At 48.7% G+C, this 233,320-nt stretch overlaps 5 protein-coding genes and 2 long non-coding RNA genes across 17 annotated transcripts; 3 read left to right on the top strand and 4 right to left on the bottom strand.

Annotated features, from left to right (window-relative positions):
* Positions 1–12,008: 12,008 nt before the first annotated feature.
* On the bottom strand, positions 12,009–30,010 carry PPIL1 (peptidylprolyl isomerase like 1). Of its 6 annotated transcripts, none has more exons than XM_079148768.1 (5): positions 29,338–30,010; positions 26,781–26,906; positions 25,980–26,134; positions 13,757–13,825; positions 12,009–13,196 (listed from the first exon to the last, which is right to left on the bottom strand). In XM_079148768.1, exons 2-5 carry the CDS (start codon positions 26,816–26,818, stop codon positions 12,976–12,978), a joined length of 483 nt encoding a protein of 160 aa, XP_079004894.1. In that variant the 5' UTR covers positions 26,819–26,906; positions 29,338–30,010; the 3' UTR covers positions 12,009–12,975. The 6 variants fall into 6 exon arrangements, with proteins under 6 accessions (XP_079004894.1, XP_079004896.1, XP_079004895.1 ...); XM_079148770.1 differs by having other exon boundaries at positions 26,831–26,906; positions 29,338–30,008; XM_079148769.1 differs by lacking the exon at positions 29,338–30,010 and adding an exon at positions 29,027–29,331.
* Positions 30,011–33,549: 3,539 nt separating this feature from the next.
* Positions 33,550–71,138, top strand: LOC306666392 (bombesin receptor-activated protein C6orf89 homolog). Of its 4 annotated transcripts, none has more exons than XM_079148440.1 (9): positions 33,578–33,712; positions 41,214–41,296; positions 46,455–46,662; positions 47,098–47,311; positions 61,836–61,990; positions 62,101–62,240; positions 63,540–63,669; positions 67,176–67,299; positions 69,963–71,138. In XM_079148440.1, exons 3-9 carry the CDS (start codon positions 46,474–46,476, stop codon positions 70,055–70,057), a joined length of 1,047 nt encoding a protein of 348 aa, XP_079004566.1. In that variant the 5' UTR covers positions 33,578–33,712; positions 41,214–41,296; positions 46,455–46,473; the 3' UTR covers positions 70,058–71,138. The 4 variants fall into 4 exon arrangements, with proteins under 4 accessions (XP_079004565.1, XP_079004566.1, XP_079004567.1 ...); XM_079148441.1 differs by lacking the exon at positions 33,578–33,712 and adding an exon at positions 35,110–36,939; XM_079148442.1 differs by lacking the exon at positions 33,578–33,712 and adding an exon at positions 36,978–39,574.
* On the bottom strand, positions 49,419–53,895 carry LOC306666394. The gene is made up of 2 exons (XR_013765297.1): positions 53,826–53,895; positions 49,419–53,567 (listed from the first exon to the last, which is right to left on the bottom strand). It is a non-coding gene; the product is annotated as an uncharacterized lncRNA (long non-coding RNA).
* Positions 71,139–91,176: 20,038 nt separating the features above from the next.
* PI16 (peptidase inhibitor 16) lies at positions 91,177–103,645 on the top strand. 2 transcript variants are annotated; one of them, XM_079148357.1, is made up of 7 exons: positions 91,182–91,826; positions 95,955–96,176; positions 98,358–98,467; positions 98,789–98,877; positions 99,578–100,249; positions 100,447–100,564; positions 103,229–103,645. In XM_079148357.1, the coding sequence occupies exons 1-6, from the start codon at positions 91,656–91,658 to the stop codon at positions 100,545–100,547; spliced, it is 1,365 nt and encodes a 454-aa protein (XP_079004483.1). In that variant the 5' UTR covers positions 91,182–91,655; the 3' UTR covers positions 100,548–100,564; positions 103,229–103,645. The 2 variants fall into 2 exon arrangements, with proteins under 2 accessions (XP_079004484.1, XP_079004483.1); XM_079148358.1 differs by lacking the exon at positions 99,578–100,249 and having other exon boundaries at positions 91,177–91,826.
* A 2,269-nt stretch (positions 103,646–105,914) lies between these two features.
* Positions 105,915–123,017, bottom strand: MTCH1 (mitochondrial carrier 1). Of its 2 annotated transcripts, none has more exons than XM_079148359.1 (12): positions 122,671–123,017; positions 118,362–118,446; positions 115,505–115,611; positions 115,097–115,174; positions 114,703–114,760; positions 114,307–114,358; positions 112,769–112,828; positions 110,227–110,371; positions 108,325–108,372; positions 108,107–108,174; positions 107,823–107,898; positions 105,915–106,742 (listed from the first exon to the last, which is right to left on the bottom strand). In XM_079148359.1, exons 1-12 carry the CDS (start codon positions 122,992–122,994, stop codon positions 106,671–106,673), a joined length of 1,173 nt encoding a protein of 390 aa, XP_079004485.1. In that variant the 5' UTR covers positions 122,995–123,017; the 3' UTR covers positions 105,915–106,670. The 2 variants fall into 2 exon arrangements, with proteins under 2 accessions (XP_079004485.1, XP_079004486.1); XM_079148360.1 differs by having other exon boundaries at positions 110,278–110,371; positions 122,671–123,016.
* A 10,352-nt stretch (positions 123,018–133,369) lies between these two features.
* On the top strand, positions 133,370–152,862 carry FGD2 (FYVE, RhoGEF and PH domain containing 2). Its single transcript, XM_079148338.1, has 16 exons — positions 133,370–133,716; positions 136,861–137,101; positions 139,309–139,389; positions 139,894–140,042; positions 140,687–140,843; positions 140,976–141,114; positions 141,597–141,655; positions 141,799–141,945; positions 142,492–142,584; positions 146,262–146,341; positions 146,427–146,457; positions 146,808–146,897; positions 147,418–147,549; positions 150,297–150,443; positions 151,325–151,471; positions 151,738–152,862. Exons 1-16 carry the CDS (start codon positions 133,649–133,651, stop codon positions 151,951–151,953), a joined length of 1,977 nt encoding a protein of 658 aa, XP_079004464.1. The 5' UTR covers positions 133,370–133,648; the 3' UTR covers positions 151,954–152,862.
* Positions 152,863–209,413: 56,551 nt separating this feature from the next.
* On the bottom strand, positions 209,414–215,663 carry LOC306666263. The gene is made up of 5 exons (XR_013765257.1): positions 215,445–215,663; positions 214,209–214,278; positions 213,753–213,828; positions 212,025–212,166; positions 209,414–211,905 (listed from the first exon to the last, which is right to left on the bottom strand). It is a non-coding gene; the product is annotated as an uncharacterized lncRNA (long non-coding RNA).
* Between the last annotated feature and the right edge of the window lie 17,657 nt (positions 215,664–233,320).

Here is a 233,320-nt window from a genome sequence, read left to right as displayed (position 1 = left end):
CGTAGCTCAGAATCCGCTGGACTCTGCTGTTCTGCCACCTGGGACAGAGAGGGACAAAGGCTTTGGGATTCCTTGGGGCAGCAGGGAGAAGGTGGGTCAGGAGACCTTAATTTTGGATTTGGGCCTGAAGCTCTTCCTTCACAGAGAATATTCAAGTTTTATTTCTTCCTTTTTAAGTTTTTTTTTTTTTTAATTTTTATTGATTTTAAATTTAAATTCAGAGTAAACTACAAAATTCAGTTTGAACCACCAGTAGGAATACAGTATAGTGGTGAAGGTGGGGTTTCCTTTGTTTTTCTTCTGTTTTGTTGATAGTGGGAATTGAACCCAGGGGCACTCTATCTCTGAGCTACATCCCTAGAACTGTTATTACCTGTTTTTTAGACAGGGTGAGGCTGAATTGCTCAGACTGGCCTCCAACTTGGGATCCTCCTGCCTCAACCTCCCACATCCCTGAGGTTACAGACGAGTGCCACCACACCAGGCTAGGTATACAAGTTTTCCATGTAGTTCTAAAAATTATTATTCTACATAATAATAGACCAGAATTAAGTGTAGCATAATGTGAAGTTTTTATTCCAGTGTGTTCTATATTTTCTTAGAATAATTAATTTTTTATTTGACATCATTTAATAGACTTACACAAAAATAAAAATATTTTTAAGTGATTTGCCAAAACTTTTTATGAATGTGTTTAAAAACACAATTCTGCACTGGGTGCAGTGGCCCTCACCTGTAATCCCAGTGACTCAGGAGGTTGAGGCAGGAGGGTCCCAAGTTAGCAGCCAGCCTTAGAAATTTAGGCAGGCCCTAAGCAACTTAGTGAGACCCTGTCTCAAAATAAAAAATAAAAAGATCTGGAGGCTAAACTCAGTGGTAAAGTGTCCCTGGATTCAATCCCCAGCCCAAGCACATGTACGGGCACACACACACACAGTCACACAACTCTGCAAATGATTGGATGAAGAAGAAACACCAGGTGCCTGGAAGTAGGTAGCCATTAGGTAGCTGTGCCTTCTCTCATGCTTGGTGTGAGCCCCAGGGCCAGTCCATCCCTGTCCAGGGCAGTATTACCCTCCTTTCCTTTCATAGAACACCAGGGATGAATTTCAGGGATGAAAAAAAGCCAGATCTGAATCTCTATGTTCCCGCTCCTCATAAGCCTGGTATAGATAAATGCGCGGAATATACTTGTGGGGTACGCTCTCCATTTATTCCTGGAGTATTTACTGAGCACCTGCTGTGGGCCTGGCCTGGTGCAAGGCTACTTGGGAAATATTAATGATGATTACCACCATTTAATTTTTAAAGAACTGGACACCATGCTTAATTTTTTTTTAGATGTTATTCACGTTCCATAAAATCAACATCTTAAAGTATACAGTTCAGTGGTTTGTAGATTATTCACAAGGACCATGTGTGATTTTAAATTCTCAAAATTACTATCATTATTCACACTTTATAAATAAGGAAACTAGTGTTCAGAGAGGCTGAGTCACTTGCCCATATCACTCAGCTGTGAACTGGCTGCACCCAGGCAGCTGAGACCAAAGCCTGACACTGGATCAGAGGCTTTTAGGATGGACCAGATAATGGAAGGTCTTAAAAGTCACCCATGAAATGAGGTCCTGGGGGTGGGGGTGGATAATAGGGAGCCATTGCAAGTTGCTGAGTAGGTGAGGGATGAGACTAAAGTTCCGCCAAGTAACCTTGTAAAGTGACAGCATTTGGAGTAGCACCCCTAGGGTCTATTTCTAGAAAGAGCAGGAATGTGTCTGTCACTTCATTCCCTCTTGGTTTTGCTGGCTCTTTGCAAAACAAAAATCTGCATTGGGCCTCTGCTTTGTGCCAGGTGCTGTTCTAGGTCCAGGGAATAAAAAAGCAGAAAGAACATAGTGTCTGTCCCTAAAAGTCCCAGGTTTGTGGTGTCCTAGGACACGCAGACAGATAAGCCACAGTGTGGCCTGGGGAGTGCTGCTGAGGTTGGCATACAGGGTCCTGAGAACAGAGGAGAGTGACCAACAGCCCTGCAGGAGCAGGAACCAGAGCAGGGGAGGAAAACTGGTGTTGAGATGGACGTGTCTGTTTGCCCCAGAAGCAGCCCCTGAGACAAAGATTGCAGTGAGTAGTTTATTTGGGAAGAGGCGACATGGGGAGCGTGACAGGGAGATGGGCCATGCAGCAGCCAGCAGACAGTGCCTTGAATCAGTTATCGCCACAGACAACCAGTGCTCATTCCCACTGAGGCAACTGTAGGACAGACTACCCACCCAAGGGGTGGGCGAGCCAGCCATTGCCTCAGAGGCTGAGGGCTGCTTCTGGAGGGCATCGATTTCCTGGCCCTCCTGGCCTGACCAGCACAGAATGGCAACTCAGGTTCCAGAAGCCAGGGAAAACCTCAGGCAAAGAACAAAGGTGCTGGCAGTCTGATGTGGGACTGGAACACAGTGTGGTGGTAAAAGTGAAAGCTGAGGGGATGGGCCAGGCCCTGACCACGAACTTCTGCCCTCAGGAAACGGCTGAGCAGGCATTCCTGCCAGGGGATCCGGATGATGAAGGGCCAGAGAGCTGTGCTTGGGAATCTCGGTGTAGCTGGAGTAGAAAGGGAGGGTTGGTGGAGGCAGAATGGAGGCCAGTGGCTGTGCCTCAAGGTCATAGCCTTCTCCAGCCTCTCCCGAAGGGACCCCTGAAGAAGGGTTTGAAAGGCACCCCTGGGTGCATGGCCAATGAGTAGCCCCAGAAGTAAAACTTGCTCACCAGCCCAGGGAGCAGTGCTCCTGGAACTCGCTCAAGTAGATTGCTAGTGGGCGTTGCCCCTGGACGGGTTATTTCTCCTCTGAGATACAAGAGTGCCAAGCATCTGTGGTCACCTGTGACGTCCGAGCTAGCCAGCAGGCAGGCCAGCAGGTGCTGCAGACATGCTGTCTGGGCCTGGCAGCCAGAGTAGAACCAACTTGGCCCCTGGTCCACCCACCACATAACCGCCGCTTGTCCCTCTGATTAAGAACTGCAAGCACGGAATGGGCCATGCCCAGAAGATCTGGAATCATCAGCATCAGCGGTTTGCCTTTGCCATCCAAGACTGCAAACACGCTCTCATCTGACCTAATCCTTGGTGTTAATGACGGCAGAGCAATTTTGAGAGGCAACTCTCAGCATCGATAAGGAGAGGAAAAGCACGGCGGGCCTTGTGGGCAGAGCTCCTCACAGAAGAGGCAGCTGCTGTCCTCCTCCCCATCAGGCACTTGGTGTAAACGCTGCCCCCTGATCTGCCCCGCTGGAGGAGGCGATGGAAGAAAAGGGATGGGGAGGAGTGGAAGTGGGAGCAGACAAGGGACAGGAAGTGGGGGCCACTTATATTGTGCCTTAGAACACACTAGAAAAAGGCATCCTTTGCTCTGGATAAATACAGCCTTGAGCCAGGTAGGGTACATGACTTACTGGGCAGAGTGTGGGTCAGATTTGAGGCCCCCCAACCCCTTCACTGGGTGTTCTTGTGCAGTAAACACCCCGAACCGCTATACACCCCAGGAGAGAAGTAAAGATAGAGGACATGACAGGAACTTGACACCACCATGGCACTAAGGAGGAAGGGGAGATGCAGTGTCTGATTCCATCCATTAACAGAAATACTAGAAGGGGCTTGGTGGGACCATCTAGGTTAAACCCCTTCTTTTGCTGAAAAGCTGAGTGAAGGGGAGTGATGGAATCAAGGTCACCTGGTTCTTCAATTACAAACTCTGCTAGTAACAGCAAGGTCAGGTACACGAGAACAGTGAAGACCTGCTTCCAAAGGGGTGGGGAGAAGCCATGTTCTGTTGGGATAGAGGCAAGGATGAGCCATGGGATTCTCCACGCCTCCCACCCCTCACTCCTCCTGGAAGGGTGGCAGCCTCCCTGGGTGACCAGTGTCCCCACCAGAACCCACGCCCCTTCCCAGGTCAGTCCAGCTAGCTCAGTCCAAATTCATCTGGGCAAAGGGAAGCCAGGGCTCTCCTGCTGCTGCCAGCCCAAGGGGCTTTCCTCCCCTAGGACCCACCCCACCCTGCCCTGCCCTGCCCCAGTGTCCACCAGCAGCCCAGGGACACTGGCCCCCACTCTTACTGCGCCTGTTTCTCTTCCTTCCAGGCATTGGTACTTTTCCAGATGAGCGAGGCTTACCTGCTCCTGCAGTCTCGAGAGTGGGCCCTTCACAACGAGAAGAGAGTCCACTGAAAGCCAAAGGCAGGGCGTCACTCCTCTGCCCAAGACCCTCCCCTGGCTCTCATCTGGCTCTGTGGAAAAAGGACTGAGCTACAGGCCTTTCCCTCCGCTCCCATCGCCCTTTTCCCCTCAGTGACTCCATTGCACCCACAATGGCCTCTTCACGGTCCCTGCCGACCCCTGTCTCAGAGCCTGTGTACCTGCTGTTCCCTTAGGCTGGAAGCCTCCCCGGGGTCCCTCAGGGCTCTCCCCAAAGCCCCCCTCCTCACAGAAGCTTCCCTGGCACACTACCTAACATCTCATCTGGTCACTCCTACCCCTTGGCCTTCCGTGGGTTTTCTTCACAGCAGCCTTCCTGCCTGTTTCCCGGATGCAGACAAGGACTTCATCTTAGTACCCTTTGCATCCACAGCCCCTGGGACAGCACACAGTTAACAAATAGCAGGTACCTGATTTGGCAAGTGACTAAATGAAAAGTCCACCCTTGCCCTTGGAAACATAGTCAGTCCTTCATGAGGCCCCTCAGCCTCTATCCTCCAGTCCCACACAAGGCCTGGGTCTCTGCCACCACACGTACCTCATCGATCCTTCATCCAGAGAACATTTGTTTGGCATTGATTATGAATTAAGCCGTTGAATCCTTGTTTGACAACTATCAGGTTGAAATTCTCTGGACCTCCCAGCCAGTACCTCAGAGGAGGGAAGAGATTCTTACCTATTTATCTTATTTACGGAGGACCTGCCACGTAATAAGCACCACAGCAAGAACTTAACAGCCATCAGACACTTAATCCCTACAAGAACCCTGCGATGCTGTTGTCCATTTAACAAACCTTACTCCTCTGTGCCTCAGCTGTGCCAGCTCACTACTAGGGTAGAGGGATGAGAAAGACGCAGCCGCTGTAGGAGCTCAGTCCCGTTAGGAATTAGGGTCCCCATTTTGAGTTGATGTTCTGGGAAAGTTGTAGAAGAATGGGTGGTATTTGCTGCATTTTTTCATATGAGGAAACTAAGGTCCAAGGTGGTTCAGTAACTTAACTTGCCCTGCAGACGACTAACTTGCCCAGACTCTCACAGTTCAGTGGCAGAGACAGGGTGCAAACTGACTACGTGGGTCCAAAGGCCCGTCTGCAGACACCATGCGAGCGCCTTCCACGGTCCTCAGGGTACCACCTCCGCTCCATGGCCCCACTCAGGACCCTCACCAGGAACCCCGGTCTCTGCTAACGTGGCCCAGGCCCCTACAAGTCTGTAGGGCATATTCAGTGCCATGGGGCCTGTGCTCTGGGCCTTGACCCTCCCACTTTCACTCTGTCTGACTCTGGACACCACAGCCTGCCACCCGCCCTAAGACTCCTGCCTCAGAGTTTAATCCAGTTTTTAGCTTGGTATTGTTAGTCATGAATTATAGATCTCACTGATGCAAAGGACTTTAAAAGAGAGCCCAGCTCACCTCGATCTGGAAATGGAAGACAGAGGGAAAGACATTCACCAGGGCTGTTTGGCCCATATGGAGCGATTGGCAGTATAAGCTTATAAGTTCTGGGATTAGAGTCAGAGTCCAGAGCATCCTTCCTTCACTTCGAGTCCTTCAAGGAGAGATGGTCACTTTGACTTTGGCTGATTGACATGAATGTGCCATCTCCGGGGCTCTGGCAATCAAGGCCAAAGTGACCGCCTTCCGTTTCTTCACCCCTGCCGTCATCAGGCTTCATATCAACCAGCTCAGTTGCCCTGGCCTCGCCTCTCTGCCTGGTCCAAATCCTACCCATCTTTTAGGTGCCATTTCTTCCAAGAAGCTAGCCTAGATTCCTCCCATGTGAATGAGTTTCTCCTATGACATCCACAAGTCTTCTCCTCCATATTTGTTTCTGTCCTTTCCCTCTTAGCAGGCAGGGGCTGGGTCTTACCTTGGTCCTTCAGCCCTGGCCTTTCCTAGCCTCAGCCTCCCTCTTGTTGCTGGATTTAATTTCCTTTCTCTTTCTCGTGGTGCTGGGGATTGACCTCAGGGCCTTGTGCGTGATAGGCAGGTGCTTGACCATGGAGTCACATCGCCAGCCCCTAATTTGATTGAATATCACCCCCACTCAGCCAGTAGGCTCTGAGGCCTCCTGCACTCTCTCTCCAGTCCATGTAAGTCCATTGCCCTTATTCAAGCATCTAAGGAAATGGAACATGAGTCCTCACATTTCTTCAGAAGCTTAAAAGCAAATGAGGCCCCTCCCTAACTGCCAACCTCGAAATGCCGTCTGATTGGCATGCTCAGGCCCAGGCGAGGCGCAGGCCTCTCAACCAGTCATGTTCCTGGAACTCATCCATCTCTGCCCTGACCCAGCTGCCTGCCTGAGGGTCTACCTTGGCCACAGACTCTGCACTCCCTCTCTCAGGTGACGGGTATGTGTGGTGCAGGGAGAGGTGGGGGCCTGTCATTTCACCCCAGACCTGATTCTCTGTCACCACTGCTCCTTTACATCTCCTGTGGCCACCAAGGATGAAAGGCTCATTTTTTAAGCTCTAAATTCATTTTCATGCCAAGCTGCCTGTATTTGCTTGCCTGACTGCCAAAGGTAACTGAAACATGCATGAAATGCCACGAGGCTGGCTTTGTGTGGAAGCTGAGGTCCCAATGGCCCTGCCCTGGGGCGTGCCTGCTCGCATCTCCAGCCGCCTGCGTGATTTCCCTGGGTTTATTAGCTCTGGCCTTGCACCAGAGAGGAGCTCATCAGACACACTTCACGGCCTGCTTCCTCCACCTCTGCTAAGAACAGTTGCCCTGATTACGGGAGGTATTTGTTCCCCAGTTCTCTGATAATTCTATCAGAGCCTGGTAGAAGCTCAGGTGTCAGGCTTCGGGGGAGCGGCTGTTGACAGTCCCTCAGAGCTGCTGGCCTGCCTGGGGGCAGAGTGTGGGGTTCTCTCCACACTGTCTCATTGGTATCTGTTCTGAGGTTCCCCAGCTTAAAAAGGTGGTACGAGGGCCAGGCATGTAGTTCAGTGGTAGAATACTTGCTTAGCACGTGCATGTACTGGGTTCAACCACAGCACCATACGTGCTTGCACACACACACATAATGGGGACCATATACTCATTGTACCAACCTTTCAAGAGTTGGTATGAGATTCCATGTAGATAAGGAAGTGCTCAAAGCTCCCTGGAAGACAAAAACTATCATAAAATCAATAAGTTTCGACCAGAGGGGGTTAGCATGAATTTGGACCTCCCATTCTACAGATGGAATAATGAAGGCTGGGGAAAGTCAGGTGACCAGATCTGACTGAAAAAGCTTCTGTATTCTTTGAGCTACAGGGAGAGGGGTACAAAAAACAAGGAAACCATTCCAGTGGGAGTTTAGAGTGGCAGAGGGACAAAGCAGACCTCATGACTGAAGTTCAGTCTGCCAACGCCCAGCCAAGGGATGAAGAGCCTTCCTCTGAAATGGGCAATGTACTGCCTTCTTCATGGTCCTCGGAGGGGGTTAAATGGAATAGTGCAGGTAAGGTGCTGGCACCGCCCGAGTCCTCAGACCCAAGTCCCTCCCCTGCTCTGGGTGGATCATATACAGCATCACACATGCTTTTTAAGAGGAATCGCAGCCTTCAGGTGGTGCACGCCAGTAATCCCAGCAACTCTCAGGAGGCTGAGGCAGGAGGATTGCGAGTTCACAGCCAGCCTCAGCAACTTAGTGAGGCCCCAAGAAACTCAATGAGACCCTGTCTTAAAATAAAAAAAAATTTTAAAAGGGTTTGGGGATGTGGCTCAGTGGTAAAGTACCCTGGGTTCAATCCCCAGTATCACAAAAAGAAAGAAAAACAAACAAGGAAGGGACAAAGGGAACATCTTCTCTCAAAAATATTGCCAAAAAGACAATTGTAAACTTTGGATTTCCTTTCCCTTGGAGGCTTTTCCTGTACAGTGAACATGAAATGGTCCTTTTCCTCATCAGAATAACAAGGAAGTAGAAATATTAGTCCTCTCTCCTCCCCTGCAACTCCTGCCGTACAAGGTCTGTGAGGTGGCAGCTCTTCATGGAGTTGTGGCCAGATTCTCACAGAGAGGAAAGCGATTTCTGTGAGATGAGCTGAGTGCTGAGGTATGACCCAATCAACATACTGTTTAGGGTCCTGTGGGCCCCTCCCCTCCCTGGGTCCTGAGAATGCCCCAGGAGAGCAGTCAGTTGGGACAGCTCAGCCTGGGAGTCAGATTCTCTTTCATTAACTCATCTTCCTCTATATGCCAAATGTAGAGATAACAAAAAGAGCTGAACTTGTAATCAGAAGTCCCCAAGTTCAAGTCCTAGTTCTGCCTTTTATGAGCCATGCAGCCCCTGGGCCCACTGTTCCATCCATTCATTCATTCTGTGCAAGGCTTTGTACCCTGGGTCCTCAGTTTGCTTATCTAGAAATAAGCATAATAATGCCAACCTCCGTGGTTGGTTTGGGGGAATAAGAGAAAACTATGAGTTATCTGCAGACCATGAAATACTTTCTTTTCCTCTAGGGTTCCAGCTCTTTAAAAGGCAGGCTGCAGGCCCAGGCCCTGGTCTCAGGGCTCCTCCAACCCTACCACACATGGAAGGAAGGCTTCTCCTCCACCAGGTCCAATAGACAGGACAGAGGGCTGGTCAACCTGTGCTGACAGTGCTTCCGTAAGCTCCTGGGCCAGGCTGACATCTCCGTTCTAGTCTCCCACAATCTGAGCAGTTGCTGGTTTTCCACATACAAGGAGTGGCAGGCATGGCTTAGTAAAATCATGAAAGGCGTTGGCAGGCTTCTGCCTTTTGAAGAAGCTGTGAGGCTAAACTGTATTCTTAGTGGCCTCTAGTGGCCCATTTCCCAAATAGCATGCTAAGTGGAGACAGCCGGTGAAGGAACCTCCTGATTGACCTGGATGCAGACCTGGGGCTAAAGAGGCCTAGTTCAAATCTTGGCTGGATGAAGGAGGACACCAGATTCCAGAGGTAACATGATTTCCTGAGGTTGCACAAAGACCTCATAAGCCTTGTGCCACAAATCTCGCTACAACTGGCCATCTGTGGTTTCGGTTACTTAAACTATCAGTTTGGAAGAACAAATGGGATCCGATTTCTCAATCAGACTGAGTCACCCTCGGAGACGCTACCATGTTTTCTTCCCTGCACTTCTGCTTCTGTCTGGAGTATTACTGGAACGTCCTCTGCCCCAGCATTTAACTGACCTGAAGTAATAACCCATTCTACAGGCAACCAGCCTTTGAGGCCAAAAAGTGCTTGATGGCAGCACGCTCCCAGCTCTAACAAATGTGCTTTTCAACGCTTCCTCCTCCACACGCTGCAAGAATGTGGTGCCAAAAGGGGCCACAGCGAAGCCTCAGATTGGCTCCAGGATCTGGGGGTAGGAATCATTTGCCTTGTGCAGGAAAAGCTATTTTGACATATTCTAGAGACACAATCCAAAAATAAATCAAGCTGAGGACTTCCAGAGGGCTGAGAGAAAGGCTTGGCTGCCATGCCAGCTGCAGCCTGGGTCTATGACTTGGGGTACAGCTATTTCTGCCAATGGATCTTTATCTTTTTCTGATGGAGAACATTTTACTTGAATCATTCAGCAATAACCTCAAAGCAGTGCACAAGGTATTGAGAAGACTGAGAGAAGGAAAAGACAAGTCTTTGCTCTCAGAGGTCAGTGCAGTGGAGAGAGGTTGTGCAAGGTCAGGCTGCTAACAGGTTGGGATGAGGAGGCAGGAGAAGGGCTGGGGGTGTGGCTCAGGGGTAGAGTGCTTGCCTAGGAGAGGGGGTGGGGTGATGGCTTCAAGGGCCACTGGTAACAACAGCTGGCATTTTTTAGTGTTTAGATCCTGTTCTAAATGCCTGTGGTTGCTCATCCAATCTCAAAAGTCCTATGAGGTTAGGATCATTATCTTCATTTTATAGTTGAAGAAACTAAAGCACAGAGAAATTGAGACACTTGTCCAAGTTCACCGGCTGGTATGCGGTGGAGCTGGAATCTGAACCCTGGAGTTCTGGCTCCACAGCCCCTTTCCTTCATCACAATTGCTGATGCCACTTGCCCTGCACTTTTTATGTCTGTCTGCACCATCTTCCCACTGTGCTACCCACACAGGGAGTCTCGTGCCACACACTGCCGCCTGATATCCATAGTGTACTAAAGTGAAAATGGAGGGCACTGTTCCTTAACGCTCAACCTTAGCAGCCAACGAAGCTGGTGAACTCAAGCTGTGCTTTGAATCTCTTCACTCTTCCAAGGTCACCTGCATGAAGCAGAGCCCTGGTCTAGGAGGCAGAAGATTGAGTGATGGTCTGGACTGCCTCGTGCTGAGGAAAAACCCCCACCCCAGGTTCACGTCGAAAGTGCCCAGGGAGTGTGACCTTTCAAACCTGGCTACGCTAAGCGTGGTGCCTGCACCAGCAGTCACATCTCTGGGGAGCCGGTGAGCACAGAATCTCTGGCTAAATGCGGGATGAGGTGGCTTTCTGACAGGTTCCTTGTGCTTCCTGTGTAATGGGTGAGAAGGACCCCTACACCTCCTAGTGCCAACTTCTACCTGTCCCGGGGGCACTTACAGGAAGGCCTTTCACTGCTTATTCCCAAGTTGAAAGCCTTTCCTCAAGTCTACAAACTCCTCCCCATCAAAGTCGTCTCTCCTGTCCTAGACGAGCCCAGCAGTCCCACGCTGACCTTCGTTCATTTCTAAGCTACAGATGGATCCTTGCCTTCTCCTCGCCAGCCACCCTCACCTTGGCCTCTGAGATGTGGCTAAATGAGTGATCTGTGCATTTGCACACCCACTGATTGGTGCTCATGGTTCTTATTCTCAGAGAGTAATTAAGTAGGATTCCTTTTAAATAAGCTCCCCTCACACAGAAACAGGAATGTCTGCATCTCTGGCTAACTGGCAGAGCACCAAGGATGGTCCAGTTCCAGTCTCACTCTTTGAGGTCACATCCTTTATGAAAACTGGTCCTTGCCCATGTGTGGCTGCCTTGGCACCATCTGGTGTACTTTTCCAAAAACAGGGAACTGTGCCTGCACCACTCTGTACCACTGTTCCTGCATATAGAACCTTCTTTACTTCAAAGGAACATTGATATTTTCACTTGCCTGTGCCCTGAAAGGAAGTGGTAATTCTCAGGATTAGAATTCGGGGAGGTTAGTGGAGGAGTGTCTCATTCCTTGCTCTAGAGTCAGCTTCAATTATGTCCACCCAGGTCAGTTCAAAGAAATGTTATTTCTATTATCCCAAAATATAGAACATGATTTTGTAAACCAAAACCATCTCTGAAAGGTTACAAAGTCAAAATATTTTGTTGCTAGGTTTTATTTTTGTTTTTGTTGAGAGAAGACACAGAAAGATGGAGAAAGGGGCCGAAGGTGGGGAAGGTTTGGAGAAAAGGACCTTGGCCATTTCAAAAAGCAAATCGTGGTTTCTAAAATTCATAACAATAAGGAATATTAAAGTTACAATCCCCTCTCCAAGGAGCTACTGGTTTAAGGAAGTACAGGCCACAACACATTTGCCTCTGGCCCTCTGGCAGTGGGCAGGTGGCTCCCCTGCAAGCTGGAGGGCTTTTCAGATCTCTGGGCACACCCACCTGGTTCATCTGCAGCTCACCCCTTCTTCAGAAACGCTGATACCATTTCATTCTTTTTTTGGTTCTGCCTTGTTTCAGAATTGCTCCTGAGTGGGGAAAGCCCAATGAAGACCCACCAGCCTAAAATGATGTGCGGTCTTGAAGACACGAGCTGCAATACCACCCGCGAGGCTGAGATTAAAATGGCTCTTAGAGCCTCGGACAATACTCACAACCAGACCACACCAGCGGATAACCATCAACAGCATTTTATTTGGGAAGTTGCTATGTATTACATAGGTATTAACTTCCTCTCATCCCTTATTCCTCCCCCAAACCCAGATTTTTTTTTTTTAATGTACAAAAATCTCTCATTTGATTTCTCTAACATCTTAGGTTAAAAAACTTAGGTGGTACTTTTCCTTGAGAGCGCAGCTCTGAAGGAGAATGCAGTCTATCCTTGTGCTCACTACAGACTTCTTCTGGGGAAAAAATGGTCAATGCCTCTGCTTCCTTCTAATAAATTCCTTTCTCGATTATTAAACATTATCATTCCTCACTTGGTACCTTTTTAGAAACTTGATTGTTGGATGCATTTTTCATTTGGCAAAAATTCAATGTGGCTTTGCGTGGGATGTTTAAGCATCAGAAACAGCAGTGTTGATGTTCTGGTTTTGAGAGGGAAAATATAGAGACATACACGTTCCCTGGAAGAACAGGGAGACTGAGGAGACTAAGATGGGGTGTGCAGAGTTTACGAGGCTGATAGACACTACTTGGTTTTGAATTCTGTGGCTGTCAGCTACCAGAGACTGCAGTATAGGCCAGAATATAAATCTCTCCAGGAACAAGTTTGTTTAGGCTCTGTAAGATGACACAGTCTGCTTCACTTTGTTCCAAGTGTACCAGAGCAGACATGCACAGCAAGGAGAAATATGGGTCCGGCCACAGTGGGCAGTAACCTGTAAATAAACATATACAGGCATTTCTGCGAATGCCCTGTCAGCCTAGGCACTAGGCAAAGAAGAGAGAAGCGTCTGTTAAAGTACTTCCATCTCTAACTCACCCAAGACCCCAAGCTTCCTTAGAGCCAACAGATTCAAGGCCAAAATGAAGTTGAGTTACATGTCACTCTTGGTCATCTGGAAGCTGGTTTGCTGAGGCCCCTGCAGAAGACCTGGGCACGCCCACGAGGGCGGCAAGTCTACCCGGAAGGGTATGCCTTAATGATCTTCACATCGTCCACAGGGCGGTCCTGGGAGTTTGTTTCCACCATCCCCACTCGATTCACCATTCCTATGCCCTGGCACACTCGGCCAAAGATGGTGTGTTTGCCATCGAGCCACTGGGTGGGGGCAAGGGTCACAAAGAACTGGCTGCCATTGGTGTCTGGCCCTGCATTGGCCATTGCGAGAATTCCAGCCCCTGGAGAGAAAAAGGAAGAGAGGAAAGAGTATGAATAACCTTCCCAGCTCAGCTGCTACACTATTCTAGGGATGCAAAGAAGCCAGACTTTGTTCTGGCTGCTGTCACCAGTTGTCCAGCCCCAGAAGACCTGTCTCTTAAAGCCAGTGCTCTGCTCCACACAAAGGTGGTCACAGCACCATTCTGATGAACTTGTCTACCCTGTCCCCATCCACTTTCCAGCCTGGACTCTTGATGACCCTCACGAACCAATGGCCACAGAAACCCAACAAGGTCTTGTGTTTCTTGGAGGAAACCTTTAGTTTAGATGTCCTTTAGTTTATGACATGTGACTAGTAGTTAAGAGTCAAGAACACTTAGGCCAAGACTCTGAACCACTGAGGACTCTGTGAGAGACACTGTTTTCTCTTATCTGCCAGAACTTTTTATGGCGCCATGCCTGGGCAGCAACCTGGCACCACGCCACAGTGCCAGACATTCACGTTGAATCACAGCCAAGAAAGCAAGCTTTCAAAACCCGCCCCTCCTTCCTAAACAGTTCAGCCAGATGATGCACTTACCAGTGAACTTCAGGTCTGGGTGAAGTTCATCTTCAAACTGTTTGCCATAGATAGATGCACCACCTCGACCTGACAATTAGAAGAAGAGAAATGAACCAGCCAGTCCCACAGTCTACCTTACAGCCAGGACAGCCCATTCAGGGGATCTGTCAAAGTACAGGAAAGAAAAAGGCAGGAGCATTTCTAGCCCCATGCTAGATATATTACAGCTACAGAATTGATTCTGAACACAGCACATTCAAATCACTGGTTTCATTCAGGTGAGACTTTTTTTTTTTTTTTTTTTTTCAAAATAACAGTGTGTCCCCCTACTTACTAAATTAATACATGTTCACTGTCAAAAATGTAGAAAACATAAGCTTATTAAAAGAAAATAGAAGCCCCTATAATTTAATCATTTACAGATGATGAGGGTTTCTTGACATTTAACATTTTTATTAGTACTTTTGTGGAAATGCCCCAAGCCCTAACCCTGTTCCCATCACCAACACTGCCATCAGTCAGCATTCTTCCCTGCTGAGCTTAGATTTGCCTACAAATCCTTATCAACCCACAACTCCAGGCAGCCATTATTAAAGGATCAGAAATAGCAAGGAGTTGAAACCTCTTTGCCACCCTTAACCTAGATTATAGAAAATGAGATTCACCTAAGTTGCAGGTACGGTGGCCCGTGCCTGCAATCCCAGCTACTCAGAAAGCCAAGGCAAGAGGGTCAGAAGTTTGAGGTCAGCCTTAGCAACTTAGTGAGACCCTGCCTCAAGACAAAAAAATCAAAAATTCATTTAGTCAAAGCTTAAGGAGAAATAGGGACAGTGGAAAGTGGTGATGTGGCAGAAAGGAATATTAAAATAGCAGAGTTCACTGAGAGGACAAGTAGTGTTCAGTCATGAGAAAATGGAAAAACAAAGCACTGGCAATGATGTGCTAGCAACACCTCCACCAGATACTACTTACTTTTATGCTCACAAGAGCACAGTACTGTGGACACCCTAAGCTCAGCAGGTTCTTAGAGCAAAAGGATATAAATTAAATATGGTTTTCTTTTCTCTTTTCTTTCTTCTCCTCCTTTTATCTCCCCCTCCCATATGGGGAATTGAACCTAGGGGCCTTCTTCCACCATGCTATATGCCTCGCCCTTCTTTTTTTAAATTTTATTTTGAGACAGGGTCTGGCTAAATCACTAAGGCTGGCCTTAAACTTGTGCTCCTCTTGCCTCAGCCTTGGAGTACATAGGATCACAGGCGCGCCACCGTATGTAGCAATATTAAAGGAGAATGTGCCACAATAGGGGGTAGCTTTCCAACCAATATTCATCATAGTCAACCATACGCCCTATTGTACCACACTGGTTTATCCGAGTTGGCCAAGCAGGACAAAATATCCTGGAACAAAGTGAACACTGGATTTGTTAGCTTATTCTGTTGCCTGGAAGTCAGTTCCCCTCTTTTTACAGCCAGCTATAAAAGGAGCAAGATACAGTACCATGTTTACCCCAGACCCCCGGTCATGGCTACTGCTTTTCTTTAGTAAAAAAAAAAAAAAAAAAAAAATTTAAAGTCCTCTGCTTCACCTTTCAGGCTGCTCCACCACAGGAAGTCTGTCAAACTCCCTTTTGGGAATAAAATATTGTTCTCCTGCAAAGGGGGAATGTGGTGGATCCTAGCCCACTAGGGGAAACCTCCCACTTAGCCCAGGCTATTTCGTGGTCCTGGAAAATTACTGAACTATACCAAACTATGTAAAAATTCATTCCAAAAATGATATCCTGCCAGTATACTTCCAAACAGCACTTATGTAACCAGTGTGTTCTGGATCATCCCTTCCTTTGCCCTGCCCTATGGTAACCACCAGGGTTAAGGCTCTTGCCTTAGAAGTGTGAATCCTGCAAATCAAGGGCTGCCAGATGAAACCTCTAGGCCTCTGCCCTCTAGGAACTGAAAACATCACAGAAACCAGCACAAACGAGATTAAAGAACAGGCCAGAGAAAGTCAGAGATGAGGATGGGGCCTTGAAGCTGAGTGGAGGCCCCTTTTGAATCACTAGGCATGGCATGACCAACAGTGACTAGCCTGGCCTCCACAGCATCACTTACTCATAATTTGTTATCTTTCCATAACCCGATTCAACGCAGTAGGGTTTGCAGCAAAATATCAGAAAGACAAGCAAGTCCAATCCAAACATTCATTTGGGCATGTGGAGCAGGGCAGAAGGGGCAGTGGCTGGGGCAGGGAGTGGTGACAGAGTTCTCTGGTGCAGAAAATACGACACATATACCAATGACCAGTTAGAAAGCCAACAATCTGGAAGCTCCGCAGGCTGTGCGCCTGGTCTAATAGTCACACAACTGACGCAGGCACAGCCTGCCTTCCAAGCGCTGCACTTCAAGGTTCCATTCTCCTCTTCTGTCTGCCCTCTTAAATACCTAGCCAAAGTACGTAATTCAGACATACCAAAGACACAGAGAATAATATGGCAAACAAATGAGGTCCCCACCAGCCCCCCAAAATAAAGTGTAACAAATCCAGATCCCAGCACACCCCTACTGCATCCCTCCCACCCCTCACTCTCCTATAAGCCAACGACTACTTCAAAAAAATTCACTTTTTCATTTCACTAAAAAGATATCACTGTTTTGTGTGGTTTTTAGCTTTCTTGTATATTATACTCTATGTATCATTCTACAATTAGCTATTTTATTCCTCCCTGTGAGGCTCATCCACACTGCTCCTCAAGGTTCTCTACGGCGTTTACCCCACTGCATGATTCCAACGCCGTCTTACCTCTCCCGTGTGGGTTACCACTGAGGCTCTCTCCACCGTTCCTGCCACTGTCAACCATGCTGCACTGATCATCCCTATACTGTCTCCCAAACACCAGTGTGAGCGCTCTCCAGGACGCTCCTCCTGGGGGTTATGCAGAGCCGCAGCTGAGTGTTTCATCATTACCAGATTTTTCTGTCTGGCCAATGGGGATGACGCAGTGGGCACCTACCCACAGTGCTGCCTCACTCTTACTGCTACAGGTCCTTCAGTCAACTTTCCAATATTTGTCAGTCTGAGAAGGAGTTTTATCTAATTTCCCTGAAGTTAAGCATGCTTTCAAGTTTACTGGCTATTTAGATTTTGTCTTCTGTGAATGGCCTTGTTGACATTTTAAAATGTATATGTCTGTCTATCCTATGGATATAATAACTCTGGTCAGTTAATGCTTTGCAAATACCTTCTCCAGGTTGACTTTTTTTCACTCTTTTAACGGGATCTTCTATGTACAAAAATCTCTGCAGTTGATACATGCTATTTAAAAAAAAAAAAACAAAAAACCAAAAAAACAAAAAGCTTTTTCTTATTCCCAAGCTCTTCCAACACTCTTCTTTCTCCTCTTGCTCACTGACTGGAAACCTCCCAAGAAGAACTGGAGAGATATCTAAGACATGGGATGTGTGGAGTCTTCCACAAAGATTACCATACTTGGTGCTACTTGTCCCCACCCTTCCTGTGCCCTGATGACCAGATCACAGATTAATATACAGACCCAAAGTCACCATAGGCAGGCAGTGAGCCACAGGAGGTTCATGTGAAAGCTCTGCCCATAGGGAACTCAACACTAGAGGGCAAATGACCAAAGGACTCTTCTGGCAAGAGAACCTAGTCACTTTAGCTCACCTGTCCCCCTAAGCATCCCCAATTTCCTCCACAGACTACTTCAATCCCAGACAAGGAAGGCAGGTAGTGACCAGCTCCTTCTGCAGCCAGAGGTGACCAGAAGACCCAGTTCTAACTTACTGATAGAAACAGAAGTGTGCTAAGTGGACATTCTGAGAAAGAGCTTTTCAGATAAAAACAGACATCCATATCCCTTTGTGTCTATCCACAGCTCTTTCCCCATCTTCCTTCTTTGAAAGCAGGGTGACATCAGGAGCAGCAGCTGCCATCTTACAACACCAAGACAACAGTCTGAGACAAAGGCCAACACGTAAGAATGTCGGAGTGGAAAGGCGCAGCAAGCCTTTCCACAAGAGTTGTGTCCCAACAACTCTGCTTGGGCAGATGAAAGCAACAACAAATGCTCACTTTTGGATGTTTTGTTACATGAGAAATACAAAACAGCAACTGTGGTTCAGTCTTCTGTTACTTGTGGCCAAAAGCACTGCTAACTGATACAATCACGTTGTTGGTAACAAAGTGGGAAGAGAGATTTCTGGATCATCCCTGCAAATGCCAGGTATCTGATCTATCATGAGACACAATGCCACCCTAGGCTCTCCAGGAGGCTTTGATGCTCTTACCATAGAATCTTTTCTTCCTTGCTTGCCTTTGGGGTCAGACATCTGAATTCCAGTTGTGAGTATAACACTTACTATTCAACCTTAAGCAAGATATTTAGCTTCTACAAAAAAAAGGAGACAAGCGCTGGAGTCGTGTAATGTATAACATGAAGCAAGAACATGGTAGTATCAGTGAGGATGATCCCCATCTAACTAAGGGAATCGGAGCATTTTCCACAAAAGGCAGCTGTAGTCTTGATTAGCAGGACACCTTGGGCAGCAGTCTGCTGGCTGAGTCCAGTTCCTTTGTCCTTAAAACTCTCCCATTCCTTGCTGCTTGTTAAAGACAGCCTTGCTTCCTATTTTGCTGAGAAGTTCAGAAGGGAACTTGCAACGCACTTCCCTCCCTGCCTCCACCTTTCCCTCCCTCCCTGCACTATTAATTCACTGTATGAACCAACTTCCCTGGCACCATCCCACCACCACCTGCTCAGCCCCATTCACCTCGGAAGAACTTGAGAACTACAACTTCCCCTCTCCTGCTATCAAATTTTCTTCTTTTAATGCATCATTCCTGCGAGCCTGTAAGCATGTTATTGATATTTCAAATCTTAAGAACAAACTCCACCTCCAGTACCCCACTTCCCTGCATCCCTTCAGACACACTGCTTGAAAAAAACTATTGACACCTGGTGCTTCCACTTCCTTCCCTCCATTCTCTTCAGAACCGGCTTCTTGCAGGCTTCTTGCAGACTTCGGCTATCACTCCCTGAAACTGCCCTTGCCAAGGTCGCCAGTGACTTCCTGCTGTGAACGCAGGAAGGGCTCACTTGACTCGCTCCATGAGCATTATCTGGAAGTTGATGGCACTCTTCTCCTGAAATAAAGTCTTCACTGGGCTTCCAAGACTCCCCGTCCTCACTGGCAGCTCCCCATCTCCTGTGGGCGCTTCTCCCCTACTCCTTCCACCAGTGTCAGGCGCAGTGCTCTGCGCAGCTCACCCTTCTACCTTGGCATCCCTTTCCCTTTTACTTTCCCCAATAAACTCGTCCAATAAAGATCTTGAATGACTAACTCTGCCTGGGTCTGTGCTTCCCTGAGTACAGAACAGCTGCTATTGCCAAACCACAGCCATCTCTGGCTTTGATAACAAAAGCGCCCCTCAGTTCTCCTTGCTACCCCCTTTCCTCAGTGGTTTCTTCCTCACACTGCTGGGGGATCCTTTTAAAATGAGTCCAATCCTGGCACTCCCCTGTGTGGGATCCTCCATCAACTTTTCATCACACTGAGAACAAGATCCACAGTCCCCACCCCGGCCTACAGACTCCCCATCCTCTCAGTCACCACTGCCCCTGCTCTGCTCCACCCACACTGGCCCTCAGCTGTTTCCTGGCAAGCACGCGAGGTGCAAGGCCTCTGGCCACTGTTCCCTTTGGCAAGTCCTCGCCCCCATCACTCAGGCTCATGGCTCACTACTGTGCATCACTCAGAGCCTTATGAGAGAGGGCTTTCCTAATCACACAATCTCGGACAGCACCTCATCACCCTCTAGCCCAGGGGGGGTTAACCCTTTAGGACACTGGGTAATAACTGGAGGTATTTTGGGTTGTCACAACTGCAGAGTTCTGTTGTCATCTATCTAGTGGGCAGAGGCCAGGCATGTTGCTCAACACCCTTCAGTGCTCAGGACAGCCCCACAATAGAGAATTATCTGGCCCCAAATCAATAATGCCAAGGGGGAGAACCCCTGCTCTAGTCCTGGCAGTAATTAGGTTTTCCATATCATCTGCCATCACCTGACAGGAGCATGTCCTTATTTGTTCACATTCCGTCCTTCTCACTAGAATGGGAGTTCCACAAGTTGTTGTACCCCCAAGCAATGCCAGGCCTACGGAAGAGTCCAAAAGGCATTTGTTAAATGAATTCACAATCAAAATAAATAATAAACACACTTTTTTTGAGCTCCTATTTTCTGTCAAGCCTATGCTAACCATTTTACAAACACCAGCTCATTTATTAGTCACAATATCTCAGGAGATATGTATAAGCACAGTCCCCATTTATAGATAAGAATGCTCAGCAAAGTTACGTGACTTGTTGATGTTTTATGAGTGTTCATGTAAAGCCAGGATTTAAGTCCAAGTCTACTAAGCTCCGCATCCCTGCATTTCACCCTGATACTACAGTACCACACACCACAGCTGGATTAAACTTGCTCACATATTTTTCTTATTTATTCCAGACTCAAGAATCCCAAATGATCCAGGCACAGTGGCACACACCTGTGGGGAGGCTGAGGCAGGAAGACTGTAAGTTCAAGGTTAGTGTGGACAATGTGGTGAGACCCTACCTCAAAATGAAAAATAATTTAAAAACGGGTTATGGATGTAGCTCAGTGGTAGACTGGCCCTGGGTCCAATCCCCAGTACTGCCAAATCTGCCCCCCCCCCAAAAACCCCAAAAAACCCCAAATGGTCCGAGTCATGCTAGATTTTCTCTCCATTTCGCAAGTTATAATTCAACACTTCCCTCAGGACCCACTTCACAGTACGCTCCCTTGCCATTCCAATCCCACTCCAGTGCACTGGCTCCCTTATGACTTTTTCCAACCTGTTGCATACACATAATCCATACCATGCCACCAGATCATCTGCATATTAATTATATTGCTACCTTCTAGTTATTTCTTATAATGAACAGCTTGTTTCCTGGCAGAGCTGGGAGCTCTGCAAGGGGAAAAAAAAAAAAAGCCATGGTTCTAGTACTTAAGCACTCCTCACAGGCCCTGGAATGGCACAGGGTACCCCAGACTCTTAGCAAATATTCATCAAACAAATAAAACTAACAAGAAGCTTGCTGTTCAACAGGATAAATTTCAGGTGTTTCTGGGGCTACCAAGGAGAGAGATAAAATCAGTGCAAGGATGATGCACAGGATAATCAGCATATAATCAATCATCAAATCGCAGCAGCTGGTGAGTACTGTGAGCCCAAGTGCAGAACATCAAGACCTCAAGGAAGACCCTACAGGATGTTAAGGCTAAAGGGGAGGAGAGGAAGAGGTCAGTGGAAACAGATAAAAGGCACACAGAGGGCTAAGAAAAGCCTAACATTGAGTTATCTTAATATGAGAATCTGAAGACAGAAAAAGGAAATGAAGCAGGAACTCAAAGGGTATTTGAATTGAGAAAGCATCTGCCAAAGATGTCTCAGAAGACAACTATGGAAAAACATGGTTCCAGCGTAGTCAAACAGGACAACTGAAATGGCACATCAAACTGCTAAAGATCCCAGGATGATACATGCCACCCACTGGAGATGTTTAGCAAAAAATGTGTCACCTACTCAGACAGCAGGCATGATCCAGTGACCCAGGAAGGCCTACCCTCTGTTTATTTTCTATTACAGACCTTCTGGCAGGCTGCTCAAACATTCATTATACTTGAGGCTGGATGGAGTTATTTGTAAATCTTCTATGTGATTCAATTTCATTAAAATTATATCATGGAAATGTGACATTAGGAAGGACTGCAAACCAAGTACAAAAATACAGGGAAGTACTGGTATGAGCAACTCAAATATGAGTCATTTCCAATTCTTATACACTAATCATGGACTTTCTCAGTTCACTGGTGTTACGAATTAAAATTTATTTCATTGCAATGAAGGAAAAGAGGAAGAAGACAGGAAAGAGGTACACTGAAGTTCTGGCAGAAGGTTTTCAGACAAAGTGGACTGATGTAGGATTAGATCTTTCCTCCATTCAATACCCAATGAAGTGAACAGAGAACAATGAAAATTTTAAAATCCAAAAGTTCACCAGGATCAGCCACATAAAGAAAACAGACATTCTAAAAATTCTGAAGAGTCAGCTAAGAAGAAACAGAAGATTCTTCTGCCTACACTACCTAAAAGTAATAATCAGGAAAGGAGTGTCCTGCTGAGAATTCTTACAAATACTCTCCAATTCTGAGAAGTCAGCAGAGGGAATGAGTGAGCAGCCCTGACACAGTGAAGGCACAGCCCTTAAGGGCACCAGCCCACACACCCCACAGGGGCTCAGATGTGGCTGGGTTAGGGTTAGGGCTGGCCACCTTCTTTGGCACAGAGCTATAGCTGAGGGATGGATGGCTCAGAGCCTGGGGTGAAGGCAGAAGGTCACCACTGGTTGGTAGAGGGAGCCCTGGGACAGGGTTTAGGGGAGTCTGGAAAGACAGAACAGAAACAAGCCCTCCCACAAGAAGCTCCGCAGCACTTCTTCAGGTTAAGAGAAAAAAGAGACAAAGCACCGAGACATGTGGAGTAGGGAAAACAAAGCCCCACCCCCACCCCCCCCTTCCCCGCCCATATGGGGAGAACAACAAGGAAACTCCACTTACACTGCACCTGGGCAGAGGAAGGTGGGCCCAACACAGGTGCTAAAATGAACCTGGAAAGAAACAGCACAGAAACTCTGCAAACACACCACAACAAATCCAAGGACACAAAGAAGGAAGGGGAGGAAGGAAAAAATACCTCAGGAACTCAGTGTGGGAGAAAATATACCCAGAAGTGGCTTCTTGATGGCTGTCTCAAGATACAAATGATTCAGTAGAAATGAGAATCTAATAAAACAAAAGCTCAAACACAGGATAATAAATCATAGAATAAGGTGAAAAGATTGCAGAGCTAAGGACACAAATTGAGATCCAAATGAAACCAATAAAGAGCTAATAAATAAATTAGAGCAGCAAAGAACAGACATGACTGAAAATTGAGCATGGCAGAGTGAAGGTTTGCGACTGTTTCAGTAAAGGCAGGGCAAAAAGGAAAAAAGTCATCTTTTTCCCAATCAAAAGAAATGTGATAGATACGGAAGGCCAAGGTGATGAGACAAGGGAGAACTGGTTTCCTGAAATAGAAAATACAGTAAGTACAGCCCAGAAAGTATTCAGAAAGATGTTTTAAAAAATTTCCCTGAATCGAAGGAAGGAGTAAATCTGAACTCAGAATTTTCTAAAACGATGCTCAAACCCAAAAGGCAATGGATCAGAATTGTCTGAAAAGATCTAAGGGGATGAATATGGCCCAAGAATAACAATATACCCAGTCATGTTCTGTTTCAAGTACAAAGGGAACAGGCGGGAATTCTCAACAACTGGGTGAAGTGGTGCAGGCCTGTGATCCCAATGACTCTGGGAGGTTGAGGGAGGCTGAGGCAGGAGGATGCAAAGTCTGAGGCCAGCCTTAGCAACTTAGTGAGACCGTCTCAAAATAAAAACTAAAAAAGGTTGGGGATACAGCTTAGATGTAACGCATCCCTGGTATCAATCCCCAGGACCAAAATAAATAAATAAAATTCTCAAACAGAAGCCAGTTAAAAAATATAATAAGCCTCACCTCTTGCAATAAAAATCAATCCATAAGAAAGCCTGCTGGGTAGGCACCTGTGATCCCAGAAGCTCAGGTGGCTGAGGCAAGAAGAGCACAAGTTCAAAGCCAGCCTCAGCAACTAAGCGAGGCCCTAAGCAACTTTCATAAAAAGAAAAAAAAAAAAAAAAAAAAAAAGACACAAAATCCTTTCTAGCACATGTGAAGATATCAAAGGAGTGAGCACAGAATCCACTGAAACAGAGAACATACACTGCAGCTGAGTTACACATGTAGAAAACAATAAAGCTAACAATAAAACCTAGGAATAAGAAGGGTAGACACTTTTAATTACTAATTGCCTCATCCTTCATAGCAGGAAGTCAGGCTTTTTTCGTTAAAATTAAAAGCAACAAAACCAAATATACACAAAATTACACAAACCAAATATTTGTTTTTAAAATAGCATACATAAATATCCCATTCTCTTGAAATTATTTCCATTTAGTAGTTATCAATGCTAAATGGTTATCCATCTGTTTTTTTGGTGCTGGGGATTGAACCCAGGGCCTTGAGCATGCTGGGCAAGTGCTCCACCACTAAGCTACAGTCCCAGCCCTCCTTGCATACTCTTAACTAGATATCTGAAAAGAAATATGTCAGGAATGAGGATCTCCAAAAGCTAACAGTGCTCATTTCTGAGCAGAAGGATATTAGAAGATAAGCCAATAGTGGTTAGAAAACTTCAGAAGCTTTGCTTTTGAGCAATTTTTCTTTTTTTCTTTCTTTCCTGTGTATCTTATATTTTGAAATGTGTCCATATACACTGAAATAATGGTTGGTTCTGGCCATAAAGGACAATTAAGAATGGCAAGGAATAATAAGGGTAAGAAAAGATTCTGCACAGAGAAAACCAAGATTGTTTAAAGGCAAAAGAGCAGGAGTTAGCAAAGAATAAGCAAACCAAGAAGGGTTCACATTCCACCAGTTTCACTAATGAAATCCACTTAAAAGCCAGAAATTCCAAATTTGTATCTTTATGCCAGCACTTTCTTTGGACTCCAAATTCATATCCAACTACTTATTCAACGTACCTACATAAAGACTACTGAGTATTTCAAATGAGTCCAAAACTAAATTCTGCATCTTTCTCCTCCAAATCTCTCCTTTACCAGCCTTCCCCATTTCACTTTCAGGTCAAAAACCCCCGAAGTCATCCTTGACCATTTCCTTCTCTCACACCACCTGTCTAATCTGTTAGCAAATCCCATCAGCTCCATTAAAATAACAAAAACAAAAACAAACAAACAAACAAAAAAACCTGAATCCAGTTAGGCATGGTCACACACACCTGTAACTGTAGATGCTTGGAAGGCTCAGGCAGGAGGATTTCAAGTTTGTGGCCAGCCTCAGCAACAAAGGGAGGCCCTAAGCAACTTAGTGAGACCCTGTCTCAAAATAAAAAATAAAAAGGGCTGGGGTGTGGCTCAGTGATTAAGCACCCACAGGTTTTATTATCAACCCCCATCCCCAAACCGCCCCCCCCAAAACCTGAATACAATCACTTCTTACTGCCTCTCTATTATCAGCCTAGTTCAACCACATATTTGTAAACAGCAAACTCCTAAACTGATCTTGACTCCTATTCTTTCCCTTACCTCTGTTCTCCAGATTGATCTTTTTAAAGTGTAGGTCAGATCATGTTTTTCCTTTGCTCAAAACTCCAAAACAGATCCCATTGTACTCAGAAGAAAATTCAAAGTCTCGCTGAGCACAGTGGCACACACCTATAATCCCAGCAGCTCAGGAGGCTGAAGCAGGAGGATCGTGAATTTAAGGTCAGCCTCAGTAAAAGTAAAGTGCTAAGCAACTCAGTGAGACCCTATCTCTAAATAAAATACAAAAAGGTGCTGGGGATGTGGCTCAGTGGTTGAGTGCCCCTGAGTTCAATCTCTAGTACCAAACAAACAAACAAACAAACAAACCAAAGTCTCTACCATTCTCTACAAGGTCTACACAGACTCCTGCCTCAGGGCTCCTGCGTTTGCTCTTCAATTCACCTAGAAATTTATCTCCACCACAAGGTCCATTCTCTTTCTTCATTCAGATCTGCTCCAATAACATCTCAGAAAGACCTTCTTTGTTCTATTAAAATTGTATTCCCATGCTCCTTTTCTACTTTATTGAGAGCACGAACTTTTCTCTTTATTCACAGCTATATCACTACAGCTTAGAAAAGAATCTGACACAAACCAGGAGCTCAATATTTGTTAAATGAAAAAAATCAATGAAGGAACCCAATATTTTATTCTTCTCAACACACTGTATATCTTTTTAAAATTTTTAACTTCTGATTGAGCACACTGCTCTATTCGTCACTACAGTCCAAATATTATTTGCTCTTGCTGAGAAACACATGAAAGGTATGAAAACTATCACGTCCAGGAGTCAAAAATAGTTTCTGGTCAGTTCCACACATGTTTGGGGAAAGTAGGAATTATCACCCGAATCCATCAACCCAGACCCAGGTAAGTGGAAGAGAAAACCCTGGCTGCCTTAACACTCAGTTATGAGAATTAGACCCAAAAAGTAATGTTAGCTTAACTGTACCTGTTCCTGTTGGGTCACCACCCTGGATCATGAAATCTTTGATGATTCTATGAAATTTAGTGCCATTGTAGTAACCTCGACGAGCCAGCTCAGCAAAGTTCTTACAGGTCTTGGGAGCATGCTTCCAGTATAGCTCCAGTACAATGATTCCCATGCTGCAGGGAGAAAGGACAACACAACTCCAGTCAAGCACAAGATCACAAACCAGGTGTGGTGGCACACTGGAAGGCTGAGTCAGAAGGACTGCAAGTTCAAGGCCAGCCTCAGCAACTTAGCAAGGCCCTGTTTCAAAATAAAAAATAAAAATGGCTAGGAACGCAACTCAGTGCTTAACCATCCCAAGTTCAATCCTTGGAACCAAAAAATAATAAGGAAACCAAGATCACAGTCAACAGGATATCATGGAACTGCTGTAGGTTATTGATTTTCAATCTTGTAACTCATGAAATTGTGGTAACCACAAGATTACATACACACACACACACACACCACACAAATGTAAGTAACACAAACACAGATAGATGATCTCCTTTGAATAAAATATGCTCAGATTTGTAATTCTATCAAGCAAAATAACAATTGTGAACAACTCAAAATTCTAACACCTTATGTGTAAATCATGATTATTTGAGTCCAATCCCTAAATTAGGACAAAAAATTCTTATACTTAATTTGTAAAAGTTTTTAAAAAGACATTAAATCATGGTGAGTTCATATTTATGTTTGGAAGACACCATGTTTAAGGCTACCATGCCCAGCCTAAATTTTTCTACTTTTGATCTACATGAATAGATCACCTACCTAAAAATTTCTTTTAACAGAAAAATAAAGCTGGGCATAGTAGTGCACACCTGTGATCCCTGTTACTCCAGAGTCTGAGGCAGAAGGATCCAAGTAAAAGGCCAGCCTTGCCACCTTAGCAAGACCCTGTCTCAAAAAAAAAAAAAGAAAGAAAAGAAAATGAGAAGAAAAAGGTATAGTTTGTGTGTGTTTTGGAGGACATAAAATGGACACAAAACCTGATGGCTTCAAACTTTTGCACTTAATGTGATGAATGCTTTTTTTTCTCCCCAGTATTGCTAAGGATAAGGAAGACAGAAAAGGTGCCTTTTGCACTCCATCACTGAGCCAGACTTTTATCTTATCTTTTTTAGTTGTAAATAGACATAATACCTTTATTTTTATTTATTTTTAAGTGGTGCTGAGGATCAAACCCAGTGCCTCACACATGCTAGGTAAGTGCTCTATCACTGAACTACAGCCTTCGCCTATCCACACAGACTTTAAGCTCCAAGAATGTGAGAATTCAGTCTATTCTGCATAGCCTGGACACTCAGCGCCTTGCAAGGTAAACACTAAATATATGTGGAATGTACAATAAACTCACTGTACAGTCTTTCTACCTGCAGTTTATCCATTACAGTGCTACCATTCAATACAGATCAAGTTACTCTGTATGAGGAACTATTCTAGGTATTAAATTCTGGTGTGTATTTCTCTTTTTTATGGTACTAGGGATTGAACCCAGTACATGGTTGGTCAGCACTTTACCAATGAGCTACATTCCCAATCCCTGGTGGGTATTTTTAAAGTAAAGGAACCCTTTGGAATGACAATTAGGAAGTATTTACACAAGTCTTTAAGTGTGACTACCTCAGTAGTTTAAACTTTTAAGTATCTATTCTCTAGGAAAACTTATAAAAAAGAAAATGACTAAGATATGGAACTATCCATACTATGGAAAGCTATGTGTTGTCACCAAGGGAAAAAAAAAACAAAATTACAGGAAAAAAAAAATGTCCTATGGCCCCAATTTTGTTAAGAGACAAAACACAGAGTTGTTTATATGCGCACAGAAAAAAATCTGGAGCCAGGCAGGTGATGGCAGATGCCTGTAATCCCAGGGACTGGGGAGGCTGAGCGAGGAGGATCACAAGTTCAAAGCCAGTCTCAGCAACTTAGTGAGGCCCTAAGCAACTTAGTGAGACCCTGTCTTGAAATAAAAAATAAAAAGGGCTGGGGACTTAGCTCAGTGGTAAAGTGCTCTGGGTTCAATCCCCAGTTTAAAAAAAAAAAAAAAAAAAAAAAAAAAAAACCAAAAGCAAAAAGACAAACAAACAAACAACAACAACAACAAAAACTGAACACTTATTTAACAGTTGATAGTGGTTTTTTTTTTGGGGGGGGGAGGGGTGACTTTCACTCCTTCCTCTTTACACCTCTATGCTGCTTGGATTTAATTTTCAACATATTCTGTAATTTAAAAAAATGCTGACAAGGGGGCTAAATTACTAATTGAGGCCTGCAGAAGTAGAATTTTGCCATATAAGAAGGTGGAAAAAAAGATGTGGAAAAAAAGATGTGCAAAAACAGTATAAGCAAATAGAGAGGGGTCTGAAAGAACTGCTCTGGTTCAAAGTAGTGGAGACAGTAAACGGCAGAGACCTTGGCTGGCCCCTGGCGGCTGATGAGGAAACAGCAGGTAGGCAAGGGCCAGAAGGGGGAAAAAAAAAAAAAAAAAAAAAAGACCATAAAGTTTTAACTTTATACTCTCTTAGCAGCAAGACGTTATTTAGGGTTTTTGAGAAGGATCTCTGGGCCTACTTTGGAAAGATCACTGAGTTTCTGCCAAAGAGGCAATGGAATGAATGGGGCTAAAGAAACCAGTAAGTGAGGCAGCAGACCAGGATATAAACGAGGTTCCCTCCACTTAATAGCTGTGTAGATTTGATCATTTAATTTGCAAAATTTATCACTTCCCTTGTTAAAACTGTAAGAAGGTGAAATACCTTCATGATGTGAGTTGCTAGGAGAATTAAACTAAATGTGATGGCAAACATCGGAGGCATGGCACAAGCAGATTGGTGCTTAATCATACTGTTATCACATCACTCTCTGATAGTGGGGAAAACGTGCTTCTTGTGCTTGCGTAGTTATTTGTTTATACCACCGTACAACGTATCACGTAATGTTTTACTATACCGTAAGCTCCTAAAGGCAGGGAGGTGTCTTATCCCGCCTCTGTATTCTCAGATTCCAGATCCAACCTGCCTGGCTTGTGGATTCACTCCACGTTTGTTGAATGAATGAATGAGCGAGAGAGTGAACGGAATGGAAGGAGGACGAACACCAGGCAGCTGTCTCGAGGTTGCAGCGCGGGCCTGTGCAGTGCTCGGCGCAGGCGTGGCGGTCCTCGATCCGCCCTCAGGGGTCTTCACGGCCGCCGCTTCCCGCTCTCTGACGTGAATGAAGCCTGGCCTCTTGGGGGCAGCGCGCGGGGAACCGAGCCCAAGACGAGGCCTGGGCTCCGTGTCGCCTCCGCCAGCCCAGCCGCAGGGACCGACCCCCACCCTCTCACCTGGTCTCCAAGTAAACGTTGGGCGGCTGCCAGGAGTCTGGGGGAATGGCTGCCATAACGAAGCCGGCGGAATCCTCCTCTAGCAAGTGCTACTTCCGGTGATTTGCTGGGGACCCTCTGCTGCTGCGCACACTTCCGGTCCCCACTGTTCAACCCTTTCGATTCCAGGATTTAGGCGAATGGGACAAAGAGAAGGAAGAACTCTTCTTCCAAGGTTGGAGTACTAGGCGAGAAGTGGCTGGGCGGAAGGAGGGCGAAAAGCGCAAGTTCCATCAGAGGCGACTCCGCGCCGGCCTCCGGACGACCTGATTGGTCCTTTGCCGCATGGAAGGCGGGAGTCTTCAAGTCTTCACTCTGATTGGAAGGCTATCCTAACATTCAATTTGAAGGGTTTTTGTTTGTTTGTTGTTTTGGGGGTTTTTTTGGTACCAAGGGTCGAACCCAGGGTGCTTACCCACCGAACCACATTCTCGGCCCTTTTTATGTTTTATTTTGAGACAATTGCACATTGCAAATGCAAGTTGCTTAGGGCCATGCCAAGTTGCTGAGGCTGGCCTTGAACTTGCGATCCCCTTGCCTCGGTCTCCCAAGAGCTAAGGATTACAGCCATGCCGACCGCGCCCTGCTAGAAAACCTTTTCTTCTTCCCATCTACCACTCTCCACTTCTCTCCTGTAATACTGTATACGTCAGTCTCCATCCCCTTTCCCTGGCACACAGCTCCTGAACTCCTTAGACTCTCAGAAGTGACAGTCTTTTTGTATACTAATGATTGGTAGCTGCCCCCCTAGGTAGCTTCAGGATTGGGGGTAGTCATGGGAAAGATCCAGGCAGGATAAAGATTAGGACTTTCAGATCCACCACAATCACAGGGGAGAGGAGAGGGACTGAATGTTTAGTTAATCACCAATGGTTAGTGATTTAATGCCTATGTAATGAAGCATCCATAAAAATAAAACTAAAGGAAAGGGGGTGTGGCTCTGTGGTAGAGCACTTGCCTATATTTGTGAGGCCCTGGGTTTGATTCCCAGTGCTGGGGGAAAATAAAACGAGGACAGGGTTTAGAGAGATTCTGGATAGCTGAGCACATGAAAGTTCTGGGAAGGCATGGAATCTCCCCACCTCTTCCCCCATACCTTGCTCTATGCATTTCATCATTTGTGTTCTTTATAATAAACCAGTAAAAATAAGTGTTTCCCTGAGTTCTGTGAGTCACTTGAGTGAATTAGTCAAATCTGAGGAGGTGTGGGAACACTGATTTATACCACTCATTGATTGCTTGCTTGTTGTGTGTGGGAAAAACCCTGCATGTCTAGTGTTAGAAGAGATTTGTGCTGTGAGAATGTAGGAGGAGAAACTGAATTGAGTTTTGTTTTTCCTGTATATCTTCAGATTCCTCTTGGTCCTTAATTCTGTGCTGCCCTCTTTTGGTGTCTAACTGCTTGTGTAAGATTCTCATCTCTCCAAGTAGATTGTCAAGACCCCACTTTAGGGACCATGTCCTTTAAGTTAATATTCATAAGGAGCCTGAGCAGTGGGAGCCCCCAGTGGCTGCTCCAATCTAAGGCACCAACTCACAAACAAGCACTTCTGTTCCACACTGTGCTATTACCAGGGAACTTTGTCATGGACTTTTCTCATCAGAGAGCCCAACACTAAAGAAATGAATAGATGCTAGGCGTGGTGACACATGCTTGTCATCCTAGCTACTCTGGAGGCTGAGGCAGGAGGATCACAAACTCACAACTTAGCCAGACCCTGTCTCAAAATAAAAAATAAAAAGGGCTGGGGATGCAGCTCAGTGGTAGAGTGTCCCTGGGTTTAATCCTCAATACTGGGGGGGGGGGGGGAAATAAAGGAAGGAATAGATTTACCTATCATGTCACTCCCTAGCCTCTTCCCCAAACCATTTCCTCTTCTGTGCCCAATCCTATTGCCTTAGTCACCAGACATATCTTGATTTCTCATGTTCTCTCAGCTACTCTATCCCTTCCCTCCCACTTTACAGTTTACTGAAGACTTTCACACCCAGGATCTTTTCTGTGTCTCCCAACCGCCAGGTTTTACAGTGGAAGAGAACATACAGGAGGAAGCGATCGGTGCCAGGACCCACCAAGAGTGAACGCGAGCTGGCACCCATGCCTTTCCCCTGCCTTCCCCTTCTGGCAGCCTCCTGGTCTGTTATACCTTGGAAATATTTTTTGAGTGGTTTATTTTTCTTCCACTTCTCTTGCCCAGATCATGAAAATTGTTTTCTCTTGAGATTATAAAGAGTTGGAAAATTCAGAGTGTTTCTCAGGCTGTGCTGGGTCTGAGTGTATCAGAAGAGAAGTGGAGTCACAAAAGGTCCTGGGACTTGATTCTGAGGGTGTTAGAGAACTGTGAAGTGGCAGGCTCAGATTTTGTATGTTGGCAATATCACTCTGGCTGTGGTATGGAGACTGAAGGAAAGCCCAGTCTGGATTCTCAAGGACCTCTGGACTCCCCAGAGCATTTATTTATTTATTTAGGTACTGGGATTGAACCCAGAGGTGCTTTGCCACTGAGCTACAACCTCAGCCCTTTTTATTTTGAGACAGGGTCTCATTAAGTTGCTTAGGGCCTTGCTAAGTTGCTGAGGTAGGTCTCAAACTTGCAATCCTCCTGCCTTAGCTTCCCAAATCACTAGGATTACAGGCTTATACCACTGTGCCCAGCTGTCCAGAACACTTTTTTAAAGTAAAAATTGTCATTGAAGTATAACATGTATTCAGAAAAGTGGACAGATATTAATTATGATAGGTTAATTAATTATTATAAAGCAAAGGGCTGGGGATATGGCTTAATAATGGAGCATTTATGGTATGCATGAGGTCCTGGGTTAGATCCCCAGCACCACAAAAAAGAAAAAAAATTAGAGTAAACCCACATGTGTAACTACCATTAAAAAAAAAAAAAAAAGTTTACAGTTCCTCAGAGGCCACCCCCTAATCATTACCTCTTCCTTCCTCCCCAAAGGTAACCACTTTCTGCCTTCTAATATCAACGGTTGATTTTCCCTGGGTTTGAATTTTATATAAATGGAGTCATAAAATACACATTTTTGTATCTGGCTTTATTTGATTAATCTTATGCTTGGGAGATGTATCCATGCTATTGTATGCAATGATCATTTTTCATTTTTCTGTGCAATAGTATTCTGTTGCATGTTTCCAGATTGTACCCCTAACACATAATGCTGCTACTACGAATATTCTTGTGTCTTGGCATACTTGTACATGAATTTTTTTGGGGGGTATATATACCTTATAGAATGGCTAGGCGATAGGTAATGTGTATAATTTACATGTGTGGTTCTATTTTGGGGTCTGTATTGGTTCGTTGGTTTACCTACCTCGGCATCACATCACACACTGGCTTTGTAACTATAGCATTTAGTCTGAACCCAGTAGAATTTTGTTTGCAGATCTCGTGCCGAAAGCAGTTAAGAGCAGTGACCATGCAGTTGGGCAGGATGAGTCTGGGATTAAATGCTGAGCCCACCACTCCTTAACTGTGAGATCATTCTCCAGCTAGTTAGCCTCTCCCTAAACGTGTTTGGTTTGCATGAGCATAAATGTTAAGGGGCTACTTATGTCATCATTACCTCTTCCTTCCTACCCAATATCAATGCCTTCTAATATCAATGGTTAATTTTCCCTGGGTTTGAATTTTTATATAAATGCAGTCATAAAATACACATTTTTTGTATCTGGCTTCATTTGATTAATCTTATGCTTGGGAGATGTATCCATGCTATTGTATGCAATAGGGTTGTTGAAGCGATTTTGTCAAGGTATAGTGCTCAGTCATATCTGGCATAGAGAAAGCTCTCAATAAATACAAATGAGTGGGCCAAGTGTAAATGTGAGCGATTGCTCGTCTTTCAGAATAGATGCACTTACAAGGAAAGGGCTGCGCTTTACTTACGTATTCTTCCCGGTCCCATCCCTCAATGCCTAACACACTGCCTGGAACGCAGTAGGGGACTCAACAAATCATTGTTAAATGGATAGTTTAGTTATGAAGCTTGTGTCACTCCAGGTAGAAAAGACAGACCCTGCCCAGGACTACAGAAGACTGAAAGAACCACGCAGCAAAAGAAACGCCAGGGGGAGCAAGAACCTATACTCTCCAGATATCGCGAGAGTTTCCCCGCTCTCCGCGACGTCGCGCATTCTGTTCTTGGCGCAAGCACAGGGCGGGAACGAGAAGCTACCCGAGGGCTTGCGGCCTCGCCGGTGGTGTGGGAGTTGCTTCCGGGTTGTGCTCCCGGAAGCAGGAAGTTGGCCCATCCTCCACGCCCGGCGGCTGATGTCCCCGAGGCGGGAGGAGCCCAAGGGGGCGAGGGCCCGCATGTGAGTGACTGGGGCCCGAGGCCGGGAGGGGGGAGGCCGCCCTGTTACAGCCTCGCCGCCGCGAGGGGCTGGCATCCTCGCGCGGCCGCTCCCGTGCGGCTGCTGCCACCTTTCACCCCAGCGTTGATCCCTTTTCTTGAGTCGCGTTTTGCTGACTGACAGCTTTCCCTGGCAGTTCCCCCAGGGTCGGCTCCCTTAAGACATCAGTCTTTCCTTGACCCGGCCCAGGAGAGTGAAACGAGGGCGACCCTGTCTGACTTGCTTCGCAGGCGTCACAGAATGCCGCAGGCGAGCGGTGCCAGCCGAGTCCAGATTCTACTGCCCTTTTGACGGATGTCTCGTTTCTGTGTATACAGTATCTTTAAAGTAGCTTCCCCGCTCCCCCCGAAACTTCTTTTTCTAATAGTTGCGAAGGGGAAAATGCTTTAAAAAAAAAACGCGTGGATTTGTTACGTGATAAACTTGGCGTGTTGGATTTCACAAAGGAATATGTCTTGGTGCATTGACACGAGTAAACGAGGTGTTTGTACTCACCATTTAGTACGAGGAAATTAAGTTCCATAGTATTTAAGACTTACCCCGCAAGGCCACAGTTTTCGGGGCTAAGAGCCCACATAGGCATGGTATTCGAGAATGTTTCTTTGGAAGTAGTCATCAGTCACCTTATAATAGAGGCTGCTCCCATACTCTTAGTATTCTGAACTTTGTGATTGCTCATTTGGTAGTTCCCACAGTGGAATTTTCTAAACCTCTCTCCCTTAATAGGTTCATTTATTTGAATTTGAGTTTTCACAACTTCCCTCTAAGGAACAATGTGCCTTTAAAAATAAAATGCTTGCAGCCTGGGGATATAGCTCAGTCAGTAAAGTGCTTGCCTTGCAAGCACAAGCCCCTGGGTTCGATCCCCAGCACTGCAGTAACAAATAAAAAAATAAATAAATAAATAAAATAAAATGCTAAGTTCACCAGGTGTGGTGGAGCACACTTGTAATCCCAGAAGCTCGAGAGGTGGAGGCAGAAGAATTGCAAGTTAAAAGCCAGCCTCAGGAATTTAATGAAACCCTGTCTCAAAATAACAAAATAAAAAGGGCTGGGGATGTGGCTCAGTGGCTAAGTGCTCCTGGGTTCAATCCTTGGTACAAAACAAAAAAAAAGTTCAATTTTGTTGCTTTGCAGTTTTGACGGAAAGTTCACATAGCCCAACTTGCATACCAAAAAGCAAAAAGAGACCCTGTTTACACTGTTAAGCCTTTTCTGTCTTGAATTTAAACAGTTCAAGATCCAGTTTGAATCACTGTCCCTTCACAGCTACTGTGAAACACAAAAAGGAGGTCTACTCTGCTCACTTAAACCCTCATCAGGCTGATGCATTAAAAAAGAAGAAGAAAAAAATATATATATATAAAACAAACTGCTAACTTTCAGCTATTTTAGGAACACACGGATTTCTTTAGGTCCTTTCCATCAATTTGCTCAACAGTGATGGAGTTCCAGTGTCCAAGGTGAATTTCAATGTCCATACTTAATGTTTTTGTGTAGTTTTCTACCATTTATTATTGCTTTCAAGGAACTCACAATTAGTGTGGGAGGTAGACAGGGAAATAGATGAAATCCAAAGTGACAGTTGCATAAGGCTCAGAGGGCAAAATTAATGTTGGAGTCTTGGAGTTCACTTATTGGATAAAGCACTGGGAGCTTGGCTTTTAAGGCAGAGGAAACTTTATGAAAGCTAAAAATATGAAATAGCATGACAGTGTAGTATATGAGGAAAGATTAACGGAAATGAGACTCAGCAGGTTGACAGTGACCAGATCATAAGGGGATATTGAAAGTAATTTGGACTTCATTCTAAAACATTTTTTACTGAGTATTTAGTTTGTCTGGAACCAGTGTTTTATTTGTTATCATTTGTAGTCTTAACATTGTGGGGTAGATATAATTATCCCCATTTTATAAATGAAAGCTCTAGGGCTTAAAGAGGGTAAGTAGTGTCTCCTGGCTATACAGTAGGTGGAAAAACCTAGCATTTGCATCTAGTTTTTATTTTCCAACTGCAATGCCTGTGTCCTTAACCACCATGCTAAACTGTACCTGAGTAGAAGATAAGGAATCTGGAAAGTGTTTAACATGAACCAGTATGTGTTTAAAAAAAAAAAAAAAAATTGTGCAACAGAAAAGAGGCTAGACTAGAAAGGAGGACTGGAAGTATAGAAATTAACATTATTTTTATCATAATCCATAGAAAAGGTGTTGAGGGCTTGGTCTATGCCATTAATGTAAAGCTAGAGAGGAAGTGATGATATGAAAATTATATAGGGTGTTGAATCAAGAGGAATTAATGATAGTTTGGTGACATTGAGGTATAAAGAGGAGAATTTTTTTATTTGGAAGACTAGTGTTTCTATTAAGGAAAGGAATATAGTGGGAAGAAAGTGTTGAAGGGGAAATATAATAAGTTCAGTTATGGACACTTTACATATAGGAAACTAGGGGAAATTTGGGTCAGACTGGCTGGAAGGTAGTTAAATAAGTAGATGGGTCTTGAACTCTGGAGAAGAGAATTCTGGAGTGCGGAAGAGATTTGGAAATCATTAATAGCTGGTGGTTAAAGCCATAGAGGCAATAAGAAGTCAAGGACAACTGTGGTGTCCTGACCAGTCTCAGCAAGAGAACAAGAATTATGCCAAGCTTTTAGAACTCATGAGGAAGAAAGTGGGTAACCACAACAGCTGCTGCAGAGTGGTCATATAAAGTAATAACTGAAAAGTGTCCTTTGGACTTGACATTTAGAAAGCCACTGGCAACCTTAGAGTAGTATCAGTAGAGTGGGTGGGGGGCAGAAATGTGACTTCAGCAAGTTAATAAACAAACCGAGACTTGAGTAACAAGAGAATAAGTGAAGTGTCCCTTATTCCCCTCTTTAGTGGAAGAAAGTACTGGAAGTCTAGAGGGGGAAGGATTTTTGCGTTTGTTTGTTTGTTTGTTTGGAACTAGAAACTGGAAAAGTGAGGAAGGCAGCAGGTAGAGATAAGTTTAAAAATGTGGCAGCTTCTGCTTCAAATATGCCAATAACATAAAGGACTGAAAAAAAATTTGGAATTTATTCTAGATTAAGTAGGTCAGACACAATAACCAGATGATATATGTGATCATAGTTTGGATCTTGGATTGATTTTTTTTTTTTTTTGCAGTACTGGGAACCAAATCTAAGGCCTCTCACATGCTAGGTAAATGCTCTACCTCTGAGCTACACCTTCAGTCCTGGATCTTAGATTTTTAAAAAGCTGTAAGGTTGCTGGGTAAGGTGATGTACGCCTGTAATCTCAGAAACTTGAGAGACTGAGGCAGGAGCATTACAAGTTCAAAACTAGCTTAATCAATTTACCAGGTCCTAAGTAACTTAATGAAAACCTTTCTCAAAATGAAAAATTAAAAAAGGATTCGGGGGGAGGTGCTGGGGTTATGGGTCGGTGGTAGAATGCTTGCCTAGCATGTGTGAGATAATGGTTCAAGTCTCAGCACTGCATATAAATAAATAAAGGTCCATTGGCAACTAAATAAATATTTTTAAAAAGAACATTTAAAAAAAAAAAAAGTTTGGGAACCTGGTGTGGTGGCACACAACTGAGGCAGGATGATTACAAGTTCAAAGTCAGACTCAGCAACTTAGCGAGGCCCTAAGCAACTCAGAGAGACAGTTTCTAAATAAAATATAAAACTGGCTGGGGTTGTGGCTCAGTGGGTTCAATCCCTGGTACCAAAAAAAAAAGTACAAACTGTAAGGTCTTTGAGGGCAGGGGAGGCAATGGGAGGATTTGACTATAGACAGAGTATTAGGTAATACTAGAGAATTTATTAATTTTAATGGGTATGATAATAATGCTAGTGGATATCCTCAGTGGAAGATGCATGCTGAAATATATAGAAGTGATTTCATGATGTGTTAATAATTAACTTTTAAATAATTCTGGTTAAAAACAGAAAGCAGATATGGAAAAAATGTTAAAAACTGATGAATGTAAGTGAAAGATAGATATTTATTTTACTATTTCTGTTTTCCCAGAAGGTTGAAAATTTTCAAAATAAGTTTGGGAAGAAATATAGAATTGAGGATGAGTCCATGTGAAGGCTGTTTTCTCTCTGGACTAGAAAGGGGTATATTTTCAGAGTAAAGAAACAACTAGGGGGGCTGGGGATATAGCTCAGTTGGTAGAGTTTTTGCCTAGCATACTCTAGGCTCTGGGTTCAATTCCCACAAAAAAAAAAAAAAACTAGAATTGGTGATGTTGCTCAGTGGCAGAGCACTTGCCCAACATACATGAGGTCCTGGGTTCAATTCCTAGTACTGCAAAAAAAAAAAAGAATGGCGTGTAGTGAGGCAGGACTGCAATCTCAGTGACTTGGGAGACTGAGATAGGAGAATCACAAGTTCAAAGACGGGCTGGGCAACTTAGCAAGACTGTGTCCCAGAACAAAAAGAACTGGGGATGTTGCTCAGTGGTAGAGAGCCCCTGAGTTTGGTCCCCAGTATTGCGGGGAAAAAGAGGAAGAAAAGAAAAACAATGAAAGAACTAAACTCCAAGTCTCACTGGCCCCAAAAGGGGGTCATTAGATTGAAATGTTAAGAAAGTAGAATTCCTTTGATCATAAATTTTTTAAAATGTTAAACCATTTTATTGAGATACAGTTGACATACAGAAAACTGTATATACTTAATGTATATAATTTAATGAGTTTGGAGGTAAGTTTACACCAGTGAAACCATCACCACGGTCTAGGTCGTCAACCTGTCCATCACCTCCAAAAATTTTCTCCTGCCTAGTTATAATTATGATTTACAATAAGACCATTTAAGATTTACCTTGTTAGCATAAGAAAATAATATTGTTAACTTGAGTTCTGTGCTGTATAGTATATCTCTAGAACTAATTCACCTTGTATAACTAAAACTGTGTAATCTTTGATTAATGTACTCCTTAGCTTCCCCTGTCCCCAGTCATGGAAACCATTGTTTCCCTCTGGTTCTGTGTTTAACTATGTTAGATTATTTATATAAGTTGGTATCATGTTGTATTTGTTTTTCTGTGCCTAGTTTATTTCACTAAGTACAATGTCTTGTAGGTCCTTCCATGCTGTCACAAGTAGCCACATTTCTTTCTTTTAAAAGGCTACATAAGTAGGTCTGGGGATATAACTCAGTTGGTAGAGTGTGTGCCTCACATACACAAGGCTTTGGGTTCAATCCCCAGCACCACAAAAAAAAAAAAAAAAAAAAAAGGCTAAATAGTATTTCATGAATTTACATACATTTTATTTATTCATTAGTGCATTAGTGGACATTTAGATTGCTTCCAGTCTTGGCCAGTGTGAATAATGCTTCAGTAAACATGGGAGTATAGATATCTCTGAGATCTAGATTTTATTTCCTTTGGATGCATACCTACCAGTAGGTTTGCTGGATCATATGGTGGTTCTATTTTTAGTTTTTTAAGGAACTTCCATACTGTTTCATAGTACTGTACCAATTTACATTCCTACCCACAATGTACCTTGATTGTAAATTTTAAGCACTCAGTTCTGTTTTAAATTATTACTCCTTTAAAGCATGTTAATCACTTAAAATTTTTACCAATTAATTTTCCTTTAAATATGGTGGTTTTTTTCTTATTTTTTTCAGTCCATATTTGTTCCTTTTAGTAGAATGTATCTTCAATTAATGGAAATCATGGGAAAAGTAGAATGGAATATATTCATAACATGAAAGAATGCATAACATGTGACTCTACATCATGTACAACCAGAGAAATGAAAAGTTGTACTCCATTTGTATACAGTGAATTAAAATGCATTCTGCTGTCATGAGTAAGTAAATAGAACAAACAATTTAAAAAAGATTTTAAAAAAAGAATGTACACCATGCTGTGTAGTTGGTAGAATACTAAAGAACCAAGTAGGGGAAAAGAAATTTAATATTACTCTGGTTATCACTCCCATTGTTGGAGATTGGAATATATTTATATGGGCTTTAAAACTTTCTGACCTGTAGTGTTTCTCCTTCTGTGCTTTAACTAAAATCAATCTGTATTGTAACTCAGAGTTGCCTAACTGGCATAGCTGTCCAAAAAACTGATCAATGTTCCAGACCCTCCCCCAAATGTTCCAGACATATTCATTGATCAGTAGAGGAGGTAGTTCTCTATTAATCAGTGCAAAGGTGAAATTTACTTTCATTTTGACCTCTTAACCTGTTTTCTGCCTTAAACACTTTTTTATTGCTAAGTCCTATGAGTTTTTCTATTAGATTTGCCCCTTCTTCATAGACTGGAACCTAAAAGAAATTGTGTAGAAGATCTTATTGAAACTTTGGTTGTTCCCTTCTATTCCTGAAATACTCCTTTAGAAGTGAAGCAGCTCTCTGGCTTCTCTCCAACAGGTCTCTTTGGTTTTTGTTTGTTTGTTTTATTTTGCATGCTAGACAAGTGCTGTACCACTGAGCTGCATCACCAGACTTCCACAAGCCTTTTGAAAGCAAGGTTTTTCAGCCTCAGCTTTTCTAACGTTTTGAGCAGGACACCTTTATGTTGGGGAGGATGACCTGTGCATGGTATGATGGTTAGTCTTTACCCACTGGATACTGATTAGTACCCCTCCAGTTTTGACAGAATGTCTCCAGATATCACCCAATGTCCCCTGAGGAGCAGAATCACTCCTAGTTAAAAACTACTGTTCTCAAACACTAGTGTTCCTTTAATCAGTAGGGAAGAGGCTTAAAAGCTTCTGTGCCTGGGCCCTAATACCAGAGGTACTGGCAGTTCAGTGCAATAGTCCCTGTTCTGGCAAGTTCATTTACTTGCGATCTGAAAAGATTAAGAGGAAAATCCCAGAAATAAATAGTTTATATATTTTAAATTGTGTGCTGCTCTGAGTCATGTGATGAAATATTGTGCTGTCCTGCCCAGAATGTAAATCATGCCTTGTTTAGTGTATCTACTCTGTACATGCTACCTGCCACCTACCACCTGCCCGTTGGTCACTTGGTAACCATGTAGGTTATCTCTTGTTGCACTATGGCAATGCTTGTGTTCAAGCAACCTTATATAGTAGCCTAATGCTATGTTACAGGGCGTGTGTCATTCCTCTCACTTCATCTCATCATGTAGACATTTATCATTTCACATCATCACCAGAAGGGTGAGTATAATACAATAAGATGTTTTGAGGAAGAACACATTCATGTGACTTTGATCACAGTATGTTGCTATAATTTTCTATTTTATTATTAGTTATTGTTAATATCTTACTGTGCTTGATTTGTAAGTTAAACATTATCATAGGAAAAAACATGGTATATATAGGGTTTGGTACTATCCATGGTTTTAGGCATCCACTGGGGGTCTTGAAGTGGATCCCCACAGTTTAGGCAGAACTACTGTGTGTCCAGGATGCTGCGTGATACCTTGAATTCATAATTCCACTAGTGATCATGCCTGTGCCCTTGCAGGTTTAAGCCACTGTTAGAGTCAAGCTCACTCTTCTGAACTTCCCAAAGCTCACTTCTGCCAGAGTTGGACCTTCTTTTTGGAGGTAAATGGACTTCCATTAAACCTCAGCTGATTTCTCTCAATCCTCTCATGCTTGATGCTCAGCCATGAATTTGCGTTTGTTTTTTTTTTAAAGGAACAAAAGATTTTGTTGTTTAACTAACATTATATCCAACAAATGCCATTAGCATTCCTCTGGATGACAGTCAAAGATGTCTCCAGTTTGGCACTAGGTTGTGACTCAATGGTGGAGCACTAGACTGGCATGTGTGATACCCTGGGTTCAGACCCTAGCACTGAAAAAAAAAAAAAATCTTCAATTTAGACCAAAAAAAAAAAAAAAAAAAAAGTCATCTCTGGGATTGCTGGTCACAAAACCAAGGTGTGAAAAATATTGTAATGATTTATCACTTGACTCATTTTGCAGGAATCTTTGTAATGCCATATATCCCCACAACTGTCTGTTATCAAACATCTCTGACTCACTTTGTGCCCAGAGATGTTCCTTAAGAGTAGCTGTGGAATTTTTTTGATTATAAAATTAATACAGGAAAGTTTGGAAAACATGAAAAAGCATAAAAAATGAGCATAATTTCATCTCCCAGAGATCTCCTGACTTATTAGTTGGATATATATTATTTTCTGGGGTGTTTTTGTTGGTGGTGGTGTTAATATGACTTTTAATGCTTTGCCGTCCCTTCTAGCTGCTAATGGAAAATAGCTTAGTGAAAAGAATGTGAGGTTCTGTTGTGGCTCAGGTGACAGCTGACTAGATGGTCTCAAATAAAGTACTCCCCCAACCTGGAAATCAAAATACTTGAACTGCATGACCTGAAATGATTTTCTAACAAAGTAGTTTACAGTTGTAAGAAATTGACAGTTGTTAAGCATATGCATTAAGAGAGTCTCCACTGGGGGGCAAGGGAAACCTCTTATAGATGAATTTCTAAATCCTTTGTAATAGTTTCACCATCCCCTACCCAGTTTTTTGTTATCTTTATCAACAAGTATATGCAAATACCTTTTACATGCCAAACATTGTACCATAATAAGGATACACCAGATCTTTCCTGTTTTCATAGACCTTAGAATCTAGTGGCTGGACAATGGAAATGGATAGAACATAGTACTGTTATAAATGCTACAAAAGGGATAAATTCAAATTCCATAAATACACATTTTAAAGCATCTTTTTTGAGATATAATTTATATGCCATAAAATTCAGCCATTCAAAATGTACAATTCAGTGACTTTTAATATACTCACAAAGTTGTATAGTCATCACTGCAATTTAAGTTCAGAACATTTTTGTCACTCTGGAAAGAAACCCTGTGCCTATTACCAGTCACTCCTCATTCTCTCCACTATTTCCCCTAGGCAATTATCAATCTGTTTCTATCTCTATAGATTGCCTATTTTTTATTTTTAACATAAATGTAATTGTATAATATTGTATAATTGATTTGCAATAATTATAAATCTTTTGTGATTGTATTCTTTCATTTAGCATAGTGTTTTCAAGTTTCATCCATGTTGTTGCATACATGGGTACTTAATCCCTTTTTATTTTTTATAATCCATTATATATGGATATATAATGGAATATTATGAAATAATATTGAAATTGAAATGAAATCAATATTAATATGAAATCAATATTAATATGAAATCAATATTAATATTGATAAATGAAATAATACCACATTTCATTTATCCATTCATTAGTTCATTGACATTTGGGTTGCTTTTGTTTTAGAAATAATGTTGCTATTAACAGTCATGGAATTTGTGTGGGGTGGGATACTGGGGATTTAACCCAGAGGTACTTTACCACCATGGAGCTACATCCCCAGACCTATTATTATTTATTTTGAGACAGGGTCTCACTAAGTTGCCATTCTCCTGGCTTAGCCTCTTGAATTGCTGGAATTATGGAGGTTTGGATTATAGAACTGTTCCACTGTGCCTAGTTTTTTTTTTTTTTTTTTTTTTTTTTTTTTTTATGATGCTGGGGATTGAACCCAAGCCTCCTGCACACTAGGAAAGTGCTCTACCACTGAACCACACCCCCAGCCCCACACACATACAAGTTTGTGTGGCATGTTTCAGTTTCCTCCAATATATACTTGGGAGTAGAACAGCTGGGTGTCACATTAATTCTGTGTTTAACTTTAAAAAAAAAAAAAAGTCAAGGCAATTTAAAAAAAATTTTTTTTAGATGTTGATAGACCTTTAGTTTATTCATTTATTTATATGTCGGGCTGAGAATTGAACCCAGTGCCTCACACCCGTTAGGCAAGTGCTCTACCACTGAGCCACAACCCCAACCTTGTGTTTAACTTTTTGAGGAACTGCCAAACCATTTTCCACAGCAGCTATGTCATTTTACATTCCTAGCAGCATACTGGTTTATTTATTTTTTTCTTTTTTTAATGCAAAAGTTCCACTCACTTCAAAAGCACTGACATGGTACACATGTATTCTTTTGGAAAGCTGTCATTACCTGTAGGCTAAAGAACAACAATCATGTTGCTCCAACAGAGGACAGGAGCTCAGCACGCACACACATATCAGTGTATCTTCTATTCCAGCCGAGCACTTCTCAAAGACATGTACTATTTGGTCCCCTTTATGCCTTTAAACATTTGGTTCATTAGGTCTTCACTTGGCCTGCACATTAGAGAGCTTTTAATAAATGTTCATACCTGCTCATATCAGTTAAATCAGAATCGCTCTACTAATGATAGATTAACAGGCATGTAATCTAGCCTTGTATGTGCATTCTGTTTGCTCCATGTTCTCACCAACACTTATGTGACTTTCTGATCTTAGCCATCCCAGAGTGATATCCCATTGTGATTTTGGTCTGCATTTATCTGCAGGGTTTTTTTTTTTTTTTTTTTTTTTTTTTTTGTTTTGTTTTGTTTTCCAGAGCTGGAGATGGAACACCAGACCTTACATGTGCTAGGCAAGTGCTTTACTACTGACCCACACTCCCAGCCCAATCTGCATTTCTGTGGTGGTTAATGATATTGAACATTTCTTCATGTACTTATTGGCCATTAGTATATCTTTTTTGGAGAAATTGCTGTTCTTTGCCTATTCTTTCTATTAGGTTTTTTGTCTTTTTATTAGTTATTTATAAGAATTCTTATGTATTCTGGATACAATTCTCTTATCAGATACATGATTTACAAATACTTTTTTTCTATTTTGTGGTTATCATTTCGCCTTCTTCTCATTTTCTTTTCTTTTGATGGTGCTGGAGATTGAACCCATTGCCTCACACATACCATAAGCCCATGCTTTACCTCTGAGCTATACCCAAGCCCTATTTCACTTCTATGATGTTATCATTTGCAACAGAGAAATTTTTTTTGTCATTGAAATCCAATTTATTTTTTCCTTTGCTGCTTAGTATGCTTTTGGTATCATATCTAAGAAACCCATGTCTAATTCAATATGATGAAGTGTTTTCTCTATGTTTTTTAGGAGTTTTATAGTTTAGGATTATAAATTTAGAACTTTGATCCACTTTGAGTTAATTTTTGTTTATGGTATAAAATAGGGTCTAACTTCATTCTTTTACATGTGAATGTCTAGTTGTTCCAGCACCATTTGTTGAAGATTCACTTTTTCTTCTTTTGGTACTGGGAATTGAACCCAGGACCTCATATATGCTAAGGCAAATGCTTTACGCTGAGCTGCATTCCTAGCCATTCTTATTTTTTTTTTTAAATTTTGAGGCAAGTTCTCACTACATTGCCCAGGATGACCTCAAATTTGCAATTTTCCTCCCTTAGCCTCTTGAGTAACTGGGATTATAGGCTTGTATCACCATGCCTGGTCAAAGACATCCATTATTAAATGGCATCTGTAATATCTTTTATCCAAATCTTAAAATGAAGTCATAAATGGTCTGGAAAAAAAATTAAAGCAAATTGTGAGGCATTCTACTAGAAAAGATACCTGATGTGTATACAGGTTTGTGACGTTTCAGGCTTCCTTTTTTCTACTGGAACAACATGACTGTTGTCCTCTACCCTACAGGTGGCAGCATCTTACCAGAAGAATGCATGTGTATCCTGTCAGAGCCTTTTGAGGTTAGAAGCACTTTGAGAGGGCTGGTGTTGTAGCTCAGTGGTGGAGTGCTTGCCTCCCACATATGAGGCACCGGGTTCAATCCTCAGCACCACATAAAATTAAAGATATTGTGTCCACATTTAAAAAAATCAGCACTTTGGGAATGAAGTATATGGAAAAATAAGTATCTAATTTCACTTTGCAAATGGTACAGAGAGAACTCTACTTTGCCACTTTAGTTTTTATCTTTTATTGTGTGTCCACTGTGAGCAATCTGGCTTTGAAATAATTATGAGAATACAGATCAAAATTTGAAAGTAGTGTAGACATTAGGTCTTTTAAGTATATAAAGTACAAATAAAATGCTGTACATTGTCTAAAATTGTGTTTATGGAAAGACATAAGGACTGAAACTGCAAGGTGTAAACAACTTGGTTGTTGGAAACTCTTGCTCTGTTTTCAGATCAGTACCTCTTCTAGTGTTGCTTTAAGATCTTTCTGGTATAACTGTAAAGAAGTAACTGATTAACATCATTGTCCACATTCCACTTATTTGTATTTTGGTAAATGACCTGTAGGAGATATTCTGGGATTGGTTTCAGAAATCTTTTTGGATGTCATTAGTGCTTCAGAGTTCCATTGGGATATATCATGCTCCAAACCAGTGCTCCTCAAAGTGTTTGAGAGCTAGTGAAATTGTTTGAGAGTTATGCTTCTGTGTAGAATGTTATTAGGGCATAGTTAAGTAACATTTAAAAACTTGCAAAAATCCAGGTGTAGTGATGTACCTGGTTCCAGCTTCTAGGGAGGCTGAGGCAGGAGGATCTCTCGATTCCAGGAGTTTGAGATTATTTTGGACAACAAAATGAGATTCTATCTTAAAACCAAAAAAAAAAAAAAAAAAAAAAAAAATTGAAAAAATAAAAAGTTGTACATGTGACAGTTTGACGTTTCATCATACTTATTATGTTTAATAAAAATATCTATAGTGATTTGGGAATGACATAAAGCTGGTTATCTCAGAGGGTTAAGAAACACTGTTCTAAAGGAAGTAGCCTTGAGCAGGAAGTACTTTTAAAAAGCCAGCTTTATTTTACATTTATTTTCTATCTCTCAGGGATTTTGTATTGGAAGACATGGATCTTGCTGCTAATGAGCTCAGCATTTATGACAAACTTTCAGAGACTGTTGATTTGGTGAGACAGACAGGTCATCAATGTGGCATGTCAGAGAAGGCAATCGAAAAATTTATCAGACAGCTGCTGGAAAAGAATGAACCTCAGAGGGGGCCACCTCAGTATCCTCTCCTTATAGCTGTGTATAAGGTAAAAACATGTTGCTTGGAAATAACTTCAAGCACAAACTCTTCAACATCGTCCCACATATTGTTGACTTATTCCACAATTGACAATTGGTTTTTCTGTGTATAAATTGCCCTTTGCTCTTGTTGTTAGGTTACTAGAAAATTTGACTATGTTGTTAATTGTCATAGATGAACGCTGTATGTTTATAATGAAACTGTACGTATTTTTTAGTGGTGGACACAAGCTGTGATTGTATGATAGGAACTTGGTGAGCTTTCGGGTCCTCCCTAATTCTCAAACTTTAAATGCTTTCAGAAGTGAAAGTAAATGACTTGTTTTTGAAAGCAGATTTGTTCTTCTGGAATTAAAAGAAGAGGGCTGTGTTTTTTCTTGGCCGTAAGATGTTTTTGTTGTTTTGGGGACAATTATTAATCTTTTTCTGATCTTTCCTTGTAGGTCCTTGTAACTCTGGGATTAATCTTGCTCACTGCCTACTTTGTGATTCAACCTTTCAGCCCATTAGCACCAGAACCAGTGCTTTCTGGAGCTCATACCTGGCACTCACTCATCCATCACATTCGGCTGATGTCCTTACCCATTACCAAGAAATATATGCCAGAAAATAAGGGAGTTTCTCTGCATGGGGGTGATGAAGACAGACCCTCCCCAGGTAGAATGCTACATCTACTACCTATGAGATAGTTTTCCTGATAGTATTTGATGGGAAAGGAAGCAACAATCATTGATACCTAATGAGCGACATCTTTCTTATATTGTCTTATTTCATTTAGCCCCCCCCCTAAAACTCTATAGGATGGGTTTTATTATCCCTATTTTACAGATGGAAAAAATGAGGCTCAGAGAAATTAAGAAACTTGCGAGAGAAACACATCTATGTGGTGTTTTCACCAGAACACATATCTTGAGAATGAATGTTTATAAGAAGGATTTGACTGATTTTTTCCCCTGTCTTCTCTCCTGTGATCCCTTTCCATAGTGGATGTTTAATATAAAGCTATTAATTTACTGAAAGTGTCAGAGTTCAGCTTGCTTTTAAAACAGGCCTTCTAACAGTCCTTACCTATTGGGCTAGGTTTCTATCTAGGCATATGTCACTCTTTTAACTTGTTCTTTCTCTTTCCCACTATTTACTTAATTTAGTGCTCAGAAGTGTATCAATTTTGATACACATCAAGTTAAGAAACACTTAAATTTAGTAACAGTGCATCAGTGACAGCATTGGAATTCCTAGTCTGACAGGACCATTTGAGAGGTTTCTTTTTGAGATAGTGAACATGTGATAAGACTTAAAATTTCCTTTTAAGAAAGAATAGAGGGATCTTGAGAATTTTTTTTTTTTTTTTTTTTGTTAATGAAGCTCAAACCCAGACCCTCATGCACACCAGGCAAGCACTCTACCACTGAGCTATACCTTCAGCCCCCCACCCTTTTTTAGTTGTTTTAATATTATTTGGATATATAGGAAATATGTACATTAATATCACAAATGTATTATAGAATTTTTTGTGTAACTCTGTTTTGAAACTTTAGAAACAAAAAATTATTAGTTTAAGCCAAGCTTTGTAATCATAATGTGATTCTTTAAACCAAAACCTAATCAGTCACAAAAATTATCTCTTGAATTGAGTTTCCTTTGAAAGCTATTTTTGTACACTTGAGGAAGTCATGAAAAGATTCTAAAATTAATCAAAATCAGAGGAAGGAGCCGGGTGTGCTGGTGCACGTCTGTAATCACACATCTCAGGAGGCTGAGATTTTGGAGCATATAAGTTCCAGAATCACAAGTTCAGCAACTCAACCAGACCCTGTCTCAGAATTAGAAAAGACTGGGGATGTAGCCAAGTGGTAGAATGCCCCTGAATTCAATCCCCAGTACCACACACACACACACACAAAAAAAAAGTGAAAGTATAAAATCAGAGGAAGGGAACATTGTAAGATAAAAAAGCATCTTCTTGGGCTTTTATTTTTTTATTTTAAATCAATAGCTCACATATTTAGTTGTAAAATTCCAGACACAACTTTTTTATATTTATTGGGAATATTGTTTTTGAAATGTCATCAACATAACTCAAAAAATGAAGTTTCTAGTATCTGTCAGGAAGGTCCAGGGCATCTGGAGGAAAGAACCAGAGAACCTTGTCAGTTAGCGCAGACACAACCTTCTCCTTTGCTGACTCTTCCCCTCGCAGCCTCCCTAGAGGTAGCTTCTGCTCTTTGGCACATGGGATGAAGTAAACAGTGCCTGACTGATGGCATTTACTTTCTTTTCCCTGCTTTGTAGAGTAAGTCTGCATAGACAAGAAATGAGAATTAATTAAGGGATAATGATTGCTCCTTCTCTGAATTGTAGTTTAAAAGTTTAAGAAACCTTATTGTCTTATTAGAAATCTGAATTATTTAGTCCACTTTAAATTAATATTTTGCCCTGCAGATTGAAATCCAATGAGTCCTTGGAGTTCAGTTGTAAAGAGACCATGGAAGTGTATGGTTTTAGCTCATTAATGTTGTTGATTCTATAAAAGTACTGTCTTTCCTTGGAAGTGTAGATACTGACTCACCATATTTCCTGGGTGACAGTTCTGCAAAGCTGTAAACAGGTAAAACAACAGTGTTTTGCAGAGTATTTAGAAGGAAAGGTAAAATGGCATAACGATATGAAAGGTAAATAGAATTGGGTGTGAGAAGTAGGAACCTCTGGGCCTGTAAGAGGGCTGGAAAAGTAAAAATATAATTCTTATTGTCCAGTTTAAAAAAAAAAAAATCTTCAGCTTGGGATTACTTGCAATACTTTTGAAATAAATGCAGTAGGAGAATGTTCTGGCAGATTTCCCAAAGGAGACCCTGTAATCATATTGTTTCCGTAAGTGTGATGCTCCCAAGGTCATCTAGTGCTCCTTGCAGAGGTACCTTGGGAATGATAGAGGGCAACTTGATGTTCTAGAGGCACCACCACCAATGGTGAGAGGTTTCCTCCCAATCTCTGTTTTTTCTTCCTGACCCCACCCAGGGAACAAAAAGGCAACAGAAGTAGGGTCCTCTTTCTAGGTTTCAGCCTTGGGTAGGAAATCCCACCCTCCTTCCTCTTTTTTTTTTTTTTTTTTTGGTGCTGGGGACTGAACCCAGGGCCTTATGCTTGCAAGGCAAGCACTCTACCAACTGAGCTATATCCCCAGCCCTCGTTCTTCCTCTTGATGAGGAAAACGAAGTGACTTTGCAGAGAGTTGTGTAAACATCATACTCTGCAGCAGAAAATAAGTAAATAAGCTGCTACGTATTTAGTAGTCACCAAATACCAGTCCCAGTTTAACAAGATTTCCATATATTGGCTCATTTAATCTTTACAACATTACTATGAGGTAGATTCAGGTTTTATGCCCATTTTACAGATGAAAACATAGTAAGATTAGGTCATTTGCCCAAGGTTCTAAGACTTGTATGTTTTGGAACCAAGCAGCCTGTCATCCATCTGGGTCCTTAACCTCTGGTGAGTAGTTCATAGCTGTACAGAATGCCTGCGGAGTCTAGTTTTAAGTTTGATTTTGGAATTCTATACTATTTCTCTTTCAAGTCACCAAATGTTTTCTCTCTCAGCTTTCAAGTCCCTGAAGAAGCAAGGTTCTTTCTGACTGGTAATGCAGTTCCATTGATAAATGATCTTTTAAATAATTGACCCATTAGGAGTTTCTTGAGCTAGTCTTTTCCTAGGCTTTCAGCACAGTTTATTCTCCCAGTCTGTACTGTTATGGATAATGTTTGACTTAACACTTTTTCTTATTAATACATAATCCCTTCACATTTACATCTTTGTTCTTTTTTTTTCCTCCTAGACTCTTAATTTTTATACTATATCGCTTCTGCTCTTCATCATCTTGACTTTCATCATTTCCATTGAATCGAAGTCTTGTCCTTTTTTTTTTTTTTTTTTTTTTTTTTTGCTGTACTGGGGATTGAACTCAGGGCCTCCTGAGTGCTAGGCAAGCAAGTGCTTTACCACTAGGCTATGTCTTCATCTCAAGTCATTAAGCCTTAGAGTTAAAAAGGAACTTTAGAATTAGTCTAGGATATGCCCCTATTTTATAAAAGAGGCCAGGAGGGATGAAGGAACTTGCTTACCCATCTAAAAGTGGCAAACTAGCTGGGCGTGGTGTCTTATGCCTGTAATCCCAGAAACTTGGGAGGCTGAGAAAGGAGGATCCCAAGTTCATGACCAGCCTCAGCAATTTAGTGAGGCCCTAAGCAATTTAGTGAGACTGTGTCTTAAAAAATAAAAAGTACAAAGGGCTGGGTATGTGGTTCAGTGGTAAAGCTCCCCAGGGTTAAATCCCTTTTACCAAAAAGAAAAGAAAAAAGGCAAACTAGCACTAGTTTCTTAACACTATTTTCTTAATGCTACTCTATCATTCTCTTCATTTGATACCCCTCTATCTGCCATCTCTGCCCTCATTGAGCCAAGTTCCAGTGTGGTAGGCCCAATTATTTTGTTTACTTTAGGCCAATTTTAAATTAAAACATCTATTTATACTGAGAAGACCTGGGGTAGCCTCACACGCAGTGAAAAACTGTATATCTGTGTGTGCAGCAGGAACTTTATGTATCCACAGACCTCCAAGGAAAAGGTGAGGTGGGCCCAGCAACATCATGGAGTTTTGGGAGTAGTAGGTCATTCCTCGACTAGAACTAAGGAACTTAGAGGGTCCAAGCCAATCTCCAAATATGAAATGCTTGAACCTCGAGGAAGACCTTACTCTTTTGTTGGCAAAATAAACTTATCTTCTGTATTAACAGCTCTGACAAGCAGTACCAGGCACTGTACCATGTATTTTATATTCATTTCTCAGCTTCACCACAGTCATATAAGATAGTTAGCCATTTCAAAGATTTGGAAACATGCAAAATTAACTAATATACCTAAAGTCTCACCTTTGGAGACAAATTCTCATGCAGGTGAGAACTTGTGAAAATAGGTGGACTCTCTGTGGTTTGGAGTGGTTCAGATGCATTGCTTCCTGCAGGCAAAGCTATTGGCAAATGATTTCTTGGGCTTTCTATCCCTGTAGTGTATAAAAATGGCTCCAGCTGTGCTGCCTCCCATGCAGACCTGGCAGTGTCCACCTTCACTAAGGCTTCACCCCTTACTCACCAGAAGGTGCTGTGCAACATGAGCTTAAAGGTAGCCTGATTAAATAGTGAGCACATACCAGTGTTAGTCGGGGTAACTTTACCTTGGGCTTTGCAGGCTTTTCCTGGGTACATTTCTAATATAAGAAATCTAGCATAAGAAATCCTGAAGATATATTCATTCTTTTTTTAAAATTTTAATCATACTAGGGATTGAACCCAGAGCCTTGCACTTTTTGTTTTACTAAGTTACCAGGCTGTCCTTGAATTTACGATCTTCCTGCCCCAGCCTCCCAAGTAGCTGGAATTATAGGTGGGTGCTACCACATGTGGCATTTAAACCTTATTTTGAGGTTTCTGGGAATTCATACTGCTCATTTTATTTTCTCCCCATGGACTTATTCCTATTGTTAAAGTTTCTGAAAAGTCAGGAGTGGCCCCCGCTTCCTTCTGTTTATAAAAACCCTACCATATGCGGGGCATTGCTTTGGACAGAGCAGTGAACAAGAGATAAACCCCCTGCTCTTGCTGAGCTAGTATTAGCTTTATGCCTTTCTTTCTTCTTCCCTATCCTTGTTACCCAGAGGGAGATTTTTGTCCCAGAAAGAAATCTTTTTTTTTTTTTTTGCCAGATTAATAATCTGTGTGAAAGGACTCTCCCCACTGTGAAACCAGCCTACATGAGTATTCTTTTTTTTTTTTTTTTTGTACTGGGAATTGACTCAGGGGCACTTGACTACTGAGCCACATCCCCAGCCCTATTTTGTATTTTATTTAAAGACAGGTGCTCACTGAATTGCTTAATGCATCACTTTTTGCTGAGGCTGGCTTTGAACTTGTGATCCTCCTGCCTCAGCCTCCCAAACTGCTGGGATTACAGGCCTGTGCCACTACCCCTGCCTTACATGAGTATTCTTTGTAAATAACTCTTAGGCACCAGAAAGCCTTTTGACAGTCAGATCTTGGCCCACCCACTTTTCTGCAGAAGGTCTAACTTGTAGAGGAGGGTGGGAGGTTAGTTTCTGCACCTAGACTTCAAGGCTATATTTATTTGGTCTAGGAGGTTGTTTTTGATTTCCAAACAGTGAAATAATTCCAAATCATGGTGAGAATTTGGAATACAGGTCGTGAGTTTTTTGAACTCTTATATGTACCTGGCGTTTCTCTTCTCTGCCATGCTTTTTTTCCCTTACATATAAATAACTGATATGGGACCATTTCTGAAGTAAAACTATTATTGGCATTGTGCCTTTCTTCCATATCCTTGGTACTCAGAGGAAATTTTGAAAGAAAGATGGGTAGTTACTATGTACCTTCCATTGTCCTTTCTCTTTGGGGCTATAGAAAGAATGGGTAGAAACAGGAGGACTGGAAAGAAGCAAGTTGAAGCAACTTATTTTTTTTAATATTCAAAAAAAATTTTATATATGTATACAGGATAATAATGTCTTTCTCACTCTACTGTCCTTCCCATCACTACCGCCCCACCCATCCCCTCATTTCCTCTGTACAATCCAAAGTTCCTTCATTCTTCCCTTCCCACCCCACTATGGATCAGCATCCCCTTATCAGAGAAAATATTCAGCATTTGGTTTTTTGGGATTGGCTTATTTCACTTAGCATGGTACTCTCCAGTTCCATCCATTTACCTGCAAATGCCATAATTTCATGAAGCAACTTAGAAAATTGAAGCATTGTAAGCTAGGGTGGCACGGGATGGTCTGTCTGTGTGCTCTTGACTGTTTCCAGAATGGGGTTTTGCTCATCTTGTGGCATGATGGCTCCTGCCATATGTAGAGAAAACATCACATGAAACGTTTGCAGATACGCAGACCCACTGAGGTCTGGCCACATCTCTATTGTTGGGGATTCTGTGGAAGAGGAGGAGGAGCTACACTTCCTCCTACCCCAAAATAGTCCTCTGCCTGCCCATTCCTTATGCCCCTTCCATGAAATACAAACACATTCTTTATCCACCTTGGTGACCTCAGAGCTACAGAGAAAGCAAAAGCTGCTCTTAAAATTTGAATGGTATAGGCTACCCCATTGCAGTGATCCTTTCCCCTCATTTCCCTTCTTCCTTTGCTGGCTGCTCTCCTGGCCACCTGCTTCTGCTCCTGTCGATGCTTCTCCAGGGGCCTGCCATCTGATGTGACTCAATTCCACATTTCAAAGTTGATATTCTTGGCTTAAGTTTTCATGATCTCCAAAGACATTTTTTACTTGGAAGATACATAAAACACTGAGCTACAGAGAAAACAAAGACACATAATGTTTGGGTTTAAAAAAACTTTTCTAGGGGTGGTTTGGAGAATAAAACCCAGGGTCTCTCACATGCTAATAAGCACATGCTCTACCACTAAGTTACAGCCCCAGCCTTAAAAATACTTTTAATGAAATTTCTCCCCTGTTTTTCTAACTCCTCTACCCAATCAACCACTAGCAATTGTTTGAATTTCTGAATTTTTCCATGTCTATATAGATAGATATACTCTATCTATCTATCTATCTATCTCATATCCACACATGAATACTTTTTTGCTTCACATACACATAAAGAGACTTATTATGTAGGTGTTATTTTTGGCTAGACACATGGAATTACTTTCTTAGGCTACTAAACCAAAGTACCACAGACTGGGTGGCTTAAAACAACATAAACTGTTCTCTCAGTTCTAAAGGCTAGAAGTCTGAAATCAAGGTTTTGGTTGTTCTTCCAGCTCCTGGTTTTTGCCAACAATCCTTGATTGCTATGACTCCAGTCTCTGCTTTTATCTTCACATGGCTATCTTCCCTCTGTGTGTGTAACTTTGTATATCTTCTGCTTTTCTTATAAAGACTGTTTTAGTTAGTTTTTTCTCTGCTGTGACTAAAAGACCTGACAAGAACAATTAGTGAAGGAAAAGTTTACTTGAGGGCTCACAGTCTCAGAGGTCTCACTCCATAGATAACTGGCTCCATTCCTCGGACTCGAGGTGAGGCGGAACAGCATGGTGGAAAAGTGTGGTAGAGAAAATCAGTTCATATGATGATCAGAAAGCAGGGAGAGACTCCACTTGCCAGATACAAAATATTTACTCCAAAGACATGCCCCTAGTGACCCACCTCCTCCAGCCACATCCTACCTGCCTTCAGTTACCACTCAGTTAATCCTATCAGGGGATCAATTCACTGATTGGGTTAAGGCTGTCATAACCCAATCATTTGTCCTCTAAACCTTCTTGCATTGTCTCACAAATGAGCTTTTGAAGGACCCCTCACATCCAAACCATAACAAAGACATAATTCAGGTTGGATTAAGTACCCAATATACATCAGTATGACCTCATCTTAACTAAAAATCACATCTGCAGAGACCCTATTTCCATGTAAGTTCACATTTTGAAGTTCCAGAAAGGATATAAACTTTGGATATTATTTAACCCAATATACAATTTGGGGAAATTTTATATTCCATTCTAAGGATGTTCCATAATTTAACAAGTTTTGCTTTGCTGTCATAAAAAATATACCTGGGATATTCATAAACACATTTTTATATACATGTGCTATTATTTCTATATCTATATAAATCTCTATATATTTATATAGATACTTTTTTTTTTTTTTTTTTTTTTTTTTTTGTAGTGCTGGGGATCAAACCCAGGGCCTTTTGCTTGCAAGGTGAGCACTCTACCAACTGAGCTATCTCCCCAGCCCTACATATTTTTTTTTTTACCAGAGATTAGGGTTAGGTCTAGGACTAGGGTTACACACAATCTGTTTCTATATTTCTTTTTCTCTCAAGCTTTTTACGCACATATATATATATATTTGCATATATATATCTATATATATGTTTTTCTCTATGCAGAGAAAGCTTCCTTGATCTGGACCACATTTGATTTTCATTATTTATGGTAGGTATGTACTGTGAAGTCCCAGAGAACACCGGATTAATGAGTGCTAGATTACTGCCCTTATAGGAGATGCAGGTTAGGCACCTGCAAGCCTCTCCCACAGTTTCATAATCAATCAGTACACACTTTGTTTTATGTATGTTTCTGTTTAAAAAACCCTCATTTAATATATATTGTTGCTTCATTAACATTAAACTCACAGTCAACAGAACTGTAATTCCAGAACAAATGCATATTTTTTTTTGTAAGGCACATCATAACCTTCTGACACTTAGGAAAACCAGGTAGCACTTTAGCACTATACTTGGGAACTTTTTTTTTTTTTTTTTTTCATTAATTAGCTTCATTTTTTAGAGCAGCTTTGAATTCACAGCAAAATTGGGGAAAGTACAGAGAGATCACATATGCCCTCTGACAAGGTACGTACACTGTCTCTCTTAGGGGCCCTTTTATATAACAAAATCACTCCACAAAAATGCTAAAAAATGTGGCATTAAAATAGGTAATGAATAGGATACTTGTTTATAATATAGGAAGTGGAAAAAAAGCAGCTGGGATTTGCTGCTCTGTGAATGATCAAAAAGCATCTTGGGTATTTATTTGGGGGTTAAGTAATTTTAGGGAGTAGGGGAATTTGAAAATAGGAATCTGAATAATGAGGATAATTGCCTTTACTATTTTAATTATTGTAGCTTTATAGAATACTTTAATATCTGGTAAAGCAAATCCCTCATTTTGTTTTCAAGAATTTATCGTTAGAATAGGGATATAGCTCAATTGGTAGAAGGCTTGCCTTGCATGCAGAGACCCTGGGTTCAGTCCCCAGCACCACAAAAAAAAAAAAAAAAAAAAAAGGAATTTATTGTTAGCTGGGTGTGGTGGTGCATTTGTGTAAGCCCAGCTACTCAGAAGGCTGAAACAAGAGGATCATAGGTTTGAGGCCATCTTTAGCAATTTACTGAGACCCTGCCTCAAAATAAAAAATAAAAAGGATTGGAGATGTAGCTCATTGGTAGATTGCCTAGCCTGTGTAGGGTTCTGAGTTTAATCCCCAGTACCCACCCCCCAAAAAGAATTTATTGTTTATTCCTCTTAAAATCTAGTTCTAGAATAGGACAACCAATGAAAAATTAGCAAAGAGTTTAAGTAAACATTTCTTTAAAAATGTATAGATGGCCAGTATATACATGAAAAGACCCTCAATATCATTAGTCATCAGGAAAATCCAAATCAAAACCACAATGAGATGCTACTTTATACCCATGAAAAGAGCTGTCATTTAAAAAAAAAAAAAAAAGGGCTGGAGTTGGAGCTCAGTGGCAGAGCACTTGCTTAACATGTACAAGGCACTGGGTTGGGTCCACAGCACCACATAAAAATGAACAAATAAAATAAAGGCGTTTTTTCCATCTATAACTACAAAAAAATTTTAAACAACAGAAAATAACAAGTGTTTGCTTGGACATGGAGAAACTGGAATTTTGATCCATGTTGATGGGAATGTCAGATAGTATGGCTGCTTTAGAAAACAATTTGTCAGTTTCTCAAAGAGTTAAATAGAAGTACTATGTAGCCTAGTAATTACATTCCTAGATATATACTCAAGAGACATGAAAACTTGTCCACACAAAAACTTGTACACAGGTGTAATAGAAGCCTGAGCACTCAAATTTCCACGAACTGATGAATATGTAAACAAAATGCCATAGCCGTACAATGAAATATTACTTGACATTAAAAAAGAATGAAGTACCGATACATGCTACAACAAAGACAAGCCTTGAAAACCTATGTAAGCCAGGCATGGTAGAGACACTTGTAATCCCAGTGACTTGGGAGGCTGAGGCAGGAGGATCACAAGTTCAAAGCCACCTTAGCAACTTATTGAGGCCCTAAGAAAGTCATGAGGCCCTATCTCTAAATGAAATATAAATAGGGCAGGGACTGGGGCTGTGGCTCAGTGGTTAAGCACCCCTGGGTTCAATCCCCGGTACCAAAAAAGAAAACTTACGCAAAATGAAAGAAGCCAGACATATAAGGCAACATATAGTATGATTCCTCTTGTGTGGAATATCAGAGTAGGCAAATCCATAGAAATGAAATAGATGAGTAAGGTTGTTCAGGGTTGGGTGGGAATGGCAGGGGTTGGACATCAGTGACTGCTGATTGGTACAGTTTGTTTTTGGAGTGTTGAAAATATTTTTAAATTAGTAAATGGTTACACACAACTACAAATTCACTGATATTCAGTGAATATTTAAGCTTTAAAAAATTTTTTCTGGATGAATAATTTAGCTTGTGATAAATTATATAATTTAATGCATGCATTTTATAGTATGTGAATTTTATCTTAGTAAAGCTCTTTTTAAAAATATATATATTGACAACTACATAGAGAAAGCAAAATTATGCTCTGCCCCTCCAGTCCTGCCCTCCTCTACCCAGGTGGATACAGACTCCAGCCTGTTAGTAACCCATGGGTAGTCAGAGGTCAGGGTCCTTAAGTCGGTCATTTGCCCAGTGTCTGTCACATAGCTGTGCTCTAACTGTTTCTGTGCTTAAGGGGAGTGTCCGCCATAGGTTTTAGCCAGTGACCATACTTGGGAAATTATTTGTATTGTCCAGGGTGGTTGGGCAGGGCTAGATTATACTGCCTGTTACTATTCCACACATTTACTCTTACAGGTAAACTTTAGAACCCAGTTGTTACAGCTTCCTCCCATCCCTGCCTTCATTAATAAGGAACCTGATTTGATTCTGTCCAGGTTGTATTAAATTTATGTATATATGATTGTGGGGAGACTTGACATCTTTTGTGTGTGTATGTGTATTACTGAGGATAGAACCCGGAGCTTCCCACATGCTAGGCAAGCACTCGACACTGAGCATCCTTAGCCCAACATTTGACATGACATTCTCCCTATCTAGGACTATAGTACATGGTTCATTTCTTTATTTTGAGATCTTATTTTTATATCCTTTAATAAAATTTTATAGTTCTCACTTTTTTTTTTTTTCGGCTGGTACTAGAGATTGAACCAAGGGGTCCTCTACTACTGTTATATCCCTAGTACTTTTTTTTTTTTTTTTTTTTAATTTTGAAACAGGTTCTCACTAAGTTGTGGCTAGCCTTGAACTGGTGATCCTCTTCCCTCAGTCACCCAAGTAACTGGGATTATAGGCAGGTGCCACTGCACCCAGCTCCTAGTTTTACCTTGTTAAATTTATTTCTAGTTTTTATGAATTGGATCATTTTTCATTTAATTTTTTAACTGATTAGAGTAATAAAGCTATTGATTTTTACATATCAAGATATCTGCATCTTACATTGTTTCATCTTATATTCTTTACTTAGTACTAACATTTATTTACATGTGTTCCTTGGTCTTTGAGGGAAAATCACCCCTAGGTTTTTCTCTTACTTCCCAAGGTACTGTCCTGTCCTTGCTTTCTTTTCCTATCTTGATTGTTTACTGAGTCTTCTTCCTGCACCTTAGTTTCATGGGATCTCCACCTGGAAATACCAAGAATATCTAAAGCTCATAATAAAATTAAACAAGTTACAGTTAAGACCTTCAGAGCTGCTTGCTGCTGGCCCGTGAAGCACATTTGTACAGATTAGAGGATGGTTCCCCTTTGTCTTGATGTTTTACTGTCATCTCTTGGGAAGACAGTCATAATGAATGATTATATTGGAATATTTCACAGTACTGCAGAAAAATATAACAAATCTGCAGATCGCCAATGTCTCCCACGTTGGAGCTCTTTAGATGAGGAGCCCTAGGGCGGTGTCATCCAGCACATTTACAGTGCTGTTGCTTACATCTATAAATTGGGTCATCACTACCCCGGATTTCACTCCTTTCCTTCAGCCCACTATCCCCGCTTAGTCTCCCATTATGTTTCGCTTCTCATCACAGTACTCCCTCACCCCAAAAGGGCGAAATCAAAATATAACCAGGTCTTCCTCTTCGTAGCCTCTCTTAAGGCACTCTAGTCACAACTCGGAATAATGCCCCTAGAACATCAGAAACCCCTGCTGAAAAACCCCACTGATGGATGAAAACAACGGTTCCTCATTTTGCTCTCGAGAGAGTGACATGTGCTTCAAGCCCTGGAAGCCCTGCAGCAGCGTTCCCTTGAGCCCCTTGCCCGCATCCACTGTGCTTTCCTGCTGCACTGCGGTGCCTTGGGAACTTCTGTCACTTTGAGTTTACTCGTCTGTAAGATGAAAGTAACGAGGCCTCCTCCGTAATCACATGGTAAACATTAACCTATATAGTATGCAGAAAAGGCAAGTGCAAGGCTGGCTCTTGTTGCATTGGCTTCCGTCCCCCATCTCTTTCCCTCCCAACTACTTTGAAAACTGAAATGTTGTATGTAATTGTAACATGTTATCATAATTATTTGTGCTTCATGGTGTATTCATTACCTGAAGTTCTTGTATTTTGGCAAGAATTCATTATTTTTTACTCCTAATAAGGAACATTTGAAAGTATTCCAGAAGGAAAAAAATGTATAACTTTGCAACTTCAGTGTATCATTGAAACGGGTGAGACAGGTGGCACTAGAAGTTTCTTCAGCTGGCCCTGGAGGGTCCTGGAAAGCCCTGTGGGAGGAGAGGTAGATAGATTGACCTAGTAGGGGAGCGGGCAGCTACCTCGAGGAAACCCAGGTACTGATGGTGTTGGGCACAGACCTTATCTTGTGGGGATTTCCCATCCTTCTGCTACTGCCTTAAGGAAAACCAAGATGAAGTGTTTACTGCCAATTACAGAGAATATTTTGTGATGAAGAGTTGGTTTCTAGGGCTGGGGTTGTGCCTCAGTGGTAGAGCGCTTGCCTCTAATGTGTGGGGCACTGGGTTCAATCCTCAGCACCACATAAATAATAAAGACTTTGTGTCCTCCCACCCCCCAAAAAAGAGTTGTTTTCTAAATGAGTTTATTGGTTTAAAAAATTCACGGTGTTGCATGCCTATCATCCCAACAACTTGGGACACTAAGGCAGGAGGATTGCAAGTTCCAGGCCAGCCTGGACAACTTAGTGAGACCCTGTCTCAAAGTGAAAAAGTAAAAATGGTTGAGGATGGAACTGTAGTAAAGTGCCCCTGAGTTCAATCCCCAGTACCTAAATGAATGAATGAATGAATTAAATAACAGTTCACTTCAGCCACATTTGGCTGTCTCTTGCCTTTTGTTCTAGGCTCTCTCTGGATTGATTTCGACTGGGTTTTAATCAGAAACATGTTGTGAAACATTTTGGATTCAAAATAGAGAGTTTAAAACAAACAGCTCTGAGAGAATACAGATGAAACCCAGAACAGAAAACAAACAAGAAATAATACAAGAGCATTATAAAAAGGATTTGTCAGAGGGAAGGAACAGAAAGAACCTGGGAAAGACTGTAGAAAGAGAACCCTCTCAGAGAAGGAGCCAGCCTGGGGAAAGGTTCATGCAGCCAGTGAGCACTCACACCAGGGTCTGGGTTGGGGTCTCTTCACTTCTGACCAACCCGTGGTTCTTAGAAACAATGGTTAATAGTAGCCCCACGTCCTTCTGAGCTAGGGTGGAGCAGTTCTTATCAGCAGATGTGATTCACTGTGTGCCAAAGGGGCCCCTAGGAAGTACTGTCTTTTCTCTCCATCCCTTCTATTTTCTGTGCCCTTTTCTCACTCTTCCTTCTCAGAGTTGTCCTGGCCCCCCCCACTTGTACTTGTGAGCCAAGGTCTAGGTGCTCAAAGTACAAGAAGACGTGTCAGGGATGCAAGGCCACCTTTTCCATCTGCCCCTCCCTGTGTGCTGTAGACATTTCAGACAAGTGGGTCATGGGTTAGAATATGTTGAGAGAAAAAATTTTTTCCAACTGTTATGTTTTATTTATTCATTTGATTTAGGAAATACATGTACACATTAAACAACATATTCTGAAAAGTATACAGAGAAAAGTACCCTCCTCCCCACCCCTTGTCCCTGGACCCTCTGCTCCCTCCTCCGAGGGTACTTATTTCACACGTACCTCTTCAGAGGTTGCTTATCATTGTTTGCTTTGAAAATTATGTTCCTTTTACTTTCATTCCTGGAGCTGCTGGATCTACCATCTGTGTTATTTCTGTATCTATCTGCTTTCTCCATCTCTCTCTCCCTCTCTCAGACTTTGACCCCTGGTGGACAAATGACTGTGAGCAGAATGAGTCAGAGTCCATCCCTCCCAACTGCACTGGCTGTGCCCATAACTTACCCCTCAAGGTAATGCTCCTGGAGGATACCCCCAAGGAGTTTGAGCAACTCCATCCTCTGGTGGTGAAGGTAAGCAAGAAGCCTGATTCTCCCACAGACTAATTATCGTTTAAAGGCTGGAGGAAGCTTTCTAAAACTTATGATAAATAACTTTTTGTTTTGCTTTCTGCCTCACCAAGACTGGACAGCCCCTGTTGTCTGAGGAGATTCAACATTTTTTGTGCCAATACCCTGAAGTGACAGAAGGCTTCACTGAAGGGTTTTTTGCCAAGTGGTGGCGTTGCTTTCCTGAGCGGTGGTTCCCTTTTCCTTATCCCTGGTGAGTGTGAAAGGGCTCTTAGCTTGTGTGGGAAAGAGGCAGGATCCACAGCTGAGCCCCTGCCCCACTTCACACCATGTGCTCCCTTTACAGCACACAGTCAGGGGAGAGGAATTCACTGATAAACTAACCAAATGAAACATGTGTCAGAAGGAGGGCCCCACCATGGGGGAACACCAATATTGCCTAATAGAATCATAGTTTGCCTCTAATTATGTGTTTAGTATTGATGTGTGTGCAGGACGGGTCCTGAGCACTGAGGGCTGAGGAAGGAGTGTGAGGAGCAGGAGAACTGCATTTCCTGGCACTTGCTTGTTCCTGGCAGTGTGTTTTGGTACTTAGTGTCTGTTGCTTGTTAGTGACACTCCTAATAGCTCTGGGGAAAAGAAATTATCATTGTCGTTTTTCAGACCAGAAGAGTAGGAATCACAGAGGCTCAGTAACTTGCCCAGGCACAACCAATCAGGATTGAAACCCATGTTAGTTTCTGTGTTCCTTCCTGTGTCCTACGGAAGACGTTCCATGTCCTCCAGTCATGAAGATAGGCTGGCTGGCCCAGTCTGGCCCGTTCCTTGGAGCTAAGGTTGCACTCTAGCAAGAAAACAAAAGCCAGTTTCCATCCTAGAACTGTTTCAGAGGAGAATTAAAATAGCTTTTTCAGACTTCTTTTGGATAATTTTTTTTTTAATATTTTTTTTAGTTGTAGATGGACACAGTAACTTGTTTATTTGTATGCAGTGCTGAAGATCGAACCCAGTGCCTTGCACGTGCTAGGCAAGTGCTCTACCACTGAGCCACAACCCCGGCCCCTTGGATAATTTCTTAATGCTTCCTCCTTACTTTAAATTTGCCTTCTATTTTTGAGATAGAATGCCCAGTTTAACAAGCTAATCAGGCCCCCCACTCTGCACTGGGAAGAAGAGTCATGCTTTTTTTTTTTTTTTTTTTAATCCCTTCCTTTCTTCTTCCCTTCCTCCACCCGGCCTGCTGTCTTTGCAATCTTTTTACAAGATAGAATGAATAGATTGTTTCTTTCCTTCGCTGCACATCGTTTTAACTGGATGTTATAAACATACCACCCACTCATTGAAATCATGGCCATAGAGTTTATGCTTGTGTGTTATAATTCTTTTATTCAGCATGACTGTTCTTCGTGGACCTAGAACTTAGGATATTATATTGTTTTTTTCCTCTTTACCTACCACCCAGTTTCCCCACCCTTGCTTAGGTCTTTGTTAGTCATGAACATAGGCTGGCTGGCCCAGTCTGGTGACTTTTTTCTGTTACAAACTTTTACAGGAGAAGACCTCTGAATAGATCACAAATTTTACGGGAGCTTTTTCCTGTTTTTATCCACCTGCCATTTCCAAAAGATGCCTCCTTAAAAAAGTGCTTCCTTCTTCACCCGGAACCTGTTGTGGGGAGTAAGGTAGGAGATTTTGAGAGGACTTGAATCTAGAATATTCTTCATTTTGGATCCGAATTGGTGTCATAATCAAAGGCTTTTCTTGAATATTGACTTAGGGGTAAATTGAGGGGACACTTACATAATCCAAAGGTCTCCCTTCCTGCTGCTAGCCAAGAGACCTACAGTGGCCCACTCTCTTATGAAGGCATGTTCCCAGAAAGTTTAGGTACCTTGAAAGTCTGTTTCCTATCCTTAAGTTGTAGGGGCAAGCTACTTTTCTACATTAAAGGGAGTGGAATTGTAAATTTTGAAGGGACTTCAGTGTGCAGTGAGTCTGACTTCCCTACCCCAAATTATAAAGTAGACAAGCCATAGATGAATAGTATGTAAATGAATAGCCCAATTTCTTCATTTTGTAAGTAAGGAAACTGAGCCCCAGAGAGATTTTAAGTTATTTGTCTGAGGTCACAGAGCAGGTTAACAGGAGGATTCCTTTAATCCCCACCCCCAGAGTGTCTTTCCCCAGAAATAAATAAGAAAGCCAGGCATCATAGCTTATGCCTGTAATCCCAACTACTCAGGAGGGTGAGGCAGGAGGATGGCAAGTTCAAGCCCAGCCTGGACAATGTAGCAAGACCCTGTCTCAAAATAAAATAAAAAGGAATGGGGAAGTAACTCAGTCCTAGACCATCCCTGGGTTCCATTTCCAGTACCACCAAAACAAAATAAAGAACAAATAAGAACATTCAGGTAGAAAACTGGAAAGTCAAAAACTTTGGGGCCTGGAGAGGATCTGCTAGACCCCTAGAGGAGGTAGGTGTCCCACTCAGGGTGGAAAGGCCCACTCTGCAGCCAATGTTTCCCACTTTGGTCCCTGGCCAGTGGACTGGGAGAAGGTGTTCTGTGTTTGTATCTACTTATTTTTTCTCTGAATTGTTCTTTTATTGAATTTAATTCCTGAGGAAGAATTTTGAGCTTGAATTGGTTTGGAAGAATTAAAAGAATGAATTTTCCTTTGAAAATATTTAGGGATGGGGGTACATCCCAGTGGTAAAGCTGTACTTAGCATACTTGAGGCCCTGGGTTCAACACACACACACACACACACACACACACACACACACAAACATCCCAAACTGTGACTCCCTCCCAACTCCTGGTTGTGTCTTCAACCTCCTGATACTCTTGTTTGGCTCCAGATTTGCTGAATTGTGTTGGAGGAATTTAAAAACCTATAAAAACAATCATTTTGTCTAGAAGTAAGAATTTCTGTCTGCCAGCAGTGGGGAGGTGCTCAGCTCTTGACTCAGACTTTACCAGAGTTTATCCTGCTGTTCCTGACTAGAACTTTGGCCCTAGTATGATTTCATCTTCATAATTATGATATAATTCTGGGCGAGGGCCTTTATCTCAATTTTCCCACTTAAATATTGAAGATAATTTCACTAGTCCACTTAGCACCAAGGAGCCCAGCCAACCAAGTAAATTCAGTTACTCAAATGGCTATCAGAATCATCTTGTGGTTCACAGGGATGTTTTGGGAAGGGGAGTGGCCCTGAAAGGCAAAAGTCCTGAGTCTGGTTTCTTGGAGCATCTGTTTTCCCACCCTGGCCCAAGTTCCCCTTTTTCCTAGCCTCCTTACTCCACCCTATTCTCCACATCTCTGGTCCCGGGCCCTGATAAAGTCAGTGTCTCAGCCCAGCATCCCAACACAGGCTTAGGATAGAAAAGGAGATCTAGTCTGGCAGTTAGGAGGCACTAGGGGAGGAGGTTAAGTCTAGCTCCACCCATTCCCCAGTGTTGCCCAGGTCTGGCCTGCACCCTCCTGTTGTCTCTTTCCACCCTAGGTGTGAAGGAACGTGAGCCCACCCATCTCAGGCCTATGAAAGAAGACTATATCCACTTGCTTTAGAACTTCTTTGGGATTTTTTCTAGACTACAGATATCAGGGCTTCTTTGGTGTTAGCACCAGTCAGCTACAGGCCAGCTCCAGATAACAGGCTTGCTCCTGTCACTGCAGTAGCCAGTGAAATGGCTTTAATGTCGCCTTATAGCCAGGGTTGAACCCAGGGGAACATGAGACCCTAACCCAAGGCTCTAGAATCCTGGAGTGGTGAAGGAAAAAAAACCAAGCTTAGGGAGTCCAATGTGACCTCTGCTTTTGGTGGGCAGGAGCTTGGAGGAGGGAAGAAAAGGGAGGCTCTAGGGGGTTTCTCTCACCATGGAACTGGGGAGAAAAGTCAGAGCAAGTGCCATCTCTCCATGTCCCTATTCTCTGCCCATCCAAAGGCTTCACAACGCCTTGCCTGGCACACATCAGGTTGTACTTAAGGCAGTAGTTACCTGTGCAGGTGCATGTCCTGGTCGTCTCTCATTTTCAAAATCAAAGACCAGGCTTACTGTCATTAGTTTTAATTAATAACATGCCATATCTGCTTACCCAGGTCTTGTCAGATAATTTAAACTTAAACTTACTGCTGTGCAATTTTTATCAGAACCCTGATAGTAAGAAGTGATATTCTGTGGAAGAGTGCCTTAAGGATATGCAGACCTATTTATCTAGAATATCTGGATTAAATCAGTCCCTCAGAAGATTGTATACTAAACAAAGGGTTGGCCTCCACTAGAACCTCTTTTGTTAAATTGTGATAAGAGGACTGGGGGTGTAGCTGAGTGATAGAGGACTTGCCTAGCATGTGCAAGGCCTTGGGTTCAAACCCCAACTCCTATCTATATATCTATATATGTGTGTATATACCTATATATGTGACAAGAAGATATTTTGCCTTTGACCTACTTTGAAACTGTGAATCAAAATAGTTACAAATTGTGAAGCTCGTTGTTTTAATCAGTTTTTCACTAATGAACAATTAGAGTAGGAAAAGTTTATTTGGGGCTCACGGTTTCAGTTCATAAAACAGCCCACTCCATTCTTCAGGGCTTGAATAAGGTTCAGCATCATGGCAGAAGAGTGTGGTGGAGGAAAGCAGCTTCAGACGGCGCCTCCGCAAAGCAGAGAGCTCTGCTCAACAAAGGCAAAATATATACCCCAAAGGCACAGCCCCAGCGACCCACCTCCTCCAGCCACACCCACCTGCCTTCAGTTACCATTCAGTTAATCCCTATGATGGGATTAATTCACCGATTGGGCTAAGGCTCTCATAATCCAATCATTTTACCTCTAAACCTTGCATTGTCTTACACATAAGCTTTTGCGGGACACATATCTACGTCATAGCACTCATTCAACAAATGCTGTGGGCTATCATTGAGGATATTGCTGAGTAAATCACACAGTGTCTCTTTAGAAGAACCCATAGAAGAGATTTTACCCTCTCAGTACCAGGAGATGCCATGCTTAGGAGAAGCTAGTTTGTTTTGTGCTTGGGACGTAATTGTGAATTCTGTTATTGGTTCTTTTTTCCTCTTAGGCTGCTAGGAAACTCAAGCCATATGTGTGAGGATTTTTGTGTACTGATGCTCACATTTTATTTGTTCTCTTTCCCATCCCCTGTTCTTTCCTCCAGATGCATAAGGTGCATGACTTATTTACCATTGGCAGCGGTGAGGCCATGTTGCAGCTCATCCCTCCCTTCCAGTGCCGAAGACACTGTCAGTCTGTGGCCATGCCAGTAGAGCCAGGGGATATTGGTAGGTCGGGTCTCAGGAGGGTAGGGTCAACTGAGGAATCTTTTTAATTTTTAACTCAGAAAATATGATAAGTATCAAACACTGCCTTCCCAAAGTTTCTATTAAGTAGAGTCAAAAATAACATCTTTTATTAACAGGGTCAATGTATTTATGCTTAGAAATAGAACAACTTACATAGCAGAGAGAAATGTCTTCTACATACAGTACTTAGAATGCACATGCCAGTTGGTCATAGAACCTTCAAGTTAGAAGGAATTCTGGAAAATGTTTAGATCAATCCCTCATTTTATAGATGTCCCACTAGAGTCAAGCAGAGCCTCAAATCAAGTCTTACATGTCAGCTTGAGCACAGGCAAGCCAGGGGAGGGACAATTCAAGATGCCAGGAAACTATATACCTGTTTTGCAAATAAAACAATGCAAAGCAGTATGTAGGGGTCACACACAGAAATGTTACCTCCTCTTTGGTTCCACAGCCAAGTCACAGCTTCACACAGATGACTCACTCTTGACTCCAGCTTCATGTTTTCCCATCTGAGACTCATCCTGTGCCTTATATTCTAAAAATCCATTCCAAAGAAACAGGTTTACATCAGCTACTGTCAGTAGCAATTAGTGTGACAGCAGTCTTGTTGGCAGAAGCAAATAAATCAGCAAGTGTCACCATTGACCTCTTTGTTTTTCCTACCTCACAAAACCTGGGTGAGGCCAACAATCCCTGACAGAGCTCAGATTAGTTTTCCAGTTGATTTCATTTTAGCCATTCAGGAGACCCCGAATTCCTAGAAACCTTTCACCTCACTTGTGGGGAGCAGATTGCAAACTATGCCAAGCTTTACTCCAAGTTGCATAACTTTCATTTTAGTTTAGGAGTAGAAAATAAAAATAATGCACAAATTAGGCGTTAACTTACTAATGGAGCACAGCTGGCCTGGTGCTTGGGAAATGCTTACAAAAAAAGAGGATTCTTGTATGGAAACTGTTCTGAACCTGCTTCCTATACTAGAATGACCCTTACATGAAGGGTGATTATTGCAAAAATCTGTGTGGTATGTTTGGGTTTGGAGTTTGTGCTTGATTGAATAGGTGTCTTATGTTCTACAAATGCCTAGCAGTTCAGACAACTACATAAACTCCCTAGTTATCCAAATTCTGGATTTTCAACTCCCACAAGCATCCAGAGTGCCAGTTATAGAATTAATTTTAAAAGGGGGGGAAATAAGATGTCGAGGAGTGACCAAAGAAACTTTGAGCATCAAACGCTGCTGGTGCAGATAGACCAGAATAGCCTAAAATCCAGAATAGTTGACCTTCATGTTGGGACAGGCCAGTTTGTGACCCAGAAAGCAAGGAACCCTGTGGTTGACAGTATCTGTAAAAGGCCATCCACATGACAGGAACACAGGAAAGGCTTGGGAGACTGAGGAGAACAGGCTGGAGAGAAGAATGAGGGGAACCAAGTGTGGGAGGGCAGCGGGGACCTGCAGTGGTCATGGGAATAGAAGCAATGGCTATAGCTGACGCCATACAAAATGAGGACAGAAAAGCAAGACCCTGACAAGGGAGAAGAATAATTCAGTGGTTGTAGGATGATGTCTTCAGTCCCTTAAGAATTCCAGAGAATGGTACTATGATGAGGAAGTTCTTTGATTTTTGACAAAATATTTATTGTCTTGTGGAGATGGAGGGCAGAAAACCTTGACTTGGAGGCATTCTCCAGGATGACACACAGGTCAGGCACAGGATCTGCAGTCCCTGTATAGTACAGCTCATTGTGACCTTTTCTGAGTCGTCAAGCAAAGGTTAAATTCTATTCAATGTTCTCAGTTTTTAAAGATGAGTAGGAACCATACTCTAGAAAATTTTCCATCAGAAAAGTTTTTTGTTTGTTTTTTAATGTTATTGTATTATGGTAAAAAAAATTTAACATGAGATCTATCCTCTTGAATTTTTGAATTGTAAAAGACAGTCATTTTAATCGTAGGCACGGTGATGTCCACATCATCAGATTATTGAAGTGTTAAAGGTTTTGAGTTTTCCTTCCTAGCCCACTCAAACAACATAGGTTCATGTTTCCTGAATAATTCTTCCGATTGCTCATGACGCCAGCTAAGGGAATGGGAGCTCCTGGGGAAGCCCTTGGTAAATCGGGTATTTGAGTCAGTTGGAGTCGACACACAGTGCACATTATTATACCAAAGACTGAAAAGCCTTAGAGGAATCTGGTGTTCCTCAAACTTACTGGGCTGTGGAACCCATATTCTTTGGAGTTTCTTATAGTACATTATTGTTTGCAGAACCCAATTTGGGAAATGCTGATTTAGTGTAATCTGGACGTGCTATGATGCAATCATGTTATAGATGACTGAGGAAAATTGAATGGTAGGTCTGCCCGCTCTCAGACCCATCCTATCTTGCAAAGAAAGCTTGAGCTCAATCCGAGGCTGAGGACTGATTGCCCAGGGGAGAGTGGGGAGAGAATGCATTTTGGTTGAAAGTGCCACCTGTTGGATGTTAGGTTTCAGCAAGGACTAGTAATAGTGAGGAGTACTGATGCTAGGAAGAGCTGAAAGGCCTTCAGAGTAAGTCATCCAGGACTCGGTGCCTGCAGGTGTGCTCATTCCCAGATATTCACGTGCTTTTTTGTTGCTCTTTCCCTTCAAGGATATGCTGGTGCCACCCACTGGAAGGTCTACATTGGAGCCAGAGGGGTCCAGCCTTTGGTCGTCTGTGATGGAACCACTCTCTCAGAACTATAGGAAACAGCAGAACTATAAATAGGAACAGCTTTGAGAGCTGAAAACCAGGTTGAAAGGGGGGAAATAAAAACAAAAACGATGAATCATTTTCCAAGGGTTGGTCACTTAGTTAGCTGCCCTCTGCATGCACATGCTAGTCACCGTGTGCTGGAGACCATGGCTAGGGCCTAACCTTCTGGATACTTCCCAGGTGGCTCAGGAAGGATTCCAGCCTGGCTGCGTGGCCAGGACTTTGCCAGCACCCATCTGTGAGAGACTGGCTCTTTCAGGTCTTTGGGCACTATGAGCTTGAGGCTGCCCCACAGGCAGGAAATGGGGCCCTTGCCTCCCTCTACTTGTGTGGACATGTTCCCCTCTGCTGGCTCCCTGGCAGTGGAGAGGGTAAGCCAGTAGGTCCTGACGGCAGAGCCATCCCTTACCAGATGGGCCTGCTCATCTGGTGTCTTCCTGACTACATTAGCCGGTGTGCTTTTTGGAAAGCCATGACTGACTAAAGAAATCAGTGGAGTTTCTCAAGCAAAACGGAATTTAGAACCAATGAAAAAAGATCAAATGACACTGAACTACATTTAAGAAGAGTAACGTTTTCCAAATCTGCCATGGCTCTGGGCATCTCAGTGGTGCCAGGGTAGATTATGATTAGAATTCTAAATGAGAATTCCTAAGGTAATTCTTTCTCCCCCTCTTCCCTCCTTGCTCATCTGGATGGCTTCTCAGAAGTTGGGCTCCTAGTCCCCTCCCTTGGCTGGGCCAGAGCCCTTCCTGCTGATGCAGCACCGCTCCTGTTGACTGCAGCTTTTACCAAGTGTCTACAAAGGGGGATGAGTTAGGATAGCTGGCCTGGGAGAGGGTGCCTCCCTAGGTTTGAGCTTTAGGATCTGACTTTGTACAGAGATGTTTTGCAGATGTGTCAAAGTTGATGTTGTAATGTGGTTGGGGAAGGAACTCCAGACTCAAAGTGTTTGCCAGCCCGGCTGCAACTGATTTTGTGATTCTTGGTCCTAAAATGATTTCCCTTTGTACTGGGAAACAAGGTGAGATGTTATTTTTTGTAATGATATAAAACTGTGTTCTGATTGGATGGTTTGCTGTGCTCATTGTTTTCCCCCAAGTACTTTTGGTATATGTTTCTCAAATGGTGTAAGTAAGGACACTCTTGTTTCCTTTTCCCCCTTATTATTCCTTTATTGACACTGCTAGATCCCTGGCCACTGGTCATGCCTCCACAAGACAAAGAAAAGAACAAACCACACTAAACTGCAGAAATCAAACGGATACATAGTAGGTATTTATGTCAGAGTTAAGGACTTGAGGCAGATGGGAACGATGGAAGGCAATTGTGACCCTTTATGGGGTCCCTCTCATCCTTGGAGGATCCCTGCACCGCTTCTCCCAGGCCCCCTTTTCCTGCACATTCCATGAATATTGAGCACTTGAATGGCCTCTTTGTGGTTTTATAAAGGACAAGCAGAGTTCACAGAGCTTTGGGTGGAAACACTCGGGGCCTCCTCCATGGGTTTAAATGAAACTAGGATGAACTGTACCTGAGGGAATTTTTCCTTAAAAGAATTAGCCCCTTGTGTGGGTGAGTACAGGAAAAACAAAACTTTTTGTACATATAAAAGTCAGACTGCTAAGCAGTTATGAGTTAAGAGATTTTAAATGAGGGATCATCTAGAGGCCAACCTCTTGCACATCCTCAGAGCTTCTGCCATGTCCTCACCCTGCTGCACATGGGGCATAAGTATATAAAAACAGGTTCTCAGAGGCCTCTCAGAATTTTCTTAAATTAGACCCTCAGAGTTAAAAAAAAGAGGGCTCCTGAGGAGGGAGCAGAGGAATGGTTTTGATGATCGAGATCTGTTTTGTTCTTGTTAATTATCTTGTGTTTTATTACCCATTTTATTTCTGCCTTTCATATCTTAAATGCCCATAAAATACACACTGCAGCTCAGACTTTGAAAACTAAGAAACCCTTGCATGTGTTGACGTTGGAAGGCATCCCCTGAGCTGTTCTGCAGTTCAACAAGGGATGATTATAACTGAAGACAAGGAGCAGCTTTATGCATATACTACTCATTTCACCCATTTTCAGCTGAGACCTTGAATGTAGATTTGTGTTGAAAAATTCTCCAAAGAGTGTTTTCTGCTCTTAATCGCTGAATGCATAGAAGTAATTCACTTTCTTTTCAAAATAATTCTCATAAGCAGAATCTACTAGCTACCAATCCTACAGGAATGACAGGGTGGCCAGCCAGCCCCTTTCTAGTTATTCGAGACTTTGTGTAGGGTACCATGAGTTTCCCCCACCAGTCAGCTCTTGGCCACTAGACAGAACTAGCAAAAGTCTCTGCAAGACCCAGCATGGAAAGGCTCCTCAAGATGACCAAACGGGGATGGAGGAACAGGGTAAGTTGACCTAACCAACGCCCCACCTCCCCCGTCACAGTATCAAAACCCCAGAACTCCAAAAAGAGGGACTTGTTCACAGGTTTGTCAGGTGCTTACCGGGAGGTGACTGCATGTGAGTCAGGTTCGCTTTCATGTATGTTCCCAGCACAAAAACATGGAGCCCTAGAAATCAGCTCTCTGGGGAGGCAGGCTGCTTTGATACCAGTTTGAAGCACTTGTGTTTAAATGTCCTAAGCTTTTCAGCAGTTAATGAGTAGACTACACACCTATCCTGGTTTGTGAAAAAAGGCAGATTCATCTTCCATTTTATCAGGGAAGAGGGGATATAAAATAGTGTTTATGAAAACAGAAATCTACCAATTTGGTGAAATACAAAGCAGTCTGTGAATAATTAAGAGGCAGATTTGGGCTTTTCTCAGAGAAATGACTCAAATACTTGTCCTAGTCCATCCCAACTTACAGGGGCCTCTATATACATAATTTCCTTTCCTCTTCACCCAGTCCTATAAAGTAGATAGTAGAATACTTCTTTTACAAGTAAAAAAAACTAAGGCGTTAACTGCCTGTAGCTAGGTAGGTAAGTGAGTCGTTGGTTCTGCAGCACATTATCTTCCTGCTGCATCACAGCGGTGCCCAGGAAGAGAACCGAGGGTTTCTTTGACTTCCGTGTGCCCCCTCCAAGTGGGAGAACCTAAGGATGAGAGTCAGCAAGCAGGAACTCTGCAGGTTTGTTTTTTAAAACTTTTGGGCAGAAATGGAAGAGAAAAGAATCTCACCATGTGATTTTTATAAAAATCCTTTCACTTTTCCCTCCCCATTTGAAAACTTTTTAAGAGTGAGTTGTAGCTGGAACACCACTGTGTCCAGCCATTTTCCTGTCACCACATGTTTCCAGATGTGTGACCAGAGGAGGGACTCTGCCCAATTCCAGTTGTGGGTCCCCTTGGAGTTACATCACTTGTTTTTCAGTTCTCAGTTTTCTATTCTCTTCTAAACTCCAGCATAGGCCTCAGGGTAGGAATGGTTATTCTAAAACAAAATCTCAAGTTCCTCGGCTACAGGTGATGGCCTCTGTCATGGGAAGGTGGACTGGAATGAGTTTGCGCATTTCCCAGTTACTCCCACAGCCAGTGTTCAAACCCCAAAGCAATGTTTGCTTCTCATTCTCCCCAGCGGGGTGAGTGTCTCACTTTTTCAGATTTTCAACAGAAGGGTCTTTTAGGCTTTCAAGCTCATCCAGCAATGGAGGGGATGCCCAAGTACACAGGTCCTCGTTACCTTTCATTGGTGACCCATCACTAGGCAAAACTGGTTGAAAGAAGAGAGTCGGAGGTGGACTTTAAAATAGTGCTTCAGGTTGTGATTCTCCCCACGCTTGGACCTGCAGATGCTGTGTGTGGAGCCAGGTGCATCAGGGCCAGGAGGTTAGGGGGGTGAAGGCACTTACAAAGACTGCTTGTGGCAAATGAAAGGCAGGATGCTCTAGGAATGTGCCAGGTCCCCAGAAGCACATTGAACCATGTCCTCCTCACCACCAGCCTCCAGATATCCAGCAACTTCTCCCACAAAAGGACATCAGGGAGATGGACAGGTGTTCTTCCCCTTCCACACCACATCCAAGTCTGCACGCCCTGGGTGCAGTGTGACTTTAAATACTGGTGTGCAGGAGAAAGCCTCCAGCCAGCTTGTCTGCTGTCCAGGGCCCTCAGTGTCTGGTTTCTCTGCCCTGCATAATTTAAGCATTAGAGCTAAATACATCTGTCATTCTTCTCTCTCTGGAGACCAAGAAATGTCCAGACTTTTTCAGACTAGTGAGGAGAAGGAATGTTACATAACTAAGCAGAGGCCTGGAGCTGTGGAGAAGACTAGGACAGGCAGGAGACCCTTCCCTCACCACTCTGTGTCCATCAGTCACGCATCACTCTCGAAGCCAAGAGTGAGCCACGGTTCCAGGCACCCATACAGAGAAGAGAGCCCAGCTGAGTTTTGAGTTTCAAGCAGAAATGGAGTTGGAACACCTGCTTTGTGCCAGGCTCCATTTACCCATGATACCTCACAACAGCTGGGCCAGTGGGGCCATCCTGGGCAGCCATCTTGCCTCACAGCTTAACTGCAGCTCTGCCGAGCACTTTAGACCCTTTTTAAGAAAAACTCTAGCCTGTCTATGAGAATTGGTGACAAGAACTGACAGATGCCTGGCACTGGCAGGTGTCTCATTGTAGGCAACATTCCCCTTCACACTTCTTCTGCAGTTCTACTCAGAAAAATGCTGCCCTAGGCTTTTTCTCCTCAATTCCTCCCTCCCTCCTGTGGAAAGCCTGTGATTGACAGGAGAGGCTCAGGCAGGCAAGGACTCAGGCCTCTCCCTGCCATCCTCAGGAGCTGGAGCTGGGGGCCAGCACAATTCATTTCCAGGGAACCAGATTGTGGGTTCGGGTGGCCCCAGTGAGCAGAGAGAAATGCCTGTCCCAGGCGTGGATGCTCAAACTGGCCTGAGCTGTTCATGTGTGTTCAAGTACGGAATGTGGACAGTAATTCTGTACACTGTGAACTTGTGAAGACTCCACCGTGTAAAGAATGTATGTAAATTAAAGTTTTATGTAATGAAAGTTTTTACTTTTTGCAATTAAAAGTGTGTATGGTGGTTGGTAAGAACTCTCCTGTTCTTGGTGTCATTATTTAATTTCCTGTTTTCTCCTTCTCCTGTAACTTGGTAGACTTGTACCCACATCCCTCTCATGAGGCATCTGTGGGCTCTTCTGTGGACCTCACCAGGGTCACCTGCTCCATCTGGCTCTGGTCTTATCTAGCATTCTCACCCACACTGTATTTGGTGACATTCACAGCCTCTTTATTCCCATTCTGGCCTTTTGCCCACAATGGCTTCTGATCTGTAATTCCTGCGAATTCTCAAGCCTCCTGCAAATACCCTCCCCCGTCCACGCCCTTTGCCCAGAATTCAGATACGCCCCCAGGTGCCTTTTTCCTTCTCAGCAGCCAACTGCACAGAACTGTGCCCAGAGGCCTTCACAGTGGCACAGTGGAACCACTGGTGTCCTTGGTTCTCACAGGGGGACAGCCAGGCTCAGGTGCAAGACTCCAGACCCCCTGCTTGTTCACCCCAGCTGCCACCAGACCACAGGCCACTCTCAGCACTCAGTTAATTCAGTGTGGATTTGAGTTAAGCCATTTCTGTGTGTTCATCTTTATTTTTTGTTGCAGTTTCTCTTTTCTACATCCAGTTCTATATAAATACATAAAGGTGACCATTTCTTACATGCTCACTAGTGTTCTGTTTTCCCTTGTTACTTGCATCCTTCCGCCTCTTGCCCACATCACCCGCCTCTTTCCCTGTCAGGTAATGTTACAGTGCACAGCCACACCCAGCCATGGATCTCTCCTCCATTTCCTCCATGTTCTAAGTTCCTTGTCATTGCTGTACCAAAAATGAGGCCTTACTCTAGGCACTTTCTGCAGCTTGCTTTCTTAGCACCCCAGAGTTCAGCTGGCATAGCCCCACTTCATCTTTTTAATAGTTAATATTCTTCAGCTTAGATATGCCATCATTCACTTCCTTTCTCCTTGTGACCTCTCTTGTTGATGGTAGAGCCCATCCCACAAAATGATTATTTGGATTATGAGCTGAGAACTCAAGTTAATTTTTTTAAATATTGGTTTTTACAAAATGTATGTTCTTGCTTGTGACAATCCTAATGTATGTTTAGGAATCATTCATTCCATAATTCTGTTCATTTACCTGCTTGAAAAATTGGACTTCAACCCTCCCCTCCCCCCAACTAATGTGGTGAAGTTTTCGGTCCTCTTCTTTCTTGGCCCCTCAGTGGCACTGGATACTGACTGTGTGAGCCTCACTACTCCCTGCCCCAACCTCCCTTTCCCATTTCCATCTCTCTCTCTTTTTTCTTTTTTGGTTACCAAGGATTAAACCCAGGGGTGCTTAACCAACGAGCCACATCCTCAGCCCTTTTTAGTTTTTATTTTGAGACAGGGTCTCACTAAGTTGCTGAGGCTGGCTCTGAACTCGCATCCTCCTGCTTCAGCCTCCCAAGCCGCTGGGATTACAGGTGTGCGCCACCACGCCTGGCTCCTTTGGCTTTTGCCTGTCTCTGAAACACAGGTCTCCCAGACAGTTCTGCCGCTGGGGCCTCTTCTCAGCTCTGTACTTCACCTTCCGCCCATGGGTAGCCACCTCCTGTCTGCATGGTGGCCACATCTCTCACCTGAGGGCTGGCCCTGAGTATGCAACAGTGGAAAGGTCATCTCCACCAACCTGAAGCCCCTCTGACTCAAAATGTCTGAAATGACTGGCAACTTCCAAGGGCTCTTCTCTTTTCCCTCAGTCGCTACTTCTGATCAGGGCCACACCCTGGAGAATTCTGCCTCCTTGTCGCATGTCCAGCCCCATGGCAACTGCCTCGGTTTAGGGTCTTGCTCCTTCCCTTTTAGGATTCTGCCTGTTCTTGCCTCATGTGTGATTCTGTGACCTCCCCACCGTCCCACCACGTAGCAGCCACAGTGAACTTTCTACAGCACAAGGCTGGTCATGTCACTTCCTTTCTCCTTGTGACTTCTCACAGAAGCCCTGGCCACCCTGCAGCCTCATTTCACTCATTACCTTCACTCGCCCCTCTCCTCTACTGTGCTCCCCTCCCCTGGGCACACGTTTTCGTGTCATTTAGGTGTGCAGCTGCAGAATCACATGGCAAGAGTAGGAGCAATTTGAACGAAACCACCTGATTGTCTTGCTCAGGCCGCCCCATTTTGCATTCCCACTACAGAGCGTGAGAGTTTTTGTTGCTCTGTGTCCTCAGCAGCCTGTAGTCAGTGTTTTGGATTTTGGCCATTCTAACAGGTGTGTAGTGATATTGTTTTAATTTGTAATTCCCTAGTGACATCATATGTTTTTCTCATTTGACATCTGAGTATCTTCAGTGAGGAGTCTCTTCAGGTCTTTGGCCCATTTTTTAATGGGGTTGCTTGTTTTCCTGTTGAGTTTAAAGAGTCTTTTGTGTATTTTGGATAATAAACCTTTATCACATGTGTCTTTTGTAAATATTTTCCTTTGACTTGTCTCCTAGTTCTCTTGACATTGTCTTTTGCAAAGCAAAAGTTTTAAATTAATGAAGCCCTGCTTATCAGTTGTTTCTTTCATGATTTGTGCTTTGGTGTTGTATCTAAAAAGTCATCTCTGTACCCATGATCACTAGGGTTTTGGCTATGTTATCTTTTAGGAGTTTTGTGCTTTTGCATTTTACATTTACAATTAAGTCCATTCTGAGTTAATTTTTGTGACGGATGTCAGGTCTGTGTCTAGATTCACTTTTTGGCATGTCAGTTTCTAGTTGGTCTAGCACCATTCATTAGCACGCTGTCTTTGCTCTATTGTATTGCCTTAGCTCCTTTGTCAGACAGCAGGTGGTTCTATTTCTGTGGATCTGTTTCTGGGCTTTCTTTTGTGTTCCATGGATCCATTCATTTATGCTTTAACCAGTATGACGCCATCTTGATTACTTAGCTAGTTTTTTTTTTTTTTTTTTTTTTTTTTTTTTTTTTTTTTTTGTAGATGGACAAAATACCTTTATTTTATTTATTTTTATGTGGTGCTGATGATGGAACCCAGTGCCTTACACGTGCCAGGCAAGCGCTCTGCCGCTGAGCCACAGCCCCAGTTGAAGACTGTCAGGTAATGTCAGTCTCCCACCTCCGTTCCCCTTCAGTGTCAAGTTGGCTATTCGGGGCCTTTGCCCCTCCATGTAAACTTCAAAATGTTTGTTGATATCCACACAATAAGTTGCTGAGGTTGTGTTTGGAATCACATTGAATCTATAGATCAAGCTGCACCTAGATTGTTTTTTTAAAAATTAGCTAATTAATTGATCTATTTTTACGTGTGTATGCTGACCCTGCACGTGCTAAGCAGGTGCTCTACCACTGAGCTACACCTACAGCCCCCCAGGCTATTTTATTACAAGTTGTAATTCCTATCTTATGATAATATTTTTGAACTTTATTATGTCCTTTTTTGCCTAGTTTAAATTCCATCTTATTGCTGCACATTCCTCTGACATGACACATCCTTTAGGCTTTCCTAATAAATCAAACTGACAAGCCTCTAGACACCATGCTGAAGACAGATATTTCACCAATCCTATTTTTTTCATAATAATGACTTTATTTTTGTAAAAACGATATACTCTTATGATGAGAAACTGAAGACAGTTTGTGCAATCTTATGAAAATCTCCACCCAGAAATAACTACTAACATTAGGTGAAATGTGTTCCTGAAATTTTTAGGGTCTATTTAGCTGGAAGGCTAGATAAAAAAGCTTTTATTAAAATGAGACCAGACATTTTATTTTTAAAAAATAATAAAAGTCGTAAGTTTAACGTTATGTGACTCTAACAGACAAAAAAGAAACTTAAGTAGGTGTTTATTCCCCAGAGTATTAGTTACTAAAGGAAACCAAGACTGGGGGCTGGGGCGTGGCTCAGTGGTAGAGCTCTTGCCTGGCATGAGCGAGGCCCTGGGTTCAATTCTCAGCACCACATTAGATAAATAAATAAAGGTATTGTGTCCATTTATGACTAAAAAATATATATATTTAAAAATCCCTTTTAAAAAAAGAAACTAGAAACTAGACAGAAACAGAAACTAGAACTGACCTTCATAAGGAGTATGCTCTTTTGAGTTGCAATTCCATTCTGCATTCTAGAGATGTCTTGGGTTTTCTTTTTGTTTCTTTTTAGGTGGCCTGTCCAAGGCTCTGCGGCGAGGAGATGGCTTGCTCTCCAGCCGCATCTCCACCTCACCTGTCTCAGGCGTATCAGCTCTCCCAGTATTGACGTCCACAGAGCCGACGGTGACTGGCCTTCTGCTCTGAAACCCCGAGTCTCCCTTCATGAGCTTTTTATTTAACTCATTGGCAGCTCACCACCAAGAACTTCTGCCGTCATATCTTCATTCCTGGGTGTTGTTCTTACCCTTTTGATCTGGTCTCCTCACTGAGGATGTGCCCGAGTGGCTCCTGGGCGCCGCGTTCTCTGGTTCGGACTGTTTCTTTGGTCTTTCTTCTGCACACACCTTGGCTGTGCAGCGCATTCTTGCATCACACTTTCTTTGACCCAGAATTTGGAGGCATTTCTCCATTGTCATCTGGCACTGGCTGTTCAGAGGGCCAGATAGGCCAGCCTCAGAGTCCCTTTCAGAGGTCTCCTCATTTTTCTTCTCTGTGTGTAAAGAATTCCATCTTTCTTGTTCTTTAAGGATTTTTTCCTGGAACAGAGTATGCTCTTTTGAGTTGCAATTCCATTCTGCATTCTACAGAAGATGTCTGGTATTTTCTTTCTGAGTACTTCTTATTTTCCATTTGTAGGGTTCTCTGCGTAGATGCTATATTTAGTCTTTTTGCATTGTCTTAATCTCTTATAGCTATGGTTTTGTTTGTTTGTTGCTGGGATTCATCCCAGGGGTGCTCTACTACTGAGCTACATCTCTAGTCTTTTTTATTTTTTATTTTGAGACAGAGTCTTGCTAAGTTGCTGAGGCTAGCCTCATACTTGTGATCCTCCCACCTTAGCCTCCCATGTCACTGGGATTACAGGCATGAGCCACTACACCAGGCTGTTCTCCTTTTTTAAAAAATTGTCTTGCCAGGCATGGTGACGCATACTTGTAATCCCAGCAACTTGGGAGGCTGAGGCAGGAAGATTGCAATTTCAAGATCAGCCTCATCTTAGCAAGGCCCTAAGTAACTTCACAAGACCCTGTCTGAAAATAAAACATAAAAAGGGCTGGGGATGTAGCTCAGTGGTTAAGCACCATGGGTTCAATGCCTGGTACCAAAAACAAACAAACAAACCATAAACCCTTGTCTTGGGCTGGCGTTGTAGCTCAGTGGTAGAGCGCTTGCTTAGCATCTGTGAGGCACTGGGTTCAATCTTCAGCACCACATAAAATGAATAAATAAAATAAAGGTCCATCAACATCTAAAGCAATATTTAAAACAAAAACCAAAAATCCTTGTCTGAGCTACCCTCTTGGTACAGTGGGCAGCACATCAGCCTCATAAATACTTGTCTTCTCCTCCTCGTTCACTGTGACTATCTCAGGCCTTCCTTCTGTTTCAGCTTGTTTTCCAGCCATGTCTCTTCAGTGTCTTGCTATTTCTCCCATATTCATCTTAAAAAGTACCCTCAGCTTGTTCCCTTTTTATTTCATTATTTCATCTTTGTTTAATTTTCTTGAGTTCATGTTATTAAATTTTTCTGTAACTCAGAATACCGCAGGGAAATTTTTCTTCCGTTCCTTGGATTACATTTGATTTTAGACTTGGTTTTCATCAATCAGCAGCAAGTTTCTTTCTTTCATTTTTGTCTTTCACATGTCTGTGCAGCCACCATGCCATGTCCTTGGGAGGCCCAGGGCCTCACGCATGCTCAGCACACCCTCCACCCCAGGGCTGCCCCCTCCCCTGTGTTCTTTCTTTTAGGTGTCCTGTGGTTGATGTGGCAACTCTGACCAGACTTTTTTTTTTTTTCTTTTTTTTGTCTTCTGCATAATCTGAGTATGTTCTCAATTTGAACAGCATCTGTACCCACCACTCAGATTTAACCAATGTTAAATTTTACAATATTAAAAATGTACTGGGGGCTGGTGTGGTGGCATGTGCCTGTGATCCCAGCCACTCAGGAGAGCAGGACAGGAGGATTGCAAGGTCAAGATGAGTCTGGGAAATTTAGTAAGACCCTGTCTCAAAATAAGGTGAAAAGGGTTGGGGGGGCAGTGGTGTAGGGCCTCTGGATTCATTCTCAGTACCACACGCACACAAAAAGGAGTATTGGTTTACACAACCCACTTAACATTTGCCACAAAACCTCATCTGTGCTTTCAGTGAGGAGATTCCTCTTCTCTTCCTGAGTTGACTTTCCCTTTGTTCATTGTTCTACTCAGGAACTAATGTTTTCTTAGCTACCTACCATTTTCTATCTTCTGTTAAAAAAAAAAATTCTTATTTTTCACTCCCACTATGAAAGAGTACTGAAAAATCACATTAGAAAAAAAAATAATAAAATAAGAAATACAGCACTGATCTAAACACCAATTCAGTAAACCCTTCCTTCCAGTCACTCAGGCACACACCAACACCCAGGACCATCATGCCCCTCGGAAGCACAGCCACCAAAGTTGGGGTCAGAGGCCTTGGTACGAATCCCAGTCCTAGTTTACTGAGAAAGTGACTTTGGAGAGATCTGCCAACCTCTCTGGTCCTTGGTTTCCTCATCCCTAATCTGTGTGGCTTATGCTGTCCTCAGGGGTCAGCACAGACACCTGGGGCATGTGAGGGAGCCCAGCCTGGCCAGCACAGAGCGAGTACTTGTGTGAGTACTGTCCCCGGTCCCTTGTGGCCAGCCCGCCTTCCTCAGAGCGGCTTCTGCCCTCCTCTGTGACAGGCTCCACCAGCCTCCAGAGCTGTCCTTGAAACCACCACTGGCACTGGCAGAGCTGGACCAGACCCAGAGGCTCGGACCACCCTCTCCTTCATGAAGAGGTGAGGAGACCGAGACCTGCAGCTGGCCGCTGGATCAGGAGCAGAACTGACCAGGGCTGGTGTTCATGAAGGGGCTGTGTCGCTTCTGCCTTCATCTTCTTTGTTGACTCGGCACCTAATGCTTTCCTTCGCCCTTGGGCCTGGGTTCGCGGAGTGAGGATAAAGGTCCTTTTCAGTGAACTCAGCCCCTGGTCCTTCCAGGACCAGGACCTTCATTGCTCTACGGAGGCCCCTCTGCCTCCCTCGGGCAGCTTGCGTGGGTAGAGCAGCCATCTCCTCCTGCTCACACCCACTCCCTGGCTGGGGAAACTGCGAGGATGTGCAGCCCCACTCGGACAGAACTGGCCTGGCCTTGGGGCTCCTGGCCACCCCGCAACTGATCCCTCAGTGATCAGCAGTTCCACTTCCTGTCAGTCTCTGGGCAAAGCACTGGGGCTGGGGGTTACAGAAAGGAAGGCGACCCTGGCTCCCTAAAGTTTTATAATCTTTCTGAGAAGACAAACGGATAGGGCAAGCTTAGGTGCATTTTTTTAAAAAAATTTATTTTTTTATTTTTTTATTCATTTATTTATATGTGGTGCCAAGAATGGAACCCAGTGCCCCACACATGCCAGGCAAGCGCTCCACCACTGAGCCACAACCCCAGCCCAGTGTAGGTGCATTTTAAGAACTAAACATTAGGAAGGAAGATGCTCCCTGAGAATTAACCATCAAAAAAATACAAAATGAATCAGAACAGATACACGGTCACCTTAGAGAATGATCCCCCGGCATGACTGTAGTGGGACTGGAGATAACACAGCAGCACTAAAATCCACACCCCCTGGAAGGTGGGCAGGGTGCTGCCAATGGAAGCCCAGAAAAAGGAGAGCCTTGTAGGTAGGAGCTGGCAGTGCCCATCTGATGGGAAAGCCGTCCTCCTGGCTGTTGGCATAACTGTCCTGGCCCTTGCCAGCTTACACCTGCTACATTTAATTGCCATCAACAACCTCAGAGTCTACAGCCAACAACCCTCTGCATTCCTACTCACCAAGCAACCTGCTAGTAAGTGGGTGTCTTGACTGTGCTGCTAAAACAAAATACCATGGCCTGGCAGGGTGGGACCCACCTGTAATCTCAGTGCCTCAGGAGGCTGAGGCAGGAGGTCTGCAAGTTTGAAGACAGCCTCAGCAACTTAATGAGACCCCATCTCAAAAAATAAAAAGGATTGGGGATGTCACTCAGTGGTAGAGACCTCTGGATTTGATCCTCAATACCACAAAACACATAACACATGCACACACATAAACTGGGTAGCTTATAAACAACAGAATTTATCTCTCATAGGTGTGGAGGCTGGGAAATCAAGACCAAAGTGCTGGCAGAGTCAGTGTCTGGTAAAGGCCTCCTGGTTTCCAGGTGGCTCCTACTGGCTGTGTGCTCCACAGCACAAGGACACATGGGTTCCCACAGAGCTTTTTTTTTCTCTTAGTACTGAGGGATTGAACCCAGGGTATAGCCCAAGCCATATATATTATTTATTTATTTATTTAACCAGGGATTGAACCTCAGGGCCCTCAACCACTGAGCCACATCTCCAGCCTTTTTTATATTTTTATATAAAAAAAATAAAATTTTTATATTTTAGAGATAGGGTCTCACCAAGTTGCTCAGAGGCCTCACTAAGTTGCTGAGGCTGGCTTTGAACTTGCAGTCCTCCGGACTCAGCCTCCTAAGTGGCTGGAACGACTGGCATGTGCCACCCCACACACCACTTTTATAAGGGCGCTAACCCCTTGACCTCACCGCCTCCTAAGCCTTCACGCTGAAGGCTAGGGCTCAACATCAGAGTTCTGGGGAGGCACACACAGCCCACAGCAAGTGGCCTCTGGGACAGAAGGGTAGATGTATACACCGGCCTTCCTGTTTCCGTGTCAGTCTTGTGAGCTGCTAAGAGTGGCACCCCCGGCGCCCAGCACCTCGTGGCTACGGCTGTGAGGCGGGGCCAGCCCTGCACTGGGGCTGATCTTCCCACCGCCAGCTCCTTCTTGGAGCCTCCTGGGAGCCAGGCATCCCGCGGCTCACTCTCCGCGAACCCCGCCTCCTCTGACACCTCCGGATCCCAAAGCTTCACCCTCGCTAAGCGGCTGGGCGCGGAGAGCTGGGAGGCGGCAAGCGGAGCCTCCAGGAGGGCAGAAGCTCTCCTTGCCCGCACTAGCCTGGCCAGCCCTGAGCAGGCTCCTGGGCGTCTCCCACCCGAGGGGATCCAGACTCGGCCCGGCCCTGAGCGATCTTCACGGGCTCGGGGGTGTGGAAGCGAGGCGAGAAGTCTCTCCAGAATGAGGGGGCTGCTCTACACGGGAAACGGAGGCACCGAGGCCGCAACGGCAAGCTGGTAGAGGACCGAAGGCGCTGGCCTAGCCGGGCAGAGGGAGGGCACGGCCAGTGTAGGTAGGCTAGCCGGGGGATCTGGGCTCCCTGAGGAGCTGGGCTCAGATGGACCAGGCAGTGGGAGCCATTCTGGGTTCCTGGGAAGGACGAGATTAAAGTGGTGTTCCCAGAACATCATCCTGGCTGGGGGGGCGGATGGATGCCAGGAGAGGAGTAGGCATGTGGAGGGAGGAGACCAGGTGGGCAGGCCTGTGGTCATGGCCACCCATGGTGTGTGCTGGAAATGATGAAGTTAGGAAGACACGTGAGGTGTGTACAAGGATCACTTGGAAGCACCATTTGTAATAGTAAAAAAAAAAAAAAAAAAAAAAAAAAAAAGGAAATAGCCAAATGTCCATGAGTAGGAAACTGGGTAAATAGATATCTATGTATTCATGTAATGGAGTATTATACAGCAGGAAAAATAAGCAGTGTAGATCTACACACCTTGACATCAACAAATCTCAAAAAAGAAAAAAGATTTAGAAGGCTCTGGATTGTACTGTTCAATGTGGTAGCCACTAGCCACATGGGGCTCTTTAAACCTAAATGAAATAAAATTAAAAGCACAGTTCCTCAGTCACACTAGCCACATTTCAAGTGCTTATAGCCACATGAGGTCAGTGGCTACTGCAGTGGCCCACTCAGACACAGAACATCTCCACTATCACAGAGAGTTCCCTTGGACAGCCCTGGTGTCTTAAGACATGAAAAAGAGTGTCACGCGTTGTGTATGACATGGAATGTCTAGTGAAAGCACAATAGAGATCACACAGATGTCAAGCCAGAGACTCAGACCGTGGCTACGTCTGAGAGGGGAGTGTGTTCAGGACCAAAGAAGGGGTGCTGGGCCCTAAACCGAGGGTGGGCACAGGGGTGCTCACATTAGCTATGTTTGGTAAAAATCACCTCTACTTTCTTATGCCTGCATATAAGGCGCATGTGAGTGTACGGCACAGGGACACTGAGGGACTGAGTGCAGGACAGGCAGGAGATCGTCCCGGCTCTGGCCTCCAGCCTGGGAGACCGGCAGAGGGTCTTCTGGAACTGCCTGACCCTCCTCAGGCCGCACCCCAGCTACTTCCTCTCACAGTCACCATCCTGCGTCCTCAGGACACTTCTCTGGTCCCCATGGTTACCTGACCTCCAGGCAGCTAGGACACAAGGTCAGGGTCAGATACCTGCTCAGGCTGGCCTCCCCCATGTCCCTCCTGCCCACCAGCCACAGCCCCACCATGACGGCCACACGCTGCTCCCCACGGCTCCCACCCCAGCTCCAGAACCAAGCCCAGCCACTCGCTCCCTAGAGGAGGGCAGTTTATCACTCTGTCCCTTAGAGTCCTGTGAGGCCCAGGACAGCTGTGCTCAGTCAGGAATCTGTCTGTGCCAGACAGAAAGCCAGCAGCCCAGGAGTCCGTGGAGGTCTGGGCCAGGCACCCAGCCCTGCTGGAGCTAAGGAGCTGCCCAGGAGCTGAAGGCTGTGGGCATCGGCTGGGTTTGGCGTTTTGGTTGGGAGAGCCTGTGCCCTGCCCCAGCCTGCGAAGAGCCAGGGCCTGGTTAGGATTCAGAGGCAGCTGGGCAGCCGGGCTCTCCTCTTTGGGGCAGAACCCACCAGACATCCCTACTCCAGGAGCCGTGGACCCCAGATCTGGAGGAGGCACAAGGGAACCCCCTCTTTCCACCTGTTCAAAATAGCTACCACTTACCAGGTGCTGAGTGTTTGCCATTTATTTCATTGAGTGACCCCAGCAATTCTCTGATTTTGCACATGAGCACAGTGGGGTTTGCGGGCTGAGCGATCTGCCCTGTCCAGGAGCGACGGGCTCAGAGCCTGGATCTGCCTGGCTTGATTCCACCAGAGCTCTCTGGACCCGCTTCCTCTCCCTCCTCTGGCACGTCCTGCCTCCCTGCTGTCTGTCTGTCTCTTCCTCAACAGCCTTCCTGTCTGACCTGCCCCTGCGCCTCTCTGTCTGTTCCTGGTGTCCTCCTCCCCTTCCCTCCCCTGTCCTGGCCGCAAAGGGAAGCACATTTTTACTGTGTTAGTCTGATCTGTTGAGTGTTCTCTCTCTCTCTCTCTCTGGTGCTGGGGGCGCGGGAGCGCCAGCGTAGCAGGCAAGCGCTCTATCCCCGTGCTCCTTCCCAGCCCTACTGACTCAAGGCTCAATCCACCATTCTCATTTTTCAATGAGTTAAACCAATTTCAATTTTTGGCAATCAGAAATACCCTGACCAAATTAAATCCTCTGCTTGCTGCTTGGAAAAGGCAGCCCCGGGTTATAGGCCACTCGTCGTCCACAAAAAAGGACCTGGACCCTGTCCTGGGGGGAGCTCTCCTTCCCCCTGGGAGAGCAGGGCAGAGATGACTGACGGGCTTCCCAGAGGGGCCCTGCGGCACAGATGCCCGGGTGCCTGCTGAGGAAGGCGCATGTCTGCATGGCCCCAGGAGCTGGGAACCCCCTTTCTTGACGGCTCCCTTTCCCCGAGACACTCCCACCACTACACACACCGTCTCGGGGAAGACTGCAGAGTGGGGTCCTTGAAACCACCTCAGGGAGAAAGGGCCACGGGGGATTCCAACAGGAGTCACCTTTTGTTGGAGGGGGGCTGCCCGGAAGGAGGTGTGGAGGAACAGCTGAGGTGAGGGAAGGGGGCCGCTCAGGACACAACCGGGAAGTTCGCGGGCCCACAGGTGGGCCTAATTTCTTCAGGCAATTTACTTTAGCGTCATTTTAATTTATTAAAATTTCTGTTTGTTTATTTACTTGTTTATGTGACACCTGGGATTGAACCCTGGGGCACTTAACCACTCAGCCCCAGCCCCAGCCCTTTGTATTTTATATTTTGAGACAGGCTCTCACTAAGTTGCTTAGGACCATGCCTAGTTGCTGAGGCTGGCTTGGAGCTTGTGATCCTCCTGCCTCAGCCTCCGAGCTGCTGGGGTTACAGGCGTGGCTCACAGCACCCGGCCAGGGGGCATTTTTGAGTAAGGGATCTGCTGGTTCTCAGTTTCGGATACCCTCTCTGAATGCAAATGAGCTCAGATGGTATTTGTTTCTAAGCCATCACCCTCAAGAACAGCTCAGAACTGTGGGGTATGCCTGTCCCTTCTTCTCTAGACATCATGTCCTCAAGATAAAACCCGCTAAGGCAGGGATCACTGATGTATCTTATCAAAGTGAAGACTGAAATACTTAATGGAGCTGAGATTTCCCTCACGTTGTATCAAGCCCTAATTTTTAAATCGTAGATTCAGCTGACAAAAAACAACCATGTGCAGTTGCTCAAAGACCTTCGCAGGGTTCGCTCACATTTTCTGCTCCTGTCATCCTGAGGAGCAGTCACGAAATCTGTCAGGGCAGCACCAGGCCGAGGGCCTCACGGTTGAGCAGCAGCTGCTAAAGACTAGAAGCAAATGCTGGATGTGGAATCATTTTTTGTGACAAGAGTTACACTGTTGTTCAAGATTAAATTTGATTTAAAATATACAGAATTAATCATTTGAAAGAAGATGTATTTCCCCAATTCAGGTTCATGGACAAGGCGCAGCTGCTATAAACCAAGCCATCTTCCATCCGCCTGGCTCCCCCTCGCCTCCCCTACCTTCTCCTCCCGCCTTCTGTCCCTTTCTCCCCAGGCCTGCTCCCGCTAGCCTCCCTCTTTCCCCTGTGGCCGGTCCGACACGCTGGTCCCACGCCTGTCGTCACGGTTCCAGACTGCCCATCACCAATGTTAAGGACATCGCTTTACCTCAGACAGCAGTCTCCTCGTGCAGGGTGGTTATGAGACCCACCTGAGAGAGCTGTCGCAGAAGTGAGGTCACCAAGAGGGGACTCTGCAAGTCACCGAGGAATCGGCCCTGAAGATGAGCTCTGGTCGCTCGCCTCCGTCCCCCAGCGCTCTGGCCTGCCTGGGTCAGCCTCCCGGCTTCCTGGCCATCTCGCCCTCTTCTCAGGCAAACCAGGCTCCTCCTTCTCTGCCAAACATGCCAGGAGGCCTCTCCAGCACACCCCACGCTGTCCCCAGGGTGAGTTTCCAGCAGGCCATGGCGGCCTCTCCCAGGGGAAGAGCCAGCTCAGGCTGCTGTGCTTTTCCCTCTCTGCTACAACCTCCCTGGCTGGTGGCATTGCTCTCTCTGCTTTACACTGCGTGTAAAGGAAATCAGAGGTTTGTTCTTTGTGTCTAGCTTATAACGTTTAGTATATCTTCAAGATCCACCCGTGGGTAGTGGGCCAGAATTTCCTTCCTTCCTTTCTTTGTATCTATCTATCTATCTATCTTCATCATCTATTTATGGTACTGGGGATTGAACCCACCCAGGGGTACTTAACCACCGAGCCATATCTCCAGCCCTTTTTTGTATTTTTATTTAGAGACTGGGTCTCACTGAGTTGCTGAGGGCCTTGATGAGTAGCTGAGGCTGGCTTTGAACTTGTGATCCTCCTGCCTCAGCCTCCCAAGCCACTGGGATTACAGGTGTGCACTACCGCACTCAGCTCCTTTCTTTTTAAGGTGGAATAATATTCTATTGCATGTACATACCACATTTTGTTTGTCCATTCATTTGTCGATGGACATTTGGATCATTTCTACTTTTTAGCTATTGTTTAAAATGCCATTATGAAGCCAGATGCAGTGGTGCACACCTGTAATTCCAGCAAATCAGGAGACCAAGGCAGGAGGATCACAAGTTTGAGGCCAGCCTCGACCACTTAGCAAGATCCTATCTCAAAAATAAAATTTTAAGAAAGGGTTGGGGATATAGCTCAATGGTAGAGAGTCCCTGGGTTCAGTCCTCAGTAACACACAACACACACACACACACACACACACACAAAGTTGCTAAGACATTGTATAAGTAGCTGTTTGAACCCCTGCTTTCAGTTATTTTAGCTGCATCCCTAGAAATGAAGTTTCTGGATCATATAGTAACACTGTGTTTAATTTTTTTCCCCCCAATACTTTCTATTTTCTGGCTGTTGGATGCACTGTAGTATCTCACCGTGATTCTGATTTGCATTTTCTAATGATCAGTGGCTTTTGAGTATCTTTGTGTATTGCGAGGCTCTGGGGATCAAACCAGGGACGCTGCGCATGCCAGGCAAGCGCTTTACCACTATGCTACTGCCAGCCCTTTAAAATTTTATTGAGAGACAGGTCTCACTAAGTTACCCAGGGGAGCCTCGCGCCTGTGATCTTCCTGCCTCTGCCTTGGAGGAGCCAGGGTGCCCCGTGTGACCTGAGCATCTTTCTGCGTGCTTACCGCTCACTTCCAGAGCTTCAGGAAAATGTCTATTTATGTTCTCTGCTCATTTTTCAATCAGGCTGCTTATTTTTTGTTGTTGAGCTGTAGGAGGTCTTTATATATTCTACACATTAATTCCTTATCAGATATGAAATTAGCAAGTACTTTCTCCCTAACCAAGGATTGCCTTTTCACTCTGTTGACTGAGACACAAAAATGTTTACAACTCCACCTTTGATGTCCTAACCAAGAAATCCTTGCTTCATCCAATGCCAGGAAACCTTGCCCTGTTTTCTTTTTCTTCTTTTTCTCTTTCTCTCCTCATTTCTCCTTCTGCTCCTCCTCCTCCTCCTCTTCCTTCTCTTCTTTCTCCCCACCTCCCCAGCCCTCCCCCACCCCACTGCCCCTCCCCCTCCCCCCACCTCCGTCCTGGGGATGGAACCCAGGAGTGTTCTACCTCTGAGCTACCTCCCCAGACTGTATTCTTTTTGTAATAGGAATTGTTTTCCTTTGGATTATTCACGGTTAGTGTATAGAGATAACTGACTTCTCTGTGTTGCCTTCGTATTCTGCAATTTTGCTGAATTGATCAGTGCTAATTTTTGTGTGTCTGTGTATGTGAGGTGAGACGATTGTTTTTGTCTTTGTTTTTTGTGGTACTGGGGATTGACCCCTATCCTGGTACATGCTTGGCAAGCGCTCTGCCACTGAACCCCACCCCACCCCTGCTGTTTAAGACTGGGTCTCTAACTCTCCCAGACTGACCTTTAACCTATATCCTCCTGCTTCGGCCTCCTGGGGACCCTGGGATTACAGGCATGCCAGGCCAAGGTTTTTGTTTCAGCTTTTAGCTTTACCTGGAGGCCTGGGCAGGCCAGGTTTCCTTGAGTTTCCAGGGCCCGTGGGTAAGGTTTTTCTAGCTCCCCATTCACGGAGCCGGCAGGCTTCAAGGCTCCCGAGGGATCTCGAGTGCCAGTCCCAGCTCCCCGCCCCACGGAGGTCACGGCCTCGGCCCCGCCCTCGGCCCCGCCCACCCCGTCGAAGGCGCAAGCGCAGGGCGGCTGTGCCCGCGCGCCGTCTGCTTCTCTGCTGTCTCTTACTTGAAGCCCCATATCCTCTTCTTCGTATGTGAAGCAGGAGCGTCCCAGCGTCCCCTTTCCAACTCCCCGAGCACGTGCATGGGGTACAGAAGGCACGCGGAGGCCAGACCTGGCCCACGTGAGAAGCGCGGCCCAGGGTACAGCAGGGGGAAGCGCCTCGGCCCTCCTCCCCAGACAAGGGTCCTGCCTCGCCTGGGGCTGGAAGCCAGCCAAGGACACGCATCAGGGAGTCTTGGTCTTAAGTGACTAAAGACCCACGAAGTGCAGATTCCACACTAGTCCCTGAAAGGACGTGACATCTCATTTACTCCTGCCCCCGGCCTGTGGGGCAGGTATGGCATTGTCACTCAGAACTGCAGGAAACACAGACGGCAAAGGGGCAGGCCCGGGATTCAGACTTCGGTTGGCCCAACCTTTTACCAAACGTCTTACCTTCCTTGGTCCTTCCAAAGGCACCGCCGGCTTCCTCGGTTTACCCCATCCATCTTCTGGCCGTAGGGTCTGGGTGACTTCCTTTCTCAGCACCCAGTGGGTGTGGCCCGGGGACAACCAGCCACATCTCTGCAGATGTTACTGTGACTTTTGCCCCTTGAGAATCTGTCCACAGCTCGGGAGGGACGGCCGAACTCACACAGCTCTTGGCCTGAGCCCCCCTTACCAGAGAAAGGAGGTTTTGGCCAAGGACTCAGGGGGAGTGGACTCGACTCTGTTTGGGACCCAGCCCTCCCCAAGACATTGAGTGTGCCGAGCGGCCTCCAGACACAGCCCCTCCCGCCCCACCCCAGCCAGGGTGGTGCCTGTGTGGGAAGGATTGAAACCCAGCTGCCAGACCCCTGGACGGGAGAGGCAGAGAGTGCCGGCCACCATGCACAGCTCCGGCAGTCTCCGGGCGCTTCTGCTGCTGCCACCGCTGCTGCTGGTCGCCACCACAGGCCCCGCAAGAGCCCTGGAGGAGGACGAGAAGCGTGCAGTGGTGGAGCTGCACAACCTCTACCGGGCCCAGGTGTCCCCGCCTGCCTCGGACATGCGCCGGATGGTGAGTGTGGCTGGGGGGAGGGGTGCTGAGCAGGGCCCACGCCAGTCGTTCCTCCCCACTTCACCTGCCCTGCTGAAGCCACCTCCGTCCCTCTCTCTCTCAGAGACTCATCTCTTGGGTCCGTGACAAAGTCCCTGACATTTTATGACTCACAGGTTCCCATAAGCAGCCCCATTATCCAGATGAGGAAACTGAGGTTCAGAGGGATAAGCTTGGGCTCCTGCCGCTGAGAGCCGACCAGGAAGCCCTGGCTTCCCGCTCCACGGCCTCTCCCCAGCGCTTCTGAAATGTATTGCCTCTGGAAGGGGACACCTTTGTGACAGCAGTCTTTTTGAGGCCCCTCAAGGACATGGGAAAAGGAAGTGCAGCAGGATGGGGTCTGCACTTGGGGTCGAGGGAGGTGCTGAGGAGGTGAGGGGGAGCGGGAACCACAGCAGATAGAGCTCTGGACCCCACCGCTCAAATTCTGTCTCCATCACTAAGGGGTCCAGGATTTGGGGCAAGTCCTTCCAGCAGCTGCCATTTTCTCATCTGTAAAATGGGGTCATAATTACACACACACACACACACACACACACACACACACCAATTGAACCTCACAGATATGATTTTGTGGGCAGGGATGAAATCTCAAAAAAAAAGAACGTAAGCATACCATCAGGATAAATACACTGTTTGTGTGCCAGTGAGAAACACACAGATGCAGTAAAGGTACATGCACGTGTGTACAGACGACAGAAACCAGACCCAGGGGAGGCAGTTACCTCTTCCAGGGAGGGAAGGCCATCTGATGGCAGGGTCAAGAGCAGGATGCCTGTGCTCAAGGTTAAAGGAGATGACTTGAGAAATTCACTCCCTTCCTGCCCTCCTGGTGGTCCTCTCCGGTTTCCCCCAGGTGGCCTGATAGGTTGGTGGGCAGTGTCCAGGACCCCTCAAGCTTGTTCTAGAGAGAAAAGTCACCCCCAGAGAGCACAGCAGTGAGCCTGTGGCCCAAGACCTATATTCTAACCTTGGCTCCATCCCATCTGGATTGGTGACTCTGGGTGGGCCCCTTTCCCTTCAAAGTCCTCTGCTTCCCGATGGAGAGATGGGCATGGTGATCCCTGCCCTGGGATCAAGTCAGACTGGACGAGATGTGTGAAAGAGGTAGGACACGCCCAGTGCTGCCACTGGCAGCCAGGAACGCAGACAACAAACGGAGACCCCGAAGATGCTGGCATCGACTGCGGCCTGGGCCTCATTCTTGGGCCTCAGTTTCCCCGTCTGTAGATCCCTAATCTTCCTGCTGAGGATGAGGGTCTACACAGGCTGGGAGCGGATTCTCAGACGAGAGGTGCTGTCTAGGAGTATGGCAGCATTCTGGAGAGCAGTTTCAGAAAGGAAAGTGACAGGCCACTGCCTGACAGGAAGTGAGAAGGTGGAGACAAGGCTGGGCTGGGTATCAGGATGCATTTGAGACAGGATTCAGGCTCAAACTCAGTAAGGGGTAAATAGAGTGTCTCTGGAGTTAGGTGGCCTGGATTCAAATTTTGCCTTTGTCACTTATTAGCTGTATGACTTTGGCCAAGTTATTTAACTCTTCCATGTCTCAGTGTCCTCATCTGTGAAATGGGAATGATAACAATAGAGCAACTTTCTTTAGGGTCATTATACAATTACATGACTAATATGCATAAAGCTCTTAGAACAGTGCCTGACACACAGTAAATGCTCAGTAAGTGGATTTCTGTTTTTGTTTTTGCTTTTTGTGGTACTGGGGATTGAACCCAGGACCTCAAATGTGCCAGGCAAGTGCTCTACCACCAAATCACATCTCCAGTCGCCATTAGTTTGATTAACACAGTAGAGAAAATGGATCCTGGGTGAGACAGGTTTGACTTATCACAGCCTCTACTCTCTCCCTCAGCCTCTGTATCTCCATGTCACTTTTACCTTCCAGAAGGTTCCATCTTCCTTGAACCTTACCCCTACCTCTCTACCCCCAGCCTCTACTCTCTTTGGCACAAACCAGGTTCAGTCTTCTCATTTTTGCACCCAGAGACTCCTAGGATAGCCCCTACCTGCTTCCCAGCCTCTGGCTTCTGCTACAAGAATGAAGCTTTAACACATGGACCTGACCCTTCTCAAAGACCTTCCTTCGATGGCTCCCATTGGCTCCCAACTGCCTCAGGAAAAGCTTTACCTCCTAATTGAGAAGTCCTGTGTTCTGGCCCTTTCCTATATCTCTCCAGCCTCCTCTCCTGCTCACCCTTAACCTTAGTTAGCTGAACAGCTTGGCTTTCCTGAAGTCTGGGGAGGGAAAAGGCATGGAGGCTGGACTGTCCTGAGGGGACGGGAACGTCTCAGCTCAGGCCTTTGCACGAGCGTGCCTTTGCTCAGGATGCCCCTCCCGGGCTCCACCTGGCTAATGCCTCCTCTTTGAACACTTGTCTGGGTGTCTCCTTCTCCACCCTCAGCCTGGGCTACGTGGCCCTCTTTGGTGCCCCGACAGTGCTCATGGCTTATTTACCACATCGTGATCCAAGTGACCTTACAACCATATGAACCTGGGCTCCTTGGTTCTTGCTGTGTCCAGGGCTATTGAATGAATGGAAGGACAGATGAACTTACTTCCAGATGGTGACCATGTAGCCAAGGTGATGGGTGTCATGATTCCTGCAACTCCACAGGGAGCTCAGGATGACTGAGAAGCCTTCATGCCCAAAGCAATGACCCTCTAATGGTGGGACTTCAGGTGTCTAGTCAGAATGGAAATTACACCTGGGCTCGCAGGGAGCCTGCTGTAAGCAGGGCCATGTCTGTCATCAATAATCGACACATCTGTTAAGCACGGACTATGCGCCAGCACTGCGTCAGACACTTCACAGTGTCTGGCATCACTGCCCTACCCTGAGGGAGCGTACAGTCTAGCCTGGAGCCCTGCAGGTCACCCCAGATGGCATCCTGGTCCACGCTCTCGGCTCCCCGCCTTGCCAGTTATTCGGTTATTGCTGGTGATTTGGGACAAAAATGCCCAGAGAGAGAAAGGGATTTGTGGAGGTCCCAGCCCTAGACCTGTCCCAGCCGGGACCTTCCATCCCCTGAGGGGGGGGAGGGTTGGGCAGCGGCGCCTGAAGCCCTGAGGGGTGGGGGAGTGGGCGTGGCCACACAGCCCCTCCCCTCAGGGTCACCGGGCTCTTGCTGCTCTCTGGCTGTCTGGCTCTCCAAGCTGGCTGGACCACGGAGGGTGGGGCAACAGTTGCTGCCAGCACATCCATTTCCAGGAGAGGCCAAGGACAAGGTTTAATGGGATCCAGGCCTCCCTACTGAGTCCTTTGGGTCAGATGCCGTGCTATTTCCTCCTCCCACCCACTCAGTCTGTCCTCCCAGCCAGACAGAACCTCAGAGGCCCTCTAACCTAAAATGCCCTCCCAGTGTCTCACCTGAGGTCCCCACTGGAGAACACTGCCACTGGGGTCGGACAGCTGTGGGGTTCCAAAGACAGGCAGCAGGGGTCCCTTCGGTGTCACACCATGCACTTAATTTTCTTGGTGAAAGGTGCTGTCAGGTGACAGGAGTTGAGAGCACCTAGGAACAGCACCTGGAAGGGAAGCTTGGAGAGGGCGAAGGCATGGAGGCTGGACTGTCCCAAGGGGAGTGGGGACTGAGGGAAGAGGAGAGCCAGAGACTTCAGGTAGGAGGAAGGAACTGGACATCTTGTGGTCTTCAGAGCAGTTTAAACGGCCGAGAAGGGTATCATGGCCCACCGTTTACACAGAAGGGTATAAATACCTGTCACAAACATCACATTCAACCTCCCCACTGCCCTGCGAGAGTTCACAAGGGTTAGGCAGTCTCTCTCAAATCACGCAGCTGGTGACTGGCCCAAGTTCGATGAAATTTTCCGCCTGGGTGGCACCCTCCCATCTCCCCACAGTAGCCCACCAGGAGCAGAGACCTGTTAGAGGACATGACTAAGAGCCACCTCTCTAAGGAGAGCGGGGTGGGTGGATGAGCCTCTGGACGCCTGAGGACCCAGGACGCCCTCAATATTCTGCCCCATCCCTGCAGAATCCGTGGGCACCCTCGCCTCCCTCTCCCACCTCCCCTGTGCCCAAGGGTCCTCACCGCTCCCCACCTGCCCCGCAGAGATGGGACGAGGAGCTGGCGGCCTTCGCCAAAGCCTACGCCCAGAAGTGCGTGTGGGGCCACAACAAGGAGCGCGGGCGGCGCGGGGAGAACCTGTTTGCCATCACCGACGAGGGCGTGGACGTGCCGCTGGCCATGGAGGAGTGGCACCACGAGAGGGAGCACTACAACCTCAGCGCCGCCACCTGCGACCCGGGCCAGATGTGCGGCCACTACACGCAGGTGCGAGGCTGGGCCACGTGTGCCAGGGGCGGGGCGGGGCCAGCTCTTGGTTCACCCGCTGGGAAGTCATTTCTCTCTTTAAAAGCACATTTTCTGGGCTTGAGTTGTAGCTCAGTGGTAGCGCTCTTGCCTAACTATGGGTGAGGCATTGAGTTCGATCCTCAGCACCACATGAAAAATAGAATAAAGGTTAAGTTCTAAAAAAAAGGAAAACAAACATCTTTTGCCAGAAGCAGTGACACACGCCCGTAATCCCGGAGGCTGAGGCAGGAGGATCTCGTGTTCGCGGCCAGCCTCAGCAACTTAGGCCCTAAGCAACTCGGCAAGACCCTGTCTAATAATTTTATTTAGACCCTGTCTAAATAAAATACAAAAAGAGCTGGGGATGTGACACAGTGGTTGAGCACCCCTGGGTTCAATCCCTGGTACCAAAACATCTTTTGAAAATCTAGGCTGCCCTTTTTGGCCTGATACTGACAAGACATAAGTTAGGTGTCACAGAGCCAGTTTCATGGATGGTAGTTATTGTCATAGGCAAAATTTGAGCTCTAAGCAGTCCTGCCCTCTCCCACTTTCGTCTAACTTATGCAGGGCCGTTTGCCCCAGCAGCAAATGCCCTTAACTCTCCTCTCCCTCTCTTTTGACATGTATGGATGCTTAATTTGCTACATCTAATCCACCTGGGACTGATAAAGCAAATAGGCAATCTTGTTTGTTTAATTTTTGCTAAATAACCATGTACAAGAGTAAATTGTCTCTGTAAACCACTCAGGAGGCTGAGGCAGGAGGATTGTGAGTTCCAGCCAGCCTCAGCAACTTAGCAAGACCCTCACCAACTTAGTGAGACCCTGTCTCAAAATAAAAAATAAAAAGGTCTGGGGATGTGACTCACTGGTTAAGTGACCCTGGGTTCAATTCCCTATGCCAATAAATAACTAAAGCAAGCCAGCAAATCATCACTGAAGGAAGATTTCAGGTAGCCTCTACAGCATTCCCTGCCTCTTACCATCACTCTTTGCCATGGCTGGATTCTCACTGCATTTGAAATTTTGGGGCCGGGAGGGGTGCTGACCTTAGTGTTGATTGAGTCATTTTTTCTTCTCTCGGTGCTTATTTGTCAAATACAAACAACATGACAAAAAAAAAAAAAAAAAAAAAAAAAAAAAAAAAAAAAATCAAAGAAAGGAAACCAACCATCTTTCCACCACATCCCCCAGTTCCATTTCTTTGTGCCTCTTTTGGGTGGTATTTTTAGTCTTGATCTTTAGGAAAGGAAATCCCAACAGAACCCACCCAGGTCAGGAAGCCGTGAACCCAGCACCCTCCCTACCCCACTTCCTGTGGCCGTGCCACCCCTCAACCTCCCCAGGCACACACAAGCTCCCGGAGGGATTGTTGGTAGTGCCCAGCAGGACTGTGTATGCCCAGCTCCACCCCAGCTTTCTCTCTCTGGTTGAGGCCCTGTGGTGTCACTTCTGCGTGGAAGTTCTCAAGTTGATAAACAGAAAGACTCCTAGGCAAACTCCTCCTAGAATAGCAAGGGGAGGTTGGTGGTGTTCTGCCATGGCAGCACACAGAGGTCACTTGAATTTTATACTTAGAATACATTCTAGCTGCTAGGAGACCCACACCTAGAAACTGGAAGAGCAGGTCCTTGCCTACTTGTGGTTTGGGAAAAGTTCCAATTTCAGAATAACTCCACCTCTTCCTTTGCATGAAGTGCAAGGATCTTTAGCAATAACCCACAGGAAAAATTCAAGAGGGTGCATCAGAACCCTGGAACCACAGGAAGAGTTAAAGAGGGAAAGGGGCACACCTGTAATCCCAGTGACACCAGAGGCTGAGGCAGGAGGATTGAAAGTTTGAGCCCAGCCTCAGCAACTTAGTGAGACCCTGTCTCAAAAAGAAAAAAAAAAAAAAAAAGACGAGGACTGTAACCCTGTGGTAGAGCGCCCCTGGCTTCCATCCCCAGTACATCCCACCTTCATACACACACAACCGGGAAGGAGGTGGAATGGTGTTTGGAAAGGGAGCATAGACTGTGAGGGACAAACTCTCCCACCCGCAATCAGTATGGTCCTGAAGCTGTGTGTCTTCAGGGAATTGATGCCTTCTCTCCCCATTCATAGAAGGCTGGTGCAGACACCAGTAAGGGACCATGCTGGGTTTGCTGTCCTTCAGGTGGTTTGGGGCAAGACAGAGAGGATTGGTTGCGGTTCCCACTTTTGTGAGAAGCTCCAGGGAGTTGAGGAGACCAACATCCATTTACTGGTGTGCAACTATGAGCCCCCGTAAGTGCTGGGGAAGCCCCGAGATGGGGGGGGGGGGGGGACGGGGGGGAGAAGGCGGGGGTGGGCAGAGCCCAGGGAGGGCTGAATTGGGTACTGCCTAAGGACGTGGGGAAGGCTATCAATCTAGGGCTATATTCTCCAGGGAGCTGTGAGGGCACCAATGGGGTCTCCCCTCGTTAGCAGAGAAGGCCACCGGGAACCTAAGTTTGCCCAGCTAGTTATTAGTGCGAGGGGCAGACCCAGGGGCACTTGTAGACCAGTGTGTGAATGAGTGATGGGGGACCGAAGCCTCCACTCCAGCACCATCCTCGCCTCTTGCAGGGGGAACGTGAAGGGACAGAGGCCCTATCAGGAGGGAACTCCGTGCTCCCAATGTCCGCCTGGCTACCGCTGCGAGGACTCTCTCTGTGGTGAGTTGGGGTGAGCGCGCCAGGGCAGGGCCAGTCTAGAGCCTCTGAGAGCTGCGGAGCTGTGTGGGCAGTGGAGGGCCCTGGGCGATTCGCTCTGCCCTTTGCTCAGCCACTTTGGCGTCCGGTCATGCCAAGTGACCAGATTTCAATCCTTCCATGGTTGCTATGGAGGGTAGAGCAGAATCACGTGGCTCCCCAGCACAGCGTGAGGTGTGCACGGCCGGAAGGTCAAGGCTGGGGAAACTGAGTCGGGCCACGGCCCTGGGCGTGTCAGTGGGCTCGGTGGGCGGGGCCTGCGGTGCGGAGGTGTGTTAGCAACAGGAACGCAGCGGGGTGATGTCCCTGAGAAGCTGCGAGGGTGCCAGGATGCAGAGAGGCTTGGAGAGAGATGGATGAAGGCGCAATGCGCTAATAACAAGAAGTAGTATTCGTGTGTGTGTGTGTGTGTGTGTGTGTGTGTGTGTGTGTGTGTGTAGCTGGGGATTGAACACAGGGCCTTGTGCATGCGAGGCACTCTACCAACTGAGCTCTCTCCAGCCCAAGAAGTAGCATTCTTTATCAGTGAGGGCCACATCCGCTGGACAGGTGCGGACGCGTCTGGGCTCCTGGTAGCACCCTGCTTGCCCACCTTGGTTGCGGTGGGTGAGGGATGTGGGGCCCAGTTTGCGGCACTAATACCTGGCCTTGCCTGTCTTATCAGAACCCATCAGTGGCCCGAAAGAGGCGCAGGACTTGCCCTCTCTGGTAACTGAGGCCCCATCCACTCTGGCAACGGAAGCCTCGGGCTCTAGGAAAGCCGGCGCTCCTTCCCTAGCAACAGAGATTCCACGCTCCTCTGTAACCGAGGTCTCGGGCTCCCTGGCAACCAAGGCCCTGCCTACTGTAGAAACAAAGGCTCCATCCTTAGCCACGAAGGAGCCCTCCTCGATGGCAACCGAGGCTCCGCCTTCCCTAAGGAGCGAGGTCCCTTCCGCGTCGACAGCTCACTACCTGCCTGCCTTGGATGAAGGGCCAGGCGCCGTCCCCAAATCGACCCATGTTTCTGTTCCAAAATACGCGGACAAAGTAGACAGCAAGACAAGTGCACCCTCCATGAGCCCAGAGAGAGCTCTTTACCCCAGGACGTCCCTAACAGGGACAAGGGAACCCCCACCCCGTGCACAGGAAGAAGCTGAGGCAGAGGCCCAGTTGCTCCCTTCCCGTGAGATCTTGGCCTCAGATTTTCCAGACCAGGACAAACCAGATGAGCTGCAGGCCACCCTGGACCACACGGGGCACACCTCCTCCAAGTCCCTGCCCAATTTCCCCAATGCTTCTGCTGCTACTAATGCCACGGGTGGGCGTACCCTGGCCCTGCAGTCATCCCTGCCAGGTAAGGTCTCTAGCCTCCTTCCTTCCCACCTGGCTCCAGAACGTCAGCATCCGCCCCCAGCGTAGGCGCTATGGGGCGAGGTGGGGCTTGCCTCTCCAGCAGGCACTTCCTCCCTGGCTGCCGCATGGTGGGCTGGGGGAGGCCAGGCAGGCTCAGCTCCCTCCTGGTTGAGCCAAAGCCCCTTCCTCTTCCCACAGGTGCAGAGGGCAGGGAATGGAGGCTGAACTCCGGTCACGTGTGGGGTCCTCCCCCAGGACTAGCGCTGCTGCCTGCCGTGATGCTGGCTGGAATCTTCTGAAGGGGACACATTCAAAGGCAAGGCCTGGGGAGGGGTGGGACTGACCTCATGTCCACTCTGGATCGACTTTTTCCAAGTAAGAGGTCACAGGTTCCTGGGGAGGTCCTGCTCTGCTGCCCAAGCACCCCCTGCACCCCAGGCTCCGGCCAGGTGCACCAGCTGATCCCCTCGGGAGGCCTCCCCCTGGGGTTTGGGCACCGTGCTCCAGTGGCCACGGGCCTGCTCTCCCAGGGCTTCCCAGGAGCCCCTTGGCCCCTTCCAATCCCCTGGCCCCTCTGAAGCCACTGAAGAGTAGAGGGCTGTCTCCCAGACTCGCCTCCTGTCCTCCCAGGGCGAAGAGGTCACTACTCAACTGCCATCTCCCCCACCCTGTCCCCAGCCCCTCAAACAAGATGCTTCCTGGCTGAAGGGCTTCTGGAAGGGAAGGGCTGCCAGGCTGTGCCCCGTCCACGCGTCTGGGCAGCACTGACCTGGCTGACTGTCCGCTCAGGGGGCCACAATGACTGCATTCACACCAGGACCCCTCCTGCCCCTGCGGCGGGTGGGATTCTGCAGAGGGCGTGCCCCGTCTAGCAGGGCAGCCCTGCAGCGTCAGGCTCTGGCTGAGTGCCTGTGCAGCGTCGAGGAGAGCCAAGGAGCAGACGGACAAGCCCTGCCCAGTGGGGGTCTATGTACTGGGAGGCAGGGACTGGGGAGGGAGGCCCCTGACTCCTGAATAAAGCCCATTCGTGAGCACCTGGAGCCGGGTCCTTGTGAGGGCTGAAGGCACAGGTGGGAGGCCCTGCCTAGGCCACCTCTCCCCTACCAACCTGTGATGATGGCTGCACCTTTCACGTTCCTCTGCCCCCAAATACTCCATCTGTTCCCTTCCTGTAACGCCCCTCTCCCACTGGCATCGCAGGCGGTCATGCAGGAAAGGGAAGTCCCAGGGCTCTGGGCCGACTCTTCCAGTGGCGCCTAGCTGGTTTGGGGCTCAGGGTCAAGCACCCCTTTGCAGGGGGGTGCTGCTGCCCAGACCCACCTGGAACGGGGTTAGAAATGCACCACAGGCAGGGCTTTGCCCTGGTGCTGGAGGAGCCCCGAGGAAGGATTCTGGGGTCCCAGACACTTTTCCAGGAAAGCAGAGTGGGATTTTCCAGAGGAGCTGTGGGCCAGAAAAATACAAGTGGGGGGGGGCAGGGGAGCAAATGGTGACCAAGGGTGGTGGGAGGAGCAGAGCAACTGTCCAGACAAAGAATGAGGGAGAGCAAGGGCAGGATGGCCTGGCCATCCCAATCAAGCCATGCTGCAGGCTTGACCTGTAACTCATTTTTTTAATGTATTTTTAGCTCTATTAATAACTCACACAAAATTTGCCCATTTAACACATTTTTAGTATATTCATAGAATGTATAACCATCAACTCTAGCAATTTTAGAAATTTTCATTATCCCAAAGGAAACACCATACCTGCTAGCACTCACTCCCATTTCCAGCCAAAGCAACCACTAATATACCTATATGAATATACCTACATGACCCATTCTTGACATTTCATATAATTTCTTGGAAATCATATATAATTTATGACTTCTTTCATTTAGCTTATCAAGTTCATTGATGTCATATGGATCAGAACTTCATCCTTTTTTAATGCCAAGTAATATTCCGTTCTATAGAATCTTTTTACCCAGTGTTGGGGATTGAAACCAGGGTCTTGTGTGTGTAAGGCAAGTGCTCAGCCACTGAGCTACATCCCCAGCCCTATGCAATATGTTTTATTCATCCATTCATAATTCATTCATTCAGATGTCAGCTGATAGACATTTCAGTTATTTCCATTATCGAGCTATGAATAATGCCACATTAAGTATTCATGTACCAGTTTTTGTGTGAACATGAGTTTTCAATTTGCTGGGGTCCTACAGTAACTTTGTTTAACTTTTGAGAAAACCCCCCCCAAATACTTTTACATTCTCACACCAAGTATGTGAGGGTTTCAGTTTCTCTACATCCATGTAGATGCTAGTTATTCTCCTCCATCACACCCAGCAGGGGTGAAGTAGTATCCATGGTGGTTTCAATTTGCATTTCCCTGATGACTAATCATGTTGACCATCTTTCCATGTGCTTATTGGCTATTTGCCCATCTAGTCAACTCTCGTGCATTTGTCCTTTTATAACTGAGTTGTAGTTCTCTATGTATTTGCTACACGTCCTTTATCACATAAACAATTTGCAAATATTTCCTCCCGTTCTGTGGCTTAATTTTTCTTGATGATGTTCTTTGAATACAAGTTTTAAAACTTTGATGTCCAGTCTTTTTCTTTTGTTGCTTGTGCTTTAGACGTTGTCTCTAAGAAACCATTGCCTAATCCAAGGTCATAAGTATTTATACCTGTGCTTCCTTTGAAGTTTTCCAAGTTTCAGTTCTTAAAATCTTTAATCAACCATTTTTAGTTTATTTTTGTATGTGATATGAGTCCAGCTTCAATATTTTACATGTGAATATCCAGTTGTCCCGGCACCTTTTGTTGAAAAATTATTTTCTCATTGTCTCAAAACCTTTGTCAAAAACCAATTGACCATAAATTTTTTATTTCTGGACTCTGAATTTTATTCCATTATGCCAGAGTTTACTGTAGCTTTGTATTTAAGTTTTGAAATCAGGACGAGTCTTGAACTTTATTCTTCTTTTTCAGGATTGTTTTGGCTCTTCTGGGACATCCTTGGATTTCCATAGGAATTTTAGAATCAGCTTGCTAAATTTCTGCCAAGAAGTCAGCAGAGTTTTTATTAGGGATTGTGTAATCTGCCACATTAAATCATCCATGAACATGGGATGTCTCCCCACTTAAATAGCTCTTCTTTAATTTCTTTCAACAATGTTTTGTAGTTTTCAAAGTTTTGCAATTTTTGTCAATGTTCCTAAGTATTTTATTATTTTATGCTACTGTAAATGAAATTGTTTTGTCAGTTCAATGTATAAAAAAAGTTTTTCAAAATATTGATCTTGTATCCAGCCACCTTATTGAACTTATTGATTAGTTTTTAATGGATTCCTTAAGATTTCCTATATATAAATCATGTCATCTGCAAATAGATAATTTTTTACTTACTTTCTAATCCATGTAGTTTTTACTTCATTTTCTCATGTGATTTCCTAACGAGACCCTCCTGTACAGTGTTGACTAGAAGTGGCAAGAACAGATATTCTCATTCCTGATTTGAGGAAATCATTCACTAATATACCAATCTGAACTCTTTTCATAGATGTCACTTTATCAAGCTGAGGGAGTTTCACTGAACATTTTGTTTTGTTTTGATTTGTGGAGCTTAGGACTGGACCCAGGACCTCACACATGCTAGACAAGCACTCTATCACTAGCTACATTCCCAGGTTTCCACTGAATATTTTTATCATGAAGGAGTGTTCACTTCTGCCAGAGACCTTTTCTGCATCTATTGAGATGATCATGTGGCTTTGTTCTTTATGCTAAGGATAAGAATGTATTATACTTGTTGACACTCCTAGGTTAAACCAGTTCCATTCCTGGGAGGTCCCTGTCCTCTGCATTTTTCAGCTGCTGCCAGGGTGTCCTTGTTGGGCCAGTGTTCTTGATCTAGTGCCACAGCCTATGTGGTGGTCAGGTATGGGCCCCTCCTGGAGCAGGACTTGTAGAAGCCTGTCTTTTCTAGTCTCGGGTGGCTCTGCCTGCCTTCTGCAAAGAAAGAGCATCGTTGACAGCCCTCAGGAAACCTGTCACACAAAAGAACCTGTCTGAGGCAGGTTGGGACCTGGGGAAGTTTATTTTTTAGAAAATACAAGAACCCAGGACATGATATCCACACCTGTCAGGCCAAGCTATGACAAATGGGCAGGTGATGGTGGCGAGATGGGCAGGGAGGGGACCTGTGAGCATGAAAGAGCATGTTCAGCAGAAGGGGTGTGGCCATCCGGGAGGCCTTGAGGACCAAGTGGGGAAGGGCTGCTCTAGCACTCTGCTGCAGGGCGCCTAGGGATCTGGAGCCGGCAGACGGGCCGACAAAGGACACCCTGCCACCTCAGGCTCCATTACAAGGGGGTCCTCCAAGGCCCCTCTAACTTTGCCCATTAGCTTAAGATTCCCTGGGAGGGGAGGAAGGCATCTGGCTTCCCACGAGGACCTTCCACTCCCACGGCCTCTTCTGCAGGCAGTTCAGCCTGCTTCTCGCCTAAAGCCCACCCAGTTCCTTCTCAGGAAAGGACCACCATTCTAGTCTTCAGGACTGACAGAACACCCCGAAATTCTCAAAATCCCAGGGTATTACTCAGAGATAGCACTGATCCTCCCCAAGGTGAATGGCCAAGTCCACCTTGCTCTTTACCATGGGCAGCCTCTCCAAATAATCTGGGAGGATGTGGCTGTCAGGGCTCTTCAGGGCCAGCTCAGCTCAGGCTCCACAGATACAAGTGGCCCTAAATCTGGGGAGCCCCAAGAAGTAATCAGTGCAAAAACAGAATTTGAGGGTGGAGCAACAGAAAGGAAGTTACCCTAGAAGTGGTCGGTACCGAGGGAAACCACAGGGCTAGACCCACCACATGCTCTCCTTCTGCCATGTTGGCTGTCTGAGGAGAACTTCCTTGGGAAAGGGAGTGTGGGACACAAGAGTCCTAACTCCGTGTTGCCTCAAGCACTGCCCATTTATGCAGCACCTGCCACGCCTGTGTCTGTGTCCTGGGAATCAAAGATAACTGAAGTAAAACTTCTCTTGAGCCAACTGTTACTAGGCCTTTGGGAAAACAATTCTGCAAAACCATCCCAGGGCCCTTCCTGGTGGGGACAACCCACCCCATACTTGTGAAGGAAGAGTGACCAATTACCTGACAGACCTCAATGCTAGTAAGCCAGGTGTGCTGGAGCAAAGGCAGAGAAACATTTGTGGGAATACAGTCAGCTCAAAACATTTTTGTCTGTTTATAAACCCCAGTGCTGGCAGAACCAAAGGGAAGGGAAAGGGGAAGCAGGAAGGGGAAGGGGGAAGGGGAAGGGGAAGGGAAGCTTGTCCTGTTGGCTGTAATCATGTTGCCACTGAAACAAATGACTCAGCCAAACTTGGAGACAGGTCATCTTGAAAAGGTGCGGAGAGAAGAGCTGAGGGAGGGGCTGGAACACTTTCTGAAAGAACTGCCTCCCTGGCAAAAGGTCCAGGCACTGGCTGTTGCTCACTGAGTGACACCTCTCCCCGAGACTGACCTGCACCAAGCCCCCGCCCCAAGCCCCCGCCCCTGCTCCTGGGCAGTGTAGCCCCCAGCCTGCTTTAGCTCTGTCCACACCAACGTGAAGGACAGAGAATGACTCTGCTTAGATTTTTAAACTCACAAAAATAAGAAACTCCCCACAAAGCTCCAAATCACCACCAATACATTTATTTGAGGGAGGTGGGGTCGAGTCTTACCATGAACTTTTAAACTGGGGAGGGCTAGAGACAATGATCTGCCTAACTTCTTCATATTCACACAGTTGCACAGGTAGATCCTGCACATGAGGTGTCACCATAAACAGACAAGTATTAGATGAGGGGGACACACTCTGAAGAGTCACATGATTTCCCATTCAGAAAAAGGTGCTGCCCTCAAATCAGAAAAGTAGTGTTGAGAAAAATGAAGACAGAGCCTGGGATGGGCCTTCCAGCACAGGCCGAGGCAGGATGCTGGCCTGCTGAAGGGGTCATGCCCTATTTACAAAGCAGGAGGCGGCTCTCCAGCAGGCTGAGAACGGGAGCTAGGCTCAGTGAGGGGTGCGAGGGGTGGGATCTGACTCCATTAGCCTTTCCTTGACCACCCTGGGCCTCCACAAGCCTTTCTCTGGCCCTGCACAAGGCAGACTCAGCAAATCTGGACGTCAGGGAAGGACACCCCAACTCCCAAACCTATCCCACCCCACCTTTTGAAGGTCTAACAGGGGATCCCATCCACTGGGCCTGGCCACCCCTCCCCATCCCCACACCTGGACAGACACATGGCCAATACAAAAACTGTAGCCCAGCCAGGCTGGAGGACATCTAGGTGTTGCTGGGCTGGAATTTCCCTACAGGTATCCCAAGGTGACAGCCTCACCCAAGGGCCAGGCTGAGACTGCGTGTTTGGTCAGGTGATTTAGGTTACTCCAGGGCAAAACACGATCCTGATGACACTCGGCGGAAGAGCAGGCTGGAGCCACGGAAGAGCTGGCCCTGGGTGGGAAGCAACAATGATCAGTGAAATGAGGAGCCAGCTCCCCCATCGGCCTCAGAGAAGTGAGGTGCCAGCAGCTCTGGGGCCCCAGGTGCGGGGAGAGGATCAAGGTTCACATCTGGGAGGACAAGGTCAGACTGCCCGTGCTGCAGAAGGGAGCAGGCCATTTCCCGCCTGGGAGTGTTGTCTGAGGCTCCTCAGCAGGAACCCCCAAAGAGGAGACTCAGTGTTCTTCTAGCCTGAAGGGCAGAGTGCTGCACGTAGGCTGACCAGAGTGCTGAGCGCTGTCTCATCGTCCCATCCTTTCTGCTGTCCACCTAGAAGCCAGACGGCACTCTGGCTCCACCCCAGGCCAAAACCGCATTCTACTGAGGCAAAGCAACACCAGGAAGAGGCAAGACCTGCCCTGGCCTAGAAGCCTGGCCCTGCCCACTGGGCCCAAGAGCTCTGGACAGCAGGAGGCAGCTTCAGCACAGCATCCTAGAACCTGGGGCTGCCCCAATCCCTGCCGTTGGCTCCCCATGGTCAGCTCCGCCCTCAGAATCGGCCAGCATCCTAACACTGGTTCAGCTACAGTAGTCAGGGCCTCGTGTGCTCAGCCCACATGACTCTGAAGGGTAAGTTCTATGGCATAACTAACCACCACAAGGTCAGAACACCCTTTTCCTTGTCCTAAGTCTTTAAGAGTCAAGGAAAACAAGACTAGACCTGATGTATGAATCTTATTTCGTTTATTCTTAAGGCATGGGGGCTCACTGTGTTGCCCAGGCTGGCCTCAAACTCCTGGGCGATTCTCCTACCTCAGCCTCCCGTAGCTGGGACCACAGTGTGTGCCACTGTGCCCAGCTCTGATGTATGATTTTTAAATAAATCCAAATTTAGCTGCCTCAAATCCTTTCTGAAATAAGGTGAAGTGCCTTAAACCAAGGGTCTACGTTTTCTTTATTCACTGTACTCAGGTTAGATTCCATGAGCCCCCTCAGCCTCCCATACAATGAATCCACCGCATGATGAAAACCACGCACCCGGCAGTTGTGGCAAAGCACGGGGAGAGCCTCCAGCCTCCCGAGTACACCCACCTGCACACTCAGGTACTTCCAGCAGTGAATCCAGGATTTGAACACTGGGGAGTAGGGGGGGAGCCCAGCCTGCAGCCTGTGGGAAGGAGAGTGTGTGAGAGCCAGAGGACAGAGAGGGGCAGGTCAGCCACACCCTCAAGAAAATGGCTTGGGGTTGCCATCCACCCACACCCAGAAATCAGGTTCACCCCAAAGGGTCCTGGTGAATCCCAGAGCAAGCCTGTATGCTGGGCAGGAGGAGGGGGCAGAGCTGGCGGTCTGGGCAGGGGGCAACAGAGACCTACCCACAGTTGTTCACAGCCATGAGGTCTCCGACCAGCAGGAAGGGGTAGGTCAGCATGCTCACTGCAATCTGAAACCAGAGACCTGAGTGCCAGGGATGCCCCCACCCCAGCCCTGCACACGCTACGCCAGCACCTTGTACCAACACCTGCCACTTCCCAGGGCTGGCCTAAGCCCCACCCAGCCCGTAAGGAAGGCCAGGGCAGCTGGCTCCACTTACCCCCATTACAAACTTGGTGTAGCTCCGGATGGCCAGGGCCTGGCTGAACTGAGGAGACAGAAAAGAGGCGGTTTGCCATGGACAGCTCAGGAGGCAGCCTTCAGCTCTGCAGCCCCTCGCCTCACCCTCCCACCCTTAAACACCTGCACTGCACAGGGCCCACCAACTGCTTCCATGGCCTAGAAGAGCCACGGAAGACTGAGGCAGAGGTGGAGTAACTGGGCTGAAGAGTCTAATGAAGGAGACAGGAGAGCAGGGTCACCTGCTGTCATAAGACAGCTCCCAGGACGCAGCCTATGCCTGCCCGATTGCTGTCCAGGGCTCAGGCTAGTCAGAGCTCACTGAGCGATACTTGAATAAAAAGAGAGACTCCCATCCAGATACCCAGACGCCTGGCCCTATAGCCTAAGGCAAGGGAAGACTCCAGGCTACTGCCACCTCCACCTCACCAGGCTATGTGCACTTGGTGAGGGATGACGCCAAGAGCCCCACTCCTAAAATTCAACTTTGCCCTGGGCATAAGTTCCTAACAAGGAAGGTAACTGCCTACCCCTCAGCTTCCTGTGGAAAAGCCATCCCACTAGGGGAGGCCCAGATCCCTGGGGAGAGATCTGCTCAGCCCGCTGCCTGGATGGCTTTGCAGGTCTGGAAGCCTCATCTTAGCTTTGAAGCCCACACAGAAAATACTTCCCAAGCAGCACCTAACTGCTGCTGTTGCTTAAGTACATGCAGCAGCCCCTGCGCAAACAGCGGCCCGCTAGACCAAAGACACCAGGCAGTGCCCCCCTCGAGACACCCAGCATGGTCTGCAGATGACAGCAGCAGTTCGTCCACCCGCAAGGCCCCAAAGGAAGGGCAGAGCTGCAGCATGTGTCACTGTAATTGCAGGTGGGAGGGGGTGTCTTCATGGAGCTTATACTGAGAGGCCAGTTAAGACTCACTCAAGGTCAAGGGTCAGCCAGCCTCACTGCGGGAGCAGAGGCTCTCATCTGGGGCCACAGACGTGTGCCCAACACACCCCACCCCACAGTCTACACTGGACCCCCACAGACCATGTGGACTCTGACCCCTCCCCGACCAGGCTGATTCTGGCAGCCAGGTCCCGGGTGTCTCACTATCCTTCTAGGCTTGGCCGTCCCCACTGTTCAAATGTCTGGCCACTAGGAATTCCAGCCCCTTGCAGCTCCCTAGCCCTTAGTCCAGCAGAACCTGTCAACCCATCAGGCATCCAGAGCCTTTCCTCATCAAGAGCTCTGCAGAGGGACCAACCGCTCACGCCTGACCCAACCTGCTGAGAGGTCTGCATGCCCCAGGCTGCGTGTAGAGCTCTGCCAACAAAATGGGGTGAGTCTGGACAGCACACTGCCCAGCCTAGCTAAAAAGAACTCATGGGGGAAGCATCCTCAGTCCAGCAAAGGGAAGGACCCTGGCCCAGATTTATTGGTTCCAGCCAAGTGACTCTGGAGTGCTCATTTAATCTCTGGGCCTCAATTTCTGTTATCAGTAAAAAGACCTGTCTTGTTTCCTTGACAATCAGTGCTGTCAGGACCAAAGGTCCTAAAGGTTCACAAAGGGTTTTGAAAACACAAAATAGGAAGCAAGAGTTAAATGGTGACACTTAACTGGTTTACCTTCCGGTTTCCTGAGCCCTGGCTGGGTCTCTGCCTCAAAGCAGCCTCAGATACACTGAAGTGACGCTGCCCAGGACAACAACCCTCCCACAGCTGGGTACCCGTCTAAAATCCCACTTTTCCTGAGGCACAGCTGAACAACGCCTGGGACTACTAGGGGCTCCTCTCACCCTCAGGGCGAGAGAATTCCAGAGTCCTGTGGAGCCTGTCTCAGACCCTGGGCATCGGGAGTACATGGAGGTAAGAAGGACAAGTCCTTGTTCCAACCAACCTGGGAACCTGGATTCTGGTCGTTTCCCAGCCCCCCTGGGGTGTCACTCACGCTGTCATCCACCAGGTAGGCATTGATGAAGTGGGCCAGCAGGTTACAGCCCCACAAGAAAACCACATCGCCCAGGAGATGAGGGATTAAGCCGCTAAAAAAACAAGGTGAGGAAAGATGAGGGGGAGGGAGGGGAGGGTTCCTGGGGGCGCCAAGCCCAGGAAGCAGGGCGGGAGTTCCAAGCTCAACATTTTAGCGCCCTAAGAGCATGGCCTCAGGAAGAGAACCCACAGGCCCTGTGGGCCAGCAGCAGCCCACTAGGAAGGCCGTGGTCCTCCCGCGAGGTGTTACAGGCCACTTCTGATGCCAAGAACTGTCAGTGGTCTCGCAAGTTTTTAAACTGCAGAAGCCAGGCATCGAGATGGGAATGCCGCCGCATCTCAGCCTTTCAAGCGCAGATGATGAGACTATTCCCATGTTGGTAGCTTTCTCCTGCCCTGGAATCCAAGGGTGCGCTACCACAGAGCCACACACCCAGCCTTTTAAAGTTTTTCATTTTAAGACAGAGTCTCACTAAGTTGCCCAGGTTGATCTGAAACTTGGGATCCTCCTGCCTCGGCTTCCCAAGTCGCTGGAATTACAGATGTGTGCCACCATGCCTGGCAGCCACTTCTGTTGTCTACACTGTGCTTATCTGCTTGCATAGGTGTACAGTGCCTTGGAAGGTGCTCCAGAAGAACGGTCGTCTCTTGGGAAGGGAAACAGAATTATTTCTGAATTTTTAAAATGTCTTCTAACTAATATTTGAAAAATTCAAAAGAATGTATGTAACACATGTATGTTATGAGAGCTGTCAAAAAAATGAACTTTTTTGGATGCAATTTCTATGGGGCTGTCCCTGTCTATGCTCGAATGACTGTGCACACATGGTTTCTGGGTTCTGTAACACAAATGGGTACTGCCTATTCCAAAAGCCCACGGGGAAGAACCCAAAGGGTGAGAGCCCTAGTTATACAGCTAGCCCGAGGCAGATCACAACGGCCCAAGGTGAAAATTCCAGAAGTGGCGACAGTGTTTCAAGGCCTGAGGTACCAGGTACACAGGCAAGTACTTGCTTATTTTATACACATACACGTGTGTGTGTGTGTGTGTGTGTGTGTGTGTGTGTGTGTGTGTGAATATGTATGTGTACAAAAATCAGCATCTCTCAGCTTGGCACTCTCAGCATTTGGAGCCGAGTAATGCTTTGCCATGTGCTGACTCCCGCACTGCAGGATAGGCTAGCAGCGTCCTGGCCTCTCTAGATCCTGGTTCTGAAAATGAGATGCCTCCAAACATGGCTAGTGCTTCCCAGGGAGAACCATGTATGAATACATGTATGCCCACACAGACACACACCCAGCTCAGAGGTATTTCTTGACTAAAGAGGGATAATAAACCCATTGGCAAGTTGGAAAACCACAATATAACACATTATATTAATATGCTATAGCTATACAATATTATTAATATGTAATACTATAACAAATAAAATATCTATTAATTACTTGGGACACAATATCTGGTATACCATGTACTTAACAGCTATGTCACTCCCTAGACTGGAAAAAGGCAAAATAGAAAACATACTTGGTCAAGCCTAGCTTCTGAGTTCTGTTTGTGACCTTTTTTTTTGGCACAGGGGATGGAACCCAGGGGTGCTCGACCACTGAGCTACATCCCCAGCCCTTTAAGCTGCCCAGGCTGGCCCTGAGTTTGCAATCCTCCTGCCTGAGCCTCCCGAGGAGTGGGCCTCCGAGTACAGCTCACGCTCCCTGGACAGTCTTCAGTACGAGCTGTCTTAATAGGTGAAGTAAGCTGAACACGAGACAACCAAGGGTACAGGAGGCCGGTGCCATGAGGAGAGCTCGTGCCCCGACGGAGACGAAGCCCCTTGGGCCCCAGCCAATGGCTGCTCTGTAGAGACAGACCCACAGGGCCAGATTTTCTGACTTTTCAAGAGAAACCACAAATACGAAATCTCTTCAATGATAAATGTTAACTATTTGTCAGAAAAGAAACCACTGGCTGGAATCAGCCTGAGAGCTGCCAGCACTCAACCCTCAGTCCAAGTCACAGATTTTTAGTCATTTTTGGCTGTGAAGCCAAGAAATACATAGTGCCCTGGCTCATGGAGACCAGCGCCAACACCTACCCACAGCCCTGGGGTGAATGGATGGGGCTTCGCGGGGCCCATTCAGTTCATCTCCCCTGTGCGCTGGGCAAATAGTTCCTTTTTGTTTTAGTGCTACAGATTGCATCCAGAGCCACACGTGCTCTGAGCCACCCCCCAGCCCGACTCCATCTTTGTGTAAACTGTGACCTGGAAAGGGTCGAACAGCTTTGTCCTGATGTTCTGCAGCCCAGACAGGCCATGAGCACTTCAGAGCTGGGCTGCAGCGTGTCAGGCTGATTAGTATGAGGGCGGCAGCTGAGGCCTGGAGGTTGAGAACACAAGTCTGTTAGTGGAGCCATGACCATGGCTGGTTACGGGGCGTATAAACTCACGTACACAAAGAATCCCAGCAGCCCCTCCTCTTTGAAAATCTTCCCAATGGAGCTCAGCACACCGCTGTGAAGAAGGCAAAATAGGAATACAAGGTCACCTGGTCACTTAGCAGAAGCCCACCCCATCAGTCCTGCCCAAATCCAGCCAGTCCTAACCAGGATGGGCAGGAAGAGTCTATCACCAGGAAAAACTCTCATTTGAGGGAGTTCACACAGTTCGTGAAAACCGAGGAAACCCACCCAGCACAGGGGCAGAAGACCCTGCCATGCTCTGTGGGATCTGGGATTTAGGAATGAAACTCTCAATGGGGACACACTGCAGCAGCAGCACACCCCTCTCCCACCTGGCCCTGGTACTTATCTCTCGTCAAACAACCTCCTGGCAGAAAATCTGCAGGCCACCTGACAGCCACAGCAGAAAAGGGTGGGGAATAGAGGGTGTCGGCTAGGGGCAGAGGGGGACCCAGAGCCTTGAAGTGGGACCCCCTGGCCCAGCCTGGGAAAAGGCATCTGCCCTCCATGGCAAGAAGTGTGGCCACTAGGATCTGTCGGAGGTCAGAGAACAGGCTGTGGCATCGCAGGCGTGAAATGCAAAGAAGGTTCAATGACCTATGTGACCTATGGCCAGAAATGTCAGATGGCCTCTCCTGAATGGAGGCTAAGCAGGAAACGCAAAGGAAAAGGGAGCTGAAGTCCCACCAGCACTGGTCCCAGGAATCCCAGTCCAACCAGGCCCCACTACCTCCTCAGGACAATGGGTCGGCCCACTTGGATTCTGAGCCAAATCATCCTCTCTGTTGCCATCTACCAACTTCACTATTCAATCTGGGGGAACAAGCCAATTCTCACTAGTGAACTCAAGATGAGGAGACACAGCAGCCAGGCTTCTGGGGTAGTGGCCCCACAGGACGGCTGCAGAGAAAAACTGACCGGGAAATGAGAATCAGAGGGAGGGTAACCTAGATGTGTCCTTGGGCCACATGCTTCCAGGACCCACATCCTGTGGTGCGTCTCCAGAGGGCAGAGAGGGCACAAGTCCTGCAGGAAGGGTTGTGTGGCTACAGATGCCACTCACACCCGCATTCAGGGAAGGAGCTGGTGTACAATCAGCAGATGAGCCCCAAGCCCACAGAGGACAGTTTCTTAGGATTCTGAAAAGAGGTAAAAGCCAGGTTCTACAACAGCTAGAGAAACCATTAGGGCATAAACTAAGGATTCAGAAGGTAACCCTGGTTCAGTCCCAAGTGGCCGAATCAGCTCTGGCGCCTGAACACCTGATCAAGCAGAATCCCCTCCAATCCCACTCAACCTCCGCAAAGCACCGAGGCTCATCTACGCAACCCCTGGTAAGACAAAGAAGAAAATGCACCTGACGCTGACCACGGACACACTGCCATGTCTTTCTGAAGCAAGGCAGCAGGCTGAGACAGGGTACAGAAATAGACCAGAAAAGGTGCAGCAACTGACCCCAGAATGGCCTGTGCTGGGCGACTCTGAAGGGCAACGGGACCACTCCAGCTGGTCCCAAGAGAAATTACCCACCTGTATTTGGCCTCCCGTCCCACAAACTGGACCATGCAGCGCATTGAGATGACTGAGGAAAGAGAAAAGGCACAGAGGTGATTGGGTGGGCCAAAGCCCATGACCCCCCAGCCACAGGGGACCCAACGCAGAGTGGTCACTGCACAACGTGGCCTACGTCAGAAGGCAGAAGAGGGGGCCTGAGACTCCAGGGCCACAGCATCCAGTTCCTTCCTCCTGGGAAGAGTCCTGACTGCAGCTGGAAGGACTCTTGGCCAATCTCTCTTTGGTGGGGTTCCCACTGGAACCACCCACTGCCACATCCCAGCCATGCCACCACTGCCTACCTACAAGGCACCATGCTACACCCCCCAACTGGGCCTGGGGCTGAGATGCAGTCTTCTAGGGGCAGCTCACCATGCAGGGGGTGGGCCAGCATGCGGGACACGCACTGCATCATCATCTCGTAGGACGTCTGGAAGAGAGCAGAGGGTGGGGACTCCATCAGGCCTGTCTCTGGGACTGGCACTCGTGGGGCGCTACGAGTCCATCTGGGGGAAAACTGGGAACCCATGGACCTTACATGGGTTCAGTCTACCAAGGATGCTGCCCACCTCCCGGGGGAGCTGCCTGGCCCCCAGCTAGGCCCAACGGCAGCTAGGAAGGCTTTCTGAAATTCCCTGCAGTGCCCCAGCTAGTGCTCCTGTGGGCCACATGCCCAGGCACACACAAGTCCAGCTGTTTCTCTTCAAGACCCTGTCCCACTCAGGATGAGACACAATCAGGCGCTCCTCCAGCAGCAGACACCCACCTCCTTCACTACTTTCTTCAGGGAAGTCTTCATATCATCCTTGTTGGAGACCTGCTCGATCTCGTCTGGAGGGAAAACCTGACACAAAAAGGAGGGACAGAAGCAAGGTACAGTCATGCCCCGGAGAACTCCTATTTCCTCTATAGTGACTGTTGGCTGGGCCACCTCAGATAACCCTCATGCCTAGAGGGCAGGATGAAAGAAAGTCACTGTCACAGTTGTAGCAAAGTAGGACTGTGGGGCAGGAGGCCTCCAAATCACAGGACTAAGGGTTTGACCCACAGGGTCTGGAGTCTGGCCATGGCTCTTGGATCGAGAAGCGGGAAGCAGGACCAGGGCACATGGGCTGCCTCTGATGGCGGCTGGGAGCAACTCCAGCAACCCCTCCCGGCTTCACACCAGACTCACCTTCTTCATGCTGCCCCGAGTCACAGTAGAGAGGGCATTGGACATCAGGCGGGGGCTCAGGCCTCGGAATAGCCCGATCTTCCCATCCACTTGCACAATGTACTTGGCTGTAAGGAAACAGAGGGAGCAGCGTCATGCCCAACCCGGGAGCACCCACTCTGGGCCACACGCACCCAGACTAGATGCGGCTTGTCCCTCAAATCACTGCTTACTCCAGCACGGAGGGAGCCTCCATCCAGGGCCTGCAAGCAACTGGGCTCCAACCCCCAATGCTGTCTAGCCTATTTCTTTTTGTAAAACCTTTGAAATGTACTTTAGACAAACAAGTCATATATTTTTCTTTTCTTTTCTTTTTTTTTGGTTTGAAAACTACTTGGCGAACTCAGCCGTGGTTTCTCAACTTAGTAACTTAAGAGCTGCAACCCAAAACCAATTTCTGTTGCTTATAAAATGTTTACTTGGGAAAAAGGAAAAAGATGGAAAAAGGAAAATGATGATGCTCATAACCTACGGAGGGAAAACAGAAGAGGAAGGGCTCTAAGAAGATAGATCTAAAAACAGTGAACACACCATGGCCAGGATGGCCCCCACCTGGTTCTGAATGGCACCTTGGACACCATGCTGGCACTTATTGGTAAAGGAAAAACGAGTGTGTGCAGAAGTGATGAAAACGAACGATGCTACGGAAACCCTTGGGTGGCCAGCGAGCTGAGCCTGTGTGAGTCGATGTTTTGGTCTCTCCTTTTAAGGAGCCTCTTATGTTTCATTGCTTTATTTTACATCAGCTTTTTAAACACGTACAAAAAAGCCATGTTATTTTCATAAACCCTCAAACCTGGAAGCTAGCAGAATATTCTCGCACCAATACACTCCCCTTTCAGACCCTGGCATTAGCTATCTAGCTCCACACAGAGGCAGTGACTAGCAAATGCAAGTTTCCTCCTCAGCAACATATCTGCCAGCATGGCTATTAGATGTCGCAGCAGGAAAGGGCTTCCACAGACCTTCTAGAGCACCTGTCACCTGCACAAGACGGAAGAGGAGCAGGAGGGGAGGAGGGCTGGGTCACGGGGCGTGCCCTACTTCACAGAGTGACAGGCAGGGAGAGTTCTGGGAGAGGGGAGAGCCTGCTTGGCCTCACTTACTCTACCTGGTTTGCTCCCGGGTAAGAATGAGGATTCCTACTTTTCCCATCCTACAGATGAATCACGAACGAGAGAAGGAAAGGTAAGCAAAATTGTCTGGGAGGCTTGCACGGACTGGCCAGGGCTCTGTCACTCCAGGTCCTTCTGCAGAGCCAGGAAACCCTCTAAGCAATTTCTCCTTTTACACCAGGGAATGTCAGGACAGCTGTGTTGGTACCAGGACATGGAGGAGAAGCAGAAACTGTCCACACAGTTCTGGACATACCTGATCTCCCAAATGAGAGCAAATATAGTGTCCAGAAGTACCCAACAGACATCTGCTCACATCTGGACTAAAGGGACATTTATGTGAGCAGGTGGGGGTACCTTGGAACTCTGCTCATTTTTGCAAAGAGCTACTAAGATGGAGGCCAAGACTGCTCTACCTGGAGTCGAGTCCTTTGGAAGGGCTCTGTAACCTGAATAGAAATGACCTGGGATCCAGTCTCAAGTCTCCCACATGGAGCCAGATATGAGAAAGCTGATGAGGGGTGGGCAGCCCTCCACCCTGCGGCCACACACCTGGTGCCATCTTAGCACACTGGCTTCAGGTACAAGGTGGGAATGCTGTCCTCCTACTATGTCCGCCCCACTGCCATTCAAAATAAAAATAAACACAAATACATTTTCCCATAAAATGATACATTCTGCCTGGCTGTAGACTTTACACTGGATAAGAAGGGGTTAAAATGGAAAAGAAAAATGACATCTGATTCTGACAGCAGTTACTGTGTGAAAACAAAAAAAAGTGACGTAGAGGCTGATCCCCAAGTTGTTCAGCAGAGGGAAGATTTTCAGAAGACATCAAGGAGCAAACAGGCAGGAAGGGCAGAGGTGGGGAAACAGTGTGAATTCCAGTCACGAACAAGAAGAGAAAGGGGACATTTAAAGAAAGGGCCATCACAGTCACCTGGCAATGGTGGAGACTGGGAAAGGGACAGCTACGAGGGATTTGAAAAGGCCTTGGATGGCTGGCACCTTGGACTAGGGGGAGCAGTGGAGACAGGCGAGCGGTCATCGTGGTGGACAGACCTCCAACAGGGCAGCAGGGAGACCACCTAGCAGAGCAGCAGGGACAGGGACCTGATGAAGGGCTGAGGCATGAAGCGGTGGGCCTAACTCTGCAGACAGAAGTGCCCCAGGGCCAGAGCGGTAAGTGGTCTGCCCAAGTTCAGGGACAAAAAGGGGCAGAGCTGTGACTCTACGCAGTTCTATAACCAGCGGCTAGAGACACCAGGGTGAGCAGGAATGCGGGGAATAGGACAGCCAGCCGAATGAAATAAGGGAGCTAGGAGGCCACTGTCAGGCCTCTCGCTGGGACAGAAGACTAGAAAAGTTAGTCAGAAAGAAAAATCATGCCTAGCCCCACTCTCAGCAGAACCTGGGCTGGCAGAGATGACAGGGACCAGTGTCCTGGGCTGGCCCTTGCTCAGGCATCTGTCTGTCCCTGCTGACTGGGCTGGTGGCTGGCAGATGCGAGCAGAGGAGGTGGACCAAAGCTCTAGTGTCCACCTGCTCCTGCCTGACACCCTGCCGTGTCTGGCAACTCTCAGGTTCCCTTCTGAGCGCCAGCGCCAACTCTGGGTGCCAAGTGGCCTGGCAGGTTCCCTGAGGCCCTACTTGTGGTCTCTTTTGTGTTGGCATGGGCTTTCTGGCCTGGGCAGCATACTCACCATAGGTGAAGAAGCTTGGCAGGTAAAGGACCTTCCTCCCCAGCACATTGGTCCCCAGCGTGGGGGGCATCGGCTCATGCCCCACCTTCAGAATTAGGAGACAAAAGCAAAGTTCTTCTGGTGACTCAGGCTCACTGCACACCCTCTTGGGAGAGTGCTGCTCCCGTCTCCCCATTCAAACACCCCAGAAACCTCATCCGCGTCTAAAGCCATCGGTATCACATACTCTCCCAACGCACGGCAACATCCAGGCCTAGATACCACCCTGACCACGATGCATGTCCCAATGAGTCTCGAGCGTTCTACCCTCAAATCCCAGGCATTCCCAGTGCAGAAGCACCCTTTTTAAGTACTTCAAACTCCATTCGCATCTCAGAATAAATCTCAGTTAATTTCCACCTCCGGGTAAAAAACTTCATTTTCCAATTGCATTCTCACCACATGTCAGTCTCAGTCCCACACTTCAGACAGCTCAGCTCTGCGTCACCCATTCCTAAGTTCGTCCCACTCTCAAATTTCTTACTAAGCCTACTGCAGACACCCCCACATTCATTCCAGCTTTAGCAAACTTCTCTCGAATCCTACCGCTCCTCAAACCCATCCTCAACTGTCCTGTAACCTTGATCGTCCCACATCCCTGTGACAAAGTGACTCCCCTGGGCTCTACAGGGCTACTGTAATTTGTGCTGCACAGAATCCAATTATAAACAAAGTATTTGTCATGCCACCCATGCCCACGTGAGACTCTGCTGAGGGGTGAGGCCATTCGTTATGCTGCCCATTAATGGGGAGAGATCTAATCTAGGTGAGAGGCAAGGTAGGAAGGAGACCAGAGTCCAGGTGGGGAGTGAGGCCAGGACACCAGCGGTGTGCCCTCAGAGTAGACCCAGCCCAGAAGACCAGAGCAACACCTCCTGGATGCAACAGAAGCAGTAGCTTACAGGTTGCAGAGGGAGAGCTCAGAACTGGCAGGTCAGGAGACCCTGCCTTGCAATGGCAGGAGTGCTCCAGGTACATTTCAGGCTCAATTTTCTGTTTCTTTGCCTTAGTTAGGGAAATGTCTTTCAAAGTTCAGACGGTCCCTTCTGGATGTGATTCTGAGACATGCATGACAGATCACTGGTTATAAATTTTAACCCACACATTATGAGACAGTTTTTATATTAAAAAAAAAAAAACAAAAAAAACCCCACCACATTTGCACCCAGGGGAGAGATGATGCCTGTCAGTCCTCCCCTGCTCGACATTCTCCCCTCTGCGTGCACACCTGAGTGTTTGCAGTTAAGTTTAGATCGTATCCTTTTGAAGGCAGGTGATGCTCCTTACACCCTCGAATCCAAGTGTCAGCTACTGCTCTTGTGCTGTCTTACTCAGACTAGTCACTGTAATCTGGGAGTCCCTCTGTCTGCAACTTTACGCTTAAGTGTGTGTCCCTCCACCCCACGTTCCCATGGTTTTCAAATCTGTTGAGTCTATGTCTTGAACTACTCAGGTTACCAAAGGCACACTGCTGTCTCTCCTACTCATTCCTCTCACCTGCAGGTTTTAATTATGTTTCCAAGTCATGTCCGGCCAACTGCATGCCTAAATCCATTAATCCAGTCCTAACCACAGCCAACACTGTAGTCCTGTATCATACTGGCACAGTCAATCAGCCATCTTTAAATCTCCAATGCCCCAATCATGACACCAAGTTCCCGGACCAAAGGCACTGCATTCATTTAATCTACACAACTCCAAATCTCCTCCTACTCTCCCAAACAGTAATCTGCCTTTTTACAAGATTTCCTTTTCTTTTCTTTTTTGGTACCAGGGACTGATCCACTCAGTCACATCCTCAGTCCTTTTTATTCTGAGACAGGGTCTCACTAGATTGCTTACAGTCTTGCTAAACTGCTGAGGCTGGCTTCAAACCTGAGATCCTCCTGCCTCAGCCTCCCAAGCAGCTGGGATTCAGGTGTGTAACACCAACTGGTCTTTTTGCAAGATTTTACTGTGATTTCCAATCTCTACCCATTAAGATCTCACCCTGAAATATGTTACACTTAGCACCAACTGCCACCCCAACTGGGCTCACTCATCTTACACACCCACTATCTACTTCTCACCCTTGGGGCTCCCTCATTCCCCAATTCTTTTTAAAACCACCCCTATTTTGACTTTCTTTTCAAACCTGTAAACCAAATCACTTACTCCCCACTATCCAAATGAAGCCACTTCCATTTCCCTCATAGGACCACCCATTCCTTGCATTTCAGCAGCTTGCACCCCAAAGATGTTCCCACCTGCCAGGCTAAAATCCCAGTCCTCATCCAATCACACCCCACTGGCTGTGGCTTCCAGTACCCTTAATTATCAACTCAGGTGCTTGCAAAGCACCAGTTTCTCTCCCAAACCTGCAATCTCTATTGCTGTAAATACTAATCCTATAAGTAAAGTAGCCCTCACTCCCCAAACACCACCAAATGCCAGTCTCAGTCTCCACTGCCCCTCAGCCATTTCTTTTTGGTACTGGGGACTGAGCCCAGGGGCACTTAACCAATGAGTCACATCCCCAGTCCTTTTTATTTTTTATTTTGAAAAGAATCTTGCTTAGTTGCTTAGGGCCTCACTAAATTGCTGAGGCTAGTTTTGAACCTGTGGTCCTCCTGCCTCAGCCTCCAGAGCTGCTGGGATTACTGGCATGCACCATCATGTCCAGCTCTCTCAGTCATTTCTAAACCTCAGTCACAATCAGTACCCCTGACTAAATGTCCTCATTCCTTATCATATTTCTGGTCACACCCAAGTCTATTAGCCCCATCCCCCAGATTTCAATCCCCATTCCCCAGGGCCCTGGGGATTGAACCCAGGGTGCTCTACCACTATACTACATCCACTGTCCTTATTTTTAATTTTGAGACAGGGTCTTGCTAATTTGCTGGGGATGGCCTCAAACTCAATAACCCTCCTACCTCAGTGTTCTGAGTTGCTGGGATTTCAAGTACTCCCATTCATAGACCTTCTCTTTTCAATAGCATTTGATATTCACTCAGTTCAATCACAAGGACAGTAAAGTCTGACAGTCACTTGCCTAAAATCAAACCTCAAATCTCTACTGGGTCTCCATCTCAATTTTTACCTTTACCCCTCCATTCTTCTAGACTGGAAAATTCTAGCCTACATCCTCAGATACCAGTTTAGGCTTGAACCACGCCCATCAAAACTGCGTCCATCTCGGTCACACCCCCACCACACACACCTCCTTCCAGCTCAACCTCTCCCTCTCTCCAGCAGCCTCTTCATAGGTATGCATTGCTGGCCGCCACCAAATATATTTAGTGTCTAAGCATCCCGGGAGTCCAGAGACATTGCTACCTGGGTGTCAACTTCTGCCAACCCCTACCTATCTCGCCTACTCTCCACTGGGCCTTTGGCCCATTTCCAGTACTCCCAGGCCCCTTCGACCTATCTCCGCAGATACAAATCCTGCGATTCCATATTCTCCTACAAATGCGTCATCCCCTTCCCCCTAAAATATTCCTCCTCGCTGCCCTCTCCAGACACATCACCGCCGCTCCCCCAGTGCAGAGCCCTATCTGTTCCCCTCCCCCAAAACGCGTCACCAGGTCTCCTCCTCCCACCAAATCTGTCGTCGCCATCAAATCCAGAACCCCTATCTCGCGCAAGCCGATAGCGCTCCCCCGCTGAATTCTTTGCCTTCGAACTAAATCCAATACCTACGCCCCTCTTCCCCCAATTCCAAAGCCCTTCTTTCCCTCCTAAATTTTTGGTCCCAGGGTTCACTCCTTTGTTCCCCAAAGCCTCTTTTAAATCCATCTCCGTAAATCCAGAGTCCTTGTCTTCCACCCCAATGCGCTCTTCACCTTGGCCCCCAACCCTTTTCCCCACCCGTTCACCAGAACTTCTCGCCCCTCCCCCAATTCTGTTGCTTCTTCCTTCACCCCAAATCTGCAGCCCTTCTCTATCCCAAACCCATCACCTCAATTCCTTTATCTTCTAAACGCAGCTCTCCATCCCATCGCCCCCTCCTCTACAACCCCTCCCCTGCACCCCCATCTCTAGTTCCTTGCTCTCCCAAATGTATCGTTCAGACCCCTTCGCCCCTTTTCTTGCACCCCCGAACCCTGCTGACCCAAGCCCCTCATCGCTCGCCTCCTCTCCCACCCCTTCCTCCGGGAAAACCCACTGTCCCTACTCCTCCCCAAATCCGTCGCCATTGACTCTCCGGGTCCACTCCTCCTCCAGGTCCCGGCCTGTCACCTTCACAGCAGCTTCCCATCTCCTTGCGGCGCCTCTAGCCCCTCACCTGGATTAGCAGCTTCACGTAGAGCAGCGGGTGGCTAAGCACCGTCACACCCGCGCCCAGCGCCACGAAAAGAGCCTCGGTGGTCGGGGCGTTGTCCCCCGAGCCCAGGCCCCCGGACGCGCCGTCCATCCTGCGGGCGGAGGGCTGCGCTGCAGGGCGAGGATGGCGAGGATGTGCGCGGTGCGCGGGCGGCGGATCTCGAGCCCGGGCCTCGACCCCCGCCGCCGCTCCGCCACGAGCTCCAGCTCCAGCTCCGGCTCCCGCCATCCCCGCGGCACCGCCGCCGCGAGCCCAGGGCGCCACTTCCGGGTCCGAAGCCCCCATGGCGCCGGGCGGCGAGGTCACTCCCCGTCACGTGGCGGCGAGAGCCACGCCCCCTCGCGGGCGTCAGGGGGCGTGGCCGGGCCACACCATTCGCCGCTGCGGGGGAGGGCGGGAGAGCGTCGCAGAGGGGGGTCCTGCCGGACGTGCCCGGCTGGTAGGATTTTTGGGGGCTCGCGGGAAGCCAGACCAAGCACTGGGAGCCAGTGGTCGCAGGCGGCTGGGGCTGCGGACCCGGGAGCTGCGGAGGCTGCGGCAGGCCCGGGCGTTCCCCCGGGAGCCCCAGAGGACGGCGGGGGCGGGGCTCGGCCGCCCGGGCAGCCAGACACCCCCAATATGGTCCGAGGCCCTTTCGAGCCCCCTCCCCGGCTTTGGCAATTTTCTCCGCAGTTGTGGACCCGCCCCTTTGCGGCCCAGATCCGGGTCGCCGTGGCCTCCTGCTGCAGCAGATCCGCTCGGCGGGCTCCAGCGGCCCTCTACCTCTCCGATGCCCCTTCTGCCAGGAGTGACCTCCCGTCAGGTCACATCCAGAAGGCCCCCACACACCCCGGGCCCACGGTCCCCAGTTGTGCGCCTTTGCACACCCCTCATAGAGCCCCATTTACAAAATCTGTTCTGCTCAGAAGTAGTGGAGAGGATAAACTAGTCCCTCCACGTAAGCACACACAGGCACTGTGCTGGGGGCCCTTAGGTAATAAAAATGAATAATGGTAACTGGTCCTTAAATTGCACTTACTGTGCACCAGGCACTTCTAAGTGTGTTACACGTGTTAAATGTAATCCAACAATCCTGCTAGGAAAATATTTATTTCAGCAAGTGCCCAGTTCCAGTTTGTAACCTTGCCCCATCCCCTGCAAACCCAGAGAACATCAGCGCCCTGCTAGTTGTGGGTGTGCTCGATAAGTCTCTGTTAAATGGATCTTAAAGTTGGCAGGGACAGGGACGGACAGCCCCTTGGCTTGTATTTATGTTGTTGCTAGTACTTTGTGAGAGTTCTTTAAACTAGACATCTGCCTTCTGATCGATTTTAACTCCCTTCCGGCCTTACCCATTAAAAGCACTCCCCCTTGCCTCTCGTGACAACAAACACTTGTATACTTTCCTTGTTCAAAACATTCCGGTCTCTCTCCCTTTATAGAGGGCTCCATCCTCCTTCCACGACCTTGACCTCCCCATCCTAGACTTGCCTAGATGGAACTGCTACAAAACCTTCCAGCCCTTCAAACCCAACTTTCATTAAACCTCCCACCCTCTCCCAAGAGTGCTTTAAATGATTTCCTTTTGCCTGAATTCTGATTTCGCTTTTTCAGTGTGGAAAGTCAAGTTCATAGCATAACAGTAGCACCTAGAGGAGGTTTCTAGCTTTCCGGGTGGGGATCAGAACAGTGTCATCAGGGCACTTGGCAATGACACATTTGTAAGAGAAAATAGAATCACAGTACTTGTACCTGTGGCATGGGCTAGAGGGCCTCAGGTGAGGCTGTGGTTTACCTCACCTTCCTCCTGACACCTGCTCAGGCAAACCCTTTTCTTTGCTGGGTTTCACTCTCCATTCTTCCTCCATCCATCTATTTTTCCTTCTGAATTTGTCTGTCCCCATCAGACCTTGTGTATATTTGCCATTTCACACAGTGATTCCATGTAAGGAAGCTGTGTTATATTGTCTTGCATTATTTTATATCTTCCACAGCAACAAATAGGGATACACATATAGTAAATGTTCAATAAGTTGCTTCCAAGTAATGAAAGAATTTCCAAAGCAAAAAAAAAAAGTAAAAAATAGGTCAGTTAAATCAGTCAGGCCCCTAATATACCAAGCAGAAGCAAATGTAACACTGCACTTTAGCTGTATTTCTATAACCCAGGGCTCACAGGCACACCAGGAGGGGAAAAGGAAAAAGCTGAATATTTTAAAACTACAAGCCAGCCAAGCGCAGTGGCCCACGCCTATAATCCCAGCAATTTGGGAGGCTGAGGAGGAGGATCCTGAGTTCAAAGCCAGCCGCAACAGATTAGTGAGGCACTTAAGTAACTCAGTGAGACCCTGTCTCTAAATAAAATATGAAAAATGCCTGGGGACATGGCTCAGTGGTTAATCGCTCCTGGATTCAATCCCTGGTACCAAAAACAAACAAACAAAGGAAATTACAAGCCAGACACAGTGGCACACAACTGGAATCCCACTGACATGTGAGGCTGAGTCAAGAGGATGGCAAGTTCCAGACTAGCCTCTGTAACTCAGAGAGACCTTGTCTCAAAGTAAAAAAATAAAAAGAACTAGGGATGTAGTTCAGTTGGTAAAGTACCCCTGAGTTTAATCTCCAGTACCAAAAACAAAACAAGAACCACAAGCCATTGGAAGACATTCCTTCATCAGAGTGAACAAAACAGATTGCTATTCCCAGGGCCTAAGATAGTACAGCAGTTTGAAAGAAACTTTAAAGGGAAAAAAAGAAGTTTTCAAATGAAAGCAAAGGAAGTACTAGAAAAAAGAACAGGTATATTTGAGAAGAAAACAAACAGAACATCTAGAAGTAGAAAGCATACTCACTGAAAAGATTCAATGAGAAAAGTCTTGCTCAGCATTCATGCTACTGAGCAACCCGAGGCTGTGCCCACAGAGCTGGAAAGCAGTTGGTGTGGCCTGGGTTGGGGCCCCAGTGGCCCCACTACCCTCTGCTCTGGCCACCCCATAGCACTTACCACACTGCCCTGGGCAGTATCACGCTGAGCTCGTCCTCCCCTAGCAGTCTCTCAGCTCACTGACACCAGGGACCATCCATTCGTGGTTGAACCCCAAAATTGACACATGGTAGGAACCAAAAAAATGTTTACTAGGAAATGAATGGACAAGCCAAAATACTTTGTGGTTTTTTTTTTGTTTGTTTGTTTTGTTTTTTGGTACCAGGGATTAAACCCAGGGATGCTTAACCACTGAGCCCCAATCCTTTTTTCTTTTTATTTTGAGACAGGGTCTCATTAAATTGCTTAGGACCTCACTGAGTTGATAAGGCTGGCTTTGAACTTGGGATTCTCCTGCCTTGGCCTACCAAGTTGATGAGATTACAGGTGTGTGCCACCACACCTGGCTAAAATATGTTTAAAACTTATACAAAGTTATTTATGGTAGCATCATTTAAGGAATTAAAACTTTTAGAAGACCCATATGTCCCAAGCAATAGGATAAACAAATAGAAAATTAGCAAGAAATCAGCGAGGTGCTGTGGCATATGCCTGTAATCCTAGCAGCCTTGGTGGCTGAGGCAGGAGGATTGAGAGTTCAAAGCCAGCCTCAGCAACTTAGTGGGGCCCTAAGCAATTTGGGGAGACTGTCTCTAAAATAAAATATTAGAATGACTGGGAAAATGGCTCAGTGGTTAAGCACCCCTGGGTTAAATCCCCTGTACCAAAAAGAGAAAAGAAAACTTAACAAAAATTAGACTCTTGTAGACCTTGAAAATTACAAGAATATAGACCATCCCAGCTCCCTGGGATCCTGTGGGAAACTATGTTGCAATGAAAAGAGAAGAGAAAATCCTAAGTAGCCACCACTGCAGTGAAGTAGACATCACATTAGCCAGGCTGGGAGGGAATCCAGGGGATGTCAAGGTTGGCCTGAGAGTTCAGGCCTCGCTGGCGAAGGCCTGCCAGGGAGAACTAGCCTCAGTGTAAGAGGATGACCGCGCTTGGCGGCAGGTCTGTTCCCCTGTTCACTTGTTCTGGGTGAGGACTTTCTGGCTGCTGCCTCTGCTCTGCTTCGCTGCAGTGGGAGTGGGTAGGGTGGAGAGGATGGCACTGACCTTCTAGGACCAACCTTTATTTCAAAGCTTCAGGGAGTCTTGGCAGTGCTGAGGAATGGCTGTTGAACAGCATGTGGCTCTGGAGGGAAAAGTCACAGAAAGGAACCAACAGTGCCCTAAAGAGATGGTTTGGAACACTGAGGCCACTATAAGACATGCGACAGATTGGTGACTGAGGCCAGCAGGCCATTAGCAGCAGCAGGATTTTGAAGTGAATATGGATTATTTTGTTTTAAATCCCTGAATCTGAATCTCTCTTGGGGAGAACAAGGAAGAAAGTGTGGTATCACAGAGCCTGTGTCCCCTCGTGGTCACAGCAGGTCCTGGCAGGACAAAAGTCGCACCCATGAGAATGGCACAGACTCTGCCCGTGATTCCCACGTTTCCACACACACTTCCTGCCTCCAGTCTTGGTGCCTGTGTGGTTCTAGTTGGCATTTGGATTTGCAAATCCTGGTTTTGATTCTACCATCCCTGAGAATGAGTTTGGGGCATGCAGGGGAGTGTGTGTGTGTGTGTAAACAGTTAACTTCTGGGTGAGCTGAAGTCTAACCTTGCACATCCACAACTCCCCCAGTCAGAGGTACCAGCCTCAGCATCTTGGGGTACTCAGGCTCACTTTGGGTGCTCAGTGGGAACGGGGATGCCAAGGCTCCGGCGCAGGCCAGGGCATTGCCTGGACCCCCACTTCCCAGCCCTGGCTGAACACTAGCATCATGGAAGAATTTAAAAAGCCGGGGAGCCGGTGATGGAGCTCAGGGGTAGAGGGCTTGCCTGGCATGTGTACGGCCCCAGATCCAACCCCCGTACTACCAAAAGTAAAATTAAATTTTAAAAATAACTTCAACCCTCAGCTCAAAGGGTAGACTGGGACTGGTTTAAAATGTTCTTCTCGGGCTGGTTCGTGGCTCAGTGGTGGAGGGCTTGCCTTGTGTTGCAAGGTACGGGGTTCCATCCTCAGCACCACATGAAATCAAATACATAAAGATATCGTGTCCATCTACAACTAAAAAAATTTTTTAAATAAAATGAATAAATACAGGCATGCTGTTCATCTACAATTACAAAAACATTTTTAAAAAATAATGTTCTTTAGTGCTGGGGTTGTGGCTCAGCAGTAGAGTGCTTGCCTAGCAAATGTGAGGCACTGGGTTTGATCCTCAGCACCACATGAAAATAAGTAAATTAAAGGTATTGTGTCCACCTACAACTAAATACATATCTATTTATCTTTATCTATCTATCTAATGTTCTTCAGAAGCCTTCTAAGTGATTCCAGTGTTCCAGGCTGGGGGCGATGGGATGTTCCCAGAAGAAAGCTGACCTGTGTTCAGGTGGATGGGTGGATAGCTCCCGGCTGAGAGGGTCACAGAAGCACAGAAAGTGACCCTTTCAAAGGGAAACAAGGAAAGCACTGTTTTCAGCTCTATGTCAGGTGCTTTTTCCTCGGAGTCAGGAGAGAGTCACGATAGCATCCAGTCTTTAGACTGTTTTCCTCCCTAGGGCCAGGGCGGTAAGGGAAGCACCTCAGCCCCCTCTGGGTACCAGCTGGAAGCTGCATCTTTTTTGGGGGGTTGGGCAGGAGGGATGTTGGGAATTTAACCCAGGAGCACTCAACCCCTAAGTCACATCCACAGCTCATTTTATTTTTTTATTTTGAGACAGGGTCTTGCTAAATTGCTTAGGGCCTATGCTAAATGGCTGAGGCTGGTCTCTAACTTGCAATCCTCCTGCCTCAGACTCCCAAGTCACTAGAATTACAGGCGGGTGCCCCCACGCCCAGTGGAAACTGCATCTCGTCCAGGAGACTTGGGCCTGAAGTTCCAGAAGGGCCAGAGGCAGAACAAGTCTTGGCTTACAGTGAAGTGGGGCATCCTGAGCAAGTTCAGGAGAACAGAAAGCAAAATTCCCCTGATTCCTTCAATCATTGCCTACTAAGCACCGCCTAGGGCCAGGCATGGCTGTGGTGCTGGGAGGCTAGCTGTAGGTAAACCACATGCGGTGCAGCTGGTTTTCTAGTGGGGAGGACAAACAATAGGATACACAAGCCTATCAGAAAGTGATAAAAAGAGGACAGTGAAACGGGAGGGACTGGGAATGCGTGGGGATGTTGCAATTCGGGGGACTCTGTGAAGGTCAGGAAAGGCCGTGGTGAAATGGTGACATTCACACAAAGATTTGACAGGGGGGCCGGAGCAGTGGTGCAGTCCTATGATCCCAGGGACTTGAGAGGCTGAGGCAGGGGGACTGCAAGTCTGAGGCCAGCCTGGGCACCTTAGTAGATCCTGTCTCAAAATAATAAAACCCAAAGGACCGAGGACAAAAAAGAAAAGCTCAACTAAAACAAAAAGCTCAGAGGTTTGAGCCCCAGAATCCAAACAACCAAGATCCAGCAGAGGGGCGAGCGGAAGCCATGAAGATATTTGGAGGAACAGAGTGCCAGAGAAGTGCAAAGGTCCTGTGGTAGGAGTCAAGGAAGAAGGGAGAGTGACTGGAATGAGGTCAGAGAGTTGGACCTTATAGGCCACTGGCTGTGACCTTGGCTGTGACGCCAGCAAGGTATAAACTAGACATATTCCAGAGCAAGGAGCCCTCCAAAAAGGAAGCTCCTGGATATGCAGCTGGCTTTTGTCCTGATTTTCCCTGCAGGGGTCTGTGAGGGGTGGAGGGTGTCTCAGTCCCACTGGAGCCCAGACATGGTGGAGAACTGAAGAGCATTGATCTGCCCTGAGAGGCCGGGCCCCGGGGCCAAGAGGAGCAGGGCTGGAGCTGTGGGGACCTGGCCAAGGTGAAGGTGTGGGGGAAGGTCACCGTGGGCAGGTGACTGGGCATGCAGGAACAGTTTGTTCCCTTTCTCTTCCTGGAAACCTCGCTCTTCTCCCAAGCCACTGGTGCTCCTCCCGGAGCTGCTGAGCAGGACGAGCAGACAGGCCTAGAAAAAGGCCCCAGTTGTTTGGAGATAAAAGGAGCCCTCCCCCGGTGCCAGGGCCCTGTGCGTGCTCGCCGGGCACCTTCTCAAGGCACCGCCTGGCACCACCCGGGCCTGGCCTTGTTTCTCCAGCTCCCTTCCGGTGCCAGCTGCCTGGCCAGCCCTGGCACTCCCGACCTCCTCTCCTCCCCTAGGTACACCGTGTCTCCTTGTGCCTTCCCCCAGGCGCCCGGGGCCCACAGGAAATCCAGCCCTCTGCTCTTTCATCCCGTTGCCCAGGATGCCTCCCCGGTCGCCCCTGATAGCTGCCTCTGGTGACCTTGAGTCCTCTCTGAATAGTGGGAGGGCCTGGCAGGAGCCTTGCCCAATCCCTGAGAATGCCAGCTTTGAAACTGGAGAGTTCACACCCGAAGAAGAAAAGGCTGTTTATGTTCCCCATTGACGTCTTCCAGCCGCGCACGTCAGGACAGACACTCACTTGCCATCTGGGCTTTGCACCATCCTGGTGGCTCGGAGCAGCCCCTCCACCTGCAGCCTGGAGTGTGTTGGGACAGGCAGATTTTGCCTCCCGGTGTTCCTCGCGGGTCTGAATGATGTCTCCACTAGGTGGACGGCAGCATCTAGAAACACCCAGTCCGCCAAGGGCCAGGGACTTAGAGCAGCCCCCACATAGGGAAGTCGCAGGAAAAGGCGACGTCGGGAAGGGAGCCCGCTGAAGAGGCCAGGCCCGCTGGAGAGGGACAGGCCAGTGGCTCAGAGGCCTCCCGCAGGACAGCCTCAGCAGATGGTGGAATTTCTGGCACAGGACAGAGTAGAAAAATTCTGGCTGCTTGGGGGAAGGGACAGGAAGACTGGTCCCTGAGAGCGGCTGGTCTCTCTCTGTCCTCTTCCCTCCAAGCCAGAGACGAACTGCTTTGGGGTCCACCTCTCCCATCGGCACTGTCGGTGGCCTCTGCCCCCCATGACAGCGCCCCACCAGGGACCCCCAAAGACGGGGCAGGCGGCAGGAGTGAGGCCAGGGCAGGATGGGCTGGCTGGAGGGCGGCAGCAGCCCCAGGAACAGCTTTCAGCTGGCTGCCCGCCTCTGCCCCTAGCACGCCGTCCGTCCTCGGAACGGCCTGCCACAGGCCATTGAGCTCTCAGCAGGTGCTGTGCTTGCCTGAGGCTGGGAGCAGGGGCGGGTGGAGAGGGGCCTGGAAACATGCCAACTTGTCCTGCCCCAGGCCTGGCACTGTGGGGACGCAGACCCCTCCTGGGAGGCTGGAGGCACTGGCAGCTAGGAGATGAGGCATCCTCGAGACCCAGGGTGTGGCGCCTGTCCACTCCTGCGTGGGGGACACAGTGTGGGCCTGGGCGCCAGCCAGGAGGCACGAGTGCTCAGGCCCTCCCCAGCTGGTGGGGCACCGGGAGGGAGGCTGCCCCAGCCCAGGAGGACGTCCAGGAGGAAGTGGCCTGCAAGGCTCAAGATCTAACCACCACTGACGGGAATGCGGACAGATGGCACCGGAAGAGGCAGAGTTCCTCCGGGAGGCCGCCAGGGCCAGGAACCGTATTCTCGAGAACCATGATGCATGGAAAGCAGGAAGAAGGCAGTGGACCACGGACAAGGGCACTCACTGGAATGTTGGACCTTACGTGGATCCTGGGATTTTTTTCTTTGGATCCTGAGTTGTTGTTGTTGTTGTTGTTTTTTTAAATAATGACATTTATAAGGAACTGGCACTCAGAATGTTTTCTAGATATTCAACTAGACTGAGGAATTATTGCTCAGTCTCTCTTGGGATATGATAAAGGTAATACATTTCATGTGTATACACATATGTAAAACATCTGTAGCTGGGCTGGCACCCACCTGTCATCCCAGCAGCTCAGGAGGCTGAGGCAGGAGGATCTCGAGTTCAAAGCCAGCCTCAGCAAAAGCGAGGCACTAAGCAACTCAGTGAGACCCTATCTCTAAATAAAATACAAGATAGGGATGTGGCTCAGTGGTCCAGTGCCCCTGAATTCAATCCTCAGTACCAACAATTAAGAAAAAGAATAAATATAAAATGATGTTGCTATTATAAATATGTATGTGTGTTTTATTTATTTATAAGTCCTTATCTTTTAGATATACACTGAAATATTTGTAGGGAAATCATCTGTCAGAAATTTGCCTCAGAATGACAGGAGAAGGGACAGTAGAGGTGGTTGAGGGGAGGGGACTGACTGGAGCTGACGGTTGTTGGGCCTGGGTGACAGGTTTGTGGGTGCATTAGACTACTCTACTTTTGCATCTGTTCTAGTTTTTTGGGTTTTTTTTTTTTTTTTTTTTGTACTAAGAATTGAACCCAGAGGCACTTAACCACTGAACCACATCCCCAGTCCTTTTTATATTTTATTTAGAGACAGGGTCTCCCTGAGTTGCTTAGGGCCTCACTAAATTGCTGAGGCTGGCTTTGAACTCTTGATCCTCCTGCCTCAGCCTCCTGAACTGCTGGGATCACAGGCATGGGCCACCATGCCCTGCATTCTAGATTCTTCATAATGAAAGATAAAACCAGAAACAAGGTGGGGAGGGAGATTTAGAGCTGGAGATGGGGCCAGATCTCTGGTGGAGGAAGCAGCTCAGGCAAAGCCCTGAGGGAGTACAGCTGGTGGCCCAAGAGGCCCCAGGTTTCACAGTTGCTGTAGCATGAAGCTGTGCCAGGCACTTCGGGTATCAAGATGACTAAGGCTCAGTCCCTAGGCTCCGGACAAAGACCAGTATCAATGAAGAGCTCTGGCTAAGAACACGAGAGACCAGACCCTAGTGGGAGAGGACTTGAATGGCCTGTGAGGCTTGATTGAGGAAAAACAGGGGCAGTGGCCATTTGTTCTGGAAAAATTGGTAGACTGGGCAGCCCAGGAGGCATCAGGCAGACACAACCCAGCACACTAGTGGCAGGGAAGCCTGAGGGTGGAGCAGCATGGTGTTTATCCAGGCTCCCAACGAATCTTTGTAGAACACCCACCTTTGCTTTGAAAAATCTAAGTTCATTTGTGTTCTTCTTCCTGGGTGATCTCAAGCAAGTTACTTAACCTCTCTGATCCTCAATTTCCTCTTGTAGAAAGTGGGGATAGTAATAGGACTCACCTCATAAGGTGATTATGAAGTAAATAAGAAAATACTCATAAAGGGCTGGGGATATAGCTTAGTTGGTGGAGTGCCTGCCCCACAAGCACAAGGCCCTGGGTTCGATCCCCAGCACTGCAAAAAAAAAAAAAAAAAAAAAAAAAAACTCATAAAGCACTAAAAGGTGTTTGTGTGAGCTAATTTTGTCTTCCAAGTTTCAGGGCGGAAGCTGCTCTCCCTGGGGGCAGCAAGGTGAAGACAGAGGCTACTGATACAAGATCACCCAGTAAGGAGGTGGGAAGGCAGCAGCGCTCCTGCCCGCCAGCCCTAGCAGGTTCGTGATCAATTCTGGAGAAAAAGCTGTTTCCTGACACCAGTGAACAGGGACAGATCCAGAAAAGAAGTTGCTGAGAGGGAGGCCAACGTGCAACCCCTGGACCTCGCCATGGGCAGTGCGGCCGGCTGCAGTGACTCCGGCGAGAGGGAAGTCCAGTGTCCGGCTCCAGAAGCCGCCCCTGGCCCGGTGGCCCCTTGCAGGCAGCTCCTGGGACGGGGGTCTCAGGAGGGGAAGATCAGCCCATGGGGAACGTGGGGCCTGCGGGCTCCTCCCCCGCGGGGAGAACTGGCCTTTCCCTTGTAGGAGGCCCTGGGACCACTTCCTCTTTCTTCACCCTGAAGCCAGAAGCTGGCCTGCTGCAACCTCGGGAAAGATGGGAGCAGATTCCAGGATGTCCTAGCCCACGGGCGTCCCCAGCCCAGGGTGCCACGTGTGCTGCTAGGAACCCGCCTCCCTGCTTCGGGGGGTGCTGAGGACCACCCTGCAGGCCTGCAGGATGGAGCCGGCAGATGAGGAGAAGCTGGCCTCTGTGTCCAGCCTGGTGACTGTGTTTGAGAACAGCAGGTACCGGGCTGCTGGGGGGAAGGGTCACGGGCCAGGCGGCCTCCAGCTCCGTGTCCGGCAGCACATGCTCCAGGTCCCAGGGCCAGGGCTGCCCCCAGCACTCTCTGTGGCAATGCTCTTGGGTCCTCCCTGGGCATCTCCTCCTGCCTGGGCAGCACCCACAGCCTTGGTCATGGGCTCCTTGGAGCATAAGAGAGTGCAGTTGGGGTCCAGAACAGGGCAGGGAGACGGAGCCACACGTGTTGGAAGAGTTAAGACCAGTGTCAGCTGGGTGTGGTGTGCAGCTTGGGAGGCTAAGGCAGGAGGACCACAAGTTTCAAGCCAGCCTCAGCCACTTAGCAAGACCCTGAGCAACCCAGCGAGACCCTGTGTCTAAATAAGATACAAAACAGGGCTGGCGGTGGCAGACGCCTGTAATCCCAGGGGCTCCGGAAGCTGAGGCAGGAGGATCACGAGTTCAAAGCCAGCCTCAGCAACTTAGTGAGGCCCTAAGCAACTCAGGGAGACCCTGTCTCTAAATAAAATATAAAAAAGGGCTGGGATGTGGCTCAGTGGTTGAGTGCCTCTGAGTTCAATCCTTGGTACCAAACAAACAATGGAAAAACAAAACAAAACAAAACAAAACACCCAGGGTGGTTGTGAGTGTGTGGGGGGGTGGATCAAGGGTAGGGTCTGGGCTGCAGACTCCCCCGCTGCCCTCCCAGCACCTCCCAGAAATCACAGCTGATTCTCACCAAGCCTCTTCTCCCTGCGAGCAGGGCAAACCGCATAACCGGCCACTCAAACAGAACACAGTGGAAACAACGTGGATGCGATCGAAATTGGGAGCGGGAGTCATGGCTCAGGCTGGGACCGTGCGGTGAAGCGGGGTGGACGTCCCGGCAGCACTGTCTGGGGTGCCCGTCCTTCCTTGTTTGATGTCACCGTCCTAAGAGTCCATCTGAATGGCGTGGCCTCTGCTTCTGTTCTCGTCTTACAGACGAGGGGATGGAGACCCAGGGATGCCCACGGCTTTGGGCTCACGTGCTGTGTGCCGAGGCTTCTGCCAGAGGGGAGAAGCCAGGACCAGATGTGCGGCGGTCACTGGTGGCCTGGCAAGGGGTGTGTGTAACCCTGAGCCGCTCAGCAGACCCTTCTTAGCCCAGGACTGTGTCAGGGATGGTCGTGGGTGGGCCCTGGAAGGAGACTCTGAGACAGAGACTGGCCCTGAGGGCTTTGGTGTGGAGAGCCTTGGGGACAAGGCCCAGGGGCGTGGCTGAGCTGCGGTGGAGGCCTCGGCCTGTGCCAGGGCGCCCTGGGCTGGGCCGCCCCTCGGGTGTCCAGGCAGAGGCAAAGGTCTGGGTATTTGAATCAGTTGGTCTCCCCACCAGAGGGAGCAGCTCCCGTCAGCCACCCATACTTCTGGCGGCTGGGAGAGGGCTCCCCACTGAAGGGAGCACAGCTCAGCACCCTTGGGACCCGGGGAGGAGGAGGAGGATCCCTGACCTGGGATGCAAAGCTGGTGCCATAACATGGTGCAGGGTCGTGACGAAGACGCCCTGGGAGGGGCGGCCCCTGGGCTTCAGGGTGGAGGTGGCCTGACCCACCCAGAAGGCCAGCTCAGCCACCCGCGCTGGTGACTGGACCGCGGCTCTCCCAGGGTCTTTGCCCGCTGGTCCCGTTCAGCACCGAGGACAGCTCCTGCCCGGCCCACCCCACCAGGGGCGTGGGGGGCCTGCTCCCCGCCATCCAGCACACCAGGTGTGGAGCCCCTTGGCTTGCCTTGGCTGCCCGGGCAGCACCCCTGGCCTGAGCGGGTGGCCCTTGGACCAGAATGGCCACAGAGCAGGTGTTGTCAGAGGGCGAGAGTCAGCCTTGGCGGAGCGAGGGGCACCATGCCAGCAGCCTCAACCAGGGCTTCTCTGGGAGAACCCCTGGAGCCCAGGCTGATCTGAAACTGAGGGGCAAGGAGGAAACAAGCTGGCCTGGGGCACGTGGGGAGAAACGCAGAAGCCGAAACCACAGCAGAGCAGAAGCCCGAGATCAGCCAGCCTGGGCTGCAGGCTCCGGGGCTGAGGAACCAGGCACTCCGTGCCACGGAGGCTTGAGAGTCCGAGGGGCAGCAGCCTGGGACCGGGCCCCAGCGTCCCCTCTGCCGCCAACTGGCTGTGTGGCCTGGGGCAAGCCACTTTGACTCTCTGGACCTGTTTCTCCTTTACTCAAAGGAGAAGGTGTTTAGGGCCAAGGCTCAGGAACTGGCCTGTCTGATTTGAATCCCACCTTTTCACACCCAAGCTGTAAGTTTCTCATCTTTTCTGTGTCTCAGTTCCCATGACTGCAAAATGGGAATAATGCAAACCTTTCTAGTAGAGGTCTTGTCAGACCTTCCATTTTTCAGCCTCTTTCTCATAAGGCTACCTACTCTGCTCTCACCGTGAGCCTTTCCATGCCCAGGGAGATGGGGAGCAGCCCATGTCACCAGACATATTTAGTGAGGATGACATCCGTTATCTACGGAATTCGACTGACTGGCAGACCCAGTGCACAGGGTAGCAAAGCTGTCCTCTGGAGCCCTGTCCTGGTGGAGCAGGGAATCTGCTCCTAGGTTGGCTTTTTCCCCAGCTGGTCATGTGAAGAGCATAGGTCCCATCCTAGCTTTAGCAGGTCTGCTCTCACTTTAGATCACTCCATGGCTCCCACCTTCCCTCTATGTATCAGTTACTGATGCAGAAATGAACACAGGAGTGACATGCAGGGGTGATCTGAGAAGAGCCAAAAACCTCCATAGAAGGAGGGGTCTTCTCAGTGTGGCTGCATTTCAAACAGGGAAGTATGCAGTTCCCCAGAGAATAAACAGTGACTCATCTTGAAGACTGAAGTTTCCTCCGAGAAAGGCACTGGGAGAGAAGTGGAAGTTTTTTTTTTTTTTTTTTGGGGTGCTGGGGATTGAACCCAGGGCCTTGTGCTTGCAAGGCAAGCACTCTACCGACTGAGCTATCTCCCCAGCCCCTGGAAGTTTTACTTAGCACGTTTCAACAGAGTGCTGGGCACTCAGGAGCCACTGCACCCCAGGAATGCACAACAGTCGCCCCAGTCCCTCTCCGGGCATGCTGCTATTCTCTGCATTCCCTGACAAGGAAACTCTTGGGTCTGCTCTCTTCTCAGGACCCCGGGAGCAGAGCCCAGAGCCCATGGCCTGGAGGATGCCCATCCCTGCCCTGGGCACAGGCCCCAGCCCCCGCCCCTGTCCCTGGGGCCATGGGAGAAGCAGCATGTGGGGGAGACCCCAGAGTTCGGGCCCAGGTCAATGAGCAGGAGGTGTCTGAGCTCCCTGAAGAACAAGCTGTCCAGCGGGGCCTGGAGGAGACCTTGCCAGCCTGGGACCTGCCCCGGGCCTGAGCCACAGGTAAGCGGGGCCTCTCCCTGACCGCCTCCACAGACACCCTCCTCTGCCGGAGCCCGGGCGGGAACTTGTGTGACCAGAGATTAGCCAGAAGCCAGACGGCCCTCCCTCAACAGCCTGGGACTGTCTATACCCCAGGACTCTGCGCCTGCCCCATTACTTCCCGTCTCCCTCACTCCAGTCAGAAGGGCAACGATCAGGAACACAAGGAATAGTAAGTGTCGGCGAGGATGTGGGGAAAAGGTTCACTCATACATTGCTGGTGGGACTGCAGATTGGTGCGACCACTCTGGAAAGCAGTGTGGAGATTCCTTTAAAAACTTGGAATGGAACCACCATTTGACCCAGCTGTCCCACTCCTCCGTTTATACCCAAAGGACTTAAATCAGCATATTACAGTGACGCAGCCATATCAATGTTTATAGCAGCTCAATTCACAATAGCTAAGCTATGGAACCAACCTAGGTGCCCTTCAACAGATGAGTGGGTAAAGAAAATGTGGTTCATAAACACAATGGAATATTACTTAACCATGAAGAAGAATGAAATTATGCCATTTGCCAGTAAATGGATGGAACTGGAGGCTATCACACTAAGTGAAATTAGCCAATCCCCCAAAACCAAAAGCCGAATGTTCTCTCTGATATCTGGATGTTGACTCACAATAGCTGGGGTGGGGTTCACTTTTGGAGTCATTTAGTCAGGGAAATTGAAGCCTAAGACACTCGCTCAAGGTCACGCAGCTTAGAACAGTCTTCACCCTGTGAACTTGATATCCTTCGCAGGTGTGGTCTCAGTTTACTGTTTGGAGCGGGTACCATTCTCAAACCAGAAGTAGAGGTCTGAGTGCTGATGTTCCTGCCCCTAGACTAACACCTGGTCGGATCCTGAATGGGTCACCTCTCTTCTATGGATTTGTCTCCTGGTCTGTGGATCAGGGGGGACAAAGCATGGGACTGTACTCCGGAACCAGCTCCATGGGTTCACACCCCACTCTTCCTCTTTCTCACTGTGTGACTTTGGGCAGTCACCTTAACCTCTCTGAGCCTTGTGATGGATGATCGCAATAGCGTGCTCTAGTGATCGAAGGCTGCATGGCAGACCACCCCAAACACAGTGGCCTAACATGACACCTTATTGGGTTGACTGGGATACTGCAGGACAGCTTTTCTGTTGGTCTCATTGGGGGTCTGTGTTAGTCTCCCAAGGCTGCCAAGACAAAATACCACCCGCTGTGTGGCTCAAACAACAGAAAGGTATTTTCTCACAGTTCTCGGGACCTAACTTCGAAATCAAGGTGCCCGGGGGGCTGGTTTCGGGGCAGCCTCCATTCCTTCCTCTGTTCCGCCCTCCTGCTGTGTCCTTGCGTGGCCTTTCCCTCTGTGCATACACATTCCTGCTCTCCCTTCCTCTTCTTATGGGGACACCAGTCCTGTGGTTTAGGGTCCCATGCTTATTACCTCATTTGACCTTGATTACCTCCTTCACTGCCCCATTTCCAAAGACGGTTATAACTGTTGGAGCTGAAGGCTGGAGCACCTGAGTGGGGGACACAAGTTAGGCTTTTTTTTGATCCTGTGGATTGAACCCAGGGGCTCTTAACCACTGAACCACATCTCTAGCTCTTTTTTTTTCTGCCGTGCTGGGGACCAGTTCTTTTTATATTTTATTTTGAATCAGGGTCTCTCTGAGTTGCTTAAGGCCTTGCTAAATTGCTGAGGCTGGCTTTGAACTCGCCATCCACCTGCCTCAGCCTCCTGAGCTGCTGGGATCACAGGCATGTGCCACTGTGCCTGACACAAGCTAGCCTATAACAAGATCTCTCTCACGCGACCCCAAGAGGTGGCGTCTGGGGCTAGAACTCCCACGATGGCTCAACGTGTGAGCTGGCCCCTGGGCAGGGACAGCTAGGACCCTCCCTCTCTCTCCATGCACCTCCAGCTTCCTCTTTGTGGCCTCCCCTGGAGGTCTTCCATCAGGCAGCCAGCCCTCTTGAGGTGGTGACTGGAAGCCCCCGAGGGAGCACAGGTGGCAGCTGCCGGTGAAGCTGGCACTTCCTAACCCCAGCGTGGGCTCGGCCTCACAGTTCTCTGATGAGGTCGTGCCAAGGCCAGCCCAGACGCACTGCAGGGAGGCGCTGGAGACCAGACCAGGGTCTCCGCAGCGGAGCCGGGTCCTCCCTTTGCCCTCTCCTCTTCCCACTCCTGCAGGAGCCAGAGGAGAAGAGGGTGGTCCGGGAGCTGCTGGAGACGGAGCAGGCCTATGTGGCTCGCCTGCACCTTCTGGACCAGGCCAGTGGCCCCACTGCCCAGCCGGGCCCCCCTCCCCCACCTGCCAGTCCTCAGGACCCTGGGTTTGACCCGAGGCCCTGGCGCCCAGTGACGAGGCTGAGCTAGGAGGGATGAGCCCCTCCGCAGGCTCCCAGCCTGCGGGCTGGCACGTGCCGCCCAACACGGACCCAAACGCTTTCTTAGTGAGCCCCAAGGCCACAGGGTCAAGTCACTGGCCATCAGCGCGGGCGCTCACGCCTGGTGAAGTCCACTAGCCCCACAGACCCAGGACCGGCCTATTTCTGACCTCCGTCAGCTTTGGCCAAACCCCATGTCCCCAAATCTGCGAAGTGACCAGAACACAGAGCCCCTGCTGTCCCTCCCCAGGGTCTTTGCTGGACTCAGGGAGATTAAGGGGGGGCCTCCGGCGACCCTCAGGCCCCCTCCCCCGCCGCGCTGCCCCGCCTGGGTGGGCCAGTGGGTGGCGCCCCTGGGCAGCCAGTGACCCGGCGGTGGCGGCGGCAGGTGTTCTTCCAGGAGCTGCTGAGGGAGGCCCGCGGCAGCAAGGCCTTCCCCGAGGACGTGGTCCGACTCATCTTCTCCAACATCTCCTCCATCCACCAGTTCCACGCGCAGTTCTTCCTCCCGGAGCTGCAGAGGCGCCTGGATGACTGGTGAGGCGGCCGCAGCCCGGCCAGGTCCAGGAACCCGGGGCCCCGGGTTCACCCGTTAGGCTGTGCGCTTGCCGTGAGGGGCCATGACAGTCCCCTCCACCCGGCTAGGCACAGCAAGGAGCTTGGGTGAACAAGGAGAGAGAGAGAGAGAGAGAGAGAGAGAGAGAGAGAGAGAGAGAGAGAGAGAGAGAGAGAGAGAGAGAGAGAGCGCGCGCACATCCTATGAGGTCACCTGCCATCATTCCCATTTTTTTCAGAGTAGAAATTGAGGCACAGAGAAGTGAAGTGACTGGCCCAAGGCCACACAGCTGGAGTGGCTGGTGTGGTGGGAATGCAGCTGAGGCAGGCCAGCCCCTCTGAGCCTCCGCGTCCTCATCTCTAAGATGGTTAAAGGCTCTTTCCTCCCGCAGGGTTGAGCGTGGAATGGGCGAGGGGCCTGGGACTGCTACCTGACCTAGCTGCCTGCCCTGCTGCAGGCTCCGCGCCGTGGGGGAGGGCGGTCAGCGGGTGCCAGCACCTGCCCTGGGGGTCGCGGTCCAAGGGGGCCAGGCGCACGTGGGTGCACGGGGCGGCGCAGAGAGCCGGCCTCCCCTGGCCCTGCTGGAGTCCCAGGCTGAGGACCATCCCTGGGTGTCCTTGTGCAGGACGACCACGCCCCGCATTGGGGACGTGATCCAGAAACTGGCGCCGTTCCTGAAGATGTACAGCGAGTACGTCAAGAACTTCGGGCGGGCGGCAGAGCTGCTGGCCACCTGGACTGACAAGTCCCCGCCCTTCCAGGAGGTCGTCGCCCGCATCCAGGTGGGGCGGGAGGGTGGAGCCTGGCTTGGCGGATTGGGGGCGTGTCCAGGCCCCAGTGCCCGCCCACCCTGCCGCTCCCCCGGCCCTCCCGGCTCCCCCTTCCCGGCGTCGCACCAACCTGTCCTCCCCCAGAGCAGCGAGGCCTCGGGGAGCCTGACCCTGCAGCACCACATGCTGGAACCAGTGCAGAGGGTCCCGCGCTACGAGCTGCTGCTGAAGGAGTACGTCCAGAAGCTGCCGGCCCAGGCCCCGGACCGCGCCGCTGCCCAGAGTGAGCCCGCCCGCCGTCCAAGGGGCCGCTCCGTCTCTTTATGGAGCATCTACAACATGGCTGTCGAATGGCTGTCGATTGCCAGTCATGGGTATCGAATGTGGGCATTATCCATACCTTTAGCCACTGTTCACCAAAAAAGGATACTGAGGCCCAGAGAGTTTAAGTGACTTGCTCGAGGTCACACAGCCAGAGAGGAGGAGAGCCGGACTGAACCTGTGCCCGCAGGGTGCCAAAACCCGCGCTTCTCCCACCGCGCCCTCGGGTCGTTGCTCCAAGCCCAACCCCTAGCTGCACTGCCTTTGGGTGCGTCCAGTCTCCCCACCGATGGCCCCGCCATCTGGACACCGCGTGTGCAGGGCGCACCCGTGGGCGCTTCGGGCGCGGTCCTGGCAGGTCCTGAAGCCGCTTTGCAGAGCCTCCAGGCCTCCCAGCCGCCAGCCGCAGCTTGTCCGGGGTGACCCTGGCCGTCTCCTCCTCAGAAGCCCTGGACATGATCTTCTCCGCCGCCCAGCACTCCAACGCAGCCATCGCGGAGATGGTGAGCGGCGGGCCCTGGGGCGAGCCTGTGGCGTCCTCTGGGCCTGACCCGCCCCAGTGGCTGGATCCCCTCAGTCTGGGCGCCCGCCCCCACGCCGGCCCCACAAAGCGGCGGCCCCGGCTGAGGCGCTCCCTCGTGCTCAGGAGCGGCTGCAGGACCTGTGGGAGGTGTACCAGCGCCTGGGCCTGGACGACGACATGGTGGACCCCTCCAACGCCCTGCTCCGCGAGGGCCCGGTCTTCAAGATCTCCTTCCGCCGCAGGGACCCCATGGAGCGCTACCTTTTCTTGGTAGGGGGCTGCGGGGAGCCTGGCCGCCATCTGGCACTGCAGGAGGCTCAGGGAAGACCCTGTGTTCTGTACGATGCTTTGATGCCTGGTGACTGGGTCGCAGGAATTTCCAACCTACAGTCTTCCCAGAGATGCCCCAACCTGTCTGACTCCAAAGCCAGTGTTAATCCTGTTCTAGGGCGGAGACAGCAGGGAGGCCTTAGGTTAGCTGCCAGGAAGAACTGCCCTGTTCACTCTGAAGAAGCCAGGGGCTCTCCTGAGATCCGGCAAAGTGGTCCCACCCAGAGGTCTACACCTCCCTCCCCCAAGTCCCTGGGCCCTGAGCCCCTGTGAGAACAGCCTTGTGGGTGTGAGGTCGGCTTTGTTCCCTTCGTGCCCACAGTAGGGTGACCTTTGGCACCCATCCTAGTGGGGCAGGGATTGGACAGCCCCTTCCCCGTCATCTGTGGCGTCCAGTGAGTTAGGCCAGAAGGTGGCAGAGGGAGGGATCCTGGTGCCGCCCACTCTGGAAGGCACACTGACAACACACCCCCCCCCCCTCCGCAGTTCAACAACATGCTGCTCTACTGTGTGCCCAGGGTCATCCAGGTGGGTGCCCAGTTCCAGGTGAGGACGCGCATCAATGTGGCCGGGATGAAGGTGAGAGGCTCAGCCAGAAGGTGGCCCGGGGTGGGGAAGAGTGCAGGGTCACCCAGGTTGCCAGCGAGTCCCCAGCACACGGGGCTGGAAGGGCTGGAGGTAGAGCTCCTGCAGGGGTCCTTCCCTGGCCCTAGGAGTGGCATGGCCAGACGCCTGCACTGCGCTTCCTGCCCGCACAGCGCTGCTAGTCAGGGAGTAAAGAGGCACCAGCCCGGGCTGGGTGGATGCAGGTGCTCAGGGAGCAGGTCTGGGTAGGGCCTGAGCCCCTGCTCCCTGCCCCCGGGGATTGAACCCAGGGCCTCGCGCATGCCAGGCCCGCACACCGCCACTGAGCTACATCCCCAGCTGCATCCTCAGCCCTGGGAGGCTGAAGTAGTAGGATTCCAAGTTTGAGGCCAGCCTGGGCAGTCACTGAGTGAGACTCTGTCTCTAAATAAAAAATAATAAAGGGCTGGGATGTAGCTCAGAGGTAGAATGCTGGCCTAGCATGCTGGAAGTCCTGGGCTCCATCCCTAATGCTGCCAATAATAATGATGATGATGATGATGATGATTTAACAATTAGATAATACGAATTTCAAAAATCAAACAATATAAAATACACAGACCTGGGCAGTCTCCTCCCTGCCCTGTTCCCCTGCTTCCCCTTACCTTGGCTTCTCTCCAGGCCTTTGCACGTACCTTCTATTACCGTGCCTCTGCACTCTGCTTGTTTAACTACTAGTTCTGGAGAGTGTTGCCCTCAGCACATTACAGCTGCCTCATCCTTTTGCACTGCTGCATAGTATTCCACTGTGGATGGGCTGTCATTTATTCAACCAGCACTCTGCTCAGGGCAGGTGTAAGTTGTTTTGAGTTGTCAACTGCTGTGGGACATAACCTTTCAAAACTCGCCTGTGTGAGTGCATTACTATTGATCCCATTTAAAAAGATAAGAAACCCAAGACTTTAATTACATGACTTGCTCAGGAGTCCCAGGGCAAATTCTGATCTGGACAACCTTGATTCAAAGCTTCAAGTGTACCTGGGTCTGGAGCCTGCGAGTTTAATCCCCATGCTGCAGGTTCCCAAGTAAGGCTTCTGCTCAGAGGGATGAAGCTCGTGGCCAAATCTCAGATGTTGAGGAGGAAGTGGCGGGCATCTTATCACAGGAGGGGCAGAGACGCAGGCAGAGATTGACAGAAAGATCAAGAAACACAGAAACCAACACAGTCATAAAGAGAAAGTTCGTAGAGGCGGCGTGCAGCTCAGCAGTAGGGTGCATGCTTGGCGTGTGCGAGGTCCTGGGTTTGATCCCCAGCACCAGAAAGAAAATATGCCCTGCCGAGTGTGAGCAGGTCGGGTGCTTGGAGGTGGAGGACTGAGGCACCGGCCAACGCTGGTCTCTTGGAGTCTGCCGCCTGCTTTCACTCTAGTGGCTGCACAGCGCCCTCTCCTGGAGGGCACTGGCATGGCAGGTGCAGAGCTGTCCACGGCCCCATGTCTAGGCCAGACCATTTTCTGAACCTGAAGTTAGGAAGCAGCGGTCTGGGCTTGAACACCATGATGGTGCTCACTGGCCTATGACCCCCTGGCTGCTTTCTGGTGTGTCAAGGAGACCTGCTCTCAGCAGCTGGCGCCACAATCTCACCTGGTACTAATGTTTTGCACAGGGCCAGTCTGCAAAGAAGGAAGGATTATAGGTCCGCCCCCTCAGGGACTCCATGTACAGCTGTGCAGCTTGTGCACTGTACAAGGATATCTCATTCGAGAGGGTGCCATCTGCAGCAGACTGCATGTTGGCAGACTATGACAATACCATAGATTGTATATTTATAGTCAGAATTGTCCGGCAGATGGCAGTCAAATATCTTGTTCCAACAAAATCTGGATGTTATGCCAGTTTCCCAACAGATGCTGGTAAAGCATTTGGATTCATCCTTTTTGCAAGGAGCACAAAGGCACTGTGCGGATAAGTGGGCTTGGCACTGGCCCCCAGCTGGGCGGGCCGTTGAGACTGGGTGCAGCCGAGCTCCCTTGAAACCAGAGGCGCTGTGTGAGCATCTCAGGGGTGTCCTGGACACTCAGGACTTCTATCAGAATAGCCTGTGTCCTCTTGCTTCTGGACGCCACACCCTGGACTTGCCCCGTCTCCCTCTGCCCTCTCCCCCACCGGAGTAATCCCAGAGCCTTGCCAGACTTTCTGATCCTGTCCCATGGTAGGAAACCTGCTCTCTCTCCCCACCCGGAGAAATAAGTGTCTTCCCACCTGACCTTTAGGGACTGCAGACCTGAGCTGGAATCCTTCTTTTGCCCCTTAAATGCCGTGCATCCTGGAGCCAGGCCCCGGCAGACGTGGGCCATCATGGGATTTCTTCCTTACTGGCATTTGCTATGGGTCTGCTCCCATCTTTCTTTCTTTCTAACTGGGGATTGAACCCAGGGGCACTCAACCACTGAGCCACGTCCCCAGCCCTTTTTTATATTTTATTTAGAGACAGGGTCTCACTGAGTTGCTTAGGGCCTCCCTAATTTCCTAAGGCTGGCTTTGGACTCTCGATCCTCCTGCCTCAGACTCCCGAGCCACTGGGATCATAGGCGTGTGCCACCACGCCCCACTGGGTTGGCTGCATTTTGCTCCAGTCCAGTGTGTCGTCGTCCTCACACATGACTGCTGAGTGGCTTCCCCAAACTCCTCTTCCCCCATCTCCACCCTTCTCAGCTCCAGAGACCTCCCCGGGATCCAAGGCGCTCAGTCCAGCTCAGTCCAGCCTGGCAGGGGGGAGGATGTGCTCAGGGTCAGCGCTGTCAGGGAAGTGGTGGCCTCCCCCGCCGGGCGTGAAGCCCCGGCCACCAAGTGGCACGGCAGAGGGCTCCAGGTGTGTCTAGGTTCTCTTTGCAAATCTGTCCCCACGTGGCCTGGGGCCATCTGAGCTGCAGGACTCAGGGCTGGGTGGAGTCCTGGGTGGAGGTGAATGTCCTCCCACCTGACCTTTGGTCCCCATAAAACCTGAGCTGGAAGCCTTATTTTGCCCATTCAATGCTGTGTGACCTCAGGCAGGTCTCCATGTCCTCATCTCCTCAATGAGGATGATAGTATCTGCCTTCCAAAGTTGCTGTGAAGATTATTTCCTTCAACTTTTTTTTTTTTTTTTTTTTTCTTTTTTGGTACTGGGGAGTGAATCCAGGGGTGCTTAACCACTGAGCCACATCCCCAGCCCTTTTTTTTTTTTTTATATTTTATGTAGAGACAGGGTCTTACTAAGTTTCTTACAGCCTCCCTAATTTTCTGAGGCTCGTGATCCTCCTGCCTTAGCCTCTCAAGCCACTGGGATCACAAGCATGCGCCACCACGCCCAACCTCCTTCAACTTTTTATTATGGACATTTTAAGCCAAGAAAATGGTCACATCCTCGTCTGGTGTGGGGACCCAGTTCTGCTTGGGCTTTGCTGGGGGCTGTCCCCTCCTCTCCACACTGGGCCATCTCAGCTGCTGCTGAAGTTCCTGGAGCCAGGAGTGCCCCTCACGTAGCGTGAGGCCCCGCTGCAGGTGCCTTTGCTGGGTTCAGCAGGACTGGACAGGTGGAGAGCCGGTTCCCCATCCCTGCCCCTCGGGCACAGGCACCTGCCCTGGCTCCACAGTGCTGCACCCGGGACGGGGCACAGCCGGGCTGAATGGGGCCCCTCCTCGGCTTGCAGGTGCGGGAGCTGAGTGACGTGGAATTCCCCCACAGCTTCCTGGTGTCGGGGAAGCAGCGCACGCTGGAACTGCAGGCCCGGTAGGGGGCAGCTGGGGCGGGCAGGCAGGGGACCCGGTGGTGCCCCCTTGGCGCCCACGTGCACTTTCACCTCCCTTCCGAGCAGGTCCGAGGAGGAAATGGTTTCCTGGATGCAGGTATGGGAACGGCCAGGGCTCCTTGGAGTCTGAGCCCGGAACACTGGGTGTGCTGGCTGCTCCCCGATCTTCCTAAGGAGTTGCTCTGTGGAGCGTGCAGCCAGCCCTGGGTTCAAATCCTGCTGCTTCTCACTGCCCGGCTGGAAAGCCCGGGGCAAGTCACCTCTCTGAGCCTCTGTTTTCACAGGCGCTCGGGGGCTCAGTTTCTCCTTCCTCAGGGCAGCCCGAGGGGTGCGGGATCCAGGCCTGGCGCCAGCCGGCTTTCTGCACGGGGGATTGGTGGGTGGATGAACGGAGGAGGAGCCCCTGCTGCCCCTCAATGCCCCCCACCTCCTCCACCTTCCACCCAGGCCTGCCAAGCCGCCATCGACCAAATCGAGAAGAGGAATGAAACTTTCAAGGCCGCAGTCCAGGGCGCGGAGGGCGACGCCCAGGAGCAGGTTGGTGAAGCCTTGGGTCTCCGCCTGGAGCTGCCAGCCCGCAAGCTCCCTCCCTCTCCACCCAGGCCAGCTCCAAGGGACAAGGAGTGTCACCCACCAGGAGGGACCTGAAGGGACCAGGGGAAGTCCTTCCTACCCACTGCTCCCTGGTGACAGAGACAAAGCTTCCCTCTAGCAAAACCTGCCCTTGGGGACCTCTCTGCAGTATCCGGGGACAAGGATGGAGATGGCAGCTCTGGCCCAGGCGAAGTGCAGTGTGGGATTTGAAATGATCTGAGAAATGTGGGCCAGGGAATGGGGCAGGCGGGGAGGTGGGGTCAGGGAGGACATCCGGGACTTGATTGCCTACATGAGCTCTGAGGTCTGGCTTGCTGGGTGACTTTGCTGAGTTTCTTGACCTCTCTGGGCCTCAGTTTTCTCTCTTGTAAAATAAGAATAATAGTAAGTGACCTCTCACGAAGGTTTGTTGGGTTCTGTCAGTGGAAGCCTTTGGGACGCCCAACTCCTCCCTGTCCCACAGCTGCAGTCGGAGGAGCTGGGTCTCCGAGCGCCGCAGTGGGTCCGGGACAAGATGGTGACCATGTGCATGCGCTGCCAGGAGCCCTTCAATGCCCTGACGCGCCGCCGCCACCACTGCAGGGCCTGTGGCTACGTGAGTGCCCCCGAAGGCCCCGCCCCTGCTCCGTGCGGCCCAGCGGCTCCTCAGTCCCCGGCCGGATGCGCTTGGCCCGGTGCGGCTCTGGAGCGGGCGCTGCAGCGCCCCACTTTACAGATGGGAAAATGGAGGTCCCAGCAGTAAAACAAACCCCTTGACGCCACCGGGCTGACCTTGTCACCTGCTTTCTGTCACCATTTCCCAAGGCCCCTGAACTTGCAGCCGCGCTCCTTCCCTAGGTGGGCGCCCACACCCGTCCTCGCAGCCCTGCGCCCCAGCACCCTCTCTTCCTGGCCAGCTCCGCTCGCTGTCTCGCCCCTCCTCGGGCACCTGATCCGTCCGTGCTAACCCCGCTGGCCTGGCAGCCTCTTCCTCTCTGTACGGGGGGAGTCTGAGCTGCCTCCAGGGTGGTCGTGAGAGCCACAGGAAGTCTCCTGCCTTACCCCCTCGCTCGGCTCCTCCATGCTCAGAGGGGGCTCGGGTGACTCTTGCTTCCCTCCAGGTGCACCTGCTGCTCTGCAGGAGTAGGTCCCTGTCACACCAGGTCCCCTTCATCTATTCTGGGAGTAGAGAGGCCCTTTGCAACCTCCGTGTTTAATAAGCTGCAGGGCACAGGAGGTGTTCAGTGGGACAGGTTGGGGCCAGTCAGGGAGGTGTCCCCGAAATGCATTAGGCTGCAATTGGGACTTGCATACAGATGGTAAGCCGTGAGTCACATGCACAAGCCAAACAGGGAGGATCTAGGGTCTTGCTATGGTTCTGAAAATGACAGTCCCATCAGTTCACACTTGGAGCTGTGTAAGTAGTCCCCAGTCACTTGTTAAAAACCCGGAAGAGGGGCTGAGATGTAGCTCAGGGACAAAGCACTTGCCTCGCATTCCCAAAGCTCTGGGTTCGATCCCCAGTTCAAAAAATAAAAATAAAAATAAGGGAAGAGGCCTGCATGGTGGTGCAGCCTGTAACTCCAGCAGCTTAGGAGGCTGAGGTAGGAGGATCACAAGTTCAAAGCCAGCCTCAGCAACTTAGTGAGGCCCTAAGCAACTCAGTGAGACCCTGTCTCTAAATAAAATATAAAAAGGGCTGGGGATGTGGCTCAGTGATTAAATGATCCTGGGGTTCACTCCCCATTACCAAAAAATAAAAATAAAAATAAATTTTAAAAATTAAAAAAAAAACAGGGAAGACGTGCAAAGAGGTACAAAGAATCACAATGCCCATTTACCTGCCTTCTGGCGTAGGACCCCATAAAATATGCAACCCGTGAATGAAATACATCATCCTCACTTGAATTCTGGGGCAAGGGACACAAGGTCATTATTGGGACCGTTGGGGGAAACTTGATTGTGAGGCAAGTATAGATAATATTGTCTCAATATTCAATTTCCCAAATGTCATGAAGACATTGCGGATGGGTAGGAGAGCACCTTTGTTCTTAGAGATATCAGTTACAGATTTAAAGGAGAGGGGGAGAGAGAGAGAGAGAGAAAACCCATGAGACAAAAGCTGTAACCACTGGTGACTTTGGTGAGTGGTCTCACTGTATTCTCCCAACTTGTCTGGAGTTTTAGCCAGGCGGGGTGGAGCACGCCTGTAATCTCAGCAGCTTGAGAGGCTGAGGCAGGAGGATCACAGGTTCGAGGCCAGTCTCAGCCACTCAGCAAGGCCCTCAGCAACTTCATGAGACCCTGTCTGAAAATTAAAAACTTAGAAGGGCTGGGGCTGGGGCTTGGTGGTAAAGTGCCCCTGGGGTAATGCCTAGGACCAAAAGAAAAAAAAAAAAAGTCAGAGCTGCAACTTGTCTGTAGTTTTGAAATATTTCACAATTAGAAGTTGGTGAAGCAGAAAAATATCTACTAGTTATATTAAATAATTTAAATTTCTCAAAACAACAACAAAATACTCCCGAGACAACCGGAGCCCCTGGGGCCTGGGCAGCCCGAGGCGTCTCCTGCCTGTGCGCGTCCCTGCGCCTGGGGAGTCGGGGAGTCATCCTCTTGGTGGCTCAGGTGCCCGGTGTCTGTCTCCCCGCCTGCCAGATGGGAGCCCAGATGGAGCCTGGCGAGGTGGAGACGCCCGGCGAGCCGCTGGCCGCGTATACCCTCCTCCCCGGCCTTCCTCTTGCCCCTGCTTCCACAGCCCCATCCTGGCCCTCCTTGGAGCCACGTCCTGCAGGGTGCTGTGTCTCTTTTCCTTGGCCTCCCCCGCCTGACCCACATGGGCCTTGGGGGCTTCTCAGGGATGGTCTGGGGTGGGCCCTGCTCCTCAGCGTACTCACTACAACTCTTCCTGGCTAAAACATTGGCCCATCATTTTTATACTAGAACATTCTGGAGTAGAAGGCAAAATTCACATGGGTCCTAAAGCAAACTGCAGGACTGTAAAGACACGCCCTGATTGTGGAGGTCTGCACTGCCAGTGAGCTGTGTGGCCCTCCGCATGTCACCGCCCTCTCTGGGCTGACCTGCTCTCACCCTCCTGCGAGGACAAAGGCCCCGTCCAGGATTAGGCCCCCCAAGTCCCAGCCCCTCGTGAAAGGGGGCAGTGAGGAGCCGCAGACTCAGAGCCCGGGTCTTAGCTCTGCCTGTCCCCTGCCCCTGAAGCCTCAGGTCCTGGAGCTCGGCCAGCCCGGGGGCTACCCGCTCTGCCTCTGCTGCCTGCACTGTTTCCCTCCCTCCTGCCCTGGTGGCTCTCCTGTCCTGCCCCCTGACCGAGGTCTCACCTCAGGCCCTCCTGCCTCCCCCCAGGTGGTGTGCGCCCGGTGCTCTGACTACAAGGCCGAGCTCAAGTACAACGACAACAGGCCCAGCCGGGTCTGCCTGGCCTGCTACACCTTCCTGACTGGCAGCGTGCTCCCCCAGGACAGGCAGGAGCGGAGGCGGGGCATCCTGGAGGTGCGGCTTCTCACGTCCCTTGTCCCTCGCTGCTGAGCGTGAGCGGGCTGCGCGCGACAGCCCTGTCCTAGGTGCTGAGCGACCACCCCGCGTGATCACACCCTCCCTCCTGCTCCCCCCACCCCAGCCCAGGCGGCCCAGGGCTGTCACCAGAGGCGGCTTTGGGCTGCAGGCTATCAGCGGGCTCTTCCACCCCGCCTCTCCATGGTCCCAGGAGGTGTCACTGATACCATTTGACAGATGGGGACACTGAGGCTCCAGGCCAGGCAGACCGCAGACTCCACCTAGCTGGAAGGGACCGCAGGGACCAGCTGGTCCTCCCCCATGGAGACCCAGGTCCAGAGGGTGGTGTGCCCCACACTTTGGCGTGGGTTTTTCTGTCTGCCTCAGACGTTCTGTCTGTCACCTGCCATCAGGGCCTCCCCGCGCCCTCCCCGCCCCCACAGATGGTCTGCGTGCTGGTTGCCCTTCCCCACCCCTCATAAAGGCCAGGTTGACATCCCACAGTCCCCAGGAGACGATAAGACCCCAGCCTGTTCCAGGTCGTTCCTTCTGATGGACATCCGCTCCCTCCCAGCCCTCCCTGTCCTTGCAGACCTGGTCCCCCCCAATCCCTGACTCTGTTCTCAGAGCTACTGCAGGGGATAAGCCCTCCTGGCCCTGCCCCCCATGGGCGCCCGCCCTTCAGGTCCTGGCTGGCTGGGGCTCCATGCAGCTCTGCCACTGGCCAGCCTGGTGACATAGGCATAGGGCATGACATTTCTGAGCCACAGGGGCAAATACCCCTCCTCGCTTTGAAGATTAAAAATAGTGGCTGTAGCCCCAGGCTTGCCTGACGGACACATGGTGGGCGCCGGGTCCCGCTGCCCCTCTGCTTTCAGAAAGGAGCTTCGGCTGGGCCTGACCAGAGTCTGATGTGCAGCTTCCTGCAGCTCATCGGGGACAAGTGGGGCAAGAGTGGCCCCCGGGGCTGGTGTGTGATCCCCCGCGATGATCCCCTGGTGCTCTATGTCTACGCGGCTCCTCAGGTGAGGCCAGCGTCTGCCCCACCCGGGTCTTGGTCTCCCCACCACGTGGGGGCGTTGTTGGCCCACATGTCAGATGAGGCCCAGCATCACGGTTCAGTGGGTCAGTGGGTCAGCGGGCTTCCGAGCTGGGCCCGGGCTGCAGCTCACAGTCCTCCACCCTCCTGCTGCCCTCCCGCCAGCCCGCCCCCCTCTATGGGGCCAGAGGTCTGAGTGGCAGGCACGTGCTCTGCCTTCCAAATGGCAGCCCACTCGCTCTCCTCCTCCAGGACATGCGGGCCCACACCTCCATCCCCCTGCTGGGCTACCAGGTGACCCCAGGGCCCCAAGGGGACCCCCGGGCCTTCCAGCTGCAACAGTCGGGCCAGCTTTACACCTTCAAGGCCGAGACGGAGGAGCTGAAGGGTCGGTGGATGAAGGCCATGGAAAGGGCAGCCAGCGGTTGGAGCCCCGGGGTGCCTGATGACGGGGACCTGTCTGACTGAGCCACCGCTGGCCGCTCCCTGTTCGCCCCTCCCACTCAGAGCCGAACTCTGCCAGGGGCTGATCCCACAGCCCACCCCAAGCTGTGCTTTCACAGAATCCACTGCAGGCATCTGTGTCTGGACCACACGTCCTGATCCACCATTCAAAAAAATGGGTCCCCCTGGGCGCGGTGGTGCACGCCCGTAGTCCCAGGGGCTCCGGAGGCTGAGGCAGGAGGATCGCTCTCAAGTTCAAGGTCAGCCTCAACAATTTAGTGGAATCCTAAGTAACTTAGGGAAACTCCATATCAAAATTAAAAATAAAAGGGGATGGGAATGTGGCTCAGTGTAAAAAAAAAAAAAAACCCTGGGTTCAATCCTCAGTACCAAAATAACAATCATAATAAAAATAGAAATGTTGGTGAATAGATCCACAAGTTAATTTTAAGATTAAAAAATATTCACCAGTATGGGAACTGTCTGTATTTTATGGTAAATTTTGTTGTGCATCTAAAACTTCTCTAAAATATAGTCTACCTGAAAATAAAAATAATTTTAAAAAAAATCTTAAGTAAAAAAATCAACCAGGGACGCACCCTGGTGCACACCCCCAAATTCTAGCAACTCAGGAGGTAGAGGCAGGGGGTAGCACAAGTTCGAGGCCAGCCTGGACAACTTAGTGACACTCTCAAAATCAAGAAGGGCTAGGGATGTAGCTCAGTGGCACGGAACCCCTGGTTCAATCCTCATACCGTAAAAACATTTAAAAAAATAAAGATCATCGATGTGTGCCCACCGCCCAAGATTTTTCATCAACTTGGCCTGGGATTGGGGAGGCCTGGGTAGTTTTTAGGAGTGCCACTGAAACTAATGTGCAGCCTGGGATACATGGGTGAGGAAGAAAGCCAGCTGACTACCAATGATTGTGCAGCTGGCGGCAGGGTGGTAGCAACACTAATAAACATCTAGAGGCCCTAGCTGTGTGCTGGGCGTTCTGTGTGGATTAGCTCCTTTTATCATCAGGAGTTGCAATTCCCATATTCTCCATGAGGACACAGGCTCAGAAAGGGTTAGAGACTAGTTCAAAGTTACACAGCTCAAAATGCCAGAGCAGGTTTATTTGACTTTAATGTCAGAGATTTTTCTATCAGCCAGCAGAACAGTAAGGCAAGGAAAGTGGGGAGGAGAGTGGGAGAGGGAGAGGGGGGAGAAAGAGCAAAGAGAAGGGAGGGAGAGAGGGGAAGGCAGAGGAAAGAAGTCGGGTGCCTGTATCTCCCCTGCTCAGGCCACTGGCCCATTTGCCGAGGCAGCTGCTTTTTCATGAGAGACCACCAGGGGGTGGCAGTGGTCACCAGAGGCCTGGGTCTGGGCCTGGACACCCTCAGCTCTTCCCAGGAGTTTTGCTGAGTTCTGCCCTGAAGCAGAAAAATGGACAAGTTTCAGGGCTTTGGCCTATGCTGGGCCAGGGCGGGCCTTCGGCCTGGGGACACCTCACTTTTGTAGGGTGTACATGTATATATTTTTTCCTACAGGTTGTTTTAAAAAGCCCAGTAAGCCAGGTGCCATGGCTCATGTAATCCCAGTGGCTCCTGAGGCAGGAGGATCACAAGTTCAAAGTCAGCCTGGGCAATTTAGCAGGACCCTGTCTCAACAAATTAAAAGGGCTGGGGATATAACTCTGTTGGACAGCGCCCCTGGGCTCAATCCCTAGCACAAAAAAACAAAACAACAACAACAAAACCTCATTGGCAAAATCCTCAAGGCCAGCCATGAGTTCACCCCTCGCTCATCAACAAATATCAAGCATCTTGCAGGAAACAAATGCGGTTTCTGTACTGAGGGTACAGCAGTGGGGGAGACCAGCAAGCGTCCCTGCCCTCACCAAGGTCATGTTCCACTGAAGACGACACTCAACAGGACAAATAAGTAAAATATAGAGCACTCCAGACATGATAAGGGCTTCCATAAGGTGACCAACCAGGCTGTACTTTCCTGGCTTTAAAACTGAAAGTCTTCAAGTCCTAGGAAACCCCTCCATTTCCAGGCAAATGCCACAGCTGGTCACCCTTGCTGAAGAAAAAAGCTGTGTGTGTGTGTGTGTGTGTGTTTAAAAGCAAAATTAAGGAAGTCCTTAAGAAGTAACCTTTGGCCAGCGCCCTGGCGCATGCCTGTAATCCAGCTGCTGGGGAGGCTGAGGCAGGAGGACCCAAGTTCAAGACCAACCTCAGCAACTTAGTGAGACCCTGTCAATAAAAAAATGAAAAAAGTCTGGGGATGTGGCTCAGTGTTCAAGCACCTCTAGAGTCAATCCCCAGAGGAGAAGGAGAAGAAGTTAATTTTTAATGTTTGAAAAACAACCTCAATAATAAAGAAGGGGAGGGAGCGAGCGGTGGAGATGGCTGCAGCAGGCCCCTCCGCTGCTTACTGCAGCCACGGAAAGGGGAAGAGAGGTCAGGTCAATGCAGGGCTGGAGCAGCGAAGGCCAAAAGCCAAGAGAAGGTTCTGGATTTATTTGGAAGGTGGAGTGACCAAAATTCCCCTACAGAAGAAACGTGGTGAGAGAGGAGCGCCCAAGGCAACCCCAGGACTTCCGACCCCGACACCTGGAGACTCGGCGAGGGGAAGCCGAGGGGCAGGTTGGGAGCGGCAGCCACCAGGGGCTCTGCTGCGGGCAAGACGCCGCTGGGTGCCCATGCTTGGCCCATCAAGTGCACGGGTGTCCGAGGCCAGGGAAGAGATGCAGACAGAGGCGCAGACGCCCCATGGGATTTAAACTGTGAGTGAGACGGGCGGATGGAGTCCGGGGCACCCAGTACTCCCCCCAAGAGCACCACACCCCCCTGGACTGCAGTTACAATTCCAAGAATTTGCCCCAAGGACATAGGCCGTGTCCCTAGACTCCTGCATGAGGGTGCTGGTTGACATGGTTTTGAACAGGCCCCCACACTGGAGCTACTTATCCATCGACAGGAGACTCATGCCAGGCGCGGGGACACACCTGTAATCCCAGTGACTCCAGAAACTGAAGCGGAAGGATCTCAAGTTCAAGGCCAGTCTAGACAATTTAGCAAGACCCTGTCTCGAAAAGGGTTGCCGGGGCGAGAATGTAGTTCAGTTGGTAGAGTGCCTGACTGGCATGCACGAGGCCCTGGGTTCAATCCCAGCACCGCAAACAGACAAACAGAAAACATTAAATAAACTTCTGCCTATCCAAACTCACGAGATAAACTCTGGTATGTGCTTGCTGGAGAACTACACAACTCTTTGACAAGAAGCCTTAGATCCTGGGGGCCAGGGAGATAGCTCCGGGGTAGACCACTTGCCTAGCTTGCTCGAGGCCCTGGGTCCGTCCCAGGGAAGAAGCACTAACAACATTTCAGACACTCATCCTGTGCCAAGCCCTGATCTAAGGAGTTGGTCAAGATTATTCATTTAATTTTCTCCCCTCCCCCAAGACACTCTACCACTGAGCCACATCCCAGCCCCCTCCCTTTTTGAGACAGGACTTCATTAAGTTGCTGAGGCTGGCCTCAAACTTGCTAGCCTCCTGCCTCAGCCTCCGGATTTGCTGGTTTACAGGTGTGTGCCACCTCACCTGACTGCATTTAATCCTTAATATTTTTAGAAGCAGATACTACATGACCATCACCTTATAGATGAGGAAACCCCAGTGTAGATGGTTGAGTAACTTGCTTGGGATCACATGACTGGGGCTAGAAGAGGCAGCATCCTTACCCACAAGGATCCTGCTGGGACCAGGATATTTCACAGCTGCTTTGGCTCAGGTGACGCACCGCTTGCTCGGGGCGTTGTTTTGCTTCTCCTCTAGATGCTTCTGTGGTGTTTACATTTTTTCAGCATCATGTATTACTTTATCATTATAAGAACAAAAGACCTTTCCCACGGGAAGGATAGGAAGACTCGCCTGGCCTGCTCCTTCCCTGGGGGCCTGACCTGTCACTGCCACTCAGCTGCCACCAGAGGCTTTACAGGCGCTGTCTGGGAGCACCTGGCAGCAATGAGGTCACTTACTCCAGCAAATGTGGACACCTGGAGAAGTCTCATAATGAGGGAGCGAAGGCCGGACCTGCCAGAAAGCTGTGCCTGTGGGGAGCCTGGGCTCCCCTCCCCAGAGCTGGGTCCTGTGGGATCAGAGAGGCCCCAGCCTTCCCTGGGGCACCTCAGCCCAGATTCGTTGATGACCCTGAACCTCCCAGGATGTACTCTACTGCCTTCTAGGTTTTACTAACAAAGGTCTTACTTGTCAAAAGCTGGAGGTTTCCCCAGCAGTCCAGGTTCTGGGAACCACATGCCGAAGGCTGGGGGGGGGGGGGGGGGGGGGGCTGCAGAGGCCAGGACAGATGGCATCTCTCTCTCTTTCTCTATCTCTCAGTGCTGGGGGTGGAACCTAGGGCCTGGCACGTGCGAGACAAGTACCCTACCCCCAGCTGTACCCCCAGTCCTACTTTTTGTTTTGAGTCAGGGTCTCACTAAGTTGTTGAGGTTGGTCTTGAATCTGTGTCCTCCTGCCTCTGCCTCCCCAGGGCTGGGATGATGGGCGTGCTCCACGTGATGCTTTCCCCGCCTTCCTCCCTGAGACATCTTTCCTCAGCCACCGGACTCCTGGGACTCTAGGAACAGGCTTCGTGGTTCATTCATTTGTTTTTTCTGTATCCACGGGTCTACCGCGTATTGTTTACTATGCAGGAAGCGCCTGTCATCTCATTTCCTCCCAAAACAGACTTTTTTGGGGGGGGTTGGGGGATGCTGGGGAATGGAGCCCCGCTGAGCTGGGCAGGGGCCACAGCTCCTGGAACTGTTTTTTGGCATCAGAAGTGTCCGCACTGATAGATGAGAAAGGTGGTGGGGCGAGCTTCAATACCTGGCCCAAGGTCACCCAGCCTTTGAGCGGTGACCTCAGTTCACGCCCAGGCCCTGCTGGTTCCCCCAGCCGGCGCTAGGGGGCGGTGTGTCCCAGCGGTTGGGGTCCAGGCCGCGCCAGCCCCTGGCGGACCCCACCCAGGTGCCTTTCGCAGGCTGTGTGGTCTTCACCCCGCGGGGCTGCTTCGCCTCCCTCAGGGCTGGGGCAGGAGGGCGTCAACTGAGCAAATAAGCGTCCAGCACCCAGAACTCTGGCGGCCGCGGGAACCGCCCACGAGGCACGGTGGTTGTCCTCAGCTCTCCAGGCTGTGCTGTCTGCCTCTGGTCGCTGCGCTGCACATGTTTATTGAGTCTCTAGAAATACAAAGTTGAATAAATGGTTGTCCCTGCTCTTAGGGAACTCGGAGTCTAGGCCACTAGCATGCCCTGGAAAGAGGTGTGTGTGTCTGTCTGTCTGTTACTAGGGATTGAACCCAAGGATGCCCCACCCCTGAGCCGCATCCCCAGCCCTTTTTATATTTTACTTTGCGACAGAGTCTTGCTAAGTTGCCCGTGCTGGCCTCGAACTTGAGATCCTCCTGCCTCAGCCTCCCCACTTGCTGGGGTTACAGGTGTCCACCACTGCTCCTGGCTAAAACTAGTTTTTTTTTTCCAGAGGGTTCAGTCTGCATGAGAAGTAGCTTCACTCTGGAGCTAAATGAAGTGGAAGAAAGTCAGGGGGAAAGAGGTGGAGGCACTTGGCCTTTGTGGTGGTGAGGGGATTTACTGAGGAGTAACAGACAGTAAACCTACTAGCAGAGCCCTCTAAGCTTGGGAAAAGGGCACAGTCACAAAGCCACCACCGCCATCCGGCGGCGGAAGTCCCCCCTCACTGCCCTGTGTGGCTGTCCCAACCCCTCCCCATTGCCTCTTGGCAACTTTTCCTGACCTACGATTTTGCCCTGTCCAGTTGTCACGTGGAGGGGATCCTAGCCGCTGGAGCCTGGCTTCTTTTACTCACGTTATGGACAGAGACTCTGTCGAGTTGCCACATGCACCCGGAACTCACCCCTTCCACGGCTGAGGAATCTTCTCTCAGGTGGGGATACCACCGCCTGCCTATCCACTTGCCCGCTGAAGGACACTGGGTTACTGCCTGTGTTAGTTTTTCGCCTCTGTGACAAAATGCCTGAGAAAAGCAACTTTAAGGAGGAAAGATTTATTTTGGCTGACAGTTTCAGAAGTTTTAGTCTCTGGTCAACTGTCTCCATTGCTTTGGGCCTGAGGTGAGGCAGCAGGACCCAGAAGCTGAGAGAGGAGAGACAGAGAGAGGGAGAGAGAGAATGAAAGGAAGGGACCAGGGACAAGATCTGTTCTACCATCTTCCAATAAGACCACCAAATATGAAATCCCCACCTCTGAACCTTGCTGCACTGGGGACCAAACCTTGAACTCGCAAGGTTTGGACATTCCAGAACCAAACTATAAAATACTTAGTCTTGGGGCGATTATGAATAATGCTGTTTGAGCTGTGAGAATAGCTTCTTTTCTCCAGGGTAAATATCTAGAATCGGGCCACTGGGTTGTATGGTAAGCATATGATTAACTATCTTAACTACCAAGCTGTGTTCTACCTTGGGGACACCATTTGCATTCCCACTGGCAATGCATGAGACTCACTGCCCACAGTGTTTGGTATAGTCAGGGTTTTGTTTTTGTTTATTTTATTTATTTATTTTTGGTACTGGGGATTGAACCAGGAGCACACCACCATGGAGCTACATCCTCAGGCCTTTGTATTTTATTTTGAGACAAAGTCTCACTAAGTTGCTGAGGCTGGCCTCATACTTGTGATCCTCCTTCCTTAGCCTCCCCTGTCACTGGTATTACACGTTTGTGCCACTGCACCTGGCAATTTTTGTTTATTTAGAAATTCTGGTGCCCATGTAGTACTCATAACCTTTTAAACGTTTATAAATATAAAGAAACAAGGGCCTTTAATAGTTAATATTTTGCAAACAGATCATTTAAGCACCCACTATGTGCCAGGTAGTATGCTGATGCTTTCAAAACCCCAGGGCTGGTGTGGTGGAGAGGGTACCTGTGGACGCTGGAACCTGGCATTGTTGTGGGCTTGCTGCGGGACCCTGGGCAGAGCCCCCACTGACTCACTGTCAACTGGTAGCACAAAACCGCTTTGCGGGGATTTGGTGTGAAGTCAAAGGAGATAAGGCACAGAAAGCCCCAGGCCCACAGCAGGATGGCTCAGGTCCTCTGGCTGCTCCTCGCTGGCTCTTCCTGTGCATTCCAACATTCCTGGGATAATCTGTTCCAGGAGCCAGCCCCTTGCTTCAACCTTCAGGACACATTCCAGAGGGAGCCCCTCCTCACTCAGCCCTCCCTCTCTGGTCCTAGCCACCGTCCTCTCCTCTCCGGGCCTTTGCAGGGTGTGTGTGTGTGTGTGTGTACGTCCCCCTGGCAGTCCTTCTGCACACAAATTCTCTTCAATCTGAAACCTGATCCAGTGGCCTGCTCTCACCCCTCCAGGGATCCAGTTAGAAGACCATCAGATGTCCTCTTCCTCAGGCCACCAGACCCTTTGTGACCTGGCCCTTGGCTGCCTGTCCGAGCTCAACCCCTTGCCCACACGCTGTCCCCCTCGGCACACTCCCACCCCAGGACCTTTGCACCTGCTGCTCCTTCAGCCTGGGAAGCTGTCCTCCAGCACTCTGCAGGGTGCGCTCCCTCATTTCACTCAGGCCTCTGCCTGGGAAAAGGGACTTCTCACCCGTCTGCCTTTCCCAGTGCCCTTTGCCACTCTGTCCCCTCTGCTCCGCTTTGTAATAATCACACCCACATTAGACTGCCTTCTCTATTTTGTGCTTATTTGATTAATAACTGTCTCTACCACTAAAAAAAATAAGCCCCTGGAGGGCAGGGACTTTGTTGCTTGTTCACTGCTGTTTCCAGTTTCTGGCACCGTCCGTCCTCAGTGGAGGTCTGGGGACAGACTGAAGGACCTGCGGGGCTCAATTACAGCGAGGTGTGCATCTCATACTTCCTGATCTCAGCGGTGGCTCTGTGGATGAGGTCACAGAACTTCCATATCTGCCCCCACCCAAGACCACACTCTCTTATTCACCGGGGCTTCCAGGGCTCAGCATGCGGCACGTGCTTGCCACTGCCTGGCCTGGGTTCCCGCCAGGACTGGCGACCCACCAGGCATCCTTTCTCTTCTGTGGAGGTGACTGGAGGCCAAAGAGGTGATATGGAGTGTCTGAGGTCTCAGAGCAGCGCTGGACTCTCTCGGGGACCAGGGCACAGGCCTCCTAACTCTGACCACGATCTCACGGACCTCACACCTCGGCCCTTCCCTGCTGGCTGGACTCCAGGACCTGTTTCTTTGGACAATGGAAAGAATGGGTGTATTTACACCCAGAAATTGGCAAACATAAAAATTGGCAAATCAGCCCCTCTGACCCCTCAGCCCCCATCAAAGAATGGTTAAATTTTTACCAGCACAGCCTGGACCCAGGGCAGGGTGTTCTCAGGAGACTGAGGGAACCGGCCTCAGATCACACAATCAGCTCTGGAGCTTAGGACCAAACCACCAGCCCCTCGAGGGTGGTGAAGACACCTTGGCCGTCTCCCTCTCTCTCTCACCTGTCCTCCCTCCTGTCCCAGGCCAGCTGCCAGCTGCCAGCTAGGGTTGGAGCCGAGGAAACTGAGCTTCTGCAGGCTGCAGGCCAAAGTGGGGGTACGTTCCTACTGTGCTCCTGCACTGACCCTGGCACCGGCCCGAGCATCATTCCTGCTGTCACAGACAGGTCAGAAGCTGAGCACTGACTCCCTGGAGGCTTTTCTTTTTTGTTGTTGTTTATTAAATTTTTTCTTTAATTTTTACAGACTGCATTTTGATTCATTATACACAAATGGGGTACACCTTCTCATTTCTATGGCTGTACATGATGTAGATTCACACCATTCATGTAATCATACATAGACATAGGGTAATACTGTCTGTCTCACTCTACTATCTTTCCCCCACCCCCTTCCTGCCCCATTTTCCTCTACACCATCCAAAGTTCCTTCATTCTTCTCTCCCCCCATCACCCCCCTCCCTTGTTATATATTGTCATCCACTTATCAGAGAAAACATTTGGCCTTTGGGTTTTTGGGCTTGGTCTATTTCACTTAGCATGATATTTTCCAACTTCATCCATTTACCAGCAAATGCCATAATTTTATTCTTCTTTATGGCTGAGTAATATTCCATTTTGTATATCTCTGGGTTTTTCTTCTCTCCATGGCTCTCATTCATATTTCTCATCTTTGTCACTCTTCTTGGATCTCAATCAAAAAATAAGGGCCAATTTTATTTATTTGTTTGTTCATTATTTATGGTACTGGAGATTGAACCCAGGGGTGCTTAATCACTGAGCCAGGTCCCCAGCCCTTTTTATTTTCTTATTTTGAGACAGGGTCTCCCTAAGTTGCTTAGGACCTCGCTAAGTTGCTGAGGCTGTCTTTGAAGTTGCAATCCTCCCGCCTCAGCCTCCCAAGTCAGTGGGATTACAGGTGTGTGCCGTGGAGGCTGGCAAGATCTGACTTTTAGTGAGCACTTACTATGTGCATTCCATGTATCGATGCCTGTAACCCTGAAAGAGTAAAGGGTGTGACTTCTCAAAATGTGCCACCTTGGTATACTGATGATTCCAAGCTGAAAACACTGGAGGAACTGTTACTTGGTGAGCTATTGGCCTGTCTTTGCTTCCCTGCGGCAAGCCACAGAGATTCTTTTGGGAGGGGTGTTCTTCTCACACCAAGATCAGAAAATAGCCTTGGTCACCAGAGATGGGTGGTTGGTGGTTGGGGTCGCAGTGAACCTGAACAAACAAACCCTCTGAGCAACACTCACCTTCACTACCTTCTGCATACACACCCCCAACGTAGCTCTTACGGACACTCTTAGCATTGACTTCCCTAGTCCAGGGACCCATTTCTCCCGTCCTTGATCACACATCTGTCCTTCCAGCACACATTTGTCATTCTTCATCTAAAAACTGTTCAAATGTCGCACGTTGGTCATTTCTCTGCACTCTGCTCCCTTGGGAAGAGACCCACGTGCGTGCACGACTAATAGAACCCCGAAGCTGCGCTCGTGTTCATCGTGTCCCTAGAACCAGCCCAAAGGACCGCAGAACTGAGGGGTGGTGGATGGGATCTGCCCTGCCTGCGGGTCTCAAGGCCCCTCCACGGTGCAGATGAGACCAGGGAGCAGGGGCCGGGACGCGCCCCGACCGCAGGTGGTGGGTGGGGGCCGGGCAGCAGCTGCGGCGCCCCAGGCTTAGAATTGGAAAGCCCGGCTCTGGCTCTGGCGCCTCCCGTGCCTTCACTCTGGGTCTCCGCTTCCTTCCTCATTCATTAAATGGGCCGAGCGGCAGGCGCGCGGTCCCTCGGGCTGTTCAGGGGTCAAACGACGGAGCAGGTGCGGGAGGGCTTTGAGCGCGGCAGAGCGCTCAGCGGGCGGGCGACTGCGGATCGCTGATGATCCCGTTCAGCGCGCCCCTTCCCACTTTCTGCTCTCAGGAGATTTTTGGGGTGGGGGCAGATACTGGGCATTGAACCCAGAGGAGCTTAATCACTGAGCCACAACCCCAGCCCTTTTATGTTTTCAATTTTGTGACGGAGTCTTGCCAAGTCACACAGCATCTTCTAAGTTGCTGAGGCTGGCCTTGAACTCAAAATCCTCCTGCCTCAGCCTCCCGAGCCGCTGGGATTACAGGCAGGATTTTCTGTGTGTCTCTGGTGCCAGGCACACGGTGCCCAGCAAGCTCCCAGGCATCGACCATTTCTTCTCTTCCTCTGCTCTCGCTGGGCTCTTATTCCTCACGTCCTTGGGAAACTCAGCTCACCTTCCTCTCCTCTCTCCCGAGCACGCGTCTCACACCGAGGCCAAGACCAGCGCTGCTGTCCAACTGGAATAAGCACATGAACAGACCTTAGTGGAAATCAATCAGAAATTATGTTTTACTTTCTAGAAAGCAGCTTGAGTGGAATTTCCAGAAACCCATATTTTTGGAATCAAAGTAATATACCCTGGTTTAACTCTTTCCCTCCCTCCCTCCCTCCCTTCCTTCCTTCTTCTCTCTTTCTGCAGTACTGGCGATTGAACCCAGGAGCACTCTACCATTAAGCTACATCCCCAGACCTTTTTATTTTACTTTGAGATAGGGCCTCACTAAGTTGTCCATTCTGACCTCAAACTTCTGCTCCTCTTGCCTCAGCCTCCTGAGTACAGGTGTGCGGAATTGCACCCACTTTTTAAAAAAAATGTGTATTTTTGATATATTTCATTTTTTCATTGAGACATCATCGTTTTGGAAGTATTACTCACAGTAAGTGTACAGGTGGACGGCTTCTCCCACACGTTCACTCCCGTCACCACAAAGGCCTTGAACATTTCCCGGGCCTTAGAGGGCTCCCTCTTCTCCTCCCAGTCGATACCTGCCCCCACAGTATTGATCTATTTTTGAACAGGCAGCATTGAGATTCAGAGGGTACAAAGGGTAAATTCGAAACTCCCTGCCCTCCGCTCCTGCTGTCAGCTGCCCTTTTTGCTCTCCTCTAAGTCCGTGCTTCCAAAGAAAGGTGATACACGCAAGCTATATGTTCCCCCTTCTACACGAAAGACACCCACCTATTCAACTGTGGCGTACCTTGCTATTTTAAAAAAAACTCTCCCCTCTTAACACAGATTAAAACTCTGTAATTAGACCCAGACGTGCTGGCACATGTCTGAAATCCCAGCTACTCAAGAGGCTGAGGCAGGAAGATCACAAATTGGAGGCTAGCCTTAGCAACTTAGGGAGATCCTGTCTCAAAATAAAATTAAAAAGTGACTGGGTAGCTGGGCCTGGTGGCGCACACCTGTAATTACAGCGACTTGGGAGACTAGAGGATCACAAATTCAAGGTCAGCCTCAGCAACTTAGTGAGGCCCTAAGCAACTTAGATGCTGTCTCAAAATAAAAAATAAAAAGGGCTGGGGATGTGGTTCAGTGGTTAAGCACCCCTGGGTTCAATCCCCAGTGCCAAAACGAGGGGGTTACTGGGGAGATGGCTCAGTGGTGGAGCATTTGCCCAGCGTGTCCGAGACCCAGTATCCAACCCCTAGTACTAAAAAACGAGACTCGTTAAACTCGTATGGAAAATTAGCAAATTAATATCTTTTTTCTATTTTTCTTTCTTGGTACTGGGATGGAACCAGAGTTGCTCTGCCTCTGAGCTACATCCCCAGCCCTTTTAATTTTTATTTTGAGACAGGATCTCCCTAAGATGCCTAGGCTGGCCTGGAACTTGTGATCCTCCTGCCCCAACTTCCCCAGTTGTTGGGATGACAGGTCTGTGCCACTTTGCCTGGCTTGTATTATTTTAAAAATCCAAATTTTCACTATCGAACAATTCTGTGCCCTTCCTTATGGCTCTCTGAGGGTCCCTGGGCAACAAGTCCTGCTATTAGATCCAAAAATGTAATTCAACTAGGAAAACACAATACACGTTAACTTTTTGATCACCCTTTTAATAAACGATTCTGCCAGGTTCTGCCTCATTGGGACTCTCTTCTCCTTTATCATTTCTATCAATAACAGGAGCAGGATTTTATATTCACAGTAACTCTTGAGCCATAAAGGCTTGTGTAAAAGAAAAAAAAAAAAAAAAAAGAAAGAAAGAAAGAAAGAAAGAAAAAGTGACCGGGCCTGGTGGTGCATGCCTGTAATCCCAGCAACTTGGGAGGCTGAGGCAGGAGGATCAAAAGTTTAAAGCCAAAAAAAAAAAAAAAAAAAAATGTTTAAAGCCAGCCTCAGCAACTTAGTGAGGTCCTAAGCAACTTAGCAGAACCCTGTCTCAAGATAAAAACTGAAAAAGGACTGGGGATGTGGCTCAGTGGTTAAGCACCCCTGAGTTCAATTCTCAGTACCAAAAGTACCAAAGGAAAAAAAAAAAAAAAAGAAAAGAAAAAGAAATCAGAAAAAAGGAAAAAAGAATTGAAATTTGAAGTATTAAAAATGTGGAATTTCTCAAAGGCCTGAATTACGGAGCTACATAAGTTGTAGTGAATAAGACGGGAAAGAACTACTTTGTACTTTCAGATGTATACAGCAGGGCTGCTGGGAAACTGGTCTGGAGAATCCATAGGTGCTGATGAACTTCCTTTTGGGGAGGGTGGATGAGGCCTCACCAAAGGGCAGTCGAGGGAGAGGAGTTCTGGGAAGCACCATGAGGCTGGGCAGGAGAGGGAGCTTAGCAGGTCAAAGTCCTCCGGTGCTTCAGCAAGGCTGAACATGGCCCTGAGACACAGCCATGGAGCTGGCTTTGGAGCTAGGCTGGCTGGGCAAGCTGGGAGGCACCAGCTCATTGCTGAGGGTGAGGTCAAGGTTCACTGGTCTCTGGGTGCTTGGGGCGGGGCGTGCTGACTCAGATGCAGGTAGATTTGGCCCAGTCTCCCCAGGGAGAATTGCTGCAATAACGGCCCCCACGGAATTGCACCCCCTGTGTACGTGCCCCTTTATCACAAGACTTGGCTGCTAGGTGTAATGGATTCCACCTCCCTTCAGATCTGGGCTGAATCCTGACTTGCTCTCGGTAATAGGACATGACAGAAAGGATGCTGTGCGACTTCTGAGGCTGGGTCTCTGCATCTGCTCTTTTGGAACGCTGCATCCTGAGCAGAAACCCTGCCCGAAAGACCTCGGGATGAGAGGCCCAGGCACCCTGCTGCTCTAGACCACCCTGCCTAGCCAACTTATCAGCAGATTGTAGCTACAGGAAGGAGACCAGCCGAGAAGCCCTCTAGTCAACCCTCAGAACTGCGAGGAATAATCAACTGCTGTTTTATTTATTTGTTTTCATTTTTATTTTATTTTTTTAGTTGTAGATGGACAGAATGCTTTTCTTTTATTTACTTATTTTTATGCGGTTCTGAGGATTGAGCCCAGTGCCTCACATGTGCTAGGCAAGCGCTCTGCCACTGAGCTACAGCCCAGCTCCTAAATTGCTATTTAAGTCATACTGTTTTAGAATGTTTTGTTACACAGCAACAGATAGCTGATATATGCCTCTACCTTCTGCACTTACTGCTCAAATCTACAAAGGGTATCTTTCTACTTCAGGCTAGGCCAACTCAGAACTACAAACTTCTTATGTATTAATAATTACATCCTCTAGCTGGACATGGTGGTGCATGCGCGTAATCCCAGCAGCTCGGGAGGCCGAGGCAGGAGGATGGCAAGTTCAAAGCCAGCCTCAGCAATTTAGCAAGGCCCTAAGCAACTCCGTGAGACGCTGTCTCTAAATAAAATATTTTAGGAAAGGCCTGAGGATGTGGCTCAATGGTTAATGCCCCTGAATTCAATCCTCAGAATCAAAACCAAATGAAACAAAAATAAAAAATGAAATGGGTGCAGTGCAGGTCAATGATAATGTGTTAACACCCTTGGCTTGATCCCCAGCTCTGCCAAAAAAAAAAAAGAAGAGGAAGAGACACTGAAGATTGCATAGAGGAAAGGCCATGTGAGGGCACGGTGACAAGGCAGCCATTTACAAGCCAAGGAAAGAGGCCTTGGGAGAAAACGAATCTGCTGACACCTTGATCTTGGACTTCCAACCCCCAGAAATGTGAGGGAATAAATTTCTGTTGCTTATGACCCCCAGTTGGTGGCATTTCGTTATTGGCAGCCCTAGCAAATTAATGCAGATGTCAAAGCTCAAATTCAGGTCTTCTGCTTTCTTAGAATCTGTAGATGATGAGATATCACTTCTTGTGTATTGAATCCACAGATTTTTGATAGATAAACAGTGCTTGTCTGCATGTGGAGACACTCCTGGTGGGAGTCTAAATTAAAGCAATTTTATAAAGGCACTTTGGTAATGTCTATTATAAACTTAATAATGTACTTACCGCTGTGTGTGGTGGCACAGGGCTATAATCCCAGCAACTCCCAGCAATTCTGGAGGCTGGGGCAGGAGGATTGCAAGTTCAAGGCCAGCCTCAGCAACTTATTTAGGTCCTAAGCAATTTAGCAAGACCCTTTTTGAGAAAATTTTTAAAAGTTTTAAAAGGGCTGAGTAATTTTGAGAAATTTTTAAAAAGTTTTAAAAGCTCAGTGGTAAAGTGCTACTTTTCCCTGCTAGTGCGAAAAAAAAAAATGTACTTATTGCAAGGCACGAGGTGTTGTCTGTCGAAAGCTGGGACCTTGTCCTCAATGCCAATCTGATAACGAGGACAGGGTTTTTTTTTTTTTTTTTTTTTTTTTTAATTTTTAATAATATTTCTATATGTATTGCACTAAAAGATAATTTATTGGGGTGAAACTCACATGACATAAAGTTAACTCTTTTAAAGTGAACGATTGAATGGCATGCAATCACCACCTCTATGTAACTTCAGCATGCTTCCATTACTTCAAAGTGTCCTCACCCATTAAGCATTTAAGGACACAGTTTTGAGAAAAAGGAAAAAATAGGCTTCTTGCCTTGCTAGCAAAGGAGAAACCCAAGGGACTCCTGTCCCAGAGACTGTGATTGTGCCCATCAGCAGGAACAGGGGGCTTTTAATGAGGTGACTCAAGGGCTGCATTTCACACCTTCTCTATCAGGAGTTGCCATTCACGTGTTAATTTGGAGATGCCACTGTCGCTGATTTTTGAAATGGACACGTTTCTTTCTCTTCCTCTCTCCCTGCTCCTCTGACCTCAGGGAAACAGGATGACCTTTCCTCCCCACCCTGGGCAGAGTCATCTGTCCCTGAGCGCCCACCCACCACAGGAATGGAGAAATCCAGAAGGTCTCAGAGAGGACCATCTCCCAAATTAACACGTGAATGGCAACTCCAGACAGAGAACACGGGGAATGCAGCCCTTGAGTCTCCTCTTTAAAAGTCCCCTGTTCTGCTGGTGGGCAGAGTCACAGCCTCTGGGACAGGAGTCCCTGTGTTTGTCCTTTGCAAGCAAAGCAATAAACCTTTATCCTTTTTTTCAAAACTGTGTCCTGGACTGGAGCTGGGGCTCAGTGGTGGAGCACTTGCCTAGCACGTGTGAGGCACTAGGTTGGATCCTGGGCACCACATAAAAATAAATAAATGAAATAAAGGTATTGTGTCTGTCTACGACTAAAAAATAAAAAACAAAACGGCATCTTGGTTATTGGGTTGGTATTGGGGACGAGGACTGAGCTTTCGGCAACAGACCTCCCACAGACTGTATTTTCTAAAGATGCATTAAAGTATTCCATTCCCCATGTTCTTTTTTTATTTTTTAATTTTAATTTTTGGTCCTGGGGTTAAACTCAGGGGCGCTTTACCACTGAGTCACATCCCCAGTCCTTTTAATTTTTTTATTTTGAGACAGGGTCTCACTAAGTTGCTCAGGGCCTCGCTAAGTTGCTGAGACTGACTCGGAACTTATGATCCTCCTGCCTCAGCCTCCCAGGTTGCTGGGATGACAGGCAGGTGCCACTGCACCGGCTTCCCACACACTTCTTACAATGTGATGCTGGCGCACCTCTCCATTGAGAGGCAGGGTCTATTCCCTCCCCTGGAAACTGAACAGACCTCTTTAGCTGCCATAGCCAACAGAATACAGTGGAAGCAAAGGCGATAACGTATGTGAGGTTCTGAAAGGCGGTGCAGACGCTGCCTGGGCTTCTTGCTTGTACTGGGGAAAGCCTGCCACCACCTCCTGGGGACACTCAGGCAGCTCTGTAGAAAGATCCACATGGAGCAGAACTGAGGCCCCAGCCTGCAGCCAGCATCCACTTTCTAGCCACATAAGCCAATCACCTTAGCAAAGGACCCTCTGGTTCCAATGACAGCAGTTTCTGACAACATCTGACTGCTGTCACATAAAAGCCCACCAGTGACAAGTATTTAGCTGGGTCCTTCTCGGATTTCTGACCAGCAGAAACCATAAGAGAAAATACATTATTGTATTACTGTTGTATTGCATTACTCAGTTTTGGGGTAATTTGTTTCACAGTCACCCATGACTAATACACAACCTGTATGTCCATCAGTAGGGGACAAGTTAGATATATTATGGCACAATGCGTAGAATGAAATACTGTGCAGTACTGACCTAGAAAACTCTTCGGAATAATTTGTTAAGTGAAAAATGCATAGAGCAGAATAGTATAGAAGATACTATCATTCGTGAAAGAAATTAGAGACGGGCGTGCAACCTCAGTAAAGCGTGCTTGTCATCCCAGGGACTTGGGAAGCTGAGGCGGGAATTTGTAAATTCAAGACCAGCTTCAACAATTTAGCAAGACTCAGTCTCAAAATAAAAAATAAAGCACACCTATAATACCAGCAGCTCAGGAGGCTGAGGCAGGAGGATGGAGGTTTAAAGCCAGCCTCAGCAAACCGAGACACTAAGCAGCTCAGTGAGACCCTGTCTCTAAATAAAATACAAAATAGGGCTGGGGATGTGGCTCAGTGTAGAGCATCCCTGAGTTCAATCTTGGGCACCATGGAAACAAAACATAAAGTTCAAGTGCATTAAATGCTTTGTCTTCAACTCAGAAATTTCACGTCTAGGAATTTATTGTTAGTAAATAATCACAGTGAAGATTTAACTAAAAGAAAAAAGCAACCTAAGCATTCAGCAGAGGAAGCGTTGCCCTACCAGGGGCCCCTCCTCCTCTGCCAGGCTAGGAATAGCTCCTCAGAGAATGGTTTCATGCCCTGTGAGTGATCTAGATAGAGTAATTGATAAGAAGTTATGAAATGGCACATGTGACCTTATCATCCAAGTCAATTTAATTACATAAATGGAGATTGAGATGGAGATGGAGACACAGAAAAAGCTAAAGATAGATCTGGAGCACTGAATGCTAACTGATTATCTCTGGGAGTTTCCCTTATCATCCTTTATTTCTTTTTCTTCTTTATAAACTCTTTTCAATAGTAATAAACATGCAATTTTGTAAAAGTACAAACTGTAATAAAAGTTTGTCTTTTTTTTTTTTTTTTAAAGCATTCATAGGAGCAGGCACGGTGGCCCAGGCCTGTAATCCCAGTGGCTCTGGAGGCTGAGGCAGGAGGATCATGAGTTCAAAACCATCCTCAGCAAAGCGAAGTGCTCAGCAACTCAGTGAGACTCTGTCTCTAAACAAAAAATACAAAAATAAGGTTGCGGATGTGGCTTAGTGGTCAAGTGCCCGAGTTCAATCTCCAGAACAAAAAAAAAAAAAAAAAAAAAAAAAAATAGAAAATGTTCATTGTACAGAGCAAAGAATATTGCCTTCTGGTGATAACTCTGAGGTATGGCACCTCTGCTGCAGGCTGCAGCTTCCTGCCTCTGGCCCTCCCAGCAGGCACAATCTACACGTAATCTCACCACCCCGACAGCCTGGAGCGCCCAGGACACTGCTCCTGCGGTGGCCACCGGTTTCCCATGTGGAAGCCAGGTCTCTGCATTTCCCTCTCCGAGACCATTTGGGACATGTTTAGCCTGTCTGCTCTCAGAAGCGTCGTCCCTGTCTCCCTGGTCTCTCCGTCCCAGGGATCTTGGTACCCACTATCACGCCTGGAAGATGGCTGCTGCTGTATCCAGGTGCCACCTTCCAAGACACGCTAAGGCCCTGAGCTTCTCAAAGTTCAGGTCACAGACTTCAGTGTGTCAATTATATTAAAATGCACCTGTTGCTTAAAGCTTGGTCCTTGTCCTCAATGCCAACCCAATAATGAGGACACGGTTTTGAGAAAAAGGAAAAAGAAAGTTTATTGCTTTGCTAGCAAAGGACAAACACAGGGGACTCCTGTCCCAGAGGCTGTGATTGTGCCCATCAGCAGTAACAGGGGGCTTTTAAAGAGGTGACTCAAAGGCTACATTCCCCATGTTCTGTCTGGAGTTGCCATTCACGTGTTAATTTGGGAGATGGTCCTCTCTGAGACCTTCTGGATTACTCCATTCCTGTGGTGGGTGTGTGCTCAGGGACAGATGACTCTGCCCAGGATGGGGAGGAAAAGTAATCCTGTTTCCCTGAGATCAGGGAGGAGCAGGGAGAGAGGAAGAGAAAGAAATGTGTCCATTTCAAAAATCCGCGGCAGCGGCAGAGCAGCAGGACTGTGTTGAAAGCACAAAGTGGACCGTGGTCACACACCCACATCACATCCAATTTACATGGCTACCGGAGTTGGATCCCAACTGCCTAGTTAACATCTGATGGGCATTTAATAATTTCATTCTTACTATATACTTTTCTAGTTTTGGAGGTATTTGTGGGCCTTTGAAACATTGTCCATGGCTTGGGGCCCTCCAAAGTACCCAGTGTCCACTGCAAGGCCCCACCTCCTTCCTGCGCTCAGGTGGGTGGGCTGCTCTTTTCCTCCCCCCACTAAACTTGCACCTTGCCTGACTCTCACCTCTCAATTCTTGTCCAAGGACCATAAAACCTAGGGTGAGGAGGATTGCTAGCCATCGAGGAATCTGAACCTTCTCCCCGTTACCAGGCTGAGCAAACTGAGGCCCAGAGAAGGCAGGGTGACCTTCAAGAGCACCCTTGCATATTGTGGAATTTGAACATGAACTCTGCCCTGAGCTAAGCTCTTCCTGTCGCTCAGACAGGACCTCAGGACAAGGTGTCTCCACCCTTCTCTGATCATGGAGGCTCCCAGGTTCATGGTCAGTCCAGTGAACCTGCTGTCTCAGCAGCACCTTGCTGAGGCCTGAGGAAGGCCTTGGCTCTGCTCCAGGTGCTGAGAGTGTCTTGGGTTGCCAGAAGAAACACGGATGCCAGTTAAATTTGAATGTCAAATAGACAGCAAATAGCTTTTTTTTTTTTTTTTTTTTTTTTTTGAGACAAGTGTTCACTTAGTCGCAAGGCTGGTCTCAAACTTGAGATCCTCCTGTCTCAGCCTCCCCAGTAGCTGGAAGTACAGGTGTGTACCACTGCACCCAGTTGAACTTTAAGCTTACAGATATTCCAAGTGTTGCTGCTCATCTGAAATTCAAATTCAACTGGACTTCCTGCATTTTTATTTTCTCAAACTGGCCACCCTCTAAGTGTCCCTTCTTGTCAGGCCAGCCCCTCTCCACTGCAGCTGTGAATTTTCTTTCCACCTCAACAGCATGAGTCACGCAGCTGTGGACCTTCAGGCAAATGTTTTTGAACTGAACAGCATCATGGTTTGGGGGAATCCCCCCACCATCCCCAAAACATGTGTTAGCATAGCAGCAGAAGACCTAAAATAATGCTGTGGGAGAAAAATAGAAAAGGTGACAAGAATTCAAAATGCCCTGGGGAGGGAGGGCTGGGGCTGCCTTAGAGCTACAAAGACAGCCAGGACCGGAGCCTGGCTCTGCACCACAGCTGGCTCCCAGCGTCGTGGGAAAGTGGGGACCAGACCTTCCCAGGCCGCTCCTGTGAAGGTCCAATAGCCTTCCACTTTTCTCGGAAGAGGTCTCTAGGAAGGACCAGCCAAGCAGGTGTCTTGACTTCAGGGATACTGATCGTCTCTTCCCCTTGGGATCATCACGAAGATTATAGGAGGAAATTCAAGCAAAATGCTTGGCACGGAACCTGGCACACAGTGAGTGCCCACAATCAATGGTGGCTATTGTTCTGAGAATGGAAGGTCATTTGCCCCCAAGCGAGTAAGCCTTTTTTTTCCCTTTTCCATGCAGGAGATTGGATCCAGGGGTGTTGTACCACTGAGCTGCATCCTGTCTTTTTTATTTTTTATTTTGAGACAGGATCTCAGTAGGGTGCCCAGGCTGACCTTAAACTTGCATCCAGAGTCCCTGGAATTACAGGTATGCACGGCCAGGCTGGCAGGAAGAGAGTGTTCCACATGGGATGCCCCTAAGGCAGGGCAGGTCACACTTCCCGCGTGGGTGTGCGTGTGTTGGTGGGCAGGAGGGGGCAGAGAACGGGAGGGAAGATGGGCCCCCGGAGCCCGCAGGGGCTCATTTCCTTGTCTGGAAGGCCCACCACCGGCCCCAGCAAATGAGCTTCGGTTGAACCTGGGGTGGGAAAACCCCTGAAGTTGAACTTCTCCTTGAATGCTGGGTTGGGACACCTCGGCTTCTTAGAACGAAACGGAAAGCCCTCAGGAGAAACTCCACCACTTCCCCTTCCTCCGTAAGAGGAACTTGGAGTTGCCCTGACAGGAAAGTCTTGGTGGGTCTTCTCGGAAGCCGCCACCACTGCGCTGCTGAGGAAAACCGCAAGCGGAGGACCAAGCCAGAGGCCAGGCGGGGGAGGACTAGCATTGCCAAAGCCACGGGCAGAACCGGGAAACTGCCATCTCCTCTTTGGGGGGCCCTCAAGCTGTTCCCCTTGCCCTGTGCTGCCCAGGATCCCTTCCTGGTACCCACCAGCCCTCCAACCAGGGTGGCCCTGCGTTCGGTGTTACAGATTTCCCAACTCTGTCTGCCACTCATCAAAGCAACCAGTTCCCATCCCCGCAAGAGGCACCAGCACTCGGAGGGACAGGGGTTGGAGTAGGTCACACCCTAGGAGCTGCCTCAGAGGCCTCGGGCATCGAAAAGGGGCATCTGCTGGGCTCACATGGATGCTTGACCTGGCAGCATCTGCTGTCCACTCCGTTCATTTCTAGACTGGAGGCGGACATGTCTCCAGGGTTTGGGGCACCCACCCAGGGACACATCCAAGGACAGCCGCTGTAGCCACTGGAAACAGCACAGGGACACATCACATCTAAGCCCCAGCACCCAAAGGGACTGACAGACCCTTGGATCCTGAGTCCTAAGCTTTGGTGTAAATTCGTCAAGACTAGTGTCACACCAGAATCTGGCCACCACCTGTGGGGACAGAGTCCAGACTCTGCAACTTGTGCAAGACCCTTTGCTGGGGCTGGTCTCCTTCCCAGCTCTTCCTGATGAGCCCTTGTCCCCTTCACCCAGCCATCTCCGGCTCCATCTGTGAGACCCAGTCCAGGCAAGGTTTCCCTGTTCCTCCAACCCGGTCTGGATGGCTAGGGGTTCCTCCATGACCTCATTGGGTACCTCCCTCTCAGGACCCCAATCCATATCACCTTGTGATTGCTGAGTCTTGTGACAGTCACCCAGCCTGGAGGCTCCCTGGTGACAACTGTGTAGGCTCGGCATATCTCAGAGAACATTTGATAAGGGAATAAATTAATAAAGGAGAGAATTTGGTGCTATCTATCAGGTCTTGTGGTTGAAAGCCCCACGTGTCCACGGGCTCAGACATCCACGTGTGGACATGCACGCCCGCGTGCGGCGGGAGGAGACACGTGCGCGCCTGCCATGGTGTTCCTGAGATGTGCCTCTGCGGGCCCTCGCATTTGTGCCCCCGCGTCACCAATGACGCTCTCTGACCAGCAGGTGGCGCTGCGCCCCTCCTCTGCGGTCTCGTCCATCCACACCGCCACCGGCTGTCATGACTGCAGAGGCCTCCGCAGGCACACACAGCCCACCTCCCACAGCCTACAAGGAACCAGGGCTGCCTGGGTCTCATGGGGAGTCAGTCTGTTTTTCCAACCAAGCAGCCAGAGCTCCGACGCGGCGGGGCCCAAACCCCAGTTCAAGCCCCATCTGCGCAGTCTGCGCTCAGCCTGAGCTGGACCCAGCAGGGCAGCCTGAGATGCAGCTGCAGAGCACAGAGGTTCAAAGCACGGGTTCCAAGAGGGTGGTAATCCCTGCGCCTCGGGAGACTGAGGCAAGAAGGATCACAAGTTCCAGACCAGCCTGGGCGATTTAGAGAACTATTGTACAAAATAAAATAGAGGGCTGAGGATGTAGCTCAGGGGTAGAACGCTTGCCTGGCATGTGTGGAGCCCTGAGTTTGATCCCCAGGATCACACACAAACAATCGCCGGCCCCACCTCCAGAGATGCAGACTCAGCCGGTCTGGGGCGGGGCCTGGGAAGGTGTTGCTGATGCTGCTCATCTAGGGGCCACTTTGGAAATCACCGAGCACAGGATGCTTATAATCAAGTCAGGGGAGACACACGAGTCAACAAGCACCGGCCTCCAGCGAGGACAGAATGGAGGCAGAGGAGAGGGAGGGGAACGCTCCAAGGCTGCAGGGGCCCGGAGAGGGCAAGTCCTCAGCATGGGCGGCAGGAAGGGGAGGAGGGCCACACGGACCTAGCTCTGTCCTGCCGCAGCTGTTCCTGCTCCGCCCCCTCTGGGGCGCCTGCAGTCCTGCCGGGAGGAGGTGGACCCAGGGCGCTGGCCGGGCGTGGGACTGCCTCGGTCCACGTGGCTGCAGCCTTCCCTGGAAGAGATGGGTTCCCGCTTGGCCTCCGCAGTGCCTCAGCTTCTGGGAACTCACATTTCCTTTCTTTCCTTTTTTAATACTAGATTTTAATCGGACTGTCATAAAGGTAACTTGAGGGCATCTTAGAACATCAATACAATGCAGAAAATTGTAAAAAAAGAAAATAATAGTACTCCAAAATCTAGTCAGAGAAAATAGTGGTTAATTTCTTTCTGGGATGGGGGTGTAGCTCAATGGTAGAGGCTTTGCCTGGCATGCTGGAGACCTGGGGTTTGATCTCCAGCAATGCAAAAAAAAAAGTGGGGGGATAGTTTATTTCTTTTCCATGTAGTGTGTCTGCCTGGTGCAAAATATTGTATCCGATGGACATTGTAGTATCAGTTTTGCCCTTTGACATTAAAACTCTTGGGAGAACCAGGCACCGTGGTGCACATCTCTAATCCCAGCTACCTGGGAGGCTGAGGCTGGGGAATTGTGAGCTCAAGGCCAGCTTTAGCAATTTAGCAAGACTTTGTCTCGAGGGGCCGCGGGTGTAGCTCAGTGGAAGGGTGCTTGTCTAACAGGCCCAAGGCCCTGTGTTCAGTCCTCAGCTCTGCAAAAGAATAACAACTCTGCCTCAAAATTCTAAAAGATCTGGGGAGGTAGCTCAGTGGTAGAGCAACCCTGGGTTCAATCCCCAGCACCAAAAGCAAGACCAAAAAACCCTCCTAAAGAGAAACGTGAATCTAGCAGCAGTGCCACAATCCGGTGCAAGGTACAAGGGTGTGTCCACCTGGTTTAGACACGTCCTTGCTGGTGGACATGCAGGCTGTTTATTTATTTATTTGGCTCTCTAAATAACTCCATGGTGTGGCCTGGCTGCTCGGGGCTTCCTACATTTCTGATGGCTTGCCCAGGGGAACTTCCTAGAAAGGGACTCACTGGTCCAAGGGTATTAACACTTTCCAAAAAGGTTGTGCTGGTTGATGGTACCAGCCAGGGTGGCAGCCTGCTGGGCTCAAACCCTGCTCAGCCCAGTTGGTGGGGTTTGAGGTGGAAAGAGGAGGGCCGAGCGCCCCGTCAGGGAGGAAGCACCAGTGCCGGGCACTCCTCCAGATAGCGCCAGTCCGTGCCATGCCGCAGGCGGAGGACACGGCACCTCAGACCCCGAGTGGCCTGGCAGAGCTGACCTCTGTTCTTGGAGCCAAGGTTGCTCTTGAGCCCTCACTCTCTCCTACCCGACATTCAGCCTGCCTACAAATGTTGGGACTTCCTTTTTATTTTTCTTTCCTTTTTTTCTTTTTTGGATACCTGGGATTGAACTCAGGAGCGTTCAACCACTGAGCCACATCCCCAGCCCTATTTTCTATTTTATTTAGAGACAGGGTCTCACTGAGTTGCTTAATGCCTCGCTTTTCTTGAGGCTGGCTTTGAACTCGAGATCCTCCTGCCTCAGCCTCCAGAGTCGCTGCGATTACAGGCATGTGCCACAGGTACCCTGCGGAACTACCTTTAAATACATGCTGCTGGATGCATGGAGCACACCTGTAATCTCAGTTTGAGGTCCGCCTGGGCAACTTAGCAAGACCCTGTCTGACAATAAAAATTAAAAAGGTGGTGGTGGGGTGGGGGTGGGCTTGGGGGTGCAGGTCAGTGGTGGAGCGCCCCTGGATTCTATTCCCGGTGCTCACCACCACCACTATCGGGACATCTCAGGAGTCCCTCGCCTCTCCCTGTCCCTTGGCCTCCTAAAGTCTCCATGGCAGCTGTAGAGATCCTTTTACTACACTTGATCCTGGCCAGAAGGCCAAGAAGTGATCAAAGCGATTCTTTTAAAACCTAGCTAAAGGCTGGGGGGTAGCTCAGTGGCAGAGCATTTGCCTAACATGTGCAAGGGCCTGGGTTCCATCCCTGGCACTCCTGGGCGGAGGAGAGGTAAAGCCCTAGGTCAACTCAGGTCAATTCTCAGCTCAAAATCCTCCAGCCTCTCCTATCTCACTTGGGGTGAGGAGTGGGATAAAAGTCTTTAGGATCTGTGCCTCCCCTACTCCCATTACCTCCTTCCTACCAGTCTAACTTCCTACCACCCCTCTTCCCTACTAAACTCCCTGTCTTCCCTCAAAGCAACTTCCTGCCACAGGGCCTTTACACATCTGCCCCCATCCCCTGGCTCTGTTTCCTGAGATATTTCTCGGGCTCTTCTGCTCCAAAGTTATCTCAAAACAACCACAAGCAAATATTTTGGAAAGGCCCTCCTTAAACCACCCTTTCTAAAACAGCATCCTGACTCCTGTTCGTTCCCTTACCTTTGTGGTGTTCCTGCAGAGCACTGCTAACTGCTTTGATTATTGTCTGCCTTCCCCACGAGAAGAAAGCCTCTGCAAGGGCAGTAGTCTGTTTTATTTGCTTCTGGATCCCCAGCATCTGTTAGACTGCCTGCTTCATAGAGGTGCTCAGGGAACAGAGTGGCATGGGTAATTGAATGTCTGTGTGTGCTTCCCCTCCAGATGTCACCTACTGTCTCCAGGTCCCTAGCCTATAGACTGCACCTGGCATGTGGTAAGCACCTTGTGATGCTTGCTGTCCAGGTGAAGAGAGCAAGGAACCCCCGCCACTCACAATCAAGTGACCTTGCACAAGTCATTTCACCTCTTTATGCGTGTGTGTGTGTGTGTGTGTGTGTGTGTGTGTGCGTGTGCTGGGGATTGAATGCAGGAGCACTCGACCACTGAGCCACATCCCCAGCCTTATTTTGTATTTTATTTAGAGACAGGGTCTCACTGAGTTGCTTAGCACCTCGCTTTTGCTGAGGCTGGCTTTGAACTCGCGATCCTCCTGCTTCAGCCTCCAGAGGCTCAGGCATCAACCTCTGGAGGCTCAGGCGTGAGCCACCACCCCTGTTGTCACTTCACCTCTTCAAGCCTTGGTTTGTCATCTGTACAATGGGCACGAAGACACCCGTGCTGTGGGTATCACTGGCCTGGGTCAGTGAGGATTAGAGGCCAGGGAAGCAGCCAGTCTTGCTCAAGCTCAGGTCCTCCATGAGGTCGCTGGACCTCTGTTGCCAGAGCGACCACTCCTTCCCCACCCCAGGGCCCCATAGAGAAAAGCCTGTATGTCCAGGGCCTGCTGGTGTTTCCAAGCTGGTCCCTTCCTGGGACTGCAGCCCTCAAGATGGGGCTGTGGCTGGCCATCTTTGCCTCTCCCAGGTGCACTGTGCCCCAGGCTGTGCTCCCGGGACATCGGAGGGCTGAACAAGAAAGAAGTCATTTTCGGACAGCTACGGACACGGTACTAGACACAAACAACTCCAGGCGGGGATTTAGGCCTGGGCTATTTGGTTCCAGGGAAGGAGGGCCTCAAGGGCCCCACCTGAGGGGGCGGGCAACAAGTTGGCCGGCAGGCGGGGCCGGGACTGGCCTGCCTCCTCCCCGGGCATCTGTGGCTCTGCCCACTGCAACCCCTGGGCTGCCGGGCGGAGGCCTGGCGACCCACCTGCATTCCTGGCTCGGCGTATCCATGATCTCATCTCAGCCTGCAGCCACCCACAGGGCAGGAGGCTCTGCCCATGCTGCAGATGAGGACCAGAGGCCCTGCCCTGGCGTGGTCATCTGGCCTGGGCTCCAATACGGCAGGGGCACTGTGGTGGTGGAGGTCACCCGCACCGTGGCCGAGCTTCCAAAGCCCCATTCGGCCTGTCCATGCACTGAAGAGGTTCTGACTGAGGGACCCTCCTGCAGGCTGCTGGCGGGTGGATGGGTGGGCTGGCCAGACTCAGCAGTTCCAGGGACTCAGAGAGGACCAGTTGGCAAACAGGCCCTGCCCAGGAGGGGCGTGGGCCGAGGGAGTGAAACTCCTTTTAGGAAGATCTCAGGGCCAAGGTTGAGAAACCAGAGTCTCGCCAAGGCCTGGGGCGTGGGGAGCCCAGGTGAGCCGACTCAGTCCTCAGGAATGGGTGGGGTCTCCAGGGGAGGACACTTCCTCCACCCCAGCCCAGGGTCCTTTCGATCCTTATTGAGGAGTTTCCTGGCGACAGGCAGTGACCTGTCGGCTGCCTGTGTGGGAAGCGGCTTGGCGTGGCCCTCACCATCTCATTAGCGGTGATTCACCCAGGACTCACCTGGCTGTCGGGGACCTGTCCTCCTCGCCTGGAACCAGCTGGGTAGGCACGCTTGGAGGGGCCGCGACCGCGCTCCTCCCGCCCTCCCTCTGCCTGCTGCCCAAGGCAGGGCCCTCCAAGAGCACAGTCAGAACTCAATTCTTTCACTCAGCCCACAAGGATTATTCAACACCTACTCTATGCCAGGCACTGTGGGGTGCTGGGGATGCAGAGTGAGCCAGGCAGACCCAGACCCTGCCCTCCTGCGACCCACATTCTTGCGGGGAAGGTCAGACAGTAATACATTAGGAAGCTGGGTGTGGTGGTGCAAGCCTGTGGGCCCAGCTGCTCAGGAGGCTGAGGCGGAAGAATTCCTTCATCCCAGGAGTTCAAGAGCAGCCTGGGCAACACAGTGAGACCCTGTCTAAAAAAAAAAAAAAAAAAAAAAAAAAAAAAAAAAAGTCATATATATGTATTTTTTAAAAGAATCATATCTATATGTGTGTGTGTGTACACACACACACACACACACACACACACACAAACACACATATATATGTATGTATTTTTTTAACCCACGGGTGCTCTACCATAGAGCCACATCCCTTTTTATTTTCGAGACAGGTTCTCACTAAATTGCTGAGGTGGGCCTCGAACTTTTGATCCTCCTGCCTCAGCCTCCTGGGATAACAGGCATGCACCACCGCACACTGTCAGATAAGCTCTTGAAGATGGTGGGAGCTATGAAGGCAAGCAATGCTGGGGGGAGTGATTTTTCAATAGGGTGTTCAGCTACCCTCTGAGAGGTTGATGCTTGAACAAAGTCTGGTAAAGATGAAGATAAAGGGAGCTTGGCAAATGGAGGAGAAAGATAGACCTAGAAAAAGGGCAAAGTTCTTGGGGTAGAAGTGGGGAGGATTTGGGGGGCTGGTACGAGGAATTGAACACAGGGGTGCTTAACCACACAGGGTCTCACTGAGTTGCTTTGGGCCTTGCTAAGTTGGCGAGACTGGCTTTGAACTAGCGATCCTCCTGCCTCAGCCTCCTGAGCCACTGGGATTACAGATGTGTGCCATCACACTGGGTCTTCCTTATGTCTTGCCTGTCTGTGGTCCTGTACCTTGGGCACAAGGTAGCACAGGGCCTACAAGCACAGGCTTTGGAGCCTCCTGTAGGTTGAATCCCATCTCCGCTCCACACTCACTGTGCAACATTGGGCAGATTTACTTAACGTCTCTGTTCCTTGGTTTACTCATCTGTAAGATAAGGATAAGAATGAGAACTAGTCGCTGCATTTTATTGACCCCACGATGATTAAAATTGATTCTCATTCTAACATTTCTGAAATCAGGGTGAATCTTAAAAATCACTGGCATGCCGAAAAGTGCTGGCACACACCTGTAGTTCCAGAAACTTGGGAGGCTGAGGCAGGAAGACCCCAAGTTCAAGTCCAGCCTGGGCAACTTTGCAAGACCTTAACTCAAAAAATAAAGAGGGCTGAGGATATGGCTCAGTGGTTAATCCCTGGGTTCAATCCCTGGTTAAAAAAAAAATAATAATTGGCACATCGAGGGTTCATCAGACAGTACTCTAGTGGCACATCAATAATGCCATAGCTAATTAATGATTGACAGAATTTGGGGTTTGATGGAACAAAGCTACATGCGGAGGCCAGTACCTGGCATGTCGAAAGGGCTGAATAAAGGTCCTGTTATTCCTGTCATTTGCTTTTGGAGTATTGTTCAAGACACAAAGGAACCAATGCCCATTAGAACAGGGACAAATATAATTTGGAGCTAAAATAGAAAAGGAGTTAGTTTATAAGTAGATATGAAGGTGGAAAAAATTTGAGTAATTTCCCCCAAAAAGCACCCAAAGCATAATGCTTCCTCTGAAAGATCCCATAGAATTCTGCCAAAGTTCCAAAAGGGAAAAAAAAAAAAAAAAAAAAAAAAAAAAAACTTGGACAATTCCTCCTTTACGCTGAGGACCAGAACTCCTGGCTCCCCGACCGGCAGGGGGAACCAGGGCACGTCCCCAGATGACTCTGGGGGTGTTCCCTGTGTCCTTGTGAATTTCCCTGAGTCACCATTGCTCACTGCCCACAATCAGGGCCCTGCTCCCTTCCAACCCCAAGGCTGACACCGAGGACCCAGGGCCGTCCTCCAGCAGAAGTGTGACCCGAGCGCTCTGCACGGAAGCGGCGCGTTCCGGAGAGCAGGGCGACCCTCGCCCGCGTTTTATTCTTGGCCTCCGGGTAGTTCTGCCCACTGACTTGGCAAGTCCGGGGCGAGTCGCCTTGTTTTTTCTCCTCACTTAAATACACGTCTGGAAGGAGCCCCGGCCCCCGCAGTCCCGCTGTGTGGGTCGGCGGCGGGTCCAGAGGCGGAGACGCCGGGTGGGCGGCGCCAGCAGCCTCGGTCTCGCCGGGGGGGGGTGACGAGTCCGCTGCTGGGGCCACTCCGCTGCCCCTGGACTCGCCACGGCCCGCGCCCGGTCCTTCTGCCCTCGTGCGCTGTCTGCGCTGGCAAAGAACCGCCCCGGCCACTCTGGCCCTGTGGGACTCATGCACTCGGCTCTGGTGGCAGGGCAGTCTTGCTCCTGCGATTGGGGACCTCACAGTACAGAGGTCCCGCCACATGCTGTGGATGCCAAGGGTGTCGGGATGGGAGCGCTGCTGCCCCCGGCGGCTCCCAGTCAGCGGGGAGGCAGGACAGGTGTGCCCCGAGACCCTGGCAGGGAACGCCATGGACCAACCAAGCCAGCAGTGGGGGATCTCTAGACAACTGTCTCTCTCTAGGCCCCCAGATGTCCCCTGAGCACCACAGCCCAACCCCTCGGTCCTCCGTCTACTGGCCTCTTACTTCAGTGCCCTAAACTTCAGTGGTGCTGTCCACTGACAAGTTCCGGTGAACCCCGTCTTTAGGGTGGGGTTGGCACCAGGACAGTTTCGAAGCTTCAGGACACACTGTCTCTGTCTCCCCATTGGGAATGCCTTCCCATTTGCATTGAGAAGATGGAATTCCCAAAGAATTCCTACAAAGCCACAGTGGTCCAGAACCTAAGCATCCAGAGAAGACAGAAAGCAGAGCGCCCCCCACCTGCCCCGAGTGCCTCCCACCCGCCCTGCTGCAGCTGGGACCCAGGCCCTCACGCATGCTAAGGCAGCTCTACCACGGAGCCTCATTCCCAGCCCTTTTACTGATCTATTTTGAGACAGGATTTTACTAAGTTACCCAGGCTGGCCTTGAACTTGCCATCTTCCTGCCTCGGCCTCCTGAGGAGCTGGGATTACAGGCTGGCACCACCAAACTCTCCTCCAGTTTTGATCGAAACTTAACTGTATTTTAGGTCAGGGCTTCCTGCAAGGCAGCCTCAGCCTCTGCCTCAGTGGAGTGCACTCTTCCGCAGCCTTCCCTCTGTCTTCGGCATGGAGAGGAGCTGTCCCTTGTCTCTCTCATCCATTTGTGTGTGACTTCCTGAAGCCAGGGCTGGGTCCAGTACACCCTCCATCTGCCCGCACAGTGCCCAGTAAGCACATCACTCAAGTCATACCTGGCGCCTGACGCTGTGCTACCTCACGATGCCTTACAGGGAGCTAGGAGACAGGGTTAGCATTGCCATCGATGACCCCTATTTTAAAGGTGAACAGAAGCCAGGTGAGGTGGTGCACACCTGTAATCCCAGGGACTCGGGAGGTCAAGGCAGGAGGATCTTGAGTTCAAAGCCAGCCTCAGTCTTAGTGAGGCACTAGGCAACTCAGTGAGACCCTGTCTCTAAATAAAATATAAAAAAGGGCTGGGGATGTGGCTCAGTGGTCAAGTGCTCCTGGATTCAATCCCTGGTATAAAAAAAAAAAAAAAAAAAGAAAGGAAGGAAGGAAGGAAAGAAGGAAGGAAGGAAGGAAAGAAGGAAGGAAGGAAGGAAGAGAAAAAAAAAATAAGGATGAATAGATTGAGACCCAGAGAGATGAACGGTGAACAGCCTTGTCTGTGGCATTACCCAGTAGCAGATGTGTGCTTTCAGCCAAGGTCCGTCTGACCCCAGAGTCCTCACTCTTGACCCCTGTCCCCTGCTGTGTACCTACAAGGCACTGGCAAGCCAGGATGCTTAGTGACTGCTGTGATTGAGGACTCCAGTGGAGCAACTCCTTGCAGGGTGCTTTTGTTCTCTTTTTAAAGATAAGGAAACTGAGGCTCTGGAAGACTCGAGGACTTGCCCAGCAAGTTGACAGTTGAGCCCGGTCAGGTCTGTACAAGCCATGGTCTTTACATGCCACCCCCCAACTGCCACCCCACTGTCCCTCTATGAGAAAGCACTGCAGGCCCTGACTAGCTTCACCCCCGATGGGAGACAGAGACTCTTTCTGGCGGGTCGTAACTGCAGTTCTCTCTTGTCCCCCCTTTCCGGGGCGGCACTTTCAATCTCACTATTCACCGAAGCAAAACTCATGGGCCTCTCTGGCGGGGCAGCGCCCCGGGCAGGCCACCCCGCGACTTGGCCCCGGATGGCTGGCACCTCAGGCCTCCTCCAAAGCTCTTTCAACAGAACCCAAACGCCCTGGCTTTGAACTGCTCCACAGCAGTTTCCTCACCAAGGGTGACCTTGGGAGAGATGACAGGAGCGAAGTAAGAGTGGCCCAGGAGGGCAGGGGCGGCTGGGGAAGATCCGGCTGCCCTGACGGCGCCTCATTTCCTTGGCGGCATCTGCTGGGCCAAAGAACGTAAGTAGTGGCCTTGGCTGGCCTTGGCTGGCCATGGCCAGGGCAGGAGAGCTCTCAGCACGCTGGAGGCACTGGCGACCCGCCGGCTTTGCCTGGCACCCACGCCAGGCTCACAGGACCCCAGGGGAAGCACGGTCCTTCCACTAACTGCTTGGTCAATCCCATAATCACACTCAGGAACATCGCTGGAGGGCTGAGAGGACATCAGAATCATTTTGCAGAAAAGAACTCTATGTACTTCACACCCATTGGGATGACCACGATCAAAAAATAAAATCAGGTCACAGCAGCAAAAAAAATCGGATAAAACAAATATGATACGAATATTTTAGCAAGTTCTTTTACTTTCTGTTTACTTTTATCTACTTGTTCTGATTTGTCTTCTACCAATGTAAAAGAACCCTAAATTTGGATATTTTCATCTGTCTCATCAATCTTGTAATTCAGGTGAAAAAACACACGTGTGCGCACACACACACGCAGCACACGCACACTCGTGCACAGACACACACTGGATTCTCTTCTACATTTGGGAATCTTTGGCCAGCAATTCAGCATTTTATTAAATTATTTGGGTTATATTTTTATTACTGTGACTTAGTAGCTTAAAAGTAGTATTGGGCTCGCTATACTAAATGAAATTTTAAAATAAAATTAAAAACACACAAATAACAAGCACTAGGGAGGTTGTAGAGAAATTGGAACCCTCTGGACTGTTAGTGGGCTTGTAAAAACACTCAGCCACTGTGGAATACAGGAGGGTGGCCCCTCAAAATATGGAAAATAGGCTGGGCGCTGCGGTGTACGCCTGTAATCCCAGAGACTTGTGAGGCTAAGACAGGAGGATGGCAAGGTAGAAGCCAGCCTGTGCAACTCAGCAAAAGCCTGTCTCAAAATGAAATAAAAAGGGCTGGAGATGTGGCTCAGAGGTAGAGCTCCCCTGGGTTCAATCTCCAATAGTACTGCAAAAAAAAAAAAAAAAAAAAAAAAATATATATATATATATACACATATATATATATATATACACACACATATATATGTACACACGTATTAAATTTAAAAATTTTAAATATACATATGTATGTTAAAAATAGAACTGCATATGAACTAGTAATCCCACTTCTGGGTATGTATCCAAACGAACTGAAATTAGGATCACAGAAGAGCTATTTTCACTCCACTGTTCATTAGCGCTGCTCATAATAGCTACTAACATACAGAAGCGACTTAAATGTCTCGGCTGATGCGTAGATAAACAAAATATAGTAATACATGCAATGGAATATTACACAGCCTTACAAAGGAAGGAATCCTGTCATGTCCACAACATGGATAAACTGAAGACAGAATATTAAGTGAAATAAGCCAGTCACACACACAAAAATACTGTATGATCCCACTACAAGAGGTGTTTCTGTTTCAAACTCAGAAACAGAAAGTGGAGTGGAGATTGCCAGGGGCTATGGGGAAGGGGAAATAGAGAGTTGCAGTTTCAGTCTGGGGATATGAAAAAATTCTAGAGATTTTTGGTTGTACACCATGTGAATGTACTTCACGCTGAACTCCACTCTTTTATTTTTTGTGCCAGGGATCGAACTCAGGGGTGCTTAACCACTGAGCCACATCCCCAGTCCTCTTTATATTTTATTTAGGGACAGGGTCTCGCTGAATTGCTTAAGGCCTTGCTAAGTTGCTGAGGCTGGCTTCAAACTGGGATCCTCCTGCCTCAGCCTCCTGAGTTACTGGGATTTAGGATTACAGGTATGTGCTACTGCGCCTGGTTTGAACTGTACTCTTCAAAATGGTTAAAATGATAAATTTTATGTTTGGTATTTTTTACATAATTAAAAATAGTTTTTTAAATTTTTTTCCAGGTATGATGTGCACATCTGTAACTCCAGCTACGCAGGAGACCTAGATGGAAAGACCACATCTCAGTTCAAGGTCAACCTGGGCAACTTTACTGTTCCTGTCTCAAAATGAAGAAGCTGGGGTGTGGCTCGGTGGTAGAGCGCCTGCTTACCGCGTGTGCGGCCCTGGGTTCAGGCTCCAGTACTGCAGGTACTGCAGGTACTGCAGGAGTGAGGTCTTAGACAATGGGGATGTTTCTTAATTTCCTCAGATTGGAGGAGTTCATAACGTTGACTGCACTAGGCATTTTATATATGCTACTTTCTTTAATTCTCACCACAAGTTAATGCGGAGGCCACCTCCAGGCTGAGGGCTCCCCAGTGCCTCCTGAGTGAAGCTCCCTGTCGCTGTCTTGAGAGCCTTTAAAATGAGCACTCCATTTCCTCAAACTGACCCTAAGTTCCTTGTTGCTGGCATAGGACAATAGTCTTTAACAAACACTTGAGAACGAGCTGATTTTTCTTTGGTAAACTTTTCAAAGCACCAAAATGGATCTTCACAGGAACTAATCCCAGTGACTTCGGAGGCTGAGGCAGGAGGATCGCCTGTTGGAAGCCAGACTTAGCAACCTAGCGAGGTCCTAAGCAACTCAGGGGGACTGTGTCCCTAAATTAAATATAAAAAGGGCTGGGGATGGGGCTCAGTGGTTAGGCACTCCCGGGTTCAATCCTGGTACCCAAACAAACACTTTTTAGCTCACTAAGCCCTTTCACATAGAGCGCAGCCATTTGCTCCTGGTGGAGTCGTGGGTGAGAGAGATCACTGTCCTCTCCACTTTGCAGATGAGGAAAGCCACACCCAGGGGGACATGTCCAGGGTTGCACAGTTGGCACTGCGGTTGCTGGAGGCACGACTCCAGGGTGTCTTAGGACATGGGAGTCTGAGATGCCTTTGCAAGTGGCCTCCTAGCTCCAGGGCGGGGATCCCTGGCCCTCTGCTCACCTGCAGCCCTCGAGGGCGGGGTGGGGTGCCTCTGTGGCCAGATAAACGCGCAGCCAGCCTGAAGGCAGAAGGTGCCTTCTTGAGAGGGTAGTGGCCGCTCTGGATACTAAGTCAAGTGCTGGGTGCCAGTGCGTGTCACGCGGGGGCGTTCCTGGCCCTGGGAAAGAGCTGGTCAGAAGGGTCGGGCTGGAGTCCAGCACGGAGGGCTGGCAGCTGGCACAGACAGGGTCAGGTTGGGGACACAGGGCCCTGGTGCCCTGTGAGCCAACCAGGGCTGCCATGCCGGGATTGGAGACTTGGCTAGAGGGGCTGGAGTGGGTAGGGTGGGGACAAGGCTGCCTGCGCTCCACCCCATTCCCCACCCTGGGCCCAGGGCAGGTCGCTGTGAGCCCAGGCTTCTGGCCCAGGGTGAAGGTGGTCGGCAGCCGGCAGATGGGGGCAGCAGGATGGCCACTCAGCGGCCATCCTTTGGCCCTTTCATTGTGACATTTTCCCCCTGATTACGAAAGTATCTTGTATTCACAATAGAAAAATTGAGGACTACCCAAAACCCCACATATGCACAAAATAAAAATCACCCGGAGAGCCGTCTGTTTTTAACTATATAAAGCACAAGAGTTGAAAAGCAAACGCCGCATCGCCTCCCTCCAGCTCTCCAGCGGCCCTGCTCACAGAGGTCAGTGCAATGGCGGAATCTCTGAAGGAGCCTTCTCTCTTCTCTTCCCCGGGGAGGAACAGGGCCTGAGTTTCCCAGGAAGGGAAACAAAAACTCAGTCACCGCATTGATTGAAAACATAAATGTCCAGGCTTGGTGGTGAAAACACCACCCAGACTTGGTGGTGCACACTGGTAATCCCAGCTGGTAGGGAGGCCGAGGCAGGAGGATGGCAAGTTTGAGGCCAGCCTCAGCAACTGAACAAGACCCTGTCTCAAAATAAAAAAGCGAAAATGGCTGAGGATATAGCTCAGTGGTAAAGCCCCCCCTGGGTTCAATCCTCCATACAAAAAAATAAAAATGAAATAAGAGCGTGGATTAGAAAATAAAAATCAAATCGTATCTTTGTTTCCTGGGAACATGGTTTGGATTATTTTATTTATTTTATTTTATTTTGTGATGCTGGGGATTGAACCCAGGGCCTCATACATGCTAGGCAAGTGCTCTGCCATTAAACCATACCCCCAGACCTATGGTTTGAATATTTTAAAAATTACACTATGGATTCCCTCCATTATAAAATAAATACATTTTTTGTAGAAAAAAAAGAAAAGCGTAACTAAGAAAACAAAAACAATATTTAATATTTGCTCATAAAATATCACTGCTACTATCTTCCTTTGTTTTTTGGGGGGGCAGTGGGAGGGTACCAGGGATTGATCCCAGGAGTGCTTAACCACTGAACCACATCCCGAGCCCTTTTTAATACTTTATTTAGACACAGGGTCTCGCTGAGTTGCTAAGCGTCTCACCAAGTTGCTGAAGCTGGCTTTGAACTTGGATCCTCCTGCCTCAGCCTCCCGACCGACTGGGATTACAGGTGTGTGCCAACACGCCCAGCTGCTACTACCTTTTGATATAAAAAATCTTCTAGTCTTTTTTTCTATGTAAATTATACACAAATATGTACAAAAACACATTCATATATGCATATATAAATAGTGTCAGAGTGGGACTTCGCCTTATTATCATACCATGTCATTAAATGTCCTTTGACCACAACATTTTAAAGCATGCGTGCAGACTGTCGAAGAAACACTCCCGATGGCAGGGAACCGGTGCCCGGCCGGACCCCTCGGCTGCACCCGCCTCCGCCTCCTCCATAGAAATGCTGAGCGCAGGTTTTAATCAGGCCCGGGACGCACACGCAGAGCCCAGCGTCGGGGCAGAGGGGCAGGGAGAGGAGCGTCCCCAGCCGGGAATCCTGCGGAACACAGAGACCCGGCCACCACAGCCTTCCCGATTGCACGACAGGGGCAGCGCTGGCCCTCGCGATGGCACGAGCGACGTGACAGGCAGGTGCTGTTCGCCGGCCACAGTGACCGCGGGGCCATATTCCCTCTATAAATAGCTCACGTTCTGGGACCCATGGACCCGTGCGCTGCGGCGTCTGAGGCTGAGCTGCACCGCCACCCCCACAGGCGCCTCCCTGTTCCGCGGGGGCACAGGAGCCCACACCCTGGCCACGATGCCCGGGCTAAGGTTCCACCCGACACAAAGGCAGCCATTTATAGGCTGGATATGCAGGAGGGACAGCCCAGCATTGAAACTGCCCAGTGGGGACCTTCTATATTGGACAGTGACTTACCAAGCCAGTCAGGCGCTCTCTGCAGGAAGCTCAAGAACCAGGGGACCCCGGTGGGCCTGAGCAAGCAGGAGACTCGAAAGCTGGTCGGTAGCAGAAGACATTAGCCAGAGAGGGCTTGGCCGTGGCTGGCGCTGGCCTGAGCCTCCAGGGGCTCCAGGGGCTCCCCGCCTCCCAGAGGGCTGCTGTGAGGCCGCCCGGGGCTTCCTGCCATCCCTGCTCTGCTGGACAAGAAAGCCTCTCTGTTAAAGGTAACCAGAATGAGTCTGTGTCCCCGCAGCCTGCCGCACCCACGCCCCCTCGGACATTCCTTCAGTTCCCGTGGTAACCTGTAATGCCTTCCCAGGCCTCCCCTGAGCACAGCAACCCCTGAATGCCAGGCATGGTGGCACATGCCTGTAATCCCAGCAGCTCAGGAGACTGAGGCAGGAGGATTGAAAGTTTGAGGCCAGTCAGCAACTTAGTGAGACCCTCAGCATCTTAGTAAGTCCTTGTCTCAAAATAAAAAGAGCTGGAGATATAACTCAGTGACAGAGTGCCCTGGGTTCTAGCCCACTTCCAAAACAAAAGCCAACAAACCAACCAAAAAACCCCACTAAACAAATCAATAAACCTGGGAGGAAGAATTTCTCATCTTCATGTATAGATGAAGAAACTGATGTTCAGAGAGGATACAAGTTTACTAGCAGGTTAGGGACCAGAAATTCAGAGCTGAGGACTGGACACATGGGATAGAGTTGAATAACACAATCCTTGCTCTCATCACTCACATGTCCTTAAAGGTGTCATGTATCTGATTTGGAAATGGGACTGTTACTGTTCTCACTTGAAGGAAACAAGCACAGAGACATTAAGTAACTCAACCAAGGTCACACAGCTCAGTGGTGGCAGACAGCATTTGAACTCAGTGGGCTCCTCACCCCATGCTTTCACTACACAACCCACAGCTAGAGGTGTGGACTGTCGGCACAATTTGATGAGATTATCAGTGTAGGTGGCACCTCGGAGCACTGGCAGGAAAGCTGGGCTCCTTTTCAACCTTTTCAGGCTAACAGGAACCCTCCTCTTGAAGCACCTAAACTGGATTGTCTCATTCAACTCTGTGTCCCCGTTTTCCCCCAGTCCCTTACTCCTCAAAGTGGGGTCCCGCAGTACCCAGGAACTCATTTGGAATGCAAACTATCAGACCCAGAGCTATTAAGTCAGAATCAGTATCTTAAGGCTTTGAGAGCAAATCAGAATAAGAGAAGCCAGCCCTCAATAAGTAGTTTTAAAACAATGAAATTTGTCATTATTGTGCAGAGAAGTTCCAGGAACATCAGCAAGTCAGAGAGCAGAGCCAAGGGCTAGCTCCTGAGGCAGGGAGGGAGAGAGTCCGGGGCCACATTGCCCTGGATGCACCTGATCTCATCTGAGGGAGAGGCACTTGGTACAAAGGAGAGGGAGAGTGGGGAGCTGGGACGGGGTGTGGTGCGCCCTGTCATCCCAGCAGCTCCAGAGGCTGAGGCAGGAGCATGCAAGTTCAAAGCCAGCCTCAGCCACTAAGCAAGGCCTTAAGCAACTTAACAAGACATTGTCTCAAAATAAAAAGTATTAAAACAAAAGGGGGGGGGGGGGTGCTGGGGATGTGGCTCAGTGGTTAAGTACCCCTGAGTTCAATCCCTTACCAAAAAAAAAAAAAAATTTTTTTTTTTTTTTAAAGGATTGGGGATAGCTGGGCGCGGTGGCACACTCCTATAATCCCAGTGACTCAGGAAGCTGAGGCAGGAGGATCATGACTTCAAAGCCAGCCTCAGCAAAAGCAAGTCCCTAAGCAGCTCAGTGAGACCCTGTCTCTACAAAATAGGGCTGGGGACGTGGCTCAGTGGCAGAGTGCTTACTTAGCATGCTCCAGGCCCTGAATTTGATCCTCAGTGTTGGGGGCGTGCACAGTGTGGAACCTGGGGAGGAGGAAGCCTGGTTATTCAGAAGGGCTGGGTTTAATGGCTGTCCCCGTTCCACGACTCCTGGCCTCAGTGTCCGCATCTGTGAAGTGGAGCCGCTGATGCCCGCCCTACAGGGTGGTGAATGGACCAGAGAGGATTCTGGCAGGCGCCTGCGCAGGGCCCAAGCCCGACGCCCTGGATTTCAGAGAGGTCACATGACGCGTGTGCTGACACCACATAACGCCCAGCAGGGTCCGGCAGTCCCTGTAATTAAACGCAGCACAGTTCTGCAGCAGAACCCACGAGCAGGGAGAGACCAGCTGTAAATCACCAGGGCAGGTCAGGCTCGGGGCGGGGCTGTCGGGCTGCGGGGCGGAGGTTGCGGATGAATGGAGCCCGCAGCCTGCCCTCGGGAGGAAGCGGCGGACAGCCAGCCGTCCGAGGCCTTGTGCAGGAGAGACCCTGACACCAGGGCTAGGAAGTCACCAAGGTTCAGGTCTATGTAGGGATGTGACCTCATCAAAGACAGAGGCCAACAGATTTGTCAGACTTGAAAACAAACAGGAAGGGGACATCCTGGAGTCACCCAGCTCCCCGGCCCTGCTGGCATCCCCTAGCCTAGAAGCAGGAATGGGCTGGCCTCACACACGTGCCACTCCCAGCAGGGACACACGGGGAGAAGCTTCCATCAGAGTGTCGGGGACACCCCACGTCTCATCCCATACGCAGGAACATGTCAAGTTATAATAATATAAACAAAAATAAACTTAGGAGGGTTCCCTGGGCCAGGCGCCATGACACAGTGGTCTCTAATTCTTCTAGCAGGCCTCTGAAGTGTGAATGTCTGTTCTACCTCAGGGAAGAAGACACTGAAGTTCAGGGTGCCTAAGATAGGCTAGGGTCGCTTCATCGAAGGACAGTGCTCCAGTGCTTCCATTAAACCACACTGTGGAGCAAGAGCCCACTCAGTTACCACCCAGGCCAAGGCAGGAAAAGGACAAGTCTCGCAGCTGAGATCTGAGCAGAAGGCATGGCCTTCACAGCTGGCTCTGCCCTCAGCCCTTCGTATCCTTGTGTTTTAGTCTCTCTTGTAAGCCCTGAAGAGCTGGGATTTGTTCTCTATCGTTTCTGACAATCTTTGTCTTTTAATGGGAGCATCTGGTCCCTTTATATTTAATGTAGTTAAGAGAGTGTGTCTGTGTGCGTCTGCAATAAATCTGTTCCGTTCTTTCTTTTGGTTCCCTGTATTCTATATTCCTTTGTTCTCCTTTTCCCTGCTTCTGTTAGATTTATTGTTTTTTGGTTTATGGAAGATTTTTGTCATTACATTTTCCTATTAGTTGAGAGGATACATCTTTCTGTTTGACCCTATCTTCAACTTGATATTTTGAGGACTAAGTTTGCATGTGTGTGAGCAAAGTGTTTTGTACCAATGGGGCCACAGCTTCAGATGATCTTTCTTTCTTTCTTTGATGGTGCTGTCGAACTTGGGGCCTCCAGTATGCTAGGCAAGCCCTCTACCCCTGAGCTATAGCTCTAACTCTTTTCATTTCATTTTAATTATTTTATTTTATTTTTGGTACTATGGATTGAACCTACAGGCACTTTGCCACTGTGCTACATCTCCAACCCTTTTTATTTTTTATTTTGAGACAGTGTATGAGTTGTTTAAGATCTCACTAAGTTGCTGAGGCTGGCCTTGAACTCACAATCCTCCTGCCTCAGCCTCCCTAGCTGCTGGGATTACAGGCCTTGGCTCCCTTGCCAGGTTTCGAGATAGACCTTAAAAAGAAGAAAAAGAAAAAGAAAACCAAGTCTTTAAGTCTTTGGTGTTAGACAGGCCCGGGTCGGAACACTGGCTCGAGCCCTTTCTAGCTGTGTGCTGCTGGTTGCTTTCCCTGAGCCTCAGTTTCCCCATCTGTAAAACACAAAGGATGAAACCCATCTCACCCTTTATCCTGACATTTCAGTGAATTCTAGGGTGCCTGGCGCCCTGTACTCAGCACAGAGAAGGGGTGCAGTGTGTGTCTGTTCCCTTCCTGTTTCCAGACTTCACTTGCTGTGCTCCAGAAAAACTGGCCCTGGATAGAGGCTGCCCAGAAAGCCCGGCTACATAACGGGTTTTGGCCGTAGGAAACCTTCCCGGAAGGTTCCCCTGCGGAATGAGAGGATCCCAGGATACAGCCCGTCCGCGGCATCGCAGCCTCAGTCTGGGAAGTGGGAGGCTGTTGGGGAAATTCTGCCCGAACAGGGGAATGGATGGATCGTGATGATCCGCGTCCCAGGGGAGCCAGGGAAGCCGGAAGGGTTGCCCAGTGGCGCGCGTGTCTCCAGCCCCGCCTGGGAAGAGGGGCCTGACCCGAGGACGGTGGCCTCCCTTCCGGGAGGCAGGTGTATCCTCTTGGAGAGCAGAGCGGTGACTCACCAGACTGCCACAGCTCGTTGGGAGCATCCCCGAGACACGCGGCTCCCTGAGCCTGATTCAGTGTGAGCATGGACACACTGCAGAGTCCCATCACTAATTAGGTCTCCGAGGCACCTGGAGGCTGCAAGAGGGTGTCCCAACCTGCGGACGCAAGCGTTGCTACGTGTGGCCGCTGCCGCCCGACCGGAATAGGAAAACCAGCCGCCCTCACGCGCTTATCTATTTACAGATCAGCGCTGGGTGCGTTTTGAAAGGTGAGGGTCAGCCAAATGTCCCCTGTTGGAACGACTCTAAAATGTCAGGGACTGGGCATGTGGCTCAGTGGGAGAGGACTTGCCTAGCACGTGTGAAGCCCTGGGTTTGATCCCCAACACTGCAAAAAGAAAAAAAAAAAAAAAAAAGATGTAACTCAGCCTCTGTCAGTGGGGGAAGCTGAGGCACATCCAGACCTCAGAATGGGACAAGAGGAGAATTTCTGCCTCCCGCCAGCAGGGCACGGGGGCACACAGCTGTCATCCCAGGGGCTAGGGAGGCTGAGGCAGGAGGATCCAAGTTCAAAGCCAGCCTCCGCAACTTAGTGGGGCCCTAAACAACTTCTGGGATGTGGCTCAGGGGTTAGAGGTTAAGCACCCCTGGGTTCAATCTCCAGTCCAAAAACAAAAATTCCTGTCTCCCTTGACTTCAAACCCCGAGAGTCTCTGTGTGCCATCTGTGGGCAGGAGTAACAGGGCCTGCCCTGAAGGAAGGCTGGCATATGAAGATGCTGATGTGGGAGTCCACCACGCAGAGGGCTAAGGAAGTGGGAGTCTCCCATGGTGTCCTTCCTTTTTTTCTCTTTCTGAATCCTGATCTTTCTCTGCTGCCATCTCTCACACTGGCAGTTGATAGGCATGAAAAGTTTCATTGTTTTTGTTTTGTTTTTTGATATTGGGAATCGAACCCAGGGGCACTTAACCACTAAGTTACATCCCCAAACCTTCTTATTTTTTGAGATAGGGTCTCACTAAGTTGATGAAGCTGGCCTCCAACATGCGATCCTCCTGCCTCAGCCTCCTACACCTCTGGAATTAGAGGAGTGTGCCACCTTTCCTGGCAGGCATCCAGTTTTGATGACTTGAAGGGTTAGAAATTGGTTGCACCAGACACACTTCTAGGCTTCCACAGTAACAAGAGGTGCCATACGCTGAATACCTGTACAGTGTGCTAGTCAATGCTCCTCATAGACTATCTCATTTAATCCTTCAAACCAGAACTATCCAATATGGTAGCCACTAGCCATAAGTGACTACACAGCACTTGAAATGTGGCTAGTGCCACCGAGAAACTTCAATTCTATTTTATTTGAAATTTAAAAACAGATAATTTAGTTATCAGAAAACTTGATTTTTGGAACAACTTGGGTATGTGAATCTGCTGTTTCAACTATAAATTTTATGGACGTCTAACTGCAGATCAAGTACATGTACACTGAAAATGTAGTGTCCAGGTCGAGATGTGCTCTAAGTGTAAAACCCACACCAATTTCACAAGGTAAGCGAATGCTCTACCACGGAGCTACACCCCCACTCTCACACCACCAATTTCAAAGACGTAATTTAGAAAAGAGAGTGTGAAGTAGCTTGATCTTGTGCTCTTAAAAAATTATTTTACTTTATTTTTGTTTATTTTTGCAGTGCTTGGAATCAGACCCAGGAACTCAAGCATGCTAGGCAAGTGCTCTACCACTGAGCTATGTCCCCAATCCTATGTTTTCTATATTGATTAATAATGACATTACAATATTTTTGTATGTCAGGATAAATAAAATACATTATTAAAATTAATTTAATCTAAATTAAAAAAATTAATTTAATCTGTTTTCTTGTATATCTTAGTTTTAAGCCAGACTCTTGCTAAATTTCTGAGGCTGGCCTTGAACTTGTGATCCTCTTGCCTCAGTCTCCCCAGTTGCTGGAATTACAGGTACGTGCCACTAAATGTGATTCTTTTTACTTTTTATAATGTACTAATTGGAAAAATTAAATCAGCCAGGCACGGTGGTGTATGCGTGTAATCTCAGCAGTTTGGGAGGCTGAGGCAGGAGGATTGCAAGTTTAAAGCCAGCCTCAGCAACTTAGTGAGGCTCTAAGCAACTTACCAAGACTCTGTCTCAAAATAAAAAAGAAAAAGGGTTGGGGATGTGGCTTAGTGGTTAAGCACCCCTGGGTTCAACTGCCAGTACCAAACCAAGTTAAATCACATATATGTCATCCATGAAAGCTGCAAAATGTCTGTCACTTAGTAAGGACATTGTGCCAATGTTAATTTCTTAGTTTTGGCAAATGTTCCGTGGTTGTGCAAGATGTTAACCTTAGAGAAGTGGGTGAAGGGTTTACGAAAACTCTCTGTACTATCTTTGCAATTTTTCTGTAAATCTAAAATTATTCCCAAATGGGGCTGGGGAGATAGCTCAGTTGGTAGAGTGCTTGCCTTGCAAGCACAAGGCCCTGGGTTCGATCCACAGCACCGAAAAAAAAAAAAAATTATTCCCAAATGAAAAGTATAACCTGCCCTCCTCCAAACACATCTGCAATTACATTATATTTCTATTGGAGAAGTGTACATGTCGTTATATTTTTATTGCAGGACTGTATTTATTTATTTATTTTTACAGAACTTTAAATAGTCCTGTGAGACATGTCATCTTCCTCTTACAGCTGAGGAAACCGGGCCCCAAAGAGGACAATGGCTGGATTTTGGACTCGTCTACTTCGAAGCCCTTGGGTTTTCTGCTGTATTACAACTTTAATGACTTGCACCCACAGATCTGAGAATTTTTTGGAGTGCCCTCCCCAGAAGGCACCGGAGCAGCCGGGTGTGGCGGGCACACCGATGATCCTAGTTATGCAGGGGGCTGAAGCAGGAGGACCTCAAGTGTGAGACCAGTCTGTGCAATTTGGAAAAAACCTGTCTCAAAATAAAAGAGAAAAAGGTCTGGGGGTAGCTCAGGAGTAGAGCCCTCACCTGGCATGCTGGTGGGTGGTCGGGAAGAGGCAGGAGACGCAGAACAGAGGCTGGGTCATCTGAGTGTTCCGATGATCATGGAATGCCCTCCAGGGGTCCTCATGGGTCCTCCAGAAGGGACCCACCTGAGGCCTGAGGCCGGAGGGCAAAAAGAAGGGGCCAAGCAGGCGCAGTGGCACACACCTGTAATCCCAGCGACTGGGGAGGCCGAGGCCAGAGGATAGAAAGTTCAAGGTCAGCCTCGGTAACTTAACGAGGCTCTGAGTAACTTTGTGAGCCCGTCTAAAAATAAATAAATAAATCAAAAGGACTAGGATGCAACTTAGTGGTAAAGCCCCTGGGTTCAATCCCAGTCCCCAAAAAAGGGTAGGACTGGTAAGTTCTGACATTTCATTGATTACTCTCCTCTCTTCCTGCCTTTGGAGAGGGGATCTCCAGAGCATCTGTTGTTGCCTGCAGGAAAGAATTGGCGGGGCTGCTAACCTTAGATTAGCAGGGCTCAAAGAGCGAACATGGCACCCAGGGTGGAGCAGGGGACCTGGGGTGTCCTGGAGTGAGGAAAAGGCAGCGGGTATGCCTTGTTTCCCTTCTCACGTCAAATGTGGTGTGCTCCCCCTCTCATAGAGAAAACTGCCTCCTTGCCAGGCCAAATGGTGCATGCCTGTCACCCCGGCAACTTGGGAGGCTGAGGCAGGAGGATGGCAAATTGGAGGCCAACCTCAGCAACTTAGTAAGACCCTGTCTCAAAATAATCAACAAAAAGTTCTGGGGATGTAGCTTCATGGTAAAGTGCCCCTACGTTCAAACCCCAGCACAAAAAGAAAAGGAAAGAAAAGAAAACCTGCCTCCTGGCGGGCTGTGCCAAGGTCTGACCACCGGGAGGCCGCAGTCGGGGTTCCTGTCCACTCCTTCCTTGCCCCTTGCCTGAAGCTGCCCCCAGACGGGCCCCAGGCCTCCCCAGCGCGGGGACCTGTGTGGCCACCTCTAGGGGCCCATGGTGCCCCAGCCAGTGAGGTCACATCTCTGTTGTACTCCAGGGACCAGGGCCAGCCCGGCCAGCGCACCGTCTGTGGCCAGCCACACGGCAGCCCTGTCCTGACGTGCCCCTTCCCCTCCGCTGCCCTGCAGTGCACTTTGTCTCGCCGCAGCCAGATGTGTCGGCTTTGGTGCTGGCGGCCTCTAATGAGGTCCAGATGTGCAGCCTGGCAGAGGCCTACGGTGGCGGCTACCAAGGAAGAGGGAGGCCCGGGAGGGAGCCACCGGGCTGCAGCTGGCCAGGCAGCGCCGGAGGAGGAATGCGCGGGAAGGAGTCCCACTGGAATCCGAGCTGGGGATGTCTCTGCCTAAATAAGGCGCCTCTCCCGGAGCTGGACTCCTCTAGGCACAGCAGCCGGGAAGGCCGGCCGCTGTTCCAGACTCTCTTCTGACAACATGGGCGGGGCAGTTTCTCTCTCTCTCTTTCTTTCTTTCTTTCTTTCTTTCTTTTTTTCTTTCTTTCTTTCTTTCTTTCTTTCTTTCTTTCTTTCTTTCTTTCTTTCTTTCTTTCTTTCTTTCTTTCTTTCTTTTAATTAATTACAGAAGTTATACACAGTGACGAAAGGCAACTTAGCAAAACCAAATAAAGGCTGCAGATGAGCTCAGTGGTAGCAGCATGAGGTCTGGGGTTCCAGGCCAGCACCACCATAAATAAATAAATAACCCCAATAAGCCAAACATAGTGAGAAAAACTGTAAATCACCTACAATCTCACCACCTCAACAGCCTTCAAAGTTCTGGGGTACATCCTGCCGGACTTTTTTCAAGTACAAATGTATATGGAAGGGAAGTTTTTTTGTTTTGTTTTTGTTTTGTCTTTTAAAATCAGGAATTGAACCCCAGGGTGCTCAACCACTGAGCCACATCCTCAGCCCTTCTTATTTTATATTTTGAAACAGGGCCTCACTGAGTTGCTTAGGGTCTCACCAAGTTGCTGAGGCTGGCTTTGAGTTTGCGATCCTCCTGCCTCAGCCTCCCGAGCATTACAGACAAGCGCCACCACTCCTGGCTCATAAGTTCGTTTAAATCATGCTTCCAACACTCTTGTAACCTGAGTGTTTGGCTCAGTCCCTTCCACTTGAGTCAGCTGCACTAGTAGTCCCAAACTGGCTGCATGGAACGCCAGGGCCATTTTGTTATTAATCGGGAGTCCTCTGCCAGCGTTCCGGACGCATCGACTTCCGCCAACTTAAATGGGATTCTTTCCTGGAGGGTTTCTTGGAGTCTTTAATTTACTAATGTGTGTTCTGAATCATCAAGAGGAGACTGGCTTTGCTGAGACATATTTCACTTTGAAATCCCTCGAGGGATGCTCTTGAGGCGTGGGTCTGTGGAATGTCATGTAGGAAATGCATTATTCATCAGGCTGCAGAGGAGCCGGTTGCATTTACACACTGCCATTCATTTCGGCATTCCTCAGTGGCCGAACATCATGGTTGTTTTGGACTCATCACTATTACAAATAACTATGATGAGCAGCCTTCTACTTCCATTTTTGTCATATAGAAACATCCCAAGAAATGGGACTGTTGCTTATGTGAAAGACTATTTTTAAGCCGGGCTTGGTAGTACCTGACTGTAAACACAGTAGCTTGGGAGGCTGAGGCAGGAGGATTGCAAGCTGGAGGCCAGCCTCAGCAATTTAGTAAGGCCCTAGGTATTTAGTGAGACCCTATCTCAAAACAAAAAATAAACTGAAAAGGGCTGAAGCTGTGGCTCAGTGATTAAGTGCCCCTGGGTTCAATCCCTGGTACCAAAAAGAAGGAAGGAAGGAAGGAAGGAAAGAAAGAAGGAAGAGGGGAAGAGAGGAGGGAAGGAAGGAAGGAAGGAAGGAAGGAAGGAAGGAAGGAAGGAAGGAAGGAGAGAAAGAAAGAAAGAAAGAAAGAAAGAAAGAAAGAAAGAAAGAAAGAAAGAAAGAAAGAAAGAAAGAAAAGAAAAGAAAAGAACTCAAAAAATTAGATTCAGCCAGGAACAGTGGAGCACACCTATAACCCCACCAACTTGGGAGACTGAGGCAGGAGAATCTCAAGTTTGAGGTCAACCTCAGCAATCTAGCAAGGTCCTGTCTCAAAGTAAAAAATAAAAGAAGACTAAGGATGTAGGTCGGCACCCCTGGGTTTGATCCCCAGTACCAAAACCAAAATATAAAAAGACTTTTTTTTAACTCTTAGATCTGGAGTCCCAAAGGTTCTTGACCAAATTCCTTTTATGATAGGGAAGGAGGTGACCCTACCACCACCAGAAGGTCACCAGAGAGCATGGGGAATGGAGTCGTTAGTGTTCCTTGAGCTCCTGTGCCCCTTTGGGCTGTGCGCGCCCGCGCGCGCTTGTGCAGAGGGGCTACTCGGCGTGGAACCCAGAGCCATGTGGTGCTGGGACAGCGCTCTGCCACTGAACCACAGCTCTGCCCCTTCTGATTTTGAGATGGTCTCACTAAGTTGCAATCCTCCTGCCTCAGACCCCTGAGTAGCTGGGATCATAAGGGGACAAGCCTGGCTGAAAAATCACTTTTCTTAGGTTAGTATTAAAAAAAGGAGGAAAAAAGTTGCTAACTTCTTTTTTTTAATTTCAGTAACTGACATTTTTGAACAACAATTATTTTCCCAAGAACCATCACAGCCCCAGAGGTGGAACACATTTGGGCACCTTCTACTGGGTCACCCGGAGGCCATCACAACCCCATTGTCAGTCTGGGTGTCTAACAGGTGGGCTGACGCTGCACAACCCCTAAGGTGCTGCCACCAGGTGAAGTGCCGGGTGCTCCCTGTCCAGCAGGAACACTGTGGACACGCGCCAGGCACGCTCCCGGGGTGGGACTCTGCCTTGGTGTTTTCTTCCACAGTATTTCCTGTGGTGTTCACAACATCCTGGTGAGACGGAGGGTAGTCAACCGAATGAATCCATTCTGCAGATAAGGAAACTGAGGCTCGGAAGGAATGGCCAAGTCACGGAGCTGAGTGGTGGGGAGAGCAAGGACTGCGCTCCGTGCCTCTGGTCAGCCAGATGCTGTCCGTCCTTCACCTGGGGCATCATAGTGAGGATCTATGGCCATGGGCACCTGGAGGCCACTCCTGCTCTTCTGTGTACTTGCTTTGGTGGGGGAGGGGAAGCAGAGGGAAGAAATGCCAAGAGAGCCTCAGCAGAGAAGAGCCATGTGGCCATAGGCATCACTGCCAGGGGCCAGTCCGACTTCTCTTTGCGTCCCTCGCACCTGGCTCAGAGCCACTGCTCCGCACGGGCTCCTAAGCTCCTAAGCAGGAGACCACTGTCAGCGGATCATCCCTCCCAGACTCAGTCCTGACACCCCCCCCCCCCCCCCCCCCCCGGCACTTCTCCTTTGCATGTCCTAAGCCACTTGCCCCTTCTTGTCCTCCCTTCCCCAGCAGTCACTGAACTGGCCCTCATCAGGGTTTCAAGGGTCAAATCAGGTCTACAGCTGAGGACTCTAGGACACCTTTGATCTCCAGAGCACCTTCTAGCTGGTGACTAGAAGTGGCTCATGCCTGTAATCCCAGTGGCTCCAGAGGCTGAGGCAGGAGGATGGAGACTCCAAAGTCAGCCTCACTAATTTAGCAAGGCCCTAAGCAACTCAGTGAGACCCTGTGTCTAAATAAAATGTAAAAAGGGCTGGGGATGTGACTCAGTGGTTAAGCACCCCTGGGTTATCCTGGTACCAAAATAAAATAAAACAAAACAAAATAAAATAAAATAAAAAATAGAAAAAGAAAAAGGAGCCCTTTCTAGTGGAGAACTCTTGGCTTTATTTATTTATTTATTTATTTATTTATGGTGTGTGTGTGTGTGTGTGTGTGTGTGTGTGTGTGTGTGTTGCGGGGATGGACCCAGGGCCTGGAGCTTGCCCGAGTGCTCCCTCACTGAGCTACACCCCCAGTCCTCTTTTGAAAATCTAAACACAGGTGGGGATTCCAGAAGAACCCCCAAACCCCCAAAGGCATGTAGGGCCAATGCAGGCCTTCGCTGTCGGGAGCTCATGTCTGGGCTGAGAGCTCCGGTCGAGACTCGGCTCAGCACACACTCCTGCGGGTGCCTGGTTTCTGGGTCCTTCCGTCTGCTCAGAGACCCCTAGGTGTGGGGCCTTCCCACAGAGCCGAAGCCTTGGCCAGGACTCAGGTCCGCTATCCCTTATTTTCAGTTTCAGAATCCCCCAATTCTTTGGAAGCCGTAGGCTAGATAAAATGACTCTTATCATGATGCATTCAGCTGCAGAACTTGACCTGATGTGAACTCATTTGGCAAGGAAATAGACCTCAACTGAGGTGAACCTATTTACAGCCTTTATTTACACCACTTAGCATGTGAATATTCATAGACTTTGCTTAGAAATATTTATGTGTTTACCCAATGCCGCCCCAGATCCTACCCGGGGCATTTTATAATATACAGTGTAGTCACCAAGGCACCTTCTAAACCCTGAGAAATTCTGAATTCTGAAACCTAACTGGCGCCCAGGGTTTCAGGTAAAGGATTGTGGCTCTGTATTTATAAAATTTATCCTAAAAAAAGTTCTCAGGCACATGAGTAAAAGGAACCAGACATGTGGTGTATGACAGTATGATCCCACTTATACAAAGTTCAAGGCCAGGCAAACACTGATGGAGGCAGAAGTCAGAACTGCAATTACCTGGGGGGCGGGGGGGATGGTTTACGGGATGCTGGCAGTCCCTGCTCTCATGGGGTGGGGCGGAGGTTACGTGAGTATCCACAAATGTAAAAATTCATCAAGTTATGCCCTAAAAATTCCTGCACTTTGCTCTAAGCCTGTTATACCTCCAAATAAAAGTAAAAATAACATTTATGGGAATATGTTATGTCAAATTAAGCAATAAGAAGCTGTTCCTGTTGGCACTCTAAGCCACCCCCCTGAGATATCTTCAAACTTCCCAACAAAGCTTAAATTAAAATCATCTTAATATAAGTCTGACTTTTCTTTAATCCCTAGGAATGAGTTTAACACAAAGTCAAATTTAGTGAACATTAAAAAAAAAACGAAAAACCCCGGGGTGGATCTCTGGTTTGAAATCACTGAAGGAAGCACCCAGGGTCTGCTTCCCTTCACCGAGAGCTGTCCACACACAGGGTGGGGTGGGGAGATGTGTCCCCCCACCCCCACACCGCCACCGGGTCACCTCCTGCACGGTGGCTCGGAACACACCGGCCAGGTGTGCACAGCCCCGGCCCAGGCCAGCGCCCACCTGTGCGCTGTGTGGGAACTTGTACCCAGCCACGGTGCCCTTTAGCAGCAGCTGATAGCTGGAATGTGGAATTTGTCTCTGAGAACACGCAGGCACAGGGCCTCCTTGATTAAGCAGGTCAGATAACCACCAACTGCCCAGGGCAACAGGAGCCTCTTTCCTCGGCCTCCCCATTGCTCAACCTCTCTGATTGCTCATGGCCTTGTCCTTTGACACTCACTCCCAGGCACCCCGCCTCCGCCTTCCCTCCCCTTTCCTATCAGGGGCCTCACTTCTCTCCCGCTCTACTCCTGACCCCGTCCAGCCCTCGTGCCAACCGTCCCCTGTCTCCAGCCGGAGGGCATGGTCAGGTGGCCTTGGGCTGTCCTCGGCTGCTGCAGATCCTTTGAGGAACCATCAGGGAATGAACAACCAATAGCCTACTTGGGCCTGTTCCTGGTCTTTCTAGAGCGACACGCCTGTCAGAGCTTTCTGTGCTAGTGGAAATACTTGGGTACTGCCTCCTCCAAAATGGTAGCCCCCAGATACAGGTGTCTGCGGAGCACAGGACAGGTAGCTTAGTGCCTCGAAAGCTTGGATTTTTAATTAAGATTTGTAAATTAAAATGAAAAACTAGGAACTGGATGTGGTGGTACATGCCTATGATCCCAGCGACCTGGGAGGGTAAGGCAGGAGGATCGCAAGTTCAAGGGCAGCCTCAGCCATTTAGCAAAACCCTAAGCAATTTAGCAAGACCCTGTCACAAAATAAAAAAAAATTAAAAGATCTAGGGATATAGCTCAGTGGTAGACGTCCCTCGTGTGTAAGTCCCAGTAGGAAAGGAAGGAAGAAAAGAAGGAAGGCAGGAAGTTTAAACACCGCGTGGCTGGTGGCTGCCACGCTGGCCCTGCAGCTCTGCAGAGGGGAGAGCTGGGACCCAGCTCTCCTTTACCCCAGCCTGGCAGCCTCAGGGAAGGCACTCTGGCCGTCCCCTGAAGACACCTGCCCTAGTCTCTCCAGGTCCCAGATCTGTCATCTTGCAGAATAATGACTGGAAGCATTGGCTGAGCCCCTACTTGTTGCGAAGGTGACCCAGATGTGTCGGGTCACCTGGAGACTCAACCCAGCACTGGAGAGAAGCTCAGATTTCAACACAGCTTGGAAAGTAACATAGTAGGCACATGTTTGTAATCCCAGCCACTTGGGAGGCCAAGGCAGGAGATCACAAGTTTGAGGTCAGCCTCGGCAATTTAGTGAGACCCTGTCTCAAAATTAAAAAAATAAATAAAAGGGCTGGGTTTTTCATCATCTAGAATTTTAACTATTTATTGAATGAGTGCTATTAGACTTATACATTTGTTACAACATTCTTTTGCAAACACAGAAGGAAAATCAAAAATAAATTAAGGAATTCCAAAAAATAACAAATAAATAAAAGGGCGGGGGCATGGCTCAAAGGTAAAACATCCCTGACATCCCTGGGTTCAATCCTCAGAACCTTGAAAGAAAGAAGAGAGAAAGATACAGTAGGCCTTTTCTAAGAACCTCCTAAGGAGGCACAGGGGAAACTCTGTCACATGCATAGAGGGGCTTCTTACTTTCTCCCCAAGGGGCCCACTTTTGGGCACAGCCTCTCTGCTTCTCTCTTCCCACACCCCTAGGCTTAGTTTGGGGGCCTCTTCCTCTACTCTCCCCTTTCATTCTTTTTTATTATTTCTCCTTTTTTTATTCTCTCTCTCTCTCTCTCGTGTTTCTGGTATTAGGAATTGAACACAGGGGCACTTTAATTTGGTACCACCCTCCTTTTTTTGTGACCTAGTCTCACTCAATTTTTGAGTCTGGCCTTGAACTTACAATCCTCCTGCCTCAGCCTCCTAAGTTGCTGGGATCGCAGCTGTGTGCCACCACACTGTGCCCTTTTTTACTTTCTTTTTTGGTAAAACTGGGGATTGAACCCAGGGCACTTTACCACTGAGCTCCATCCTGCTTTTTTTTTTTTAATACAGAGTCTTACTAAATTGACCCAACTGACCTTGAACTTGCAATCCTCTTGCCTCAGCCTCCCCAGTCATTGGAATTATAGGCATGCACTAGCATGCCAGGTCCCCTTCATTCATTCTTATTTAGATAAATTTGGCCTCCGCCCAGCAGCATGGCACACGCCTGTAATCCCAGCGACTAGGGAAGCAAAGGCGGGCTGAGCCCAAATTCTAGCCAGCCTGGGCAACTTAGTGAAACTCTGTGTCAAAATAAGCACTGGAGATATAGCTAGGGGGTAGGACACTTGTCTAGTACACACGAAGCCCAGGTTCAATTTCCAGCCCCCCCCCTCCCCGCCGCCAAATGGTCCCCTCTGGGGTTTGCCCTGACTTCCCTCCCCTGTAACAAGTCCTGCCAGACCCACCCTCATCTTTTCTCCTAGCAAGGGAGCAATGGAGAGAGAAAAAAGCAATGAATACTTAGAATGAACTTTCCTGTTATACAAGACCACTGCTGTGCCATTTTACGGATGGACAAACTGAGGCCGGGAACGGGTAGGGCACACTGCCGGGGATGGAGAAATCCCCAGATGTCAGAATCCCAGGGCACTGGGCAGTCCTTCCCACCTCCCCATCAGGACATGACCAGCGTGCCACTAAAGGCTGGCAAGTGGCCCATCCAGGCCAGTAGCTGCGTCAATGTCCTGGATCGCCCCACCCCAAGAAATGGTTCGTTTTGACCCAGAGACAAAGGCTTGACCCCAAGGAGTGACTCAGTGAGGATCTTAATCCCACATTTCTCAACCTGGATCTCAGGGCTCAGCCCGGTCTCCATCACCTCCTGGTCCCAACAAGTGCAGCCTGTTCTCCCGCTCCTGGCGACTCCGCGGTCCACCAGCCAGGCCTTCGCCACTGCTAAACAAAGCTGTGCAGCCCATTCTCTAAAATCGGGGTAAAATAGGCATAATATAAAACTTGCCACTTTAGCCATTTCAGGTATGGTGCAGTGGTTTCCATATTGTCACATGATCATCACGACCTTTCATCTCTTGAACTTTTTCTGTTTCCAGACTGAAACTCTGCACCCATTAAACAGAAAGTCCTTGCTCCCTGCTCCTGCCGACTGCCTTTCTACTTTGTTTCCATAGGCTTGGCGATTTTAGGTGCTCCCTACAAATGGAATCATTCAAGGTTTGTTCTTTTGTGCCAGGTATGGTGGTGCACACCTGTGATCCCAGAGGCCTGGGAGGCTGAGGCAGGAGGATCAAAGTTGGAGGCCAGCCTGGGCAACACAGCAAGACTCTGTCTCAAAATAAGAAGTAAAAAGGGCGGGGGATGTAGCTCAGTGGCAGAGCACTTGCCTAGCATGTACAAGGCCTTGGTTCTGGATTCAATTCCCAGCACTGCCCCTGCCCCCGAAAAATCCAACCCTGCTGAGAGGCTGAATAAAGCCAGAGGACCCCAAGTTCAAGACCAGCTGTGGCTTTTTTTTTTTTTTTTTTTTTTTCTGGTACAGGGGATTGAACCCAGGGCTACTCTACTACTGAGGCACATCCCAGGCCTTTATTTTTTTATTTAGAGACAGGGTCTCACTAAGTTGCCTAGGGCCTCCCTAAGTTGCTGAGGTTGCTCTTGAACTTGGGATCCTTCTGCCTCAGCCTCTCTAACCACTGGGATCGCAGGTGGGCACCACCATGTCAGGCCAGCTGCGGCAATTTATTAATACTCTGTCTCAAAATAAAAAGGGCTGGGATATGGCTCAGCTACCATAGGAGAGACCCTGGTTTTGATCTCCAGCACCTCAAACGAAAAAAGAGAAGAAAGTCCCCAGTTGGCTAAGCTTCAGCGGTATGAGCTTGCGAACTCGTCGCCAGAATGGAAAGAACGTGTCTCTCACCCCAGTTTCCTGGTTCTTCTCTCTAATCTCTTCCTCCTGCTCCTCTCTGAGGAGCCACAGAGGGACTTTCACCATGGACTAGTTTGCATTTGGAAAAATTTTATATAAATAAAATCATACAGTAGGAACTTTTGTTATTTTTCATCGGGCTTCTTTGAGTCAACATAATTGAGATTCAGTGGTGGTCATCTCCACTGGATCGAGAGTTGTTCAAATGTATTGATAGCTTTTTTTTTTTTTTTTTTTTTTTTCCTTTTTCTTGTTTTTTTGCTACCAGAGATTGAACCCAGGGGTGCTTTATCACTGAGCTACAGCCCCAACCGTTTTTATTTTGAGACAAGATTTCACTTAAGTTGCTGAGGCTGGCCTCAAACTTGTGATCCTCCTGTCTCAGCCTCAGAGTCTCTGGGACCACAGGTGTGCACCACCACACCCAGTTTACACTTGGATTTTTAAAAAGGAGTTTGATGGCTGGGTGCAGATTACGCCTATAATCCCAGCAGTTCTGGAGGCTGAGGCAGAAGGATGGCAACTTCTAAGCCAGCTCAGCATCTTAGTGAGGCCCTAAGCAACTTAGCAAGATCCTGTCTCTAAACTGAAAACACATAAAATTTTTTTTTTTTTTTTGGTACTGGGGATTGAACCCAGGGGCACTTAACCACTGAGACACATTCCCAGCCCTTTTTTTATATTTTACTTAGAGACAGGGTCTTGCTGAGTTGCTTAGGACCTCACTAAGTTGCTGAGACTGGTTTTGAACTCCTGATCTTCCTACCTCAGCCTCCGGATTTGCTGGGATTACAGGGTTGCCAGCCTCAAAATAAAAAATTTTAAAAGGGAATGAAACAATGTCTATGACAAAATCTGAAACCTTGATGTGAATGTGGCTGATGTATTTATCCACACCATCTCCTATCTCTCCTCCTTTCCTTACCTTACCTTACCTGAGGTGTTTACAGTGTGTAGCGTCCCTGCCCTACAGGTTAGGTGGCCATATAATCAAATACTACAAGGATATTGTCTGACTTGGACTACCCTCCTAAAAAATATGATTAAAATAAAATTTACTCAATATTTTCTATTAATATATATTCATGGACCATATAAGAACCTAATCCAAGAAAATAGACTAAGGATATTCATTTACTCTAAAGTAAATAAATTATATTTCAAAAAAAAATTATAAGGGCTAAGGATGTATTTCAGTGATAGACTGCCCATGAGTTAAGTCCCCAGTATCAAAACAAAGGAAAACAAAAAGATGTAAGTGGATTGCCTATTTAAAATGAAATGAAAAAATAAAAAAGGAAAATAAAATAAAATAAAATGAAGATGGACACAGTGGACCACACCTGTAATCCCAGCAATTTGGGAGACTGAGGCAGGAGGATAGTGAGTTCAAAGCCAGCCTCAGCACTTAGCAAGACCCTGTCTCAAAATAAATAAATAAAAAGGGCTAGGGATGTGGCTCAGTGGTTAAGTGCTCCTGGGTTCAAACCCCTGTACAAAAAAAAAAAAAAAAAAAAAAAAAAAAAAAAAAAGAAAAAGAAAAAAAATTCAAAAGAAAGAAAGAAATTAAGTCATTCATGGTGGCACATGCCCATAATCCCAGACATTCAGGAGGCTGAGACAGGAGGATTGCAAGTTCAAGGCCAACCTCAGCAACTTAGTGAGGTCCTAAACAACTTAATGAAAGCCTGTCTCAGAATAAAAAATAAAAAGACTGGGAATGAGGCTCGTTGTTAAAGCCTCTGGACTCAATCTCAATACAAAAAGAAAGAATAAATTAAACTAAAATGTCATTTTGGGAAAAAAAAAAAAAAGAGGCTCCTGCTTGATACAACCTGCGGTGCTCGTCAGTGCCCCTCAGCCTTTGGCTGTGCGGCCTCCCTCCTTGAACCCGCTGCCCAGAGAGTTTGGCGTTTTGCTCCTTCCCAGACGCGCAGCCTCTAGACCTGTTTCCCAACCTTTCGCGCGCATGCGTAGACCCAGCAACCTGGACTGTGATTCAGCAGCCTGGGGTGGTTCCCAAGTCTGAGTTCTAACCAGCTCCCAGGGAGGCCAGAGCTGCGGGCCCTGACCACCCTTTGAGTAGGGAAGGGCCATCGTGGTGAGAGGTCTTGAGAAGCTGTCCTGGCCCAGGGAGGAGGAGCCGGAGGACTGATGACATTCTGAGAGTGAGGCTTCGCCCTGCTCCTCCCTCCAAGCCTCTATAATGGCCAGCAGAGTCAGGACCGCTGGTCTGGTTCCCATTCCTCCTTACCCTGTTGGGGCGGGAACACAGACTGGCTCCCCAGCTGCCTTCACGGAAGAGACCCCGACAGCAGATGGGACCAGTGCCACCCAGAGGCCCAAGGGGGACACTCTGGGATACGGTGTCCCATGCACAAGCACAGCTGACCCAGGCGTCACAGCTCAAGAGCACCTTTCCTGTTTCCGATGGGCTCTGGGTGACTGCAGGCCACCCATCTCCGTCTCGCCCTGAAAATTCAGAAGCCAAACCAAACCTCCTTCAAACGAAACCAGACGGCACTTGGCACAGACCGTCTGCTTGTTGTGAAAAGCTGGTCTTGGATCCAGGTGTGGCTAGACCACCTGCTCAGGCAGACAGCGGCTGGCCCCCAGCAGAGGGCTCACCTGCCCAGGTGGGCACTGACCTGCAAAGTCGAAAGTCAAGCGGCTCAACACCCCAACCGCCCCACCGCACCCCTTGCCCCAGGGCACAGGGTAGTGTTGGAGGCCACACACAGGAGTTTCCCTGATGAGGCATTTTCTGTATGACAAAACCCTGCTCTTGGCCACTGTAGTGTGAGTTCTCCAGGAAAGACAGCGGGGTGGTCCCCTCCGGGTGCATGACCCCTGGCTGGAGCAGGCGGAGCCAGCGATGATCACTAGAGGTGTTCCAGGAAACGCACCCCCGCCACAGTGTCCCCACCCACCAGTGACCATGCCAAAAATTGCAACCATGCACGTTCATTCTTTTGAGATGAGAAACTGCATCTCTTAAAATGCTCCCACACGCCTGAGAGGTAACACTAAGTGCTGTCAGTCATCTCCAGCTTCACGGGCTTTCGTTGATCAGTCCTGGAAAGTTAAACCTAGAATGGGACTAGTCCTGTCCACTTTTTTTTGCTTTTGCAAGTCAAAAAATTGAAACCCAGGGCTGGGAGAGGTGACAAATACAAGGTCAAATTCAAGGTAGTGACCCACTCAAGGGCAGGAAGAGCCATGATTGTTGACAAGTGACTACAGCGATGAGGAGAACCCCAAAATAATGGGGGTGAGGAACTTGCAAACTTTCACTTTATTGACTCAGAACTGTACCAAAGCCTGGCATGGTAGCTGTCATCCCAGTGGCTCCGGAGGCTGAGGCAGAAGGATCTCGAGTTCAAAGCCAGCCTCAGCAACTTAGCAAGGCCCTAAGTAGCTCGTGAGACCCTGTCTCTAAATAAAATACAAAACAGGGCTGGGAGTGGGGCTTAGTGGTTGAGTGTCCCTGAGTTCAATCCCTGGTACCAAAATAATTTTAAAAAAGAACTGTACCAAGTTTTCCTCCCAGAGAAGGCAAGAGACAGAGCCAGTAACAGTGCCCACCTGGCCCTACCCCTGAGCATAAAATGTCTTTAAAGTCTCCTATTTTATCTTAAAGTTCATTCAAATGTAACATTCTACTCCATAATACACACTGGTTCTCACATCAGAATAACAGAGATTTATTTAATGAGGTATGATTTTCCACTTACCGGAGAGTCTGATGTCCAAGTTTGTGTCCCTGGGGAGGAGCGTGGACGGGTGAGACAGGAGGGGGCAATGTCTCACTGTATGCTCGTTCCTTTTTTTTTTTTTTTTTTTTTTTTAATTTTGTGCCATCTGCAAATATTACCCAGTCAAAATTAATGAAATTTAAGCTTAAAACATGGGCTAGTTGGGGCAAGAGAGGCAGTTATTCTGTCTGTGGACAGGCAGTGCAAACAGAAACATCTGCATGTTGGACAGTTGTGATATTTGTCCAAGATGTTAAATATGCACACCTCTTACTCAACAATGTCTAGCCTAGGAATCTAGCCCACAGCTGGGGGAAATGATGTCCAAGCATATTTATTGCTACCTTTTTTGTGTTGACCCCAAGGGCTGTCCTAAGCATCTTACCATCCTTGAAGACCTTGACAATTCTTTTTTTTTTTTTTTTTTTTTTTCCAGGGATTGAACCCAGGGGCACTTAACCATGGAGCCACATGCCCAGTTTGTTTTACATTTTATTTTGAGACAGAATCTCACTAAGTTCCTTAGGGTCTTTCTAAGTTGCTGAGGCTGGCCTTGAACTTGTGATCCTCCTGCCTCAGCCCCCCGAATTGCTGGGATTACAGGCACGCGCCGCAATACCTGGTGACTTTGACAATTCTTAACAAAACCAGAAGCCCAAGTCTGGTGGGGTGGTGTTTGCCTGTAATCCCAGTAACTCTGGAGGGAGGCAGAAGGATCCCAAGTTCAAGGGTAGCCTCAGCAACTTAGTGAGACCTGCCTCAAAATTTTAAAAACAAAATAAAAAGGGCTGAGGATATAGCTCAACTCAATCCTTCATAGTGCAAAAACAAAATCAGAAGCCATATCTCCCACCTCCAGTTTGTGAATCTTCTCATGCCACCCCTTGGAAGAATCACTCAGCATATAACAAAACAATAACCACCACCACCCATGATCTGCTCCTGACCTTAGTGCCTAGACCAAACCAGCCCCTTTGGCTCTTCCAACAGCCTTCTGGATTAGCTCCAATTATCAGTGACCACTGTGCTAGAGGAGGACATTAGTGTTCACCTTGCCCAAGGTCACATTGCTCACCTGGCAAATGGCAGGAGAGGATTCATACCAAGACTCACACTGGACCACAGCATGGCCCTGCCCCTCTCACCATGCATGGCTTGTGCACACCCCAGATTCTATTTGCTAAGTTCCTGGGTGAGCTATTTGGCCGTGTTTTTCTGAGGTCTTCTCTATGCCCAGGCCCATGTTGGATCCAGGAGGCGACAGGAATGAGCGGTTGTCGTCAGGAGGACTGAACAAGAAAACCCAAGACACCATCCCTATCCTTCAGCCCATAGCGTGTGCAGGCAGAGGACAACAGACTGCCTGTACACCTGTCCATCACTTTCTGGCCGTCACTGTCCTTTCGTTATCTCCTCTAAGCTTGTTGACAATCCTGCCAGATAATTTTCAGCATCTCTGCTCCAGGATGAGGAAACCGAAGCTCTCCCAGTCACGAGGGGCTGCCCCCAAGATCATCCAGCCAGCCGGGGAGGAGCTGAAACTCGACCTCAGGTCTCATGACACCCCTGGGCCCAAGGGAGATGACATGCTGGCTTGACGGCCCCGCTCGGTGGCTTCCAACCTGCTCCAGGAGGACTCCTTCTTCCTTCTGGAACTTGTTGCAATCCTGCAAATGAGAAGAACAGTTATTTTAGGATTTGGTCAACTGGGGAAATTCATAGTGATGAAAAACAAGGGCTTCCACACGGTGGAAAGGAGCCGCAGCCTGCTCCAGACATTACTTACATAGTCGGCAGACGGTATTTGGTGTGCAAATAGACACAGCGACTTCTTGCAATAACTTAGCAGCCCAGGCACAGGTAACAACTGGCTGAGACCATCCTGCCAGAGTAGTTCAGAGATGGGGACATCTCCAAAGTCAGTCTTCCTGACCAGGACATGGGAGGAAAAGAGCACTTAAATTCATGGTGGCGCACACCTGTAATCCCAGCAGTTTGGGGGGTTGAGGCAGAGGCTCACAATTTCAAAGCCAGCCCCAGCAATTTAGTAAAGCCCTAGAAACTCACGAGACCCTTTCTCAAAATAAAACTTAAAAAAGTGCTGGCGATGTGGCTCAGTGGTTGAGTGCCCTTGGGTTTAATATCTGGTATCCAAAAAAAAAAAATTTTTTTTTAAGATAGGGTTGCTGAGGCTGGCCTTCAACTTGCAATCCTGTGCCTCAGCCTCCCAACTAGTTGGAGTTACAGGCATGCTCCTCTGTACCTGGCTAAAAGACTTTTAGCAGGGTCCTGTGCTGCACACCTGTAATCCAATGATTTGAGAGACTCAGGCAGGAAGATAGAAAGCTGGATACCAGCCTCAGCAATTTAGTGAGACCCTCTGCAGCATAGCAAGACCCTGTCTCAAAATAAAACATGGAAAGGACTGAGGGTGTAGCTCAGTGGTAGAGCACCCCTGTGTGTAATCCCCAGTACAGCTAAATAAATAAAATGACTTTTCTGTCCCAACCAACCACTCCCTTCTCCAGCCTACTTGCATAGCTATCAGAGCACTTCTCCATTTACTTATCTATGTATCTCCTCCTTGCTATAGCACCTTGTAAACTATATAAATATATTAAACTATAGCACCCTGTAAGGGGACAGGGTTTGTGCCTTTTTTCCTTCTGCCCCCAGCAATCAACATGCAGTCTGGCACATCACTGGCACTCATTAAATGCTGACCAAGGCCTGACAGCATGAAGGACTCCGCCTACACAAGCTTATGCTTTTACTATGGAGAAAGTCATGGATGTAAAAATAAACAGCATGATCCCCGTCTTCTATAAACAAAGCCTGACTTCTATAAAACGTAGGGAACAGGGTCTGTGAAAATCACAGAAGTTTCCATCCCAGGGCTGACAGTCTGGGCTGGGCAGTAGGACATGCCCATGTGAAAAACAGCTGCAGAACAAGGCCTGTGGGGCACGTGGCTGCTGAGCCACAGTCATCGCCACCAGGAGTCCTGAGCTGGGAGAGAGCAGAACAGCACGAGATGAGTCACATGTGCATGTCATCCTTGCTCGAGGTGAAATGGGACTGTTGGGTAACAACAGGAACGAGTCACAGAGTGCTTCTGGTGGAGCCATGGTGTGGGGTTCAGAGGATGGGAGAGGGAAGAAGGCCTTGTGCTGCTGGTCAGCGTGGGTGTGGCCAGACGGTGAGATGAGTCCAGAGCCAAGGGCCCCTCCCAGGCTACTTCTGGTCTAGGACCCCGGTGTTCAGGATGGAGGGTGGAGCTCAGTGGTGCAGTCCTGGCCTGACATGGGCAAAGCCCCGGCTTCGATCCCCAGAACTGTCAAAATGGAACCCCCATGTTCAGAGTTGGCTTCTACCTGCCCTGAACAGACTGACCTCCACTTGAATGAGCAATTACAGGTCTGGGTTTCTGATAACTTTGTTATTATTAGAAAAATAGCATGCTTCCCCTAAAAAAGAAAAGAAAATGCTGAAAGGAGCTGGGGGGGGTGCATACCTGTTACCCAGCTACAGGAGAGGCTAAGGCAGGAGGATCAGGAGTTCGAGGCCAGCCTCAGCAACTTAGGGAGACCCTGTCTCAAAAGGAAAAATAAAAAGGGCTGGGAATGCAGCTCAGTGGTAGAACATCCTTGGTTCAATCCCCAGTAACATATGAAGACGTGCACAAACACACACACACTAAAAGAAAGACATTAATATTAATAGAGAATCAGAGGGAAAAAATAGTCTATAATCTATAAATCCATTTCCCCAAAAAAGCAAGTCAGTATGTGGATGCCCACCTGCCACCCTTCCATCCAGCCTTCTATTCACTCACCCACCCTCCCACCTCTCGATCCAACTGCCATCCACCTACTCAGCCAGCTCTCCGTCTGCACAGAATTCTCCGTTGCAGATAACAGAATCCACTCTATCAGGAAAGGAATTTAGGGCTGGGTGTCACGGTACTCACCGGCAGTCCCAGTCATTTGGGAGGCTGAGGCAGGAGAATCACAAGTTCAAGGCCAGCCTAGCAATGTCCTCTTTCAAATTAAAATAAAAAAGGATAAAAGCAAGAATCAATAACTGGGATAGATTCAAACTAAATAGCTTTCTCTCAGCAAAGGAAACTATCAGCAATGCGAAGAGAGAGCCTACAGAGTGGGAGAATATCTTTGCCACTCATACTTCAGATAGAGCTCTAATTTCCAGAATATATAAAGAACTCAAAAAACTCTACACCAAGAATACAAATAACCCAATCAACAAATGGACTAAGGATATGAACAGACACTTCACAGAAGAAGATCTATAAGCAATCAACAAACATATGAAAAAATGTTCACCATCTTTAGTAATAAGAGAAATGCAAATCAAAACTACACTAAGATTCCATCTCACCCCAATTAGAATGGTGATTATCAAGAATACAAGCAACAATAGGTGTTGGAGAGGATGTGGGGAAAAAGGTACACTCATACATTGCTGGTGGGGCTGCAAATTAGTGCAGCCAGTCTGGAAAGCAGTGTGGAGATTCCTTAGAGAACTTGGAATGGACCTACCATTTGATCCAGCTATCCCACTCCTCGGCCTATACCCAAAGGACTTAAAATCAGCATACTACACAGATACAGCCACATCAATGTTCATAGCTGCTCAATTCACAATAGCCAGACTGTAGAACCAAACTAGATGCCCTTCAATTGATGAATGGATAAAGAAACTGTGATATATATATATATATATATATATAATATATATGAATATTACTCAGCTATAAAGAATAATAAAATTATGGCATTTGCAGGCAAATGGATGAAATTGGAGAATATCATACTAAGTGAGATAAACCAATCTCAAAAATCCAAAAGACGAATGATCTCACTGATAAGTGGATGATGACACATAATGGGGGGTGGGAGGGGAGCAAGAATGGAGGAAGGAGGGACTGTATAGAGGGATAAGAGGGGTGGGAGGGGTGGGGGGAAGGAAAAAATAATGGAATAAATCAAACATCATTACCCTATGTACATGTATGATTACGCAAATGGTATGCTGTTACTCCGTGTACAAACAGAAACAACATGTATCCCATTTGTTTACAATAAAAATAAATTTAAAAATAAATAAGTAAAATAAAATAGAAAGGGCTGAAGATATAGCTCAGTAGTGGAGAACTGGTTCAGTCCCCAGTACCAGGGGAACTTACCTGACCGCTCCCCTCCATGACGGTGGAAATAAAACTCCCAAGAGTCCCTCCTGTGGCTCCTGTGGCTTCAAAGGCCAGAGGCTGCCTTTGGCCTCTTTCTCCAGGATGCCTGCATCATGGTGGCTCTTTTCCAAATCAAAGTGTCACGTGGATGCATCTGACTGGTGGAACCTAGTCCCACGCCTACACGGTAGTTGCCGTGTGTGGGAGAATACATTTCTGTCCTTTGCTTTGGGGAAGTGGGATCTATGATGTGGGGAAAACCCATAAGCAGGAAAGGTGTGGGTGATCAGAAGGCGTGGCAAATGTCCCCCACACGACAGCTTTTTTTTTTTTTCCCCTTACAAATATGGAATGATACCACTCAGTGCCTAGCTCAGCGCCTGGCACCCGGTAAGAACTCCACACACCAGCAAGAAAGGGGAGAGGCTGCACATTACATGCCATATGGAGGCTTGCTGTTTGAGTTGGTATGGATTATGAGGGAAGGGGATTCGCTCTCCCTGCAGGGAAGCACAGAGCTGTCCTCCCGTCCCCACACAGGCACATACAAGTGCTCACCCTCTGCCTGCTGGCCTGCAACATGTGGACCACACTAAATGCTCAGTGCCGCCAGCTGCAGGGGCACATGCCAGTAATCTCAGCAGTCTGGGAGGCTGAGGCAAGAGGATCACAAATTCGAGGCCAGCCTCAGCAATAAGCAACTTAGTGAGGTCCTGTCTCAAAATAAAAAATGAGATAGAAAAATAAAAAGGATAGTGAAGAACCTCTGGGTTCAATCCCTGGTACAAAACAAAACAAAGCAAAAAATAACTCACTGTCCCAAGTAGTCACTTTCTCTGCAACCCACCAATTGGTTTACTGTCACTCAAACTGTCACCGAATCTCTTTCCTCCCCAAGTGTTTGGTGAGGTTTTACTGTCTCAGAAGGCCAGTCTGCACAGTTGCTGGGAAGGCACTATTAGAGGCCTCCCAAGGTGACCATGTTGATGAAGGTCACTGGCACCTCAATTCAAGAGCACGTGTTAAACTGTTTTCTTCTTTACTGTCAAGATGAACCATCACAGAATTATAATACGGGCCTTGCCTTTTAAGAAGTTTATATTGCAGATTAATTGGTAAGAGACAAGATACACACAGTTAAATGTCAAGGCAGATCTCTTGGATCCAGATGAAGTAGGAAAATGTAAATGTTTCCAAGGTTTAGGCAAGGGTCAGATTAGCATAGTTGAGCTAATGACAGGAGCTGCTGAGAAGGGAGGAGGGCCGAGGTGGCACAGGCCTGTAATCCCTGCAACTCTGGAGGCTGAGGCAGGAGGAGAGCAAATTCGAGGTCAGCCTCAGCAATATAACCAACTCTGTCGCTTTTTGTTTTTGTTTTTGGTACTGGGGTCTAAACTTAGGGCACTTTATCACTAAGCTCCATCCCCAGGCCTTTTTATTTGTTTATTTTGAGACAAAGTCTCACTAAATTGCTGAGGCTGGCCTCAAATTCGCAATCCTCCTGCTTCAGCTTCCTGAGTGCTGGTATTACAAGCCTGTGTCACCGCAGTCAGACCAAAATTCTGGTCTTTTAAAAAAAACTTTTTTTAGTTGTAGGTGGACACAATGTCTTTATTTTACTTATGAATGTGGTGCTGGAGATGGAACCCAGTGCCCTGTGCACGCACCGGAGGCAAGCGCTCTGCCACTGAGCCACAACCCCAGTCCAAACTTCTGTCTTAAAAAATAGAAAGAGCCAGGGATGTGGCAATGTAGCTCAGGTGTAGAGCACCCCTGGGTTCAACCCCTACTACCAAAACAATTTTAATTAATTAAAAAGGGCAGTCGTTGAGGAGTGAAGTGGATAAGTCACAGTTTGCAACCCAGGCAAACCTGCATTCTTTCCCCCTAGCCTCTCCTAACCAGGTGAGATCCTTGGAGCATCACCTTGCTATCAGGGCCAAAGTCCATTGTGGTGATGATCTGACCCTCGTCCCCTTCCTCCAATCTACAAGGCACGTGCTATGGTGTCCTAGACCAGGGATGGGTGGACAGGGTCCAGACACACCAGGTCAGGGCCAGGCTGCAAACGGGAGAGCCTAAGACCCATCACAAAGACAATCTGCAGCCTTCCTCCTCCCCCTCCCCCAGGGAGGAGCAGCTGATGGGCTTCTGGAGTGTTCCAATCCAATTAGTGCCCCCCCTCCACGGTGGGGACCGAGCCACCACGCCCTTCCCCGAGGTGGAGCCCGGGCGGGGAGGGGGTTGCCGGGAGGTCTGCGCATCCTGACCCGGCTCCTGGCAGCAGCCTGGCTCGCTGCTACCCAGAGGCTGCTATGACAGCGCCCGTTTCTAGGCGACTGTTCTGGGGAATGGTCTGTTTTGGCAACCACAGGGCCCCTGGGTAAGGGGGGCCACCGGCCGCCGATTCATTTGCATAGCAACCTCGTCCCTCCGCTAGCGGCGCGCTCCTCTGCGACAAGCGGCAGCGGGCCCCGCCGCCCCAGCCCCTCGCGCTTGCCCTCGCCCGGCCCGCCCTGCGGCTCAGCCGCGGCGTTGTCACCGCCTGGTCCACCGGGAGTGCAGCCTGCGCGCGGAGCTGGGGTATTTCCGGAGAGGCTGGTGCCCTAGGGAAGTGGGGAAGTGATGCTTGGGGACTAAGCACAGAAATGGGGGAGGGGAACTGAAATATAATCTTTCCCAAACCAGAGTCAAAGTCACATGGCTCTGAAGCATCAAAATGCACTCGGGCTGAGAAGTCTGGCTCACCAAGAGTGTGTTTAGGTAAACTCACAGCAAAGCCCTAGGAGGTCCGCGGAAGACGCCTTTTGGATCATTACATGGCAAATGCACGTGTGAATTGGGAAATGGGTTGACTTGGAAAGAAAGGGTCTCTTACCTAGAAATATCAGTCGGTGATAGGCGCGGAAAATACTTCCAAATACTTAACAGGGGACTTGGTGACATGGTATTATCTGAATTTGTTGGAAGAAATCGGAAGAGAACAAGAACAGAAAACTCCTGGCATCCCCTGCCCCGCACACACCCACCCCAGCCCAGCCAAACACCAGCATGAGTCCGTGATGCCAACTGAGATACCAGGGCTCAGACATGCGGACGACATCAACTGCCCAAGGACACATGCTCCGAGCTGAAGCCCGGGAGGGGGTTGGGCGGGGGCAGGTCACCCCAGCTGAGCGATCACATTTCCCTGGCAGCTGTCCAAGGGGCAGCTCCCAGCTGCACCTGTTTGTGGCGATTTGCTTTTATCAGTATTGACACAGCAGCAGGGCCAGGGAGTAGCATAGTAATAAATAAATGAGAGGTGGGGGGAGGCAGAGCCACCCAGGCGAGGCAAAAGTGCTGAGGTGGCTTTTTGCCTGGATGTCAGCATGTTCAATCCAGTTCCCCACCCCTGGACCTGGAGAATCACCAGCAGGCTTGGCGTCCCTTGGAGTCCCGGATCTTAAAGAGATAGTGAGTCCAGAGCGTCAGGGGGAGCCATTGTGCCAGATGGCCCTACCCAACAGACCTCAAGGTTGCTTGCTACCCTCACCTGCCACTTACTGTGGAACCTCGGCAGGAAGGGAGTTTTTTTCCCCTTCTGTCAAGTTTAGCATCAGGGAGGCAACTGTGCTTAAAGTGTGTGTTTTGGAGTTCGTCAAGCTGTGTGATTTGGGCTATGTGAACTAACCACTCTGAGTCTCAGTTTCTACCGAGAAAATAGTATTTATTATTGCAAAGGTACAAAAGCTGATCTAGGCAAAGGCCCAGGGTCATTCCTCCTTAGACGTCTGCTTGGTCCCTGGCCTATCAACCTCCCCTCTGGTTTCTTTGGAGGCTTTGAAGAAGATTAAAAACAAGACAAGTCTGGGGTATCATCTATTCCAGAAATGGGAAAGGAGAAGCGAGAGCTGGGTACTCTGTCCCTCGAGTAAGGCCAAGTGTGGCCCCAGGTTTCTGCAGCCTTGTCAGTGTCCAGGGGGTGGCAAGCTGACCACCTCTGCTCTAGAACAGCGTGGTACAGTAAGATGTAAACAAACCTGTTCATCAAAAGCCACCTGACCAAGCCCAGAGATAAACTGCATTTGTAAAAATTATGAGCATGAGTCACTAACATTTCAGACAGGAAGGCAAGGTCTCCAGGGGGTATGGTATCGGTTGAGAAAATGATTCCAGCTGTCAGACTCCTGGACTCGAACCCCAGCCCTGAAACCTGACGGTCTTATGCCTGTGGCAGGTCATTTGGCCTTCATTAGCCTCGCCTTCCTGATCTTCAGATGGGGATAATCACACACCAGAAGCTGGTTTGGAGGATCCAGTGCATGAAAGGCGTGCCCCCAGTGCCTGACGTGGAGATAGCGCTGCGTCTCCTTGGTCCGCAGTCATGACTGTTGGGTGCGTGAGGTCAGGGACCTGGTCACACTCATCTGTGTGTCCCCAGATCTTCACCTAGCAGCATAGAGTAGCGTCCAATGAACAAATGACCTTGAAGGAGTTAAAATTCGCTTGGAAGATGTCAGATTCCATTCACATATGGGAGACAACGGGGTTAAAAGCCCTTCTGCTGGTCCCCACGCCCCAGAGGCAGCCAGCCCCTTTGATCCCTCAGTTTCATCTATCCAGGATGCTTTCAAGGGAGGAAAACAGGAAGCATCCCTGATAGCCTCCCTTACTTTTTTTTTTTTTAACGGTGAGAAGTCCTTTGGGTCACATTTTTGCCAGGAAATCAGCCTCCTTCCTTTCAAATGCTGGTGCTTCCAAGGGGGCAGATAAATAGCTTCTGGCTTGAAGCAGAGAGAAAGATGTGGTGCTCAAAGACAGGGCAGAGCCGCCAGAGCCGATCCTCGGTGGACCCTGCTCCTCTTCCAGGCCCTGGCTTGTTTTAGAGCGAGCAATCCTTTGCCTTCGCTCGCTCGCTGTTGACCAACCGCCTGGCCTTGGGCTGGACCCTGGGGTCTGGGCTCAGCACCTGGTGTCCAGGGCATAAGCAGCCCCAAAAGGCAGAGGGGCAGTCAGGTCAGAGAAGATGGGGTGAACACAGAAAAGCAATATTCTCAAGGAGAAAACCAAGAGGTATGAGAAGACAGTTGTAGGAGAGAGAAGCCACAGAGACCAAGAGGGAAACCCAGAGGAGAAGGTGTATAGGAAAGAGGGGAGCAGGCTTTGAGGAATCTGCAGCCAGCGTTAGTCAAAGCCTCATAATAGAAGCACACGCAACAGAAAGCCATATGCTCCAGGGACTCACGAGGAGGGCAGGAGGGGATAGGGTCAGAAAGAAAAATATTAGCTGGGTGTGGCGGCACACGTCTGTGATCCCTGCTACTCAGGAGGCTGAGATGGGAGGATTGTAAATTTGGCAAGACCCTGTCTCAAAATAAAAAAATAAAATAAAAAGGACTGGGGATGTAGATCAATGGTAAAGCACCCCTGGGTTCAGTCCCCAGTAACAAAAATAGAAAGGGAGAGGAAGGAAGGAAGGAAGGAAGGAAGGAAGGAAGTGAGTGAAGTAGGGAGGGAGGGAGGAAGGTAAGGAGGAAGGAAGGGCTTAAGACTACAGATTTTAGCAGGACACACCGGTACATGCCTGTAATCCAGCAATTTGGGAGGCTGAGGCAGGAGGATTGCAGCCTCAGCAATTTAGTGAGGCCCTAAGACACTTAGCTAGACCCTATCTCAAAATAAAAAAATAAAAAGGGCTGGGGATGTGGATCAGTAGTACAGTGCTCCTGGGTTCAATTCCCAATACCAAAGGGACAGAGAGGCTGCAGAACTAATCGGGCATTGTGAGGTACTCCTGCCATCCCAGCCGCTCGAAATTCAGATAGGCAATTCAGTGAGACCCTGACTCAACATAAAACAAAAAGAGCTGGGGGCATAGCTCAGTGGTAGAGCACTTGCCTAGCATTTCTAAGACTCTGATTCAATCCCCAGCACCACTAATAATAATAATTTCTTTTAAATGTTAGGCGGGTGAGCAGGTGGAGGTAGAAATGAAACAGAAAAGGCAGAATGCTGATCACTGAAGCTGGCCAGTGAATACACAGGTATCCATTGCAACCTTTTTTCACACCACTTTTTTGCTTGCTCTTTTTGTTACCAGGGATTGAACTCAGGGGTACTCTACCATTGCGCTGCATTCCCAGTCCTTTTGTTTCATCTTTTACTTTGATACAGGGTTTCATTAAATTGCTGAGGCTGGCCTTGAACTTGCAGCCTCCATTTTGTGACCCTCTTGCCTCAACCTCCCTCGTCCCTGCACCACCATGCCTGGCTCATTATACTGTTTTGTTAACTGAATTTGGGGGAAATTTCCATAACCAAAAAAATTTTTAAAAAGATTTTCAAAATCATCCAGCTGGCAATTTAGCAAGATCTTCTTGCAAAAAATAAAAAAATTTTAAGGGCCAGAGATGTGGCCCAGGGGTAAAGCTCCCCTGGGTTTGGTCCCCTGTATCACCAGAAAATAAATACATAAAAATAAAATAAAATAAAGATAAAATCAAAAGAGCTTGGGGTGTAGCTTGGGGGTAGAGTGCCCCTGGGTTCAATTCCCAGGGCCAGATAAATAAATAAATAAAAATTATCCGTAATGAGTCACTGTTGTCCTTAAGCATATCCCTTTCAGGTTATCAGAAGGCAGCTGAGGTGTTATCTAATCGTCTTCCTGTCATAAATGAGGAAACTGAGGTGCCCCCTGACTTGTTCATGGTGTTCTCAGATATCGAGAGGCCGAGTAGATGCAGGGTCTCAGAAGAGCGGCACCCTCGAACCTTCGGCCTCCCTGGCTGCGGGAGTCCCACGCTGCTCTCCTGCTGCTCTTGGGCTGCAGATGGAATTTGCCCCCACCCTGAAGTGCAGTTTCAACCCCCAGTCCTAAGGCTGTGTGTGTGTGTGTGCGCGCGCGCTTGCACCTGCATGTGCAGGGCCTGCTGCGTGCTAAGCACGTGCTCTGCCACTGAGCCACCCCTCAGCCTGAAGACTGGTATTGATATGCTGGAGACCCAGTGGGTTGAGAAGGGTGGTCCCTGGGCTGCCAGCCCCTGGCTTCCCACTGTCTTGGTTCCCCAAAGGTAATCCTGAGCTCAGGTCCACTGGCCTCCACTTCCGAAGATAGACATGAAAATCCACACCATAAAACGAAGATTTCCAGGAACATGGAGCTGACAGGAAAGAAGGAAGAGCCCGGCTGGTGGCGCATGCCTGTAAGTAATCCCAGCAGCCTGGGAGGCTGAGACTGGAGGATTGAGAGTTCAAAGCCAGCCTCAGCAACTCAGTGAGACCCTGTCTCTAAATAAAATACAAAATAGGACTGCGGATGTGGCTCAGTGGTCAAGTACCCCTGGGTTCAATCCCTGTACAAAAAAAAAAAAAAAAAGAAAGGAGGAAGAGGCCCAGCCCCTTGGCCAGCTGCAGTGCTGCCTCAGGACCGTCCATTTCACCTCTCGCTCTCTTACCTCACGCTCCTCAATGGTAATGAGGGAACACAGACTGGAGGTTCTGTTTATCTTGCAGGGTTGTCAGGAGGATCTCCAGAGGTGCTGGGCTAAGGAGACACTTTGAAAAATAAAAAGCTGTACAGATTCAAGGTCTCATGATCACAAAGCGAGAGGGAGAGAAGGCAGGGAGTGGTGGATAGAGGAGAGAGGGAGTCTTTTCCAGACTCCAGCACTGTCCTTTGAGTTGTGCCTCAGGGGAAAACAGACTGGGTGGGTGGACAGATGACATTTATAAAAGCCTCGCACTGTGCCAACAGCCTGTCTTGCTTTCTTGAGAACACCTCATTAGGGCTGGGGATGAGACCCTGGGTTCCAACCCCAGAACCAAAAAATACACATATGTACATATGAAGGTCCTATTAGTTTGCTCCACTGAGCCACATCCCCAGCCCTTTGTTGTTGTTGTTTTGATACGGGTCTCACTAAGTTGCTAAGGCTGACTTCAAACTGGAGATCCTCCTGCCTCAGCCTCCCAAGCCACTGGGATGACAGGCCTGCGCCACCGCACTGGTTCCTATTTTGCTCCTTTTACAGATGAGGAAATGCAGGCAGGCAGAGACCTTCAGGTAACCTGCTGGGACCCAAACCCAGGTCACCTGAGAGAGAAGCCCATCTCCTCACCCGGGGCCTCTCGTCTGGGCGCCCAGGGGCCGAGACACGGGGCGTTCCACTCACCTTCAGGAGCCCTGGACTCAAGCTCCAGCTCAGCTGCTTATTAGCCATGCCACCTGGGCGGAGCCTGCCACCTCGGGGAGCCTCAGTCTCCTCCGCTGCAAAATGGTGATAGCAAAACCTGCTCCGCCAAGCGCGAGGACGACGTGAGGGTTCTGTGAAATCAGGGGTTTTGCAGGTGCTTAAACAGCGACAAACGTGGGAGAAACGACGAGATCGTGCTGACCTTTTCCAAGGGCAAGTCCTGGAGGAGCCTGCTGGCTGCCTCCTCCACCGGTTGGCAGTCAGAAGGCAGACCTCGGGGCCCCTGCCAGGGTTGTTTTATACAGAAGGAAGAGAGGTGTCACACACGGTGCCCCTACCAGAGCCCTGGCTTCAGGTTCAATCCTACCCTCAAATTTCCACCCGGCCCCTTTCTCCTGTTTGATTTAGGACAAACAGGCTTTCCGCTACTTGGCAGGATTTAACCAGCGATCGGCCCCAGAGATAAGTGGATCACGCTGAGCGAGCTCACATGGGAGTAATTTGTACCCAAGAGCAGTTTATAATTTATATTTTTGAAGCCACAGTCAAGGGCGTTTTCTTTGCAGGGACTAGAGACAGCCTCACCCAGGCTATACCCCTCCTGCTGTCCAGGGTCCAGGCACCAGAGAAACAGAAGGAAACATCAGGAGACTGAGCATGAGGCATATAATCACAAAGGCATGAAAGCTGATTCTGTAAGACTGTGAAAACGTGAGGGCAGGGCCACTTGGAATTCATCTGACCTGTATGGCACCGGGCACCCCCACCACTCCTACCCTCCATACTTAAGGCACTGAAGCACAGAGGATTTGTTGTGGTTTTGCAGGGCAGGTGGTACTAGGGATTGAATTCAGGGGCACTTAACCACTGAGCCACATCCCCAGCCCTTTTTATTTTTTATTTTGAGACAGGGTCTTGCCAAGGGCCTCCCTAAATTGCTGAGGCTGGCCTCAAACTTTTAATCCTCCTGCCTCAGCCTCCCAATATGCTGGGATTGTAAGCATGCGCCACCACACCTGACACTCTCTGTCTCTGTCTCTCTCTCTCTCTATTTTGGCAGATTTTTCTCAACCCATTTTGACAGTTTATATCTTTTCTTACAGTGATGTGATTACTCCTAAATACATCTGTGGAAAGCCCTTACTTGCATCAGTAGACTTTCAAAATAACCCTGTGTTTTTATAGCTCAGTGTTTGAGGACTTGCCTAGCACATGTGAGGCACTGGGTTCAATCCCCTGCGCCACATAGAAAAATAAATAAACAAAACAAAGATTTTTTTTTTTTTTTTTAAAGTTACCCTGTATTTGTTGGTTCTATTCGGAAGTTTGCTCATTTCTCCACTTTTCTCTTCAAATGTCCTTGGAGTGCATTAGACTACCCAACCACTCCCAGGAGCACAGGTGCAGTGAGTAGAACATGGTAAGGATTCTGCGCATGAAAACACATTACGGTGTGGGAGGAGCCTTGGATCCTAATTCTAGTCCTGCCTCTGCCCAACGATGTGTCCTGCAGCAGGTGGGTCCTCTCTGGGCCCTACCTGTGGAATGCGGAATGCAATGGAGTGCTTTACAACTGAGCTACATCCCAGTCCATTTTTTTGTTTGTTTGTTTTGAGACAGGATCTCCTCACTAAGTTGTTGAGGCTGGCCTTGAACTTGTGATCCTCCTGCCTCAAGCCTCCACGTCTCTGGGATTACAGGTGAGCACCACCTTGCCTGGCAGACTTAAAGTCTTAATGAATTCTTACAAGTCAAACATTTGATGAGTCAGGGATGTGAGAATTTGCCCACAAACTCTGCTCGCCCTTCTGTAGTCTGGGGATAAATGGTGCCTGCTCCTATCTAAAGCAAACACCCTCCCGGGGCACAAGATCCCAGCCCCTGGCTTCGGCAATTCTCCTCCTCCTCTGTCCCCTGCATGTTTTTTCCTCTTTGCTGAATCATTTCATCAGCACATAAATAAATAAGCTGTAATTTCACCCAGCTTTAAAAAACCAAAAGTCTCTCCTGCCCCTCCCTGCCCCTCCACCCTATTTTCCTGCTCCCCTTCCCAGGAAAGCTAGGAAATACCTGTTGATACTTGAATCCTGTGCGTATTTTCTTGGGCCTGTTCCTACTCCAGGCCTGCCGCGCGGGGCTGCTCCGTCAGGCTGCCGTCCCGTGTGGTCCGGCCTTGCCACCCTCACAGCCTCGCACTGACCTCACTGCTGCTCGGCCAGGACCGCGTGTCGTCCTTCTCCCAGTGGCTTTGAAGACACTCCGTTCTCTTGCCTGGTCCCAAAGGATCTCCTCTGCTGGGTTCTCCTCATCTCCATCATCTCTAAAGCAGGAGGGTCCTATGACACTGTCCTTGGGTCTCTTCTCTCTTTTTCTTTCTCTCTTTTTTTCCCCTTTTCTTTCTTTTTTTATTTGTGCAGTGATGGAAATAGAACTCAGGGCCTCTCACGTGCTGGCAAGTGCTCTGCCCCCCAGCTAGACCCCCAGCCTCTTCCCTATTTTCATCACCCTGTTGGTGATCTCATTCAGTATCACGTTATTAAATGCCACCTGGCAGAGCCCAGGTTGCCCTAGGAGCAGGACCTTAATAAAAGGTTTGCATGCAGGTAGCTTCTATGGGAATGTCATTCCATAGAGCAGGTTTGAGGGACAGGGGACATGAAACAGAAAACAGACAGTTCAAGGATACATTATTGAGCTCATCACCATAATGGGCGACAGAGGTCTGAGCCCAGGGAACATTCTAAGGAGGTGCAGAACTGTCTATCAAGGGCGGAAAAGGGGGAGGCATTTTCCACCAGCTCCCATTCGCCACTGGAGCAGAACATGAGTATTTCAGATGCGGGAGCACAGGAAGGAAGAGAAACGCTCGCCTGGTGCCATCTTCGCAGAGACCTCTGTGCCATGAGAGTGTCATGGAGGACGAAGCAGAGGCACAGGCTGGCGAGTGAAAGAAGAAAAATGAGGTAGAGGCCCAAGTACACCAGCCTGAGCACCATGGAGGCCAAAGGAGCAGAAATGCGGATGCCGGAGGCCCGGAGGCTGGTGGGAGTGGTGGACAGCCTGCTACCGTCCAGAATTTGTCTCAATGGATCTAGAACTGCCATCCCCATCCAGTTGCCAAGACCGCCTCTGAGAGGCCCACCTTGTTCATAACACAGAGTTCCTACTGGTCCTTTGCCCAGGACCTTCTGGCCTAGGTCCATTCTCAGTTGTGGCCAAGTGTAACGAGCGTACAGTAAATCATCTCCTCTGCTGTTTTAGCTGGGGGGAAAAGATTGAGGAGAAAAGAGGACGAGCCCCAATATCTGTGCATTCCTGCCCATGCACCCTGGAGGGGAACGGCAAGCAGGGGATGATCTGGGTGTGACCTGGGGACTCAGGTCCACACAGCCTCGCTGTGGCTGTTCGACCTACACGAGTTACTTGAACTTTCTGAACCTCGGTGTCCTCATCCTCACACTGAAGGAGAGGATACCTACCGCAGTGAGTTGTAACCCTTCCAGAAAAAAGCTGGGCATGCTGTTACTCACCTGCAGTCCCAGCTCCTGGGAGGACAGCTTGAGCCCATCAGTTCAAGACCAGCCTGGGAATCAGCAGCAAGACCCATCCCCAAAACAACAACAACGAAAGCCAGGCTGGGCATGGTGGCCTCCGCCTGTAATCCCAGCAACTAGGGAGGCTGAGGCAGCAGGATTGCAAGTTCAAGGCCAGCCTCTCCAACATGGCGAGGCCCTAAACAATTTAGCAAGACCTGTCTCAAAATAAAAAATAAAAAGGACTGGGATGTGGCTGAATGGTTAAGCCCTCTGGGTTCCGTCCCCAGTACCAAAAAAAAAAAAAAAAGTCAGAGAGTCGACCATGGAGCAGTGAGAGGCAGGGGCCACATGGGGAGGGGCAGGACGCCAAGCTGGTTCTGGCAAAGTACTAAAGGATCTTGACGAGGGGACACACAGAACATCAAGTCCTGTGACGGAAAGTCCAGGAGGCCAAGGGAAGGAATGACCTGCAGCCTTCCTGTGCTGCCCAGCCCTCCACCAAGGTCTTCCTTCGTCCTGCTGAGCCACCTGATTCAGACTCTGTCCAGCATCTCCCTGGAGGTCCTGGACCCGAGGCTTGGCACAGCCTGGCACCTGGGAGGGCTCCGTGAGCGTTTTGAGGTCTTACTAACCTAGAGTGAGTGCCATGGCGACAGTTCACATGTGTGATGACAAGACATTAGGTGAGGATGGTGGCAGCAGGACTGGCAGGGCCAGCCAGGCGCGGTGGCACACACCTTAATCCCAGGGACCGAGGCAGCAGGATTGCAGGTCCACAGCCAGCCTCAGCAACGCAGCAAGGCCCTGTCTCCAAAATAAAGGGCTCAGGATGTAGCTCAGGGGTAGAGCGCCCCTGGGTTCCGTCCCCAGTAGAACGACAACAAAAAATAAATTAATAATAACCATAATACATCCAAATAAAAACGAGGAGGGACTCGAGCACCGTTGTACACCTCTAATTCCAGCTACTTGGGAGGCTGGGGCAGCAGGATGGCAGGTTCAAGGCCAGCCTGGCCAGTTCCGTGAGATCCTGTCTCAAAACTAAACAGAGTGGGGGGAAATGGGGGTGGGGTTTAATGGTGCAGCGCCCTTGAGCTCATTCTCCAGTACCACAGAACCAAAAGCAGTAGGGGGGCGGGGGGCGCTGGAGGGGAAGCACTTGCCTAGAGGCCTGCATTGCAAAACACACACACACACACACACAGGAAAAGACGTAAGGGGAATCCAGCCATCCTGAGGACCATCGTTACAGTGTCCAGGTGCCAGGGAGTGGACTAGGGATTTGGGTGCAACGGAGAGTACTGGACTTTCTTTGGCACTGGGGATTGAACCCAGGGCCTTGTGCTTGAAAGGCAGGTACTCCACCAACTGAGCTATATCCCCAGCCCTAGGCTTTCAATTATCGATAATGTAGCCCTGTCGCTTTCTGATAAGGTACCACCACAGGAGACAGAGGGTAAAGCGCAGGGGGAGAAGGTTGGGCAACCCAAGGCCCTGCCCCTTCCTCCAGGCCAGGCCCCAGGTGCGACCCTAATCCCTTTGCTTTACAAAAGAACACGAGGAGTTGTCCAAGTGTGGAGCAGGACAGGGTCAGACTGGGCGGGATTCTGGACCTGCCCTCTCCTCCAGATTTCCCAACTGTCCTTCCTTACCCATTCACCCCTACTCAGCTCTCCACCTCCTCCCTTCTGCTTCCTGCCTTCCCTTTTTCTCTTTGGTGGCCAATCCAAGGCCCTGATTCGAAGCAGCTAAACAGCTTCACCCCCTAATCTCACTGTCTGCATGATAAATCCTGCCGGGCAGCTCAGCTCACCACATTCAAGCCCCTTACACCCTCCCTCAGTAGCTGGGTGGTCTCTTCCGCCCAAGCAGGGGCTGCTGGCCCTTCCTGCCACTTAGCATTCCCCCAGGAGGCAAGGACATCCCAGGAGCCAGGCATTGGCCTCCAAAACAATATCCAGATATGACACGGCCTCCCAACCCCCTTTCAGGGCCAGACTATAAAATAAAGCCGCGTGGGCCTGGCACCCCTGGACAGAGTCCTTTGTCCAGTTTGGAAACAGCCTGAAAAGATGAAAGGGGCTTGTACTCTGACCTCTCCACCTCTCGTTATCTCGACGGCGGCATTTTCCCATGGCCACTGGGGTTAGCGACGTCCTAGCAGCTAGCACGGAGAGGAATGTGAGGAACGTACCTGCCTAAGGGGCGGTTATTTTCATCCAGGACTGGCTGAAATGGATAATGAGGTCAAAAACAAATGCCCTGTCTTCTCAAAGGACTCTTTAAAAAGAGGCTGTTAGATATAGTTCATTAGTTGGGGGGTGGAGGGGGACACAGAGCTACTTTTTAGATTGCTGCCTAAAGAGACAGGGAGGCACTTAGCCAAGTTTAGATTCTTTTCTGAGTCAGTAGGGGCTGCATTTAGATTCAGATTCCAGCTACAATACTACTGAGTTTCTCTCAGGTACCGGCGACAAGTGGCATCCTGCCCACCAAGAGAAGATTTGCAAGAGATTGTCTTAGAGTGATACAGTAGGGTTCACTGTATGAAAACAAAAACAAAACCTAATGCTTTAAAAATTTGAAAAAAACAGAGCTGGTTAGTTTGTTTGTTTAGTTATTTTGGTACTGGGGATTTATCCAGGGGCCCTCTACCACAAGCCCCAGCCCTTTTTATTCTTGATTTTGAGACACGGTCTCACTAGCTGGCCTCAAAGTTGCCATCCTCCTGCCTCAGCCTTCTGAGTCCTGGGACCAGGTGTGTGTGTGCACCCCCATGCCTTCCTGAAGAAGAACCAGAGTTTATATGTGTGATAAAAAGATATGTGTCATATATCAGTGTCTTTATTAAAGGTTCTCTTTTCATTGTTCCTCTTCGGGGAGGGGGGTCGTGCTGGGGATTGAACCAGGCCCTCCTGCATGCGAAGCACATCCTCTACCCCTGAGCTGCACCCCAGCCGCACCCCCAGGTTTTCCTTTTTTTCCTGTTTTGCAGCTCTGGGGGTTGAACCCAGGGCGCTTGTGCATGCCAGGCAGGCACTGTACTCTGAGCGACAGCTCCAGATTTTAACAGAACTCATAAACCAGAAACCAGGATCTCTTGTAAATCCTCTCCCTTCTAATTCATCCTTAACCAACACAGGTCATCTTAAAATAGAATGCATCTGTACCCTGTTCAAGAACCTTCCTGGGTCATGGAGGCCAAGTGTGATAAGGTCGGGCTAGCTCAGGACAGGCAGAACGGAAGTTCCTTTCCCTTTTCTTTACATCACTGTAAAATGAAGTTTGCGTTCTCTACATGGGCACTTAAGACACTTCAAAAACTGAACCTAATTAACTTTCAACCCCAACCCCTCCCACGACACTCCCCTTCCTTTTACTTACTTACAAAACCACTTTCCATTAAAAACAAAACAAAACAAAACAACTTTACTAACATGGTTTCCAGGCAAATGCCCTGGGCAGTAGTGGTGGTTAAATAAACACTTCTGAATGTGTTTTGGTTCTTTTTTGGTTTAATATTTCTCATTTGAAAACAGAAAAAAAAAAAAAAAAAAGAATCTCACGCTTGGTTCCTTTGTTCAGGTTGTACAGAATCTTGTTGCTGGAACATCATGGGGAGATGGAGAAGCCCAAGGGGTGACTTTCCAGTGAGTGTTCCTTGGACAGAAGGGGGCCTGAACAGGGACTTAGGTATGAGCACGCGCGCACACGCGTATGTGCACACACACATAAGAAAAACATGTACCCCATCACCCCCTCCCCACAAATCATCTACGAAAGAAAGGGAAAGCATAAACTGGGAATACAGGGGAAGATGAGAGCTTTGTGCTTCACCTGGTGTGCACAAGGCCCAGGGTTTGATCCCACAACCCCAGAAGGAAAACAAACAAGCAAGCAAAGCAGTGTAGAGATGCTTTTGGACGTGTACCTTAACATGTGTGGAGGTACAGGACCTCGCACACGGGGCGAACCCCCAGTCCCTTTTATTCATTTGCGACGGGGGTCTCCCTAAGTTGCCCAAGCTGGCCTGGAACCTGCAATTCTCCCGCCTCAGCCTCTGAGTTACCGGACTCGGACTCAGTCATGAGCCACCGTTCCCAACTTCTCTAACCCTCCCTTTCCTCCCCTGTAGAGTGGAATTCCCTAATCCTTCAACAGCGGCCGCTCAGGGTTGTTGTTTGGTAAACAATGTGAGTAAAGCATTTAGCCGAGTGTCTGGCGCATACTCGGTTCTATAAATGTTAGCTTTGAAGATGTTGATGATGATATAGACTAATACCTGCAAAAGTGGTTCTTCATGTAAAGACAAGCAGACTTCCTGGAGAATATTCTGGACTCTCCATACCCTGATTGGCCCATGCTCACCCAGTCCTTTGAACCTTTGCTCCAGCTCCTCTCTGGGTTGGAATGTACCCTCCCCTCCTCCTCTTATCTCAAGATTCAGCTCAAAGGACAGCTTCCCAGTGAGCTCTTTCCGGACCAGCACCTCACCCCAGCCCAGCAGAACTAACCATGCCCCAACCGAGAGCCCGTGGCTCCAGAGTAGCACGTCTCGCATTGCGTAACAGTGTCTTGCTTGTGAGTTGGTCTTTAACTTCTTCAGTATTAGTTCTGGAATTCCCAGTATCCAAAATAGCCCAAGACCCAACTGCCCATATAGATGCTCACTCGGTAAGTGCTTCTGGAAGGAACAAACAAAGCAATGGCTTGTTCCCAAGGGTCTCCTTGTGGCTTCCAAATCCCACCCACCTAGTCTCGCTACCCTCAGACCTCTGATGGCAACAGTTTGAGCAGAAACTTCATTCCTGGCAGATCCCCAAACCTAAAGGTGCAGGGTGTTATTGGATTTCCAGTTGCTGTCTCTGATACCACCATTTACTGGTGACGAGTTCCGCTTCCTCGGGTGTTGAAGTATAACAGAGGAGCACGCCAAGGCAAGCACATTAAGCAGGTTTTATTTAAAGGTAATAATACAGACTTCTCCCGGGAGGGAGAAGGGGGCCATGGCTGATGTTCTAAAGTTCCCAGAAGTGAGCACACCTTACATCTCTCATGGGTTAAGGTCTCTTTTGTTCTCCAGTTCTCTTCCCACGCCCCCCTTATCTCTCCTTCCTGCCTATGAGTCTAGGCCCGGTTTTCCAGGTGAGATGGGCAGGGGGAGGGCCAAAGTGATTCAACAGGTAAGAGCCCAGGGGGCATTAATTAGCAGCTCCTTGCCTGTAGTCCCTGACAAGCACTGATAAATTTGGTAATCAGTGGGCTCCGGAGATCCTTGACATTCCATTCTCCCAGGGGCAGTCTCCAACTTCCAGAGGCAGATGGCTTCATGGCCTCCATTTCCTCGATTTGACCCGATCCCCTATTTCTACACTGCTGGTCCCCAATTCTGGCTTCATCTCCATTCCTCCTGTGTCACCTGCTGACCAGGTGCTATAACTGTGACCCGCTTGATGCCTTGTATATAGTCCTGCTGCTCTGCCGCTGCAGCTGATTTTTAAAACGGACACCTTTCTTTCTCTTCCTCTCTCCCTGCCCCTCCCTAGTCTCTCTCCCTCCCTAATCTCAGGGGACAGGATTACCTTTCCTCCACATCCTGGGCAGAGTTCTCCCGCCTCAGCCTCTGAGTTACTGGACCCAGTCGTGAGCCACCATTCCCAACTTCTCTAACGCTCCCTTTCCTCCTGTCGAGTGGTATTCCCTTACAGCACCTGTGTCCCTGAGCACCCACCCACCACAGGAATGAAGTAATCCAGACTTTGGGGATGGCACCAGAAGATCTCAGAGAGGACCATCTCCCAAATTAACGAGTGAATGGCAACGACAGACAGAGAACATGGGGAATGCAGCCCTTGAGTCACCTCTTTAAAAGCCCCCTGTTCCTGCTGATGGGCAGAGTCACAGCCTCTGGGACAGGAGTTCCTTGGGTTTCTCCTTTGCTAGCAAAGCAATAAACCTTTTTCCTTTTTCTCAAAACCGAGTCTTCATTATTGGATTGGCACAGGGGACAAGGACCGAGCTTTTGGCAACAGTCCCACAGGAGCATGACTCAGGAGAGTCAGAAGATATTTTAGTGGCAAAACTTAGAAAGCTGAGTTAGTCATATGTGTTAGATGGAACTTGACACAGGCAACGCCATTTTGAAACATATCCTCCACCTTAG

The sequence above is a fragment of the Sciurus vulgaris genome (genome assembly GCF_902686455.1).
Source record: "Sciurus vulgaris genome assembly, chromosome: 7".
NCBI classification, from domain to species: Eukaryota; Metazoa; Chordata; class Mammalia; order Rodentia; family Sciuridae; genus Sciurus; species Sciurus vulgaris.
This window is presented reverse-complemented; position numbering and strand designations above follow the sequence as displayed.

Bases quoted from the DNA above. Each gene is read 5' to 3' on its own strand.
- PPIL1 (XM_079148773.1), bottom strand. From the start codon at position 29,393: ATGGCAGCCATTCCCCCAGACTCCTGGCAGCCGCCCAACGTTTACTTG. The intron at 26,135-29,337 runs GTGAGAGGGTGG...TTCTCCCTGCAG, and splicing joins AACGTTTACTTGGAGACCAG to CATGGGAATCATTGTACTGG. The intron at 13,197-13,756 runs GTAAGTGCATCA...TTTTCTCTCCAG, and splicing joins CCCAGACCTGAAGTTCACTG to GGGCTGGAATTCTCGCAATG.
- FGD2 (XM_079148338.1), top strand. From the start codon at position 133,649: ATGGAGCCGGCAGATGAGGAGAAGCTGGCCTCTGTGTCCAGCCTGGTG. The intron at 140,844-140,975 runs GTGGGGCGGGAG...GTCCTCCCCCAG, and splicing joins AGGTCGTCGCCCGCATCCAG to AGCAGCGAGGCCTCGGGGAG. The intron at 146,342-146,426 runs GTAGGGGGCAGC...CCTTCCGAGCAG, and splicing joins ACGCTGGAACTGCAGGCCCG to GTCCGAGGAGGAAATGGTTT.
- LOC306666392 (XM_079148439.1), top strand. From the start codon at position 33,669: ATGTCCCCGAGGCGGGAGGAGCCCAAGGGGGCGAGGGCCCGCAT. The intron at 33,713-46,454 runs GTGAGTGACTGG...TCTATCTCTCAG, and splicing joins AAGGGGGCGAGGGCCCGCAT to GGATTTTGTATTGGAAGACA. The intron at 63,670-67,175 runs GTAGGAGATTTT...TCTTTCCTCCAG, and splicing joins AACCTGTTGTGGGGAGTAAG to ATGCATAAGGTGCATGACTT.
- MTCH1 (XM_079148359.1), bottom strand. From the start codon at position 122,994: ATGGGGGCTTCGGACCCGGAAGTGGCGCCCTGGGCTCGCGGCGGCGGT. The intron at 115,612-118,361 runs GTGAGTATGCTG...GTTTCCTTACAG, and splicing joins GCCAAGCTTCTTCACCTATG to CCAAGTACATTGTGCAAGTG. The intron at 106,743-107,822 runs GTGGGTGTACTC...CTTCCCACCCAG, and splicing joins GGAAGTACCTGAGTGTGCAG to GGCCAGCTCTTCCGTGGCTC.
- PI16 (XM_079148357.1), top strand. From the start codon at position 91,656: ATGCACAGCTCCGGCAGTCTCCGGGCGCTTCTGCTGCTGCCACCGCTG. The intron at 91,827-95,954 runs GTGAGTGTGGCT...CCTGCCCCGCAG, and splicing joins CCTCGGACATGCGCCGGATG to AGATGGGACGAGGAGCTGGC. The intron at 98,468-98,788 runs GTAAGTGCTGGG...CGCCTCTTGCAG, and splicing joins GTGTGCAACTATGAGCCCCC to GGGGAACGTGAAGGGACAGA.